Source organism: Geotrypetes seraphini, chromosome 10 (genome assembly GCF_902459505.1).
Source record: "Geotrypetes seraphini chromosome 10, aGeoSer1.1, whole genome shotgun sequence".
NCBI lineage: Eukaryota > Metazoa > Chordata > Amphibia > Gymnophiona > Dermophiidae > Geotrypetes > Geotrypetes seraphini.
Window position 1 is genome coordinate 30,098,405 of NC_047093.1, and position 250,460 is coordinate 30,348,864.

Here is a 250,460-nt window from a genome sequence, read left to right on the forward strand (position 1 = left end):
AGGGCATCCTTAGGTGTTTAAAATGCATCTTAACAGGCGTTAAGTTTCTCTTCTCTCTTGTTGCTCCCAATACTCCCCTCCGGGAACTCCACTCATCAGACAAGTCTACAAAAGCCTGAGTGTTGTAGGAAGGTACAAGTGAATCGATTTTTTTTTTTTTTTTTTTTCTGCTTCTGCATCAAGATTTACAAAGACTAGGGGGCACTTGAAGTTACAGACTAGTACTTTTAAAACCAGTAGGAGGAAATATTTTTTCACTCGGAGAATAGTTAAGCTCTAGAACGCGTTGCTAGAGGATGTAAAAGCAGTTAATGTAGCTTGTTTTAAAAAGGTTTGGACACATTCTTGCCCGAAATGCAATCAGGCTCACGCATCTTTGAGGCACATGTTTTGGGCCTGCCCCGCAATCCAACAGTTTTGGAGACATCTGGGCCTATATACCACATCGCTTTGGGGAAGGCGATGGCTTCCGCAACCGAGGGTGTTATTTGGATTTTATAATATAGCCTCGCCCAAACCCAGGGGAATGTCAATCTCCAGAGCCCTTTTGATGGGAAAAAAAGCCATCCTCACCAACTGGCTCTCCCGTGATCCCCCGTCACATGCACAATGGAGATCCCTAATGATAGTGCACGCAACACTGGAGAGACGCATGGTGGGAGACTTGACTCTTGGCCCGGGTCGCAAATTTTGTCAGGTGTGGGAGCACTTCTGGCAGGACCTCACACCGCGTGCTCGCAGTAGACTTTTGAATCTTTAAGATTTTATTCCCACTCTCAGCTGTTGGACTGGCCATGGATTCTTGGGGAGGGGAGGGGGGGATGGGAGGGGAACTGATTATATTGTTGAAAATGTTATTTCCTGAATGGTACTACTGTTTGTAGTTTGTATTTGCTTCTTACTGCTGGATTAATAAAAATCATTTAAACATAAAAAGGTTTGGACAAGTTCCTGGAGGAAAAGTCCGTAGTGAACTGTTGAGACAGACATGGGCCAGTAGCATGGAATGCTGCTACTATTTGGAGTTTTGCCAGGTACTTGTGACTTGGATTGGCCTCCGCAAAGATGGGATATTAGGCTAGATGGACCATTGGTCTGACCCAGTAAGGCTATTCTTATGTTCTCTCTGTACCCTTCTCCTCTACCATTAACTCCCCGTCTTCTCCCTTCTACCTTGCTGCACTGCATGCTTGGCACAAGCTGCCTAGCTCAGTGTTTTTCAACCTTTTTATACCTATGGACCGGCAGAAATAAAATAATTATTCTGTGGATCGGCGGTTGAAGAACACTGGGCTAAGTCATGGGCCAGACCCCGCCCATCTCCACCCCAGACCCCGCCCCCATAATAGTACTAATTGCACCTTGCACGTCCCGTGCCTCATCTGGAAGCCTTCCCTCTGACGTTGCAACGTCAGAGAGAAGGCTTAAGGTTCAGGCACAGGACATGCATAGGAGCCACTGTGGCTTTGTGCACTGAATCAGTCAGGAAGAGGGAATTGGCTCGAAGATAACGTCACATTGATCACACCGTGGACCGGCGGTTGAAGAACACTGTTTTGGGCCCGATGCACGTGCTGGCCCTGTGGACCGGAACTGGTCCATGGACCGGTGGTTGAAGAACACTGGCCTAGCTTACTATGTCAGGCACCTTATTTTAAGCTGCGTTTAAATACTGACCCAACAAACATATCTGTCTGTCATTCCCTTAATAGTCCCCTATCACCTTTTAGCCCCCTTTGTGTGTCTGTCATAATTAGATTGTAAGCTCTTCTGAGAAGGGACCGTCTCTTGTACGTACAATGTACATTGCTGTGTGCGCCTGGTAGTGCTATAGAAATGGAACAGCAATTCAGTGCAGGGCTACGGCAAGCGTACACTGTGCTTTGAATAAGTCAAACAGAATAAGAGGTGATAGGCTCAGGAGTAATCTAAGGAAATACTATTTTACAGAAAGGGTGGAAGGTACATGGAACAGTCTCCCGGAAGAGGTGGTGGAGATAGAGACTGTGTCTGAATTCAAGAAAGCCAGGAATAGGCACGTGGGATCTCTTAGAGATAGGAAGAGATAATGGTTATTGTGGATGGGCCATGTGGCCTTTATCTGCCATCATGTTTCTATGGGCTAGATTCACTAAGCAAATCGATCCCTTTGTGACCTGATTTTCCTTCCACCTGATTCACTAACCTCTGTACCGATCCGATTCCAATCTGTGCTTGCAAATCAGGGGAAATGGCATACAAAGTAGGCAGGGATGCAATTCACTAAATAAAAATTTTGAACACTGCCTGGGCTGGACGATCAACAAGAAGTGACTGCTGGGGACCAGCCGTTCATGTCTTTTCCGACTGTCCTGCCAGCCCTGAAATAAACCTGCTCTCTGCCTCCCCCGATTCTCTCTGGCTCCCTGGCTCTCCTGCTCTCTGCTGCAACCTGCTCTCTGCCTCCCCCGACTCTCTGGCTCTCCTGCTCTCCGCCACGACCTGCTCTCTGCCTCCCCCAACTCCTGCTCTCTGCTACCCTTTCCTGCAGTGTGAGTCCGTGGTTTTAACCTACTTTAAACCCGTGGGTTAAAACCACAGGCTCACACTGCAGGGAAGGGCGGCAGAAAGCAGGTGAGTCTGGGCCAGTAAAAAAAAGTTTAAAAAAACAAAAAAAAAAACAGACAGCAAACACATGCGCAGACCATCTACAGGCAAAGTAGATGGTCTGCGCATGCGTCAGGATCGCTACCTAGCGATCTGAGTCAGCGGATGGGGAAGTGCCTCCAATCGCTCCCATTAGAATATTCTTGCTTCCTGAATCGATCGACCCTGCCCGGATCGGACATGATCGGGCAGGTTAGTGAATCAGTAAAGCAAATTTGGGGGCCCTTTAAGCATAGTGTGTGCTAATAGAATTAGCACACGGTAACTCCTCCGAAGGCATTAAATATAAAATGGGCTTCCTGGTATTTAGCACATACTAATTCCATTAGTATGTGCTGAGCTTTAGTAAGTTCCCTGCAATGAACTATAGCATTCTCTTACTAAATTGCAGTAATCGCTAGCATGTGCTTACCACAATTTAAAATTGTTTTTTGGGGATGCGCTCAGTCCTGCAGTGGATTTCAAAGCTGCACACTAAAAAAAATATTTTAACACTAGTGTTTAAGCCCATTACAAGTGAAGCCTCCTTCCCTCACATGTCCGCTATTTTCAGCCCCAGCTCCAGCTCCAAACCCATTTTGGTGACAGGTCAAAAGCGCGCGCCGACAAAGGCACGCCAAGACAACTGAGCGCAAGGTGGAAGCCCGCACCGAAGAAAACCAGTGTTTTAAGGAGCTCCGATGGGGTGTGTGGGGGGGGCTTTACTGAATACAGATCGTGCCGGCGTTTGGGGGGTTGTAACCCCCCACATTATACTGAAAACTTCACTTTTTCCCTAAAAAACAGGGAAAAAGTTAAGTTTCCAGTATAATGAGGGGGGTTACAACCCCCCAAACCCCCCACAATGCCGGCACGATCTGTATTCAGTAAAGTGGGGGGGGGTTCCCCATCAACACCCCCTGTCTGAGCCCCTTAAAACACTTTTTTCTTTGGTGCGGGCTTCCACCTTGCGCTCAGTTGTCTCAGCGCACCTTTGTCGGCGCGTGCTTTTGACTATGAACCTCTATTTTTACACCCCCCGCCCCCTTCTCCCATCTTTTCCCTTTCAGCCCCAGCCCCAGCCCCCTTTTCTCACCAGCAGCATTTTCCTCCCCCACCCCACTGCCCTGTGCAGCAGCACCTCTTCCCTGCTCCCCTTGTCCCTCTTCCCTGCTCCCTTGGTCCAGCAGCACCTCTTCCGTGCTCCCCCTGCCCTTCTTCCTTGCTCCCCCGGTCCAGCAGCACCTCTTCCCTGCTCCCCCGGTCCCTTTCCTTGCTCCCCCGGTCCAGCAGCACCTCTTCCCTGCTCCCCCTGTCCAGCACACCTCTTCCCTGCTCCCCTTGTCACTCTTCCCTGCTCCCCTGGTCCAGCAGCACCTTTTCCGTGCTCCCCAAGTCCAGCAGCATCTCTTCCCTGCTCCCCCGGTCCCTCTTCCCTGCTCCCCCGGTCCAGCAGCACCTCTTCCCTGCTCCCCCAATCCAACAGCACCTCTTCCCTGCTCCCCCGATCCAGCAGCTCTTCTTCCCTACTCCCCCTCACTGCCTTCCAAACTTTGTCCCACCCCCTGAAGCAAGCCTGCCTGCCTGCCATCCCCCTGTGCAGTAGAATCCTCTCCCCCCCCCCCACTACTATCGCTGCCGTGCAGCTGACCCCACTGACCCTCCCACCGCGAGACGACCGTCAAATCTCCCGGCTCCAGCAGCGGCCGTATCACACTAAAGAGGCTGCTTCGCGGCCTTCCCATACTCTGATTTCCTCTGCTGCGTCTCTGATGATGTCATGAGGGAACGTGCTACTGAGGTTGGAGAGCGGCCTGCGAGGTTCTTTAAAGCCGGCCACGATCGCAGGCTGCTCTGAAGAGGAGGATCATCAGTGGCGGGAGCTGTGTTCCCTGCCGAGGACGCAGGCAGAGAGAGAGCTTGCCTGCTTCCGGTTGGTGAGTGAGTGAAGGCGGGAGGAGGGGAGTGGCCAGAATGTTCCTTGCCGCCGGGTTCTAAAATGGAACACGGCCATGGATCACACACCACAGCGGCAAGGATCACGCTGTTTTAACAGTGCATGCACCGGTAAGCTTTTATTATATAGGATTATTGTGGAGGGGGTGTTTCTGTTGGCAGTTAGTAGGCATTACTGTTGGCACAGGATTACCTTGTGAGCTCTTACCACCTACAAAATAGGGGTCAGTAGGTTCCCTGTGGTAATTCCTTTTCATGGCTGCAGAGTAAGAACAATAATAGAAAAAAAATTAGAAGATTGGCTATTTCCTGGTTATGGTAAAAAATGGCTTTAGCATGCAGGACAAATCCACCAAAGGGTGTGCTAAGGCCACTTTTCACGACAGTTTAGTATCCCTGCTCAATGATCTTTCAGGCCTCTAGCATCTCCCTTCCTTTCCCCAAAGTTTGGTTAATTAACCTCAAAGAATCTTGATCACATAAATGCCTTCTGTCCCAGAAAGTTCCTTTCGAATCGGACTTCATACTTTTAAATATTAAATTTTGTTTCATGTATACTTACAATAATAGGGGCAGCTTCCAAGTACCTCCCTCCCCCCGCCGATAGGTGGGCTATGTAGAAATTGCCCATCTCCCCTGGGATAAAGTACATGCTGTTGGTTTTCTGAATTTTTTGGAGTTGGCGGGGCCTAGTGATTGGCTTTCCAGTTACTCTTTGCTGATCTGAGAAGCTGCTACTTTAGGCAATTGCCTGGGTGTGGAGCCAAGCAATCTGCTGCCTTTGGAACAGATGTTAATCCTGCCTACTAGCTAGTTTAAAGAAGAAAAAAAAATGACCTAATTATGCTTAGCTAATGGGGATAATATTACTAACTTAAGATAACATTGGGGGGACAGAACACAGATTCCAATTTGCAGTCTAGGAATTCTAATGGCTCATCACAAGTGCTATATATCTCCTTTTACAACATTTCAGGGAGAGTCGGACCCAGTGGATGTGAGAACTCTGCCTTTATGCTGTGTATAGATTTATTCAACATAGTACATAACTATAGTCATTCTCTGATTTTCATGGGTATTTCCTTAGTTTTCCTCCTGAATTCTGTTCTGCAAGCCTGGCACAGTATAAAGTGGATGGCAAAAACCCAAGGGAATGGTACAGTTTAGGGGGGTGAAGAACTTATGCGCACAACTGAAGAGCAGGACTTGGGTGCGATTGTGATGATCTTAAGGTAGCCAAACAGGTTGAAGAGGTGAAGCTAGAAGGATGCTAGGGTGCATAGGAAGAAGCATGGCTAGTAGGAAAAAGGAGGTATTGATGACTCTGTATAAGACTCTGGTGCGACCTCATTTAGAATATTGTGTACAATTCTGGAGGCCGCAACTTCAAAAAGATATAAAAAGGATGGAGTCGGTCCAGAGGAAGGCTACTAAAATAGTGGGTGGTCTTCGTCATTAGGCGTAAGGGGACAGACTTAAAACTCTCAATATGCATACTTTGGAGGAAACTCAAAGCTATATAGAGTAGGGCAATTATAATACTAAGTATTTTGTCCATCCTAGTATGATTCAAATGGATAAATAATGTTGTCTGGACACATGTAAGTTTTAATTTCTTCTTGCAAGTTCCAAAAAGACGCCTCAGCCCCACCACTCCACCGCTGTAATGATTTAAACCGCGGGAAGCATATTGTGGTGCTTCATCATTGGCTGTCTATTTGTAAACTAAGTTGTTCTTTTAAACTTTTTTTTTCTTTATATTTTTATGAAATAAATATTGTAAATAAACTTAATTTCTTCAAATTGTATTGTATACTTTAAAAGTGAAAAGTACTTATCTCAGCCAAAACCTGGGGAGTCAGACCCGACATGTTTCACACAACCGAGTGTTTTATCTCCCAAGGGTCTCCCAAGGCTGCCGCTGTCATCCGACTCCAATTTAATTATGAGAAAAGATCAGCGGCAGCCTTGGGAGACCCTTGATAAAACACTCGGTTGTGTGAAACATGTCGGGTCTGACTCCCCAGGTTTTGGCTGAGATAAGTACTTTTCACTTTTAAAGTATACAATACAATTTGAAGAAATGAAGTTTATTTACAATATTTATTTCATAAAAATATAAAGAAAAAAAGAAAAAAAAGTTTAAAAGAACAACTTAGTTTACAAATAGACAGCCAATGATGAAGCACCACAATATGCTTCCCGCGGTTTAAATCATTACAGCGGTGGAGTGGTGGGGCTGAGGCGTCTTTTTGGAACTTGCAAGAAGAAATTAAAACTTACATGTGTCCAGACAACATTATTACTTTGGAGGAAAGGCAGGAGAAGGTCGATATGATAGACGTTTAAATACAAAAAATTGTTATTAACCTAGTAGTGGAGATACCCCATGAAAGTACATTTATAATAAGTGGAGAAAAAGCCTCAACTTATCAACAATATACGGCCGGCAACCCAATGAGATGTTTAAATACCTATGTGATGTAAATACACATGAGTCAAATCTCTCATTTGGAAGGAAACTCTGGCATGAGAGAGCTAAGGTGATAGGTTCTGGAGTAATCTAAGGAAATACTTTTTTTTTTTTTTTTTACAGAAAGGGTGGTAGAGGCGTAGAACAGGATCCCAGAAGAGGTGGTGGAGACAGACTGTGTCTGACTTCAAGAAAGCTTGGGATAGACACCTGGGATCTCTTAAAGCAATGGTCTCAAACTCATGGCCCGGGGGCCACATGCAGCCTGCCAGATACTATTTTGAAGCCCTCGGTATGTTTATCATAATCACAAAAGTCAAATAAAACAGTTTCTTGATCATATGTCTCTTTAGCTATAAATGACAATACTGTATTATTATTAAGACTTAGCCAAAAGGAAAGATTTATTAATTATAAAGAGTTTTTACCTCATGCAAAATTGTCATTTCTATAATAAGACATTAACTATTTTTTTTTTTCTGAGGTCCTCCAAGTACCTACAAATCCAAAATGTGGCCCTGCAAAGGGTTTGAGTTTGAGACCCCTGGCTTAGAGAGAGGAAGAGCTCATGGTTACTGCCCTTGGGCAGACTGGATGGGCCATTTGGTTATGTAATATTTGCTGCTAATAAATGGTGTTGGTAGATTAGAATATCCAGAGAAAACCAAAAAAACTCTATGGAGTGACGATGTTCCTAAATGTCCATTTAGGAACATCGTCACTCCACAGAGTTTTTTTTTGGTTTTCTCTGGATTTTTTTCTTTGCGGATATTTTGGGGTCAATTCCTTTTGTTTTTTGCTGGTAGATTAGAATATGAAGGCAAAGGAACATCTGTTGATTTTTGTCTGTTAGGGGTCAGTGTTTCTGTTGACGAGTCTGCTAAGGCTAGGTTGTGGCAGTGAAGGGAGCAACCTCTACAAGACCAAAAAACCCCACTCCTATTATCCATTTCACAAGAGGCTGAGCATGATGGCCCTGGAAAGTGTTTTTCAGTAACTATTCTACAATCCCTGCAACAAAGAGCAAATACTGAGAGAGGCCTGCACTTGTATTCAGCAGAGCAGTGAGGTGACACTTTAGGAACTTTAATTACTTTTTTTTTTTTTTTCTGGGGCCTGATTTCAGCCATGATTTACGAACGACTGCTCAATCCAATCAGGACTCTTTCACAGAGGGAAAGTGGGCAAAGTCAAGTTTAAAAATGCAAATGCGGCTGGCGACTGTCTTTGTTCAGCAGATTTACACACTGCCGCGGAGAATACAAGATCAGCCCAGTCAGTTCTCCGGTTTCCAGCAGGGCCATACTGGGATTGAGTTGTGCCCCGTGTTGTGACTCTCTCGCTCACCCCTCCCCCACCTTGCCCACATCACCATTAGCCAGTGCGAGGCGATGGTGGGCTGGGAACATTTTTACACCCTGTACAGCCCTTACAACGCCTTCGGGAATATTACTCCCACTACCTGTCTGCCTGGCCACATGAAGTCCCTCCAAAGGAAGCTCAGTTGCACAGGTGGGGGGGGGGGGGAGGGAGGGAGGGGACAGCTTCCCTCCCCCCTTCTGCAAGACAGTTCAAGAAGAAACGAGAAAGGGGCTGAGAACCACGGAAAACAAATGCAATGTCACTTGTCCCACTGGCACTCCTGGGTGCTTTGGCAAGTCACTCTATCTCTTGCTACTTCAGGCCTCCATTTCGATTCTAATCTAAGCTCTTTGGAGCAGAGACTTTTCTACCTTTAACATGCTGCAATAATAGAACTATGTTGGACAAATCTTTTTATGAATTTAATTGTTATGAGTTTAATATGTATTATATTTTTGTATATTTGTATGATTCCTTCTATAAAACGTTATAAACTAAAAGAATGAAGGGAGGGAAGGGGAAGGGATCAAGGAAGGATATAGAAAGGAATGGGTTAGGTATATGGAAATATATTTTGGAGGAATGATAAAATATGTATGGAAATATTATTATTGTGAATTTGATTGTAATGAATATCTCATTGTATCATATTATTGTATATTTATTTGATTCCTTCGATAAAATGTTATAAACTAAAAATGCTGCAAGCTGCTTTGAGCTAGAGTCTAGAAAACATACAATTGCTATTCAACAGCAAAGCCTAAATCTACAGAAACGAGTTTGCCTCACTCATCAGATCCCTCTTTTTGAGAGAAAGGGGGTGGGTGAGGGGGGGGGATTTGTTTTGTTGAGCTGTCCCTGCCGTGAATGAGTCCTTGTTCCTGAAGAGCAGACAGGGCTGCGTCCTGTGGGTGCTGCCTTCCTCCTGGCCCTTTTCCTGTGGGTGTGACTGTTGAAAGGAGGAGGAGGAAGGGGCGGAGCCAGTGGGTTGTTTCTGCCTGTACAGGTGTGCATGACCTGAAGGAATGTCAGAGAATATTGCAGAGATCTGAGTCACCCAGGCTCCCCCTCCCCCTCGAGTTGGCATAAAACTACCCCCTTCTCCTCTTAAACTAGGAAGGCTTGTGACTGTTGTTGCTGTCACCCCCTCCCCCCCCCCCCTGGCTCGTCTGTCATTTACACAAACGCAGGAAGAAAGTGAGGGGGGGTGAAAAGGTCACATTTTAACCAAAGACCCTGAATGCAGATCAAGGGTACCTGCCTTGAACCTTCTGTTCAAAGAAGCCAGCGTCCTGCCGGAGGATTTGCAGTTGTAAGATTGGAACACCTTGGTGGTTTTGGGGGGTGGGCAAAGGACCATCCGAAGTTTCCCTTCTTGGCCATAGGAGGAGTTTTCTGGGCTTGGTGTGCGGGTGACAGGCTGGATCGTTCCTGAAGAGCTGGACTTTGGAGCCAACGGTAGTAACGAGGTTGGTAAATCTTTAAACTCTTCCATGCCTTTAGTGAAATTCTCTATAGTTTCAGCCACAGGGACGAGGGACAACTCGGCTAAGAAACCTGTTGCCTTAATTCTGTGTCCAAAAAAAAGAAACCAACAATCATTGGTTAACCTTTCCATAATTTGGCATTTAACTTTGGGCATTGCAACTGCGTGCTGGAACAGTCTTAAGCGATCCTCAGTTGTCACATACAGTGATCTGGTTCTTTAAAGCTTGCAAAGTGGTAATGAAAGACCTTGTTTATCTTTTAACCGGGGAAATCGTAGATCCAAATGCACTTACAGGTTCCGTGCAAGAGAACACTCCTTCCTGCACCACAAACATTACAAGGTGAAAAACTCATTCTGAGAGAGATCATTGTAAGAAAGGGAGATGTCATTTTTCATATAAGTTGTTTTGATAGCATGATGTATGTGGGGGGGGGGAGGGGAAGGTTGGTTTTACGATATGAAGCACGTATTATTTTTATTTTATACACTTTGGTACATGCCCTGGTGCATAAAGGCATGAGAGTAGGAGAATGAAGGATTGGGAAGTTGATGACAGAGGAATGTGGAAAAAGAGACATTGGAAACGCTGGCAAATAGGAGAAAAGAGGTGAGAACAAGCAAACGAGGGGGGGGTGGGGAGTGTAGGAAAAGGGAGAGGCTGCAGGCAGAAAGGGAGCGGCAGACAGGGGAGGTTTCAAGCTGTCGGGGTAGTGTTAAAGAGAATCAGAGAAAAAGACGAGTTTGTAGGCAGAGGATCCTGCCCAAGATTTTCTGATGCCTGGCTTAGGCCAACCTTCAGTCGTATCCTCCCCACCCACCCCTATAGGCTAGTATCTCTCCTTTTCTCCCCCTCCTCCACCTGTGTCTAGTATCTCTCCCTTCCTATACCTACCCCCCAGTGTCCAGCATTCTCCTTCCCTACCCCCCAAGAGTGTCCAGCATCTCTCCTTTCCTTCTCCTACCCCCAAGAGTGTCCAGCATTCCCCTTCCCTACCCTACCCCCAAGAATGTCCAATATCTCTCCTTCTCTACCACTTCCCCAAGAGTGTTCAGCATTCTCCTTTCCTACTTCACCCCCAAGAATGTCCAGCATCTCTCCTTCTCTACCACTTCCCCAAGAGTGTTCAGCATTCTCCTTCCCTAGTCCACCCCAAGAGTGTTCAGCATTCTCCTTCCCTACTTCACCCCCAAGAATGTCCAGCATCTCTCCTTCTCTACCACTTCCCCAAGAGTGTTCAGCATTCTCCTTCCCTACTCCACCCCAAGAGTGTCCAGCATCTCTCCTTCCCTACCTCTTTTCTTAAGAATGTTCAGCATTTCTCTTCCCCCTCCCCACAGGGTGTCTAGAATCTCTCTTTCACTATATCTTCACTCCTGTAACTGCCATGCCACCCTACCTCCATCCTCTGGCTGAAGCCAAGCCTGCATCAGAAATGCAGCATGGCACGGGGACTCTGAGCACCCATGTGCACTCAGGCTTAGTCATGCCCTACCCCCACTGATGCAAACTTCCTGTCAGAGAGGTGTGGGATGCAGACAGCCTACAGCATATATGTGTAGGTGCTCAAATGCCCACCACTGTTGTTTTCTGATAAGAATATGACATTAAAGTAAACGAATGACCTGTATTGTCCATCCAGTCTGCCCAATAAAATGGCCAGAGTTGTACCTGCTAGATATACTCCTCTATCCTTGTTTAAAGCGTGAAGGCCATTTTGCTGTACTTTAGAATCCATCTTCTTTCTACAGGAATCCTCTTTGCGTTTTTGAATTCCGTCAGTTTTTGTCTCCACTTTCTCCTCAGGGATGGTATTCCAGACATCCAGCTCTCAAAAAAAAAAGCCTTTATTTATTTATTTAAAAAATTTCCATACCATTTTAAACCAAGACGGTTTACAAAAATGTTACATATATAAAATTGTACAACAAATAAAACAAATGGACACTTAGTAACATAGTAGATGATTAAGAAGCTGTGGAACCACGGGGTGGGAGGGGATGTGCACAGATGGATCAAGCACTGGTTGTCGGGAAGACTGCAGAGGGTTGGAGTAAAGGGTCAATATTCTGACTGGCGGGGAGCCACGAGCGGTGTGCCACAGGGATCGGTGCTGAGGCCTTTACTCTTTAACATATTCATCAATGACCTGGAAAAGGAGGCAAAGTGTGAGGTTATAAAATTCGCAGACGATACCAAACTGTGCGGCAGAGTTAGGACCAGGGAGGAGTGTGAGGACCTGCAAAGGGACCTGGACAAGCTGGAAGACTGGGCAAACAAATGGCAAATGCGCTTCAACGTGGACAAATGCAAGGTCATGCATATAGGGAAAAAGAACCCGTTGTTCAGCTACAAATTAGGGGGGGTATTGTTGGGAGACAGCAGACTCGAGAGAGACTTGGGTGTGCTGGTGGATGCATCACTGAAGCCATCTGCACAGTGCGCAGCAGCCTCGAAAAAAGCCAACAGGATGCTGGGCATCATAAAGAAGGGCATAGCAACCAGAACACGGGAAGTCATCATGCCATTGTATCGAGCGATGGTACGTCCACATCTGGAGTACTGCGTTCAGTATTGGTCGCCGCACCTCAAGAAGGACATGGCGGTACTTGAGAGAGTCCAAAGGAGAGCAACGAAATTGGTAAGAGGGCTGGAACACTGCTCATACGCCGAGAGGCTGGATAGGCTGGGGCTCTTCTCTCTGGAGAAAAGGAGGCTCAGGGGAGATATGATAGAGACTTTCAAGATCATGAGGGGCATAGAGAAGGTGGATAGGGACAGATTCTTTAGACTGAAGGGGACAGCAAATACGAGGGGACATTCTGAGAAACTGAAGGGAGATAGGTTCAAAACAAATGCAAGGAAGTTTTTTTTCACCCAAAGGGTAGTGGACACTTGGAATGCGCTACCGGAGGAAGTGATCAGGCAGAATACGGTACAAGGATTCAAACAGGGATTGGATGGATTCCTGAGGGATAAAGGGATCGTGGGATACTGAGGGAGGAGCTGGGAGGTAACACAAGTATAGGAAGTTAATCAGGTAATGAGTATAAACTAACCTGGTCGTGCATGTGCAAGACCGGAGGGCTAGGACTTCGATAGGAAGGCAGGACTTAAATGGGAAACCAAGGTGGCAAGGGAGCCCCTTCTGATGATTCAGACAGGTCTTGACCTGTTTTGGGCCGCCGCGGGAGCGGACTGCTGGGCGGGATGGACCTGTGGTCTGACCCGGCGGAGGCACTGCTTATGTTCTTATGTTCTTATGGCAGATAAAGACCCGAATGGTCCAGTGTGCCCAACCTGATTTCATTTAAATTTTTTTAATTTTTTCTTCTTAGCTATTTCTGTGCAAGATTCCAAAGTTCTACCCGGTACTGTGCTTGGGTTCCAACTGAAAAAATCTCCATTAAAACCTACTCCAGCCCATCTAAACCCTCCCAGCTATTGAAGCCCTCTCCAGCCCATCCTCCCCCAAACGGCCATATACAGACACAGACCATGCAAGTCTGCCTTATTCAATATTTAATATTATTTTCTGATTCTAGATACTCTGTGTTCATCCCAAGCTTCTTTGAACTCTGTCACTGTTTTCCTCTCCACCACCTCTCTCGGGAGCGCATTCCAGGCATCCACCACCCTCTCCGTAAAGTAGAATTTCCTAACATTGCTCTTGAATCTATCTACCATCCCTCAACCTCAAATTATGTCTTCCGGTTTTACCATTTTCCTTTCTCTGGAATAGATTTTGTTCTATATTAATACCCTTCAAGTATTTGAACATCTGAATCATATCTCCTCTGTCCCTCCTTTCCTCTAGGGTATACATATTCAGGGCTTCCAGTCTATCCTCATACGTCTTTTGGCGCAAGCCTCCTATCATTTTCGTCGCCCTCCTCTGGACCGCTTCAAGTCTTCTTACGTCCTTCGCCAGATACGGTCTCCAAAACTGAACACAATACTCCAAGTGGGGCCTCAACAATGACCTGTACAGGGGCATCAACACCTTCTTCCTTCTACTGGCTACATCTCTCTTTATACAGCCCAGCATCCTTCTGGCAGCAGCCACTGCCTTGTCACACTGTTTTTTCGCCTTTAGATCGTCGGACACTATCACCCCAAGGTCCCTCTCTCTCCCCGTCTGTGCATATCAGCTTCTCTCCTCCCAGCACATATAGTTCCTTCCGATTATTAATCCCCAAATGCATTACTCTGCATTTCTTTGCATTGAATTTTAATTGCCAGGTATTAGACCATTCCTCTAACATTTTGCAGATCCTTTTTCATATTTTCCACTCCCTCTTCGGTGTCTACTCTGTTACAAATCTTGGTATCATCTGCAAAAAGGCACACTTTTCCTTCTAACCCTTCAGCAATGTCACTCACAAACACCGAACCCTGAGAGACTGCACTACTCACCTTTCCTTCCTCCGAGCGACTTCCATTAACCACCACCCTCTAGCGTCTGTCCGACAGCCAGTTTCTAACCCAGTTCACCACTTTGGGTCCTAACTTCAGCCCTTCAAGATTATCAAAACCTTCGGAAAATCAGCAAACAGGGAAAATCACTATGTAAAGAAATGCGTTTACAAACAATTGTGTTTTATGTAATTTTCTAAATGCGGCCTCTATCACTACATTTCCATATTTGCCCAACGAGGGCCTTCCACAATCTTACCCCTGCACAACAAAAAGGTCATTACGTTGGCTTCCGCGTATTTTCGATTAACAGTCGCCTTCAGCAGAGCAGAATTTTCAGAGCGCGATAATCTTTTTGATCGGCAACTGGCCATTTTGTTCTTAAAGAATTCAGGGATTGTACCGTATAAACACTGATCACAAATCATCACTGCTTTATACTGAATTCTAAATGCAACCAGTGTAACTGTCAAAGATAAGGTGTAATATGTTCGTATCTCGACGTTGCCTTTATAAACCTGGTGGCTGCATTTTGTACTACTTGCAGTGCCTTGCATCTGGTTTTGCTTCTATGTCTCCCACCCTGCTACCTCAATTCATGCCTTCTAGTTCTACCACTTCCCCATCTTTAATTTTTATATTAACTTCTTAAATATTTAACCCCCCCCCCCTTTTATGAAGCTACATTAGGCTGTTGTTTTTATCATTGGCCACGGCGGTATTAGCTCCAATGCTCATAGGAATTCTATGAGTGTCAGAGCTAATACCGCCACGGCCGCCAATAAAAAATTCTAATGTGTCTTCATAAAAGGGGGCCTAAATGTCGTTATCGAGTGCATCTCAACAGCGCAGAAGTTTACGCTTATTATTTAATCCACATGCCTGCATTTAGGACCAATAGGGACATAAGAACATAAGAATAGCCTTACTGGGTCAGACCAGTGGTCCATCAAGCCCAGTAGCCCGTTCTCACGGTGGCCAATCCAAGTCACTAGTACCTGGCCAAAACCCAAGGTGTAGCAATATTCCATGGTACTGATCCAGGGCAAGCAGTGGCTTCCCTCTTGTCTTTCTCAATAACAGAATGGACTTTTCTTCCAGGAACTTGTCCAAACCTTTCTTTAAACCAGCTACGCTATCCGCTCTTACCACATCCTCTGGCAACGCGTTCCAGAGCTTAACTATTCTCCGAGACCCCCCTGAAGAAGATTATAGTGTCAAAACACGGACCGTGTTGGGTCCACATGTTCTCAGAGGTTCAGGCCCTAGACATTTTTATGTGGATTATCTATTTGTTTTAATAAAGCCTTCATCTTGGACATCAACTTTCCACAATTCTTTTGTTCTATTGTTCTATGTATCATATTGTATTCAAGTCTTCAAGTCTCTTCTCTTATGTCTTTTGGCACAAATCCCGTGCCATTTTTGTTGCCTTTCTCTGAAACACTTCAAGGGTTTTTAGACTTTAGGCAAGTCACGTAACCCCTGGTCTAAGGTATTGAGCCCTTCAGGGACAGAAAAATTCCCTGCTTTACCTGGATGTGCACCACTTCAGTGGTGTAGTAAGGGGGGGGGGGACGGACCACCCCCAGGCACCGTCATCACGGGGGGTGCCCCCCATGTACTTCTTTAAATGTTGGCCGGTGCAAGCAACATCCTTCCACTTGCTGCTCAGGCTGGCATCGGCTCCCTTTTGACATCACTTCTTGGTCACGGGACCAAGACGTGACACCATAAGGGCGCCTATGCGGGTGGAAGACGCTGCTCGTGCAATAAACATTTGAAGAGGTATGCAGAGGGCGGGGAGGGGGGACGCTCAAGTGGCGGTGAAGAGTGCGGGATGCCCAAACAGCAAGGAAGAGTGGGGGGGGGCACATGGCGCAGCAATGCTGGTTGCCAACCTCCCTCGCTATACCAGTGCACCCCTTTGATAGCTTTCCGATTTGCAGGGAATATATAAGAAATGAATTAAAAGTAAGTCAGTCTTTTTATGCTCTTAGCAAGATGTGGCCTGCAAAATTCAACACAGTATTCTACCACTGCGCTACCAATCAGCAGCGTGCTGAATGTGAAGATGCTCTTTCAATTCCCACGGGCTTCTTCGCATTCGGCGACTGCTAACTGGTAGCACTACTTTGTAAAAGGATCCCTAAGGGCTCCTTTTACTAAGGTGCGTCAGGGCCTTAGCATGTGGAATAGCGCGCGCCAAATTGCCCCGCGCACTAGACCTTAACGCCAGCATCGAGCTGGTGTTATTCTAGAATCGTACAGCACGGTAATTTTGTGCGTGCGCCAAAAACGCTAGCGCACCTTAGTAAAAAGGAGGCCTACGTGTGCTCTCAATGACGACTTGCACAAGGTTATTATCGCCTCCTTTTTCCCCTGCTGGTTTTGCCGGTTGGACTTTTTCATATGTATTTTTATGTTGTTATGGTTTTATTGTGAAAGGCCGTATAATAAATCATTTTCAGAACATCAGCATCCACAGGTTTTTGTGTGTTTTTTGTTGTTGGATTGATTCTTCTGTGGATTTTGGGGTCTTCTTTTTTTCTTTTGTTGGTTTGCCTCTTTCTATGCAGCCGAACATCTTTCTGGCTTTGGCCGCTGCTCTGTCACACTGTTTTTGACACCTTGAGATCCTCGGACACTATCGCACCAAGGTCCCTCCCACAGTCTGTGCGCTTCTGTGGTCTAACGTTTTATAACTGGAATTGAATGCTAATGTTTGGGCCTCACTTCTCACGTTCTCCATTCTGTTGCAAATCTAATCTACATTTCTCCCTCCGTATTCGCTGTGATAAGGGATTAACAGAACCGCAAATACTGAAAAACCGTGAATAACTTTTTTATATGTTATTCGCTGTTTTCTGTTAAAAACCATCGTGAATATGGTGAAACCGTGAATAACATGGTGGGAGACCTGGCCTGTTTCTGAAGGAGAGGCAAAACACGGTGAACAAAATGCTGGGAATCGGTGATTTTCTCTGTAAACGCTTGGAATCAGCGATTTCTCTATGCAAGCTGATGTAATTTGGGGGGAGAAGCCAGCAAGCTAAAAACTGTGAATAATCGAAACCGCGAATATGGAGGGAGAAGTGTAGTCTAATCTGGTCTTTATGAGTTGCGTTATATCTTCAAGGCAATTTACAGTATTTTGAATGACTGAATTAAAATACTACTTTATAGTATTTTGAGGAGGTCAGAATTATGGTTTGGAATATCGAGAATAGAATGGAGGTTCTTAGATTGTATTGGTATAGTGTTTGAGTAGGGTGAGAGATTTAGTGGTATTAGTTATTTTGAGTTAATTGTCTACGGTGTGTACGCTTTCAAAGAAGAGTTTTTAAATTTTTTTCAGAATCTGATGTTTTGTCATGAGGTTGTTCCAGGTCTTGGTCTTGGTCTTCACTTCACCTGCAAAAAGGCAAACTTTTCCATCAGCGATGTCGCTCACAATTGTGATACAGAATGAACGTAGATGATCACCATCAGACTGGCACAGCAGTAAAAAGACAAAAAAAAAAAAAAAAAATAGGGCCTGGAGCATAGATGAGAGTGAGAGAAAGGGAAGGGAGAGGCTAGATGCTGTAGCAGATTGAGCAATGGGGAAGGGAGGGGAGCTCTCTGGCATGAGTGAGAAAGGTAGCCTACAGGCAGACAAAGCCGTGAAAACTAGGAAGGAAGGGGATAGGTCAGCTCCCGTGACAAGAGAAGACAGAAATGGGATCTAAATGCAGGGAGGAAAAGGAGTGCCTGGAAGAGGCATGTAAAAGCAAAGAAACCAGAGAAGCAGCAGACCGAGAGGGAAAGAGAAGAAGACAGCAGACAGCCACAGCAACAGAAGAAAACGATTCTGTTCTAGTATATTCCACGTGATTTATAGCCTGCACCAATCTCAGCACTATATCACAATTCCTAAAATCGTATAGCTTATTAAGAATAGGGTTACCAGATGTCTGGATTTCCCTGGAGCTAGGGCGGGGCTGGGGTGGAACGGGGCAGGATGTGTGGAACTGGGTGGGGCTGAGGGCAGGTCAAGGGGGGGGGGGGTCTGGATTTTACTTTTGTAAAATCTGGCAACCCTAATTAAGAACATATAAACAGAGAACTGACGGCAGCCATTCACGCAGCAACGCGGGACAAGGCAGGAGCGCGAAAAGCTCGCGCCTGCCTTTTACCCGTTCTGACGCTACTGCAGCTAGTTCGGGAGTCAGCCGGAGGGAAGGGCAGGACTGTTGGAGGAACTAAAATAAGGTATGGGGAGGCCCTGCCTGCCTGCCGCCTCAGGGTGGGGGGGAGTTGAGAAGTACAGGAGGAAGGAAATTAAGCTTTACATGGGGAGGGAAAGAGACGGAGCAAAGAAATGCTGAAGGAAGAGGGAGCATAGGGACAGGGACATGGAATAATGCTGGAAAGGGGAGGAATAAAGATACAGAGATATGATACTTTATGGAAGGGGAGGAAATAGTACACATGGATAGTGAAGAAGAGAAGAAAGATTGTGCACATTGGGGGTCCTGCCTGCCTCCTTGCCTCGGGGTGGGGAGCCCTGCCGGCCACTAGGTCTGCCTGCTTGTCACTAGGCCGGCCTGCCTGCCATGTGACTTATGGCTTCCCCGGCTCTCATCCCATTGCCCTAAGCATTGGGCTCCTCCATTCCCCCAAGCCTGTTGAGAATGTCCTTTATGACCAAACCTACCTAACTTGCTGTCCTGAGCTGGCACGCTTCATTTGCATACAGGGCTCAGATCCTGTTTAGTTATTCTGAGGGCACCTCCAAACTATGGCTTAACTCACTCCTCAGCACCCCCCTACCCCCTCCCACCAGTCAAACTTTCAGGATATCCACAACAAATATACATAGACTGATTTTATTTATTCAATTTTCTATACCGTTCTCCCAGGGGAGCTCAGAAAAGTTTACATGCATTTATTCAGGTAGTCAAGCAGTTTTCCCTGTCTGTCCTGGTGGGCTCACAGTCTATCTAATGTACCTGGGGCAATGAGACTGGAGTCGGTGCAAAGAATGGCCACCCGGATGGTCTCGGGACTCAAGGATCTACCATACGAAAAACGGCTTGACAAATTACAGCTATACTCGCTCGAGGAGCGCAGAGAGAGGGGGGACATGATCGAGACGTTCAAGTATCTCACGGGCCGCATCGAGGCGGAGGAAGATATCTTCTTTTTCAAGGGTCCCACGACAACAAGAGGGCATCCGTTGAAAATCAGGGGCGGGAAACTACGAGGTGACACCAGGAAATTCTTTTTCACTGAAAGAGTGGTTGATCGCTGGAATAGTCTTCCACTACAGGTGATTGAGGCCAGCAGCGTGCCTGATTTTAAGGCCAAATGGGATCGGCACATGGGATCTCTTCACAGGGCAAAGGTAGGGGAGGGACATTAAGGTGGGCAGACTAGATGGGCCGTGGGCCCTTATCTGCCGTCTATTTCTATGTTTCTATGTTTCAATGGGGGGGATTAAGTGACTTGCCCAGGGTCACATGGAGCAGCGTGGGTTTGAACCCACAACCTCAGGGTGCCGAGGCTGTAGCCACACTCTCCCCCCATACAATGGAACCAGCACATGCAAATGTATTGGGTTACCAGACGACTGGGAAAACCCGGACATGCCCTCTTTTTTGGGCTCCCGGACGGGCTTGTCAAAACCCGGCATTTGCCCAGATTTTGGAAAGCCCTCATGAACTCCAGCCACATATGGAGGATCTCCGAGCATGCGCAGATGATGTCACACACATCTGCTCATGCTCCAGGCCCTCCAGACGCAACCGGAGACCATTGCAGAAGAGAGGAGGCTTGCTGGGGGCAGGGCTGGAGGCAGACCTGGGAGGGGCTAGAGACAGAACTGGGCAGGGCTAGAGGTGGAATGGGGCGGGGTTATGTGTCCAGGGTTTTCCTTTGTAAAATATGATAACCCTACAAATGTATGCCAGTACTTTATTTGGCTGCTGAAACTAAACCAAGTTCCTTAAAGCATCTTGCAGCACTCAGTGTCCCTGAAGAAAACAAAATAATTAACAGCTGCCAAAACACCCAAAGCCTGAACGCTACATCCGAGTGGCCCAGAAGAACACATCATTCACACTTGCACTAAGAAGTAGAAATTGGGGTAAAGCAAATTGGCATTGGTAATGGCAGCGTGTTTCCAAAACCCTGGCCCAGTCTAGACTACTATTTATTCATTTAATTCATTCTCTATCCCATTTTCTCCAAAGAGCTCAGAACGGGTTACAGGTTAAACATACATAATATTAGGGTTACCAGATTTTCCCCAAGGAAAATCCGGACCCATGGCCATGCCTCCAGGCCCGCCCAGTTCAGCCCCGTTCCCCCTGTGTCATGACCCGTTCCACCCACCCCCAGCACCGCCCCCCAGACAGCATCTGCGCGGATGCAACGCAATGATGTCACGCTCACATGCTTGTGACATCACCGCGTTGCGTTTGCGCATGCGCGGATGCCCCTTCCCAACGCAATTTTGACGGGAAGCTGTGCCAGGTTTTGAAAAGCCATCCGGACCCCCAGACATGTCCGGGGAAATCCGGATGTCGGGTAACCCTACATAATATACAGTTAACAGGTTACGATTTGCACTAGATTTGCCATAATTACTGTACTAGCCTTCTGCAATTTGCCTTGAAGCCTGGTTCTGATTGGGTTTCTTTTCCTTCACTTTCCTTCCCTAAGGCTCTGGGTCTGGGCTGCTCAGTGCAGTATATTAGGCCTGTCAGAGAAAGCTACGGGGGTGGGGGGTGGGGGGCCTTCCTATCACCCAGTGGCCTGGGACAACTCACTCCATAAAGCATGAAGGGCATGAGGTGCCCGAGGGAGAAAAGCGTCAACTGCAGTGAATTATCTCAGCTCTCCTGGGATGTCGGCAAAACAAAGGACGGCTTTGTCCCCTTCCTGCAAACCGGACAGTTCTCACCCAACAGAGAAAAGTTTTTAATCTTACAAAGAAACTCTTTTATGGCTGAAATGTAACTGAAGAAAACACTTCCACACCTCCACCCACTTCACATGCTGATGGGTGTTTCTCTCTTTTCTTTATAGTGTTTTCATGCCCCCCACCACTATCTCACTCGTCTCCTGTAGTGTGCCATGAGATGTGAACAGTCCTATTTGCAGAGGAGTTCTGAGGCCATGCAGAAAATACCACACCATACCGTACAGTTTTTTATATTCTGCACGCAGTTTACAATAAGATTCTTAAACCGTTAAATATGTGTAGCCCTGGCGTCCTGCCTGCCCACACCAAGTGCCAGCTCTTCAGGGACCAGAGACCATTAAAAGTTAAAATCAGACTCAATCACTGTCATAGTCGCTCGCAATTCCTCCAGAGCTTGGCCTAGGCTAGACGATTCCAGTAGGCCGGAGGAAATACAGTTCCTGGTGCTTCAATCACTCACTCAGTCTCTCCTGTCCCTCGGGACGAAGAACAGGCAGGAACCAAGAGGTAACAAATTAATTGAACCGTTTATTAACTTGCTTGAAGGCAGAAACAATCAACTATGTTCATATCCACAGGTGTCAGTCATGAGGTTCAAATAGTTTCATCTTTCACAAATATCTCTTATCTATCCCAACTCACTAGCCAGTAGAGAGTCCCCATCTTTTATTCAGACTTGACAGGGGAAATTAGGATCAACCAAGCCTGAGTGGCATAGCCTCCTTTTGCTTTCCTTATCTAAACCAGTGATGTCTGTCCCCCTCCTGGGTATGACAGGAGTCTCCTTCAGCATACAGGACTCCATTATTACAAAAAGCACATTGGCTACCAGTGGGACATCGAATTTTATACAAGTTATCTTTACTCACCTTTAAATCTTTATCATCCAAAACTCCATCATTCATTTATAAAGTTCTAATTCCATACACTTCTCAAAAAACCTTACGATCCAATCAGCAACTTTTATTAGTTGTTCCCTCTCTCAAAATCATAAATACCAGAAGACAGTATATTTTCTCAGTTACAGCACCACAAACATGGAATTCTCTCCCACTTTATTTAAGGGAGGAGAAAAACCTCGACAAATTTAAAAGCCAACTTAAAAGTTTTCTTTTTATAGACGCTTTTAATCCTTAATTGAATTGCTATTTACTCTGTACAACTCCCTTTTACTTCAGTCAGCTACATATTTATTTTGTTTTCCCATCCATTCTGTGTATTTACCCTTATTTACCCCTTCTTTCCTATTATAAATTGTATTTCTTCCCCCTCTTTCCCAATGTTTCCTGTCCAGATTTGTCTGGTTTGTTTTAAATTGATTTTAATATTTTATTATATTATTGTTAATTTTTATTATGTATTTTCTGTAAATGTAAATCGCTTAGTAGTTACGATAGGCGATTAATCAAATATTGAATAAACCTTGAAACCTTGAATACAGGACTTTGGCAGGAGTAAAGGCAGCACCACTCTGTCCACTCCCTGAAATCAGTTTGGGAGCCTCCCTTGGTACACAGGCTCTGGAGGGAGCTTGGGATCACCCAAAAGCCAGGATTGTGCTCTGCACTCCCCCCCTCCCACTAGGAAAAGGGGGCCTCTTACTCCTCCCACATGTCTTGTCTAGTCATAGACAAAGTTCAGTGACCACCTGACAAATCCACCGCCACTTTTACAGCAGAGGCATTTTTTCAAGGGGGGGGGGGTTTCACATACAGACAGTGGTTGATAGGATTATTGAGAGAAGAGGTATATCTTTAGCATTTTCCTGAAGTAGTAATGTGAGTTTTATTTAGGGTTACCATATTTAGAGCTGTAAAATCCCGGACGCATGGCCCCTTCCTGTTCCGCCCCCCAGCCCTGTCTTGTTCCACTTCCAACCCTGCCCTACCCCCGCCTCCAGCCCTGCCCCGTTCCATTCCCAGCCTCGCCTCTTCTTTCCCGACTTCTAGGCTGCTTCTGGAGGGCTTCCGATGCGTTTGACGTCATCCATGCATGCTCAGAGGCTCTCCAGACACAGCCAGAGCTTGGGACTTCCCAAAACCCAGACAAACCAGGAACCCAGACAGTCCTTTAAAATGAGGACATGTCCGGGTTTTCCTGGGCATCTGGTAACCCTAGTTGTATTGACATAAACACAGTGGCAGACTATTCCAAACTTTAGGGCCTTGAAATTCAAAAGTAGATTCGTGTAACTTTTTCTGGTGGACATGCAATGGAGAAAGAAAGGTCAGCTTCCAACACTGTGTCGATCTTGAGCTATAAAAGGAACTCGTGACTGTAATTTTGGAGATTAGTCCATTAGAGTTTTCTCCGTATGTTGCTTCTATGAACCATACAACAACTTAAATTGAATTCTCTTTTTTATGGGTAGCCAATGCCTTAGCAGTGATCTAACCCTGCCAAATTGTCTTAGTTGAAAAATCAGTAATCATCCTGCAATGACATATAGTAACATAGTAAATGATGGCAGATAAAGACCTGAAGGTCCATCCAGTCTGCCATTAGTTATACTCATCGAATAGAATAGAATGCTAGGTATAATCAAGAAGGGTATTACAACCAGGACGAAAGAGGTCATCCTGCCGTTGTATCGGGCGATGGTGCGTCCGCATTTGGAGTACAGCGTCCAATATTGGTCGCCGTACCTTAAGAAGGACATGGCGTTACTCGAGAGAGTCCAGAGGAGAGTGACACTTCTGATAAAAGGGATGGAAAACCTTTTATACGCTGAGAGATTGGAGAAACTGGGTCTCTTTTCCCTGGAGAAGAGGAGACTTAGAGGGGATATGATAGAGACTTACAAGATCATGAAGGGCATAGAGAGAGTAGAGAGGGACAGAAAGAGAGACAGAAATAGAGATAGATAGATAGAGAAAGATTGGAGAAACTGGGTCTCTTTTCCCTGGAGAAGAGGAGACTTAGAGGGGATATGATAGAGACTTACAAGAACATCAAGGGCATAGAGAGAGTAGAGAGGGACAGATTCTTCAAACTTTCAAAAAATAAAAGAACAAGAGGGCATTCGGAAAAGTTGAAAGGGGACAGATTCAAAACAAATGCTAGGAAGTTCTTCTTTACCCAATGTGTGGTGGACACCTGGAATGCGCTTCCAGAAGATTTAATAGGACAGAGTACGGTACTGGAGTTTAAGAAAGCATTGGACAATTTCCTGCTGAAAAAGGGGATAGAAGGGTATAGATAGAGGATTACTACACAGGTCCTGGACCTGTTGGGCCACCGCGTGAGCGGGCTGCTGGGCACGATGGACCTCAGGTCTGACCCAGCGGAGGCATTGCTTATGTTCTTATATTAAATTAACTTGTCTCTTCTTTGGTATTTCTGGGTCGTAGACAATAAAGTCCACCTGGTAGGTTCCAAATGCTGAAGTTGCCATCCAAGCTTACTCCAGCATGTCCAACTATCCTGTTTGCAGGATATCTACCATAAAGTCTAACCAGTAACATCCTCATGTTCCAAGTTAGTGGAGTTTCCATTGATGCCCTCGCCAGCCCATCCTACATCAAATCACCAAATATGGGACATAGACCGTGCAAGTCTGTCCAGTACTGGCCATAGTTCTTTAATTTACATCCTTCATTTTCTAATTAGAGATCCTCTATGTTTATCCCATGCTTTTTTTTAAATTCCATCACCATTTTCCTCTCCACCACTTCCCTCAGGATGGCTTTCCAGGCATGTACCACCCCCTCTGTGAAAAAGAATTTCCTAACATTGCTCCTGAGTCTTCCTTCCCACAACCTCAAATTATGTCCTCTAGTTTTACCAGTGCTAGAAGATTCAGAAATCTGGGGTTCAGTGTTTCTGAGAGTGGATATAAGGACACCAGTAGAATAGCCAGGACTGATGTTCTTTGGTGAGCAAAGAGTTAACATGGGTACGCATTGGCACTTTGGATGATGATGCATCTTCAATGTCTCTTCTCTTTGGTCTGTTCTGCTAACACTGACTGGGTGGGCTAGATTCTAAAGTGAGGGGGGGGGCACGGACCACCTGTATTGTACTGCTGAAGGACAAGCTATCAGCCATGTAGGGACCCTGCAAATTTTCAAGTTATGTATTTGTCTACAATGGAGGTAGCACGCTTATTCATTAGGGGCGTCCTGAAAACCTGACCTAGAATAGACATGGAATTAATCGAAGACATAGAGACCATCACTCTGCATGGTGACACAGTACTGTTGGGGGACTTCAATATGCCTGACGCAGATTGGAACAAACTTTCCGCTACGACCAGCGGCAGCAGAAGGCTACTAACCTGTATAAGGGGAGCACAACTCAAACAGATGGTATCAAGAAAGGTTTCACTAGATCAAACACATCCACAAAGGTCCTCAACTTTAAGGGCACTAACTTCGAAAACATGGGAGATTTCGTCTATCGGACGCTGCAAAACCAGGCCGCAACAGATAATGTAGAGGTAATGTGGTCAGCTCTGAAATCTACCCTACACGAAGCAGCCAACCTCTATATAAAAACAGTAAGTAAATGGCAGAGGAATAATAAACCTCAGTGGTTCTCTGCGGAGATCTCGGACCTCGTAAAAAAGAAGAAAAGAGCATTTATCTCCTACAAACAATCAGAAAAACTAGAAGCTAAAGAAGACTATCTGGCCAAGTCTAGAGCTGTCAAAACAGCAGTCAGAGAGGCCAAACTCTAGATGGAAGAGAATCTAGCAAAGAACATTAAAAAGGGGGATAAATCCATCTTCAGGTATATTAGTGACAGAAAAAGAAACACAGATGGGATAGTGCGCCTTAGGAAATCAGACGGGAACTATGTAGATTTGGACTCTGATAAAGCCGAACTACTAAATGAATACTTCTGCTCAGTCTTTACCTGCAAGGCGCCGGGATCCGATCCTCAGTTGCAGACAAGGGAAAGCTCGGAAGACCCGTTTCAAAATTTTGAGTTTACGTCCAGCAGCGTCTACTATGAACTATCAAGACTCAAAGTGAACAAAGCCATGGGACCAGACAAACTACATCCCAGGGTGCTTAGGGAGTTGAGAGATGTCCTGGCAGAACCATTATCCGTGCTCTTCAATCTTTCCCTATGTACAGGAAGAGTCCCTTTGGACTGGAAAACAGTCATTCCACTCCACAAAAAGGGTTGCAGGACGGAGGCTGCAAATTACAGACCGGTAAGTCTCACATCAATAGTGAGTAAACTTACGGAAACGCTAATCAATCACAAATTAGATACGATCCTGAAAGATGAGAATCTACAAGATCCCCATCAACCTGGATTCACAAAGGGAAGGTTCTGCCAATCCAATCTAATCAGTTTCTTTGACTGGGTAACGAAAAAGCTGGATATGGGAGAGTCCCTGGACGTCATGTACTTGAACTTCAGTAAGGCTTTTGATAGTGTCCCACACCACAGGTTATTGAGCAAGGTGAGTTTGTTGGGATTGGGAGAAACATTGACTGCATCGGTTAAAGACTGGCTCAGAGGTAGACTTCAAAGGGTGATGGTAAATGGTACTCTCTCCGAAACGTTGGAAGTGGTCAGTGGAGTGCCGCAGGGCTTGGTCTTGGGTCCGATCCTATTTAATATCTTTGTAAGGGACCTGGCTCAGGGGCTTCGAGGTAAAATTACATTATTCACCGATGACGCTAAACTATGTAACATAGTAGGCAAAAGCACAGTGCCCGACAGTATGGTGTAAGGTCATGCACCTTGGCAGCAGAAATCCATGCAGAACTTACACCCTAAATGGTGAGACCTTAGCAAAAACTGCAGAACGGGACTTAGGAATGATCATTAGTGAAGATATGAAGACTGCCAATCAAGTGGAGAAAGCTTCATCCAAGGCTAGACAAATGATGGGTTGTATCCGAAGAAGTTTTATCAGCCAGAAGCCCGAAGTTATAATGCCGTTGTACAGATCCATGGTGAGACCTCATCTGGAATATTGTGTACAATTCTGGAGGCCACATTATCAAAAAGATGTGCCGAGAGTTGAGTCGGTTCAGCGAATGGCCACCAGGATGGTCTCAGGACTCAAGGATCTTCCATATGAGGAACGGCTAGGTGAGTTACAGCTATACTTACTCGAGGAACGCAGAGAGAGGAGAGACATGATTGAGATGTTCAAATATGTCACGGGCCGTATTGAGGTAGAAGAAGATATCTTTTTCCTTAAAGGACCTTCGGCAACAAGAGGGCACCAGTTGAAAATCAGGGGTGGGAGATTTCATAGCGAAACCAGGAAGTATTTCTTCACCGAAAGGGTGGTTGATCATTGGAATGATCTTCCACTGCAGGTAATTGAGGCCAGCAGCATGCTAGATTTTAAGAAAAAATGGGATAAGCATGTGGGACCACTTCAAGGAAGAACTTAAGGGTGAGGGTCATTAGAGTGGGCAGACTTGATGGGCTGTGGCCCTTTGCTGCCGTTATATTCTATGTTTCTATTTGCAACCCTGAAGGACTGGGCACGTAGACCACTGGTGTAGAGACTGGTAGGTGTTGGGTCAATGTCTCTTCAATATTCTTATGTTATTCCAAACATTTCCTTTTTCTTTGAGGGTTTATTTTTTTAATCAATAACTCTGTACGTGGCCAATGATCTTTGGCATGAAGCGATCTCGATCATTCCAGTGGCGACTCCCTAATGATCTTTTGGGTGCAGACATTTCTCTCCACTCCTACTGTAGTAAAAAAGCCGAATGATAAACATGGGGCTTCTGAGACCCATGCGCACCTCCAAGTCCTTGCTGGTCATGCTCCCTCTGATACATACTTTAGCGTCACAGGGGCCGTGACCGGCAAGGCCTTGGAGGTAAGCATGGGTTTCAGAGGCCCTGTGTTTATCATTCGGCTTAATGCTGCTTCAGGGCTGCGATGAGATAATGGTTGGCAGCCGTGGGGGGGGGCAGCAGCGGCTGATCCTTTACCTCAGGTAGCAGGTTACCTTGAGCCGCTTCTGCTCATTACAATTACTGTAACACTATTTATGCCAGGACCCCCGTTGGGGGGAGGTGGTGGGGACCCCCCCCCCCATTACAGCGGAAACTGTAATTTTTCCCTAAAAAATAGGGAAAAGTTTGTTTCCTGTATAATGGGGGGGAGGTTTCCCCCCAACACCCCCCAACAACGAGAGCGCCAACAGTTCTAAGTAAAGTGGTGGGGTTCCCCACCTACACACACCCTGGGAGCACTTTAAAATAGTGTTTTAATCCAGCGCGCTGATGTCCTGCGTGCAATTGTCTGCCCGGCCTTGTCCGCGCACGATTGTCTCGCGCAGTGTAGCCTATGTACCGATCACTAACCATTCCATATGTACCAACATGTCTGATGGCTCGGTGGGAAAAGATCCAAAATTCAGCTTTCTTTTTTCTCACCTCTGCTCTATAGAATAACGTACCCCTTTGCTTATGGTCCGAATCATCACTGGCACAATTTAGGTTGAACCTTTAAACATAGTATTTGGTGGCAATTTTTGAAATGAAGCTGCCTCCAGTGTAGGTAGATGGAGATAGTAAACATTTCCATCTCGTGAGTGAATGTGTTACTTTACTGGAGCTCTTTTCTCAAATTTAATTTTATTGTTGACAAGTCTAGACTTGCCATGTGAATGAGGCAGTATATGAAATGTTAATAATTAAACAATATTAGCTTTGGAAGATTCACATCCAAGTTTCAAGTTTCTTATTGATTTGATATCCTGCCTATCATAAAGTCTAAGCAAAATATAGTTAAAATTATATGATAAAACGGGGGGGTTTAAAAACAGAGACAAACACAAGCAACAAAAAATAGTAATGTGATACAAAATGGGTGGAGGGAATACGTTTACATTGGTTTTGGTTTTTAAAAAAAAAATCTTTATTGATTTTCAAACTTTGACAGTGCAATACAATTAATTGAACATAAAATACTGCATAAAACGCATATTAACTACACAAGTAATACATAAAACAATCATTTTCTCCCATCCTCCTCTCAATTATTAATACAATAAGACATATGATGTGATGACAATATTATAATTAAGTACCGTATTTGCCGGCGTATAAGACGACTGGGCATATAAGACGACCCCCCAACTTTTACAGTTAAAATATAGAGTTTGTTATATACTCGCCATATAAGACTACCCCTTCTTCCGCACACCTTCTGCACAACAAATAAAACTTAAAAGAACATCAGAATTTATTTCAACAATTTTAATTAATTCACTAAAGCTGAATAGAACAATAAACCCATGGGAGCTGCCATGCTATTTGTTTTCTAAACTGTTAACCAAACTGAAACTGTCAATGATAGAAGGAAGATAACACATAGAGGGAGAGAGCAAGTGCCGGGCAAGTCCCTAGCAAGTTTGCTGGCATGACAGTTTCCCTTTAAAAGCCTTCAAAAGCCTCCTGTTCGCCCCCGCAACTTCCTTAAATGCTAGACTCCACACACGGCCGCATGTGCGAGAGACGTAGTAAAGAGAAAAGGGGTGGGGCCAGAGCGCCGCTGCTTCCCGCTGCGCAGGATGAAGGAGCTGGCACCCTTGTCACACTGATGTCCCGCCATGGCCCCGCTGATGTCCCGGCAGGTTTACTAGTACCGTAAGCACCGTAAGGAGGTAAGGAAGGAGATGTTAGGGCATGTAAAGTAAGGGCATGTAAACAGTACCCGGCGTATAAGACGACCCCCGACTTTGGGGAGGATTTTAAGGTACTGAAAAGTCGTCTTATACGCCGGCAAATACGGTAATTTAAATCCTCAAAATACATTTCCCTCTCCCCAACCACCCACCCTGGATGTATAAAGAAATCTAAGAAAAGGAAAGATACATGACCCTTATTGCGAGGTAACAAATGTAGTCAGTGGGCTCCACACTTTATTAAATGAAACTACTAAACCCCATATGTTCCGCATTCATTCTCTCATATTTATATGTGGTACACACATTTGCCCACCGAAATGTGTAATTTATTCTGTCGTGGCTCTTCCAGTTATGTGTGACCATTTGGATGGCTATTCCCGTCATGATCAAGAAAAGACGGCTTTTATATTTATCCAAAGTAGGCTTAACGTGTAGTAACGTACCACAAATTATGGCTTCATAAGTTAAGGGAATAGATGACTCAAGAATAAGATTTATTTGTCCCCAAATTATTGTCTTAAAAAAAAAAAAAGGGGGGGGAAGGAACAAAAGGAAAAGGGAAGAAAAAAATATTCCTGGTTGCTATCGATGAAGAGGTCCTCATATATATTGAATGCGTCTTTGAACAGATGTGGTTTAAGATATGGTTTGATACACAGCCTCTGATGTAGGCAAAAGCTGAAATGTGGCCACATCATGTGACTTTATATTCTCAATAAATACTTTCTGCATGCCATACTGCTTGGAATGTTTTTATACTTACCCGGCTTTTCTTTTGTATCATGTACAAAACCCTCTTGTGAGAGTAAGCGACCTTCTGTACTTGAATGTAATTCTCTTGAACTATAACTGATAAAAGGTTTTTTGAGGAATGTCCAGGTGCCCAGACAGACTTTCCAAAACCCAGCAGTTTGTCCTGGTTTTGCAAAGCCCTGAGCTCCAGCCGCATCTGGAGTGCCTCGAGCGTGCGCAGATGATTTCACACGCATCCGCACAAGCTCAGAGGCCCTCCAGACAGGGCCCAGAGCTCTGGGAAAAAGAGACAAGGTTTTGTGGGGACGAGGCTGGGGCGGAACAGGGCGGGACTGGAGGCAGCATGGAGAGGGGCCACGTCTCCAGGTTTTTACATCGCTACAAGGCAAGACAAATCATGGGCTGCATACGAAGGGGTTTCGTCAGTCGTAAGGCGGAAGTCATTATGCCATTGTATAGATCCATGGTGAGGCCCCACCTGGAATACTGTGTGCAATTCTGGAGGCCACATTATCGCAAGGATGTGCTGAGACTGGAGTCGGTGCAAAGAATGGCCACCCGGATGGTCTCGGGACTCAAGGATCTACCATACGAAAAACGGCTTGACAAATTACAGCTATACTCGCTCGAGGAGCGCAGAGAGAGGGGGGATATGATCGAGACGTTCAAGTATCTTACGGGCCGCATCGAGGCGGAGGAAGATATCTTCTTTTTCAAGGGTCCCACGACAACAAGAGGGCATCCGTTGAAAATCAGGGGCGGGAAACTACGAGGTGACACCAGGAAATTCTTTTTCACTGAAAGAGTGGTTGATCGCTGGAATAGTCTTCCACTACAGGTGATTGAGGCCAGCAGCGTGCCTGATTTTAAGGCCAAATGGGATCGGCACATGGGATCTATTCACAGGGCAAAGGTAGGGGAGGGACATTAAGGTGGGCAGACTAGATGGGCCATGGGCCCTTATCTGCCGTCTATTTCTATGTTTCTATGTTTCTAAACATGGTAACCCTAATGTAAACTAAATCCCATCCTCGGCCATTCCATGCAAGCCGCTGTATCCTTCCTATTTTGAATAGTTTAGCTTACAGATGTCAGGTGATGGTTTTGCTTGCCGTGCTAAAGTGGAGAATGCAGCTTCCCAGTTGTGCAAAGACCTGAAGTCTTGTTTAAGAAGGGATTGTCCTCTTTGATGGGCCGTGCTGGTTGTAAGGGAGTGAGATCAAAGTGAAATGCGTCATGGGGCTAAAATACACAATTGCAATTTTTTTTTTTTTTTGTTAATGCATGTGCTCCTTAAGTCTGTTTCTGGGGAAAAAAAAAAGATTATCTGCATTATATCGTCAACCAACATCAAATAAGAACGTGAGGAGAGAACGAGAGGTTAATTACGATGAAATCTGAGGTGTGGAAAAGGATAAAACATCAGGCTAGGGAGTAAATGGAATCCCTATTTACCTTGGATTGTTTCATTTTTATTTATTTATTTAACCTGCTCTATCAGATTCTGAATAAAAGGCCTGCAAGAAGTAATAAGCTTTCAGATGTGCCTTGAATCTTGAAAATGAACTTTCATTGCGGATGTAGTGTAGTAGGGAGTTCCAAAGTGTAGGAGCCATGACTGAGGAAGAAGAGTTCCTGTGAATGTCAAGAAATAACTGTCTGAATGATGGGACAGTTATCAGTTGTTGTTGTGAAGATCGGAAGACTCTCTTTGGTGAGTAATAAACCAGAAAGCTGAATAGAAATGAAGGAAGACCACTGGAAAGTATCTGATAGGAAAGAACATTGTATTTGAAAGGAATAGGATAAGAAATGGACAAAATGTGTTCAGTTTTTAGAAGAGGAGTTACGTGGTCGAACTTTGGTTGACAATAAAGCAAGTCTCACAGCAGTTTTTTGAAGTAGCTGAAGCAGATGAAGCTGATACTTTGGAAGACCGACAAGGATGGAATTACAATAGTCCAGCTTGGAGAGTACCAAAGAATGAATTAAGATACGGAGTGAACGTATTTGAAGAAAAGGCCCTGATTAAGCAAATCTGACGGAGAGCAATAAAAGAGGAGGTAACCACCTTTGAAATGTGTGAGGAAAAGATAAGAGTATTATCAATCACAACTCCCTGCTGGTGAAGTTTTGGAGGGAAAAACCATCACTGTGGTTTTTTTTGAGAATTGACCTTTAACTTGTTGGTCATTAACCAGTCTGCAATTTTGTTTAATTTCTCAGAAATTGTTGAGTAACTGGTTAATGAATGAGTCCAGCGGTAAGATTAGCTGGATGTCATCAGTGTAGATCAGGGGTGTCAAAGTCCCTCCTCGAGGGCCACAATCCAGTCGGGTTTTCAGGATTTCCCCAATGAATATGCATGAGATCTATTCGCATGCACTGCTTTCTTTGTATGCGAACAGAGCTCATGAATATTCATTGGGGAAATCCTGAAAACCTGACTGGATTGCGGCCCTCGAGGAGGGACTTTGACACCCCTGGCGTAGATGAAAAAGTTCCTAAAGGCTGGAGCAACAAAGTGAGTGGGGCAAGAAAGATAGGCCCCAAAACGGTGTCAGGTCAAAAGCGTGCCGGGACAAAGGCGCGCGCAGACAATTGAGCGCAGCGCGGAGGCGCGCACCGCACAAAATTACTGTTTTTATGGCTCCGACGGGGGAGCGTGGGGGGAACCCCCCCACACTTTACTTAATAGAGATCGCGCCGCGTTGTGGGGGCGGTGTGGGGGGTTGTAATCCCCCACATTTTACTGAAAACTTCACTTTTTCCCTGTTTTTAGGGAAAAAGTTAAGTTTACAGTAAAATGTGGAGGGTTACAACCCCCCAAACCCCCCACAACGCCGGCGCGATCTCCATTAAGTAAACTGGGGGGGCTCCCCAACAAAACCCCCCGTCGGAGCCCCTAATAACTGTAATTTTCTTCGGCGCGCACCTCCGTCTTGTGCTCAGTTGTCGGCGCGCGCCTTTGTCTTTCGCTGACTTGTCTATGAACCCCCCAAAACACAACCCTGAAGCTAAAAGTGATCTTTTTTTCTACAAACGCGTCAATGTTGCAAAACATTTTCAGTTTTTGGAGCTTTTCGGTTTTTAGAATTTCATATAAAGGATCATGAGTCTGTAATTGGATTTAATAGTTATGCATATAACAGTACTTAATCTCTATTCTAGAACCTTAACATGCAAAAGCTGTAGCACATAATTGGAAGGGGACACACATGCATGTGGGAGGTGCATGGGTAGGTCAGGTGCATAGCCAGCGCTTACATGCTAAGATTCTCAAATACAGTTAGTTACACTCACAATTGCCCTAAGTACACTCATGCTTTAGCGCAGTGTTCTATAACCGCCGGTCCGCATAGGGCCGGCACGTCCATTGGGCAAAAGACGGTGTTCTTCAGCCGCCGGTCCACGGTGCGATCAACGCGGCGTCTTCGGGCCGGCTCCCTGAGTGCTGTAGTGCACAAAGCCATGGGAAAAGGCTTCTACGCTTGTCCCACGCCTGAACCGGAAAGCCTTCTCTCTGATGTCACAACGGTAGAGGGAAGGCTTCCAGATGAGGCATGGGACGCGCGCGAGGAGCCACTGCTCACAGCTTTGTGCAATGCAGCACTCAGGGAGCCGGCCCGAAGACGCCGCATTGATCGCATCATGGACCGGCCCAAAGATAACACCAGGGGCAGGCCAGAAGGCAAGGCACAGCATGGAGGGAGAGAGACAACAACGGTAAGGGGAATGCTTTTATTTTTTATTTAGTGATTGATTTACATCTGCTGTCTGTTCAGGAAGAAATGCATTTGTTTCTTTTCCTCTGGGGTTTTACTGCTTGCAGAGTCTTGCATCTTTGGGTTTGTTTGTGAATATTAGTACTGTACTTTTAGTTTTTGGTTCAGCATTTGCATGGGGTTATCTGTTTTCTGGTAGGAATGAATGTTGAAAAGCATACAGTGTGCTTTGTGTATTTTAATTTTGTGGTTAACCATTATGTGTTGTTAATACAATTATATTGTGTGTATATATATATATGAAAAATGAATGGAAAAAATGGTATTACAGTTAGTACTATTATGGGGTCTGGCGTGGAGATTGAGTGGAGATGGGCACGACTTAGCCCAGTGTTCTTCAACTGCCGGTCCACAAAATAATTATTTTATTTCCACCGGTCCTTAGGTGTCAAAAGGTTGAAGAACACTGCTTTAGTGGATCAATAATGAGTACAGGATCAATATGTAAAACATTTATTTGGAGATATGTGGTAAATAGTGGATTGAGCCACCACGTGGCTGTAGCTGGAGATGAAGATTTCATGGGTGTAGCCCGGCATCACCAGATAGGTTTTCCACATGTGCATACAGAGAGTTTGGGTTTTTTTCAAGTTTGAGAAAAAGTATGCAGAAGAATAGTGGATTTTTTTTTAATGCCAATGATGTAAAGAGACAGGTTTATTTACCTTGCAGTAATGTGTTGTCGTAAGTTTTAAAGCTTTTTTACTCCACTTTTTTTGTAGTGCATACTTTCTCTACTGAAGCAACCCACCGACGGACATAAGTTAAAACAGTTGAGTTTGTGATTTTGTGGATTATTTACACTAGCCATGGACTTGGCGTAAGTGGTCACACCTAAGTGTTGGCGTGTAAATGCCACGTACACTAATATTCTATAACTGCATTAGGCAATAGAATTTGCACTCAGCACCCAGAATCCTAGTGCCTAAATTCAGGGCCGTATTTTCCTATAGGCTAACTAGGCTTCAGCCTAGGGCCTCAAGATCAAGAGGGGCCTACATTCAAATTGTTAGCAAAATTAAAATTGCACTATTCTAAAAACAGTGAACACTAAAACACTGAACCGAAAATAAGGAGAAATTCTACGCATATGACTAATAAACAAACATAAAAATGTATTGGTTAAGATCAACGCGTTCTGCTCATTGGGTCTGTTCGTTTGTATATACTAGATTGCACCAAAGTATAGTTCATACGTTCACTGATTGCTATGACAAATATTGACGTGCCTTATGCTCCTAAGCTCTGGTTTGTTCTTGCATCAATAAAGTGCAGATTGGTGTAGATTGGAACAGACAAACGAACAGACCTATTGATATCCCGACGTTCGGTTATATTCGTGTTACTTCGATAATATGAAACACGTGTTAATGTTATTAGAAAAGATTCTTATTTTAGGATTGCGTACACGATCATTTGATTCTCGCCTTTTGAGTTCAGTAGGTTCAATACTTTAGTGAAGTGTTTATAGACTATTGAAAAAAATTTTTGTGATAAATATCTTCATTTCACGGATTTCTAAGTAAGTTCTTAACATATATTTTAATTTGCATATTTAAAAATGTATATTACGTGCTTTATTTTATATTTTCATGATTATATCATAAATAATAAAATCCTAGAGCACGCATGCGCTGTTGAAATATCGTGAGTCCTGGTGGCGCGAGGTGTGCTTCTGTGTCACTCCTCATGGCGCCTGCGCCAGCGACTCATCAAAATTTAGCCGGGGGTGGGGAATCCGAATTGCACACGTGCTCCAGCTCCGGATCGGATCCCGCTGCTCCTCTCTCCCCCCCCCCCTTTCCCGGCTCTGGAGGGGAATCGGTCTCAGCCCCGGGTGATGTATTTTATTATCTCTCATGTAATTTACAAACTTAAAAATGGGAGGTGAAAGGGCCTCATAAGTGGAATAGCCTAGGGCCTCTTTTCATCTAAATCCGGCCCTGCCTAAATTATAGCAGCTACTTCAGAAGTACCTCCATGGGACTATAGCAGGGGTAGGGAACTCCGGTCCTCAAGAGCCATATTCCAGTCGGGTTTTCAGGATTTCCCCAAGGAATATGCATTGAAAGCAGTGCATGCAAATAGATCTCATGCATATTCATTGGGGAAATCCTGAAAACCCGACTGGAATACGGCTCTCGAGGACTGGAGTTCCCTACCCCTGGACTATAGGAACCACTTTTGTTGTGAAGTGTTTTTAGAATAATGAGCGCTCTTACATGAAATGAAACTTTTCTGCCTGGATACCTCTAATTACTGATGAAGTTACAGATGTGTGGGTGGGAGCCGCACTGACTCCACAGCAAGCTGCCGCTGCGAGCGGTCTCCCCCAGATTCCTTCCGACTGCTGTGTTTATAGCCCTTTTCATGATGATTGAGCAAGGGAGACACTTCTTGACTCCAACGCTGACTGATGCACTTTTTGGCTGCCAAAAGAGCATAATTTAAGAGCAGCTTGTGAAGGATGAATTAGCAATTAGTCATATGTTTGTAACATCTGTATTTTTCCGAATGCTTCTCCGTTCTTCGCTGTGGTTCACTGGTTCAAGGCCACTTTAATAACTCGCCACTCGTTCTTTCTGCTGGTTTTCATTTGCAGACATACTACCCCGGGTCTTTATCTTCATGGACATCACCATAGTGTAAATCTTGACAGTTCTTTCCTATGTCTTAAAAAATGAGTTGCATCTGGTGCATGGTCAGCCCCATTTTAGATAAAACAGAGAAACTGGAATTGACGCATCCAGGACACATAGAAACATAGAAAGATGACGGCAGAAAAGGGCTACAGCCCATCAAGTCTGCCCACTCTTCCGACCCACCCCATCAAGTCTGAGTGCTAATGACCCAGTTCCTTAACTCGACCCCCGTAGGGATCCCACGTGGATGTCCCATTTATTCTTAAAGTCGAGCACGCTGGTGGCCTTGACCACCTGCACCGGAAGTTTGTTCCAGTGATCTACTACCCTTTCTGTGAAGAAATACTTCCTGGTGTCACCATTAAATTTCCCTCCTCTGAGTTTGAGCGGGTGCCCCCTTGTGACCGAGGGTCCCTTGGGAAAGAATATATCGCTTTCCGCCTCGACACGACCTGTGATGTACTTAAATGTCTCAATCATGTCTCCCCTTTCTCTGCGCTCCTCAAGAGTGTAGAGCTGTAATTTGCCTAGTCTTTCTTCGTATGAGAGACTCTTGAGTCCGGAGACCATTCTAGTGGCCATTCGCTGGACCGATTCAGCTCGAAACACGCACAATTCCGGTTGTATTTTAGGAAAGGATCTGCCCTTTCTAACTGCTCAGAATGCTACTGCACATTCTATTGCATAAGTCTCAAGATCTGCCCTCAATTTTGAGGGCACTGCATTGGCTACCCATCAGCGTGTGCATTGAATTTAAGATTCTATGTGTAATTTTTAAGTTACTGACTGATGACTGCCTTAGGGCCCTAAGATCTTTGTTATAATTTTATCAGCCCACTTGTATGTTACGGTCCGTGGATAAGCTGTGCTTGGATGTGCCTTCTTTGAGTACAGTGAGATTGTATGGGCATCGTAAAACGATGTTTTCAGTACAAGGCGCTGTTTGTTGGAATATGTTGTCCCTGGAGGCAAGAAAACAAAAAAAAGGCAAGAGAGATGGCTTTAAACAACCGGTACTCAAGCTTTATTCTTTAAAAAGTCCCAACAAGGATCCAGGTTTCGACATCTAAAAATGCCTTCATCAGGGGATGCTGGAAAACTCAGCCAGTGCAGCAAGTATAAGGAAGTTACCAAGCAGAGCCAAAAGACAAACTGTCTACATCAAAAACGCTGGCGCTTGAAAACTTAAGGCAGGTCTCCAGTATATTACTGTTCAGGAAACTTCTAACAAACTGTTTTGTTTGTACAAAGTTTTGATACATGAGTTGGCTTTCTGCAATCATTCGCTGGGGTCTTCAGAAGGGTTGAGACTTAGAATTTTATGTGAGTTAATTTAATTATGGCGTTTTACGTTTTCATTGTTTTTATTGTGTTATATAAGGGAGATAATATAGTTATTAGTTTAGTGTTTTATGCTCTGTGCCTTTTAGTACAGATTTGTTTGGTTGTATGTTTTTATGTTTTCTGTTTTTAATTATGTACAGGTGGATTATTAGATTGTAGTTTATTTTATTTATTAATGTGTTTTTTTAATATTTTATTTTGGGACGTAATTTTAATTTAACATGTTAAACCACTCATACAATCTGATTTGATGACTGCTATATCAAACAAACTAGAAGTCTGGAGCAAGCTGGGCAGTTTACAGATCTGTTCCCTGGGAGGAATCGGAACCTGAAACCTAAGTTCTTAAAGAAATGAACTAAGCCCAGAAAGAAGAGGAGGAGCTTCACTCAGTAGGCATATACATTTGTCAGGGCATCTTATAAAAATCAGAGTGCGCTAATTCAGTTTAATGGGTGATTGGGTATTAATACGGTAATTCATACATTGTTGATTCAGATATTTTTAAATATTTTTATTTAAGTGTCAGTCCAAAAAAATGCAGAAAATGACCACAAATGAACAGCAAATGTTTTTCATGCACATCTTCATTTTGCCTGTTCCTAGAATAGAGTTTGAATCTACTGTTTAAGCTGAACTAAAGCAGCTCTGAAGTAAGAGTTAAAAGTCATGTTAGAGCTCACAGACTCTTGGCCCTCTGTTCTGTTTACTGTCCCAGCACTTTGAAAATAAACACTGTTGAACCTATAACCTGGTGTATCTCTCACATAGAAGGTGGGAACTGTGACCTGTAGCCAAGGCCAGTATGGAACTGGTTCAACACTTTGTCATGTAGATGGGCCTGGTAAGGCAGCAGACATAGGTGGAGTTCCAACAACAGCACACTTGCCGGCTTCCTCTGGAATGTAACCTGGAGAATGACTTGCCAAGACCATAGTATTAAATGAAATAAAATGAAATGTACAGAGAATCCTATAGCATATCTTCAAAAGTGTGACAGAATGGCAAGGGCAATGAAGTGGCCTAAAAGCTTCTGGAGTGTGGCTTTTCCCCTTTGGTTAGCAGGCTTATGGAGACCTGAAGACTGAGGACGCTGTGTATTTCTCCAGCTAAAAGTAGAAATCCTGGAAAGCCCTGCCAGCTCCAGAGTGGGAAAGATTGGATACCGAGGTCATCTTCCCAAATAATGTTACGGAATCTCCTTAACCCAGAGAATTACATGGGAGGGTAAAAGCAAGAGGGGGCTGAACAGTTCTCAGCCCAACCGAGAAGGCAATGATGTGTGGAGCCATGAAACACAAGTTGTTCCGCATATTCACCCCTAAGTTCAGCAAACTTGGCACATCATGTCTGAAGTTTCGGTAACCCTTCTAAAAAAATACTCTGATGTCTGGCCACTGAAGTACTGCTCTGCTGCTGCAATCACCTCTGAATCACTCGAAAATTGTCACCCTTTCAAACTCTTTCTAAGGTTTGGAAACAGAAAATAGTCAGATGGAGCAAGATCTGAGGAGTAGGGTGGATGGTCTATGCACAGAAACCCCCAACTGGGTTCATAGACAAAAACGCGCGACAACAAAGGCGCGCCGACAACCCAACGCAGACAACTGAGCGCAAGGCGGAAGCGCGCCGAAGAAAAACAGTATTTTAAGGGGCTCCGACGGGGGGTGTTGGTGGGGAATCCCCCCCCCCCACTTTACTTAACAGAGATCGCGCCGGCGTTGTGGGGGGGTTGGGGGTTGTAACCCCCCTCATTTACTGGAAACTTAACTTTTTCCCTCTTTTTTAGGGAAAAAGTGAAGTTTTCAGTATAATGGGGGGGTTACAACCCCCCAAATCCCCCACAACGCCGGCGTGATCTCTGTTACGTAAAGTGGGGGGGTTCCCCCCTCACAAACCCCCGTCGGAGCCCTTTAAAATACTGTTTTTCTTCGGCGCGCTTCCGCCTTGCGCTTTGTCTGCTCTGGGTTGTCGTCGCGCGCTTTTGACCTGTCACCCCCCAACTGTGTCAAAACATCCATCGTTTTGCCAGCCTTGTGAGCAGGTGTATTGCTTTTCAAGAAGAGAACTCCTTTCTGCAGCTTCCATCTCCCTTTTTTCCTTTCGATGCCTCCTTTAATGGGCACAGCAAGTTACAACAGTATCCTGCATTAACTGTTTGGCCCTTGGAAGATAGTCAGTCATAACAACACCTTCCTGATCCCAAAACACTGTGACCATGACCTCTCCTGTTGACTTTTGGGTCTTGAATTTCCTTGGCCTTGGAGAACCATAGTGCCACCATCGCATGGACTGTTGTTTTGCCTCAGGATCATAGTGGTGTAACAAGTTTCAAGTTTATTAGAAATTTGATGAATCGCTTATACGTGAGATACTAAGCGAATTACATTAAAATCCAAACTTATGCATACATTAAAATACAAGATATGCATATGACATATAAATTAAAATAATAATAACAAATCAGAAAAGGGGTTAGACCTACAGACCAACAGACATAACTGGATGTGGAGGAATGAAGGGATAAAGTTACAATATTAATAATTTTAAAAAGAGGGAAACAATAAAGGGAAAACATTAGGATTAAACCATGTTTAATCAGCAGTAACTAATCATTCCAAAAGGTTGGCACCAGCTCACTGAAAATGCTTCAAAATCAACATGGAAGTGTCCACTCAAACGTTGTTTCTCAGCAGCATTCAAACATTTGGGCACCCACTCGGCTGACAGCTTCTGCATACCCAGCTGCTCGTGGATTATACACCCAACACATTCCCTGGATGTCTGTGGTGGCTCAGCAATTGTTTTAGCCGATCTTCACCAATCTGCCAAAATCAGATCATGGACATAGTCAACAATTTCAGGAGTTGACACTGTTTGAGGCCTCCCAGACCTTGCTGCATCTTCGGTCTCAAAATCTCCATACTGAAAGTTTGCACTTGATGGATTTCCTTTGGAGTTTTCTTCTGCAGGAATAGGAACTTCATGATGGCTTGGAGTCCCACACTTGAAAATTCCACAATCAATGATCTGGAACAATATCAAAACATAGCAGTATGAGTCTGAAAATCGGGACCACACGTCCTCTTTTTTGCACAAACAAATCTGATAACCCTAACGGTTAGAGCAGCAGTCTGAAAAATCTGGAAAACCGGGGATCCAATCCCACTGTTGTTTCTTGTGATCTTGGACAAGTCACATAACCCTCCATTGTCCCAGGTAAAAGCTTAGATTGTGAGCTCTCTGAGGACAGCATAATACATATTGGGCCTTATTCTAAAAACGGCGTCCTGATTGTAGATGGCAGTAGGCGCCCTACCACCATCTAACGGACCAATCGGGTCCCACGTTTTTTTTTAAAAAAATCAATGGGGCGAAGGATGCCCACAATGTAAGCATTGTTCTTGCATATACGGAGAGGCCTAGGCACACCTACGGACGCCTAAGGCTGGCATAGGCATGGTTTATGCCGGAAGTGGCCTTAGGCATCTGCAGGTGTGCCTAGGCACTTCTCATAGGCGCGAGTCAGACGCCTTAAATGTAGGCCTGGAAAATACTGGCCTACATTTAAGGCATCTGTAGAAAAAAAATGGTGCAATTCTGGAAACGGCGCCCACCGATGGTCGACATGCAGTAGGCACCCATTTTGCAGGCACTTTTTGCGGCAGGCACCGTTTCCAGAATCAGGCCCATTGTACCTGAATGCAACTCACGTAGAACTACTGAGAAAGGTATTAGCCACACCCTTTACTGGCACTATAAACTGGTTCATAGACAAAAGCGCGTATATTCATGATGGTTTTTAATAGAAAACAGCGAACAACATATGAAAAAGTTATTTGCGGTTTTTCTATATTCGCGGGGCTGTTAATCCCCTATCACAGCGAATTCGGAGGGAGAAGTGTATACCCAAACAGGATCTCAAGGCACATAGGATATCACTCATTTGTTTCTTGTTGTAGGACGAGGAGGATGAAGTCGCTCAAGCAAATAACGGCAGGTCTGATCCTGTTGACCTTCTTTTGTTCCGCCTGTCGAGCGAGTGAAAGTAAGTGCAATAAGTATCTGTCTGTCTATGCACGCCACCGGATCTCTGAATGTCCACAAGGAAACAGGCGAGGGCTGGGAGGACAACGTGATTGCAAATCCCCCCACCCCTCCACCCAGTTTAGGTGCTGTGAGAGCAATTAGCCTAAATATATTCAACACATGCATGCAATGACAAGATAGTACATATATATAAGTACATATGATACTTGTACACATGTCTTGGCATTCCAGAGCAGGGGTGGAGTTGTGCTGTATTTGCACATGTTTAATAATACGTGAATACACCCATACGCACGAAGCAGGTGCAAAGGTTTTTGCTGGCATTTGTGCACTACAGGGGTTGTTTCTGGGCTTCTTCATAAAACTGGCTTAAAATAGGCACCTTTAAGGACTTCACACATAAGTGCCCTATTATCAAATCAAGCCCTTAATGTGCTTCCAATGGTTCTTTGTTATTCTGATGATGAAAGCTGAGCACTGGATTTCAGCCATGGCTCCAATGATCAGCAGAAGAACTTATAATGCCCCTCATTTGTGCTAATTCTTAAGTTGAAAGCTCCAGAAATTTCGCTTGATAAATTTCACTATTGCATCACAGGCAGAACTTACACAGACCAGCTTAAGCTTGAATCTCACCCTCGTTTTCAGTGTTGCTACTCCTTGGGTTTTGGCCAGGTACTAGTGACCTGGATTGGTCACCATGAGAACAGGCTACTGGGCTTGATAGACCATTGGTCTGACCCAGTAAGGCTATTCTTATGTTCTTATTGTGATGTCATAATGCCTCCTTCCACCAATGCCTAAGAACCAACCTTATCAGTGATGTCACAATGACTTGGCTCACATAAGAACATAAGAGCTGCCATACTGGGACAGAGCGAAGGTTCATCAAGCCCAGTATCCAGTTTCCAACAGTTTCTAACCCAGGACCCAAGTACCTATCTAGATCTCAAGTAGTAAAACAAATTTTATGTTGCTTATCCTAGGAATAAGCTGTGGATCTCCCCCAAGCCATCTCAATAATGGCCTAAGACTTCTCTTTTAGGAAATTATCCAAACCTTTTTTAAACCCTGCTAAGCTAACTGATTTCATCACATTCTTCAGCAACGAATTCCAGAGTTTAATTACATGTTGTGTGAAGAAATATTTTCTCCGGTTTGTTTTAAATCTACTACTTAGTAGCTTCATTGCACTATATTTGGGGAAAGAGTGAACCAGTGATTCACATCTACTCTTTCCACTCCACTCATTATTGAATCCAGTTCCCCTGGCTCTCAGACCACTGCACAAACCATTAGGTTACTCCTCCACTCCATTAGTTCCCTTGCATGGCTGAGATGCAGTGGCAGAGCCACATCAGGCCTGTTTCCGGGTCGCTACACTCCCGCGCTCACATTTCAATTTTTCCTTGATCCCTGGTTTTGTCTGCAAATCACTCACCAGCATGTTTCACCTTGTTCCCCATTCTAGTTAACCGCTGTGTGGCCTCCAGGGCAACGAGTTGCACCCAATGCATCCAGGTGGACAAAGACTGTTCCTACTGCAGTGATGAAGTAAGTTAACTCTTTCAGACCCAGGGAGCAAGTAAAAAAGTCCAACAGGCAAGCATGAAAAATTGCAGAGAGACATTGGGATGTGCATTTGTCGTTTTATGCCTTTGGCAAATGAGAATGAGCAGGAAACACACACACACACAGTTTTGTCTATATTTATGTGGCATCAGTAGTGTTCACGCGTTCAAAAGAGTACTCTTTTTTTAAAGAATGCTCACTTTTTCGAAACAGTGCACACTATTCACAAAGGGGCCGATATTCAGCCTGCGGGAGGCAGCCTGGCTGTGTCTTGTGGTCGACGGTTAGCCCGGATATTCAGTGCCAGACTGTTTCTAATGCCACCATTGAATATCTGAGGGTTGGGGAGGGGGGTTTTTCCCCACTAAGGGGGAAATTCATCGAGGGGCGCTAACCGATTTAGCGCACGCTAAATGTTAAGACACCCATTATATTCCTATGGGCATCTAGCATGTAGTGCATGCTAGTTGTTATCGCGTGCTAAATCGGCTGCTCCGCTTGACGAACGTCCCCCGTCAATAGTCAGTGCTGGCCTGGTTTTTGGCCATTAAACCTATTCAGCCAGTGTTTGAATATTCGCAGCTAGCCAGCTATGTCTTGCGACGTAATTGACCAGCGGCTAGCCGTTAAGGCCCGGATTTTGTAAATGGTGCTTAGGTAAACAGTGCTGGCCATGTGTCAATCACACTTAGCCATCTTCCCTTGTGTAATTCGTGTTCTAGTTAGTGCAACACAATACCGATTTTTCAGTGTCGTTACAGACTCAACCTGCTAATGCTCGTGGGATATCAGACCAACCCCCCCCCCCCTGAATATAGTAACTCAATGGGGTTTCAATTCCTCATTCATCCTGGTCTGGCAAAAGCTTATTTATGTTTTTTTCTCATTTTTCTTGGAGTCATTTTAATAAAAATGCACGGAGAGTGCAGTTATGTACTTATCCTTCTATAAAATCTTGCCGCTGCAAGAGGTTCCTTGAGAAAACTTTCTCTTTTCAGGCCGCTAAAATGAATACATGGCTCGGAAAAGTGATGTTTGAAGCTTCTTCTTATTTAGATTTTAGGAAATCACTAAAGACTCAATTATTTAATAGGCTGACATCGTAATGGTTTTACCTTTCTCCTATTTCAACCATGTTTGCATTCTATTTTTATGTTTCTTACCTGCATGGTTTGCTTTTTCATCTTGATCAATTTTATTGAAATGTATGTACTGCCTTTTATTGTATTTTATCGTGATTTTTGTTGAAAATGTATGTATGTACTGTTTTTCTCATGCTGTGAGCTGCTTAGAACCTCCCCGGTATGGCGGCATATAAATAAATTATTATTATTATTATTATATTTTCCTTTTAGTTCCATTTTCTTATTTCATAGTTTAAATAATTTATAAATACTTTTTCAAATAAATAACTTAACTTTTCAGTGTTTCAATAGTTCTGCAAACTTTGGAAAAGGGGGGTTGGTCTGATATCCCACGGACATTAGCAGGTTGAGTCTGTAACGACACTGAAAAACTGGTATTCTGTCAATCACACTTGGGCACCATTAACAGAATCGCGGCTACCAGCGCCTAATAAAACGCTTAGGAGCTGGCAATGTAGGCCAGGGTTGCACAGGCCAACTTTCCAGCACCTAAGTTTTTCGGAGAAGCGCGCAATAGCGTCACCTAGTGACGTCTACGGTCATCTCCACCCCTAAGCAAGCCTGTTTTGACTTAAGGCGTCGTTAGCCGCCATGCTGTAGGTGCAATTCCGGCGTCTAGCCCGGTAGGCGCATAGCAGCGCCTACTGTTTTTTTTTTTTTTCGAATTGATTTTTAATTGGTTTTAAATGGTGCGATCAATTACTGCACCAGTTAAAGCTGAATCAAGCAATTCAGTTAGGTGTGTACTGCTGCATTTTGGCATAGTTTACAGAATATGACCCTGACTGCTGAATATTAGCGGTTAGCCAGCCAATCACCATTTAACTGGCCAGGAGCCATCCTGGTCAGCTAAATAGCGCTGAATGTTGAGGGGAAAGCAAAGTTGCTTACCTGTAACAGGAGTAGGGTCACCATTTGGCTCCAAAAAAAGGAGGACGGATTGAGACATCCGGGTTTTACTTCCATTGGTTTCAATAGAAGTAAAGTCCAGATTAAAGTGTTGCGCGGGGACAGAAATCCCACCCATCCCCGCCCGTCCTTGCCAGGATCCTCTTTGTCCCCACCCATCCCCGCAAGGAATTACCTCCATCCCCGCCCGTCCCCATAAAAAGCAGCAGTTACTTCTGACAGGTTCATCAGTTCCACAATTTCTTTTGTGTTTGCGCTGCTGTTTTCCTTCTGGAATCTCTTTGGTGGAACCCTTTTTTTGTTTTCTGTTCAGGTAATTAACTTATAAACCCCCTCTTTTACTAAGGCTGACGTGTCCATTATATTATATGGACCAACCCTGCTTCCAAAGCCTTCCATCCCCGTGGGAGTCCCGTTGGCTAGAGGGCTGTCCCCGTGGGAGTTAGGGGGGATTCCCGCGGGACCCGCAGGATTCCCGTTCCCATGCAGACCTCTAGTCCAGATGTCTCTATCTGTCCTCCTTACGTCCATTGCTTTCAGTAAAAGTAAAACCCGGATGTCTCAATCTGTCCTCCTTTTTCTGGAGCCATATAGTAACCCTAAACAGGGGTTCTCCATAGACAGGAGGGGAATGCAGCCACACTTGCCCACCCTCCATCCCCTCTATTCAGTTTGTTACTTAAGCTAGTGACATAACTGAGTAGCCAGGGGGTGGAGCTTGAGAGGCAAGGTGTCCACACATGCTCAGTAGTTTAAAAAAAAACACCCCATACTGTACCTAGGGGAGAGCACCGGCATGCACCGGCACGCAGGCTCAGTCAGAGGACTTCACCAGCAAGTGTGCCTGCGTTTCCTCTGCTTGTCTGTGGAGAAGGAGTATGCACTCTTTCTTGATAGCATGGTCAGGCAAGCCGTGAACCATTGGGCTCAAACTCAGGGGCGGGAAATTTCATGGCGACACCAGGAAATATTTCTTCACCGAGAGAGTGGTTGATCCTTGGAACGAGCTCCCGGTGCAGGTGATCGAGGCAAACAGCGTGCAAGAATTTAAGAGCAAATGGGATGCCCATGTGGGATCCCTTAGAGGGTTAAGCCAAGGGAACCTGTCACCAGGAGTTGGATCTCTAGGATAGTAGACTTGGGGGTAGGTCAGTAGAGTGGGCAGACCTGATGGGCTATGGCCCTTATCTGCCGTCATCTTCTATGTTTCTATGTACTGTGATGCATACATGTACTGTTAGGAAAGCATGCGCCCTCTCCATACATAGTGCACACATTCTTTCAAACGATGGCACAATCTTTCCAAAAGAGTAAGTACTTTGAATGACATTGCTCTCATGATTACGTAAAGAAAAAAAAAAAGACTCAAATAAAACAAAGACTCCTGGAAACTACACAAAACAAATGTTTTATAGAGGCACATCCTAGGGCAGGGGTGGGCAATTCCGGTCCTCGAGAGCCGGAGCCAGGTCAGGTTTTCAGCATATCCATAATGAATATGTATGAGATAGATTTGCATGCACTGCCTCCTTGAGATGCAAATCTATCTCATGCATATTTATTGTGGATATGCTGAAAACCTGATCTGGCTCCGGCTCTCGACCCTGCCCTAGGGCCATGTCTCGCAAACTTTGCCAGGCTGCGGCACACTAAACGTGATGGCCGCGGCTTGAGGCATCCAGAAGTACGCAGACGTCGACACGATTACATCACGTGTATGCATGACATCATCATGTCGATGTCCACACAAGCACGAAGGCCCTCCAGACAGGGCCTTGAGCCACCAGTGGGGGAGGTGCTGGAAGGGAAGACGCACGGAGAGTAGGAGAGTTGCTGGTGCCGGCTGACTGCCTACAGGATGTACCTCTCACCGCGAGAAGCACGTCCTGTAGTCAGTCAGCTGACGCCGGCACCTCTCCTCCCCGGTGTCTTGCGGCACACCTGGAATCTCGGGTGGTATACTAGTGTGCCACCGCACACAGTGTGCGACAGACTGCACTAGGGAGACAGTTCCCAGCACAGAAATGAGCCAGAGAATAGTGGTTACCGTACTACTGCACACAGGATATGTGGTTTAACTATGCCCGCCAACAAGATCACGCAGCGGCGTTCCTGTGGGTAGAACTTGGGTAGAGTTGCAATTTGGGCACATGCACACATTTACACATTTTTCAGAGCAGGTGTGGCTCAGTGCAAGAGAATTTAGGGTTTCAGAGCACAGTTTGTCACGTCTGACAGGGAACACAAGCAAGGGAATAAAGCTTCGAATGCACAGAACAAGGGCAGGCACTATAATCAGCTTTTTAAGGAACACAGAGAAGGGGGGGTCTTTCTATTGGATATTATTCTCTCTTTTGGATTCAGTCTCTTTATGTTTCCATTTGTGCAGACCTTCAGGGAAACCCGCTGTGATTTGAGAGAGAACCTGCTGAGGTACGGCTGTGGTGCTGCCGGCATCATCTACATGAGGAGCGAGATCAAGACAGAGCAGGTGTGTAGAGAGGGGCTCTCACACCCTCCGCCATACTCCCAGTCCTTCAGCTGAAATCCACCAACTCCTCATTCTCCATAGGGTTCAGGTGTACAAAGACAGGCTTTCACACCGTCCACCACACCTCCAGCCCTCAGCTGTAATGGACCCACTACACATTCTCCAGAGGGGCTCTCAAACCTTCCACCATGCTCCCAATCCCTCATCTTTAATCCACCCACTCCTCACACCATCCACCACACCCCCAGTCCCTCAGCTGTAATCGACCCACTACACATTCTCCAGAGGGGCTCTCAAACCCTCCACCATGCTCCCAATCCCTCAGCTTTAATCCACCCACTCCTCACACCATCCACCACACCCCCAGTCCCTCAGCTGTAATCGACCCACTACACATTCTCCAGAGGGGCTCTCAAACCCTCCACCATGCTCCCAATCCTTCAGCTATTATCCACCCACTTTACATTCTCCGTAGGGTGCAAAGAAGTGGTCTCAACCACCAACAATACACCCCATCTCCTCAGTTATAATTCAGTGATATGCCCTCATTTTCAGACAAAATATAAAGTACTGTACAATGAAACAGGCTGTGTTTTGTTTAGAAACAAAACAAAAAAAATCTCATAAGAACATAAGCAATGCCTCTGCCGGGTCAGACCCGAGGTCCATCGCGCCCAGCATTCCGCTCACGCGGCGGCCCAACAGGTCCAGGACCTGTGCAGTAATCCTCTATCTATACCCCTCTATCCCCTTTTCCAACAGGAAATTGTCCAATCCTTTCTTAAACCCCAGTACCGTACTCTGCCCTATTACGTCCTCTGGAAGCGCATTCCAGGTGTCCACCACCCGCTGAGTAAAGAAAAACTTCCCAGCATTTGTTTTGAATCTATCCCCTTCCAATTTTTCCGAATGCCCTCTTGTTCTTTTATGTTTTGAAAATTTGAAAAATCTATCTCTCTCTACTTTCTCTATGCCCTTCATGATCTTGTAGGTTTCTATCATGTTTCTATCATCCGCTTTTCCAGCGGAGACTCAGAGGAGACATGATAGAAACCTACAAGATCATGAAGGGCATAGAGAAAGTAGAGAGAGATAGATTCTTCAAATCTCAATGAAATTGGTTTTAGAAAGAGCATTAAATGAAATGAAAACTCCCCAAAAGAAATAAAAAGTACACCGTAATGCCCCACTGCTCATTCTCCATAGGAGGAAGCGTGTCAATAACCAGCTTCAGGCTGGATTTATTAAAACAGGGATAAGGAACTCCCGTCCTCGAGAGCCATATCCCAGTCGAGTTTTCAGGATTTCCCCAATGAATATGCATGAGATCTATGTGCATGCACTGCTTTCAATGCATATTCATTGGGGAAATCCTGAAAACCCGACTGGAATATGGCTCTTGAGGACCGGAGTTCCCTACCCCTGTATTAAAAGGTGGGGTGTTAAAAAAAAAAAATTCCCTCCTTTTATCAAGCTGCGCTAGAGGTTTTTAGCGTGGGCTGGCAAGGTAAGTGCTCTGATGCTCATAAGAATTCTATGAGCGTCAGAGCATTTACTGCGCCAGCTGGCACTAAAAACCTCTAGCACAACTTGATAAAAGGGGCCCTTTATTAGAATTTATTTACCACCTTTTTGAAGGAATTTACTCAAGGCAGTAAGAATAAATTAAACATAAACCACATAGATAAAACAGTAAAAATATTCAAATTATAATCAAAGTATGGCATAATATGCTACATTACAATGTCCACACAACACATGGTAAAACCTTTTAATAGACAGCATAGGGCAGGGGTGTCCAATGTCGGTCCTCGAGGGCCACAATCCAGTCGGGTTTTCAGGATTTCCCCAATGAATATGCATTGAAAGCAGTGCATGCAAATAGATCTCATGCATATTCATTGGGGAAATCCTGAAAACCCGACTGGACTGCGGCCCTCGAGGACCGACATTGGACACCCCTGGCATAGGGTGTAAGCAAAGATGGAACATATAGCTAGATACACCCTGAGACAATTAAAACTAATCTGACCTTATTTTCACCAATATCACTTTGCCTTAATCGTACAACTGATGATCCTACCACAACTAGACTACTGCAACTCCATCTACATGGGAATCAACACTGCTCTAATTCACAAACTGCAACTCATCCAAAACATTGCCGTAAGACTTATCTTCAACCTGATAAAATACGACTCAGTCACAACCTTCATCAAACAAATCCCATCACGAATAACATTCAAAATATCTTGCATTATTCACTGCATACTTTATGGAAATTCTGTGGCCCCACTCATTAAACTCTTCTCAATAGCATGGTCTATTTCCTGCAGAAACCTCAACCGGATGCTACTAAATGTCCCATCCACTAAAGATTTTCACTATAAACGAGTTTTCCACTCCACGCTTACCTTCCTAGGAGTCAAAAATTGGAATGGCCTTACAGAAAAGACCAGAACTGAACCTTGTCACATCATCTTCCGAAGAAAACTGAAAACCCATCTGTTTGATACTTAATCTGCTTTACCCTCTCTTCTCTCCCTTTCCCTTTCCCTTCCTCCTCTCTCCCCCACCCCTTCCTCTCCCTCTTCCCTATCCACCTTCTCTCTCTCCCCCTTCCCTTCCTCTCCCTCTTCCCTATCCACCTTCTCTCTCTCTCCCTCCTCTTTCTCGTCCCTCTTACCTCTCTTTACAGTCGTCTTGAGTCTGTATAGGTATAAGCGACGCACAAATAGAAGATTAGATTAGATAAGAAAACAAGGGGACTAGTTTAAAAAAGTTGCCTATGAGGTCCGAATTCTCAGCTAGGGTAGGAGTGATAAACGTGGCACAAACACATACTTGCTCTTTTGTGAGATATGAAAGGTATTTTATGAGCGGAGTCTTTTTATGCCTATAATTGAATTAATTCAATTGAAAAAAATTTGAAATAACACTGTGTTGTTATGTGCTACTGGCCATTCCAAATATTAATCAAAACAAGCCTCAGAACAACGGTTCACAGTCATTTGCGCGCGGGACAAAGCCGCGCCGATATTTGAGCCCAGACAGTTGGGTGCAAGACTCCAGCGCGCCGCTGGAAAAGTTAATTTTAAAGAGCTCCAGTGAGGGGGGAACCCCCCCCCCCAGTTTACTTAATAGTGTTCACGCTGCCGTTGGGGAGGGTTTGGGGGGTTGGAACCCCCCCATTATAGAGGAAACTTAACTTTTTCCTGATTTTTTAGGAAAAAGTTAAGTTTTCTGTATAATGGGGGGGTTGCACCCCCCCAACTGCAGCCAACGGCAGCACGAACAGTATTAAGTAAAGTGGGGGTGGTTCCCCACACACACACCCCTGTCAGAGCTCTTTAAAATTAACTTTTACAGCGGCGCGCTGGAGTCTTGCTGAAATGTTGGCGCGCCTTTGTCCAGCGCGCTTTTATCCCGTCACCCAGAACAACAGGCAGGATCAATTAGTCCATGCCAGACAGTCAAGCCAACTGGCTAGAGTTCAAGAATCACAGGCTCCTCCTATGTCCGGGTAGAATTACAGCAACAAAAAAACCCCTCAGAAATCTGACAACAAAACTGCAATTCACCCAGGCACAGAGATCTGCAATCTATACAGTGATTCTTTTTGGTGACAAAAATACACCTTTTTTTATATTTTTGTGAATTAATTCAGTTTCCATCAATGTAGGCACAATTCTAAACTTGGGACTCTTCAATGATCTCACTTTTTACACACACACACACACGATGTTGGTGAAATGTGCTGCAAGATGTTTTCGAGGCTTTTTCTCCACTGTTATTGAAAATACCACATACTCCTCGGTGTTCTCCCAGTTTTGGGCATAGTAACTTTCAGAATAATTTTGTAATAAACACATTCTTCCCACACCTATTTCCCAATAATGCACACTGATGTGCTAGTGTACTTTAGTAAAGCTAGTCCTGAAATCATATGCATTTTAATATACTGATTATATTGATCCAAAATAAGATAAGAAACACAGAGAGAAGAGATAAAACAAAGACTAGGGGACCCTCGATGAAATTACAGGGAAATACTTTCAAAACCAATAGGAGGAAATTTTTTTTTCACTCAGAATAGTTAAGCGCTGGAACACGTTGCCAGAGGCTGTGGTAAAAGCGGATAGCGTAGCTGGTTTTAAAAATGGTTTGGACAAGATCCTGGAGGAAAAGTCCATAGTCTGCTATTGAGAAAGACATGGGGAAGCCACTGCTTGCTCTGGATCGGTAGCATGGAATATTGCTGCTCCTTTGGTTTTGGCCAGGTACTAGTGACCTGGATGGGCCACCTTGAGAATGGCCTACTGGGCTTGATAGACCAATGGTCTGACCCAGTAAGGCTATTCTTATGTTCTAACTTAATCTCAAAATACAGAAACCCTCATAGCCCAAGAGGCTATTCAATTTCTTTCTCTCTCTCTCTTTTTTTTTTTTTTTTTTTATACAGGATATTGAAATCAAAACGCATTTGAAGAAAACCCAAGTGTCTCCTCAGAGGATGTCCATGCGCCTCAGGGCCGGTGAGGAAACTACATTCCAGATTAAAGTTTTTGAGCCCCTGGAAACTCCGGTGGACCTTTATATTCTGATGGATTTCTCCTATTCCATGTCTGACGATTTGGACAATCTGAAGAGAATGGGCCAAGATCTGGGTAAGGTCTGGAAGAGAAATCCTGTCCTCTACCATTAACCTCCCTAGCACCCTTCCCCACTGCTCACATGTAGCTTGCACGAGCAGGGTTTATACTGGGGAGAGGGGCAGAGAAAACTGCCCCTCCCCCAGGAACTGGTAGCTTTAGACAGTGGAGTGGGGGCAGGCGAAGTTCGTGACATGAGTTGTCACTTCATCGGTTCTGATTAAAGCTCTGGAAAAGAATATCAGCTTGTGACGTCCCCTTTTAATCTCCCATTCACTAGTTTTATTGTACTGCCCACATAAACCTATTCATGGTTCTCTAGGTCCAAACCAATGCAGACATAATGGTCCAAATTCTGTAACCAGTGCCTAATGTTAGGCACCTGTTTTGGAGGCGCCTATCTAGATTGAACGACAAGCCCAAATAAGCTTTTTAATCAGCTCTAATTGAAACATAGGCGCCTGTCAAGAAAGAGCGACTCTGTAACAAGGCACCTCTATATGATTTAGGCGGCTTTCCAAAAAAAAATAGGCACTATGCATGTTAGGCGTGGGCGTGGCTACGTGTTAGGCGCCTTGTTACAGAATCGCTGCTCTTAATCTAATCTAATCTAATCTAATCCTTAGGTTTGTATACCGCATCATCTCCACGTTCGTAGAGCTCGACGCGGTTTACAGTAGGAGAAATAGGAAGGAACTACAACAGAAGGTTAGAGGTAGAAGTGTGAAGAAAATTTACAGGACTTGGGATGCCAAGATATAAGAGTTTCCTTGATTCCTAAGTTGGAGGGAGATTTACATTTTTTGAGAAAAGCCAGGTTTTCAGATGTTTGCGGAAAACTTGGAGGGAGCTCAAGTTCCGAAAGGGGAGGTAAAGTTGTTCCAGAGCTCAGTGATTTTGAAGTGGAGGGAGGTCCCTAGCTTTCCTGTGTGGGAAATGCCTTTTAGCGAGGGGAAGGATAGTTTTAATTTGTGGGAGTATCTGGTGGTATTAGGGTTTGAGGAATTCCAAGAAAGAGGGATAAAGGGAGGGAGGATACCATATAGGATTTTGTGCCTCGAGCTGGCTTATTTATTGGGCGCCTCCAAACTAGGTGACCAAATAGGTGCCGCTCAGCGCGATTCACTAAACAGCGCCCAACTGGACTTGAATCGCACTGAACGTTTGGGCACTTCTTATAGAATTTGCCCCAGTGTTCTTAAATATGCACAAAAAAATATATTTATAGTATATATACTTACAGTATATACTGTATACAGTAGACTCTCTGTTAACTGGAACTCAAGCAACCAGTAAAAAATATCTTAAGAAATACTTTAAATAAAAGTGAAAATAAAATCCATTTCTGGCTGAAATTTAAGTATAAACTTGGCACGCTGCACCTGAGTATGCCCACGCTTTGCCTATCACATGTCCGATAGTTTGTCTGGAACAGTTTAGGCCTAACTAATACTATACCCCATAGAGTATTAGTTAGGCCTAATTTTAACAGTAACTCTCAAGCAACCAGAAAATACATTTATCTGGCATCTATCAATCCTGATGGGTGCCGGTTAACTGAGAGTCTACTTTATATAATAATAATAATTATTATTTATTTCTTATATACCGCTATACCGTGACGTTCGAAGCGGTTTACAATAAAGATACATTTGACAGTACATGGAATAGAAACGGTTTACAATAAAGATACGTTTAGTCAGTACATGAGATGCAAGTGGTTTACATTAAAGATTCATTTTGTCAGTACATGGGATGCAAGTGGGTTACAATACAAGTGGTTTACTATCAATAGAGAGAGAGTTGGGTCAGCATTTGGAGAAGGAAGTTCAGAAAATGTCCAGCTCAGCAGTGCCCCTAGAGGAGCACAAGATCCTCACAGTTCCCTATCTTGAGATTTTATTTATTTATTTCAGTTTCTATCCAATTCTCCCAGAAGCTCTGAACTGATTACAATAGGACATTCACAGATTAAGTTTAAAAGACAAGTTTTATTTGAAATTTGATATACCGCTTAAAAAAAATTGTCTAAGCGGTTCACAGAATCATAGTCATTAAAATCAAGGGGAAGACATTAAACAATTAGACTAAATTGACATAAAGGAGACAGAAGGATTAGGGGAGAAATACAATTTATTAAAAGAGAGGAGGCCATAAACGGGTCAGCATACGAGGAGGGAGTTACAAACAAGGAGCACATAGAAGGAAGCTGAATGAGTGGAGTCTGTCCGCTGATGGCAGGTTTAGCAGAAGAGGAAGGCCTTCACTGCTCTTCGAAAGGCCCTTAGTGAGTCTAGTGAACTTATCTGTAACGATGACTAGGGCTTAAACCTCTAGACCAGGGTTGTTCAACGTCAGTCCTCGAGGGCCGCAATCCAGTTGGGTTTTCAGGATTTCCCCAATGAATATTTATGAGATCTATTTGCATGCACTGTTTCCACTATATGCAAATAGATCTCAGGCATATTCATTTGGGAAATATTGAAAACCTGGCCTGGGCCTGGCCTTGGCGAGGGCCAAGGCTCAATACCCCTGCTCTAGACTTATCCTTATCTGTTTCCTGCAGTTTGAGAAAAGCCATTCAAGTAAGTCCTAATCTTCTGCGTACAGTGATACGCTTATACACTTCATGCAACTCAGCCTCCAAGTGCTTATGAACCTGTAAAAATGCTCACATTGTTGTCTTTTTCTTCTTATCTCAGCTGACATTGTCAGCAGTCTGTCCAGCAACTTCACGATTGGGTTTGGCAAGTTTGTGGACAAGGTGACCGTTCCTCAGACGGATATGAGACCAGAGAGGTGCGTGAAAGGGATTCCTGGAGCCCTAGTGCAATGAGGCTTGTTAGTTATTTGCACTAAACAGTAGCTGTCACAGTTAGCCATGAGGACTGAACTCTCCCGCCTTTTCCCTTCTCTCAGACTGAAGCAACCCTGGCCAGACAGCACGCCACCCTTCTCCTTCAAGAACGTCATCCGCCTGACGGACAATGTCAATCACTTTCGTAGTGAGTTAGAGAAGGAGCACATCTCTGGCAACCTGGACCCCCCAGAGGGCGGCTTTGATGCTATGCTACAAACAGCTGTTTGCACAGTAAGTTTGGGCAGGCGAGAGAGTGAGATTGAAATGTATGGATGAATCAAATTACAATATTTTCTGCCAGTTCCCCCCACCCCACCCCTCTGTTCGAGAGCTGCAGGTGCCAAAATCACAGAGGCCTATAGAAATATCAAATCCCTCTGCACTTTTTTTTAATAGTGAATATTGTGTAAAATTAAAATTGCCCAGCTGTTCAGACTACACGTAGGAACATGGAATCAAAATGAGACTAGGTAATTGCAGTACGTAGGAACTAGAAATTCCTAGTCCTGTTCTGGGGACCCCACAGCCAATCAGGTTTTAAGAATATGTATAAGGTAATGAATATTGTGTTGACACGGATTCTTCAGTATTAAAGTGGAATAGCAGATAGCCCATATAAACACTAATGTGCCAATGAATTAAATTATGTGTGGTGTAGTCCTCAGTTTACACAACTACATGCTGATATCAAAGGCAGAGTTGTCACTTGTTCTACCCAAACACGGTTAGTTAGTGAAACATCCCAGGACTGCTACCCAGACGTGTTATAGTGAAAAAAAATGCACTAAATGTGAAAAATTGAAAAAAAAAAACACAATAAATATTGGCTGCTGCTGTTTTCAGGGTAGGACTTGGCAGCAGCTAATATTTATTGTGTTTTGGGAAACCCCGTGCTACGTAATCCTATAAATTCCTATGCAATTGCTGATAAAACAGCAGATAGGGACTCCATTTCTTTCAAGACACTGTAATCAGTGGCGTACCTAGGGTATGTGGCACCCGGGGCCCATCTTTTTTGACACCCCCCCCCATGTAAAGAAATATTTTTTGTAATGACCATGAAACAGAATAAATGGTCAGAATAGAAACAGGCAGTGAAAATTTTCTTATATTCCAAACATAACAACATAAATTATGTCTGAATTGTCATGACATCAGAAGTACATATGGAATAGTTGCAGGTGATGCTTGGGACAGTTCTGATTGTGTTAGTTCGGTTTTATGTGTTTTTTTAATAGAAGGGTTTTTATTTCTTTTTGAAGGTTTTGCAGTCTGTGGTCGATGTCAATTGGTTGTAGAGTTGGGGGTCGAGTGTTGCAGCTCGAATGGCTAGGAGGTTGTCAAACAGTTTTTTTCTTTTGACGTTTTTGGTTGGAGGGTGTGTGAATGGTGCGTGAGTTCTCCTAAGTCTGTTTGAAGTGGATTGAATTATTTAGCTGAAGAAATTAGTTACCCCCCTCATCCCACACACATTAATTCTCTTCCATTTTTGTTCCCATTATAAAAAACACTGATAAGTTCCCAGAAAAAAAATACATTAAAATAAGAAGTGAAAACAAAGGCCCCTACAGATGAGAACATAACATAAGAATAGCCTAACTGGGTCAGACCAATGGTCCATCATGCCCAGTAGCCCATTCTCATGGTAGCCAATCCAGGACACTAATACCTGGTCAAAACCCAAAGAGTAGCAACATTCCATGCTACCGATCCAGGGCAAGCAGAAACTTCCCCCATGTCTTAATAACAGATTATGGACTTTTCCTCCAGGAATTTGTCCAAATCTTTCTTAAAACCAGCTACACTATCTGCTTTTACCATAACTTCTGGCCACTTCATTTTTAAGTTTAGATCTTTCCTTTCAAACAGAGACCTTGCTAGATGTCAAATACAGCACAAGGTAACTTCACATGGACTTAGCTGTGCAGGAAATGTGAATCTCCTCATACACCCACCATATAGTGCAAAAATGTGCAAAGGTCTGTTTTTTTCTTTCAATCACTACATAGCCTAATGCCACACAAGCAGCGCTGTTACAAACATATTCTGTAGGTCAATGCTAAGGATAGCAAAGTTTCCTTCCTTGGACCAGAAGGAGATACTGATAAACCACTGGAAGAGATCCCAAAACAACACCCAAAGACCCACTCGGTGTGTGAACCAGTTGAGTGGAGTGGACTAACTGGGGGGTGGAAATGGGCCCGGAGTTTGCTCAGCAGAATTTCCCAGACCACCTCTTCCTCTCAACACATTGACACGCTGCCACCACCACCACTAGGAACACCTCACTGGGTAGGCCAGCTATGCTATAAACTTTATAAAACACGTTATTATATTTTCTTATAAAGCACATATTTTAACTGAACTCTCTGACATCCTCAGCCTTTCCATTCACAAAAATAGAAGGAAGAAAAGTTCCCATTTCCTGCTGTCTCATGTCCCCGGCTTATACAATATTTTTTTTCTGCAGACCCTTCAAAAGTCTGACCAAATCCTCGTTTCACTTGCATTATAAAGTACTGAGGATGCAATCTCTACCCAATCCCAGGTCCTAAAGTCTAAGACAGTAGCGCAAACTAATGCTGCAAGATTCAGGAAAAAAAATTTTGATTCGATTCAGCCTATTGAATTAGTTTTTTAATTCGATTTTCCTGCCCAGTTGGGTGATTTTTTTCAAAACTCCTGGTGGGTTTTATAGCTTTTTCACCCCCTTTGGCTTCTCCTAACCACACTGGCGCTGTGGTGTAAATAAAATAAGGAAACAAAAAGGACTTTTCCTCTCTCTGTTAAATCCTAGCTCACGTTTGCAGTCCAACACCAGCTCTGGCAGGATACACATTTCAAATCTGACATATTATAATCACAAAACAGAAAATAAAATTAATTTTTCTACCTTTTGTTGTCTGGTTATATTTCAAATCTTGTTGGTCCAAGGCTCTGGTTTTCTTCTGATAACTTGCTTGCCAGGATCTCCTTCTTTCTTCTTTCTGCATGCTAACCATCCATCTGCCAACTCTGTCCTCCCTTTCCATTTCCCTTCCCTCCCCAGGAAGTCTGGTATCTTTCCTTTTTTTCATCTCCCTCCACAGATCCACCTTTTCTTAACTACCCTTTCATCCAGCATCTCTCCCTCCTTCCCCACCACCCCAGAGTCCACCATCTCTCCCTTTCTTTTCCCAATTACCCTCCTATCCAGTATCTCTATCACTCCTCCACACCATCCCTTGTGTCCAATTTCCCTCCCTTTCTGTTCCTTCCCTCCCTAAATCCCATGGTCCATCATCTCTCTCCCTCTCCTCTATTTTCAGACCCATTATTTCTTCCTCCCCCCCCAAAGTTTGGCATATGCATGTCTCTTTGAACACCCCCTTCCCTCCGTGTACTTCTAAACCAGCGTCCCCCCCAAAGGCCTGTCCCCCCTTAAAGGCCTGTCCCCCCTTTGAAGGCCTGCACCCCCTTGAAGGTCTGCACCCCCTGAAGTCCTGCACCCCCCTTGAAGGCCTGTCCCACCCCCTTGAAGGCCTGTCCCACCCCCTTGTAGGCCTGTCCCACCCCCTTGTAGACCTGTCCCCCCCTTGAAGGCCTGCCTGCCCCCCCTTGAAGGCCTGTCCCTCCCCCTTGAAGGTCTGCACACCCCCCCGAAGGCCTGTCCCCCTTTGAAAGCCTGCCTGCCTGCCCGCCCGCCCCACCCCGAAGGACCGCTCGCCCCCCTGGCCTCCCCGCACCACCTATGAAGCAGCACTACCTATGCTACCGGCCTTGCCGTTCAGTCCCCCCCCCCCCCCCCCCGAAGGACCGTTCGCCCCACTGACCTTCCTGCACCACCTATGAAGCAGCCGCAGCAGGATCGCGATGCGATCCCTGCGCTACTTAGGCGCTGCTTCCTGCGCCACGGTCCCGCCCCTCCTCTGACATCAGAGGAGGGGCAGGACCGCGGCGCAGGAAGCAGCGCCCAAGCAGTTCAGGGATCGCTGACGCTGCGGGCTGCTTCACAGGTGGTGCAGGAAGGTCAGTGGGGCGAGCGGTCCTTCGGGGGTGGGGGGGGACTGAACGGCAAGGCCGGGAGCACCCCCTCAGGGCTGGCACCCGGGGCGGACCGCCCCTCCCGCCCCCCCCCCCCCCCCCTTAGTACGCCACTGACTGTAATCCAATCCTGGTTCCTTCCCATCCCCCAAGCATTGATGGTCTTTCGGTCCTGATTCTCCTAAGACCTAAGACCTTGGTCATCATGCCTAATCCTCGTGAGCTACCAACAGGTCATCTTTTCAGAATATCTCTAATGAATATGCATTAACCAATCAAATAACACGGTGCTAAATTCACTTTTTAAATAGTGTGATGCATACACAATATACCTACACAAATCGCTATTTGCTACTGTAATAATTGTTCAAATTTTATTACATCATTTTATCACATCATTACAATCACATTTAAATGGGCCATTCATCCTACACATATAAATAAGACCCTGCCGTCCCATTCAATCACCCCAAAGTCCACATTTTCACTACTTACATTCAAACTGTTTATTAAAGTTTCAAGAAACATACAAAAGCAGCAGAAACATATACAGGTCAGATAAAACAGGGAGAGCTGGAACAAATGTCAAGAAATTGTCCATAATCGCCTAAATAAATACAGATATGCGTCTAGAAATCAGCATAAACAGAACAGAGAAACACAATAAAGGCACAAGTGGTGCAGCGAGTAGACAGCAACTCTCCAAACTCTCCCCCTCACGCCCAACTCCCTCCCCATCCCCCCTCTACCCAATCCAACACCCCTCAAAGAGAAAAAAAAATAAAAATAAAAAAAGAGGGGGCGGGAAGGAACAAGCAAGAATGTGTAAGGCTGATAACAGATAAACTGCAAGCCCTCACCTTTGGAAAGGCCTAGACAATATATACCAAGATACCATACAAACAGAGCCCTGTACTCTGATGAGCCCTGAGAAGAAATGCAAGGCCTCTCTCCTCCCCATCCCCTAACAAAAAAAACAAACAAAAAAGGAAAATAGGAGGTCTTTATCCAGGGAGGGGCACCCCAGAGCCCCAACGCCCACCGCTCCGGGCAGGTCAAAGCCGCAGAGTATTAAGAATCAAACTCCGAATTCTAGGAGACAGAGAACAGATATAGGGCCTCCAGACCCGCAAAAAAATCTTGGACTGACGAAAGGAAGCACGCACCCGACCCCTCTCTAGCAACATCAAGGCATGCAGCCGATTGCGCCATGCCCAATACGCAGGAGGGTCAGCTGTCACCCACTCGGTCAAGATAATCTTTTTGGCCACCAAGCCTGCCTTCCGTAGGAATAAACTGCCTATACCAGGCGATAAATGAAAAGCCTCAAATTTGTCTAAAAGAAACCCCACCGGGGTAAGAGGAATGGAACAGCCCAACAGAGCCTCCAAAAAGCGCACATTTTCACTACTTAGATCTTCTTGCAAATCATTGCCTTATTGTTCGTGCCAGATTCCTCCGGTTTCACTCATATATCACAAGTTCAGCCTCAAGTATCTGTTCCTGAAAAACCAGAGAACACAACATAACAAGGAGATAGTTGAGAGTGAACTTGTGCTATAAAGGGGATCTGAGTATGGTATGCATTCATACATTATTTTTTTTCCTATGTTCCTTTCTGTTGTTTTGTTATGTGATTATTATACGTAAGTGTCAGATTGTTGCTGGGCACTGTGTTTTGTAGTCAGAGAAACCAGGAAAAAAACTCCACAATCCAAACAGAAGCAAACAAACCACAGCGGAGAAATACACAGTACTTTCATTTGCGGGTGTAGAGAGGACTATACGGAATCTTCACATGGCTCCTTTGAAGCAGGCCATATTGGCCAAAACACATGCGTGTCGAGCCATCACGCAGATTTCCATGATTGCAGAACAAAGTTGCACACCGACATTACTGAATTTCTCCACTGTATTTTGTAATTGGACTCGGGCACCTTCTGGAGCTGGTGTAAAAGTGGTGGGTGCCCTAGGCAAACTTTTAGCCTTATATTCTCCTCAATTAATTTTCAAGGCTGGTAGCCTGAAGCCCCCTCCCGCCAATATTTTGATAATTTGACTTTTGGCGGTATAAAAATGTGTTAAATACAAATAAATGATCATCATATTAAAACCTTATAACTTTTAACACTGGAGTGCTGGGGGGAGGGAGGTGGGGGGGTTCAGCTGGGAGGTTTAGGTTTCTGTGGGTTTTCGTGAAGGAAGGACACGTAAGACCCGATTGTTTCAGTATTTTCTCTTGTTAGTGGATGTTGGTTTGTATTGAACTGTATTTCAAAAATTTAATAAAAAATTTATTAAAAAAAAAAAAAAAAAAGCAAACTCGTCGGTGCTGATGGTTCATTGAATTTGTTTGACTCTCAGGATCTATTGTTTTAGTATGACTGTGGTCACTCTTTCCTGCTCCAGAGAACCGCCTGGTCTTGCCTAATAGTTGGGTCATGCACGAGCATCAGCTAACAGCTAATTTGGACCTAAGCTTTCAGAAATGATTGAGGGAGCAATTTTGCTTCCATCTCTAGTTTTTATAACCACCTAAAAAAAAAACAACCCCACAAATGTAGAGTGTTGGAGCTTAAGACCTTAATTGGCTTCTCGTGGACAATCAGTTTTGTGAAATCCGCACAACTTAATTTACAAAAGGCTCTGCATTTTATGAGCCTTTTGTAAATTATCCAGCACATTTCGAACATCGCCCCTTTGAACACGTCTTTTCTTATCTAAACAATCTATGCAAATGTAGGATTTTTATCTGCATATCTCACCATTTTGGTCCTTGTTTACTCTCAGGATAAAATTGGATGGCGAGAAGGCAGCACCCACTTGCTTGTGTTCTCCACAGAGTCGGCCTTTCACTATGAAGCAGATGGTGCTAATGTCCTAGGAGGCATCCTGACCAGGAATGACGAGTATTGCCACCTGGATGTGACTGGCTCGTATACCTATGACACCAGACAAGATTATCCCTCGGTGCCCACCCTTGTCCGCCTGCTGGGGAAGCATAATATCATCCCCATCTTTGCTGTCACCAACTATTCTTATAGCTATTATGAGGTGAGTGAGGGCAGGGTGGGAAGGAAGAGGCCATGCTGCTACGACTGTTGCCTTCCACCACCACCACAACCACCACCAACCCCATACACTTTGGCACAGTCAATGAGAGGAGATGGACTGGGAACAATTTTTTCATCTCTCTATGTTTGTGTCCTGGGCAATTGCACCCTCACACAGAGACTGAAATCACAAACCATTCCAACTGATGCAATAAAGTAGAGAGACTGGGATTGGGGGTGGGGTGGGGAGAGGGTTAAAATATGTTAGAAGTAGGAGATCCATTCAGGGATTAGCATCAGATAGAAAGCAAATTTGCAGATGCAGTTGATGAATTCTGTAATGAAAACAGTTGAACATATGCTGACCATGGAAATACGTTTCATTGAAGTAATACAATTCAGTACACTACAATCTTTATTTATATACTGCCAATACTTCTTATTAAGTACCAATTTTTCAAACTGATAGGTCTTTAGATCTTTTTTGGAACTCTTAAAGTTCATTTGTTGATTGATTCTACTAGGTAGAGTTTGGCTGCTTGATAAGTCCAGGTTGAATTGAAAATCCTGGTGTATTTTATATTTTTAATATCAGAAAAATGAAAGGTATGGTTTTGCCTTAAATTCAAAGTTGACTTTTTGGAGAATTTAAAAAGTTGAGGTATATAAGTGCCAGTAACTGATCTCGAGAAGAGAAGAGTGAGAGGGGATTTGATAGAGACTTTTAAAATATTAAAAGGATTTGATAAAATAGACCCAGAAGCAGCATTACTAACATTTTCAGATGTGGCACGGACAAGAGGTCACAGCCTGAAACTGAGTGGCACCAGGTTCAGGATAAATATCAGAAAGTTTTATTTCACACAGCGAGTTGTGAGCGCTTGGAATTCTCTGCCGGAGGATGTTGTTGCAGAGACTACTGTTCTAGGTTTCAAACGCAAGTTGGATGCACACCTTCTTGCAAATCATATTGAGGGATACGGCAATTTCGGGTCTCCATAGAGGAGTATCTAAATGGGCCGCCGCGTGTGCGGATCGCCGGACTAGATGGACCTCGGTCTGATCCGGTGAAGGCATTTCTTATGTTCTTATGTTCAATATGCTTTGCCTTCCTTGATTGCTGTTTGTTGAGCCCTGTGTTAGTCCAGTTTCGCCCTGTAATCCCCTATAAGTAGGGTGAGGACAAGGAAGATAATTGATTTCATGCACAAATAGAACTTTTATTTTCTCAATCATGCCAGAAGTTCTCAAAAATTAAAACTTACATTTCCCCTCTCTCAGCGGTAAAAGCAGAACCTTTAAGAGATTTAGTCATTCTTTTGCTTTTAAATTAACCGAATTCTGGAATGCTTTACCGCTTCCATTAAGAAGTTTAGGTTCTTTTGCTTTATTCCGGAAAGTTCTGAAAACTTTTTTGTTTGCTAATCATTTTGGAAATTAACTATTTCAGTCTACTTTTCCTTGTGAAGTTTATGTATTATGTTTTACATTATTGTTAACCGAGTCGAGCTCCTCTTGGTTGATGGCTCAGTCTATAAAACTAAGGGCTCCTTTTACGAAGCTGCGATAGCGGTTTTAGCACACGCTTAGTGAGTGCTGAACTGCCACACTGGACCTTAACACCAGCATTGAGCTGGCATTAGTTCTAGCCGCGTAGTGTGGGTTTAACGTGCGCTAGAGAATGACACGGTGACAAAATTCATCACCGTCCCCGTGGATAACCACGGGAAATAAACCCATGTCATTTTCTAGTGTCTATTTCATCCTCTGTCCTTCTACACCATCATTCTTCAAAGCAAAGCTTGTGGGTCAGTGGTTGTGGCCATTCATACTCTCATTCTTATGTGAGCCAAGGATAATGAAGCCATTGTGACATCATTGATGTGATTGGCTCTTAGGCACTGGTGGAATGAGGCATTATGACATCACAATCTCAGCTCTGGAATGTTGCTGCTCAATCTCAGCTTTCTTCAATTCAAGGCTTGAGGGTCAGTGGTTGTGGCCATTCATACTCTGATTCTTCCCTCTCTCCTTAAAGAATGACATGAAGATGGTTTCCCACGGTTATTCGCGGAGACGGGAACGGTGATGAATTTTGTCACCGTGTCATTCTCTAGCGTGTGCTAAAGACGCTATTGCAGCTTAGTAAAAGGAGCATTAAGTTTTCGTTTAGTTTAGTTTAAATCAGCTCTCTGCCAGCATACATGAGAGAAGAATTGAAGCCAGGCCTATACAGGACTTTTCTAGCACATTTCAGCTTTGATCTCATTGAAAATTATTTTGCCTTATTAAGCCCATTTTCAGTAGGGTAGACCTACGCGGTCCTCTTTGTCAAATGTTATTGTACCCTCGGACTGAAAAATGGATGAATTTAATCACTGCTTGAGCACTATCAGTATTAGTTTAAAAAAGTGGAAAAAAATGCACCAACTTCTAAGATGGGGGAGGGGTGGAAGGCTGCCCTCAGCTGGTTTAGAAGATTTGAGTTGTGATTTGACATTGTTTCCCAGACCTGTCCTGGCCTTTCTTGTGTCCTGCTAAACATACCCCCTCTTTTACAAAGGTGCGCTAAGCGTTTTAATGCGCGCTAAATGCTAACGTGCCCATTTATAGTCTATGGACGCGTTAGTGTTTAGTGTGAGCTAAATCAGTTAGCGTGCGCTAAATCGGCTACCGCACCTTAGTAAAAGGACCTGATAGACTGCCTCACTGTTGAAAAATAAATCCTCCTTTTTGTGAATCCCCTTGTAGAAGCTTCACAAGTATTTCCCAGTGTCTGAGATTGGTGAGCTGCAGGAAGACTCTTCTAACATCATGGAGCTGCTGCGTATGGCGTTTGAGGTGAGAGGAGAGACTGCGGCGAGAATCTTTTGGGCGCTGGGTAGGCAGAGGAGATCTTGCAGCTCTCAAAAATAATCAGATCTAGAGGTTTGCAGGGGATGGGGACAATGGGAAGCCCATGGAAATCCATGGGTATCCACAGTATTGGTGCAAAATAGTTATTAATACCATAAGGATGGGAGGGATGGATCAAAAGTGAATATGAACGGGAGGGGATACAGTAACAGGTATGGTAACATAGTAACAGTAAATGATGGCAGATAAAGACCTGAACGGTCCATCCAGTCTGCCCATTAGTTATACCCATTAAAAAATAAATGATTAAATTAACTTGTCTCTTCTTTGATATTTCTGGGTCATAGACTGTAAAGTCCACCTGGTATTGTCCTGGGTTCCAAATGCTAAAGTTGCCGTCCAAGCTTACTCCAGCCTATCCAACCTTCCTGTTTGCAGGATATCTACCATAAAGTCCGGCCAGTGACATCCTCATGTTCCAAGTTAGTGGAGTTCCCATCGATGCCCTCCCCAGCCCAATCCTACACCAAATCATCACATATGGGACACAGACCGTGCAAGTCTGTCCAGTACCGGCCTTAGCTCTTTAATTTACATTCTTTGTTTTCTAATTAGAGATCCTCTATGTTTATCCCACGCTTTTCTAAATTCCATCACCGTTTTCCTCTCCATCACTTCCCTCAGCAGGGCACACCAGCCATCTACAACCCTCTTCGTGAAAAAACATAGAATTGGAAGTGTATGGGGATGGGATCAGACTGTGTTTCCATGCGCATCTCAACTCAAAAACTTGAAACACCAAAACCTCAACTAAACAAACCCCCCCCCCCCCTGAAAAAATAATTTTAAAAATCTTGCATATTTAACAAAGCAATGTCTAATATTTTGTGTTCAATGTTAAGTTATAGGACACATTTTATGTTTTGTTTGAATTTACAAGATCATTTAAATATTGGTTGGTTATGCAAATGGGAAAGAAATCCATGGGGACATAGTGAGGGAATGATAGCAAGATGATGGGGATGAGGTGAGGATGGAAAAGAACTGACTGGGGACAGGTGGCGATGAGGACCAGATTATGTCCTCATGCACATCTTTAGTCAGAACCATGGACAGAGCTTCCGCAAGAATTAGTGGGGATTGGAGGAAAGGATGATCTTGTCCTTTAAGAGATAAAGTCTTCTTCTCTGTAAGCAATATAGTAATTACAGTGAAGGATGATATGAAGGAGCCCTCAGGTTGCACTTCTTAAGTTGTTTTGAATTACTGTACAGTGTTATTTTTATGTATGTGATCTTGGAAACTGCCGAGGCTCCAGGTGACATATAAATTTTTTAAATAAATAAATAATAGGCATTTATGTATCTAAAACATTCTGCAGTGTTATATCACATTTATTTTCATCCCCCAAAGTACTCGCATATAGTTTCAATGTAAAATTTACGAATGGGCAGGATAGATAGATTGTGCAATGAAAACAGCTGGATAGATGCTTACCATGGAAATGCATTTTATTAAAGAAATTGATCTCGGTATCCATTGCCTTCTTTGCCAGCTGTTTGTTGAGCCCAGTTTGTTAATCCTGTTTACCCCTGGAATCCCTGTAAGTAGGGTGAGGACAAAGGAGATAATCAAGACACCTTCGAAATAATGACGGGCCTGCAAATAAGCAAAAAAATGAGTATTGGGGACGTCCCAACGTTCCTTGAACTGCGCAAAAGAGGCAAAGGCGCCAGATCCAGCATCCATCATCTCATAAAGGGTACAGGCCCCGCGTGAAGCCCAAGCCGCAAAGGGACCACAGCCCAGCCCAGAAGGAAAAGCCGGATTGCCCGTCAACTGTAAAAACGGGGACGCCAGAGGTGTTTTGCCCTGAACCCTGCGCCACCACCGCCACGCCAAGCAGAACGGCTTCAAAAACTTCCCTTCTCAATAAAAATGATTTTCAAAAAAAAAAAAAAAGACACCTTTTTTTATTAGTGGCATGGCTGTTGGTTCCCCAACAATATTGCCAAAACATATCACTGCCTCTTTATGAAAGATGCATTTGGGGGTCGATGTTCAGAAAGTTTTAGTTGGACAATGTCACATGCTAACCGAATAAATCTTTTGCTGTCCATACTGAGGATCACCGAACGGACAACTTTTGACTGGACATTGAGATGTCCAGCTGAAAATTATCCATTCTACTTGAGGAAGGATCGGTAGCGTGGCGCGTTTGGGTTTATATTTTATTCAGTTAATGGTGAAATCAAGTTTTATTTGGTCTTGATATACCGCTTTTAAATGCAAAGCGGTTTACAATTATACAGAAATAAAAACAATAGATTCACATGAACAGTACAGACAAAACATGATATGTACGGGTAAATGGGAAGGATACATTGCATAAAAATAAAATGAAAGGGGAAAGTGAAAAACGAAAGGAGTTGTCCAGATTTCTCGGTCACAGATATTGCAGATCCAAGACATCTAGATACCTTTAAGCAGACTACATCTCTCCTCCCTGAAAACGGGACTCTCTTTTAATAGAAACATAGAAAGTGACGGCAGATAAGGGCCAAGGCCCATCAAGTCTGCCCACACCAATGACCCTCCCCTACCTCCCTTTGTGAAGAGATCCCACCTTTCGATCCCATTTAGCTTTAAAATCAGGCACACTGCTGGCCTCAATTACCTGTATCGGAAGACTATTCCATCGATCTACCACCCTCTTGGTGAAGAAGTACTTCCTGGTGTCGCCATGCAATGTCCCTCCCCTGATTTTCCACGGATGCCCTCATGTTGACGTGGGTTCCTTGAAGAAGAAGATATCCTCCCCTACCTCTGAATTATAGCAGAAGTTTGTTTATTTATTCCTCTGTATTACAAAAATATAATGAGATCCCTTTTCCAAGAATGACACAAAAGCAGGGACTCAGCAAGAGACACACACAGGTCTGATTTTTAGCAACTCTGCAATTAATATTCATCAAATATATTTGCACGCGCAAAGTCTAAGAAGAAAGCTAATTTTCATATTGTGGCTACCCTGAAAACCAGACTTGTTTGAAGCCCAGAAGGAACAGAGATGAGAATATCTGGACTTAACAAGTCATGAAGGGTTTGAAATTACCGTGTCTCTTATTTTCCTTCTGAAGTTAGAAGGGGAGAGTGACAGGGCATAGAATTGAAATCCTTTTCATCGTCCTGTGCTCGCAGCAGAGCTGGTCAGGCAAAGCTTCAGCTCCTAGAACAGAAGGTTTGGTTTTAAGTCAACCTGTGGCAGTGGTGCTCTGCCATTAATGCTCCTCCTCAATAAACCTTTCTTTGCTTGGCTCTAGCGTATCCGTTCTAAGATGGACATCCGAGCAGATTACACTCCCAGATCCATGCAGACTGAAATCAGCTCCTTTTCGAGCAAAAAGACAGAATCTGGTTCATTTCAAGTCGTCCGTGGAGAAGTGGTATGTTCTGCTTTGTTTTTCCCACTGAAATTTTGGGTTGCCTGTATTGGTGGAAGGGGAATAGACTGAAGCCTTTGGTTATTGTGTTATCTTTCTTAGTGTACCTGGTACTAATCAGGGGGGTTGTTGACATAGAAAATCAACTCTAGACCTTTCCATCTAAGTTATGGAGCGGAAAAGAAAGAGGGCGAGTAGATGTGAAAACTAGAGCTGAGAAGGAGACATGGCTTGGGTATAAAGGGAATAGACTTAGTAGACAAAAAGACAGGTTGTTCACCCTTTTCAAGGTAGAGAGAACGAGAGGGCACTCTCTAAAGTTAAACGGGATAGATTCCGTACAAACGTAAGGAAGTTCTTCTTCACCCAGAGAGTGGTAGAAAACTGGAACGCTCTTCCGGAGGCTGTTATAGGGGAAAACAACCTCCAGGGATTCAAGACAAAGTTAGACAAGTTCCTGCTGAACTGGAATGTATGCAGGTAGGGCTGGTCTCAGGGCACTGGTCTTTGGCCTAAGGGCTGCCACGGGAGTGAACTGTTGAGCACGATGGACCACTGGTCTGACCCAGCAGTGGCAATTCTTATGATAGTGAAAGCTGAGAATGGGAAGGGGTGAAAGAATCTGAGGGTGATATAAGGAATAGAGAGATGCACGGGAACGGGGGGTCGATGGGAATCCCTTGGAATCTGTGGGGATCTTGTGAGGTGCCCCTAGGTCCGCAGGGATCGCTCCCACCCCGGGGTTGCAGGGATACTGCAGGGATGGAAGCACTTCTTGCGGGGCTTCCACAATATGTACCACCTGTCTCCTGGTGGCCTCCTGCTCCTTCCTTTCAGGCAGCTGCACATGTTTCATCAGTACCGACACACTGCCTGAAATACTTATTAGCTTTGGGAAGTGTATATAGCAGATGTCTTTGGGGTCCTTTTATCAAGCTGCGCTAGCGGGGGTTAGCGCGTCGGACGTTTCATCACTCACTAACCCCCCCGCGGCCGGCTAAAAAAACTAACGCCTGCTCAATGCAGGCGCTAGCGGCTAGCGCGGCAGGTGGTTTAACGTGCGTTAAACCCCTACCGCAGCTTTCTGTTGTGCTCAACAGAAAGGAAACACGTAGCAAAAATCAGTCCATTAAAGACAAACTGCTATGTTGCCAGAATGATTATACCAAGCGACAGGAAAAGCCTCGGACTATCGGAGAGGTGTACCCACACTCTTCCACCCAAGCATCATAGGCAAAAAAACGTTCGCACGTGGTAAGTATTAGCAGGTAGGAGCTTAACGAAAAATAGCCAAATGAAATACTGTTGTGGAAAAACCACTATTAGCAGAAAAGCACAGCCAGGCCACAATCGTTTCGTGGCGAAACGCCACTGCCTCAGGGCCTTGACTAAACACCAGGCTATCTGTTAGCCTGGTGTTTTGTCAAGGCCCTGAGGCAGTGGCGTTTCGGGTGGTTGCAACGCAGTGGTTTTGACCTGCGAACAGATAGCCTGGTGTTTTGTCAAGGCCCTGAGGCAGTGGCGTTTCGCCACGAAACGATCGTGGCCTGGCTGTGCTTTTCTGCTAATAGTGGTTTTTCCACAACAGTATTTCATTTGGCTATTTTTCGTTAAGCTCCTACCTGCTAATACTTACCACATGCAAATGTTTTTTTGCCTATGATGCTTGGGTGGAAGAGTGTGGGTACACCTCTCCGATAGTCTGAGGCTTTTTCTGTCACTTGGTATAATCATTCTGGGCACATTCTGGTTTGTCTTTAATGGAGTGATTTTTGCTACTTGTTTGATTTTTTTTTATTTTTATCCCTCCATTCCTCAGTTTCTGAGTATTGTAAGCAACAGAAAGGAAATGCATTTCTGGTTTTATTTCTCCAGTATTGAAGTATTTGCTGACCCTAGCTGTTGGGGATCCCTAAGCACCACCAGCTGAGGACCTCCTCCAAAAGTGGCCGGAACTCCCTTCTACAAAGTGTAGCAGTCACTGGCAGCATCTTTCAGCCACTGAGGCTTACAGACGTTGCTGCTGCCTGCCAAGCTTGGTAAAAGCGTGTTTTGGCGAACTTCAGAGAAAGTCTTCAGCTGACATAGCATGAGGGTCCTTATCAGTTGGAGTATTTATATTTCACATTTACATTAGAGGCTTTGGCAGAGACCCATTTACAAAGTATGGGGCTCATAATCAAAAGAGAAATACATCCAAAAACGGGCCTAAGTCGGCACTTGGACGAACATTTCTCAAATTCGTCCAAGTGCCAATAATAAAAACGGGTTTTGGATGTATTTCTAAACGACCTAGGTCTACATAGTGCCGCTGAACGACCAAAGATAAACGGTGCATTTCAGGAGGCGTGTTGAGGGCAGGAGTTGGGCGGTAAGTGGACCGGCTTAGACTTAGCCGTACAGCAGGGATGTCAAAGTTCCTCCTTGAGGGCCATAATCCAGTCGGGTTTTCAGGATTTCCCCAATGAATATGCATTGAAAGCGGTGCATGCACATAGATCTCATGCATATTCATTGAGGAAATCCTGAAAATCCGACTGGATTGCGGCCCTCAAGGAGGGACTTTGAGATCCCTGTCGTACACCATGTATAACCGAAAGTTATACAGCTCACGATCAACGGAACTTGGACGTTGTGACTTAGACTATGTAAAACATGGTCTAAGACACAAAAACCCACCCAAAGTCACCAGTTAAGAACTGAAAACATATAAAACAGACCTCCACACACTACCCCAGTGATCAACGACCCCCTCCTACCCCCATAAAAATTTTAATCACAACTTTAAAATTCAGCCTCCAGACCATCATCACCTGGCCACCTGGCATAGGAAAGCCTAATCGTCCATCCCAGAGGCAGCTTAAGTCGTCTTGGGGGTGGGTTAGGGACTCATGGAAAGGAGGACCATGCCTATAAGCCCCTGTAATCACCGCATTGATACTTAAACATGTGCACTGCCCTATTCATCCCCAAAACCCTTATGTAGTGGCATATAAGTGGCTCTTGCAGCCATAAGGGCTATTGGGGTGGTTTGGGGGGCTCACCGTGACCTATAAGGGAGCTGTAGTGAGGAGAAGACATGGCACCCTTTTTGTGAAGTTCACAGCAGTGCCCTGTAAGGTACCCCACTATTTAGGTGGCATGTCTGGGTGTGCAGTCCATCACTTTGCAGACCCCTCCCACGTCCAACAGGGCTTGTTCTAGGCATTTTGGACTTGGACGAAAAGTTGGACGCAAATGTGGTATAAAGACGGACGATTTAGTAACTTGGACGATCAGATCGGCAGGACGTATAATTAGACGATTTTCAAAACGGAAAAAAAGTTGGACGTATCTTTCGAAAATGTGTTTTAAGCTGTTTTTTTTACTTTGGACGACTTGTGAGATGGACGTAAACGGACTTAGACGTCCCTTTCGATTATGCCCCTCCACGTGTATTTCCCAATCCATATTTCCAAAATAATAAAGCATCTTTGATCATTTGTAAATGGGTCTCTACCAGAGCCTCTACTTCAGTAGCATAATTAAATCATATAACTACTTCTAAAGTTTATGGGGATAGACAAGGACGTAAGAGATTATTTGCGGGGATGGACAGGGACAGATTTGATTTCAGTGGGAACGGAGTGGGACAAATTCAATACCATCGGGGACGGGTTTGATTTCTGTCCCCGCGCAACTTTCAAGAATAGAGAAGTGCTTAAGAGACAGAAATATGGCAGAAATCAGATATATACAATGGGGAAATTCTGCACAGGTGGTGGGTACCATCGCCAGGCTTAATATTAATGACAGGGGAGAGGTGGGAAATTAAAGATAGTCACTCTTAACATCATTTATCTCTACCAGGGGACATTTAATATGCGCTTGAAGGCCTTAGAGAAAGTGGGTGATGCCCATGTCTGCAGCCTCACCACACAAGACAAGAAAGGGAATATCCTTGTGAAGCCTTCTTCTTTTTCTGATGGCCTTCAGATCGATGCCTCTGTCATCTGTGACTCTTGCCCCTGTGACCTGGTAGGTACTCATGGTCGATGCACCACAAATTAACTTTCAGACTACTTGAACTCCACCAGATATTTTGCTAATTAAACACAATACTCTAGCATACCAGTCTGTCCTGGATGCAGGGAGTTGGGGAATGCTGGAGTGGATGCGTCCCCCCCCCCAACACACTAATGTCAATTTCCTGTTCTGGGGCAGGGGACTGGCGGAGCCAACAGATACATGCAAATGGACCGCTCCTGCCTAGAGAAGGGGTTGCTCCACCCAGGGTAGCCAGCAAGCTGGGTATGCCACTGACTCAATATGAATATCATACCTTTAAATATTAAAATTTGTTTCATCTATATGTCCGTAATGAGTGCAATTTTCAAATCCCAGTTATCTGGGTAAATTGGTTATTATAAAAACTGTCAGACCACCTTTCCTGCAGGTAAAATAATGTGCTAATCAGTGGTCAGGGATTTCAGGAGATTCGCCCCACCCCCTAAAGGCCCTGCTCTGAATTTGATTGATCAAGCAGGCAACAGGTAGATGCTGCTCAGCCAATCAAATTGAGATCAATACTGTCAAGGCCTTCAGAGGGTTAGGAGAATCCCCAGCCCATGATCCCTGCTTTTTTTCTTTTTTGGGGGTGGGGGGAGGTTACTTTTTGTTTGATGCAGTTTGGGTGAACAGGCTGCCTACTCAACAAATCAAACTACATCAAGCAATAAGTAAACAAAAAAAAATAAATAAATAAAAAAGCAGGGCTGTAGAGCTGGGGATTCATTGAATCCCTCTGACGTCACTTCCCAGGTGCAGGACCCGGAAGTGACGTCAGAAAGAGCCCACACCGATGCAGTGAGCAAGTTCTTGATGCTGCTCGTACCAGGAAAATTAAATAGGTACAAGGGAAAGGAAGGGGTGCACACGTGCTTAAGGGGGGGGGGTTTGTGAAGGAGCAGGGGTGCAAAGAGGCCCTGCGTATACATAGGAAGGTTGCACTATAATGGGAGGCCTCATCATGTCCAATGTTAAATAGTTAAAAGGAGCCTCTGATGGTAATGGCACTGGTGTCTAAGCAGAACAGTTAAACAGCTTCATTTTTGCTGGTCAGATCTATTGAAGCATGGTTGTTTTTTTACCCTGATGTACACGTGGATTGCTCGTAGAAAAAGGAGGAACTACAAGTCCCTGCATGCAATGGGGTGAAGCCAGGCCCAAACCAGCCTGTGCTGAAAAACACGATTAGCTTTAAATACAAGAGCAATCTGTCTATGCCAGTGGTCTCAAACTCAAACCCTTTGCGGGGCCACATTTTGGATTTGTAGGTACTTGGAGGGCCGCAGAAAAAATAGTTAATGTCTTATTAAAGAAATGACAATTTTGCATGAGGTAAAACTCTTTATAGTTTATAAAACTTTCCTTTAACAGTTAAAAGGAAAGATATATAAACTATAAAGAGTTTTACCTCATGCAAAATTGTCATTTCTTTAATAAGACATTAACTATTTTTTCTGCGGCCCTCCAAGTACTCTATTTTTTTTCTGCAGCACTCACATTTAAAGTTCAATATCTTTTCTTTCTCAAAACTGGCACATTTCAATCACTAAATTGAAAATAAAATAATTTTCCTACCTTTGTTTGGTAATTTCATCAGTCTCTGGTTGCACTTTATTCTTCTGACTGTGCATCCAATACTTCTTCCCTTCTTTCAGCCTCCTGTATGCTTCCTCTCCTCCAGACCTCATTCCCTCCCCCAACTTTTTCTTTCTTTCTTTCTCTGTCTGTCTTTCTTCCTTCCTCCGTGCCCCATTTTATGCTTTTTTTTCTGGCTCCCTGTCCCCACCCCACCTTCTTTCTTTCTTCCTTCCTTCCTGCCCGATGTCAATTCTAACGTCGGAAAGGACGTTCCGGGTACCCAGGCAGCGATTGGCTAGCCAGAACGTCCTCTCGACGTCAGAATTGACGTTGGGCCGCCAGAGTTGGTCGGCCCTGCAGGGAAGAGAACAGTGGACCGCCCCCCCCCCTTGGTACGCCACTGGAGCAGCAGCGTGTCTGGCCGGCTCGTTCGTTCAAAGCCGCGGGTGGCGGCTCTTTGCGAGATCCGCGCCTGCGTCTGAAGCCTCTCTGATGTTGTGACATCAGAGAGGCTTCCGATGCAGGAGTGGATAGCGCAAGGAGCCGCCATCCTGCGGCTTTGAGCGAACGAGCCGGCTGCTGCTCCAAAAGGAAGAGAATGAGGGCCTCCAGACCGTGGGCCGCAAATAAAACCTGGAGAGCCACATGCGGCCCGCGGGCCGCGTGTTTGAGACCGCTGGTCTATGCTTATGCATTACTCAAGCAATTGATCAAGAGGAAATCGCCAAAGAGAGAGCAGTAACATTTTCTTCTCATTCTAGAATAAAGAAATGGATTCAGTCAGGTGCAACTCCCATGGAGATTTTGCTTGTGGACACTGCCTGTGCCACGAGGGCTGGTAAGAACCAAAAACCAAATTGATTCTAGCTTAGGAATAAGTGGGAAAATTTCTGCTTCAGGCAGCTGGGGAAGGATCTGGAGGGTGTGAGGTTTTCTTTTTCAGTTTTGTGGCAGAATGTGAATGTATAATGTATCTTCAGTATTGCAGACTGTGCACTTCTTTCCAAACTTCGCATGGACACGATATAGAAAATGCTAGACTTTACTGATGTCCCCCCTCCCCCACGCACCATATTTGTCATACTTTTTCAACCTTTTCTCAATCTGTGTTTTTCCACATTTCATTTGAACATTTTATTTTGTACTTTAAAATAATTTTGGTGGAAGGCCTGTATTCTCTACATGTCTTTATTTCTGTTTCTAGTATAATGATTTCTACAGATTTTCTGGTGTGTATACTTTTTAAAACTAAGATAATTTCCTGGCTTTCTTATCCTGCTGTCAGTTCTCAAGCCCAGACGTCATTACACTCTGAGTTGAGACCAAACACTTCATAACAGCACCAGGGATAGTGAAAAATATTTATTACTTATTTATAGGGAAATAATTACCTCTAATGGAGTGGTTCCCAAACCTGTCCTGGAGGACCCCCAGGCAGGGCCGGATTTAGATGAAAAGAGGCCCTAGGCTATTCCACTTATGAGGCCCTTTCACCTCCCATTTTTAAGTTTGCAAATTACATGAGAGATAATAAAATACATCATTACTGTGATATATAAATAAAAAAAAGTCGAGAACACTTATTTGGACATTTATTCTCAACACCATATATAGTTCAGTGTTTTAGTGTTCACTGTTTTTAGAATAGTGTAATTTTTATTTTGCTAACAATTTGAATGTAGGCCCCTCTTGATCTTGAGGCCCTAGGCTGAAGCCTAGTTAGCCTATAGGAAAATCTGGCCCTGCCCCCAGGCCATTCGAGTTTTCAGGATAGCCCTAATGCATATGCATGGAGCATATTTGCATGCCTGGTACCTCCATTATAATCAGGTCTCTCTCATGCATATTCATTAGGGCTGTCCTGAAAACCCGACTGGCCTGGTGGTCCTCCAGGACATGGTTGGGAACCACTGTTCTAATGTATGCATGAATAAAACAAACCATATACAGAGTTTTGCTCCCATTAATACCATGGGAGTTGGGGGAGACCCCCATTCCCCCAACCCCCCCCCCGTAGATACTTTTTCAAAAACAAACTGTGTACATATTTTTGATAATCCAAAACTACAGCAACATTGCCTCCCCCGGTCTAGCCCAGTGTTTCTCAACTCGGTCCTGGAGTACCCCCTTGCCAGTCAGGTTTTCAGGAAATCCACATTGAATATCCATAAACCTGATTTGCATACTCTGCCTCCATTATATGCAAATTTCTTTCATGCACATTCATTGTGGATATCTTGAAAACCTGACTGGCAAGGGGATACTCCGAGACCGAGTTGAGAAACACTGAGCTAGCCCTGCTTTTGGGAACACTTCCGTGGTGGGTGGGTAGAGCATATGTGTAGACAACTTTCAAAGGCCATTTCTGCAGATATTTGGTTCAGAATTCCAGGCCATGTTTTCCAAATAGCCTCAAATGGGTTGGATGTGCACTCATTTGTGCACTTTCGGTTCATTGGTACGCGTTCAAAACTTTGGTGGTGGGAGGGTGAAAATTAGGAGCAACATTTAAATTAAAAGGAACAACACTGAATATTGTATCTGAATTCTATGACACTGTTGGGCTCAATATGGAAACTGAATGGATTTCAAAATTTCAGTGCCACAAGATCAATTTCACATGTGCTGACCTGCTAACCTACAATCCATTTTCTCACATTTGGGGCCCCTTTTACAAAGCTGTGGTAGTGATGCTGCCATAGTAAATGTGCCGAAGCCCATAGGAATCGAATGGACTTTGGTGCATTTCCCTCTCCAGTATTGCTACCACAGCTTTGGAAAAGACCCCAAAGTTCTAATGCACACGTAATTGGGGGTTTTTTTTAATTGAAATTAATTTCTAAAACATCCTAGGAAAATAGCTAAAAGTTGTGAAAAAAATATTAAGAAATCCCTAGAACCCTAGAAGCCAGCTCATTGGGTGCCGAGCACCTCCAAAACTGAGAAGTGTGTGGCGCAGTGGTTGGAGCTACAGCCTCACCACCCTGGGGTGGTGGGTTGAAACTCCGCGCTGCTCCTTGTGACCCTGGGCAAGTCCCTCAGTCCTCCATAGCCCCAGATACGTTAGATAGATAGTGAGCCCAGCGGGACAGAGAGGGAAAATGCTCGAGTACCTGATTGCAAAACCGCTTCGATATCCTTGATAGGCGGTATATAAAAACCTAATAAACGTAGGGCTCCTTTTACAAAGCCGCGCTAGTGGTTTTATCGCACGTACTGGATTAGCGCACACTATAGAAACATAGAAATAGACGGCAGATAAGGGCCACGGCCCATCCAGTCTGCCCACCCTAATGACCCTCCCCTACCTTTCTCTGTGAATAGATCCCACGTGTCTATCCCATTTGGCCTTAAAATCAGGCACGCTGCTGACCTCAATCACCTGCAGTGGAAGACTGTTCCAGCGATCAACCACCCTTTCAGTGAAAAAGAATTTCCTGGTGTCACCTCGTAGTTTCCTGCCCCTGATTTTCCACGGATGCCCCCTTGTTGCGGTGGGACCCTTGAAAAAGAAGATATCTTCCTCCGCCTCGATGCGGCCCGTGAGATACTTGAACGTCTCGATCATGTCCCCCCTCTCTCTGCGCTCCTCGAGCGAGTATAGCTGTAATTTGTCTAGCCGTTCTTCGTACGGGAGATCCTTGAGTCCCGAGACCATCCGGGTGGCCATTCTTTGCACCGACTCCAGTCTCGGCACATCCTTGCGATAATGCGGCCTCCAGAATTGCACACAGTATTCCAGGTGGGGCCTTACCATGGATCTATACGATGGCATAATGACTCCAGGCTTACGGCTGACGAAACCCCTGCGTATGCAACCTATGATTTGTCTTGCCTTGGATGAAGCTTGCTCCACTTGATTGGCAGCCTTCATGTCCTCACTGTGCGTGCTAGCTGGAAATCTACCGCCTGCTCAAAAGGAGGCGGTAGCGGCTAGCGCGTGCGGCAAGTTGGCGCGCGCTATTCCATGCATTAAGGCCCCAGCGCGGCTTTGTAAAAGGAGTCCTTAAACTTGAAACTTGAGCAAGCTCCTATCCTATCCAAACCAAGAAGGATTTGGATAGGTTCCTGGAGGATAAAGGGATAGAGGGGTACAGATAGAACTTGAGGTAGGTTATAAAGGTGGTCAGAAATCACTTCACAGGTCGCAGACCTGATGGGCCGCCGCGGGAGCGGACCGCTGGGCGAGATGGACCTCGGTCTGACCCAGTGGAGGCAACATCTTATGTTCTCCTTTATAATGTCAATGAAAGATTAACGTGTATTACGCTTGGCATCCCCCCAATCATTTTAAAATGAGGCAAACTTGTTTTTTTCTGTTACACAGAGCTTTTTGGACCCCAGTTAGATTACAAAAATTAAATAGTTCCTTGTCTAATAGATGCTGGCATTGTAATCTTGATGTAGGGACTTTGGATCATCTTTTGTATTACTGTCCCCGTATCGTAGCCTTTTGGAATTCAATCTGGGATCAAATAAATTGTTTATTGGAAAATCATGTAGCGTTATCTTATGATACTGTGATATTTGGAATGTCTATGAGAAAAAAGAGTCAGATATCATCGTGTAACAATAAACTTTTATTGATCATGACTGGAGTTGCCATCCAACATATTACTAATAACTGGAAAGACCACAGTAGGCTTAATTTTAATTTCTGGTGGAATTCGTTGTGTCGCCTATATAGAATGGAAAGATCACTGGCGGTACAGAATGGAAATTATAAAAATTTTATAAAAATATGGGAGCCATTAACATCTTTTTGTCATGATTAAATGCCATTTTTCTATTAATTATGCACCATTAGTGCTGGGAGGGGGGAGGGTTTCTATTGGAGGGTTTATGATCTTACAATTAATAATGGGCTTAGAGGGAGGGTGGGGGGAGGGTTGCTTTTATGTTTATAAAGTATACTGATAAGATGTTCAAGTGGTCTATTTAATATTGTTCATATGAATTTTGTACACTTGATGAAAGCTTAAAAATGAATAAACAAACCACAGCGTTTTTGCCTATGGACATCCCTACAAAGTGGTTTACAGTGGAAACAGAAAGTTAAAAAAAAAAAAAATCAAACTAAAATAGCATGACCAAATGAAAACTAGAACAAATAAACCAGCCCATAAAAGCGCAACCAATTAAGCCATGCTGGCATCCTTCCTCAGTCACTCACTCTTGCTTTTTGGAAAAAAAATATACAGATTTAACTTATTTAATTACAGATATATGACCCATTTTATCAAGCCGTGTTAGGGTCTTTTATTGCTTTGCCATGGCAGTGGAAGCTCCAACGCTCATAGAATTTTTATGAGCGTTGGAGCTTTTACCACTGCGGTCAGTGACTTTTTTTTTTTTTAAACCCTAATGTGGCTTTATAAAAGAGGGTAATAGTTCTCTAAAAAAGAAAAAAACCTGAAAACTGGAAGCCCTCGCTGTAAGAGCCAGAGGACTCCCATGACAAAGGGTTACCAGATGTCTGGATTTCCCCAGATGTAGTCTTTTGAGGACATATCCAGGGGTCTGGATGGCTTTTCAAAGCCCGGCACTTTGTCTAGGTTTTGAAAAGCTTTGAAGAAATCAGTGTCGGGCAGGAGGGCATTTGCGCATGTGCAGATGTCCTTCTGCCTGACAACAGCAGGCAGTGGGGGCGGGGCTAGGCAGGATTGGGGGTGTGGTTGGAGCGTTACAGGGCGGGGATGGGTGAAACTGGGCGGGCTTGGGGGGCGGGTCTAGGGGGTCAGAATTTTCCAATTGGAAAATCTGGAACCCTACCGTGACAGAAACCAGAATATGTTTGGGAACTGATTGAATGTTGTAACGAACACAAAATAATTGCGTAGACATGGGTTTTTGGTTTCTAGAAATCATAGGTCCTGTTCCCGCTTTTTTGTTGCTGGTCTCCTGCTGCCCCTGGAGTTGTTTTCTCCTTGCTTGTTTTTCAATGTTCTCAATAAACTAGAACTTGTTACAGCTCTTCCAGCTCTCAGCCCACAAACCTGTCCAGCATCACCCGCTCACTCTTTCTCTCTTTGTGTCAGGCGAGGCGATTATTGCAACTGCTCAACTGGCTCCCTCTCTGACACATTGGCCTGCGTCCAACCTGGACTACAGGAAGTCTGCTCCGGGCGTGGAGAATGCCTCTGCGGGAAGTGCCAGTGCTACTCTGAGAAACTGAATCACCGGTATGAGGGCGAATTCTGCGAGTACGACAACTTCCAGTGCACGCGAACGGCAGGCATCCTCTGCAATGGTAAGTCTGAGAGACAAGAGATGGCCCTGACTCTAGACTAGTGCTGCCCAATTCAGGAAAAAAAATTTGATTCGATTCAGCCTATTGAATCGATTTTTCGATTCAATTCGATTTTCCTGCCCAAGTAAGTGTTTTTTTCAAACATCCTGGTGGGTTTATTTTATAGCCTCTTCACCTCCTTTGCCCTCTCCTACCCACACTGGCACTGTGGTGTAAACAAAATAAACAAACAAAAAAGACTTTTCCTCTCTGTTAAATCCTAGCTCATGTTCACGATCTAACACCACCTCTGGCAGGATATATATTTCAAATCTGACATACTGTAATCACAAAATAGAAAATAAAATTATTTTTTCTACCTTTTGATGTCTGGACATTATTCAAATCATTTTAGGCCCAGGCTCTGGTTGTCTTCTGGTAACTCGCTTGCCAGGGTCTTCACTACCCCCCTGAAGGCCTGTTACCCTTGAAGGCCTGCACCCCTCCCGAAAGCCTGTCTGCCCTGAAGGCCTGCACCCCACCCCTGAAGGCCTGCACTACCCCCATGAAGGCCTGTCCCTCCTGAAGGCCTGCCTGTCCCCCCTGAAGGCAGGCACCACCCCCTTGAAGGCCTGTCCCCCCCCCCCCTTGGAAGGCCTATGTGTTCCCCCCTGGCCTCCTGCACATCCATTTATCTAATATCAGCAGTGGAGCAGCCTGCAGAGAGGATCGCCGGTACTGTAGCGATCCTTGCAGGTTGCCATAGGCCTCTGGTGTTGTCTTCCCTCTGCCGCGGTCCCACCCCTCCTCTCAAGTCAGAGGCAGGATCATAGCAGAGGGGAAGACAGCTCCTGAGGCATATGGCAACTTGCAAAGATCGCTAAAGTACGGGCGATCCTCTTTGCAGGCTGCTCTGCTGCTGGCATTAGATAAATGGATGTGCGGGAGGCCAGGGGTGAAGCCGGACACCGCAGCCCTTCCCAACTGACCCTCCCCCCTCGCCCTCTAAAGCAGGAGTGGCAGCGGCCAGCCAGCAAGAGGCAGCACTGCCTACCCTGCTTTAGGGGGCGAGGGGGGAGGGTCAGTCACCGAATTGGGAGGCCGATTTTTTTTTTTTTTTTTTTAAACGATTCAAATCATGAATTGGGCAGCACTACCCTAGACACTAACCCTCATAGTAGAGAATGACACGGTGACAAAATTCATCAAAGTTCCCGTCCCCGCGGAAAACCATCTTCATGTCATTCTTTAAGGAGAGAGGGAACAATCAGAGTATAATTGGGCACAACCACTGACCCACAAGCTTTGCTTTGAAGAATGCTGGTGTAGAAGGACTGAGGTTGAAACAGACACTACAGAATGACAGTCTCTGGTATCCAGAGCAGATATTGTGATGTCATAATGCCTCATTCCACCAGTGCTTAAGAGCCAATCACATCAGTGATGTCACAATGGCTTCATTATCCTTGGCTCACATAAAAATGAGAGCATGAATGGCCACAACCACTAATAATAATAATAACAGTTTATATACCGCAATACCGTTAAGTTCTATGCAGTTTACAGAAGATTAGTGGAGTACAAGTTGAGTTGACGTACAAGTTGAGTTAACTTAAGGGATGTGGGAACAATGGGGAGAAAGGGCAAGAGAGGGGAAGGAGGGAAGTGGGTCAGCTGTCTAGGTATTTCAGGAATAGGTGAGTTTTGAGGCGTTTCCTGAATACCTCATAAGTGGTGGGCAATAGGAGTTGTTCTAGGTCTTTACCACTGACCCGCAAGCTTTGCTTTGAAGAATGCTGGTGTAGAAGGACAGAGGATGAAATAGACACTAGAAAATGACATGGGATTATTTCCCACGGTTATCCGTGGGGACGGGAACGGTGATGAGTTTTGTCACCGTGTCATTCTCTACCTCATAGCCATAGCTTAACCTCAGCAAAAGCTCCCAGTTTTGGTGGAAGCTTGAATTGATCACTGATTAGTGTTTATTGCCCCTGATGCAGCCGACCAGTGAAACGTGGCCATGTTGAGCAACAGTGTTTTATATTTGGGAACTTTGAAAAGAAACGGCAAAGGCTGTGTCTCCTTAAGGTCTGCTTTTCGTGGATATCACAGACCATTTGTCGTGCTGTTTTCTTAGCCTAAATTCAAAATAGTGTCGGGCTGTCTGTCAGTGGCATAGCCAGACCTGACATTCGGGGGAGGCCCAAAGCTAATAAGGACGAGCCCAGTGGTGCAGTTAGGGGGGTGCAGTCCGCCCTGGGTGCGGTCTTCCTAAGGGTGCAGCACCCCACTTCCTCTCTGCATCCCCTGCTCCTCTCCTTGTCGCGTGCGCAAGTCCCTTGCCTTCCCCTTGTGAGGTGGCTACCCGCGTCAGCATCGGCATTTTCTCTGACTTCACTTCCGGGACCCACACCTAGGAAGTGACATCAAAGGATGAGCCGACACCGACGTGGGCATGCTGCTCACACCAGAGAAGTTAAAAAGGTACGGGGAAAGGGAAGAGGGCACACACACGGCAGGGGAGGGCAGAGAAGAGGGCGCTCTCAATGAAGTTACAGGGAAATACTTTTAGAACCAATAGGAGGAAATGTTTTCTCACTCAGAGAATAGTTAAGCTCCAGAACACATTGCCAGAGGTTGAGATAAGCGCGGATAATGTAGCTTGTTTTAAGAAAGGTTTGGACAAGTTCCTGGAGGAAAAGTCCATAGTTTGTTATTGAGAAAGACATGCGGGTAGCCACTGCTTGCCCTGGAAAAAATAAATCTGATCTCGGAGCAGAATCCTCAAACTGAAAAACTTGTAAAATATACTTCCAGAGCAGAAAAGGAATGAGGGCTTGTCCATCTTGCGGCCGTAGAATGATTACTATTTTGCCTGTATAAAGTGAGCTTTCTCTCATCTCTGCACAGACCGAGGTCGTTGTTACTTGGGACAGTGCGTGTGTGACGCAGGCTGGACAGGACTTGGCTGTGAATGTCCCACCAGTAATGCTACTTGCATTGACAGCAATGGAGTGAGTAAGGAACATCGCCACAGGCCACGGAGGCTGGTTTAATCTGGCCAATTCTAGAGAAGGGAAGAGAAACCCAATTAGATTCCTTTATTTATTATGTGTTTATTTAATGGCGTGCCAATTCCATAACACCACGCTTAAGAGGGTTACAGTTGACCTCCTCTGGTTACCAAATTTGGCCAGTTGTATCTGAAAGACTAAGCTTAGGGGCTTTGGAGGAATCTGAGGAAAGGTGTGGGATGGTTGAGCTCCGTCCAAAGAAGGTAAATTTACAGGGCTAAGTCAAGGGTATATAATGCCCTCGGTCAATGTTTCTCAAGTCAGTCCTGGAGTACCCCCTTGCCAGTCAGGTTTTCAGGATATCCACAAAATAATAATAATAATAATAACAGTTTATATACCGCAGGACCGTGAAGTTCTTTGTGGTTTGCAATGCTTAGAAATGTTACAGATTGAGTGAATAAACAAACCAAAAACTGCAGATTTTGTACACGATGCAGGCAGTCTTTATTGAGACAAGTTAATCTTTTGATTAAAAACCTTTAACCAGGTAAGGGACCCAACACGGTCCGTGTTTCGGACTAACCTTCGTCAGGGGTCCACTTTTGATAAAAGGGGAAAATTATCAAAAGAGAAAAGAGCCTTGGACAAGTAGCTTAGTATATCTTCTTCATCACATTGGACTCGAAAGTGGACCCCTGACGAAGGTTAGTCCGAAACACGGACCGTGTTGGGTCCCTTACCTGGTTAAAGGTTTTTAATCAAAAGATTAACTTGTCTCAATAAAGACTGCCTGCATCGTGTACAAAATCTGCAGTTTTTGGTTTGTTTGTTCTGGATTGTTTTTCACTGCAGAGAGTTGGACCCTGGTTTTTTCCTTTGGTTTGGTTTGTGACAGATTGAGTGTAGAGAATGACACGGTGAAAAAATTGGTCCCTGTCACCGCCCCGTCCCCGTCTCACCATCCCCGTCACCGCCCCGTCCCCGTCTCACCATCCCCGTCACCGCCCCGTCCCCGTCTCACCATCCTCTTCACCGCCCCGTCACCGCCACTGCCACCCCATTCACCGCCCCGTCACCGCCACTGCAATCCCATTCACTTTTCTTTATTTACGGCCGCTGTACCTAATCGCGGCAAAGATCTCCCTGCCGTGATTAGCATAGTGACCGCGGCTACGGCTGCAAGTCTCCCCTCCCCCCAGCGATCACGGCAGGAGGGCACCCAACCCCTCCTGTAGACCCCCCCAACGGCCCTCCCGACAATCGCAGCAGAAGGGTACCCAACCCCTCCTGCCGGTCCTCCCAATGGCCTCCCCTAAGATCGCCGGCAGGAGGGTACCCAACCCCTCCTGCTGGACCCCCCTCCCAACGAACCCTCCCACCCCGGAACCCCCTTAGTCTTACTTTCCAAGTTGGACCGGACGGCTCCTCACACGTATGGCCAGCAGGCTTGCCTCCGTCCAAATGAGGCGGGCCCGCCCCTACCCTGCCCAACCCACAGGATCCTAGGGCCTGATTGGTCTAGGCACCTAAAGCCACTCCCGCTATAGGAGGGGCCTTAAGTGCTTGGGCCAATCAGGCCCTAGGATCCTGTGGGTTAGGCAGGGGAGGGGAGGGACGGGCCCGCCTCATTTGGACGGAGGCAGGCCTGCTGGCCAGACGAGCGAGGAGCTGTCCGGTCCAACTTGGAAAGTAAGACTAAGGGGGTTCCGGGGTGGGAGGGTTCGTTGGGGGGGGGGTCCAGCAGGAGGGGTTGGGTACCCTCCTGCCGGCGATCTTAGGGGAGGCCATTGGGAGGACCGGCAGGAGGGGTTGGGTACCCTTCTGCTGCGATTGGCAGGAAGGGTTGATCTGACAAATGAGGAGCACGGTGAAATAGCGGTTCCTAGAAGGGGGTACATTGGCCCGCGGGGACAAACCTGTTCACCGTTTCCGCGGTCGGTGAATGGCCTTGTCCCCGTCACCGCAGCGACTGCTAGTTTTCTTCCCCGTTTTCGGCGGTGACCCGCGGCTTAAATGCGGTGGCCGCGGGTAAACCGTCACCGTGTCATTCTCTAATTGAGTGAATAAACAGAGTTACAGATTGAATGAACAATCAAAGTACAGATTTAGCGACAGGTGATTCTTGCGCTCGGTTGTTAAGGACTAAGATTGAATGGGTTGGCCTCCTAAGTATTTCAGGAATAGATGTGTTTTCAGACGGTTTCCTGAATTCTCCATAGGTAGTAGGCACAAGCAATTGTTCAATATGCATGAAAGAAGTTTGCATATAATGGAGGCAGTGTATGCAAATCAAGTTTATGCAAATTCAATGTGGATGGCCTGAAAACCTGATTGGCAAGGGGGTACTCCAGGACCGACTTAAGATTCACCTAGGGCAGTGTTTCTCAATTCATGCCCCTCCCCCCTACAGTTTAGCATCTTTCCTTTCCTCTCCCCCAGGTGTCCAGCATCTCTTCTTTTTCCCCCCCCCTAAGATGTGCAGCATCTTTCCTTCCCTCCCTCTCCAGATGTCCAGCATGCATCCCTGTTAAACTGATCATTATTAATCCGCCTGATCAAATTTTTTTTTTCTATCACTGCTAAAACTGCATTCAGACAGTCTTCAAAATTGCTGAGTTTGTTTTTGCAGGAGAAAGTTTTCACATTTTCAAATGTTTTTCTCTATACTCAAGGAAAATAAGAAAGGTTTACGTATAAATGCTATCAAGGAGAGATTTGGTCTGTCGAAAAATCTACATGTGTATTAAACAAGGGACTAAAACAAATGTCCAGTTGATTCTTGGTAGCCTCCATGCTTGGGCATCTGGAGTATTTGTACTACTTCAATGAGGTGCCTTCAATCTTTTGTCTTTTCTTCCCCCCCCCCAGGGGCTCTGTAACGGTCGTGGCAAGTGTGTATGTGGAAGATGTCAGTGTGATACAAAGTCTCGGTACGCCGATGCTACCTGTGAACTGAGTTCCTCTCTGGTAAAGTATGACGGGATTTAAATGGGGTATTTGACTACATCTTGCGGCAGCTGTGACTTCATGCTACACTCTGGACTGTCAGAATCTGCTACTCCCTCCTTGACTTGAGTGTAACTAGCATCTTTAACAACTGGCAAAGTTCATCTTTTTCCCATCCCTTCTTCTCCCCCACCACACACGCACACAGCTATTATCTTGTGGTCTTTTCTGGAAACTCAGAAGGATTTGAGAGTATTTAGATAGTTATCAATTCTGCCTATTAGTACAATCTTTAGTTTTGCCTCAATTGGACTATTGCAATGTCACCTTCGTAGATTACCCAGAATTTATAATAACCCCCCCCCAAAAAAAAAAACCTCTGCAGAATGCATCCATTAGATGAATCTTCAGATTGAAGAAAGGTGATAAGATTACACCTTACCTATGTGAACTGCACTAGCTATCTATAGAAGGGAGAATACTTTATAAATTCTATTGTATACTATTTAAAATACGTTTTGGAGAAATTCTGGATTATATGCCTTAACTCTTTAATTTCCCTAATAATCCATTTTTGAATCTGAGAAATAATGACACTTTTCGGAATCCAGTCATTAAGAATGTAATATACAATAGATCTTTTAACTCCACATCGGCTTATCAAGCAGCAAAACTTTGGAAAACTTTACCGACTAATATTAACCAGCAATCTAATTTTAAAATTTTCAAAACAGACATATTTCAAGAATTTATTCATAATTCCTAAATATTGTAATACTATTTAATGATGTGTATCTTCATAATTATTTCTGTAAACTGCTGTGAACTTCATAGAGGTATTGGCGGTACATAAATAAAGATTGTAATGTATTATAATCACAGTAGGAAAGAGAATTTATTTATTTATTCAATTTTCTATACCGTTCTCCCAGGGGAGCTCAGAACGGTTTACATGAATTTATTCAGGTACTCAAGCATGTTTCCCTGTCTGTCCTGGTGGACTCAAAATCTATCTAATGTACCTGGGGCAATGGGGGGGGATTAAGTGATTTGCCCAGGGTCACAAGGAGCAGCGTGGGTTTGAACCCACAACCTGAGGGTGCTGAGGCTGTAGCTTTAACCACTGTAGAAAAGAAGAAAAAAAAAAACGGGGGGAAAAACAACACCACAAACACAAATATGCAGAAACCAGAGTGGAATTGTCCAGATAAGAATGATGTGCAACAAAAAAAAAGTGTCCTCCAATTCGTCTGGTTATATGAAGATCTTTATTGTTCAAACATCAAAATGACACATTCACCAACTCAATGACTCGACATGTACATGTTTCGGCCAGCAGGCCTGCCTCAGGAGTCTTAAAAATCGCGAATAATGACATACGAAGTATGCTAAGTAAATGTGTCAGCCAGTATTCTTTACATTGACATATATTGTATAACTAGTGTTCTTCTGTCAATGTCTTTTCCATCTCAACACATCCTTCTCATTAACTTTTAGGGCGTCAGACATGCCAATTATTCGCCTCCATTTTGGCGATATATAACTTTTTTGGCTATGACTGTGGCTGTGGCTTCTTCATTCGCCCATTTATCAAAAAAGTTTTTCTATTTTTTTGTTTTTTGTATTTATTTATAAAGTGCTCATGCTTATACACTATATTTTCATAAAATTTTAAATGCTAAAGTGAAATAACTTATCTTAAAAGTCGTTGTTTTCTTTAATGTAATCGGATCTTTAATGTAATCGGATTTCTTTAATGTAATCGGATTTGACAGGTCCCTGATCCGATTACATTAAAGAAAACAACGACTTTTAAGATAAGTTATTTCACTTTAGCATTTAAAATTTTATGAAAATATAGTGTATAAGCATGAGCACTTTATAAATAAATACAAAAAACAAAAAATAGAAAAACTTGTTTGATAAATGGGCGAATGAAGAAGCCACAGCCACAGTCATAGCCAAAAAAGTTATATATCGCCAAAATGGAGGCGAATAATTGGCATGTCTGACGCCCTAAAAGTTAATGAGAAGGATGTGTTGAGATGGAAAAGACATTGACAGAAGAACACTAGTTATACGAAGTATGCTGGCACTAAAACAGATTTAGCCAAGAACCAATCAACATGGAACGTCATACTGCGTATGATACAAGTGCTGTGAACTGATCCCGTGCGTCTTGTATCATACGCGGTATGACACTCCATGTTGATTGGTTCTTGGCTAAATCTGTTTTAGTGCCAGCATACTTCGTATGTCATTATTCACGATTTTTAAGACTCCTGAGGCAGGCCTGTTGGCCGAAACATGTCGAGTCATTGAGTTGGTGAATGTGTCATTTTGATGTTTGAACAATAAAGATCTTCATATAACCAGACGAATTGGAGGACACTTTTTTTTGTTGCACATCATTCTTATCTGGACAATTCCACTCTGGGTTCTGCATGCTTTAACCACTGTGCCACACTCTCCCCATTAATTCTGCTGCTGGGGTATTGTGATGTCATATCTTCCCTCTCTCATGCACATAAACTGTTAGAAATTTACACTGCTATGAGTATATGGCTCCTGTGCGTAATATATTCTCCCACTTTAGGTGGAATGACATTATATTAACTCTCCACTTAAGGTGTAGCTTTAGATAACTGCTTGTATCTGCAATTCACAGATTTTCATGGCTCTGGGATATTTGGGATCTCATATATGAGGGATTCCATGCACATATGGACTGTGCGTGCAATTTATATGTACAAGTCTGGGGGCTAATAATGTTCACAGCCCTACATGAAATGAATCCTCTGCTTCTAGTATTTTTATCTAGAGATCTTGGCAGCTAAATCAGAGCACAAACAGGTGGAATGGCTTGCTGAGGGAGGCTGGAGAAAGGACTCAAGCTCAGAGCTCTGTAATGCACTCACTCTTTCTCCTTTTGCACCTCTGTGTCCCCCATCTTATCTCATTCTTTTCTTCCCAGGAGCATTAAACTGTTTTCATTCTCTCTTCTCTGCTTCCTACAAGCTCCATCTTAAAACCAAATCAACAACTCCCCTCCCTGTGCTGGCTACTCCTTTTTTAATGTCTTCTGGCTCTCCCCCCACCTTCACTCACCTTCATGCCACTCCTGAAGCCTTTTCTTTCCCCTCCCGCGTCCGCGTTCTTCACGTACCTTCTCCTTGCTGTGCTTTATGCTGTTCCTGATGCCTTCTGGCTCTCACTTCTCCTCTTCTCCCATCCACTTTCCCCAATTCTTTGCTCACCTTCTTCCTGCCACTCTGTATACTGCTCGCCTTCCGATGCCTTCTGGCGCTCACCTTTCCTTTTATCTCCCAACCCCTCATTAGTTTTTTCACCGCCGTGCTGAACACTTCTGCCTTTCATGTGCTGGGAATGCCTGATCTAATATCTTCTATCCCTCTGTCTGGCACACAGGGTTTGCTGGGTGTGTGTGAGGATATTCGCACCTGTGTTCAGTGCCAGGCCTGGGGCACTGGAGAGAAGAAAGGGGCAAAATGCAAAGAGTGTCTTGTCAAGGTCCATATGGTGGATGAACTGAAGAAAGGTAGCAATTCAAGAGGCTTTTTCTATCCTTTCCTGCACTGACTTCTCCTGGTGGATATGCATGAAGGTGCGAGTCAAGTGTGAATGTGGTTGTGTATAGGTAAGTGTGTCTTTCTTTGGGAAAGTGATTTCCATATATGAGTGGGTGTGTCCTTAGCTATGAGTGTAGTTATGAATGGATGGGTGTGTTCTTTCTTGTCTGTGTTTTTGAATGTACTGTAGTTATGTAAACTGAATGTGACCCTCTGAAAAATGCCTGTGCCATAAAGACAGAATTTAAGAATAGCCTTACTGGTTCAGACCAATAGCCCAGTAGTTCATTCTCACGGTGGCCAGTCCAGGTCACTAGTACCTTGCAAAAACCCAAAGAGTAGCAACATTCCATTCAGAATCCACAAAGAGTAGCAAGATTCTAGAATCCCAAAGAGTAACAAAAGATTCTGGAACCCCAAATAGTAGCAACATTCCATGCAGAATCCACAAAGAGTAGCAAGATTCTAGAATCCCAAGGAGTAGCAACATTCCATGTAGAATCCCCTAAGAGTAGCAAGATTCTAGAATCCCAAGGAGTAGCAACATTCCATGCAGAATCCACAAAGAGTAGCAAGATTCTAGAATCCCAAAGAGTAACAAAAGATTCTGGAACCCCAAAGAGTAGCAACATTCCATGCAGAATCCACAAAGAGTAGCAAGATTCGGGGAGAGAGATCCAAGATGGCGACGGAGTGAGTCACCCTTGAAAGCTGCTCCTGCTTGGCTTTGGCGATTTCTATTTCATTTAAAATTTTTTACCTTAACTATGCCTAAGCGCAGAGGCAAACAGAGAGGCGTTCTTCCAGCCTCATCTGGTACTTCAACGGCGAGACAGGTAGCAATTACAGCGTATGTCACACCGGCTGGAACGGGCACATCCGCTGACTGAGAGGGGCAGACCTCGGTCTTGGAGAGCGAGATTTCGCTTAGCCCTATGGGTCCTGGAGCTCCTCCGCGGCCCGGGAGGATGTCGGGGACTCCGTTGGCAGCGCAGGAGGTGCCGGAGACGAGTTCTCCGTTGACGCTGCTGAACTCACCCCTGACCCCGGAAGTATTCCACGGCTTGCCGACTCTCTTGCAGTCGACAATGGAGAACGGAGGAGCAGTTGCTGGTGAGGAAGCAGGGACAGAGGAGCAGCGAGCTAATGGGGTAATCCCCGGAATATCTTTGCCCCCTCCTCTAGTAAGACCTGAAGTCATCGATATGGAAGCAATCTGGAGTGGACTTGAATCAATACATAAGGTATGCTCTCAACTTTTTTCTTCAACACAGAATACTAATTTACAAGTTAAAAATTTGGAAGAGAAACTCCAAAAGCAGTCCAATAGAACGGACAACTTGGAAAAATCAGTGTCAGAAATAAAGGATTCTATGAATTTACATTTGAAGGAAAAGTCTTTGCTGGTTAGAAAAATGGAAAATTTGGAAAATGCAAATAGAAATTTAAATCTTAGACTGTTGAACTTTCTGGTATCCAAATTTCAAACTCCAACAGACTTATTTAATTCCTTCTTACAATTAGTGTTGAAATTTCCTGAAAATAATATGCCACCGCTCCAAAAGCTATACTATTTGAATATTCCCAAAGAAGAGAAAAGCAAAGGGACTGTATCAGGAGACTTGGATCTCACTGGTATGCTGGAAACATCAATTCAAGAAGAAATAATTGTTAGAGCAACTTTACTGGTAACCTTTGTTTTTCTTCAGGATAAAGAGGCAGTTCTCCGTTTATTCTATAAGACTGAGAATGCAGAATTTCACGGTTCCAAAGTTTCAATATTCCCTGATGTATCAAAATTGACGCAAGCCAGACGGAAGAAATTCCTGGCTTATCGACAGTTAACTTTGAATATGGGAGCAACCTTTCAGTTACGCTTTCCCTGCAAATGCTGTCTTACCTACCAGAATGTTAGATATATATTTTATGACCCTGACCAATTAAATTTCTTTTTAGAGGGTAAGACAGCGTCTAGAACTCCAGATCCATCCATACAGTCCTCTATCCAGACAGATGGTTAAATCCAACCGCACTCTGTAATTTGTATGAGTTTTTCTTTTCTTTTAGATCCAAATTCCCTTGGAGGTGATGGACTCTCTCTTCAATATGTGGACTCTGATTAGTCATATATGTGGAATTATTATATATAATTTAATATAATTATTTTCTTTTTCAATTGTTAATTTCTTTAGATTGTTGTTAAACAATTTGTGAAAAATTATAAATAAATAAATTTAAAAAAAAGAGTAGCAAGATTCTAGAATAACCAAAGAGTAACAAAAGATTCTGGAACCCCAAAGATTAGCAACATTCCATGCAGAATCCACAAAGAGTAGCAAGATTCTAGAATCCCAAAGAGTAGCAACATTCCATGCAGAATCCACAAAGAGTAGCAAGATTCTAGAATCCCAAAGAGTAGCAACATTCCATGCAGAATCCACAAAGAGTAGCAAGATTCTAGAATCCCAAAGAGTAGCAACATTCCATGCAGAATCCACAAAGAGTAGCAAGATTCTAGAATCCCAAAGAGTAGCAACATTCCATGCAGAATCCACAAAGAGTAGCAAGATTCTAGAATCCCAAAGAGTAGCAACATTCCATGCAGAATCCACAAAGAGTAGCAAGATTCTAGAATCCCAAAGAGTAGCAACATTCCATGCAGAATCCACAAAGAGTAGCAAGATTCTAGAATCCCAAAGAGTAGCAACATTCCATGCAGAATCCACAAAGAGTAGCAAGATTCTAGAATCCCAAGGAGTAGCAACATTCCATGCAGAATCCACAAAGAGTAGCAAGATTCTAGAATCCCAAGGAGTAGCAACATTCCATGCAGAATCCACAAAGAGTAGCAAGATTCTAGAATCCCAAGGAGTAGCAACATTCCATGCAGAATCCACAAAGAGTAGCAAGATTCTAGAATCCCAAGGAGTAGCAACATTCCATGCAGAATCCACAAAGAGTAGCAAGATTCTAGAATCCCAAGGAGTAGCAACATTCCATGCTACCGATCCAAGGCAAGCAGTGGCTTCCCCCATGTCTGTCTCAATAACAGATTATGGACTTTTCCTCCAGGAACTTGTCCAAACTTTCTTAAAACCAGCTACACTATTCTGCTTTTACCAAAACCTCTGACAATGCGTTTCAGAGCTTAACTATTCTCTGAGTGAAAAAATATTCCCTCCTATTGGTTTTAAAAGAATTTCCATGTAACTTCTTCGAGTGTCCCTTATTCTTTGTAATTTTTGACAGAGTAAAAAAATCGATCCACTTGTACCCATTCTACACCACTTAAGATTTTGTAAACTTCAATCATATCTCCCTTCTGCTTTCTATTTTACAAGTTGAAGAGCCCTAACCTTTTTCATTTTTCCTCATCTGAGAGGAGTTCCTTCACCTTTATCATCTTGGTTGCTCTTCTTTGAACCTTTTCTAGTTCCGCTATATGTTTCTTGAGATAAGGCAACCAGAATTGAACACAATACCCCAGGTGAGGTTGCACCATGGAGCGATTCAGAGGCATTATAACATTCTTAGCCTTGTTAACCATCCCTTTTTTAATAATTCCAAGGATCTTGTTTGCTTTTTTGGCCACCTCCACATATTGGGCAGAAAGTCTACAATGACATCCAGATCTTTTTCTTGGGTGCTAAACGCTAAGGTGGACCCTAGCATCTGGATTTTTCAGAGAGTCAATGAGACTAAGGTGAAATGGATAGGGAAGCAGGAGGTCTCTTGTTCCCTGATGGAAGGGAAGGAGGGAGATTATAAAAAGGAGAGTGGGACAGAGACTCCTGGCTTTCGGTTGATTCCGATTCTCCCACCAGAGTCCAGTGTACTGAGGGAGACTTCTATTGGCTCCTGAAAGAGGACAGAGAGGAAGGAAATAAAAGAGATGACACCGTAACTTTTGGGAAAAAGAAGAAAAGGAGTCAGGGCTTGGTTATCCTCATTCTCCTGCCAACGCCCTGTGGGCTGAGGGAGATCTCTTTGTTGTTCCGAGGGGAAGGATGGACATAGACTTAACTGCCATGATTAATTAAGAGGAAAGAAATATGGCTAGACTGTTCTGAAATGTTTATTTGAACCTGATGACTGCCAACACTGAAGGACTTGTAAATATTTAAGTTGAAACCTGCAATCAGGTTAAATAAAAGGTTCCAATTTGTTACATTGCATCTTGGACTTTGGCTAGATTTCCATCAGTTAGGAGGCTGTGCCTGTTCTGAGTGAATGGCGATTGAGACCTGGGATTTCAACTCCTCTGGCCTACTGGATTTATCCTGCCTCGGCCTTCGCCCAAGTTTGCAGAGACTGTGAAGTTGTGATCTTTGAGAACTGAGAGATTCATCTTTTTATCAGCCCTGGTCACGAGACGCCAACCCAATGAGCTAGCTGAAGTCCACGGGGTGGCCACGTGCAGACAGGGCAGGGTTACATGAATATATCTTTGTGAATAGGTAGATGGATAGGTCCTTACCAGTGATTTTGCTTTACTGGGTGTGTCCGTGGCTGTGAATGAGTAGGTGGATATATGCTTGGCTGTGGATATAAATTCAATTGTGCATAGCTGGGTGTGTCCTTGGGTAGATTGTTCTTGGCTATGCATATACATGCAAAGATCAGTGTTCATCCATTTTTTTCTGATTTTGCTAAATATCTCTTCTTCATTTGATACTATTAATCATCAGATTTTAGTCAGAAGATTAAAGATATTTGGTGTGCTGGTTTCCTCCTATCTGAATAAACATACTTAGCAAGTTCATATAAGGGTTTCCTGCTCAACAATTAGCCCACTAAAAGTAGGAATACCTCAAGGTCAACACTCCTATTCAATTTCTGTTTGGTTTCTATGTGCCAGATATTTAAGAAGCTGAATGTTTTATTATCACTCGTAGACAAAGACATTTACGGTAATTCTTCTTTTGATTTGATTGTTCCACCCTTGAGACTTTGACTAAACTTTGATCTTGCTTAACTACCATTGCCTCAGTTGACTGACAATCAACTTGTCATAAACTTGAATAGGATTAAGATTCCTGTGCTTAGTCATTCATTCTCATTTAATGTCCCTTCAAGTATCATGTTTACCAAAACTCAGATTAATTGGCCACATTTCTAGCCTGGGGAGTACTCTTGAGTCTATGCTTCCAATGAAACCATCCATTAGTAGTATGGTAGACTTGCTGAAATGATTTAAATCAATGTTGTCTTTTAATTATTTTACAATGGTGCTTCACAGTCTAAATTAGACTACTGTAATTTTCGATATTTAGGTTTTTTGCAAACTAACATCAAGGCATTATAATTAGTACAGAACTCTGTTGCCAGGTTGCTCACTGGTGCCAACAGATTCCATCATATTTCCTCCTATCTTAAAGATCCCAATCACTGATCTCTTTTAGGATCCAATTTAAAGTTCATGTTTTAAGAACATAACATAATAATAATCTAATATAATAAAATGCTAGGCCGCGCATGCGCACTCAAAAGTCGTGTTCCCTGATCCGTCGCAGAAACACGAGTGCGCATGCGTGCGTTTTACGTCACCACATCCTCCCTGCTCTCCACCTCGCGCCGCTGCTTTGGGAGTGGGAGTGTGAGCTACTGGAGGGCCCGGTAGAGGAGGGAGCCAGCTGTCGGCGGAGGGCAGACGCGGGCCCAGGACGGACTTGCTCCAGCTCGCGCCACCTTTCTTTTCTTTTTCTCCGTCCCCTTCAGTCCCTCAAATTGCACAAGCTGTACAATCCTGTCCCTTAAATTCCCTGCCCTGAGTTATTTTAATTTGAAATCTGCCGCCGTCGCCGCGACTCCTCTCTCATCTTTCGACATAATATAAGTGCAGCTCATGAGAGGAGCCGCGGCGGCGGCTTTGAAAACGGCTCCCTTAGTTCTTTGCTGGATTTTTTTTTTAAGTTTAAAGCTGCCGCCGTGGCTCCTCTCACGATCCCGGCCTGTGTCGGAGAAGGCTTCCGACGCAGGCAGGAAAGTGAGAGGAGCCGCGTCGGCATCTTTAAACTTAAAATAAAAATCCAGCAAAGAAGTAAGGGAACCATTTTATCTGCATGCTGCTATGAAGGAACAGGTGAGGGGGAGGGAAATGCTGATGCTGATGCACAGGGAGCAGGCAGGCATGGCAGGCAGGCAGGGGGAGAGGGAAAGGGGCTGCTTTGGGGGTAGGGATGTGCTGGGGGCACACAGCAATCATGGGCAGGGGATCACAGAGCAGGCAGGCATGGCTCAACAAGGGGAGAGGGAAAGGGGGCTGCTTTGGGGTGAGGGGTTTGCTGGGCCAGACAGCAATCATAGGGGGGAAACAGAAGGGGGCCATGGAGCAGGCATGGCACAAAAGGGGGCAGGGGCATTGGGAAACGGGGCTGCTTTGGGGGGAAGGGTGTGCTGGGGGCACACACCAATCATGGCGGGGAAGAGAAGGGGGCCACAGAGAGATAGGCAGCCATGGCGCAATGGAGAAATACAGGCAGGCAGGGGGCAAGGGAGAGACACAGACAGAAAGAATGACAGACAGACAGCATCCAAGCACAGAGAGAGAAAAGGAAAAAAAAACAGTCTACTCTAGCACCCGTTGGACAGGGGGAGAAGGAAAGAGATGCTGATGGACAGGGGGGTGAAGAAAAAGGAACGGAGGACTAATGTTGGACAGAGGGAGAAGGAAAGAGGTGCTGCTGGACAGGGGGGAGGTAAAACAAAGGGAGAAGGGCTGCTGCTGCATAAGGAGAGCAGTGAAGGGGTGGTGGTGGACACAGGGGAGGTAAAAGGAAGGGAAAATGGACAGGGGGAGCAGGCAAGGGGTGGTGATGGACAGCCAAGGAAAAAGAAAGGCAGAAAGAAAAAAAGCGGCTAAGGAGAGAGAGAGAAAGAAATAAAGACAGACACACACATATGTTCTAGCACCCGTTAATGTAACGGGCTTAAAGACTAGTAATAATAATAATAATTTTATTCTTATATACCGCCAAAGCCATAGCCTTACTGGGTCAGACTAATGGTCCATCTAACCCAGTAGCCCATCCTCACGGTGGCCAATCCAGTTCACTAGTACCTGGCAAAACCTCTAATAGTAACAACATTCAATGCTACCGATCCAGGACAAGTAGTGGCTTCCCCCATGTCTTTCTCAATAACAGACTATGGACTTTTCCTCCAGGAAATTGTCCAGACTTTTTTAAAAGCAGCTACTTTAACCACTCATACCACAACCTCTGGCAATGCGTTCCAGAGCTTAACTATTCTCTGAGTGGAAAAATATTTCCTCCTTTTGGTTTTTAAAAGTATTTCCTTGTAACTTCATCGAATTTCTCCCAGTCTTTGTAATTTTTGACGGAGTACAAAATCGATCCACTTGTACTCATTCTACACCACTCAGAATTTTGTAGACTTCAGTCATATAATAATAATATAATAACTTTATTTTCTATACCACCAACACTCAAAGAATTCTAGGCGGTTTACAAGTAAGAGAACTGGACATTCAGTGATGAGATTCAAATATGTAAAAAGCACAGATAAAATACATGGTTATTAGTCAAGTAGAAATTTTTTATACAAGTAGGTCTTTGCTAGTTTCCTAAAAGAACAATATGATGCAGCTTGATGGATCATGTCATCTAACTAGGATTGGACTTTGCCTGCTTGAAAGGCCAAGGTTCTATAAAAAAAAACTTCTTGTAGCGGCAATTTTTAGGATTCAGAAAAGTAAATAAACAAGTACGGAAAGTAAACTTGACCGGTGTATCCAATTCAAAATGCAAAAAAAGATAGGATGGAGACAATCCAAATAACAGTTTGTAACAGATACAAGCGAATTCAAATAATATTCTAGCTTCAACTGGTAACCAGTGCAGTTGCCGGTAATAAGGGCTGACATGTTCTTGTTTTTTCAACCCGAAGATTAAGCGAACTGCTGTATTTTTAATTAATCTTCCAAGGATTGTTTTGAAAGATCCCAAATAGATTATAATGCAGTAATCAAGACTGGACAGGATTAATGCCTGAACTAGTAGCCTGAATGAGATTGGGTGAAAATATTTGGTAATAGTTCGCAGTTTCCATAATGCCAAAAAGCATTTCTTTACAAGTATGTCCGTGTGTTCCACCAAGGTTAAATATCTCCCCTCAGTTGTCTCTTTTCCAAGCTGAAGAGTTTAGCCTTTTAATCTATAAGGATCTATGGAATGATGCCCCAATTAATTTTAATTCTTTTATGAAAATCTATCAACCTTGTCATGCCCTTTGTTTGAAGAGTATGCAATTACTATCCATACCATCATTGAGGAAGATAGATTTTTGTGGAGCAAACAGTTCTTTTTTTATCGTTTCATTGGCCTATCTGTGTTGTTCAGAATGATGACAGATAGCAGCTACTTTTAAAAGGTGAACGCAATGTGCTTTTTGCAGGGTTTTCCTAAAGGTATACACTTTTCCCCTCGCATTTGCGGGGGGTTAGGGGCGGAGTGGATCCGTGAATACGGAAAAACCACAAATAACTTTTTCATAAGTTATTCACGGTTTTCTATTAAAAATTACAAAAATCTACAAAAATTAGACAGTTCTAAATCTAATAGACGCTGGCACTGTCATCTTGATGTAAGGACACTGGATCATCTGCTATGCTATTGTCCTTTTATTCTTAACTTTTGGAAGTCAATATGGGGACAGATTAATACCATACTGGAGGCATCAATTCCATCGACGTATGAGGTAGTTATATGTGGAACATTATTGCATATTAAGCCCCCCGTGGACCGCTATAAATGCCGGCTTTTCCTAATTATGACCGGAATAGCCATGTAAATGATTACTCACAATTGGAAGAATTGGGATCGCCTTAGTTTTCCTTTTTGGTGGGCGAGCTTATGCTTAACCTATAAGTATGAGAAAATGAATGCGGACATACTGGGGCATAATAGGATATTGAAATTGGTTTGGGGTCCATTGATGTCTTTTGTAGATTTGTTATAGTTGCCCTTTATCTTTATCTATATTTTCCATTGTATTGCACCCACACATCCAGGGGGGTGGGAGCGGGAGAGGGGTATATCTTTTGTTTTGGTATTATTCCTGATGGAAATGATGGATGGGGGAGGGAATTTTTATCTTTTGTATAGATTCTGATTGTTTATAAGTGCTTATTTGATTATTATTATTTGTATGTAAATTGTATTGCACTTTTTTGTTGGCATAAAAAACTAAATAAAGTTTAAAAAAAAATAAAAACCCTCAGGAAAATGATGAAACCGCAAATAACTTCCAACACATCTTCCTTGTGTACTATGGGAGAGAACCTCTGCAGAGCCGGGGGTCAGACTTCCCCCAACGACTGACAGTGCCGAAAAGTCCAGGGCTCTGGAGCAGGACCAAGCTCCATGCTTGCGCGCCGGGCTCAGTCTCGCCCACCCATCCTTTCAGGCGGCGGCGCGTGCTCCTAGCTCAAGCTCTGCCTCAGCTCCCTCCCCCTCTTTCATTTCTGGCAAACCGAGATGGGCAACGAGGCAGCAGCGCTCTGCCCCCTCGCACCATGCCTGGCTTTTAGGAGAGCATCAGCAACAGCCGCCGCAGCATCCAGCTCTTCCCATGAGAACCAGGTAAGTGGAAGGCTCCCTGCCCGTTCCCTGTCCCCGGTTCAGCTCTCGGTCCCCGCGCACTTGGTATTCCAGCTGTTCCCCTTGCGCTCTTTCTCTGCCTCACGTCTCCCCTGCACTCATGGATGATGTAATTTCGGGGAGGAGTCAGTGTGAGAAAAATCACGAATAAGCGAAACCGCGAGTGCAGAAACCGCGAATACGGGAGGGGGGGGGGAAGAAGTGTAATCTGCAATGAGTTTGAATGAGATTTCTGGTATTTTATGATGCTGGTTTCACTGTTTATTGATGTTTTTAGTTTTGGCTCCGAGTCCCTCCGTTTCATTTTGTTTGTCCTATTTGTCTATACTTATTGTATGTAACTTTTTGTTTGTTTGTTTATGTTAATTTTGGTAAGATTCACATAGACGCAGTAATAAATGGATTATAAATTTAAAAAATTAATACAATTAGCTTCGCGTGGTTTGCTGGGTGCGTCCTTGGCTTTGAGTGCGAATGTGGCTGTGCAGAGGTGTGTCAGTAGCTAAGCTTTTGGCTGCTCCTTTTGACAGTGTGTTTATGGAATTAGCTGTGCATGTGAATATGGCTAGTCACGGGTGTGCTCTTTGGCTGTGTGTGTGAATGTGGCTGTGGGTGAGTGGATTATGGTTATGTCCTTGGTTGTGGATGTAAAGGTTTGTTGTTTCTTGAAAGCTTCTATACCGCTACTAATAGCTGGGGAGTCAATTCAGAGCAGTTTACATGAGCTTCTGTAATGGTGTTACAATACAGAGTTAGTATTTTTTTTAGATGGTTTTCAATGCAGACCCATTTATGCCATAGTCGATCACCTTGTGTATATAATCTAATCTAGTCTTCAATTTATATACCGGATCATCTCCCAATGGAGCTCGACTCGGTTCACATGTAATTAAGACTAGAGTACATAAGAAAGAGAGCATAAAAGAAAAAAAAAAAAAAGCTGGATTATCGTCAATTCTTTGTTACTATAGTTAAGCCATTTAAACGTTCTGTAAACTGCAGAGTTTTCAGGGCTTTGCGAAATTGTTGTAGCTGGCCTATCAGTCTAATGGAGTCAGGAAATCCATTCCACATCTCTACCGTCGTGAAGGCAAAAGATTGACTAAGCTTTCCTATAGATTTAATACCCTTAAAAGAAGGGAAAAAGTTTATATCTCTGTGTATTCCTCAAATGGCAAGATCTGAAGGGGTTCCAATATAAGGGAACTAAAGGATCAAATATTCCATAGAGAAGCTTATAGATAATGCATGCACATTTAAATTGAATCCTGAAGCGGACTGGAAGCCAGTGATGCTTTCTCAACAAAGGAGAAACATGGATCGTTCTTTCGCTTCCCGAATATAAGCTTAGCTGCCGTATTTTATATCAGTTGAAGTCGTTTTAGACCAGGGATCTCAAAGTCCGTCCTTGAGGGCCGCAATCCAGTCGGGTTTTCAGGATTTCCCCAATGAATATGCATTGAAAGCAGTGCATGCACATAGATCTCAAGCATATTCACTGGGGGAAATCCTGAAAACCCGACTGGATTGCGGCCCTCAAGGAGGGACTTTGAGACCCCTGTTTTAGACTGCCCTGCTTAATGCCTAAATAGACTGAATTACAATAGTCTATGTTCACACTAAATCCTACTTATATGTACACATAATACCTGTATCATGTTCTATGCTGTGTTCCTAATGGGAGATTACTATTACTAATAATGGAAAACAATTCAGTATCTGGCATTCAAATCCTTAATATCCCAAAAGAATGCCCTATTATATATTTCAATTGAATTTAATATTCCTTAAATGGTGAAATTATAATATAAATTTCCAAAATGTTGTTAAATATTCAAATATTAAGTGATGTGCTCATTACTCCTTTTTCATGGCCATATCCAAAGATATTAGGGATTAGCCATGTGATGGTGCAAGGGAAGCAGAACACTTTAGGGTGGAGAAGCCATATAAACCATTTTTTGGTTCCACTCCCAAGCTCTCTGACGCTCTGTTGTGCAAACCAATGGTTAGACCATGTCTCCAATGACCCAACTCCCTTCCACTGTCTATAGGTTGTATATGGTTGGATGAGTGTGTCCTTGGCTGTGTGTGAGTGGGTCGATGGGCATGTCCTTGGTTGTACATGCTCCTTATTCCCTTTTCCTGACTAATTGCTCCATCTCTTCTCCCCAGTGGATGAAGTGAATGAGCGTTGTAACTTCCGAGACGAAGAAGATGACTGCACATATCGCTACACGGTAGAGGGAGATCCAGATGCTGCAAATAATCACACCGTCCTTGTTAAGAAGAAGAAAGGCAAGTGTCAGAAGGGGAGAAATTCTGAGCAGAGCTTCAGCTGCTTCTGAGTGTCCTAGTCTTGGCCCTCTCCAGTATGTATTGGTTCTTTCTTTCCTAGTTTCCTTTTCTTACATCATAAGAACATAAGACGAGCTATATCAAGTGAGACCAAGGTCAATTGAGCCCAATATCCTGCCCCCCACAGTGGCTAGTCTGGGTCACAAGTATCATGCCTATCTCAAAAAGTAGATCTATTTCTTATAACTGATCTCCAGGAACGTGCAATGACTCTTCTTAAGTCTACCGGGCTAATAATTTTCTATGGACTTTTTTCCTTCATAAAACATGTCTAAACTTCTTTTAAATCCCATCTACAATATTCAAGGCAAGGCCGGCATAATTATTGGGCAGAGTAGGTGATTGCCTAGAGCAGAAAGTTGGGAGGGCATCAAAGAGAAACTATATTTGAAGCAAAATGATAGGTCGTGACATCCCCCCAAATTAAATGAGCATCAATATGTCCTTGAACACTTAGATGTGTTTTTACAGGATTGCTTAGGACAGCCGGTGTTGAAGGGGATCAACCTGTTGAGTTTAATTATCCAAAACTCAAGAAGGAAAGAAATCTCCAGGCATAAAGGGGGGTACAAGGCTGAAGGTATGTGAGGGGTTGTGTAGAAAAGGGAGGATGGACTGAGACATCCGGGTTTTTCTTCCATTGCTTTCAATTGAAGTAAAGCCCGGATGTCTTAATCTGTCCTCCTTTTTCTAGAATACAACCTAAATTAACTAACCCAAGTGGTTTAAATAACCCAAAATGCAAAATCTATTACACATCCCTCATTTTGGAAAGTACATCTAACAACTCTCAGCTAATCTTTCAGGTATTTGTTACACAGGCCTCAGAGTTGGAGCCTACGCACAGTTGTGGTATCACAAACTGAAGATTGCTGGGGTTTTTTTTGTCAATCTTTTTTCAACCAGCTGGATAAGTGCATGCTAACAAATTGTTGAATATGTGGACACTGGTGAAGAAATACGGTGAAGAAAATACTGCTGAAAATAAGATTTAAAAATTGTTTATTAGAATATTTATGAAGTTTGAGAATATAGATAGAAAAAAACTAAAAATTTTACAAAAAAAAGTAGAGATAATATCAGGAGCAGGAGCAAGAACACTGCACTGATTATCTCAGTTTGTGATACCACAACTGTGCGTAGGCTCCAACTCTGAGGCCTGTAACAAATACTTGAAAGATTAGCTGAGAGTTGTTAGAAGTACTTTCCAAAATGAGGGGTGTGTAATAGATTTTGTATTTTGGCTCCTTTTTCTAGAGCCATAGGGTAACCCTACCTAATGCTCTTATACTGACCCTGATTCAAGATAGGGTTTCAGTAGAAATTGGCTGAGGTAATTTCCTCTGTTCATCCAAAAATGTTATTGGGGTTTCTCCAACCGCTGTTTCACACTGGTTACCGTGAAGCCAAAAATTGTCCAAGTCTTTCGGTACAGGGACTGTTAGTTCTTCCCTCCAAAAATGCCTTCTTCCTGTTTCACTAGATAGGATCATTCCGCTCCCTGTATCTCATGAGCACAGACTGAGGGAATTCTCTCCCTCCCCAAACCCCTCCATCTCTGTGTGTTGCAAAGGCTGAGAGGTCACTTTTGGTTGTCTCCTACTTGCACAGACTGATGGCTTTTCCCATATTTGTCAGTAGCCATGGCGTAGCGAGGGTGAGAGGCACCCATGCGGTGGAGCTCCTCCCCTGCCCTCTTCCCCACCCCTCCCCCTCCACACGCTTTTTCCTTGACCCCTCCTGCCAAGTGCTGCTTCCCTTCCCCCAAGCTGCTGTCATGCCAGCATTGGTGCTTCCTCTGATGTCACTTCCTCGGCCCGGGTCCAGGAAGTGACATCGGAGGAAGAGCTGATGCTGGCTCCCACAGCAGACTCCCACAGCAGGTTGGGGGTTGCCGTCCGAGCCAGGAACGTTACAGAGGTACGGGGAAAGGGACAGCCCCCCCCTGTTTTTCAGGTTTGGCACTCAGATGGTCTCCTAGCCCCTCCCTTTCTGCCTCTCCTCTGTGACAACCTCTCTCTCCCTCTTTCAGAGTGCCCTCCGGGTGGATTCCTCTGGCTCATCCCCTTGCTCATCTTCCTGATGCTGCTCCTTGGCCTGCTGTTGCTGCTTTGTTGGAAGTACTGCGCCTGCTGCAAGGTGAGGCCCGTCCCCACAGGCCCCACAGGTATCATGGGGCAGTGCCTTTCCCTTGCACCCCGTGGTATGGTAAGAGGGGTGCGAATAGAGGGGCGGTCCGTCCCGGGCGCAGCACCCCTCCTCCTCTCCTTCCCCCGTACCTTTTTTGTTTCCCCGGTGCGAGGTTGCTGTCCGCATCAGCATCGGCACACTCTCCGTTGTCACTTCCGGGACTCGCACCTAGGAAGTGACAAGAAAGGGCGAGCTGATACCGACGTGAGCGTGCTGCTCACACCAGAGAAGTTAAAAAGGTGCGAGGAAAGAGAAGGGGGCATGGTGCGGCGGGGGAGAGGGGGAGGAAAGCCCCCGCCCCTGCTCACCGTTATTACACCACTGCTCACACCGCAGGTCTTGGCAGAGTTCCCACTGTAGATCTGTGAAGTTCTTAACAAACACCAGTGGGCTCTGAAAGACCTTTGGGGGGGGGGTGCTAAAAAATCAGAGACTGGATCCGAAATTCTTTGTGCCCGGATCACAAGCACTCAGGCCCCTCGTACCTGCTGGTTCCAGATTATGAACTGCTTCTGCTCCTGCTGAGACACTAGCAGGAAGTTTTAGAGACTGTGGGGGGGGAGGGGGTTCATAATAGTAATGAAGCCTACAGGACACAGTGTAGTCTATTTTAATTCTTGTAGCTGCATGGCGGTAGGGGGAGGGGAGGGGAGCAGAGAAGAGACTCATTGGCTACCATTGAAAGATGGTAGGATATGCAACACAGTGCGTACATAATGGTGGCTTCCTCCAAAGAACATTGAGGTATCTGTGAATGCAGGATTAGGGGGGATTCGGATATGCTTTTCAAAATCCGGCACTTTGTCCGGGTTTTGAAAAGCTTTCCTCCACATCGCGTCAGGCAGGAGGTCATCGGAGCATGCGCGGATGTCCCCCCTGCATGACGAGAGCAGGCAGCGAGGGGCTGGGGTGGGATTGGGGGCGGGACTGGAGCATGACGGCGCAGGGATGGGTGGAACTGGGGCGTGCCTGGGGGGGGCGCGGATTTTCCAAACAGAAAATCTGGTAACCCTAAGCGGGATGATCTGAACAGATGAGCTGGAGAGTTAACCCTAAAATCTCAACCTATCTCTTTCCTTCATTTGCAGGCCTGCCTGGCACTGTTGCCCTGCTGTAATCGAGGTATCTTTGTTTTAAAGTCTTTTGGCTTTACCTTTTTTTTCTGTCAAGGAATGAAGCTGCTGGTTGACCCTTTAAGGGCCCACTAAACAGAATAGGAACTAGGATAGAAATAATTCCTGAGGGCCTTTTGGAAAGGGCAAGGGAAAGCCCAGAACCAGAGTAGTGTATGCCAAATGAAAAGTATCTCCTTAAAGGGAGTTGAGGAGGGAAGATGTAAGAGTACAGTTAGAATCTCACTTCTAATGTCTCAGCTGCAGTGGCGTGGTGAGGATAGAAGGCGCCCAGGGCAGTGTTGCCCCCCCCCCCTGCATCCTCCTCTCCACCCCCCTCCTTCTCCTCCCCCCACTCTGCAATCGTGCCCTCCCTCCCCCCCTAACCTCTTCAAATCTCCCTAGCGCGAGCAGTTTCTCCGGCCTGCTGTTCGTGCCAGTGTTGGCTTTCCCTCTGACATCAATTCCTGGCCCAGCAACCAGGAAGTGATTTCAGAGGGGAGCCAGGCCGGCGCGAGCAGCAGGCCATAGAAGCTGCTTGCGCTGGCAAAGATTTAAAGAAGTACTGGAGGGAGAGAGCACGAGCCTGGCGTGGGGGAGGGGAGGCAGAGAGATGCTGGTGTCCCTACCATAACGGCACCTGGGGCGGTCCTCCCCGCCCCTCCTTACCACGCCACTGCTCAGCCATGCCAATCAAGGAAGCTATGCTGATGGTCCTTACTGTCACAGTGCTGCTTCACCCCTTCCAAGGGAAAAGGCTAGTGGGGATGATAGCTGCTGTATTGACAGTGTCCTGAGGGTCAAGCTTAGAATGTCAGCTCTTCAGCTTCTTCTCTTCTCCTCAGGCCGCACTGTTGGGTTCAAAGAAGACCACTACATGCTGCGGCAGAGCCTCATGTCCTCGGATCAACTGGACACACCCTTGGTGCGGACCGGCTCCCTCAAAGGGAGGGACACAGTGCGCTGGAAGATCAATAACAACGTCCACAAGCCTGCTCCTCCACCTTCCTCTCTGAACCCCAAGGATCTGAGTAAGTGTCGCTCAGTCTTGAGTGAGTTGCGCCGAATCGTCTTCTCTTGACCCTGGGGATGCGAGCGCGCTACAGTGGAAAAGGGATGGGCTTTTTTTGTGATTGCACATTCAAAATGCTTTACATATATATAGGTATTTATTTTGTACCAGAGACAATGGAGGGTTAAGTGATTTGTCCAGGGTCACAAGGAGCAAAGCTGGAATTTGATCTCATACCCTCTGGGTGCAGAGGCTGCGGCTCTACCACCAGACCACGTCTCACCTATACTATTCATTTTTAAGCTAATGCTAAATGTCTTTACAGTATAATCTCGTTATAATGGAATTCAAGGGACCTGGAAAAACAGTCCATTATATCCAGAACTCTGTTATATCCAGAGTTGCATTTTTTTAAAACTTTATTTAGGTCAACTTGAAACAATGTATAATCAATAAACAACAGTCACTGCACAACCATATCAACAACATCAATAACAAAACTCAGCAAAACATTGGTATGGCCCGAAACGATTGCAAAAACCAGAACCCTAAAAGATGTTGTAAAGCATTATGTCGCACTGTCCTGGAAAGAAAAATACTCTTGTCATTTTCTTCTGGGCTGCATTTTGATACTATATCACCAGCATGCCACCAGCGGAGCCTGTATGTCCGTTATAGCCAAACAAAACTACAGCTAAAAGCGGCTCTGGGGACCAGATTGGTTGTCCGTTATATGCAGTGATTTTCTGCATGTTCATAAAGGCACATGGCCAAGACGAGCGGACCTTGTCCGCTATAAACGATATTCCGTTATAAGCGAGTCTGTTATAACGAGATTATACTGTATGTGCTTGCACAATCTGACACCCAAACATCTCACTGAGAGCATTCTGCCACGGGTTCCGCCACGTCCCCTTCGATCGGCAAAACAAATGGAGTTACAAATCCCATCTGTTAGGCAGCTGAAACTGACAATGTCTAGAGAGAGTATAGTCCATTGTATAGGGTCTAAGGAATGGAATAAGCTTCCTGAGTATATTCAACAGCAGCAGAATATACAAAACTTTAAAAATCTGTTGAAGCGGCAACTTTTCTGCCAGATGAAAAATAAGATTTAGGACTGTGTTATTAATAATAAGGAGAAGATAATAAGGTGCAGGTCGCTTCTGTATTTTATGGTTTGTACTTGTATAATGGAAGTTTTGCATGGGGATTTCTATTATGGGGGTTATGTATTGTCAATGGTGTATTTAATGTTTAATGTAATGTTGATATAATGTTGGATGCAATGTTATAGCTTTGTAGGTAAGTTTGTAACCCACCCTGCTTAAGGACGGGATCTAAATTAATTAACAAACAAACAATTGTCCCTGTACCTCAGTGGTCTATGTTCATCTCACATTCAAATCTGAATAACAAACTTCTAAGTATTTGTCCCCCCTCTCATCTCTGAACCCCCATTCCTGAATTTGATATATCCTAAGCCCTGCACCATGAGGACAAAACTTAGTTTTCAGTACACCTTACCCTTCCCTGGATCCCTTTTTTATTTTTGGACCAAAGTGTTGCCTACATCTTATTCCTTGACCTGTTTATGTTATCTTTTGACCCTAATAGCCTTGACATTTGGTCATGAGCTGGTGACTACAGAATGACATGGGGACAAATTTTTCCCCCTCTCCGCAGGAACTCATTTTCCCGTCCCATCCCCATTCCCGAAAGCTCCATCCTCATCTGCACAAGCCTCAAACACTTTAAAATCCTAAGTAGCAACATTCTAGAGCTCAGATTGTGATGTCATAATGCCTCATTCCACCAATGCCTAAGCTCTGTTCTCATCTGCACAAGCCTCAAACACTTTAAAATCCTAAGTAGCAACATTCTAGAGCTCAGATTATGATGTCATAATGCCTCATTCCACCAATGCCTAAGCTCTGTTCTCATCTGCACAAGCCTCAAACACTTTAATATCCTAAGTAGCAACATTCTAGAGCTCAGACTGTGATGTCATAATGCCTCATTCCACCAATGCCTAAGCTCCGTCCTCATCTGCACAAGCCTCAGACACTTTAAATTCATAAGTAGCAACATTCTAGAGCTCAGATTGTGATGTCATAATGCCTCATTCCACCAATGCCTAAGCTCCGTCCTCATCTGCACAAGCCTCAGACACTTTAAAATCATAAGTAGCAACATTCTAGAGCTCAGATTGTGATGTCATAATGCCTCATTCCACCAGTGCCTAAGCTCCGTCCTCATCTGCGCAAGCCTCAAACACTTTAAAATCATAAGTGTTTGAGGACTGTGCAGTTAAGGCAGAGCCTACAGGAATTGGCCAGGAAGAGGGACAACGACAAAACTCGTGGGGACGGGGAAATTCAGCTCCTGCGGGGACAGGGACAAATTTTGTCCCCATGTCATTCTCTACTGGTGGCCACAGAGAGTGGGCAGTTGTTACTGAAGAGCGAAGTGGTGTGTGCTCATGGGGGGGTCAGTTATTGTAAGAAAAATTAAGTGGGTATTGATTTCAGAACTTACAAATGACCCAGTTAAGTTTACCGATGGGAGACTTTCAGACAGTTTCTCCTCTTGCATTTTGGTACCTATATCCCACCTAATTCAAATGTCAGAAGAAAAATGACAGATACCAAGTTCCAAAGCCATAGCTGACAGCAGACTGCTATCAGAGCCTGGGTTACCTGGTAGCTCAGTGACTCTACCAGTCTGACATTAGCTATATTCTCAGATTTTTGAGCCCAGGGGCTTTGTACCCTCTCTCCCCTGATATTCAGCGCTATTTAACTGGCCAAGAATGACTGCTGGCTGGTTAAATAGCATTTAGCCAGCTAATATTCAGTGGGAGAGAGCTTTGGTATTGGGATCTTGTGTGATAATAAATACGTAACTCTTGGATTTCCATCCTTTTTCAGTTCAGTATGCTCTCTCTTTGAGGCTGGCACGACTATTCACAGAAAACCTTTCTAAGCCAGAAACTCGTGAGAGTGATCAGCTGCGCAAGGAAGTGGAGGAAAACGTAAGTGCCTCATCTGCCGGCTTATATGAAACCAGCTACAAGTAGCTTCCTATCTCCCAGGCTATGAGATTTTGGATCTTTGCCTTCAGACTATATCTTTTAATAATAATAATAATAATAACTTTATTTTTGTATACCGCAATACCACAAAACAGTTCAGAGCGGTTTACAGGTTAAGAGACTGTACATTTACAGCGAAGTTACAGCATATCAGAAAACAGTTCAGCATATCAGAAAACAGTTCAGGGCAATTTATGCAATGAAGGTGCAGAGAATTAGTTAACCCTTTCAGGACCATAAGGATCGTAGGCCAATTTTTGTGGTTTTGACGACATTTTTATGGTAAAAAGGGCTTGCAGATGCCAAAAAATTGATTTTTTTTGTGAAATATCATTATTTTTTTTTTTTAAAAAATCAAACTTCTGGCTTATGGACAGTGTGGCAAGTGAATCTTCTCGTCAATCTGGCAACGACGCTAATGAATGAATGTCGGAACCAGTTTGTTTACATAAAGGCAGTATCATATGGAATCCGTACATATCAAATTTAGAACTGTAGACTATCCCAATCAAAATTTATAGGATTTTAAAGTTATGGGACAAATATGTCCCTTGGTCCTGAAAGGGTTAACAAGTGTATGGTGTAAACCAGTGACAATTACAAAATGATCCAATAGTTGTTGCAAGGGGGGGTTGCCAACCGGGGAAGAGGGGAGGAAGGGTAGGGAGGGAGGCGAGGTTGGGATAATTAGTTTGGTAGGGAGGGCGGGGGTTAGAGGAATTTATCAAAGAGGTAGGATTTGAGAGATTTCCTGAAGGATTGATAGGTTGGGGCAAGAGAGATGAGGGTGGACAGGCAGTCATTCCATTTGCCAGCTTGGCAAGAGAGGGTTTTGTCGAAGAATCTTTTGTAGATGCATCCTTTTGAGGAGGGGTAGGCAAACAGGTGGGCATTGCGTGTACGGTTGGAGCCTGGGAAGGTGAAGTGGCGTGACAGGTATATCGGGGCTGAGCCAGTTAGGGTTTTGAAGCAGAGGCAGGCAAATTTGAAGTATTTTTTTAATTTTTAATTTTATAATTCTTTATTCATTTTTAAAAATCAAATACATAGTGCAAACACATGAACAGTCAAGTAATATAGCACATAGCACTCTATACCAATACATGATATACACCAGGGGTCTCAAAGTCCCTCCTTGAGGGCCGCAATCCAGTTGGGTTTTCAGGATTTCCCCAATGAATATGCAGCTCCTCCTTCGCCTAAAAGCCCTTCTGTTGGACGTTTGGGGCTTAGGCGTTTTTTTTGGTTCATTATGGCCAAAAAAGTGTAGACGTCCTGGGGGTGTACTTTTAGACGTAGTGGTGATCTGGGCGTTTAATAGAGGCAGGCCATAATCAAAACAAGGACGTTTGTTTTGGTTATGGGCACTTTCCCTGCTTCTGCTTTGAACGTTTAAGGACTTAGGCCAAAAGGGGACTTAGACGTTTTTTTTGATTATGCCCCTCCACGCCTCCCACCCTGATCACTCCCCATCCCTCCCTCGAGTCACCTGAGTCACTCAAGCCCCCCACCAGGCTGGCCTCCTGATCATTAGAAGGTCTCTCCATGGTGGTCTAGTGGCCTTTTGGGGGGGGCAGGAAAGAATCCCACTCTTTTCTGCCCGGTGATGCTGCTGGTTTAAAATGCTGCCAAGGCTTCTTATCACCTGTGTGTTTGAAAGCATTCGCAGTGCATGTAGGGGATGCAGTGTCATACGAATAATGCGAGTTAGTCTTGGAGAGCTTCCAGACTCCCTTCTGATCCCAAAGATTGGCATGGTGGCATTCAGAAGCTTCAACTATATTGTGTATATCTCACCTTGGATCATATCTGAGGCTAACAAGACCATTCTTTTCCCTGGCTAGCTAAACGATGTCTACAAGCAGATCCCCGGTGTTCACAAAGTGCAGCAAACCAAATTCAGGTGAGTTTTGATGTCTCCGATTGGAAATTAGCAAACTGGGTGCAGGTCAGACAATGCAATGGTAGCCATCTTTCTCCTTCCTTTCCCTATCTCAGAGGCAGTGGAAGTAATTGATTACATGTTGCAAGTTAAGGAGAGGACTGGAGAAAAATTAGCATTAAGCCTCAGTGATCAGGTCACTTGCTTACTGTTGTACAGTGAGTTAATAATAATAATAATAATAACTTTATTTTTGTACTAGTATTTTAGCCCGTTACAGTAACGGGTGCTAGAATATATGTCTGTCTGTCTTTCTTTATTTCTGCCTCTCTCTCCCTCCCGCTGTCTTTCTTTCTGTCTGTCTGTCTCTCTCCCTGGCCCCCTTTGTCTATCTGTCTTTCTGTGTCTCTCCCTGCCCCTGTCTTCTTCTTTTCTTTCTGAATCCCTTCCTCCCACTGTCTGTCTTTCTTTCTATCTATCTGTCTGTCTGTCTCTCGCCCTGCCTCCTGTGCAGCAGCATTTATCTCCCCCCACTTCCCTGTGCAGCAGCCACAGCAGCATTTCCCTCCCCCCACACTACTTCTCTGTGCAGCAGCAGCATTTCCCCTACCCCCCCTTTCCCTTCCCATGGTCTGGCCGGCTCCCTTAGTCCCTTTCCGCCCCCCCTTCCCTTCCCGCGGTCCCGACAAACCTGTGACTCCTGCAGCGTCTGCAGCACTCTACACACGCTGCTTTGGGGTCTTCTACTGCCATGATTTGCTCTGCTGAGTCTCTGATGATGTCATCAGGGACGTGCCAGAGTAAATCAGGGCAGTAGAAGGCCCTGAAGCAGCGTGTGTAGAGTGCTGCAGGCTGCTGGAGTCGGCAGGTTTGGAGTCGGGACCACAGAAAGGGAAGGGGGGGCGGGAAGGGACTAAGTGAGCCGGTCGGATCATGGGAAGGGAAGGGGGGGGGGGGCGGCAAGGGATTAAGTGAGCCTGAAGCCGAGCCGCGAGTGTGGGGCCGTTTCTGCAGCGGCGCAAGAGAGCAGGGAGGCTTGTCTGGCGCACATGTGCACTCCTACCGCCACAGCCCGACAGATCAGGGAAGCACGCGGTAAGAGTGCGCATGCGTGCTTAGCATTTTATTATTATAGATACCGTTAATGTAGATGATAGGACCTGACAAAGACAAAAAAACCTCTGTGGAAAAGTTGGTGTTCAAGATGCAGGCTTTATTAAAAATACAATTGAATAATCCACATAAAAATGTCCTGTACCCAAAACGTATGGGAGTTATGGACCTGACACGGTCCGTGTTTCGTCGATGCAGTCTTCTTCAGGTGTCCCTAAGTCCTGATACAAAAGCTCTTGGATTAAAAACTAAAAACAAAAATCTCTGCGCTAATGAGAAGTTTAGCGCAGAATTTTTTTCAGTTTGCTTTTAGTTTTTAATCCACCAGCTTCTGTATCAGGACCTTTAGGGACCCCTGAAGAAGACTGCATCGACGAAACACGGACCGTGTCGGGTCCATAACTCCCTAAGTTTTGGGTCCAGGACATTTTTATGTGGATTATTCAATTGTATTTTTAATAAAGCCTGCATCTTGAACATCACCTTCTCCATAGAGTTGTTGTTTTTTTGTCCTTGTCCGATTCCTTTTTTGTAGAGCATCGAGGGTCGATTTTTCGTTTGCGCTTTGATGATAGGATCCGAATAGGAGGTCTGGATTGCTACTATTACTTTGTGCTGTAGTGAAATGACGGGTGTCAGGTCAAAAGCGCGCCGGGACAAAGGCGCGCGCAGACAATTGAGCGCAGCGCGGAGGTGCGCACCACAGAAAATTACTGTTTTTACGGCTACGACAGGAGGGCGTGGGGGGGAACCCCCCCACTTTACTTAATAGAGATCGCGCCACGTTGTGAGGGCATTGTGGGGGTGTGGGGGGTTGTAATCCCCCACATTTTACTGAAAACTTAACTTTTTCCCTGTTTTTAGGGAAAAAGTTAAGTTTACATTAAAATGTGGAGGGTTACAACCTCCCAAACCCCCCACAACGCCGGCGCGATCTCTATTAAGTAAACTGGGGGGGCTCCCCAACAAAACCCCCTGTCGGAGCCCCTAAAAACTGTAATTTTCTTCGGCATGCGCCTCTGTCTTGCGCTCAGTTGTCGGCGCACGCCTTTGTCTTTCGCAGGGTTGTCTATGAACCAAAATGACGCACTGTTTTCTCTGCCCCACAGGTTACAGTCCAATGCTGGGAAAAGGTGGGATCATTTTTCAGTTCACTTCATCCTCTCATCTCCCCCTTCTCTACCTCCCCCATCTGTGTTCTGTTAACCTCTCTCTTATGTGGCCGGCCATTCCCATTTTATCTTCCTCATGAGCCTCTTTTATTCTTAACCCTTTGTGCAGTGGTGTAGTAAGGGTGAGTGGCACCTAGGGTAATGACGCTCCTTTCCCTCCCCCTTCCCTGCCCCCCCCGCTATGCGCACCCACCCTTCCCTTTCCCCGTTCTTTTTTAATTTCTCTGGTGTGAGCAGCATGTCCATGTCGGCGTCGGCCCACCCTTTGACATCGCTTCCTAGGCGCAGGTCCTGAAAGTGAAATCAGAGAGCACGCCGATGCCGACGCGGACAGCAACCTTGCGCCAGGGAAGTGAAAAAGATACGGGGGAAGGCAAGGGATACGAATGCAGGGCAAGGAGAGGAACGGGGGTGGGGTCGGAGAGGAGGAGGTCTACTGTGCCCTTAGGAAGACTGTGCCTGGGGTGGACCATCCCCCGCCACGCCCTTTCCTACGCCACTGCCTTTGTGTCTTTCTCCCTCTTGAACTTTTTTTGCCATGTCTGTATTACTTTTGCAGAGAGGAACTCCCCATCTTGCCATAGTGCATGGGACATAGGTCTCTACGCTAGTTTTCCCCTTGATTATATGGGTGCATCTTTTGGGTGCTTTTCTCGGGAAGTCCAGCAGAGCATGGCTTGGTCCACAGAAGGGTGGGAGCTACAGGATGAAATAAGAACTTGAGTCCTGGTTGGTGGATAAATTTGCTGACAAAGGGACCGATCAGGGAGAGAAGTTTAATGTCTGGCTTCTTCCCATTTCCAGGCAGGATCACACGATCATGGACACAGTTCTGGTGGCCCCACGTGCTGCTGAGCCCGATATTGTGAAAGTGACAGAGAAACACGTGTCTCAAGAAGTCTTCAATGACCTGAAAGTGTCTCCTGGCTATTACACCGTTATATCTGACAGAGGTAACGACAAGAGATTAATTCACAGGACTAGAAATGGAAGCGGTAGATGGGTTCACATGGGTAACCTTTCACTTCTCTGACCTTCTGTTCCCCAGATGCCCACGGCATGGTGGAATTCCAGGAAGGGGTAGAGTCTGTGGACGTTCGCGTCCCTCTCTTCATCAGGGATGAGGATGATGATGAAAAGCAGCTCCTGGTGGAGGCTGTCGACGTCCCGACGGGCATAGCAGAGATTGGCCGTAGAGCTGTCAATATCACCATCATCAAGGAGCAAGGTACGGGGGAGGGTCACAAAAGAAGAGGCTCAAAGGGGTATCGGAAGGCTCAGTTCTATCCCCTTTACTTTTTAATGTTTTCTTACCCCCTCTCCTAACTCTAGGCCAATCTATTGGTTTTACAACATTCGCCTATGCAAACGATATCCAACTAGTTCATCCAATAGGCTTAAACAACTTGAATGAAATTACTCTCATTAATCAAAAATTAGAAAAGATTAACTCTTGGCTTGACGCACATATGCTCTCCTTGAATGTAAATAAGTCAAAATTAATGATTTTTCCATTCAAAGATGGCCTTTCTCTTCAATCCCCTCTTACACTTAAAAATCTACCTATCAAAGTGGTGCCTTCTTTAAAATTATTGGGAGTCACATTCGATTGTAAATTTACTTATCACTTACCTATTAGTACAGTCGTCCAACGCTGTTTCTATCGATTACGCATGATTAAAGCCTTAGCAAAATTGTTAGAGCCCGCGTCCTTGAACATTTTAATCCACTCCCTCGTTATTTCATGCACAGATTACTGCAATGCCCTCCTCAAAGGCATTGCGAAAAAGGAAATAAGAAGACTCCAAATAGTACAAAACACTGCAGTAAAAATCATATTTACTGCAAAAAAATACGACCATGTTACTCCTCTTTTACAGAAAGCTCACTGGTTACCAATAGAACATAGGATCACCTATAAAATTATTCTACTAACTTTTAAAACCAGAGTAAATAACCAGCCAGAATTTATAAATAACTTCCTTGTCCTATATAATCAAACTAGGACCTTAAGATCTACAGCCCACAACCTCCTTATCATCCTCATTGAAACATATCAGCACAATGAGGACTACAATTTTCTCCGTTAGTGCCCCCTCTCTTTGGAACAGTATCCCAAATTACTTACGTGAAAAAACAACTTGCCAATTTTAAGGTAAAGTTAAAGATATTTCTCTTCCTTGATGCTTTTGTAACTTAAACTGTCCTTTTAAGGACGACTTAGATTCAAGAAAGGTTTCTACCTTCAGTTCCCCCTCCCTTTGTTCTTTCCCTTGAATGTTCTTTCTTTCTATCAATTATAGTTCTAACCCTTCTTCCCTTTTGTTCTCATTCATCAATGTCTTTAAAAAAAATGTCATTTCCCCTGGTTTGTTTGTGTTTAAATTGTATTTTAATTGGCGCATTGTTTTGGCATTTTTGTACACCGCCTAGAAGGCTTGATTTGGGCGGTATAAGAAATTTTAAATAAACTTGAAACATATGTGCACACCACATTCAGGTCACCACATCCAGATCACCAGCGGGTTATGATCCAGTTTCTGGCCTTTGCCATTCTGCTGTAAGATTAAAAACATGCAAGGGTTAATATTCAGCTGTGGGCAGTCAGCAATTTTTTTAATAGAATGCCTGGGTATTCAATGGTGGGCATGTCCAGGCACTATCAAAATCGACAAAGAGAGGCACTGGAGATGTCACAACCAACCTGTAGACACTGAGCCTTTATTTACAGTTTGAATCAAAGTTTCATAATGAATAAAGTTCCAAAAACAAACCTGACTAGGATCCAAGTTTCGGCGGTACCATCGCCTTCCTCAGGGGACAATTTTGTACGCGTCGGCGTTTCTCCATCCAAAAAGAAGCGCCGAAACTCAGATCCTAGTCGGGTCCTCGTTGTTTGTTTTTGGAACTTTATTTGTTATGAAACTTTGATACAAACTGTAAACAAAGGCTCGGTGTCCACAGGTTGGTTGTAATATCTCCAATGCATCTCTTTGTTGATTTTGCTTTGCCTCGAGGCCTGGTACCTTCTTTCCCCTTCTCCCATGTCCAGGCACTGGCATTGAATATCCATGTGCATGCAGCCAGTCAGTACTTATCCGGGTAAAGAGCCAATATTCAACTTTTTATATGGGCCTAATTGTCTGGTTAACTTACCTGGCTTAAACAGTTCAATAAAAATATCATACACTGTTTAAAACCACATAAAAACCACCCTATCACTCACCTAGCCGTCCACCATGCATGCCTGTTTCTGCCTCCATATGTTCTATCCACTCTGCCAAACAAAGTCTGGGGAGCTTAGAAATGTTTTTGGACTTGCTAATCTTGACCTGCTCAAACAGGGACAAAAAGCACAGTCTTGTGTACAGTAAAGCCTGTCCACTTCTACAGTTCAGTAGAAGTTGTATAGCAGAAGACAGAGGTAACCCCCCCCCTGAAAGGGTCTATGAACATTAAGATAGTGTAAAAAAAAAACACCCAAACAACCTGTTAAGGTTTCACCTAGGTTTCTACTAAGACAATATAGCATTATTTCCAATTAAAAGAATTTGACAAAAATGCAAAGATCTCATCACCCCCTATCAAGCTGTTGTATAAAGTGACAATCGTTCAGAAACCCCCACTGAATGAGATCTCAGCACGACAGAGTGCAGCATTGCCACTGAGGCCGCAGCTCGATCCTGTGCCTTTTTTATATCAAATAAAGTGTGAAAATTAGGAACAAAACAGGATGATTAAAATCTGTGACTCTGACAGTTTTGTGCCCGGGAATAGGAAATATTGCTCTCTGTGCTGGCGAGCGCGTCTATGATCTCACCAGTTCCCTGTAGTGCAATTCTGAGCCTTCACCCGCAACCGCCTTGAATGAATTCCTTGAAAAAGGCGGTGAATAAATACATACACTTTCAGGTACCTGCCGCAACAGCAGTGGTGACGGAGCGTTAAACCGCTGGTATCTCTTTTTTTTTTTTCTAGCAAAGAGCATCATAACTTTCCTGAAGCCAGCGTACACCTACAGCCGCCAGGACAAAGTGGCGAAAATTCCGGTCATTCGTGAGATCATTGAGAATGGGCGGACTCAGGTCACCTATCGAACTCGGGACCTCACTGCCAAGGACGGCAAGGTATGGGCTGGGATTGCCACAAGGAGAGCAGAAGTGAGGTGATGAGAGTAACCTTGCAGCTCCTTAATCTGTGCGCTTCATCACAGCTCTGAGTGCCTTTCCATGGGTCAAAAATTGACCTGTTCAATACAGGAAGTTACACTTATTTTTTTTTCTATCCCGTTGTTCAATACAGGAAGTTACACTTATTTTTTTTTCTATCCCGTTCTCCCCAATGAGCTCAGAATGGGTTACAGCAGGGGTGCCCACACTTTTTTGACTCGCGAGCTACTTTTAAAATGACCAAGTCAAAATGATCTACCAACAATAAAATTTTAAAAAAACACAACGCACACTGTACGCATAGAATTGTTAATTATCATTCCTATTCCGGGGTTTTTTCAAAGAGGTCAAAGCAGATGACTCTATGCACTGTCACCTCAGTAACAACCATACAAAAGTAGACAAATACCCACCCCCTCCCTTTTTACTAAACCACAATAGCAGTTTTTAGCGCAGGGAGCTGCGCTGAATGCCCAGCGCTGCTCTGGATGCACATAGGCTCCCTGCGCTAAAAACCACTATTGCAGTTTAGTAAAAGGGGACCATATTGTAAAATATAGAGAGCAGATATAAATTCAGACACATTTTGATCACTAAATTTAAAATAAAATCATTTTTCCTACCTTGTCTGGTGATTTCATGAGTCTCTGGTTGCACTTCTTCTTCTGACTGTGCATCCAATCTTTCTTTCAGCCTGTATGCTTCCTTTCCTCCACACCTCATTCCCTCCCCCAACTTTTTCTTCCTCTCTCCCTGACCTTTCTTTCTTTCTCTCTTCATGCCCCCTTTCTTTTTTTCTGTTTCTCTTCTTTCCTTCTGTCTCTCTGCCTGCCCCCTTTCTTTCTTTCTGCCTGCCCTTCCCCAAGCCACTGCCATCGGGGAACGGGACCCAAACACCACCAATGGATAACAGGCCCTGACGCCAACGCCGCACCATGCTCTCTCTGCTTCGGCCAATCAATCTTCCTCTCCCCGACGTCAATTCTGCCATCGGAGAGGAAGTTCCGCCCAGCCAGGCAGCGATTGGCTGGCCCGAACTTCCTCTTCGACGGCAGAATTGACGTTGGGGAGAGGAAGATTGATTGGCTCGATAGATCGCCAAGGCAAAGTGAGTCCTGGGATCGACTCACTTTGCCTTGGCGAGCTACCGGTCGATCGCGATCGACCTATTGGGCACCCTTGGGTTACAGGTTAACATACATATTCAGTCAAACAGGTTACAATTTGTACTCCAGGTGGAATTCTGCACGTGCCAAATAATGGTTCACATGAACAGTCGAGTCTAAGCCAGCACAGGAGGTGCAGCGGGTCACTTCCTCTCTACTGCCTGTGTTTTGCATTAAATTCTGCATAGCATGTGCAGAATTCCGTGCGTCCCGAGGACTTGAAGGATTCTGCACTTGCAGAATTCCGCCGGGAGTAAATATGTAATCGTTATGAAACAGTGTTCATCCTAACTTGACCTAAACAGAGGATCTAGTTCCATATACATTTTGTATACCTTTCTTTTTTACTCATATGGCATTAGGCAAGGGGATTTAGGTGAAGAGGTAAGTTTTTATTGCTTTCCTAAAGTTCGGGAGCCCCTCGTGGGATCTGATTTGTGGGGGTAGTTGATTCCAGTAGCTCGGTATGAAATGGGAGTAGGGTCGTTGCCTGGCGTTCTGTAGATGGAAGGCATGATCAGGGGGTATCTGAAAACGTGTTTTATGCTGGGAGTAGAGCAGCCTGTTCGGTATGTATAGAAGAAGCTTAGTTGACATGTAGCCGGGTGCCATATTGTGGAAGGACTTGTATGCTAATTTCAAACCCTTAAAGACACAGCACGTGGCTATGGGTAACCAGTGGACTGATGAAAGAGCCTGGGAGATGGGGTCATGGGTGTGAAGGTTGCTGCATTTTGTATATATTAAGACAGTCTTGTCTGCATTCCTGATCTACAAAATTCCAAAAAAAAAAACCTCTCTGGAAAATCATACCTCAAACCACTGTGGCTAGCACCCACAAATTTGTTCCAGTGTAAGTTTTTATTAAAATAAGAGGAATTATTAGTATATTATGAAATGCTCGCAAGCTGTAATGCCAAAGGAACCAACAAATTGTGAGCTTAATAAAGCTCTACTTGTCTGTCGCTTAATTTCACATCATAGAATTCACCTTATAACTCTTTGCGCGCCTATAAACCGTTCTTAAGGCTCGTACACACTGTGATAAGTGCACCATGAAAATATTGAGTTTCAAAATGGCCTCAAACTGTTCAAAAATACAAAAATATCAATTCATTGTCCTTAACGTTAAACCAATAAACTTATCTGCTACATCTGTTGGTTACCAATTGAAGCACGAATTCTATTCAAATTCTCCTGCCTCTGCTATAAACTAATCTGGGGACTGGCCCCCAGCTACCTACTACCTCACTTCGAATTCCACTCCTCTATTAGGCCTACCAGAAACCGTAACCTCTTTACCTACCCAAATATCATAGGCTGTAGATATCGCACCTTCTTTGATAGAACATTCAAATTCCAAGCAGGTAGACTGCAAACTTGGACAGGCTACTTCACTGATGCCGCCAGAGAATCATATAGTATCTTTAGGAAAGAACTAAAAACCACCTTGTTTAAGAAATTTATAACCTAACCAAACTTCTCCCCTAAAATCGGAGCCTCCTCCCATCCCAAGGAGTCCGTCTACCCTCTTCTGCCAAAATTTCTACTTTTAATTGTTACCAGTTTTCCCACTGGTGCCCGTCCTTCATTCAAATGTACCAAGTTAACAACTTACTTCTCATCAACATCTTATGTTATCTTTTTCACCTTCGCAGTCTTGTAACTCAAAGCGCAATCTCCTTTCTCTTCTCCTACTTATGCTCTGAATATCGTCGACTGTATAATGCTACTCATTGTGAAACCGTGTAATACACAGACCCTGTAACTCTCCTGTTACTATCACTAGATGTTCAATGCTATACTCTGTAATTCGCTGTCTGTACAGTTTCTCTTCATTGTAAACTGCCTAGAAGTCGCAAGATTGTGGCGGTATATAAGAATAAAGTTATTATTATTATTAAATGCCCCGTTTCAGTTTCTTCACCAGGGATGCTATAACACTTTCTTAATCCCAACTTTTGTTGAGTGATTTAAGTGATGGACAAGTAGAGATTTATTAGGTTCCTTTGAAATAAGTGCTGGTGAGTATGGGATAATACATTGATAATTCCTGAATAATTTGTAATCCGCATAGAATTATAGGATATGCAGAATATAAATAAATAAATAAAATTTTAATAAAAATTTCCATTGGAGTAAATTTGGGGTGCTGTCCACTGTGGTTTGAGGTATGATTTTCCAGAGAGTTCTTATTTTGCATACGTGGTTGGGTACAACAGGAACTCACGGCAGCCATTTTGATGACGGCTCTGCACAGGGCAGGAGCGCAGGACGATCGATCCTGCCCCGTGTTGCCGCTAGACCACCAGGTAAGGTGATGGGGAAGGGCCGATGCAGAGTTCTGTTAAAAAAAAAAAATTGCAAATAACCGAATCTGTGGGTATTGAAACCGCGGATTCGGAAGGGATACTGTACTAACTTAGAAGCCTTTGAGTATATTTACAATTCCGAGAATCTGTGCAAGAATATTACATTACATTACATTAGTGACTTCTATTCCTCCAGTACCTTGCAGTTCTAGGCAGATTACAAAAGAAGATAACTGGACATTTCCAGGAAAATTACAAATGAGGGTGCTGTTTACATGGTTGAGACTTTGAAGGGAAATTTACAAGAGTGGTTGAGACTTAAACCAAATATGCGAAACGAACCAAAGCCATGCCCAAAAATTTGAACAAACATGAAGCGAAAGAGTTTTCCCCATGCATGTCCTTATTTTATACCCACAGAAGTGGTTCTGAGAATGGCCTTCGTTATGCGTAATCATTCGGAATAGAGAATGACACGGTGACAAAATTCATCACCGTTCCCGCTCCCGCGGATAACCGCGGGAAATAATCCCATGTCATTTTCTAGTGTCTATTTCAACCTCGGTCCTTCTACACCAGCATTCTTCAAAGCAAAGCTTGCGGGTCAGTGGTTGTGGCCATTCATACTCTGATTCTTATGTGAGCCAAGGATAATGAAGCCATTGTGACATCACTGATGTGATTGGCTCTTAGGCACTGGTGGAATGAGGCATTATGACATCACAATATCTGCTCTGGATACCAGAGACTGTCATTCTGTAGTGTCTGTTTCAACCTCAGAGCTTCTACACCAGCATTCTTCAAAGCAAAGCTTGTGGGTCAGTGGTTGTGGCCATTCATACTCTGACTCTTCCCTCTCTTCTTAAAGAATGACTGAAGATGGTTTCCCGCGGTTATCCGCGGGGACGGGAAAGGTGATGAATTTTGTCACCGTGTCATTCTCTAATTCGGAATCATTCTTATAAAGTAATAAATTACTTCTGAGATTTGGAATTGAGCTGTATTCTAGTGAGGCGGTGCTGAATATTTTTTTTTTTTCTTTGCCCTCACATCCACCCCCACCCCACCCCCACCTCTCAGGATTACCTCTTCACAGACGGTGACCTGGTCTTCCAGCCCGATGAGACACGGAAGGAGGTTCAGGTGAAGCTATTAGAACTCTCAGAGATGGATTTCCTCCTGGCAAACCGGCAGATCAAACAGTTTGCCATGGATCTCACCAACCCTAAGTATGGCGCTAGGATTGGCAAATATCCTCAAACCACAGTCACAATCGCAGATCCATCAGGCAAGTAATATTGGCCACATAGTGGATTTAGCAAAGTGTGATCCTTGAGTTCAGTGTTTTGTGCTTGCATCAGCCCTTGAGGCAACATGAGACATGGCGCAGTTCTGCAACGTTTTGTCACCCTTAAGATGCATCAGGATGGTACATAAGTGTCATCATGCAGAAATGGAATCAAATCTATACCTCTCCAACGAGTAAAGTGATCCACACACAAAAGTCGTGAGGCAAAGACGTCATCAACCACGAGGGATTTCGACTGACAGTGCTTTATTGGAAATGGACTCGACACTTAAGAACATAAGAAATGGCTTCGCCGGATCAGACCTTAGGTCCATCCAGTCTGGCGACCCGCACCCATGGAGGCCAAGCCAGGTGTTCCCTGTTGAGAAACCTTGTTTACTCGTATCCCTCAATGTGATTTGCGAGAAGGTGTGCATCCAACTTGCCCTTGAATCCCGGAATGGTGGTCTCCATCACGACCTCCTCCGGGAGTGCGTTCCAAGCGTCCACCACTCGTTGTGCGAAGCAGAATTTCCTGATATTTGTCCTGGGCCTGGTGCCCCTCAGCTTCAGTCCATGACCTCTTGTCTGAGTCACATTTGACAATGTGAATAACGATGTTTCTTGCTCTATTTTGTCGAATCCTTTTAGTATTTTAAAAGTCTCTATCATGTCCCCTCGCAGTCTTCTCTTCTCGAGGGTGAACAATCCCAGTTTTCCGAGGCGTTTTATATTTGCCAAATGATTAATACTTGAAGACTTTCTCAGGAGGATTGTGACTCTTGAGAAAGGTGCATGCTGCTGAAACACTGGCAGTGTCAAGTCCATTTCCAATAAAGCACTATCAGTTGAAATCCCTTGTGGTTGATGTAGGGTTACCAGATTTTACTTCAATAAAATCCGGACCCGCCCACAGGCCTGACCAGTTCCACCCATCCCCACCCTAGCCCCGCCCAAGCCCCGCCCTCCGCTGCCTGCTCTTCTCGGGCAGAAGAGCATCCGCGCATGATTTCGAGGAAGCTTTTCAAAACCCGGACAAAGTGCCGTCCAGACCCCCCCCGGACGCGTCCTCGATAAGGAGGACATGTCCAGGGAAATCCGGACGCCTGGTACCCCTAGGTTGATGACATCTTTGCTTCACGACTTTTGTGTGTGGATTATATAGCCGTGAGCCTCTGCTGGTTCATAGACAACGCCGCGAAAGACAAAGGCGCGCCCCGAAGAAAATTACAGTTTTTAGGGGCTCCGACGGGGGGTTTTGTTGGGGAGCCCCCCAGTTTACTTAATAGATATCGCGCCGGCGTTATAGGGGGGTTGTAACCCTCCACATTTTACTGTAAACTTAACTTTTTCTCTAAAAACAGGGAAAAAGTGAAGTTTTCAGTAAAATGTGGGGGGTTACAACCCCCCACACCCCCCACAACGCCCCCCACAACGCGGCGCGATGTCTATTAAGTAAAGTGGGGGGGTTCCCCCCCACGCCCCCCCCGTCGGAGCCCTAAAAAACAGTAATTTTGTGCGGCACGCACCTCCACGCTGCACTCAATTGTCTGGGCGCACCTTTGTCCCGGCTCGCTTTTGACCTGACACTGCCTCTGCCATCGTGCCTCACAAGAACATTACAGGGGCAATCCCATAGCTAGCGCCATGTGTTAGGTACCACAATGGGCCGTGCTGAACGCCAGCTCTAGAATGGCATTAGTACTTCCAGATGCAATTATCTAGGTCAGTGGTAGGCAATTCTGGTCCTCGAGGGCCACAGGAAGGTCAGGTTTCCAGGATATCCACCATGAATATGTATGAGATGGATTTGCATGCACTGCCTCCTTGAGATGCAAATCTATCTCATGCATATTTATTGTGGATATCCTGAAAACCTGACCTGACTGTGGCTCTCGAGGACCGGAACTGCCTACCCCTGATCTAGGTGCACTCACTTACGCCAGGTCACTTACAGGTTTAGGTGAGTGTGCCTAAGGCTACCTATAAGTTACATGTGCAACCAGGAGATCCACTCAAGTGTACACCCCTTGCAGTTATTTATTTATTCAATTTTTTAGCCTGTCCTCCCAAAGGAGCCCAGAACGGGTTACAAATTACATCCATAATAATCCAGACAAAACAGAGATGACATAATTTACATAAATTACAATATAGACATGACAATAATACATATGCACTAAGTAGCATCTGCTGAGATTAGGTGGCGTAGGTGTGTTGACTGAGTGGCATTTCAGGGTGAATAAATTTAAGGCGCTGGGTTAGTAAAGAGGAAGGTTTTCACGGCACTAATGTGCTTAAGTTCTATTTTACAGAATAGCGTGTAGAGCATGTGCCAGTTATCTCAGCACTTACACGGGTATACATGACTATACACATGAAGTTATAGACTTCCGTGCAGTGGTGTAACTAGGGAGGTTGGCAACCAGGGTGATGGGCCATGCACCCCCTGCTCTTCCCTGCCGCTTGAGCGTCTGCCCTCCCATGTACCTCTTGAAATGTTCACCGGTGCAGAAGGGAGCAAGAGTGGTGCGAGCAACAAGTGAAAGATGTTGCTCGAACCGGCGAACATTTCAAGAGGTACGCCAGGGGAGCGGAGATGCAATGACGCCCCCCCCCGCAAAGATGGCATCTGGGGCGGTTCCCCCCCCTTGCCATACCACTGCTTTCCTGTACCTGATAGTATGGTGTGTGGTTCTAAGCCAGGGGTGGGCAACTGCGGTCCTCGAGGGCTGGAATCCAGTTGAGTTTTCAGGATTTCCCCAATGAATATGCATTGAAAGCAGTGTATGCAAATAGATCTCATGCATATTCATTGAGGAAATCCTGAAAACCCGACTGGATTCCAGCCCTCGAGTTGCCCACCCCTGTTCTAAGCCAACATTATTTTTGGCTGTCTCTATGTTGTCAATAAGTCTATAGTGACTTCTAGTGTTGGATATTTGTATAGCACCTTTCATGATTCATACAGGTAAATCTAATATGATTGAGTTGGAGGAGGGAGTTGAGGTGGGCTCTTGTTGATCTTCTATCGCCCTCCCCCAAGTTTTTTGCATTTTTTTTTTTCTGTCTAGAAAGGTGGTTATAACCCTAACCACTGTATTGTGAAGAATGTGTGGGCCATTTCAGCCTTTATGTGCCTTCATCTACCGAGTTATTATATTACTGTGCATGCACCGTGCTATGGTTTCTTTATCTCATTTTTGTTTAAACATTGGGAGTAAAGAAACCTTCATTAAACATTCATTTTATGTCAGAAATCTCTGTAGGAGGGCTGCAGTATGGTTATCAGATCAGGTCTGTAAGTGGTATGCTAGCAGTGGAGTCTGTGGCAGTGGATCCCTTTGCCAGAATTTGAAACCTGAGTATTAATATTTTACTGCCTCCAGAACCCTTGGAAAATATGGCCCTGACTCAGTCTGTCCAGTCACCAAGAGGCGGATTGGGTGCACCGATCAACCTCACTGCCCAGGCCATGAGTGCCAGAAAGATCCGGCTAAACTGGTTACCGCCACCTGGAAAACCCACAGGATACAAGGTAAGAACTTCCCAAACAGAGGGAGAACTGAGCAGTCTTGCCAGAGTTCACTGTCCTACTGAAGTGGGAGAGGGCAGCCACAGGACATCGGAACATATTGGCTGTTTGGTGGAGTTAGAGTGCAGTTCTCTCTAGAAAATTCAAAAGAGATAGAATCAGAAAAGGTTTTCTCCAGCTGGTGATTTCTCTCAGTTCTTGAACTGATTACTTAGAGAAAGTAACAGTGACAAAACTCATCATCATTCCCATCCCCGCAGATAACTGCAGGAAATAATCCCATGTCATTCTTTAGTGTCTCTCTCAACCTCAGTCCTTCTACACCAGCGTTCTTCAATGCAAAGCTTGAGAGTCAGTGGCTGCTCATTCATACTCTGATTCTTATGTGAGCCAAGTATAGGATAATGAAGCCATTGTGACATCACTGATGAGGTTGACTCTTAGGCATTGGTGGAATGAGGCTTTATGACATCACAATCTCAGCTCTGGAATGTTGCTACTCTTTGGGTTCCTGCCAGGTATTTGGGACCTGGGTTGGCCACTGCAGGAAACAGGATACTGGGCTTGATGGACCTTCAGCCTGTCCCAGGATGGCAATGCTTATGGTCTTATGTTTTAACCATCTGGTGTCATTCTTTAGTATCTGCCTCAACCTCAGTCCTTCTACACCAGCATTCTTCAATGCAAGGCTTGAGGGTCAGTGGCTGGGCCCATTCATACTCTGATTCTTATGTGTGCCAAGTATAGGATAATAAGGCCATTGTGACATCACTGATGAGGTTGGCTCATAGGCATTGATGGAATGAGGCATTATGGCATCACAATATCTGCTCTGGATACCAGAGACTGTCATTCTTTAGCGTCTATCTCAACCTCAGTCCTTCTACACCAGCATTCTTCAATGCAAGGCTTGAGGGTCAGCGTCTGGGCCCATTCATAATCTGATTCTTCCCTCTCTCCTTAAAGAATGACATGGAGATGGTTTCCCGTGGTTATCCGCGGAGGCGGGAACGGCAATGAATTTTGTCACCGTGTCATTCTCTACTCCCAAGTCCCAGAAGGAATGACAAGGAAGGTGGAGAGCGTCACCCAGTCAGGACAGTGCACAGTTTGTGCTCTCAGCAGCTGAATGTGATTGAGGAGATGCATTGGAAGCATATGTGACCAGTCTCTCCCCCCCCCCCAGATCACGAGAGAGAGCAGAAGTTAGGGGGGGGGAAAATGAACAGCTTGTTTTATGTTTAATTTTATTTATTGAATTTTTATAATAATACAAGTATACAATGATGACTTGATACAGATCAGAGATGAAGAAATTAAAGTTAACAAAATAAGATATAAACAAGTAATATTAACTCTTATTTAGCCCACAATATTGGAGATCAAGAAAGGAAATAAATTTCAAATCAACTATTAGATTATTAGAGTAACGACATAAGATAACCCATTTCACTACCAGATGGAAGGTCATATCTAATTAATCATGGTATCCACACCTTCTTTAGAAGTAATAAATTCCAATAACTGGGCTCAAAAAATAAAAAATTCTTATTTTGAAATAGCACATAACATTTTGAGGGAAATTTAACAAGAAATGTAACCCCTAGAGCAAGAACTCTTGGTTTTAGGGCCAAGAATTCTTTCCTACGTCTCTGGGTTTTTTGAGCTAAATCAGGAAAAATTCGTACAATTAGAGCCCAAAAACTTGTCATTAATATGACGGAAATACAAACGCAAAATAAATTCCCTGTCACTTTCCAGGGCTACCGTAAGCATCAAGGTAGTTCTATCAGTCACATGAACAGCTTGTTTTAAATAACAGCTGCTCCAGCTATTTTTGAAGGACAAGGGTTTGATTTACCGTATTTTCACGTATATAACGCGCGTGTTATACATGATTTTTACAAACCGTGCGCGTTCTAGGTGTGAGCGCGTTTTACAACTTTGTTTTTTTCATTCCGATCCAGCATCCCCCCTGCGAACCGGCATCCTCCCCCCGCTCGCGTCACCCCCCCTCCCCCGCGATCCTACAACCCCCTCAGCACCGCAAAACATCTCTTACCCGATTGGGCACCAGCACCAATGCATAGGACGTGCCAATGCCCGAAGGTCCTCCCTCGTTGGGCTGGGCTGTGCGGTGCAGGGAGATCCTCCTTCTTCCCTGTGCCGGGCTGGACTGGGCTTTGAGCATTTGCGCATGCTCAAAGCCTTCTGATCTCGCTCTCTCCGAGATTCTGAGAATCTGTGCATTGGTGCTGGTGCCGGTGCCCAATCGGGTAAGAGATGTTTTGCAGTGCTGGGGGGGTTGTAGGATTGCGGGGGAGGGGGGGTGATGCGAGCGGGGGGGAGGAGGCCGGTTCGCAGGCCAGAAGAGTAAGCGGGAGTGGGAGGAGGTTATAGCAGCATGCGTGGTATACGCGTATGCGTGCTATATAAAAAAATTTTTACAGACATGCTTTGGACCTGCGCACTATACACGTATGCATGTTATACACGCATGCGCGTTATATGCGTGAAAATACGGTATAGCCAAAGAGCTGCAAGTTCAAATTCTGAGCTCCTGTAACAAATAGAGATAAAAGAAAACAGAGAATAAGATGGTACCTCTTTTATTGGACTAACTTAATACCTCTTTTGATTAAGGGCTCCTTTTACAAAGGTAACATAGTAACATAGTAGATGACGGCAGATAAAGACCCGAATGGTCCATCCAGTCTGCCCAACCTGATTCAATTTAAATTTTTTTTTTTTTTTTTCTTCTTAGCTATTTCTGGGCGAGAATCCAAAGCTTTACCCGGTGCGCTAGCGTTTTTAAGCGCACGCACTGGATTAGCGCGCGCTAGCTGAAAAACTACCGCCTGCTCAAGAGGAGGCGGTAGCGGGCTAGCGCGCACGGCATTTTAGCGGTCCCTAACCACCCCTTCGTAAAAGGAGCCCTAAATGTATTTAGTCCAGTGGAAAAAGGTATCTTATTTCTTTTACCCCTGTTTGGACTAACACAGCTACCGCAACCTTTTACTGCTTGAGAATAAGGAAGCTGGAGTAGTCGGGGTCTCGCTAAATGGAGCAGGGCTGGTGGCAGCATATCAGATTCGCGGTTTCTGTGGTGTAGAAGCTGAATTACGATGCGACCAGAGGACATAATTTGAGGTTGAGGGGTGGTAGATTCAAAGGCAATGTTAGGAAGTTCTACTTTACGGAGAGGGTGGTGAATGCGTGGAATGCGCTCCTGGAGAGGTGGTGGAGAGTAAAACTGTGACTGAGTTCAAAGAAGTGTGGGATGAACACAGAGGATCTAGAATCAGAAAATAAGATTAAATATTGAACTAAGGCCAGTACTGGGCAGACTTGCACGGTCTGTGTCTGTATATGGCTGTTTGGGGGAGGATGGGCTGGAGAGGCCTTCAATGGCTGGGAGGGTGTAGATGGGCTGTAGTAAGTCTTAACAGAGATTTTGGCAGTTGGAACCCAAGCACACAGTACCGGGTAAAGCTTTGGATTCTTGCCCAGAAATAGCTAAGAAGAAAAAATTAAAAAATTTAAATTGAATCGGGTTGGGCAGACTGGATGGACCATTCGGGTCTTTATCTGCCGTCATCTACTATGTTACTATGACCAATACATAGGTTACTTGAGAGAGCTACCTTATTATGTTGGGGGTGCGCTCGACTGTTCTTTCATAACCTCATGCCAGTCTAAAAGCTTTTTAGGCATGGGGTGGTTGTATGGGAGGGAGGGATGGGGTTGTTTTGGGTGAAGGGTGACAGCATATGATAAGCACTTGTTGGGTACCCCATGGCAATGTCTAGTGTATATACTGTTATGCCTATGTATTGATGTTTGTATTTTGGTATCTTAAATAAAAATTTAATTAAAAAAAAAAAAAAGAAGAAGCTGAATTACCCTGCCTAAATGCACTCCAAGACAGACAGGTCCTTCACTGTCTGTTTTTCTTTCCAGGTAAAGTACTGGATCCAGGGAGACCCTGAAGCGGATGCCCTAATTACTGATACCAAAGTGCCCTCAGCAGAGCTGCTTAACTTGTACCCACATTGCGATTATGAGACGCGCGTATGCGCCTACAGTCCCCTGGGGGAGGGACCCTACTCTGACATTGTCCACTGCAGGACTCTTGAGGATGGTGAGTTCTGGCCTTCCTTACTTAGTGCATGGCCACTTGGCTGACCAGACTGGAGTGGACTGAGAACCTGGGGCATCAGAATGCAAATCCCTTCTCTTCCTCTAACGCCCTTTGTGATCTTGGGCAAGTCATTTTCCCCCTCAATTGCCTCAGGTACAACGTTATCAACATGGGCTGGTGTTAAGGTGTGTAATATTACCAGTAACCTGTGCTGTTTTAGCGCAGGTCTCATTTTATGCAATAATAATAATAATAATTTTATTCTTATATACCACCATACCAAAAAAGTTCTAGGCGGTTCATAACATGCTGAGCTAGTACATGCAATGAGACTTAGTTATTAATAACAGTTAAATAACACATCTTAATGGTAGTCCATGTTGATAAGTAAGTGAGCCGGGTATAGGGCAGTCAAGCCATTGTGACATCACTGATGAGGTTGGCTCTTGGGCACTGGTGGAATGAGGCATTATGACATCACAATATGAGCTTTGGATGCCAGCGATTGGAACTCTTTACACTAAGAGGAGAAGTTATCAACTGTGGGCTGCGATTACGTTATTTTATCACTAACTTGTGTTATTTTAGGCTCCTTTTTATGGAAAGAGACCTATTTACTAATACTGGATTAACCATTAAATAGTGCAATGGTAGCCAACGTTGATAACTTCTCCCCTTAATTAAACAAAAAAGAAATGTCTCTAGAAATCGAAATCACTGCTATGTGTAGTAGAGAATGACAAGGGGGAAAAAATGTGTCCCCGTTTCCGCCTCGTCCCCGTGAGCTTGTCCCCGTCCCATCACCGTGAGCTCCATCCCCGCCTCCACATATATTCCCCACCAAAGTGTACAGCGTCTGTTCTCTCCACCCCCTTCATTTGGTCCAGCAGCTCCCTCCCTCCCGCCGTGGTCCAGCAGCTCCCTCCCTCCCTTCCTTCCCCTTATCTTCACTGGCTTACTTTATCATCTTAAAAAGCCGCCAGAGCGTTGAAGTCGCGTGCAGCTTTCCGAAAGTCCTCCTCTGATGCAACCGGAAACAGGAAGTTGCATCAGAGGAAGACTTTTCAGCAGCCACACGCGACTTCAAGGCCCCCGCGGCTTGTTAAGATGAAAATTAAAATAGGGAAAGGAAGGAGGGAGGGAGATGCCCGAACCGCGATTGGGAGGAAGGAGGGAGGGGGCAGCTGGACCATGCGATCTTCAGCATGATCCTCAGTTAACTGCGGGGACAAGGCCATTCACCGCTCCATGAGGTGGTAAATGGCCTTTTCCCCATCCCTGCGGCGACCATTTTTTTTTTACGTCCCCGTTTCGGCGGGTTACCCGTGGCTATTCAACATGTCATTCTCTAATGTGTAGTAAAAGTGAGCCAAGTATGACCCAAGTTGGTAACTTCCCCTCCTGGACTGTGAGGCCCTTAGAGAACAAGAAAATATGTACAATACTTAAATCTTAATTCATTCCTACATGGAATTGGAAAGACAGGTAATCCAATCTAAACTCCAGATTGCCGCCTAAAATCGTATGCGCTGGAGATGGGGATTTCTGCCTAGACAGATCATAGAAACATAGAAATAGACGGCAGATAAGGGCCAAGGCCCATCCAGTCTGCCCACCCTAATGTCCCTCCCCTACCATTGCCCTGTGAATAGATCCCTCCTCTTCCTTTGCCCTGTGAATAGATCCCACGTGACGATCCCATCTGGCCTTAAAATCAGGCACGCTGCTGGCTTCGATCACATGTAGTGGAAGACTATTCCAGCGATCAACCACCCTTTCTGTGAAAAAGAATTTCCTGGTGTCAGCTCGTAGTTTCCCTCCCCTAATTTTCCACGGATGCCCTCTTGTTGTCGTGGGACCCTTGAAGAGGAAGATATCTTCCTCCGTCTCTATGCGGCCCGAGAGATACTTGAACGTCTTGATCATGTCCCCCCTCTCTCTGCGCTCCTCGAGTGAGTATAGCTGCAATTTGTTTAACCGTTCCTCGTATGGGAGATCCTTGAGTCCTGAGACCATCCGAGTGGCCATTCTCTGAACCGACTCCAGTCTCAGCACATCCTTGCGATAATGCGGTCTCCAGAATTGCACACAGTATTCCAGGTGGGGCCTCACCATGGATCTATACAATGGCATAATGACTTCCGGCTTTCGGCTGACGAAGCCTCTGCGTATGCAACCTATGACTTGTCTTGCTTTGGATGAAGCTTGCTCCACTTGATTGGCAGCCTTCATGTCCTCACTGACGATCACCCCTAGGTCACGTTCTGCTTCAGTTCTTGTTAGGATCTCGCCATTTAGGGTGTAAGTCTTGCATGGATTTTGGCTGCCCAGGTGCATAACTTTGCATTTTTTGGCATTGAAGCTGAGTTGCCAGGACCTAGACCAGCACTCCAGTAGGAGTAGGTCGTGCATCATGTTGTCGGGCATTGAAACATCATCTAGTGTGCATTTGCCCACTACATTACTTAGTTTGGTGTCATCAGCGAATAATGTTATTTTACCCCTAAGCCCTTCTGTCAAGTCCCTTATAAAGATGTTGAATAGGATTGGGCCCAAGACCGAGCCCTGTGGCACTCCACTGATCACCTCCGTCATTTCAGAGGGTGTGCCGTTCACCAGCACCCTTTGAAGCCTACCTCCAAGCCAGTTCCCAACCCATTTCGTCAATGTGTCACCTAATCCTATAGAACTCATCTTGCTCAGCAACCTGCGGTGTGGTACGCTATCAAATGCTTTCCTAAAGTCCAGATACACGATGTCCAGGGACTCCCCAATATCTAGCTTCCCCGTCACCCAGTCAAAGAAGCTGATCAAGTTGGATTGGCACGATCTCCCTTTTGTAAATTCATGTTGACGGGGATCCCGTAGATTCTCCTCATCCAAGATCTTATCCAATTGGTGTTTTATTAGAGTTTCCATTAGTTTGCTTACTATCGATGTTAGACTCACTGGTCTGTAGTTTGCTGTCTCCATCTTAGAGCCTTTCTTGTGGAGTGGAATGAAATTAGCCGTCCTCCAGTCCGACGGAACGCTGCCTTTGCTAAGGGAGAGGTTGAAGAGCTTGGACAGTGGCTCCGCCAGGACATCACACAGCTCCCTTAGCACCCTGGGGTGTAGGTTGTCAGGCCCCATTGCCTTGTTAACCTTGAGCCTTGATAGCTCACTGTAGACACTGCTGGGCGTAAACTCGAAGTTACTGAACGGATCAACTGAGTCAACCCTTGTCTGTAGATGAGGGCCAAGCCCAATCTCTCCTGCACACAGCATCTTGCTTATGTATGGGGGGGGGAAGGATGTGAGGAAGTTGTGAAGCGGGTCTGTCATCTAAATGGGATGAGCCATTCCTGATTATGCCACTTCATGTTGTTGTTCTTCAAGTCCTGCTTTTCCTAGAAACACAGAAATAAGTCCATGAATGCAACAGAATAGATCCAGGCCTGCCTCAAACTGTCCAGTTAATGAGGCGTCGGTTCATAATCCTAAAATGGGACACGGACTATTGATCTTCCATAAAGCCTCATAGCTCAGCCCTGGGTTCTTCATCTTGCTGTTTTATTTAAAAAAATGTATATGCCACAAACCTAAAATTCTAAGCAGCTAGGCAATAAAACATATAATATATTCAACTAATAAACAATAAAAATGCAAAATTAACCCAATAACACTGATGAATAACTTAACAATTAAGCAATAGAATTATTTTCAAACTTGCATGTTTGTGCTACAAAACCCTGGCAGGACTTGCTCCCATTTATCGTGTCAACCACCTTGTTTTCTCTACAAACCTTCGACCCAAGCGGAGAATTTCTCTATTCTCTTTTCCTACGCTAAAGGATGTATTGTAAAAAGATTCCTGGACAAAACTTTAGCTTACCAGGCTAGTGTCTGGAGCAAAACCTTAAGTGTACTATTTATGAATTCATGGTCTTATCAAATGTTTAGGAAATCTGTAAAATCTTATTTGTATGACAGATTTGTTTGAGAAACCTTTATTTGTGAATTCTATCCCTTGCCAAATGTGTAAAGAAATCTGTGAAATCTTTCGTATGACAATTTTGGCTAAAGAAACCCAACAAATGCAAGTTATATAATTCCATTTGTATTTCATCTGTGTCTGGCAGATTCTCTTTGTTGTAAACTGCTCTGAACTGTTAAGGTACAGTGGGCTATAAATAAATAATAATTATTATTATTAAATAATTATTACATGAAAAAACACTGCTTCCAAGGCCCTCACACATAAAGCATCCAGAATCCTTATTGGCTTGGCCTTTCCTCCCGCTATTTGGTTCCTGTAAGGATTGTTAATTTGAGGACACTTGAATGTCTTGAAGAGAGTTAGTGAACACCAGTGACAGGAATGCTTCCTGTTCTATGTGAAAAAAAAATTCAACATGCTACTGTTTGTTTCTCGCCCCAGTTCCAAGTGAACCTGGTCGTCTGGCTTTCAATGTGATTTCCTCCACTGTGACGCAGCTGAGCTGGGCCGAGCCTGCAGAGACCAACGGAGATATCACAGCCTATGAGGTTGCATATGCACCGGTCAATGAGGAAAACCGTAAGTCATGGTTTCTCTTTCCTTTGCCTCTCGGGGCTCGGAACGTACTGTCTATTGAGGAGTACATAAGAACATAAGAAACGCCTGCACCGGATCAGACCCTAGGTCCATCTAGTCCGACGACCCGCACACGCGGAGGCCAAGCTAGGTGCTCCCTGATGGAGACCTTGATTACCCGTATCCCTCAATGTGATTTGCAAGAAGGTGTGAATCCAACTTGCGCTTGAATCCTAGAATGGTAGTCTCTGTCATAACTTCCTCCGGGAGAGCATTCCAAGCGTCCACCACTCGCTGTGCGAAACAGAACTTCCTGACATTTGTTCTGAGCCTGCTGCTCCTCAGTTTCAGTCCATGACCTCTTGTCCGTGTCACATTTGAGAAAGCGAATAACGATGTTTCTTGGTCTATTTTGTCGAATCCTTTTAATATTTTAAAAGTCTCTATTATATCCCCTCGCAGCCTCCTCTTTTCGAGTAAAAACAGACAACTTGCTGGATGGCTTATTAATTCACTGAAGGAATCAACACTGACCATGGCCAAGCCACAGCCAAAATTTACTCTTGAGGACAGTAAAAATAAGTTGCTAGATAAAGCAGAACGAGAAAAGGCAAGAAAAGGGCAACCACAAAGAAAGTTCCTAGAGGGCAGGCCCATTACCTATTAACTAGATAGCCCAAGATGTCTCTGTTTCCTGCTTCCAGACATGAGCGTCATGGAACAGGATCTGAGTATCCCAACTGGACCAATCTAGCCACTGTCAGGAAACAGGATGCTGGGCTTGATGAACCAATGATTTGACCCAACATGGCATGTCCTATACTATTAATTTGATTAGATGTGTGATTAAGGGAGAACAGTAGGAAATAGCTTTATGGGACAGGAAATGAGTTATCTGATGGTGAAGGATCATCGAGAGATACCCTACACAGGTGTTTAATTTCTGGGGGAACAGCTGGAACACAGTTCCACCACTTCCTTTTGGACCCCAGAGCAGCAGGGGTGTTTTGCTCCGGCTGCTCCCTTCCAGGCAGCCTGCAGAGAAAAATGAGGGGAGAGGGTGAGCCTGAAATGGCTGGTCCAGATCAGCGGGCAGTCACTCCATTCCTTAATCCAGCCCCTTGACTCCTGAGCTCCTGAGGCTGACCTACCTGTACTTCCTCCAGCTCCACTATTGCACATCTTTTATGACTACCAATTAGGCCCCGACTACCTTATTTTCCCCCGTTTTAAAACCAATGTTTTTAGCCTACCTCTACCTCTTCTGAAGGTTTTGACAATCCTACTGAATTCCACTTTTGCTGATGTTAGCTTTTCTAGAACAGTCCTTCATCTCATGGTTGGGGTATGTACAGACATTTTATGTTTGGTTTCCATTTTATTTATTTATTTATTTTTTTTCATTTCTTTAGTTATTCTTTTATGCTGTTTGCTTGAAAAAAAGGGGAAAAAATTATATTAAGCATGAAAAATGAAGCAAAATAAATGCCAGTTCCCCACTGCCGCTACAAAAAGCTTCTTCCTGGATCCTCACTCAGTCCTTTCAGCCCCTCCTGCCCCTCCTAACCCTAAGGTGAATCTTCCCAGGGCAGGAATGATCTATTGGTGGCAAAGACTGATGCCATTATTAATTTCTTCTGTACAGAAAATGTCACTGTGTAGAAGGCTCATTCCATTTTTGTCTACAGGGGTTTCTTTCAAGAATTCACTGAATTGCAGATGGGGACTTTAGCCCTGCTATTTTTGTCACTGGGGCTCTGAGAAAGCATGCTTATCTTTAAAAATTCAGTCTTTCCAGTGTTCCGTTCTTCCTCAACCCATATGTAGCTGTGAGAAGGCTACTGTAATATACTGTAAATGGAAACTTTCAAACCCAGGGATTCAAGTACTCAATTGCAATTGGAACCCCTTTAAAAATAGTCTTTGTTCTTTATTGCATTGTGTTGTATACATGACACAGGTGTCACGTTCAGTGGCGTAGCGAGGGAGGCACCCGGGGCAGTGGCATCCAGAATTGCCATGCCAAGAACCCCCTACTCTTCAATGCTACTTGAGCAAACCCCCCCCCCCACACACACACACATACCTCTTGAAATGTTTACTGGCTCAAGTAGCATCTTCCACCTCCTACTCATGCTGGCCTCGTCTCCCTTCTGACATCACATCCTGGTCCCGTGATCAGGAAGTGACATCAGAAGGGAGGCGAGGTAGGCACGAGCAGCAGGTGGAAGATGCTGCCTGCGTCGGTGAACATGTCAAGTTGTACACGGGGTGGCGGAGAAGAGGAGAAGCGCTGGCACCCGGGGTGGTCCGCCCCCCTCTTACAACACCACTGGTCACATTAAGGGACAGATTTACTAAAAGCTGCAGTTACATTGCCGCAGACTAATATGCTTTATATAGCATAGGTCCCATTTTAGTTACTAACACTTGTCAACAGCATTAATCAGAAGATAATAACATTGCAAATGACTACTAAGAACTGGAAGCAATGGGATAGGTTGAATTTGCTGTTTTGGTGGGAGACCCTATGTCTGTATTACAGATATGAGCAAAATGCATACAGAAAAAAATAAATGAATCGCAAAGATTTATAAGACTTTGGGGTCCATTAGATTCTTACGTTAAACAAATTTAATAGTAATGTATACCTACCATATTAAAAATTTCATATTCTACATACAAATCCAGAAAGGGGAAGGGGATTGATTTATTGGTATTCATGTTATAGTACATAAGTGCTTTTCAAGAATGTTATTGATTAACTAGTGTTTAAGCCCGTAACATTAACGGATGCTAGTAAAGCCTCCTTCCCTCACATGTCCCCAAATTTTCAACCCCAGCTTCAAATCCAGAGCATTTAAAAGCCCGCAGCTTCCCCCCTCCTCACAGCGAGGCGAGAAGCAAGGGGGGCCGCGCACCGTACCTGTGTTCAGCGGGCTGACAAAGGCTTCCAGCCATGGGGCGCTTTCTTGCGTTCAGCGACCCGCCTTCGGGCCATGGCCAGCTCGTGCCCAGGCTCTAAGGCGCAATGTCAGCCCCCCCTCCCCCGGGTCCGCTGCGGGAAGATTAGAGACGCTCCTCCAGCAACGCCTGGCAGGAAGTACTGAGAGCTGCCGCCGCCAAATACAGCCACGGAGGGCAATCGGGGCGGCCAGGACGCATGCAGGGAGAGAGCTTGCCTGCGCTTCTCCAATGGTTGGTGAGCGAGGGCAGGAGGAGGGGAGTGGCCAGAGTGTTCCCTGCCGCCGCATTCTAAAATAGAATCCAGCCACGGATCAGAAAACACGGCGGCAGGGAACACGAAACCCTAAGTGCGCATGCGCGCTTAGGGTTTTATTATATAGGATAATCTGTTACACTTTTTGTAAGATGTTTTTGATAAAATCAATAAAAAAATTTAAACATAAAAGAAGATAATAACATTTATTTATCTAAAAATTGTATAATCCCCTTATGACCTAAGTGGCTAACAAACAAACATGCACAGTATATACAAAGATGTACAATAAACTTTACAGTACATTATTAGATAACAAATAGTAAAATCAGGAGAAAAGACCACCCTGGAAAACCATATTTTTTTTCTTCTGCGAGGATAGTTGTCACAGTCCCATGTCCACCTAAATTATTTCAATCAATTAACGGCTAGGACAAAGATGTGTGTCTTAAGAAACTTCCTAAAGAGTGACACGTTTTTACAAAATTGTACCACTCCAGCCATTTCATTCTAGGCCTACAATGCTTACCTTTATTGTAGGACCCATCGGACAGATGAAGAAGGTGATGATCGACGTCCCAAAGAAACGGATGGTCCTGATCGAGAACTTGAGAGAATCCCAGCCATATCGTTATACAGTGAGAGCCAAGAACGGAGCCGGGTGGGGACCTGTGAGAGATGCTACCATGAACCTGGCCACACAGCCCAAACGCCCCATATCTAGTGAGTATCTTTGCCCTCTGACCCACGAACCCTTGCCCGATGTGGTCATTTCCGGCATTTCTCCATACTCGTTTTTTTTTGAAAATCTTATTATTCAGTGAGAAGTGGAAGAGCTGCCTAAAGGTTAGTGCGGTGGGCTGAGACCTTGGGGAACTGGGTTCAATTTCCACTGCAGCTCCTCGTGAGCCTGGGCAAGTCACTTAATCCCCGTTGCCCCCCATTAGTTAGAGTGGGAGCCCACCGGGACAGTTAGGGAAAAAAGCTCGGGTACCTGAATAATTTGTAATCCGCATAGACGCTTTTCGTTCAGCTTTGTTAGTAGCTGAAACATAGAAAATGGTGGCAGAAAAGGGCTATAGCCCACCAAGTCTGCCCATTCCAAGTATCCGCCCCCCTGAGTTCACTCCCTTAAAGATCCCATGTGAGTATGCCAACCAAGATGCTACGACATCTCGCCATTGCCAACCATGAACCTGAGGTGACCTTGCAGAATCCTAAGTAGTTTCTCTTTCAAAGCGCTAAAACCCCTGTCGCTATTCTGTATTGTTTCAAAACAGTCAACTCCACCATGATTTCCTAAAGCTCGGTTAAACTGATCTTCAAGAAAATTAACACTCTAGCAACACTAGTATGGGGGGACCTTAGTTGGTTGAGCAGTTGCACAGGTGTAATGGCAAGGGCAGTGGCGTAGCGGAGGTAGGTGGTGCCCCCCCTGCTCCTTTCGTGCCTCCTCTACGACTCATTTGCGTCCTCCCTTCCCATATCTGTATCTCTTTAATCTTCGCCAGGGCGAGCAGCTTCTCCAGCCTGCTGCTCGCATCGGTGTAGGCTTTCCCTCTGATGTCACTTCCTGGTCCCGTGACCCAAAAGTGATTTCAGAGGGAGCCAGGCCGGCGCGAGCAGAGGCCAGAATAGTTGCTCACACTGGCGAAGGGGGCAGGGAAGGGAGGGCGTGAGCGTGGCTCAGGAAGGCAGGGAGGTGCCGGTGCCAGGGGCAGTCCGCCCCTCCCCCCCCTTACTGGGCAAGAGTGCTCATAGAGTTTCTACCAAAGCAAAAAAGCTGCAGGAAACTCATCCATGTAGAAGTGGAGCCATTGTGCTTCAGCCTCCATGTCCCTTTCCAGAGCTGACTCCTAGCGCCCGGGGGAGTGTGCTGGACCAGCCTGAGCATCTCTATAATCTGGAGAATTTGCCAGCTAGAAAGGTGGTATTCACGGTCAAAGTGACTGGCAGCATCACCAGGCAATATGTGGCTAAGAAATTAGGTTTATTGTCTGCCAAACAGCATTAAACCTTTTGTCACGTATCCATGACATGATGCACCCGAAATGTCCTAGCCACTGGCTGTAGCTTCCAAGCAAAGCAGACCGTGATGGGGGAAGTCTACAGTCTGAGTTATGATGGGAAACGAGAAGTGGTGGGGGTAGAGCTAACCTGAGCCCTTTTGATTCCATCGTTGTCAGTGAGATCCTTACTAGTATTCTCTGACACCTTTACATAGTTCCTATCATTCCTGATGTCCCAATTATCGATGCTGATGGAGGCGAGGAATATGACAGCTACTTGATGTACAGCACGGACGTCATGCGCTCACCAGGAGGCAGCAAGCGCCCCAGTGTTGCCGATGAATACGGTACGTGTATTATTTTTCTGTGTCTGGTAATCGTCCATTTTGATAGGCGTCTGTGGCAGGGGTACACGCGGTTCAGAGAGCCTAAGAGGGAAAGTTTTCTTAAAAATGAGACTCCGCAAAGTATCCTCAGGACAGAGGCTGTCATAGGTGGGGGTCTGCGTCAAATAAAAACGTATGAGAGTTCTTCAAAACGTTTCCGTACTTTCATGGGAAATTGTTGGGGGGCAGGAGAAGCGGTAAGAGGGTGTCATGTGACCAGTCAGGCAACAGGGAGATTATATGTAAAAGTTGCTTTTGAGATATTTAATAAATAGTGTTTAAAAAAAAAATAAAAACACGGAAACTTTTTGGGAAGATCCCTCGTAATTCTCTGGCCACTTCTTTTCTCTACTTCCTCCAGGAATTTTGTAAGCCACCTTCTAATGCCATAAGATATGTCTGATCCTACATCCCTGATAAGTTCACTATGGATTTCAAGTCTAGTATTACATTTTTGTGGTCAGTTTATAAGTGTGTCCGTTAGAGGGCAGATGCAGAAATTTTGTGCAAATCAGGTAGTGTAGGCAGAGACATAGAGAAGCATTTTCGATAGGACGGCTAAGCCTAATTTGGACGTTTTGGGGAAAAAAGTCCAGAAATCCAGTAGAGAAAATGTCCATTCTCAAAACAGCCAGACGTCTATCTTTTATTTTTGAGAATGACCTATGTAGATGTTTTGGTCCTTAGTACATCTATCTTTTTTGGCCTTTCTCAAATATAAAAATGTCCATATGAAAAACGCACAAAAGCAAGTTTTTCAAACGTACCAAACTACCTTGTCTGAAAGGCCATCGGCTGATCGCAACAGGGGAATTCTCATCAGCTGAGCCGGTATCGGTGCAGTCCTGCCGGCTCAGCGGTTCATAGACAAAACCGCGGAAGACAAAGGCGCGCGCCGAAGAAAATGACAGTTTTTAGGGGCTCCGACGGGGGGTTTTGTTGGGGAGCCCCCCCACTTTACTTAATACAGATCGCGGCAGCGTTGTGGGGGGTTTGGGGGGTTGTAACCCCCCTCATTATACTGTAAACTTAACTTTTTCCCTGTTTTTAGGGAAAAAGTGAAGTTTTCAGTAAAATGTGGGGGGTTACAACCCCCCAAACCCCCCACAACGCCCCCACAACATGGCGCGATCTGTATAAAGTAAAGTGGGGGGTTCCCCCCCACACACCCCCGTCAGAGCCCCTAAAAATAGTTATTTTCTTCAGTGCGCGCCTCCGCGCTGCGCTCAGTTGTCGGCGCGCGCCTTTGTCTTCCACGGTTTTGAACTGACACCGGCTCAGTTGATCGCGGACTCCCCTGCTAGGATCAGCTGAATCAGAAGGGAGAAAAAAAATTGTCTCTCCCTCCCTCAAACCCAACAATTCCCTACACCCCTCCTCCTGACATCCCCCCGACATCTCTGGATGCCTCCATGACATCCCCCAACAACTCCAGACCCCCTGACTCCCCCCCACCCCCGACATTCCCCCAACATCTCCGGACCCCCACACATCCCCCAACATCTCCAGACCCACTCCCTCCTGCCTATAGGGCCGCGTGTTCAGAATGACAGTCACAGTCAGTATGTGCCTATAGAGATGGAGTCTGCTAATAGAATGAAAATAATGAGAAAATGGAGAATGTGATTTAATATCTGGAGAGTCCATGAAGTGCTACATTCTGGGTTTAAGTTCAGCAATGCTGAGAATGGAATAAATGTTTATTTAACTTTTTTTTTTTTTTTTCGTTCTTGAGTGTTGGGTAAGGAATGGGAAAGATTGGATGAGAGAGATCGCAATGCCAAACTCCCAGCATTATTGACGGGTTTCTGGCACATTCCATCTCATACAGTCTACTCATTGTATAACCCATTGCCTCCTTTCCGTACCAGAAAACATGTCTGCATCAGTGAGGTATTATTCGTTATAGAAGATAAGATTAAAAATGGCAGAGTGGGAGAGGCCTGGACTAGACATTTTATCTCTCACAAGGGCCCTCTGACAAAGTAGCAACGCCTACTCACAAACTTTATCTATGTTAAAGTGGTGCAAAATATTTCAGAGAGAAAATTCTAGACTGGCCAGGTGTGGAGATTGCTATTGAGATAGGCCAGTACAATACAAAAGGCAAAATATGTAAAAAGCTATCAACTTTGTCCTTCAGAAAATGGCACCTTAGATGGGTCATCGGCACCCATGTTTGTACAGAGGCGTTCCTGACGATGATGTGTAGGTGGTGGGCCCCTCCCTCTTTGCCACACACCTGCAGACTATGCCAACATGAGTACTTGACTTGTTCCAAAAGGCTCCAAGTGGAAGCACGTCCAGTTGCTGGGTGATGAGTTTGACCTTCGTCGGATAACATGGAGGCTGCCAGTGGAAATAATCCCCCGGCTCTCCGATAGCAGTTGTTTCTCCTCGGACACTGAGGCTCTGCTGCGGGATGATAGAGTACCCTCTGAGCCGTGGGACAGTGATGGAGCATGCAGCGGTGGTGGCAGAGGCACGAAGAGGACAGGCACGGTCCAGCCCCAAGCAGGTGAAGGAGCCTTCTGCAGTAAATGTTAAATCTTGCCTGAGTGGGACGAAGCTGGAGACACAGACCTGGGTCCCAGTATTCCCCCTGAGCGGTTCTATGGACATGAGGTAACAGTCTGCAGTAGAACTAACTTGTACATGTCTTAGTAACATTTCCTGCACAAGGTCCCTGCTTTTCCTCCTGCGTTCTGCTGAGAGTCCCATGGATTCAATCAGCCTCTTGTTGGTCTCTTAGCAGTAAATTCTATGTTAAGGCACCAAAACTCACCGTGCCTTTAACAATGATCTCTAAAATGGTTCCAGCTGGTTTAGCGTGCCGGTATTTTACCGCCTAAGGAGCAGTGCGGGGTTTGAGCCCTCAACCTCAGGGTGCTGAGGCTGTAGCTTTAACCACTGCGCCACACTCTCCTCCTCTACATTTGAACTGTAGAAATTTCCCCTTGATACTACGTGGGCCTCTCTTCTTGTGCATCGCCTTGAACCTGTTCTGGAAAAGTGCGATCAAGAAATCCTGATTAGATTAGATTCTGTACCTTGGAAGTGAAAGGCACCATTTTAGAATGACTCCTGAGTGTGCTATACATCCTTTGTCTTGGTTGGCTCTCCTAATCCTGCAATGCATGCTGGTTCAGTGAATCTTTAAAGAAGTCTCCCCCTCCTATACAAAGCCACGCTAGCATTTTTAGTGCGAACTAATGCGGTAACAGCTCCGACGCTCATAGAATTCCTATGATCGTCTGACCTGTTACCGCCAAGGCCGGTGCTAAAAACGCTAATGCGGCTTTGTAAAGGAGAGGGTATGGTTTTAAGAGAAAAAAAAAATCTATTTCACAATTGTCTGACCTTATATCTTGTCTTAAAATACATATATTGGGATTTATTGAGCTCCTTTGTGAAGAGATTCATGAATTTTAATGTGGGAAAAATGCAAAGTGATGCATTTAGGCAGAAAAAAAAAGATCACAAGTATAGTATGTCAGGTGTAACTCTGGGAAAGACCGAACATGAAAAGGACCTGGGTGTACTGATAGATAGGACCCTGAACCCGTTGGTGCAATGTGTGGTGGCGGCGGCGAAGAAAGCAAATAGAATGCTAGGTATGATAAAGAAGGGAATTACAAGTAGATCAGAGAAAGTTATAATACTGCTCTACAGAGCCATGGTCAGACCGCACCTGGAATGCTGTGTCCAGCATTGGCCTCCATACCTAAAGAAGGATATAAAACTGCTAGAGAGGGTGCAGAGACGAGCAACAAAGCTAGTGAAAGGTATGGAGAACCTGGACTATGAGGAACGACTTAGGAGACTGGGGTTGTTCTCCCTTGAGAAGAGGAGACTGCGAGGGGATCTGATCGAGACTTTCAAAATACTGAAAGGATTCGACAAAATGGAGCAGGGGAAGCAGTTATTTACAATGTCCAATGTGACACGGACAAGAGGACATAGACTGAAGCTGAGGGGGGACAGGTCCAGGACCAATATCGGGAAGTTCTGTTTCACGCAGCGAGTGGTGGACACCTGGAATGCTCTCCCAGAGGAAGTAATTGCAGAATCCACCGTTCTAGGATTTAAGGGTAAATTAGATGCACATCTCCTTAAGAGTGGCATAGAGTGATATGGGTAAGGGTAAATTAGATGCACATCTCCCTTGAGAAGCATATAGTGATATGGGGACTAAAACTATGCCAAGGTACACCTGGCAGGGCCTCCGCTTGTGCGGATCACCGGACTTGATGGACCCAGGGTCTGATCCGGAGATGGCAATTCTTATATTCTTATGTATCAAGATTCCGTGCAGAATCTCAAAGTGTAGCAAGATTCCAAAACCCCAAATAGTAGCAGCATTTCGGAACCCCAAAGAGTATCAAAGCTGAGGGGGGACAGGTCCAGGACGAATATCGGGAAGTTCTATTTCACGCAGCGAGTGGTGGACACCTGGAATGCTCTCCCAGAGGAAGTAATTGCAGAATCCACCGTTCTAGGATTTAAGGGTAAACTAGATGCACATCTCCTTAAGAGTGGCATAGAGTGATACGGGTAAGGGTAAATTAGATGCACATCTCCCTTGAGAAGTATACGATGATATGGGGACTAAAACTATGCCAGGGTACACCTGGCGGGGCCTCCGCGTGTGCGGATCACCGGACTTGATGGACCCAGGGTCTGATCCGGAGATGGCAATTCTTATGTTCTAAATCAGTGATTCCCAACCCTGTCCTGGAGGAACACCAGGCCAATTGGGTTTTCAGGCTAGCCCTAATGAATATGCATGAGAGAGATTTGCATATGATGGAAGTGATAGGCATGCAAATTTGCTTCATGCATATTCATTAGGGCTAGCCTGAAAACCCAATTGGCCTGGTGTTCCTCCAGGACAGGGTTGGGAACCACTGTTCTAAATGTTGTGTGTACAACAACTATTTTGTCTTGAAACTCTTTGTGACCCCCCCCCCCCCTTGTCTCTCAGTTTCTGATTATTTGGGGGATCAGACCATATCGACTTGGCATTGCAAAATAAGCACCAAAAAGGGAGTAAATATCACAAAGCAAATGTAATCTATCTCAAAAAAATCTTAGGGCTCCTTTTATGAAGGTGCGCTACCGGTTTTATCGCACGCAGAAGATTAGCGCGTGCGCTAGCCGAAAATCTACTGCCTGCTTAAAAGGAGGCGGTAGCAGCTAGTGTGCGCAGCAACTTAGCGCGCGCTATTCCGCGCTTTAAGGCCCTAACGCACCTTCGTAAAAGGAGCCCCTAGTTATATCAGAACAACTTGTGTTTTAATAAATTTTAATAGATTTCTATAAATTTGAGAAAAGATCCTATGATCAAGTTTATTAAGTTTGTTGTACACGCAATATCAAATACTTCAATGCGTATGACAATTTAAAATTACAATAATAATAATAACAGTTTATATACCGCAGGACCGTGAAGTTCTATGCGGTTTGCAATGATTAAGAAGTTACAGATTGAGTAGTATGAACAGAGTTAAAGATTTAGCGGTCAGTTAGGTGTCAGGTCAAAAGCGCGCCGGGACAAAGGCGCGCGCAGACAATTGAGCGCAGCGCGGAGGCGTGCGCCGCAGAAAATTACAGTTTTTATGGCTACAACAGGGGGGGCGTGGGGGGAGAACCCCCCCACTTTACTTAATAGAGATCGCGCCACGTTGTGGGGGCGTTGTGGGGGGGTGTGGGGGGTTGTAACCCCCCCACATTTTACTGAAAACTTCACTTTTTCCCTGTTTTTAGGGAAAAAGTTAAGTTTACAGTAAAATGTGGAGGGTTACAACCCCCCAAACCCCCCACAACGCCGGCGCGATCTCTATTAAGTAAACTGGGGGGGGCTTCCCAACAAAAACCCCCGTCGGAGCCCCTAAAAACTGTAATTTTCTTCGGCGCGCACCTCCGTCTTGCGCTCAGTTGTCGGCGCGCGCCTTTGTCTTTCGGGGGGTTGTCTATGAACCGTCAGTTATTGCGGGGAAAGATTGTTCAGTATAGCTGCCTAAGTACTTTAGGAACAAATATGTTTTTAGGTGCCTCCTAAATTCCCCATAAGTATTTGTGAGCGTGAGTAATTGTTTAGGTCTTTACCCCATGATGCTGCCTGATATGAGAAGAGAAGTTGATGATGACTTTTAAATTTACATCCTTTAACCGGTGGAGAAACAAAATTCAAGTTTGAGCTTCTCTTAAGTCGACTGGTTGAGAAAGAGAAAAGGTCGGTTATATATCTGGGGGCTAGGCCGAAAAGTACCTGATCCATTTGTTCTGTGATGTCCTACATTTCTTTGTCTCAGTCTGTACATTCCCCTTTGTGAATTTATAGGCATAAAGGAAGGTAGATACCTAATTTCTTTCATGAGTAGATGCCTCATTATAAAATTCCTTCATGATCGAGAAGGGGGCATCGTCAGTAAGATAAGTTGCAAAATCTTACATCGTATGAAAAAAATGGTGTAGATCAGTGTTTCCCAAGTTGATCCTGGAGTACCCCCCTTGCCAGTCAGATTTTCAAGGTATCCAAAATAAATATGCATTAGATATGCTTAAAAATCTTGCATATTCATTGTGGCAGTGGTGTAGCAAGGGTAGGAGGCGCCTGGAGTGGTGACACCCCTAATGCTCTCCTCATTGCCCCCCTCCTCATTCCCTTCCCCTCCCCTCCCCCCCCCATGCGTGCCCTCCCTTCCCCCTGTACCTCAAATCTTTGCCAACACGAGCAGCTTCTCTGGCTTTCCCTCTGACATCATTTCCTGGCCCAACAACCTGGAAGAGATTTCAGAGGAGAGCCAGGCCAGCATGAGCAGCAGGCTGGAAAAGTTGGTCATGCTGGCAAATATTTAAAAGGGGTGTGGATGGAGGTGGGAGATGGAGGGCACAAGTGCGGTGTGGGGGTATGGAGAGGGGTGTCAGGTCAAAAGCGCGCCGGGACAAAGGCGCGAGCAGACAATTGAGCGCAGCGCGGAGGCGCGCGCTGAAGAAAATTACTGTTTTTAGGGCTCCAACGGGGGGGCACCCCCCCCCACTTTACTTAATACAGATCGCGCCGCATTGTGGGGGGTTTGGGGGGTTGTAACCGCCACATTTTACTGAAACCTTCACTTTTTCCCTGTTTTTTAGGGAAAAAGTTAAGTTTACAGGAAAATGTGGGGGGTTACAACCCCCCAAACCCCCCACAACGCTGGCGCGATTTGTATTAAGTAAACTGGGGATGCTCCCCAATAAAAACCCCCGTCGGAGCCCCTAAAAACAGTAATTTTCTTTGGCGTGTGCCTTTGTCTTCCGCGTTGTTGTCTATGAACCATGGAGAGGTGTTGGCACCATCACCAAGACAGCGCCCAGGGCGGTCTTCCCCTTCCCTCCCCCCCCCTCTTACTATGCCACTGCATTGTGGATATCCTGAAAACTTGACTGTTAAGGAGATACTCCAGGATCAGCTTGTAGATTATTTGGTAGCTAAGAATTCCTTGCGATTGTACAGATCGCCATGGTGATTGCTCTGGGAAGATGAAAGTCAGAAGTATTAACACACTCATTCAATCCTAACTTTGACTTATCAGAAAAATGTACCTAAATTAAATCTTCTTGATTCCCAAGCTAGAGGCGCAGGAGGAAAGGCTGGATTCCTTCAGCGACACCTTCATGGTTCTGGTACCGGAGTCTGTCTTGGCTAGCAAAGTTTGCATACTAACAAATGGGTTTGGTTTTTTTTGCTATTCCAGAACAATTAATGAATGGACGGCTAGATTTCAACTATCCAAGCATGACCAGGTCCACAACTTCAACCAACTATAATCAGCTGAGTCCACACATGTATCAAGACTCCCGGATGTTCGGAGGCTCCTCAACATTGACACGGGAATATACTACGGTTGTATCAGGACCTGGTGAGTATAAGGATATACGATATAATTGCCTGCTCCATGTTTGGTGGGTAGAATGGCCAAGGAGGGGCTAATCTAGTTCCACAGGTTCAACGAGATAGAATGAGAAGTGTCTCAGTCTCTAAAGGCTGAGCAAGGTCATGTGGCTCAGCCTCAGTAATTCTCACGGGCACTGCACCCTCTGACCTGGCTGTGCACTCTTTAATCCCAGAACTCCACTTGGAGGAAACTGCTGCCATGTTTGTTCCCACAGTTCTCTTCACAAAATAATACTCCTTTCTTACATGGTAAAGCGACTGTCTTCAAAACTTTGACTTCAAACCTTTCCTACCTCACGCTGGAAGGAAGTTTTCCTGATTTCAAATGCCAAGTTCCCCTCTCTGTGCTTGGTACCGTTGCAAAATGTAAGAATGGCCTTGTTCAAATGGAGAAATTTCAGTTATGATAATTCATCTATCAACCTCATGTGCCCATTAACCTATCACAATATAGGTAACTTGTTCTGATCAGATTCCATATTGTTAGCAATAGATGACAATATCTTAACAGTTTATGATTTTTCTACGACCAAATGTTAATAACTCAAGTCCCATCTGCTACCAATCATTTATCTATTAATTTGTTTATCAGTCTTATAGACCAGTGATTCCCAACCCTGTCCTGGAGGAACACCAGGCCAATCGGGTTTTCAGGCTAGCATTAATGAATATGCATGAGAGAGATTTGCATATGATGGAAGTGATAGGCATGCAAATTTGCTTCATGCATATTCATTAGGGCTAGCCTGAAAACCCAATTGGCCTGGTGTTCCTCCAGGACAGGGTTGGGAACCACTGTTATAGACCACTTTTCCCGTTAGTCTATGAAGTTTACAATATCAATCAAAACCAGTACATAAGATTAACAGATGAAGATTATTAAAAAAAAAATAACAAGGATAAAATAAATTGAAACAATTGTTCATCTCACAGCAATCGCAACCTATTCTAAATAATGTTTTGCATAATTTCCATAAAGAAAGCTCATCACCAATCGCTTTAAGTTCCTAGGATAATTAATTTCAGTTGGTAGAGCCTATGCAAGGTTGTGGCTACTATCTAGAAACTTCAAAAAGGTTGACATTCCAACATCCATACCTCAGTGTCTTGTTACTTGTAAAGTCCACCCTCCAAAATGTATGATTTTCTTTCTTCTTTCAACACCAGCCTTACTGGTCTCTTTGTTTCTGTTTTATACTGTTATGTTGTAGAGCAACTGGGGAGAATACTCTCTCCTATAGACGAAGCTACTGGGAGAATGTTCCTAATGCCACATGAAGTAAATTTGAGCAGGCGGGCACAGGTGAAGGGTTACTACGGCAACAGTGGTGTTCGGGATTCTATAATCATGACTGATGATCCCTGTGGGATTTCAGAACATTTAGGTACAATGTGTGGAAACAAACCCGTTTGCTTAGCATCCAGAATCTTTGCAGATGTTTCCCTTGCCTTGAGCATCCCATCACCAGCCTATCCTACCCTGAACTACCATCCACAACTAAACCAAAGTCCCCACATTGCTCCATCAGCTTTGTGTGTGTCAGGCCTTCCATCAAATGTGCTCTTTTGTGTTAATGACTTTAGTTAATGATGGGGGGGGGAGGGAGAAGAGGTGCCATACCCCGCTTTATTAAAGCATGTCAACCAATCATACTATTCCTTTCAAATAACATTTTCACTGCTCGTCGTGAGAACCCCTCTCATCTCCTTTCTCATCATCTTGTATGTGTGCACGTCTGGCTGTGAAAACTATCTGATTTAACTTTTCGTTACAAGACCACATGCAAAATGCAATGCTCTTCTGAGATACACTGGACTCATTTCAGTCTGATGTTATGGGAGTATTTATTGTGCAAGCGCCTTGCTCTAATGGTGCTGTTTGTAGGCAGATCTCTGTCCCCCCCAAAAAAAAAGAGAGCGTGAGACATATAACTTGTGGACACATTGACAGATATTTGAGTAGAAGGGTTGGAAAATGTCTGAACAGTTAAACTACAAGGATAGATGAAATGGAGAAGTGAGTGGACAGATTGATGAAGGCATACTTAAGTGATAAATAGATGGATAGTGGGTAAGTATAGATGGATAAATGGATGAAAGAACCAAGGGGTAAGTAAAGAATTATGAGTAAATTAAATGGACACCCTGCAGAAAAATGAACACGAGTGTAAGATGAATAAACATACAAGGGATGTTCATATAAAATTTATCTACCTCAGTAGGAAAGAAAAGAGTTTTCAAAAATTTTTTGTTTTATTTTTCAATATAGTCCCCTGATAGCTCCATACACCTCATCCACTTTTCCTGCAATGACTTTAACCCCTTTGAAAATAATTCTGTTTGACCTTCAAACCAGGACATCGCAGCTTCCTTGATGTCTTCTTCACTTGAAAACTGCTGTCCACGGAGAGATTTCTTCAAAACTCAGAACAGGAAATAATCCGAGGGAGCCAGGTCAGAACTCTAGAGTGGATGATTCAGCTGCTGAAACTCACATTCTCGGATGGCAGCCTGGGATTGGCATGACAAGTGCCCTGGCACATTGTCATAAAGAAGCAGCACGCCCGCTGTGAGTTTTTCTCGTCTTTACTCCTTGATGGACTCCTGCAAAGCGATCATTGTGATGGCGTAACTCTCCGCAGTTATGGTTATGAACTCCAAAAGTCCTTCATCATCCCAGAAGACAGTTGCCATGACTTTGTCTTCAGATTTTTCTGTCATGGCCTTTTTTGGGGTGGGGGATGACTTGTGCTTCCACTGCATTGACTCCATTTTGGACTCGGGATCTCTGTGGTAGGCCCGTCTCATCTCCAGTCACCAGACGATGAAAAAATATTCACTTGGCCTTTGCAGAGCAGCCCCAAGTTCTCCTGACAGCACTGGAGCCTCGAGGCCTTCTGACATGACAGCAGCATTGTTGGAACCCATCTTGCACTACTTTTTATGAATCATTTTCCAAACTGTACCTGCCAAGATGCCCATTTCTTCAGTTATTCGAGAAACCTTAATTCGTCTGTCTGATAAATTTAAATCCTCGACTTTCTTGCACATTTCTGTGGAAGTTGCTTCCACAGACCATCCAGTGTGAGGGTCATCTTCTATGGACTCTCTACCCCACATAAACTGCTTGTTCCAAAATTTTACTTTGTAGGATGATGGGACAGAATCACCATAAACTGTAGTCATGCGTTCATGGATCTCCTTTGGCTTTTTCCCTTTTTTTGTGAGAAATTTTATCACTGAACAGTCTTCCAAATCTAGCAGGTTCTTTCTTAATTCACATGAGGACTGTCCTGACATCCTGTCTCTTGGAATGTTAGACTCGCACTGAGCCACAACTGTGCATGAGTAACCTTGAAACATGTCACAACATGCACAGACTCGTTTCAACACGTTTGCTACTTTCTTTCATACTCAAGTAGATAAATTATTGAACACCCCTGGTATTTGTGAACATCAGGATGGGCAAACATCTGAATAGTACTGTGTAGTGTTTAGCAGTCTTCCATTTCAAACAGTGCCTTTCGTAACTTGCACCTTCCCCTTCCATCCACCCACCTAATAAATGCATAGTGCTGCAGGTGGTTGAGATTTAAAACCCCCCTCTCTTTCTCTGTACAGGGATGTCAGGGCAAACCAAACTAGGGCTACCTTATGCCCTTCCCCAGAGCATGAGGAATCGCACTCACTCCGAAGACGTCCGAGAGGCACTGAGCAGCTTGGATAAGGCTCTTCAGGGTGAGTGAGTGAGTTTTGCTGGCCTTCTGCCTAGCATCTCAACCTCAGTGGGGTACATAATACAGCCTAGGGAAGAAAGAAGGTTTATCCATAGAAACTTGAATTGTTTCTAATCAAACCTCTTTCTCTCTCTTCTCTCTCTAGACTAGATTCAGCTCTTGCAGCCCAACAGCAAACTTGCATACCTGTATAACCTCAAGGGGTTTTTCCTACTGAGTGCAGAGCAGTCACCAGCTCCTAATGTCTCTCTGAATTTGAGGTTTTGTTGATGAGTTTAGCAGATGGCTTTCTTAAAAGACAAAAAAAAAAAAGAACTCCAGGAAGTGGAGGGGTCAGAATTCTCTCTGGGGAAATTGACATTGTTTCTCTATTTGCCAAAAGATTCCAGATTACCATCCCCCGGTGTTCCTGACACTCCGACCCGCTTGGTCTTCTCTGCGTTGGGGCCCACCTCCCTCAAAGTCAGCTGGCAGGAGCCACAGTGTGAAAAACGAGTGCAAGGTTACCGTGTGCAGTACCAGCTTATCAATGGAGGTCAGTTCCTTCTTCATGCTCCATGAATCCTGTTATGCTCCGATAAAGGAGTGACTGATGTGCATTTAATTCCCGTAGGAAGGAGGGGGGGGGGGCTTTCACTCTATCCCCACAGCCTTGTTCTTATTTTCCTTTCTCTTGTGTCCACATTTCATTTAAGTTTGCTCTAGTTCTCTAGTGGAAGCAAGGAGGTTAATTAGGTCCATTAAATAATTTGTTTGGGGGTTTTTAATTTTATAAATGCTTATTTATTGACACATTGATCAAAGTGATTAACAATTAGCAAAACACACATAAAATAATCAGTCATACAACTAACTTATTCTTCCTAATCCGAGCATAATGTACAGCTGTACTGTTGTTTTATCTATATTTTGGGATTTAATAACTGCCTTTTTCATGAAGAAATTCACCCAAAGTAGTTTACAATACTTTGAATAGCAATCAGGTACTCGTAAGTATTTTCCCTGGGGGCAATGAAGGGTTAAGTGACTTGCCAAGCGTCATAGGGAGCAGGCTGGGATCAAAATCACAACCTCAGGGTGCTCAGGCAGCAGCTCTAACCACTAGGCCATGCTTCATCCACCTTACAAAGGCTGTTATGTGCTGAATATTAGCACTTAAATGCAGAAGTGCTGACTCCTCCCCATCAGACCGGCCACAAAATGGACGGCTTTCATTATAGCAGTCAGTGCTTCTATTCAGCGGGGTTAACTGGGGAAGAGTGTGGTGCAGTGGGTAAAGCTACAGCCTCGCCACCCTGCGGTTGGGAGTTCAAACCTACGCTGCTCCTTGTGACCCTGGGCAAGTCACTTAATCCCACCATTGCCCCAGGTACATTAGCTAGATTGTGAGCCCACCAGGATAGACAGGGGAAAATGATTGAGTATCTGAATGAATTCTTGTAAACCATTCTGAGCTCCCCTAGGAGAATGGTATAGAAAATTGAATAAATAAATAGCATGAAAAGTTTCAGCCTCTGAGAGCTGGTATTGTGACATCATAATGCCTAAGAGACAACCTTATCAGTGATGTCACAATGGCTTGATTGTCCTTTACTTGGCTCACTTTTCCTACATCTTGGTGCAGTGGTTAAAGCTACAGCCTCAGCACCTTGTCACAAGTCTCTTCATTGCCCCAGGTACAGTAAATAGATTGTGAGCCCACCAGGACAGACAGGGAAAAATTCTTGAGTACCTGAATAAATTCAGGTAAACCGTTCTGAGCTCTCTTGGGAGACCTGAAAAAATAAATAGTGCCAGTCAGTGGCATAGTAAGGGTGAGCGGCACCCCACCCCCGCTCTCTTCCCCACCTGCCCTGTCATGCACATGCCCTCTTCCCTTTCTCCGTACCTTTTTAACTTCTCCAGCGTGAGCAGCATACTTGTGTCGGTGTCGGCTTGCCCTTTGACCTCACTTCCTAGGCGCGGGGCCCAGAAGTGACGTCAGAGAGAGCGCCAATTCCAAAGCGGGCACAACCTCGGCCAAGGAACTAAAAAAGGTATGGGGGGAAGGCAAGGGGCGCGCAGCAAGGAGAGGAGGAGGGGTGCCTCGCCCTTAGCAAGACATCGCATGGGGCAGACCGTACCCCTGCTCCCCCTTACTAAGCCACTGGTGCCAGCGTATATCAGTAGATACCCCTGAGCAAGCGTGTTAACCGCCCAGGAGCCTCTCCGGGCTCCTTAAATTGCTTTGAATATCAACCGATGTATTTCCGTGTATTATTTTTATGACTACGAAGCATGTGCGCAGTTTGGATTTTATAGGTTAAAAAAGTGGTCCAAGCTAAAGATTAAATTTGAAATACAAGTCTGTATTTACTCTGTGTACCGTTATGCCTTGTACCTACAAACCATTCCTTGTTACTCCTACCAGTTGCTATAATGTTTTGTTTTTCTCTGCAGGGGAACTGAGGCAAATTGACATTCACAACCCCAATGAGAACTCGGTGGTGGTGGAGGACCTGCTGCCAAACCACTCCTACATATTCAAAGTGAAGGCCCAAAGTGATGAGGGCTGGGGCCCGGAAAGAGAAGGCGTCATCACCATCGAGTCTCAGGTGGATCCGCAGAGCCCCCTGAGCCCTGTACCAGGTAATGAGGGGCCAGGAAATTAACAAGGGCATTCGGAGAGGAAATGTACACATCGGGACCCTGTGACATAGAAACAGACAAAAATGAAGGCAGATAAAGACCATATGGTCCATCTGGTCATGCTATCTCCTCTCCCTTAGAGATCCAACGTACTTGTCCAAAGCTTTCTTGAATTCAGATCCAGTTTTTGTCTCCACCAGCTCCAGCAGGAGGCCATTTCAAGCATTCATTACCCTTTTCCATGAAAAAGGTATTTTCTGAGGTTGCTTCAATCTATCCTCTTTCATCGTCATCCTATGCCCCCTATACACTCAAGCATCCTTCTAGCTTTCAGCGTTGCCTTTTAACTTGTTTGTCCACCTTAAGATCATCACACTCTATCACACCCAAGTCCCACTTGTGCACAAAAGTTCCTCCCCTAAACTGTACCGCCCCCTCTGGTTTTTTTTTCAGCCACAATGCACGACCATGCATTTTTTAACTGCCAAATTTCAGACCATTCCTCAAGCTTCACTAGATCCTTCCTCATGTTATCCATACTATCATGTACAAAAAGGCAAATGTTACTAGAAAGCCTTTCACTTATAAAAATGTTAAAAAGAACAGGCCTAAAAGAACCGAAACTTGAGGCACACCACTGGTAACATCCCTTTCCTCTGAGTGATCTCCATTGACAACTACCCTACTTTCCACTCAACCAATTCCCAACCCAGTTCGTCACTTTGGAGCACTCAGTTTATTTATTAGACATCTATATCAAAAGCTTTACTAAAATCTAAATACATCCCATCTAGTGTTCTCCCTCTATCCAATTAACTGATCATGCAGTCAAAGAAATTGATCAGATTTGTCTGACAAGACCTACCTCTAGTGAATCCATGTTGCCTCTGGTCCTGTAATCCATTGGATTCCAGAAACCTCACTATTCTCTGTTTTAGAGGGTTTCCATGAATTTACTTACCTCAGAAGTCAGACATGCCGGCTTGAAGTTCCAGAAGATAAATCGGTCTGTACCTAGACCAGTGTATCGTAAACTGTGTGCCGCGGCACACCAGTGTGGCTCCTGAGATTTCAGGTGTGCCGCGACACACTGGCGAGGAGGAGAGTCATCCACGCTGGCCGACTGCCTACAGGACGTGCCTCTCGCCGTGAGAGGCACATCCTATAGGCAGTCGGCCAGCGTGGATGACTCTCCTCCTCGCCGGCATCTCTCCTCCTCCCGAATTCCTTCACCGAAGCGGGTCACAGCCAGATGGGCCTCTGCGCATGCGCAGACATCAATGCGATGATGTCCCACGTGCGCGTAACGTCGTCACCTCAAAGACCGCGCACTTCCGGCCGGGGCACTGGGTTTAGTGTGCCACCGGCTGGAAAGTTTGCGACACGCTGACCTAGACGTTGCTGTTTGGGAGGTGGAGGGAGATTTGAATGTGGTGGGGGGGCACTTTTTTCTTTTTTTTTTTTGCAGTGTACTACAGGTACTGAAATAGCTCATTCCAGTGCTGCTCCACACCCCCACCTTCATACAAGCTGCCCCACATTTGGAATTCCAAGTATGACTTAGGCCAGTGGTCTCCAACCTTTCTCATATAAAAGGCCACAATGTAAATATGAGAAAGCTTATATATTCAAACCTATACTAATTAAATACATCATTGAAAATTCTGTTCTCATCTGCATTTTACCTAAATTATGGTGTGGTTTCCACAGTACTGTGAACTCAAGTGCTTCGTGGTTTCTCTGTCATACCACTACAGTGCATGTGCGTCTAAATATAAATCATGACCCTTGACCTGTAAGGCCTGTGTAGATAGATAGATGGATAGACAATGCTGTGGAAAAGTCTGGAACCACTTGTGAATTTTGCATTTTCAACTTTCTCACCTTTTAGTTTAATTACTTATTATCTGATACGACCATGCAAATAAGCTCATTAATACTGAAATGCCATGTAAACTAGCAGAGCGAATGATGGTCTAACGTGGCTTCCCGATGCACTAGAACAAGTAATCACTTTTAATGATCAAAAAAAGCGAATGGTCAAGACCAGTTGCTTACCTGTCTAAACCATTTAGCCATTTTTTTTTAAATGGGTACAGATGCTGTATGTTACACAGGCAAAATATCTGCCACATTACAAAAAAGAATAAAAGCACCCTTTCCCCGCTAATGATGGCCCTCCCTCACATCCACCCCCCAACGAACCAGAACTGGCATTGGGAACCGACAACCTCCCCCCCTTCCCATGGCAGCAAAAATGGCAGGAGAGATGTCCACTCCCTCCTGCTATGCTGATCCTCCCTGCATGAGAGAAAATTGGCAGGAAGGATGCCCACTCTCCTGCCAAGGTGACTCTCCCCTCCTCCCCCCACCCGCACAAGAGAAAATTGCCAGGAGGGATGTCTACTCCCTTCCATCCCCCTTCCCACCTCCTAAAAAAAGCAGGATGGATGTCCATTCCCTCCTGCCACGAACTCCCCCCCCCCCCCCCGGTACCTTTTTCCAAAGTTGGAAGCAGGAGGGAAGCACGGTCCCTCCACCTTCAAGGCCTGCCAATCCAAAATGGTGAGCCTTCCCTCCTCAGTGCATCATGTGATGCACGGGGAGGTGCCCAGGGCCCTGATTGGCCTTGGGAGGGGTCTTAGGTGTCTCAGCCAATCAGGGCCTTGGGCTTCTCCCTCTGGATCTCATGTGAAGCACGGGGAGGGGCCTATGGCTCTGATTGGCTCAGACACCTAAGGCCTCCCTCCCAAGGCCCACAACTACATGAGGAGGTTTCCTGGAGAGGAGTGCCTCAGTCTCAGTGAAACATCCTTTGAAGGTCAAGGTTTGGGGCTGCATGGCTTCCATTGGCTTTGGACATCTGCACATCATTGATTGAATGGTTAATGCAGGGATCTCAAAGTCTCTCCTTGAGGGCCGGAATCCAGTTGGGTTTTCAGGATTTCCCCAATGAATATGCATTGAAAACAGTGCATGCACATAGATCTCATGTATATTCATTGGGGAAATCCTGAAAACCCAACTGGATTCCGGCCCTCAAAGAGGGACTTTGAGATCCTTGGGTTAGTGGGACCAAGTACATCACAATATTACAAATATAAAAAAAATTACATGACCCTATAATCAAATTCACCCTCTAAAGGGCAGGGCAAATTACACATGAGGGGGAAAAACAAGGCAAAAAAAAAGAGCTATTAATACATTTGGATGAACAAATGAATTAGGGATGTGAATTTGTTTGAAATTACATAGAAAACATCCACAACATTGCCCATGTTGTTTAATTTCATTTTATAACTTAAAATAATGGAATTAAATTAATTCTACTATTTTGTTATAAGTCAATCTAGCCCAGTTTCCATATTGGGCCACTCCAAATAGAGGTCTTTCCTGACAACAATGTTTCCTAATTTTTTTGATCATTCTGTATTGGAAATTTTGTATTGCTTATTTAAGTTTGTCATATTTCCTCAGCAAGAAGTGGAATTTTCTAATGCATTTGTTTAAAACTGTATAAATATAAGAGAAAAAGCCTATAAAAAGAAATCCTGAATTTTCAGGTTTCTCTTTTGTCAATAGCGGCATAGTGCCCGCTACTGCTCAATAATGCACACTAGTTACATAATATAAAACAAAGAATAAAATAAAAGATCAAGTAAATAACACAAAAACTAAATAAGAGGAAATAATTTGGCTTGTGCACCCTTCTTTGACACCACTGGCTAGGGACCTGATCATTTTCATTGACTAGAATGTCTCAAATGGTCACTTGAAGAAGCCAAGGAAATACCGTATTTTTCGGTCTATAAGACGCACCTATCCATAAGACGCACCTACGTGTAGAGGAGGCAACCCACAGCCCCCTGGTACCTTTTTTTAAATGCTGGTGGTCCAGCGCGGTCTCGCCAGGAGCTTTCCACGCTCCTGCTGGACAGCTGCCTCCTTTCTTGCTGCTGCAGAGTGGCGCATAAGGCAGGAGTGCAAGCTTTTCGCTTCCTGACTGGTCCCGTGCCACTCCATGAATGGCTGCCATCAGTTTTCGACAATTGCAAGAACTGACATCAGCCATTCACGGAACGGCGCAGGACCAGGCAGGAAGCAAAAAGCTCGCACTCCTGCCTTATGTACCGCTCTGCAGCAGCAAGAAAGGAGGCAGCCGTTCAGCCGGAGCATGGAAGCTCCTGGCGAGACCGCACTGGACCACTGGAATTTTTAAAAAGGTACCGGGGCAGAGGGGAGGTGTTTTAAAAAATTATATTTGCTCCATAAGACACACCCACTTTTGGGGGGAAAAGTGCGTCTTATGGAGCAAAAAATACGGTACTTATTCTGATTGGTGGTTGTTTCTAGCTCAGTGTTCCTGAGAGATTTTTGTATTTTCTTTTAGGTTCTCCGTTCACATTAAGCACCCCCAGTGCACCAGGCCCTTTAGTGTTCACAGCTTTGAGTCCAGACTCACTTCAGCTCAGCTGGGAGAGGCCTCGCAAACCCAATGGGTCAATCTTAGGCTATATGGTTACCTGTGAGACGCTGCATGGTGGAGGTATGTCATTATCTGAACTGCACCACGTAATCATTCTTTACAGACATTGCATGAGGTAGCCAGTTACCAATGGTGCTCTTGCTATGGCTTTCACATTCACTGCAGGGAAATACTTTTAAAACCAATAGGAGGAAATATTTTTTTTCACTGAGAATAGTTAAGCTCTGGAACACATTGCCAGAGGTTGTGGTAAAAGCAGATTGCGTAGCTGGTTTTAAGAAAGGTTTGGACAAATTCCTGGAGGAAAAGTCCAATTAAGACATGGGGAAGCCTCTGCTTGCTCTGGATCGGTAGCATGGAATGTTGCCACTCTCTGGATTTAGGCCAGGTACTAGTGACCAGGATTGGCCACCGTGAGAATGGGCTACTGGGGTTGATGGACCATTGGCTTGACTATTTGTATGCACTCTTGTAAGGCTATTTGTATGCACTCTTGTCTTCCCTTCCTCCTGCTGCTTATAAATCTGAATCTATGTGAGACTTTTGATCACCATGGCTTCTCCTTGGGAAGAGATGAAGGAGGCAAGAATCACATTCAGATAAGAGAATCAAAGATGATGCAAGACAGAAATTTTGGATCAGCATCTACAAATTGGAAATTGAAGAAATCAGGGTACTGCATTCACTTCACAGTCTGTTCCATATTTTGTGTCACAGGGGAGCCAAAGAATATCTACGTTGAGGGTGATAACCCAGAAACGACCTTGACGGTACCCTACCTGACTGAGAACATCCCGTACAAGTTCAAAGTGCAAGCTAAGACCACACAGGGATTTGGACCAGAGAGGGAAGGCATTATTACCATCGAGTCTCAAGATGGAGGTACTTCTTGAAAGATTTGTCTTTTGTCAGTAGCTGGAAGGTTAGCTGCCCATTGCTGGTGGAAATAATTTCTAGTAGTACTTAATAGTATCTGAAATCTTCTCTGCTATTAAGGGATGGGGGCAGCTCCAATGAGAGGTGTGACTATATTACCAGCCATAATCCAGGCATGGTAAGAAGACAAGGTGTGGGTAGAAAATCAAATCCTAGAGTTACAAAATGGTGGTCTCCATGGTATCTTCTTCTCAGTTATTCCCTTTTTTGCTGAGATGGTCACAGTTAAGAAAATCTCTTGATAATGACTGAGGTCTAGAGAATGACATGGGGACAAATTTGTCCCCATCTTTGCAGGAACTCAATTTCCCTGTTCCGTCCTCGTGAGTTTTGTTGCCGTCCCTGCCCCATTCCTGTAAAGTCTGCCTTAACCGCACAAGCCTCGAACACTTATGATTTTAAAATGTTTGAGGCTTGTGCAGATGAGGATGGAGTTTGTAGGAATGGGGCAGGAAAAGAACTCGCCAGGACGGGATGGGAAAATGAGTTCCTGTGGGGACAGGGAAAAATTTGTCCCTGTGTCATTCTCTCTACTGAGGGTAGAGGAGAGGATGTACAGCAACTCATAAGTCTCCACAGAATACTCATTTTAAGATGTGCGGGAGAATATTGGGTACTTTAGGATTAAATGTATTTATGGCAGGATTTGAACTGGTATTTATTCTATTATTGTTACTGAGTATTAAAGTATTTATATATTTTATTATATGATGTTATCAACCATAGATCCCAGTCAGTGCAAAAATAGATGAATAGATTTAATACACTAGCAAAAGTGATGGCAATTAATTGCAACTAGGAAAAAGACCTCAAACACCCCAGTACCAAAATAATTAAAATCGCTTTACAGCAGAGTGAAGGATAATAATAATAACAACCTTATTTTTGTATACCACAAATACCACAAGCAGTTCAGATACTATCATTGGTCAATAAAAACCACCTCATTGCAAAAGCCATGTAATCAAAACCCATGTAACATGTAACATGATTTCTTCTTGCTTTACGATGCTTACTCAACAGCTCATTCTTCAAAATAGTTGCTTTTATTTGGTTTTATATCCCGTCCTTCCAGGAGAGCTCAGAACGGGTTACAAGTTTACATACGTAATAAAGCATATTTATACAATGTGGTGGCCAACATGGCATGGCAGGACATTGTAGGACAAATATGGTAAAAAAAACAAAAGAAATTGACCCCAAAATATCCACAAAGAAGAAAATCCAGAGAAAACAAAAAAAACTGTGGAGTGACGATGTTCCTAAATGGACTTTATTTGAAAGTGTCAAAGTTCCAAAGGCACACTGAAATCATCCACATAAGAGCCTTAAAGGACCTAGTCCGCTAGGGATACAGGACCCAACATAGTCCGCGTTTCGACAAAAAGTCTTCAGGGGTCCCTGGGGGTCCTATAAAGGTGAGTACGCGGGAAACAATTGTGTGGTATCTCACTTCCGGCTCACCACACAATTGTTTCCCATGTACTCACCTTTATAGGACCCCCAGGGACCCCTGAAGACTTTTTGTCGAAACGCGGACCATGTTGGGTCCTGTATCCCTAGCGGACTAGGTCCTTTAAGGCTCTTATGTGGATGATTTATTTTTATGTGAATGGAATTATTTTATGTGGATGATTTCAGTATACCTTTGGAACTTTAACACTTTCAAATAAAGTCCATTTAAGAACATCGTCACTCCACGGACAAATATGGTAAAACATAGGGCTCCTTTTACAAAGCTGCGTGTGCTAAAACTGCTAATGCGGCTTCATAAAAGGAGCCCATAGAGGTCCTTTTATTAAAGTGGGCTAACCGATTTAGCGCATGCTAAATGCTAAGATGCCCATAGGAATATAACGGATGTCTTAGCATTTAGCGTGCGCTAAATCGGTTAGCGCAGCTTAACAAAAGGACACCATAGTTAACAAGGCATGGTAAAATATAGCATGGCAAAACATGGTATGGCGAGACCGCTGAAAAGACATCTGTTCTGTAAAATGAAATATAGGGTCTTAGTTTGGCCGAGGGAGAAGGAGTGATGACTCTTGAGTGCTGAGTGCTAGTCACGGAGGTGTTCAATGGCCTGGTATGTTTTATTTGGTTATTTGATGGCTGTTATTGAGGCATCGTTTATGCCTTGTGGAATTTTATATTTTGATACACGTCGTTATGTTATATGTAAATTGATTTGATATGCAAGTATGTAATTTGTTATAGTGTGTCTTTGAAATGTTTTGTATGATAAATGCAAATCTTTTATTTTGTAGGTTAATGTGCAATTCGCCCTGGATAAGGGTGGGTGAGAAATAAACGAACGTAGCATGATGAGCATAGTATGGCAAAACATCGCTAACCTAGTATGACACGTTAACATGATAGAAGAACCTAGCAGGGTAAAAATATTGCTTTTATTAAATTATTTAACCCCCCTCTCCTTTTACAAAACCATAGTGCGGTTTTTAGCGCCGGCCACGGCGTAACAGCTCCAAAGCTCACAGAATTCCTATGTATCACCGCGGCTGGTGCTAAAAAAAACACATGCTACAGTTTTGTAAAAGGGGGGGTTAAATAGTAACCATGGGCTTTTTACAAAGCCACGGTGGCGATTTCCCCACAGCATTTACCACAGGAGAATCGCCACCGTGGCTTTGTAAAAGGAGCCCTATATGCGTGTCGTGAATTTATAAATAAGATAACAATCAATATTACAGCCAGAACTTTTAATTAATGATTCACTTTTGTGCAAAACATCCAGATTTATTTTGCTTATTACATGACTTGAAGAATGAGTTATTGAGTAAGCATCATAAAGCAAGAAGTCGTCATTTTATGGTAAATAACATGGTTTTTGCAATGAAGTTTTTTTTGACCAATAATAATAGTACCCTTCACCCCGTTGTAAAGTGTCTTTAATTATTTTGGCACTGGAGTTTTTGCGATCTTTCCTTATTACATTTAATTGATATCACTTTTGCACAGCACTGTTCTACATAACATAACTTTATTCTTCTATATCACCACAATCATACGACTTCTAGGCGGTTTACACTGAAGAGAACTAGACAATCAGTGATTTACAAAATACAAATAGTAAAAGCACAACATATTTCTCAAGGATAGTCAGTATAAAATTATTAAATTTAATATGACTTCTATTTAGGAAATAAATCTATTAAACAATGCAGTCTTAATTTCTTTCCGAAAAGCGCCATAGGTCAACCTATGTATGTAATTGCCTAACCAAGACTGCTGTTTACTTGCTTGAAACATGAATGTTCTATCCAAAAAGGACCTATATTTACAACCAGTGATCCTTGGGTAGGCAAATAAGTTACAATTTCTGATTATCCTAGTAGGACTGTATAGCACAGGGGTAGGCAATTCCGGTCCTCGAGAGCTGGAGCCAGTTCAGGTTTTCAGGATATCCACAGTGAATATGTATGAGATGGATTTGCATGCACTGCCTCCTTGAGATGCAAATCTATCTCATGCATATTTATTGTGGATATCCTGAAAACCTGACCTGGCTCCGGCTCTTGAGGATCAGAATTGCCTACCCCTGGTATAGCACGAAATGAGGCAAAAGAGATAGGTAGGGGCTATTCCCCAAACTGATTTAAAGGAAATGCAAAAGAACTTAAACATTATTCGTGCCTCCATTGGTAACCAGTGCAGTAGTCTGTAGTAGGGACTAACATGATCGCTTTTCTTCAGTCCAAATATTAAACGGGCAGCCGTATTCTGTACTATTCTGAGGATTGGCGTCACATTTAGTGGTTTGTTGAACAGCAGTGAGTTTCCACTTGTAGACGGTTAGATTTGATATACCACCTTTCTGTGAGTACAACCAAAGTGGTTTACATATCATATACAGGTACTAGAATATTAAGTACCATTTTAAAATAATTAAAATAAATACACAGAAAATGTATATTTGCAGTGTTAATGTAAGACATGGTGGATTCCAGAGCAGGAATTGGGGAGGGGCCTCTAAAATCCACCTGCAGACTGTACTTCCTTCAACTTCAGGCCCAAGACCATTGCCTGATTGGCCTTTCCCGCTTGCCTTTTTGAAGGAATTCACTCAAGGCTGTATAAAGCAAGGACCTTTAGACAGGCCAATCGGGTTTTCATGAAGCAGATTTGTATGCCTGTCACTTCCATTATATGCAAATCTCTCTCATGCATATTCATTAGGGCTAGCCTGAAAACCCGATTGGCCTGGTAGTTCTCCAGGACAGGGTTGGGAACCACTGAAATAGAGGTCCTCTTTTATCAAGCCACAGAAGAGGTTTCTACTGTGACCCGGAGCGCTAAATGCTCTGACACTGCTCTGACGCTCACAGGAATTCTATGAGCATCAGAGCATTTAGCGCTCTGGGCTGTGGTAGAAACCTCTACCGTGGCTCAGTAAAAAAAAAAAAAAAAAAAGGGAGGGGGAGGAATAATGACTATTCTATCTACAAGGTTAATGTGGGACCTGGGCTGAGCCCTGAACCGTAACCATCTCTTACAGTCCACTTGACTTCTGTCTAAATTTTCAGGGAACTTTTCACAGTTCGGAGGACAGCAAATCAATCGGCGAGAAGTATATAACCTGCCCACCGAATACAGTACGAAAACTACTCTCACTCACTCTGCCCTGGCAGATCCCTTTTTCCCAGGTAGGAGTTTCCTGTCACTAGTGCAGCACATACATCACAGAAAAAAAATCTATCTTCACGTTTCAGGGGAAAAAAAAAAATCCAAAATATTCAAGAATCTTCCCACAGCCTTGCTGCGAGTCACCAGTGCTTCATCTCATCCACAGCTACCACTGATGAATTTATGTGACACTAGGGTTACCAGACCGTGCGGGTTTAGATCCGCGTTTTACCCCTTCCCGATAGTTACACGTATAAGTGCTAGGTGCTGTTCTGCAACCAATGCAAGTAAGTTGCTTAGTGTGCAACTGCAAGAGGGGTGTACATGGAGGATGGACCACCCAGTTCCATCCATGCCCACCCTGTAATGCCCTAGCCCTGCCCGCCACTATTTGAGGCTTTTCAAAACCCGAACAAAGTGCCGGGTTTTGAAAAGCCATCCAGACCCCCCCCCCCCCCGGACAAGTCCAGGGAAATCTGGACGTCTGATAACCTTAAAGATGGAGCAAGGGAATATCCTTATGTGTAGGACATGTCCGGTTGCCCGGATAGACTTTCCAAAACCCGCATTTTGTATGGATTTTGGAAAGCCCTGCCGCATCTGGGGGGCCTCTGAGCATCTGTGGATGATGTTCCCTTTGTTTCAAAATATGGTCCAAATTTTTACTTTTGACCTGGCTGGAGGTGAACTGAGCACATGATACAAACCCCAAAAAAATTTTAAGCAGAATTTTGTGAATTTGGCAACATTTTGCATTTAAAGTTTTTGAATGACACAATTGGTGACTATATGTTATCAGTATATACTACATTCAGCATTAGGAGAATATAAATTTGTTATAGTTGGAATGCCAATAGGTTTATATTAAAAAATCCCAATTATTTGAGTTAGTGTTATCATCTCACAGAAGCCAGGCAGGGGTGCCCCTTCCTGGACAAAGCAAAAGGAGCTCTGTATTGTGGGTGCTCAACCACCCACTGCGCCCACAGAGTTGGCAGCAACAATTAGACGTCCAAATTCCAGCCTCTGATTTTCATCTTATCTTGTTCCAGATGGCATGTCTCTTACCACTCAGCGGCTAGAAAGCAGCGGCACCCTCACCAAACAAGTGACCCAAGAGATTGTCACAAGGACCTTGCAATCAAGCGGGACCCTCACCAAGCAGATGGAGCGGCAGTTCTTTGAGGCCTGAGCAGAGGGCCCTGGCTGAGTCGACAGGATATTTTCAGAAGCCCTTGAAAGACTTTGTTCTTTCGTAGGCTGTCAAGTTTGCATGCTCCACAGACAGCTCTTTTCATTCCAGGTGTTAACTTGACAGCAAGTATCTATTGCACCTGGACACCGAGTAACCCCGCTGACTCGTGCACAGGACATCCGTACGAACATTTTGTCTGCTATTGCCTACGCCTCACCCACCCCATTCACCTCAGGAATTTTTGTACACAATCCTTGCAAATTTTTATAGATAAGGGATTTTGGGGGCGAGGGGGGGGGGGACTTTTTTTTTTCCTAACCTTTATGGTTCTGCACCTTGTCTGTTTTCAGATTTCAATGAAATTCCTGGTGCTCTCAGATCCTTACCTTGCCTCCTAAAGCCAAGAGTCAAGTGTCTGCAGGTATTCTGTCACTGACAGAGTTGTATATAACCAGAGTACATTTTTAGCAGTGGACTCAATCAGCATTAGCTATTTGGAGTAGGGGGCGAGTTGACCTTGGTATGGTATCTAAAGAAAAGGAAGATGTGAGACCACAAGCAGATATTTGAATAAAAGTTTTGTTGGGGGGTCTCCATTAATTCTTTAATAGAGGTTAATAAGTCTATGTTGGGAAGAGCTCAGGAGTCTTAAGAATTCTGTTTATTAAAAACTTTCTTATAGCGCTTGGCTTAGTCCACGATCACAGCGGTTTACATATTCAAAAAAATTTAAAATAATATGGGCAGTAAGAAAAGGACTACATTAAATTATAGAAAAGCCCACCATTCATACTTAAAAGTCAAATAAGCATTACTAAAATATTCATCTTCCTCATACTGAGGGTGAAAATGGGACCGAGAGAAGCCAAAATCTGAAATTACAGGAGAATAATCGAGTACGATCCTAAAGAGGAAATCTTTTCTCTGAGACACTCCTACCCTCCAAGATGGGAGGCAAGAGCTTTTGATTAGTGCCTAATGAAACACAAGTCAAAGAACAACCAATCTTTGGACAGTTTGTGGACGTTGTACATTTTAGCCAGTTGTCCAGTTATGCCAAATATTGGAACAAGCCAGGAATTTCATCTCTTCTTCAAATTTTTATTTTATTAGATCCTTGTATTCCCAAGAGATTTTATATAAAACATGCAAAGTTGTTATGTTTGTTCTAACAGCACTGCATTTTGCTTTTAGCTTTATATGGATGGACAATATATCGATGCCGGCATATACATTTAAAACCAAATTATTTAATAGAAATTTCTATATATGTTATGTCAAAAATACTGGCATAGATGTTAAAAGCCATTAGGTCACTGTAAAGTGCTAGATAGATGAACATGGGGGAGGGGGAGAGGAGGGTCTTATATTTTTTTTACATACTTCGCCCATCTTAAGTGTCTTATGCGATCAAGAATTTTGTTAATGCACATTTTATTACAGAATAATTTGTTAAGGGACAGCACAAACATACAAAGCTAGTCTAACAGAAACTTCCTTTTCTGGCTTAGACTGGGTAGAAGCTTCTAGAACTTTCTGGAAACCATTTTGGAAGGTATTGTTCATGGGTAGATATGTTAACATGACTGTGGAGGTTTGCTCTTATATCAAGTTGCAGGGCTTTTCACAGAAGCCTGGGGCAGTGCAAATTAGGATGATACAACGGTTGTAGAACTCATAATTAATTAATAAATAAATAAAAATACAAAAACAGTTGAAACAGATTTTTAGCTGTAGAAGTGTGCAATTTTATATTAAGAAAAATTCAGTAGCTGAATTTTGTGTTTAGTTAAAATTATTAAACATTTTTCCCCAAACAGACGTCCAGGCCAAATGGCCCCACAAGGCTGACCATATGTGACCGTCTCTGGGAAACCATAACTAAAGGTTAGTGACTTCAGAGACGGTCACATATAGAACCGTGGCAGAAGGGGCAAATTAATCACTCTGCTTAGAGATAGAAACATGACAGCAGATAAAGGCCAAATGGCCCATCCAGTCTGCCCATCCACAGTAACAATTATTTATTTCGCTCTGAGAGATCCCATGTGCCTATCCCAGGCCCTTTGGAATTCAGACACAGTCTCTGTCTCCACCACCTCTTCTGGGAGACTGTTACATGCATCTACCACCCTTTTTGTAAAAAATGTATTTCCTTAGATTACTCTGGAGCCTATCACCTCTTAACTTCATCCTATGCCCACTCATTGCAGAGTTTCCTTTCAAATGAAAGAGACTCGACTCATGCACATTTATATTATGTAGGTTTTTAAACGTCTATCATATCTCCCCTCTCCTCCAAAGTATACAGATTGAGATCTTTAAGTCTGTCCCCATACACCTTATAATGAAGACCATATACCATTTTAGTAGCGTTCCTCTAGACCGACTCCATCCTTTTTATATCTTTTTGAAGGTGCGGCCTAGTAGTTTTATTTTTCAAAAGTAAATCAGAACTAAATTGCCCTGTGTGCAGTGGTGCAAAACCAGGACTGACTACTTCATTGCACCTGGCAAGGCACTAGGTTTATATCTTTTATTTGCCAACTGCTTGCTCCTTGCACCACAGAAAGTAATTTGTTGAAAAGGGACCTGAACTGCGATCATAGTTCGTGGAATACAGTGGCCCTCATGAGCCATTCCTATCATATTTTTGACCCACACAGCATCAACAACCATGGGAATGGGGGAACAAAGGACAGAGCTTTGTTTGTTTGGCCCTCCCAAGAAAAGATGTTAAACAGCCCCTAGCTGTAACAAAAAAAGAAAATAGCTCCACAGGAACTGTATTAACAACATTTGGAGAAACTAAGTTGCATTAAGGACACTAGGAAGTGTACTGTTCCTTTAAGAAGTATTTAAGTGTCACAGCAGATTTAATATAAAAAAAAAAATAATGTACAGTAGGACACCAATTATCTGGATTGTTTCCATTATTTTTTTAAATTTTGTATCATAACCACAAATAAACAAACTGTAAAGCAGGCACTAGGGCCCAGGAGGTAAATTCTGCTTAGACGCAACAGTACTGGTAAGCAAACCCGTTGCACAAGAAGAATCTAAAAACTACTGGAACAAAGCTCCATCCAGTGGCATAGCGAGGGAGGTCGGCCCCCATGTACCTCTTGAAATATGTTTGCGGCACAAGTAGCATCTTGCAACTGCTGCTGACGCCAGCCTTAGCTCCCTTCTGACATCATGTCCTGGTCCCGTGACAAGGAAGTGATGTCGGAAGGGAGCCGATGCCAGTGCGAGCGGCAAGTGGAAGAGGCAGCTTGCACCGGTGAACATCTAGAGAAGTACAAGGAGGGAGAGCGGAGAGGTGCTGGTGCCCCCCCCCCATGAAGATGGCGCACGTGGCAGTCTGCCCCTCCTTACTTCGCCACTGGCTCCGTCACAGGAAAACCGCCACGAACTCAAGCGGCTCAAAAAGACAACTTCCCAGACAGTAGCAGCCTCACTCCCCAACACAAGTATCAAATTTTACAACCCCAAACCCGAGCTACTTTTTCCCCGAACAGTATATCTGGGCTTTCAACTACCCTGACCGCCACCTTACTACCAGCCTGCTCCTTTTAAACCACCTAAATGCCCCAAGCCCACCAAAAAACTCACAATAGCCTTCACCAATCAACCCCCTTTACCATTCTAACCAAACATCCTTCCCCTTACAATCCCACTCCCCTTCTCATTATCAGACCTATCACCCCCCAACCACACTCAAGCGCTACCTAACCCTCAAATTCACACATTCCGAAAGGAATGTCCAATCATCCAGATTTGCCAAGGTTAGTCCGGATAACTGGCATCCTACTGTATAAACAGCATGTAATATAATACTTATAGCGCTCATTAGATAACTGGGTTTTTTATATTTTTTTTATATAAAAGTTTTGCAATATGTACTACTGATACCTCAAATGAGGCACAATCATCAGATGGTTTGTTTGCACTTAATAAAGGTTTTTTTTTTCCTTACAAAATTAAATTGTTGCCTTCTTATTTCTGCTTCATTAGACATATAAAGTTCTCTCTCAGAAACCAACGGTCAGATAGCTACAGATTGGTTTGGCAGAGTAGTGAGCCGAGCCTCCCAGATTCCCTGTTCTGGGATTCAGTCTGTGATTCATAACTGCCCAGTCTGGCACATGGGAATTCACTTTGCATGTTTCTGCATGTCTGAACACCATCTGAGCTCTGGGCAGGTAAAATGCACATGCTAGTACGGATCCCGCCTGGAAAATACAGGTGCTACATTCCAGTGGGAAAACAAGAGAATTGACCCAATGATCTCCAAAGACAAATCCAAGAAGAAACAAAAATCAATGTGGAGAAATGATGTTCCCGAGATGGACTTTATTAATATTAAAATAATATTAAAACTTGGCAAACTACATAAAAACCTCTAAGACACAGTCCGCTGAAAAGCTTTGGACCCAACACGGTCCGTGTTTCAACAGAATGTCTTCTTCAGGGGTCCCTATGAAGTCCTATGGTAAAGATAAATGGATAAAAATGCCAGTCGGAAATAAACTGATCCATAAAAGCTGTGTGCAGGGTAGAGGCTCAAAAAGCCAAGTGAAAACATTCCAGTAGGAACATTTCTTGCTGCTGAAAACAGAATATTTCCAGGGTTAGGGTACAGATAAGTGTGCATGAGCACACTTAAGTCTTTTCCTTTCCTTAATTTTATTTTTTTTTTATTTACAGTAGTTAATAAAAAAATAAGTACAAAATAGACAACTGGCTGAAAATGAAGAGAGTCCGAGCAGTGGCGTAGCGAGGGTGACAGGTGCCCCTCCCCACCCTCATCTCTACCCACCCCCACTTCTTCCCCGATCCTGCCTGCCCTGCACACGCACCCCTCTTCCCTTCCCCCGTACCGAGTTGAAGCTGTTGCTCGTGGCGGTCAACAACATGCTCCTTGCGTCTCCCTCAGCTCTCCCTGGAAGTGACGTCAGCGGGAGAGCCGACAGTGTCACGAAGAGCACATTGTTGACCACCGCGAACAACTTCAACTACAGGTATGAGGGAAGGGGGGCAGAGGGGAGGAGAGATGCCAGCGTCCCTACCAACATGGCATCCAGGGCGGACCACCCCCTTTCCCCCCCTTCCTACACACTGAGTCTGAGTTTTAACACATATATGTGTGTGTAAAAGCAAAACCTCAACAACCAGTAACCCAGATGCCATCTTCCCTCATATAGTAGAATTAAAAAATTTTGCACTTCTTGGGAAAAGGGATTTGCAGCCCTGTTTAAACTCTCATTTCTGTCTGTGTCTTTTCCAACTAGACAACAGAGGTTCTTGGACAATCTCTCCTCTCTAGAGCTGCTGCACCGATGCTCCATCACATGGCTTCGTTATGTAGAAAGTCGGGGTACCGCTGTATTTCTCCTGGGGACAGAAAAGAAACCAAGCCATGAACATTTCTAAAAAGGGGGGTCACTCCCCTAATGCTCCCTTTGTGATCTGCACATTCACGCATGCGATTGGAAATAAAAAATAATGTGTGTTTGTATGTGGGCATCATCTTGAATTCCGTGAACCTCTCCCTTCATGTCATCTGCCCTTGTGCCTTCCTCCAAGGAAAAGGGAGGAATGTCAAATATATATAAATAATGCTTCCCAGATCCATGTGAAGTTTGCCTTCCTTTGACCTTATGATCCTGGAAATTCCAGACTTAGATATGGTCTGTACTTACGTCATCTGCTAATACAAGTGAAGATATATAAATGAATGCAGACTGATAATAAAACAGGCTATCCCTTTAGAACACTATCTGCGTATTCTTTCTTTCTAAGGGGAATTGCCTCCAGACGTCTGAACAGATGACAGGGTGTTTTGCAGGGCAGTTTCGGGACCAAGAAACGGATCTTGTTCGTTTCAGATAGATTGCATCGGGGGGGGGGGGGGTGTCAACCAGTTTTGTCTGAACTCTTAAAACACAATCCAAAATATTCTAACAAGTATATAAAAACCATCTTGGCTCTTTCAGTAAAGAACTCTTGATGGCCCTTGGTGTTCTTTATCCGTCTAAATGCCAGTTTTTACATGTCTAAATTAGGGCTTCCAAAATAAACTGTCCATTAACATGTTTTCAATCCAGAGCACATTTAAATCAGAGTCATCAGTGGCTGAGTTCCGCTCTGCTTTTGTTTCCCTCTGAGGTTTCCTAGGTTCTTGTGGCTATTAGATGCCCCCTTCCTGACGACGCTGTTGTCAAACCCGAGGGAGGCCATTTTCAACAGAACTTGGGGTTGCCTAGAGCACTTATCTTATATTGAACTGAATACAGCGCTGCATTACTGTGATAACATGCCTCCTCTTCTATATATCAGATAAGTAACGAATGAACTTTATACTATATATTATCTTATCTGTTGCTTTGTGAAATGGAGGGCAGAAGGAGGGACGTTTCAGTGCAATGATGGTCCCTCATTGCAACCAGCGCTGGTACATTTGATGGTACTACTGCACTTTTTGGTTGGTGACTGGGTACTTTATAAGCACTTTAAGGCACTTTTTAAACACTTTTAAAGTACTAACTGCATTTTTAACAATATTTTTATTATTATTTATGTATATTTTATTGAAGCAAACTTGTGGAGACATTTCTATGATTACAGATTCAACACAAGTGTTTCTAGTAATTACTCCTTAGTTTCTTTAGTCATTAACATGTTAAAACATTTTCATAAAAAAATGTAAAAGTGTTTTAAAACAAAATGCGATACCAAAAAATGTCCAAAGATCAGGACAACAAAGTCTGAAAATGACTGGAAAATTAGGGGGTTTTTTTTCTCATACATGTCTCCTTCTTTCCCTGAACTTCTTCTCTGTCAAAGTTTCCTATCATGAGTTGTAGCTCCATCTCTGATCTTAGTTATATTATATGTAAACTGCTTTGATTTGCTTCCACATACCACCTCATATCACTTTTTTTTTTTTTGTTAGCCTCATTAGTAACTACATAATTGCAAATGTACCTGCTGTGTCAGTACTTAAGTACTATCTTAAGAGAGCTACAAGGCTTAAATCCTATTACCTTGATGTGCCGGATTGCCTTGTTGACAGCCCCTTCCTCAAGAAGCGTGACGGTGCAGCCGCCGAAGCCCCCGCCAGTCATCCTGCTGCCATACACGCCCAACACTTCAGTTGCCGCAGCAACCAGTTCATCCAACTCCGGGCAGCTCACTTCATAGTCATCCCTAAGAAAATAAAGCTAGAGTTCATCATCCCCGAGTAACCAGCTGGCTGCATCTTTAATTAACATGTAATTATCTGAAAAGTCAGCCTCTAGACCTGACTCCTGGAGTACCCCCTTGCCAGTCAGGTTTTCAGGATATCCATAATGAATTTGCATAAACTTGATTTGCATACACTGCCTCCATTATATGCAAATTTCTTTCATGCATATTCATTGTGGATATCCCTGAAAACCTGACTGGCACTGGGGTACTCCAGGACCGAGTTGAGAAACACTGCTCTAGACTAATACTATGTATTACATACTAGCCAACACCCAACACCCTTGCCTGTTTATGATCCTAGAAATTCTGGCATCTCCCCTTCCCTGTCTCAAGGGCTCTCATTACTAGCCACACCCCTAATCCAATCATTACATTTCCTTGTTCTCCTTTTAGACAACAATGTCCTGGTATTCACTTGTCTCTCTCCAGCCCCATAGCCCAGGACATCCCACTGTATGCCTCTTGTTTTATGACACCACAGCTTTGCAAAAGCAGATGTGTGACAAATGCAGAACCCCCTTGCAGTAAAAGCTGCCACTTGTATGGAACAGTTTTAAATTGGTTGGATGAATCATGCCTACCAGTTACTGATTTGATGTTTGGACGCCAATAACAAATGCCCAAGTTGAAGAATTTTTTCTACCCACACAGTGGCCAATGTCTATACTTTAGCAGATGTTCAGCACCTGAGGGAGTTGTGACTCTCCACCATTAATCTTCCGAATTCCTTGTATTCCCCCTCCTTTAAAGCTTTGGCAGCCTGGATGGTGCGGCCAATCTCTCCAATGACATGCCTTGCCCGTCGATACACCTCTTCCGTTAGCAGCGCCTTTGCAGCTAAGTAGAAGATCAATATATTGATCGGTGAATTGCACTGGTTGGAGAATCTAAATGTCCACTTGAAACTTTGGAAGAGCTGCTCTGGATTAGACTGCTAGAACATCTGGGTGGGTATTCTCATAATTTTCATTACTTTTGATGGCTGCACTCTAGACTTTCTGCATCATCTCAGTGGATGGTCCAAAGACCATCTAAAGTCCTACTCTGGTAAGTGACACAGTGCTTTGATTCCATGTTTAAATGTTGTTTGTCTACATTTTGGCCACATGTATGAAGATATGCAGACTTGGGTACATCTATGAGGCTATCTGACCATAAATATACGCTCCTACCTGATCTAGACAAATCCAACAAGATAAATAGATATTTCAACAATTCCTGAAAAGGAACCACATAGTTCTCCAACTTATCTCCTAAAGAGCTTCTCACTTCACATCTCTAACCTAAAGATGACTTCTGTCTTATACTGGGGGCAGCCGTCTCCATATCTATAGAGTCCAGGATGACTACGTATTGAGATAACAATTGTCTGATGCTTTGGGAAAACTGGCCAGCGACTTACCATCCAGTTCTTCCATGGATGCCTCTCTCAGGCTCACCTTCCCAAGAGCCTTTGCTGCTTCTTCGCATTGCCGGCGGCGGGTGGGATACTCACTTCCCGTCAAAGTGTGCCGCACATTGGAATTTGTGATCATCACTACCAAGTTTGGGTCAATCAACGGAACCAAGTTTGCTTCCAGTGACCTGAAATGAAATGACTAATGAGCAACAAGTGAGCTACTATAACAGAAACAGCTGACTGATTAATATCCCTTGGAAAGAAATTATAAAAAGACATTAAAAAAAATAAATTAATTAAAAAAAAAAATATATATATATATATATATATATATATATATATATATAGTACTATATCATATTTTCCTATCTGTCCTGGTAGGCTCAAACTCTATCTAGTGCACCTGAGACAATGAGGGGATTAAGTGACTTGCCCAGGGTCACAAGGAGCAGTGAGGGATTTGAACCCACAACCTCAGGGTGCTAAGGCTGTAGTTCTAACCACTGTGCCACACACTCCCAGCAATAGAATGATAAAAATCACCCTCTGGGTATGCAGGGAAATGTAGACATGTGTTTATCCAGATTGAGTGGAGGCATTTGCGCGGAAGGCTTAGGGTCAGATTCTGCAAACAGTGCCATTATTAGCGGACACCTACAAAATGGCCACAGATAGCATACCAATCACATCTACTGCTTACTTTTCAAAGTAACCCATGGTATGGCCCCCAATTACCTGAACAACCGTCTTTGCCCCTACTTACTACCCAGATCAAGAAGAACTCAGAATCTTTTCACCTTCCCCCCTCATAATGGTACCTGACGTAAGAAACTTTACGACAGCCTTCTAACAACTCAGGCAGCGAAAATTGACCCCACCATCACCAAACTGATGATCAAAACAACAGACATCAAAGTGTTTCGGAAAGAAATCAAAACATTTCTTTTCAAAAAACACGTCCTTACTTAATATTCCCCTCCCCAATCGCACATGCACTCTCCCCAGCAAATAACACACTAGTCATCCCCTTGAACCTCATTTACGAAAAATATCCAAACTCCTAAATAAGCATCTCCCTTAGGTATCCATTTAACTGATTCCTTCAAAGTTAGGTATCTTTCTTCAGTTGCCTATATTGTTTTCCCCACTGAACCTTGTAACTACTTGAACCCTGTCAAGTTATTCTATCGATAAATCCAGATGTCTTATACTTGTATTTCTATACCACAACATGTAATTTACTTAAATCGTTGTAATGTAATTCTCTCGGTAATGTCCTGATCTCTTTTAACTGTAATCCGCTTAGAACCGCAAGGCACAGGCGGAATAGAAATCACAAATGTAATGTAATGTAATAATGGTGCCATTTAGAGAATCGCGGCTACGTGAAAGGTAGGCACCGCAAACGTAGGCCTGGGTTTTAAAGGCCTACGTTTCCAACACCTACCTTCCATGGCAATCACATCTGCAGGCGTGCCCAAGGGCGCCTGAAGCCACTTCCGGCATTAACCCCACCTAGAGTGGCCGTAGGCGCCTCTTTAGTCGAGACAAAGGCGCTGGATGGCAGTAATCTCAGAGGCAGGTCCACGAAATTGGAATGCTTTGAATGGTTCATTAATGGTCACCGTACCTCAAGAAGGACATGGCGGTACTTGAGAGAATCCAGAGAAGAGCAACTAAGCTAATAAAGGGTGTGGGGGACCTCTCATATACTGACAGACTGAAAAAGCTGGGGCTTTTCTCGCTGGAAAAGCGACGACTTAGAGGAGACATGATAGAAACCTTCAAGATCATGAAGGGCATAGAAAAAGTGGATAGGGACAGATTTTTCAAAATATGGGGAACCACAAGTACAAGGGGACACTCAGAGAAATTGAAAGGGGAGAGGTTTAGAACAAATGCCAGGAAATTCTTTTTCTCCCAGAGGGTGGTGGATACATGGAACGCGCTACCGGAGGATGTGATAAGCAGAAGCACGCTACAGGGCTTCAAAGAAGGTCTGGACAGGTACCTGGAGGACAAAGGGATAGAGGGGTACAGATAAGAGTAGAGGTAGATTATAGGTATGGGATTAAACGTAAGTTATAAAATTAATCAGGGACCACTGTTCAGGCAGTGGGCCTGATGGGCCGCCGCGGGAGAGGACCGCTGGGTGAGATGGACCTCTGGTCTGCCTCAGCGGAGGCAACTTCTTATGTTCTTATGTTATGCCAAAATTTGAAGTCTTTTATAAAAACGTCACTGAAAACTCATGTATTTGTTAGAGCATTCCCTTCGATTGGTGGTCCTTTTCTTTTACCAGATCTGAATGGATGATTACCTGTAAAGCAGGGGTCTCAAAGTCCCTCCTTAAGGGCCGCAATCCAGTCGGGTTTTCAGGATTTCCCCAATGAATATGCATTGAAAGCAGTGCATGCACACAGATCTCATGCATATTCATTGGGGAAATCCTGAAAACTCGACTGGATTGAGGGACTTTGAGATCCCTACTGTAAAGGGTTGTAAGTTTGTTTTGTATTGATGTTTTTGTCAATTGGATTTATGTTATAGGTTATAAGCGGAATAGAAAATTTTTAAATAAATACATTACATTAGTGATTTCTATTCCGCCATTACCTTGCGGTTCAAGACGGATTACATCCAAACTAAAACAAAAATTACATTCAAAATTTGAAGGAATAGAATAAGCGATGACATAGAATTTTTAAGGTAATATATGTTGGGTAAAGAGTTACCAAAGGGAAGTGGAGGTCTTTAGGAGATAAGCATAGGGTGAAATTATGGGTTTTAGATAACGTTTGGTAGATAAAAGAGTATTAGAGAGATCTAAGGGTAAATAGAGTGTTGGATATTGAGTTGGGATTGGTTGTGCTGGATAGGTTTTATGTGTTTTTGAAGAGTATGGTTTTAATATCTCTCCTAAAGGCTTTGTAGTCTGTAGTCGAAGATAACAGAGTGGTGATTTGTCTATCCAGTTTAGCTGCTTTGGAGGCTATTAGGTTATCATAAAGTTTTTTCGTTTGACATCTTTGGATGATGGGTGAGTGAATAGTGAGTGGATCTTCTGTGTCTGGTTGAGGAGGATTGATTTAGTCGGTTATTCCAGTATGTTGGGCTTTCTCCGTTGAGAGCCTTGTAAAGTAAGCAGTAGAATTTGAAGTGCACTCTTGCTTCTATTGGAAGCCAGTGCGAGTCATGGTATGCCTCTGTGATATGGTCATTTTTTTTAGGAAATAGTACACTGATTGAACCAATTAAAACAATTAAGTTAGGTGGCAATAGGGTCCCTACTGCTGCCTAACAGCGCCGTTTTGAGAATTTGCTCCCTTGTGTTTACTCACCTACTTATGTATGCACGTATTTAAATCTTTTTATTGATTGAAATTACAGGTCGTCAGTGCAGCCAGCACTCCTTCAACATCGGGACAGGCAGTCCCGCTGCTGTCCGCTCCAGCCAGCTGAGGGGGTCCTTCGGAGGAGCCTTAATTGCCGGTTCAGCCGGGAGGGAGCCTGTCGTCAGTGCAGCCAGCACTCCTTCAACATCGGGACAGGCAGTCCCGCTGCTGTCCGCTCCAGCCAGCTGAGGGGGTCCTTCGGAGGAGCCTTAATTGCCGGTTCAGCCGGGAGGGAGCCTGTCGTCAGTGCAGCCAGCACTCCTTCAACATCGGGACAGGCAGTCCCGCTGCTGTCCGCTCCAGCCAGCTGAGGGGGTCCTTCGGAGGAGCCTTAATTGTCGGTTCAGCCGGGAGGGAGCCTGTCGTCAGTGCAGCCAGCACTCCTTCAACATCGGGACAGGCAGTCCCGCTGCTGTCCGCTCCAGCCAGCTGAGGGGGTCCTTCGGAGGAGCCTTAATTGCCGGTTCAGCCGGGAGGGAGCCTGTCGTCAGTGCAGCCAGCACTCCTTCAACATCGGGACAGGCAGTCCCGCTGCTGTCCGCTCCAGCCAGCTGAGGGGGTCCTTCGGAGGAGCCTTAATTGCCGGTTCAGCCGGGAGGGAGCCTGTCGTCAGTGCAGCCAGCACTCCTTCAACATCGGGACAGGCAGTCCCGCTGCTGTCCGCTCCAGCCAGCTGAGGGGGTCCTTCGGAGGAGCCTTAATTGCCGGTTCAGCCGGGAGGGAGCCTGTCGTCAGTGCAGCCAGCACTCCTTCAACATCGGGACAGGCAGTCCCGCTGCTGTCCGCTCCAGCCAGCTGAGGGGGTCCTTCGGAGGAGCCTTAATTGTCGGTTCAGCCGCGGTACGCGGCCCGCGGTCGCGAGCCGAAGGGGCGTGGCTAAAGGGGCTTGCCCCTTTTGAGCCCCTTCGGAGTCCAGAGGACCAGGGAGCAGAGGTATCTAATTCCTTAATATGGGCAAGAGGAAGGTTAAAGCAAATCAATCTGCTACAATGACGGGCCCGATGGATCGTCATCTTATGCTTCCTGGTTTGTCACATGTTGAAGAGCAGGTAACATTAGATACTCAAGCTGTCTCCCTATCCTCAGGGGAACCATCACCACTTCCTCAATCATCTTATTCCTTAGGGTTAGAAGTATCTCCTCTCCCTTTTAAAGAGGGAGTAACTTCTTCCCCACAATTATCTTTATTATCTGAACTGGAGGTTTCAGGACAATCCTTGGGGCAAGCTAAAGAACTAATTCCAGTACAGATGAGTACTGGGCTAGGCTCAGTTGTTATCCCTAAGGATAAAGTGATCACTCTAAATGATATTTGGCTTAGCATTAATAGAATAGAGACATCATTGCAAAAAACTGTTTCGGATTTGTGTCAATTTTCAACTGATATAACAATGAAAATTAAAGAGCAAGAAGGTAAAATTGGTGAAACAGCTGTTAAGTTTGAAAAATTGGATCAAGTAGTAAGTACTTTACAAGCTAGTGCTGTTTCTAATATTAAGGATAGTATGGTGATGCATTCTAAATTAGAAAAAATGGAAAATTCTATCAAGGTTAAAAATCTTCGTATTTTAAATTTTCCAATCACACATTATCTGTCTCCGATGGAACTCTTGAGAATGTATTTGAAAGAGATATTACAATATAATAATGTGGAAGCTTTTGAAGTTGATAATTTGTACTACATCTCGAGAGATTCCAAGGTTATGGCAAATGAAGGTGAAATGGATAAAATGGTGTCACCTGATAGTTTGAATGTTTCGCAGTTTCTAGAATCATCTAAAGATATAATAGATAAACGTGCAACTCTTCTTGTGACTTTTAAGACAGAGTTGGAAAAACATGCTATTTTAAAATTGTATTTTGCGAAAAAACAGGAAATGTTTTGTGGCCAACGGGTGATAATTTTTCCTGACGTCGCTAGACAAACTCAGTTTAAAAGGAAGCAGTTCCTTCAGCTAAAGCCTAAGGTTTTGGCAGTTGGAGCTACTTTCTTTTTGAAATTTCCATGCAAATGCCTCATATCGTATGGAAGTGATAAATATGTGTTTTATGATCCAGTCCAGTTAGAAGACTTTGTTAAACAGAAACCTTTGTTGAAAGTTTAGTTACTATTACTGATTTTATTCATGGAGGACGATGTATATAAATATAAATGCCATTTTGCCTGTCTTTAGATGGTAGATTGATGGATTTGATTCTTTTTTCTTTCCTTTCCTTTTTTTAAAAAAAAGGTACTGGCGACCATGATAATGTGGACTAAGACACGGTTGATAATTGCCTAAGTTTTTTATGTTCTCTATATTGAGTTTGTTGTGGTCATTCATGAATATTTGTTATTAATGTATTGTAACAAATAACCAAATAAAGAATTAAAAAAAAAAAAGAAATTACATAAATTAACCTGGGAAATGTGCAAGTGCCACACAACAAATGTAAACTATATTTTGCCCAAATTCCTTGAGGTGATTTTCAGAGTGAAACCATGCACAGATTTAATCAGTACCTACACAAGGGAAAGTATTTGATAACTATTTATAAGCCCATGCTATTATACTATAGTTTTTCCTTTAAACATAAAAGCAATCCAATGGCAGTCTCAAGGGGAAAGAAAGGGCGGAAAAGACTGAAAAACACATCCTTATTCTACATAACTATTGATCAGTCTCTTGCCCAACCTGTCTTTCTAACCCTTTCTCCATGTCCCTCTCTTTAGGTCTCTAGGACTGTATTATATTATAGTAAAAGGATATTTGCAAAAAAAAAAAAAAAGCATATCACAGTTCAGTTTGCTCTTTGCTAAACTGTAGTCAGTGTACTATGAGTGGTTAAAGAATCACCAGGGTTTTCTAGAGGCATTCTGAGCTTGCACCTCTGAAAATGGTGGAATATAACAATTCCTGCAGGAGTAGTCTAGTGGTAACAGCACGGGGCTTGACATCCAGGGGTGCTTGGTAGAGAATGACACGGGGACAAATTTTTTCCCATCCCCACAGGAACTCATTTTCCCGGCCCGGCGAGTTTTATTCCTGTCCTTGCCCCATTCCTGCAAGCTCCGGCCTCATCTACACAAGCCTCAAACCCTTTAAAATCATAAGTAGCAACCTTCTAGCGCTCAGATTGTGATGTCATAATGCCTCATTCCACCAATGCCTAAGCTCCGTCCTCATCTGCACAAGCCTCAAACCCTTTAAAATCATAACTAGCAACATTCTAGAGCTAAGATTGTGATGTCATAATGCCTCATTCCACCAATGCTTAAGCTCCGTCCTCATCTGCACAAGCCTCAAACACTTTAGAATCATAAGTGTTCGAGGCTTGTGCAGTTAAGGCAGAGCTTACATGAATGGGAAGGATAGGGACAGCAACAAAACTTGCAGGGATGGGGGAAATTGAGTTCCTGCAGGGATGGGGATAAATTTGTCCCTGTGTCATTCTCTAATGCTTCGTTCAAATACCACTGCTGCTCCTTGTGATCTTGCCTCCAGTTATAAAAATGCGATTGTGAGCCCTCCAGAGATAGAGAAATACCTAGCGTACATGAAGGTAACTTTACTTTGGAGCTAAGACTGAAAAAGGTGTGAGCAAAAAATTCTCAAGTGTGCAAATTCGGTCAATTCTGGCTACAGACCTGCAGTCTATGAGCAGTGCATGGCCCTTCTTCCCCAGCACGGAGATGAACTGGTCCATGATTCCACAGGGCATGCTGGCAAAGGTATGCTCTGCTTTCTGACATGCCAGGGCCTTGGCAATCGAGTCACCATCATCTGCCTCAAAAAAATAATATAAGTTCAGTACTGGGTGTATCGGTTATTGCAAACAACCCCTTTTTGAGTCGCGCTTCACACGTTTGTTGTTTTTTATTTAAGCCATGGCTTGAATCAAGCAGTGTATCCCACAATACAAAGGAAAAAACACAACCCCACGTGTGAAAAGTTAAACCAAAAAAAAAAAAAAGAGTGGGGAAGGGGCACAATCGAACAGCTTCAGGGACAATCAATTTATCTAAACATTGTAAATCAATTATACACATAAAACAAAGCAGGAATAAAACCAAATCTTTCAATCCTTTTTCATACTGGACCCCAGCAAGATCCGTGTTTCGGCTAGGGTAGCCTTCTTCAGGGGTGTATGACAAAGGTTTAGACTGAAGAGCAATACAACCTGCATTACAGAGGGGGTTATTTATATCATCATACGCCCCTGTCCTTTGTTATATGTGGGACAGACCTCACAGAAATTGAGGGTCAGATTACTGGAGCACAAGTCATATAGACATACTAAGAGAGTGGAAGAACCCCTGGTGGTACACTGCCTTGAAGCCCAGCATGCTTTTAGTTCACTGCGGTGTGTGGTGATTGATCATCTCCCCTGCTCTGTGAGACGTGGTGACTGGAGACGTCAGCTAGGTCAGAGGGAACAAAGATGGATCTACAATCTACAAACCGTCCACCCAGCTGGGCTGAATGCCCGAACTGAGTGGGCGGGCGTTCTTTGGTTGAAGCTGTCTGGGGATTGGTCTGACTGAAAGGGGAGGAGTCTGTACTCCATTTTGAAGACACTGGTTGCTGGAGAATCCCACGCCTCAGCTTCTTCTGTGTGTGTGGATGTGAGCAGTTGGAGCACTTGGAGAGCCTCTACAGTTGCTGGTGGAGTAGGCTGGAATCATTCCCCTGACGCAGCTCAGCGAAACAGAGGTTTCCCCGTCGGGAAAGAGTGGCTGCGGGGCCAGGCAGGCTTGCACTTTTTGGATGCATGGAAGACAGCCTGGACACCATCTGCAACTAAATGTTTGTTTTTTCCTGCTTACCGTTGACTGTGTTTGAGACTCATATATGTGCTGCTTGCTTTACTCACATTTTTTGAAGTTTTGTTATTTGCCATGCTAGATTTTTTTTTTTTTGAGGTGGTTCCTACGAGGGCTACTATAGTGTTTCTCACTGCTGAGTGAACTGATACATTTTGGACCTTGCTTAATGGTTGTTTATAAGTGGAGTTTTTTGCCATATGAAGATGAACTGAGGCTTTTTCTCCACTTTTTTTCTTGTTATTTGTGTGTTAAGTGAATGAATGGATCTTTGTATGAGTGCAGTGGTAGTGTCTAGGTAGGTCCCTCCTATGGTTTCCAATAGGGCATAATTCATTAGTTTTAGGAGTTTTGTATGACCTTCCTGAGATTTTTTTGAGTATGAATGAAGCCCAGTAGCAGCAACATCTTGCAGTTCAAAGCATTCTTCTAAATTGCGTTTTTCAGGTACCCTGTCAGACAGCAGGCTCCTTACTAGACATCGAGAGTAATCCTTTTGGTTTGATTAGTGCATTCTGGCACCATCTACTGGGCTTCATTCATACACCCCTGAAGAAGGCTATCTTAGCCGAAACACAGACCGTATTGGGGTCCAGTATGAAAAACGACTGAAAAGATTTGTCTTTATGCCTGCTTTGTTTTATGGGTTCATAGTCAGTCGCGCGCGAGACATCAGCGCGCTGACAATTCAGCACAAGAAAGAAGCACACTGCGGGAAAACTTAGTTTTAAAGAGCTCCAAAGCAGGGTGTGAGTAGGGAACCCCCCACTTTACTGTATTGTGTTCGCGCTGCAGTTGGGGAGGGGGATTTGGGGGGGTTGGAACCCTCCATTATAGAGAAAACAGAACTTTTTCTGATTTTTCCGGGAAAAATTCTGTTTTCTCTATAATGTGGGGGGGTTGCACTCCCCCACACACCCCCCAATGGCAGCGCGAACAATATGCAGTAAAGTGGGGGATTCCCCCCACACCCCCCATCGGAGCTCTTTAAAACTTTCTTGCACCAAATTTTCAGCGCTCGATTGTCGGCGTGCTGGTGTCTGGCGCGCAATTATCCCGTCACCGTTTTATGTATAAGCTATATGTGTATCATTGATTTACAATGTTTAAATAAATTGATTGTCCCTGAAACTGTTTGATTGTGTCCCTTCCCCATTTCTTTTTTGGTTTGAATCAAGCAGTACCATATGTTGTTGAGGGTCAATATGTCTTCTGTCTGCCTGTATATCAGCACAGACAAACCTATGGGTAGGAAGATAAGATGATTGGAGAGCTCAATGGCCTGCCAACAAGAACAGGGGCCAGACAAAGTGAGTTGGGATGGAGGAGGGGAGGGAAGGCAGTCAGGCACCACCAAGTCCATGAAAAGGGGATTCCACAGATACTGTGAGTACAAACAGAGAAGCCTGGCCAAATGCCGATGGAGAGGAGATTCAAAAGGAGTTGTAAGCAAGGCCACAGGAGGGAGCCCAAGGCCAGTCTTCTTGAACACCCTACTATACAAAACCACCTGAAGAAAATATTTCCGAGGTCATTTTTTTCCTCTTCAGTCTCCCCAGTTAAAAAAGGAAAAGAAATCCCTGTTGGAAAATTCCTTGCATATTGCACTGATCATAAAAATAGTATTGGCTGGGGATATCCCCTTGCATCCAAAGAAAAGAAAGACAATGTTGGTGAGCAGGAAGAAAGGGTGTGTCCAAAACCAGACGAACAGGGAGCGAACAAAACTGCCACAGGCCTAAGGATTGCAAAAATCTGTGGACATTTGGAAAGAAGGCAAAAACAATTTTTCAAAGCATGAAGTTGAATGCAGCTTTCTTGCCAGTTATCTAATCGAATCTGAGATTTATGAGTCACGCTATGCTATGCCTGAAAAGGTTCAAGGTGACTTGCAGTGCAAGGATGCTACAGAAGGTACAATTATAAAACCGTTTGAAGTAGAGGATTCTCAGACTTGGCAGATAGCATGTCTAGATATCTGAGCAATTTTTAAGAGTGGTAAACTACAAGACCCACTCCCCCCCACACACACACAAAATGGAACATCTTAAAATGGGGGTGGGGGCTTTTGGGGAGAAAATGGAACTGAGAAATATTGCTACATTCTCCTTCTCTAATAGTCTGTAACAGGGCCTTTTTTGCAATGTGTTATTTTGGTGTTTTGGATGCTATATTGCCACTCCTGTTTACCTATTGTACTGTTTTTCTTTTGGATGTATTCTGTTCCTAGTTGGTATAAATAAAGATTTTAAAAAAAAACCTCCAGTCCAAAAACTTCTTGAATGTTGAATAGGTGCTGAAGTAGGCAGAGCAGTTGACTGACACAACAGAATCTAGGACAAGGGCTCCTTCGGTACCTCATTTCCTCATTAAATATTTGCAAATTCGCTGACCGATCAAAAGCCTGATGGAAGAGGTAGCCTATTTTTGGACCTTTGCGCTCTTAGTTACCTTGAATGGTCTTAGTTGAGTGACCACAGCGGGTCTTCATCTCCCCACAACCCAAGACTCTAGAAACACGGTTGAATCACCAATAATAGGACAAAACTGTGTGGATCTTACCTGGGCAGAGCTGCTGCAGAAAGGTGTATGTGGCCACTTCAAGGGAAGCTGAACTGGAAAGACCACCTCCCAGAGGTACATTACTGCTGATCACTGCATTAAACCCTGGGACTGGACCAGCTGTAAGAACCAAAACCAGAGAATCGTTCACATCAGCAGTACCAACCATTAATTCAATCATTTTCTAACCATCAGGCACAAAGACCGCATCACTAATCCTTTAGGCCAATGGTTCTTAAACCTGTCCTTGGGGACCCCTAGCCACTCAGGTTTTCAACAAATCCTTAATGAATATGCATGAGGCAAATTTGCATATAATAGAGGAAACAGGCATGCATATCTGCCTCATGCATATTCATTAGGGACATCTTGAAGACCCGACTGAATGGTAGTCCCCCAGGACAGGTTTAAGAATTACTGCTTTAGGCTTTTTCAACCAGGCTATCTCAGGTAGAGAATGACACGGTGACAAAATTCATCACCGTTCCCATCCCCGCGGATAACCGCGGGAAACCATCTTCATGTCATTCTTTAAGGAGAGGGAAGAATCGGAATATGAATGGCCACAACCACTGACCCGCAAGCTTTGCTTTGAAGAATGCTGGTGTATAAGGATTGAAGTTGAGATAGACACTACAGAATGACAGTCTCTGGTATCCAGAGCAGATATTGTGATGTCATAATGCCTCATTCCACCAGTGCCTAAGAGCCAATCACATCAGTGATGTCACAATGGCTTCATTATCCTTGGCTCACATAAGAATCAGAGTATGAATGGCCACAACCACTGACCCGCAAGCTTTGCTTTGAAGAATGCTGGCGTAGAAGGACCGAGGTTGAAATAGATACTAAAAAATGACATGGGATTATTTCCCGCAGTTATCCGCGGGGACGGGAACGGTGATGAATTTTGTCACCGTGTCATTCTCTAATCTCAGGGAGAAACTGAAGGAACTCTGTTGGGATAGAGTGCTACATTCTTGTTTGAGCTTCCTTCACGGTAATGTATTCATTTGACATCTATCAGGAAAAGAGCCTCTTCATATGCTGGCCCTTCTCTTTAGAATACTCTGCCCCTGGCAATCTCAAGATTCATTGGGATATTTAACTTTTTGCAAGATGTCTGCATTTCATACTATTAATTAGTAAAACTGGGTTCTCTTTTCTTAGTATTCTACATTACTGCTTAGTAATATTGTTTTACATATGTATTTTTGAATGTGTATTGTTATTATTTCATTCCAATGTTTTTTTGTAACCCATGCATTAGAGATTGTGACGCATTCTTAAAAGGTTTATGTATAGGGCAATTTATAAATGTGAGAAATAGATCACCAGTATAAGAAGAACTCCAGAAAGTGTTTGGTAAAGTATAAATGTATTTTCTTCCTGGCCAGAGTGTCCCAATTTGCACAAAAATGGCAAGGTAGGCACACAAAGATCAATACATCCATTAGTTTTATAGTTAATACAAACTTTTCTTAGCCCCTCCTGCCTGCCTGCTCATTGGATGGAGCAAGGACAGTTCACAACCTATCAAATGCTTTCTTAGCTACTTCCTGCCTCTCCACGCCTAATTACTTTCCCTTTACTCTTATTCCCCAGTCCTGCAACCCTATTTACAATTGCCCATATTTGCCCCTTACTTGACATCCTCGGGCTATTCTTTAACCAATAGCCCTTATGGTTAGTTATGCTGAGCCATCAGATTCCATACTTTCCTTGATTGTAGGTATCGAGTAGGGTCCCAGGAATGCCCATCCCTCCCTTCTTCTGATTCAGCAATATTGCTTATTGCTAAAGGCACAGAGTATTAAACAAATTCCCTCTACAACAATTATGTATTACTTTCTGTATTAGTTGACATCTTTTATCAATATTTTATTCAATTCTCACAGCCATACTTTATTAATGCATCCCTGTGGTTATGTTACCCTTTTCTTTAAGAGTGTGTGAACACCTTTATGATACTTTGCAATATTTACCACTATTAGAAATATATTAGTAATTTCATTTCTCACATGAAGATCTTAAATAGAAGCGAATATACATCAATCAGGGTTAATGCAAAGAGTGGAAGATTGGAAAAGACAGGACAATAGGAATGGGAGAGCAGAGCTGATAATGTGGCGGTATAATGCTTTCCACTCACAGCCTCTCTTACTCCACAGTCAGACACTTCATAAGTCATTGCACTTCTAGTTTATATCCTTCGCATGAGCATACCACTGCCTCTCTTACCCCTGTAATGTTGGATCACCCCTTTTACGTAATTAGCCCACCGTGGTTCCCCAGGTTCCAGCGGGTGGTCTTTTGTTGGTGCCGCAAATTCAGTCCTCTTTGGGCCGTCTGCCTCCTTGGCAGTCGTAACTATGGATATTGTACCATCCTCTACTGGGCTTCCAACCATCACCGTCAACAGCGGCAAGGCCTACAAAGAGGAACACCAGAATCAGCCTTATCTCATCCACCAGAAGTCATGACAAACAATAAATGTTCCAAATTCTGACTTACAATATTCATTAGCACTGTCAACTGTAATGTAATGTGCCATTTGTATTCTCCTAAAAAAAAACCCACACTGCTAACAAGTGTTGGAGGGCGCAGTCACAATCATTTAACAAAAATCAAATCATAGAAAATAATAAATAAATTGTGGAGAAAAACAAAGCTCAATACAGTGGTTCTTGGGCCGCAAGGTACCCAAAGGAGCCTGTATCATCACTGAAATGAAAACAACATAGATATAATTCAGTCATTCAAAATAGAAAATTTTCAATACTGTGAACTTGTTGAATTCCGGGCTCCACACCAATAAACTTGTATAAGGAGGCTACAATAGTGAGAGCATAATAGCAGTTCAAAGAAATATATTGCCACTGGCATGAAACTCGTATAGATGTATTCCGAGCACTGTCCAAACTGAATATATCCAAAAATACTTATCTCAATTAACTGGAAAAGATTTTCTAGAGCACAAACATTAACTTCAGCTCTGTCGCCTTTTCCAGACAGGGGTCCACCTGTTTCGCTGCATGTATGCACTACATCAGGTGTTTCTAAATAATAGTAGCTTCAGGGACATGCCCGCAAACTATCAGCAAAGTTTTACAAAATGGAAGACATCTAAAAGAACTTCCAGAGCTTTAAAAATTCACTCAACTTTATAAAATCAGCAGCCAAAAACTCTTTTGGAATGGATTTCTCAAAATGATTCAACCAAAGTAATTTACGATTGTCTTTGTTGAATTTGAAGCCACGGACCCATGCCACAGTGTTCTATCCTATATATATATATATTCCAAAAGAGTTTTTGGAATATATATTTAAGCCACTGTTGTATATTCGATCAAATTATATTACACTTTGTCTTACTTGTGTCTCACCAAAGGCAGATGGTAAAGTGCTTATTTACCTGTAACGTAGGTTCTCCATGGACAGCAGGATAGTCAGCCACATATGGGTGTTGTCCCAACAGCTCCCAATTTGCGGATAAGCTCTCCAATAGCTCAGAGAGATTTTTTTTATAAAGTTAGAGAGCTGGGTACCTTAGGTTAGGGGACCCTAAGGTTCCCCTCTTTCACCCATTTTATTCAATGCGTATGTGAGCTCTTTTGACTAGGGTTTTTCTGCTCTTTATGTCAAATTTTACTCATGTACAGAAAATATGTTTCTTTTAGTTCCTGTAGATATTAATTTGACCACTTTATATATAGTGATGGATAGAACACTGTCAAATATAAAAACAAAAGATAGAAAATGAGTCTAAATGAATAATTAATAAAGGCTGAACCGACGAAGAGTAAAGCAACAGGTAGCATAACCTGAAATACCAAAACCACTTAATTTGAATAGCAAAACGTTACAATAAACAGCCATGTCAAATGCAGTTGACAGGTTAAACTGAAACAGCATATCTTTTCCTTGAGAGGATTCTTATGTAGCATCTGACTTAATAGTAAATAATTCAGATACTGAGCTGTGACAACAAGATCTATTCAGATACTGAGCTGTGACAACAATTGTGATGCTCTAAAAAGTCCGTAAATAAATAATCTAAAATGGCCTCTAATATTTTGGCTAATAGAAGAGTGGTAAGAACAATCTAAAACTATATGGTTGGCTTGGGTCTAAATTTATTTAAGAATTGGAGTCAATACATTTCTACCTAGATTCTTCTGAAAATGGCCAATCTATCTTCTATATACGGTATATATAAAATCGGAGGTATGTATGTGTGTATGTATGTATGTATGTGTGTGTGTATGTATGTGCCGCGATCACGCAAAAACGGCTTGACCGATTTGAACGAAACTTGGTATGCTGATCCCTCACTACCTGGGATGATATGTTCTGGGGGTCTCGCGGCCCACCTGCACACGTGGGCGGAGCTACAAACAGAAAATCAGATTTCACCCATTCATGTCAATGGAAAAAATGTAAAAAGCTGCCATTCTCACAGTAATTCAAAAACAGCTTGACCGATTTGAACGAAACTTGGTATGCAGATCCCTCACTACCTGGGGTAATATGTTCTGGGGGTCTCGCGGCCCACCTGCACACGTGGGCGGAGCTACAAACAGAAATTCACATTTCACCCATTCATGTCAATGGAAAAAATGTAAAAAGCTGCCATTCTCACAGTAATTCAAAAACGGCTTGACCAATTTGAACGAAACTTGGTATGCAGATCCCTCACTACCTGGGGTGATATGTTCTGGGGGTCTCGTGGCCCACCTACACACGTGGGCGGAGCTACAAACATAATATCGGATTTCACCCATTCATGTCAATGGAAAAAATGTAAAAAGCTGCCATTCTCACAGTAATTAAAAAACGACTTGCCCGATTTGAACGTAACTTGGTATGCAGATCCCTCACTACCTGGGGTGATATGTTCTGGGGGTCTCGCGGCCCACCTGCACACGTGGGCGGAGCTACAAACAGAAAATCAGATTTCACCCATTCATGTCAATGGAAAAAATGTAAAAACCTGCCATTCTCACTGTAATTCAAAACCGGCTTGACCGATTTGAACAAAACTTGGTATGCAGATCTCTCACTACCTGGGGTGATATGTTCTGGGGGTCTCGCGGCCCACCTGCACATGTGGGCGGAGCTACAAACAGAAAATCTTATTTCACCCATTCATGTCAATGGAAAAAATGTAAAAACCTGCCATTCTCACTGTAATTCAAAACCAGCTTGACCGATTTGAACGAAACTTGGTATGCAGATCCCTCACTACCTGGGGTGATATGTTCTGGGGGTCTCGCTGCCCACCTGCACACGTGGGCGGAGCTACAAACAGAAAATCAGATTTCACCCATTCATGTCAATGGAAAAAATGTAAAAAGCTGCCATTCTCACTGTAATTCCAACTATAAAACACTTTCTATGACACTATAAACACTAGGGATATCGTTTCTATTCTACCACGGACACCATACATATAGAGTTTGTATGTTCTAACTGTGTTTGTAACTGTTTCCTTCATGCACCCCAGTTCATAATGTTATTACATTACATGAGTACTCACATATGCTGAACTAGGAACACAGGTTCCATTCTGAACCGGGAACAAACTACATGGAGTTTCTTTTCAACCTGAGTTTCCACATATTGAGTTGTTTAAATCAATACTGAAACTTTTGGATGCCACTTATTCCAACAGATCTTCCTTTTCAGTTTAAGAGATTGCAAATTCCAGTGAGACTTGCATTCTCTATCACAATCAACAAATCACAGGGACAGACTATTACATACTGTGGAGTGGATTTAAGATCCCCCTGTTTTTCCCATGGACAACTCTATGTTGCTTGATCAAGGGTGGGTTCACCCAAGAATTTGCTCCTGGAGGTGAAACTAAAATTGTTGTTTATAATCAAGTTTTGTGTTAGTTGTATTGTATTCATTTTGTCAAATATTTCACATTATAATTTGATTATTGTACTTTTTATAAAGCTGTAAAAAAATAATTTCATTCACCACTATAAAGTATCTTTATTTCAATCCATTTACTGTGTTATTGCTATAATTAAATACCTGTGCAACGCCGGGTCATCAGCTAGTCTTCAATAAAAGAAAAGTAAGTCATTAAATAAGACAGATAACTAATGCAGAAAATGACAAACATTTATTTATTAGCGACTTAAAGATAAGTGAATCAGGAAAGCATTCCATAATCTATCTACAGGTATAGCCAATGTTGACCGTTGGACTTAAAGTCAACTAGAGCAGTGTTCTTCAACCACCGGTCCACAGAAATTTCCTGCCGGTCCACAGGGCTAGCACGTGCATTAGGCCCAAAACAGTGTTCTTCAACTGCCGGTCCACGGTGCGATCAATGCGGCGTTATCTTTGAGCCAGCTCCCTCGTCCTAACTGATTCAGTGCACAAAGCCACGGGCAGTGGCTCCTATGGGCATCCTGCGCCTGAACCGGAAGCCTTCTCTCTGACGTTACAACATCAGAGGGAAGGCTTCCAGATGAGGCACGGGACGTGCAATGTGCAATTAGTACTATTATGGGGACAAGGTCTGGGGTGGAGATTGGGTAGAGATGGATGGGGTCTGGCCCACAACTTAGCCCAGTGTTCTTCAACCGCCGGTCCACGGACCGATGCCAGTCCACAGAATAATTATTTTATTTCTGCCGGTCCATAGGTGTAAAAAAGTTGAAAACCACTGAACTAGAGCTTCTAATTGTGGAGTGACAAAGGCCCTAATCTTATTTTATTTTTATCAGGAAAATAATAAGCCAAGTTTTCAACTGAAAGATAAAGATTATAATTTTTAGAGATAGGAAAAGGAGCAGATGTTAAAGTTTAAATAATCCAAAAGGTCTCTTCTGATTCAGTTTATCACATCCTATCATATGGCTTGTTTTTGTTTTTTTGCTTTGCTACATAAATATTCACATCTGCTCAGCTTTCACATCTTACCATCGGCAGTACAAAGCCTTCGTTGTAATCTGTATGTTCACCAATGAGATTAACCCTTCCCGGTGCAGACACAGCAACTTCAGGTTCGGAACCGCCGAAAGTGTCTCGGTATATGGCCCGGGATGTCGACAGCAATTCCGTCAGATCTGGGGCAATGAGACCAGCCATGCTTTCCACGACTACCGTACAAGTAACTCACAAATCTGTTCCGTGAGGCAGGAGTCACGTGATATCTCCGTGTCTCAACATTCTAAAATGGAACGCACGGCTCTTCCGGTTTAAGAACTTTCATTCATCTGATCTGCTCGCGGTCTAGTCAAAGTGCGCCCTTTTTTTTTTTTTGCAATGTTGGTTTACAAACCGGTCACAATCTTTTTTTTTAAGTTCACTAAATCTCTATGCATTTAAAGAAACTTTGCCCCGTTCCTGTTTTGTAGAGTTTGACCCGCCTCTACCAGCTACTAAACTTTCTCTGGCTGATTAAGATGTCAGTCAGAGAGAATTTCAGTATATTTAATGCTTTTCCGGCTGTGCGTGACACTGTAATATTGCAGGTGCGCATAGGAATTTATAATAGCAATTAGTTTCTATAGAAGCTCAAAGAATATGGAGTCCTAGATATAAAGTTCTATAAGCACTTTTTTGAATGAACTGCGACATTGTAGGGCATAATTGCATTACTGTACTTTGAATCTCAGTAACTTAGGGCAAAGATTGCCACTAGCATAGTCTAATCTGCCCTTTAAAGTGGTTAGTCGTATTTGTCATTCTGCGCTTTATTTAGGATTGAATTTAATCTCCCCTCCCTTGCAGATTATATCCCTCTGTGTCATTTGTTTTGTCCAGCACAACAAAGAAAAATGGGGAGACCCAATGATCCACAGTGAAAACAATCCACCGATGAAAACAAAAACAAAAAACTATTTCTTTATCCTATTAACTTTTTATTCTTATGGCTTCTCTTAGGCACTTTATAGATTTATGTGCTTAATCTTATACTCCAATACACTGGTTCCCAACCTTGTCCTGGAGGACCACCGGGCCAATCAGGTTTTCAGGCTAACCCTAATGAATATGCATGAGAGAGATTTGCATATAATAGAAGTGAGAGGCAAGCAAATCTGTTCCATGCATATTCATTAGGGCTATCCTGAATCCCTGATTGGCCTGGTGGTCCTCCAGGACAGGATTGGGAACCACAGCTCTAATACACATCATGGCACTTTTTCTTTTCGGCCTTTTTTGGCACATTTTTTCCTCATGTCTCTTTTCGATGTTTCAAGCCTCCCTATAGCATGATCACACTTGGCTCACTTGTTTTCTCCTGCAGTCGAGTATAGACACTAATATGCATGCTCCAGATTGGCATCACAGTCACTTCTTATCTTTCCATCTTTTTATCTTTCTCTTTATCATTATTCATCATTACCGCTTCCTTTTAGGACCCCTGAGAAAGACGTGTTTGCTGAAACACGGACCATGTAGGGTCCGTTTGGATTTTTATCACTGCATTTTTTATCATTGTACTTTTTTAATTGAATTTTCATGTTTTTATATGTCAGTGTATAATAAATTATTTCCAGAACATCTGTAGCCACAGTTTTTTGGTTTTGTTTTCATTTGTTTTGTCTTCATTTCATCCCTTTTGCTAGCTAGGAATCCCCTGGCTTTTTGAATTCCTTCTATTTTCGTCCCACTACCTCCACAGGGAGGGTATTCCAAGGATATCTTCTCCCCCCCGAAGAGTTATTTCTTGATCTTAATCTTACGACTTCAATTCATGTTCCCTAGTCCCCCTTCTTTAGAAAAAAAAAAAAGTTTTCTTTGCTTATTAATACCAGCATGACTTTAACAGCAGCTCTGGTTCTAACCAATTCCCTCCTTTCTCTGCTTTTCTTCCTCTCTTCACTCCCACATTCTAGTACAAATATCCCCACTCCTTTTTTGTCTCCTCAAGCCCTTATTCACAGACCCTCTCCCATCCCCTTTTTTATGGTATGGCAGTTTTCTCCTGTTCGTTTTGGGCTTTCAGCTCCAACAACAGAACCAGTCTTATTTCAGCATCATTTGCAATTGCAGTGATGGTCCTCCTTTGGGGGTTAGCACCATGATTCTTTCCTAAACTCTGTAACTATGGTCTCTAAATCCAGCCACTAGATATTCTCTTTTATATGAAGTTCGGGACCCTGCCTGTTACTCTGAGTCAATATTGCTTCTTAAATATTCCCAGCTGTGACCAATTCAGAAAACCGAAGACCTGATCAAATCCATGTCTGCACAGCACTGCCACTAAACTACCAGCTCAGCCAGCCTCCCCCTCCCCCCCCCCCCCCCCACACACCTAAAGTGCTTGAATCATATGATTCTTCCATTTTACTTTAATTAGACCAGTTGTACTTGAGCAGTAGTGTTTCAGGTCCCATTCTTTGCTTGTAGTCTGGGACTCAAATTGCATTTTGACCTGTATAGGACACTTGTATGCATGCACAGTTCAAAGTGGCAGTCAGCGAAGGGTGATGTATCTTGAGTGATGTTAAATTATGTAGAATTAAAAAAAAAAAAAAAGTGTTGGGGGTGGAGGGACAGGGAGCCACTCTGCTTATAATACAATTCCTTTTGAGGCTTTTCTTTTATTTAACAAATTCTGTAGTAGAGACTGGATTTTTAAGTTCTTCCTGTGATTGTGAAATCATGGGAGACCAGGCACTCTGTTTATAACACTAGGAGATGAAAGGCTGGACAACACTCATCCTCCCATCTTGTCTGCTCACAGTCTTGGGGTTGTCTTTGATTCCTCTCTCTCTTTCTCTGCCCAGATGTCTGAGGATCTAAACGGCAGCTAAACATATTTCTAAGGTGATGGCTGTAGCCAGAAGGATGCTAGGCTGTAGCATAGAAAGAGGAATAACAGCAGAAGAAGGGAGGTATTGATGCCCCTGTATAGGTCACTGGTGAGGCCACACTTGGAGTATTGTGTTCAGTTTTGGAAGCCATATCTGGCGAAGGATATAAAAAGACTTGAAGCAGTCCAGAGGAAGGCGACAAAAATGGTAAGGGGTTTGAACCAATAGAAGTACGAAAAGAGACTGGAAGATCTAAACATGTATATTCTAGAGGCAAGTAGGGACAGGGGGTGTCAGGTCAAAAGCGCGCCGGGACAAAGGCGCGCCCAGACAATTGAGAGCAGCGCGGAGGTGCGCATCGCTCAAAATTACTGTTTTTAGGGCTCCGACGGGGGTGTGGGGGGGGAAACCCCCCCCACACTTTACTTAATAGACATCGCGCCGCGTTGTGGGGGGTTTGGGGGGTTGTAACCCCCCACATTTTACTGAAAACTTCATTTTTTCCCTGTTTTTAGGGAAAAAGTTAAGTTTACAGGAAAATGTGGAGGGTTACAACCCCCCAAACCCCCCATAACGCCGGCGCGATGTCTATTAAGTAAAGTGGGGGTTCCCCAACAAAACCCCCCGTCAGAGCCCCTAAAAACAGTAATTTTGAGCGGCGCACACCTCCACGCTGCACTCAATTGTCCGGGCGCGCCTTTGTCTTTCGCGCCGTTGTCTATGAACCGGGACAGGGAGATGTTTAAATACTTGAAAGGTATTAATATAGAATCAAGTCTTTTCCAGAGAAGAGAAAATGGTAAAACTAGAGGGCATAATTAGAGGTTGCAGGAAGGAAGACTCAGGAGCAATGTTAGGAAATTCTTTTTCACAGAGAGGGTGGCAGATGCCTAGAATGCCCTCCTGAGAGAAGTGATGGAGAGGAAAATGGTGATGGAATTAAAAAAAGCATGGGATAAACATAGAGGATCTCTAATTAGAAAATGAAGGATGTAAATTAAAGAACTATGGCCAGTACTGGACAGACTTGCCCAGTCTGTGTCCCATATGTGGTGATTTGGTATAGGATGGGCTGCGGAGGCATCAATGGGAACTCCACTAACTTGGAACATGAGGATGTGTTACTGGCCAGACTTTATGGTAGATATCCTGCAAACAGGATAGTTGGATAGGCTGGAGTGAGCTTGGACAGCAACTTTGCCATTTGGAACCTAGGACAATACCAGATGAACTTTACAGTCTACGAGCCAGAAATATCAAAGAAGAGACAAGTTAATTTAATCATGTATTTTTAATGGGCAGACTGGATGGACCGTTCAGGTCTTTATCTGCCATCATTTACTATGTTATTATGTATTTCTTTATTTACATGGTCAATTCATACTTATTGTTATTTTAGTGCCTAAGGTATGAGGTACAACAATGCAATTTGATGAAAAATTAAAGATGTGTCTAAAAATGAAAGAAAAAAAAAGTATAGCATAACATCACAATGCAATATGTACACTCACAAAATAATGAAATAATATAGTCAAGTATAATTACATAAACCATAACAGACACACACCTAGAGCAACAGCTAAACTTGATCAGGCACAAGTAATCATCTTTATTTCTTTTTCTTATGCAAGAAATTCAAAAGCAAACAGTATTGGTCTACTGTTCACATTATTGTTGCCAACATTCTGTACAAGTATGTAATGGCATGGCTTGTTGGGTTATTTACTCTTTTAAATCCTATACTTTGGGCTTCCCTGGTTTATAGACTGCTGCTCTAGTAGGTTATTCCTCCAAGCAAACACTGGGGTAACTGGCATGGCGCAGAGGGTAGTGGCAAAGTTCTCAAAAGCAGAGGTATAGCAGCATCAGGCTTTCAGAGAAGCCACTGGCTAAAATCAAATGAGCTTGAGAAGGTTGGATTTTCTTTTAACAGCTTCATTAACCTTGAAGGCTGTTAAGTATTACAAAACTTGGCAATCAGAGAAGACGACTTGGGTGTTGGCTTTCTTGGTTTTGTAAGAATAGAAGATGTCAAACACTGAAATAGCTGCTAACAAAGGCTGGCACTGTGATGGATTTTGCAATGTTTAAGGCAGACATGGAGAGTAGTAGTGAGAAGGGGTTTGAGAGGTCAGGTAAAAGACATGGAGATGGTGAGCTTGTGTTGGTTATATGAGGAGCATTCAATAATTTATCTACCTGGGTGAGCTTATGTTGGATATACGAGGGGTGTTCAATAAAGCACAGTTACTTACCGTAACAGGTGTTATCCAGGGACAGCAGGCAGATATTCTTAACACATGGGTGACGTCACCGACGGAGCCCTCGGTACGGACCTTTTTAACTAGAAGTTTCTAGTTGGCCGCACCGCGCGTGCGCGAGTGCCTTCCCGCCCGACGGAGGAGTGCGTGGTCCCCAGTTAGTATAAGCCAGCTAAGAAGCCAACCCGGGGAGGTGGGTGGGACTTAAGAATATCTGCCTGCTGTCCCTGGATAACACCTGTTACGGTAAGTAACTGTGCTTTATCCCAGGACAAGCAGGCAGCATATTCTTAACACATGGGTGACCTCCAAGCTAACAAGAGGGAGGTGGGATGGTTGGCCATTAGGAAAATAAATTTTGTAACACAGATTGGCCGAAGAGTCCATCCCGTCTGGAGAACGCATCCAGACAGTAGTGAGTAGTGAATGTGTGAACTGAGGACCAAGTGGCCGCCTTGCAGATTTCCTCGATGGGCGTGGAGCGGAGGAAAGCTACAGAAGCGGCCATAGCTCGGACCCTGTGGGCCGTGACAGTTCCTTCCAGTGAGAGACCGGCCCGAGCGTAGCAGAAAGCAATACAGGCAGCAAGCCAATTGGAAAGTGTCCGTTTGGAGACAGGACGACCCAAACGGTTGGGATCGAAAGACAAAAATAGCTGAGGGGATGTGCGGTGAGCTCTGGTACGATCAAGGTAGTAAGCAAGGGCACGCTTACAATCCAGCGTGTGCAACGCCTGTTCCCCAGGAAGCGAGTGAGGCTTAGGGAAGAAGACGGGCAGCACAATGGACTGGTTAAGGTGAAAAGCCGAGACCACCTTGGGAAGGAATTTAGGGTGGGTACGCAGAACAACCTTGTCATGGTGAAAAACAGTGAACGGAGGGTCGGCAACCAGTGCATGCAGTTCGCTAACCCTCCTGGCAGAGGTGATGGCAATTAGGAAAAGCACCTTCCAGGTAAGAAGCCTGAGCGAAGTTGTGGCAAGAGGCTCAAACGGAGGTTTCATGAGGGCTGAGAGAACCACATTCAGGTCCCAGACGACAGGAGGAGGCTTGAGAGGCGGTTTGATATTGAAGAGCCCTCTCATAAATCTGGAAACCAGAGGATGAGCCGTGAGGGGTTTTCCGAGAATAGGCTCATGAAACGCAGTGATGGCACTGAGGTGGACTCTGATGGAGGTAGTTTTGAGGCCAGCATTGGACAGTGAGAGCAAATATTCCAAGACAGTTTCCACCGCTAAGGAGGTGGGTTCCTGATGATGCCGGAGACACCACGAGGAGAATCTGGTCCACTTCTGATGGTAACATTGGAGAGTGGCCGGTTTCCTGGAGGCGTCCAAAATGAGGCGGACCGGTTGAGATAGATTCTCCGGAGAGGTCAGCCCGAGAGAAACCAAGCTGTCAGGTGGAGCGAAGACAGATTGGGATGCAGTAGAGACTGATGCTGCTGCGTAAGTAGAGTAGGAAACACAGGAAGTAGAATGGGTTCCCTGGAGCTGAGTTGGAGCAGGAGTGAGAACCAGTGTTGGCGAGGCCACCGAGGTGCGATAAGAATCATGGTGGCGTGATCTTTGCGGAGTTTGGACAAGGTCCGCAACATCAGAGGAAGTGGAGGGAAGGCATACAGGAACCGATCCCTCCAATCGAGCAGGAATGCATCCGGAGCCAGACGGTGAGGAGAGAAGAGTCTGGAACAGAATTGGGGCAGCTGATGATTGTGAGGTGCTGCAAAGAGGTCCACCTGCGGAGTGCCCCATTGAGCAAAGATGGAGAGCAGAGTCGGAGGGTCCAACGTCCACTCGTGAGGTTGAAGGATGCGGCTGAGATTGTCGGCCAGAGAGTTCTGTTCGCCCTGGATATAGACCGCCCTGAGAAAGAGATTGCGGTCCGTGGCCCAGGTCCAGATGCGCAGAGCCTCCAAACAAAGGGGGCGAGATCCGGTGCCGCCTTGCTTGTTTATGTAGTACATGGCGACTTGATTGTCTGTGCATAGGAGGAGGACTTGAGGACAGAGAAGATGTTGGAAAGCCTTGAGGGCGTAGAATATGGCTCTGAGTTCCAGGAAATTGATGTGATGACGACGTTCCTGTGGGGTCCAAAGTCCCTGGGTGCGTAGATCTCCCAGGTGAGCTCCCCACGCATAGGGGGACGCATCTGTGGTGATGATCATAGAGTGGGGGGGCAGATGAAAAAGTAGACCCCTGGAAAGATTGGAGGAGTTCAACCACCATTGGAGAGATTGCTGAAGAGATGATGTCACAGAGATGGGATGAGAAAGAAGATCCGTAGTCTGTGACCATTGGTTGGCGAGAGTCCACTGAGGTGTACGAAGGTGGAGACGTGCCAGAGGAAGGACATGCACCGTCGAGGCCATGTGACCCAGGAGGACCATCATCTGTCGGGCAGGAATGGAGGGATGCATGAGTACCTGACGGCAGAGATGGAGCAGGGTCTGCTTGCGATCGGAGGGGAGAAAGGCCCTCATTAGCGTGGTGTCCAGAACTGCTCCAATGAATTGAAGTCGCTGGGTGGGAAGCAAGTGCGACTTGGGGTAGTTGATCTCGAACCCCAGGAGGTGGAGGAGAGAGATGGTGTGATGAGTGGCTTGTAGCACGAGTTGAGATGAAGGTGCTTTCACCAACCAATCGTCCAAGTAGGGGAACACCTGGAGGTTGTGAGACCTGAGGAAGGCCGCTACCACTATAAGGCACTTGGTGAAGACCCTGGGCGAGGAAGCGAGGCCGAACGGTAGCACTTTGTACTGATAGTGGTGGTGCAGTACCTGGAACCGCAGGTAGCGGCGGGAACTCTGATTGATGGAGATGTGAGTGTAGGCCTCTTTGAGGTCCAGGGAACATAGCCAGTCGTGTTGAGAAAGAAGAGGGTAAAGCGTGGCAAGGGAGAGCATTCTGAACTTTTCCTTGACCAGACACTTGTTGAGGTCCCTGAGATCGAGAATGGGACGGAGGTCTCCCGTCTTTTTGGGAACCAGGAAGTAGCGGGAGTAGAATCCCTGACCCCTTTGATCTGGAGGTACTTCTTCGATGGCATTGAGAAGGAGGAGGGATTGAACCTCCCTCAGGAGGAGGGGGGTTTGAGATGAGTGTGAAGCAGACTCTACGGGAAGGTTGTCTGGTGGAAGAGTCTGGAAGTTGAGAGAGTAGCCGTGGCGGATGATGTTGAGGACCCACTGGTCCGACGTGATGACTTCCCAACGGCTGGAGAAAATGGTGAGACGACCCCCGATAGGCTGTGGAAGAGGTCGTGAGGGAGGATGACTGGCTATGCCCTGGAGAGAAGAGTCAAAAGGGCTGAGACTGTTTAGCAGGCTGAGGCGGCTTAGAGGGTTGAGTGGCCTGAGAACGAGCCTGGGCATGGTGCTGCTGTTGACGAGGTCGCCGAGATTGTTGTGGAGGCGGATTGAGTGGCCTGGCTGAGAACCTCCGCTGGTAAGATGATTGAGGCCGATAGGGTCGAGCAGGCGGAGCCTTCTTTTTTGGCTTGATCAGGGTGTCCCACCTGGTCTCATGGGCCGAGAGTTTCTGGGTGGTGGAATCCAGGGACTCTCCAAAGAGTTCATCCCCGAGACAGGGGGCGTTGGCCAAACGATCCTGGTGGTTGATGTCCAGGTCGGAGACTCTGAGCCAGGCTAGTCGACGCATAGCTACGGCCATGGCAGAGGCCCGAGAGGTGAGCTCGAAGGAGTCGTATATTGAGCGGACCATGTATTTTCGCATCTGGAGAAGACCAGAGATGTGTTGCTGGAATAGCGGGACCTTGCGCTCAGGAAGGTACTTCTGAAGGGCAGACAGCTGTTGGACCAAGTGTTTTAGGTAGAAAGAAAAATGGAAGGAATAGTTGTTTGCCCTGTTGGCCAGCATGGCATTTTGGTAAAGCCTCTTGCCAAATTTGTCCATGGTCTTACCTTCTCTGCCAGGAGGGGTAGAGGCATAGACACTGGAGCCCTGAGTCTTTTTCAAAGTGGATTCCACTAAAAGGGACTCATGGGGCAATTGAGATTTGTCAAATCCAGGTATAGGGATGACTCGGTAAAGGTTGTCCAGCTTACGGGGGGCTCCCGGTACCGTGAGGGGAGTTTCCAAGTTCTTGTAGAACGTTTCCCGTAGGATGTCATGTACGGGAAGCTTGAGGAACTCCTTAGGAGGTTGCTCAAAGTCTAAAGCCTCTAGAAAGGCTTGAGACTTTTTCGAGTCAGATTCTAGAGGAAGGGACAGGGCAGCAGACATTTCTCTCAGAAATTTAGTGAATGAGGACTGCTCTGGTTTAGAGGTGGCATCGGGTGCCGATGGTTCCTCATCAGATGAGGAGGGATCCTCCTCGGTACCGAGTGGGGTCTCCTCCCACAAATCAGGGTCTCTGACCTCTGGTGCATGTCGAGACACCGGGGTGGAGGGCGCGGTGTGGCGAGTCTTGGACAAAGACTTACCAGAGCGCACTGAAACGGTACCAGGGGAGGACGATCGGCGCCGTTCTCGGTCCCGAGAAGAATGCCGTACCGCCTGGTGCCGAGGAGGATCCACTGTGGTCTGAGAATGAACCACCGGATCGGCGTGAAGGTGTTGAGCCGAAAGGATCGGCATAGAGGTGTTTACCGGTACCGAAGGAGTGGACACCGGAGGCTCGGTGCGGGGCTCGGGCCGGTCTGGTACCGGAAGGAGCGGTGCCAGGATAGAGGGTAACAGTTGTTCAAGTTGTTTCTTCAACTGCTCCTGAAGCTGAGCCTGAAGAATGACCGAGATACGGTCATCTAGGGGTGGCATCGGAACCGCTTTCTTTTTCTTCGGTTCCTTGGATGCCGCTCCACGCCCCGGCGATGAGGAGGCCGATGACGAGGCACTCACCGATATCGGGGCGGAGCGCTTGCGGGACCGGTGCGATGCCGGTAGGGACGGTGTCGCCACCGTAGCTGGAGGGCGCTCGAGGGAAGAGGAAGGCTTCTTAGCCGGCTTACCTGGCGCCAGCGGCGCCGATGCGGGGTCGGTCGGTGTCGAAGTCGACGGTGCCGATTTTTGAGGTACCGCGGTGGAAGGTGAGGAGTCCATCGCCGACTCGGTGCCGAAGAGAAGAGTTTGTTGGATTCTTCGGTTTTTAAGTGTTCGTTTTTGCAGGGTGGCACAGCGGGTGCAGGAGTCCGCCCGATGCTCCGGACCCAGACACTGCAAACACCAATTGTGTGGGTCAGAAACGGAGATCGGGCGTGCACACCGCTGGCACTTCTTAAAACCGACCTGCGGGGGCATGAAGGGGAAGATGGCCTCCGCAAAATCGAAGTCCGAGGCCTGTATAATGGCAACAGGCCCCGCCGGGGCAAAAACGAAAGAAAAAGGAAAAAAATGAAAGTTTTTTTTTTTTTTTTTTTTTTGCAAATCAAAGAAAAATAAACCCGAAGGTAAAGAGAGGAAAAATTAGGAAAAAAAAACGCGAGCGGGAAGGCGAAAAAGTGATTTCAACGGCCGTTGAAAAAATACACGCGTCTTCTTCGCTCCGCGGAAACGAAGAAACTGGGGACCACGCACTCCTCCGTCGGGCGGGAAGGCACTCGCGCACGCGCGGTGCGGCCAACTAGAAACTTCTAGTTAAAAAGGTCCGTACCGAGGGCTCCGTCGGTGACGTCACCCATGTGTTAAGAATATGCTGCCTGCTTGTCCTGGGATAATTTATCTACCTGGGTGAGCTTGTGTTGGTTATACGAGGGGCGTTTAATAATTTATCTACCGCAAATTGCCAGTAAGGAAGCTGCTCAGCGCCGAGAAGCAGCACCAAATCGCACTGCTGCTCTGCCACTAAGTGAATCAGCACAGCCAGTTAGCAGCAGGGCAGGAGATCAGAAAGCTTGCTCCTGCCCGCTGCACCTCCACTAACGATCGACAGAGGACCCGCTGCATCTCCACCAGATCGGCAGAGGTAGGAAGACAGAGCAGGGAGGGAGGAAAGAGAGCAGATCCTGACAGGGGAGGGGAGGATGGAAGGGTGCTGGGTACAGATCCTGACAGGGGAGGGGAGGATGGAAGGGTGCTGGGTGCAGAGCCTGACAAGGGAGGGGAGGATGGAAGGGTGCTGGGTGCAGAGCCTGACAGGGGAGGGGAGGATGGAAAGATGATGGGTGGGTGCAGAGCCTGACAGGGGAAGGGAGGAAGGAAGGGTGCTGGGCGCAGAGTCTGACGGAAGGGGAGGAAGAAAGGGGGCTGGGTGCAGAGCCTGACGGGGCAGAACACTTGAATATCAAGCTGCCTGACATATTTGAGTCAACAATTTTTCCTCTTTTTTGGGGGGGAAAAGGGGGTCTCGACTTATATTCAGATCGACTTATATTCGAGTATATGCGGTAGCAAACGTGTTGACACAAGTTTGTGCATGTTGTCTCAAGGTTACTCATATACAGTTGTGGCAAAGTGCAAGTCTAACATTCCAAGAGACAGGATGTCAGGAGAGTCCTTGTGCAAATCAAGTAAGAAACTGCTAGAACTGGAGCACCGTTCAGTGATAAAATTTCTCACAAAAGAAAGGAAAAAGCCAAAAGGAGTTCCATGAGCACAGTTAATGACGAGTTTGCCCCATCATTCTACAAAGTAAAATTTTGGAGCAGTTTAAATGGGGTAGAGAGTCCATTGAAGATGACCCTCACACTGGATGGCCTGTGTAATCTCCACTGAAATGTGCAAGAAAGTCAAGGATTTAATTTTGTCAGACGAATTAAGGTTTCCCATAGAGCTAAAGAAATGGGCATCTTGGCAGGTACCGTTTGGAAAATAATTCATGAAAAGTTGGGCATGAGTTCCAAGAATGCTGATGCCATGTCAGAAGGCCACGAGGCTCCAGTGCTGTCAGGAGAACTTGGAGATGCTCGTTGAAGACCAAGTGAATTTTTTTCATTGCTTGGTGACTGGAGATGAGACTTGGGTCTACCATAGAGATCCTGAGTCCAAAATGGAGTCAATGCAGTGGAAGCACAAGTCATCCCCCACCCCAAAAAAGTTAAAGACAGAAAAATCTGCAGGCAAAGTCATGGCAACTGTGTTCTCAGATGGACTAGTGCTTCTGGAGTTCGTGCCACACAAGACAACCATAACCGGGGAGAGGTATGCCAAAACAATGGGAGTCAATCAAGGAGAAAAGATGAGAGCAAACTCGCAGCAGGCGTGCTGCTTCTTCACAATCACAGGCTGCCAACTGAGAATGTGGGTTTCAGTAGCTGAACCACCCTACAGACCTCCCTCAGAGTATTTATTCCGAGTTTTGAATAAATCTCTCTCTGGACAGTGGTTTTCAAGTGATGAAGAGGTTAAGAAAGCTCTGACGTTCTGGTTTGAAGGTCAAACAGAATAATTATTTTCAAAGGGGTTAAAGTCATTGCAGGAAAAGTGGATGGAGCTATCAGGGGACTATATTGAAAAAAATAAAACTTTTTTCCTCCCAAAACTCTTTTCTTTCATACTGAGGTAGATAAATTATTGAACGCCCCTGCATACTTTCTTGCAGTTGGCATTTGCGTAGAGCAGGGCAGGTGTTAGGAGGTGCAGCCAAAACAAATGTATTTATTCACAGCAGTTACATTAAAACATAATCAAATATTTACAATAAAGCTTCGGACCCCGTGTTCTATAACACATGCTTGTGAAAATAAGATATTTATAATGCAAGCAAGCCAGTCACCAATAGTAAAGTGACTTGAAAACCCCCGAAATCAACGTGAGCTATAATCTTTTTATAGATCTAATAGCATGCATTTGATTTACTCAGATTTGCTTCCATAGATGAACTAGAATGGGATAGGAAGGGGGGGGGGGAACCCCAAGACTTAGCAATTCTACCTCTCCAAGTGGGTTGTGATTCTTTTCAGGCTTCGGTTACTCTCTAGGCTGACCCTTTTATCAGGGGATTAAATGTATCATGCTCACTCACAGGGGATTACTGTACACCAGAAACCACTGTCACTTCCATCTGCTAGTGCCAAACAGAAAAACCAAGCCAGCTGGCACGAGGAGAGTTTCTAGCTAGGTGGCATTTCGTTCCTCGCAGAATCTGCGCTCGTGCCAGCCAGACCTCCCTTCCCTCGCCGATGGGCGCCTCCCAAACCGGTCTGGCAACCTTCAGCCGTGCCGACCAGTCCAACGCTCGACTTTATAGGGGAGTCTGGCTCTTTTCGCCCTCCCCCACCACCGTTTCCCCAGGGCTGAACTGGTCCCGTTCTTTCGTGGGGAAGAGGCGGTGTTTGTTCCCGAGAGTGCCCGTTCTGTGCACGGAGGGCTGCTGTGGAGTTTGCTATTTTACCTCTCCACCACCCCCCTTTCCCTCCCCCCCCCGGCTTTGGTGTCTCCCGGGCTGCGGTTGGTATTGGCGGAAGCGGTTGGCCCCGGGTCCTGGCGGCGAAGGGAATGAGGCGTTGGGGGGGGGGCGGGCGCTGTGGGTTCACTGGCTCCCGAGCGAGGCGAAGCGGCGGACGAGCCGTGCCCGAGCACCATGGCCGGAAAGGAGCCGCTGCTGGGCACCCTGAAAGGTGAGGCGCCCGGACTGGGGCGGGGCATGCCTGGCATTCCTCTGGGGTGGCAATTAGGTGACGCTTGTGACCTTCATTTGAATATTAAATAACGTGCATTGATTTGTATACTCTCAAATTAAATAGTTTTCCCAATCTTGCTTGTATGGTTGCACAATTTTTTTTTAAGTTTGGGGTGTTTCATAGTTGGGGGGGGGGGAGAAATGAAAGAGAAGAGAGGAGAGCTCTCAGACTTGGGAAGGAGAGAGGGAGGGGGGTCAGGGCTGGGAGGAAGAAAGAACATTTTAAAGTGAAAGAAAGGGAAATGAATTTAATGGATGGAAGAGGAAGAAGTTTCTGGGAATGGAGGAGGTTTTTTTTTTTAGAGGGAAATCTGGCATCTTTAGACCCTGCCCTCTCTACCTCTTCTCCCTTTATATTTCCCTACCTGAGCAGCATTTAATGATTCAGCTTTTTTGTCCAATGCGTCTTATCATAATTAGATTGTAAGCTCTTTTGAGCAGGGACTGTCTCGTGTGTGTTCGATGTATGGCGCTGCGTTCATCTGATAGCGCTATAGAAATAATAAATAGTATGGAGCACTGTTCCCTCTAAGCTGTGCGCTTGTGCGCGCGCACACAACTTGCCAAACCCACCTGCACAAATTAAAATAGCGCGCACAAAAAAATACATTTTTGCCTAAACTGATTTTCACTGCTAAAATGAAATGTTGCAGAAGACCAGCTGTTCCGATTTCCCATTTATCACATTTATTGAAGCGCTATAAAAGAAATTTAAAGTCATTCACGTGATTCCGTTATCTTTGGCAGTTGAACTTGACACGTCACGTGCCCCATAGGGCCATAGCCTATGGCCCATAGGATATGAAACACTTTCGATTCTTTGACTTCCTGAAGTTCCGCCATATTGTTTATTTCATGGAATCATAGTGTGCAGCGTGGTACTGCGGTTGTATAACTGTATTTGTTTATTAAATTGCAACCAGATATAACTCTTAAAATGTCTAAACCGCGAATGGTGAAAAGTGTAAAACGCAAGAGAGCTGCAACAGCTTTTGGGTCTGAATGGCTTGAAGAAATTGTTGAAACGGAGACACCGGAATCTCAAAATACAATGCGTGTTCGATTGTGTGAAATATTTACCTATGACGAAGACGATGGAGTTGTGTGTTGTTATTGTCAAGATGCCAAAGCAACTGGAAAATTCTCTACTGGAAAAATATGGGATGATGTTTGGAAACTGGACTTTCTGAAACTCCATCTATCAAGTAAATCTCATACCGACAGGATTAGGAAACTCAGAAGTAAAAATGTGAATTTAAGAGGGGGACTGGTTAACATGTTGCCTGAAAGCCCAACCAAAAAAGAAAACAGGCAAATTAGTAATGAACAGAAGCGTTCCAGTCCTGATGAAATTAAGGTTCTTGTCGACAGTGTTGTGCTGGCCATTAAGATGAATATCTCAGTGCTCTCTGTTCAAGATATCAGTGAGCACATGGCGAAGTATGTTAGTATACCTGATAGCTGGAGAAGCAAAAACTATGCGTTTGAATTTCTTGGAATTATCAATGGCATCGTGCAAGATGATCGTATGGCAGACATTAAATTAGCAACATATCATATGTTAACTGTTGATGAAAGCACAGACATTTCTGTCAACAAGTAATACTCTACTTTAAGTATCGGCCAGTCAATTCAAATTAATATAGGACATCATTTGGTGGGATGCTACAGTTGGAAGCATGTGATGCTACATCAATAGTAACAGCAATTAGGAATTCTATAGGAAACATGAACTTGACCTGAATAAAATGGTTATGTTCACCTCTGATGGTGCCTCTGTTATGTTGGGCAAAATAGATGGTGTTGCAGCACAGCTGAGAAAAGACATTCCACATTTAGTGCAGCAACATTGTGTTGCACATCGGGAAGATTTGGGACTTTCTGATTCATGGAAAGAAGTAAAATTGATGAAAGAAGTAGAAACTGTAATGAGAACTGTGTGCACGGTGTTCTGTCGGTCTTCTACTAAACAATGCAAATTTCAAGAATAGCAGATGCATCTGAATGTGAATCAATTGTTTTCAGACCTCTGAATGAAGTGCGCTGGTTATCTAGACACTTTTGCACTTAAAGCAATTATTCAAAATTATGATCCCCTGTTAAAATATTTTGAAGAAGACAAAGATAATGATCCTATTGAAAAGTACTGCTATAAGAAGCTGAACAGTGAACAATTTCATATTACACTTGAAGTTTTGAATTATGTTTTATCAGAACTGGCTTCCTTAACCATGGCATTTCAAAAATGTGGTTTGACACCATTGGAAGCTTATCATCTTGCACAGGGTAAATTGAACAAACTTTGAATGCAATACTTAGGTGACAAGGTTAAGTGGAGTGATAAAGTCAACAGTTTTCTTGACAACAGGATGAGGTCTGGAGAAAAAGTTTCAATGGATACTAATTTCATATTAACCTTCATCAACCTCCTATGTTTGCATCTGGGTGAAAGATTTCCTGAAAATGAAGTTGAGGAATGGTCTGCTTTTGACTGTACAGCAATATCACAATGCGACTTTGACTTTGGAAAAGGACATATCAGATCTCTTTGTTTAAAGTATAAACAATTTTTTCCGGAGGAAAGTGTTATTATTCAGCAATACAATGACTTTAAATTCCTTGTTGCAGAAAAAATCAAAAGCAATCTGATAAACAGCTTTCCAATTATGACGAAATTTGCATTTCAGAATGATCAATTTGCAGATTTAGCAAAATTGATGGACATTGGTGCCACATTCTTAGCATCTAGTTCAGATTGTGAGCGTGGTTTTAGTCTAATGAACAATTTGAAGACTAAACAAAGGAATCGTTTACATTTAGAGCATTTGGAAATGCTGATGCGTGTTAAGAGTCACCTTCAAGATGGAGGCTCAACAGATCTTGACAGAATTTATTCGGACTGGATAAATATGAAAGATCGCAGGGAAAAACTTTGAAAAGTAAATTGCTGTTATTTTCTAAATTTTAAGTATAAAATACAATGATACCTTATTTATAGGTAGCGCTCAATGAAACATTTCAATGAAACATAATTTATGTTTATCCCAGGACAAGCAGGCAGCATATTCCCACATATGGGTGACGTCACCGACGGAGCCCCGCAGCGGACAGCCTCGAAAGCAAACTTGCTTGAAGATCTCGAACTTTCGAGTGCTGCACCGCGCCTGCGCGCGTGCCTTCCCGCCCGAACTAGGGGGCGCATCTCCTGAGAGGATCCTCAGTTCGTTTATTTCCGCGGAGACAAGAAGACACGTTTTCTTTCTCTGCAGCATTGCCTTCTCATCACCGCGGCTGTTTCTTTTAATTTAAAGTCGGTCGCTGTGTTAATTTTATCTTCTTTTATTTTTCGTGTTTAAAAAAAAAAAAGTATATTCTTTTTTCCCTTTCAGTTCGGCCGTCGAGCTTTGGGCCTAGGCTTAGGCTCCTTCGTTCGACACGGACTTTATTTTTTCCATGTCCCGGCCTCTTACCGGGTTTAAACGTTGTCGACAGTGTAATCGGGTGATTTCGGTCACCGATCCCCACTGCCGTTGTTTACAGTGCCTGGGTTCCTCTCATTCCCCAGAAGATTGTCATCGCTGCTTTACCCTCACTCCACGAGCTTTTCGGCGGCGTTGTGCTCAATTTTTTCAACTTTTCGGTATGGAGCAATCTTCGGAGCTGGCCTCGACCGTGGCGGCTGCACCGGTCTCGAAGGCCTCGACTCCGACGACCTCGACACCTGTGGTCTCGAAGGCCTCGACCCAGACTCCGGCTGGAGTTTCGGTCTCGAAGGCCTCGACCTCTTCTACTTCGGTTGCCTCGAAGACGACGTCTTCCACGAAGCCTTCTACGGGGGGTAAGTCTCCGAGTTCCCTTTCAGGTGCCGTATCCAAGAAGCCACCAGAGTCCTCGGCACGACCACTTTCAAAGCGTACCTCCAAGATAAGGGAATACTCACCTTCGAGGTCGCCCTCTTCGGAGCGTACTGCTGCACATACGAGGTCAGAACCTTCTGTCTCGGTGCCGATGCTGGAGGACATGTTAAAATCTATCCTCACCACTCAGATTAATTCTTTGGTGGCTCAACTGGTCCCGTCCTCGACCTTGCCTCGGGCTGACCAGCCTGTCACTCAACCGGAGCTTCCAGTCTCCCGAAGCCGATCCCAGACACCGAAAAACATTTCTTCATCGGAGTCGTCCCCGGGCTCACCTCCTCCGAAGCATCGGTCGAAGCATTCCAGACATGGGGCCTCCAAGCTTCGGAGGGAGTCTTCGACGTTGGATACCGAGGCTTCTTTGTCTCGTTCTTCGAAGGCGAAGCAGGGTTCTCACCATCGAGCCTCCACTCGAAGCCCTTCTCGATCCAGAACCCCATCGAAGCCAGTTCGTCGAGACAGTTCTCCACACACCTCGACTCATTCTATACCACGTACACCGGGTACTTCTCCATCCAGGAGTCTGAAGAGGAAACATTCTCTTACTCCACTTCACAGTACAGCTTCTTCTCCTACTGTGCGTATGGAATCGGACATTTCCACATACTCTAGAGAAAATTCTCCATCCTACTCAGTACAACATAAATCTCGCAGTGGCTCTCCTGAAGAATCATCTGACCCAAAATCAGTTTCTTTTGCCAAATTTATTTTTGATATGGGTCAAGCTCTCAAACTAGACCTTCATTCAGACTCTAAATATACTCCTGAGTACTTGGCGGATATGGAGCTTCCCCATCCTCCTAAAGAGTCACTCAGATTGCCTATGACTCCTGTTCTCCAGCAGACCTTCACTCGCAATATGGAGACTCCTTATTCTATCACTGCCATCCCATCTAAATTGGAATCTCGTTACAGAACGGTTCCATCTAAAGGATATGAAAAGTCTCAACTTTCTCATCAATCTCTGGTGGTAGAGTCATCATTGAAGAAAGCACATCCCTCCAAAATTTATGCTTCAGTTCCTCCTGGTAGGGAAGGCCGTACCATGGATAAATTTGGTCGACGTTTATACCAGAATTCTATGATGGCAAATAGAGTTCTGAATTATAATTACATTTTTACGTCCTATTTCAATCATTTTTTAAAGATTTTGTCTTCCTTTTACCCGGATGTCTCCACCAATCGTCTATCAGAATTTAAGAATATCCTTAAGACTCTTTCTCAATTGAGACTATTCATGCTACAAGCTTCCTATGATGCCTTTGAACTCTCGTCTAGAGTCTCGGCATTTGCAGTAGCCATGCGTAGATTAGCATGGTTAAGGATAGTGGACATGGATCCTAACCTTCAGGATAGATTGGCTAATCTTCCTTGTCAAGGAAATGAATTATTCGATGACTCTGTTGAAGCAGCTACAAAGCGTCTTTCAGAACATGAGCGCTCTTTTGCTTCCCTCATCCGTCCAAAACCTAAACCTGCACCAACTAGAGGTTTCAAACAAACTCCACGTCGCTATCCACAGAAAACAACTCCTGCTTTTTCTAGACCTCCTGCTCGTCGGCCTCCTCCACAACAACGACAACAAAAGTCACAGACCCCTGCTAACACTAAGCCTGCTCAGTCTTTTTGACAATCTCAACTTGAGCATTCAAATTTCTCTGTTTCCAAATTCTCCCCTCCCCATAGGGGGTCGCCTGTCCAATTTTTATCATCAATGGGAGCTCATAACATCAGATCTCTGGGTACTTACCATTATCAGAGAGGGATACTCTCTTTGACTCCTTCAGGTGCCTCCAGATCGCCATCCAAGAGAGTGTCTTTCAAATCAGTCGCATCTTCCTCTTCTTCTTCAAGAAGCTCGGGCTCTTCTTCTCCTGCGAGCTGTGGAGGAAGTTCCTCTCTCCCAAAGGAACTCGGGATTCTACTCCCGTTATTTTCTAGTTCCCAAAAAGACGGGGGATTTGCGACCGATCTTGTATCTCAGAGCTCTCAACAAATTTCTAGTCAAAGAGAAATTTCGAATGCTCACTCTGCCAACTCTATATTCCTTGATGGATCATGGGGATTGGATGTGCTCCCTCGATCTCAAAGAGGCCTATACTCATATCCCCATTCATCCAGCTTTTCGCAAGTACCTCAGATTCCAAGTAGGAAATCTTCATCTTCAGTACAAAGTTCTCCCCTTCGGACTGGCTTCTTCTCCCAGAGTTTTCACAAAATGCCTTGTGGTTGTTGCTGCAGCTCTTCGCAACCAGGGTCTTCAAGTATTTCCATACCTAGACGATTGGCTCATCAAGGCTCCCTCTCTTTCAGGGGTTATTGTAGCGACCCAACAGACTATTCTCTTTCTTCAAAGTCTGGGATTTCACATCAATTTTCCCAAATCTCAACTGATTCCTTCTCAGTCTCTCCAGTTCATAGGAGCAACTCTGGACACTATCAAACTGAGAGCATACCTTCCACAACCACGTCAGGATGCACTCCTTCAAATTTCTCAACAATTCTTCCAACTTTCCACTGTTCCAGCACGGAAAATGATGGTTCTGCTCGGTCACATGGCCTCTACAGTTCATGTAGTTCCTTTTGCCAGGCTTCATCTTCGCATTCCTCAATGGACACTGGCATCTCAATGGCAACAATCAGTGGATCCACCAACTCGACTAATTTCCATCACTCCTTCATTAAAGAAGTCTCTCCGTTGGTGGATGCTCTCTTTGAATCTTTCAAGAGGTTTAATGTTTTACCCTCTTCCTCATCAGAAAGTCCTCACAACCGACTCGTCAATGTATGCCTGGGGAGCCCATGTGGACGGTCTTTGCACTCAAGGGCTCTGGACTCAAGCAGACCGGAGGTGTCCTATAAATCTGTTGGAACTCAGAGCGATATTCTATGCTCTCAAAGCTTTTCAGCATCTTCTTCACGACATGGTGATTTTAGTACGTACCGACAACCAAGTAGCCATGTATTATGTCAACAAACAGGGAGGGACGGGATCTCACTCCCTCTGTCAAGAGGCTCTGAAATTGTGGCAATGGGCGATTCTCCACAATATCTTCCTCAGAGCAGTTTACATTCAGGGTCAACACAACTGTTTGGCGGACAAATTGAGTCGTCTTCTACAACCTCACGAATGGACACTCAATTCTCCTACTCTTCGCCAAATTTTTACTCGTTGGGGGACTCCACAGATAGATCTGTTTGCGTCACCTCTCAACTTCAAACTGCCTCAATTTTGCTCCCGCATCTATACTCCTCAACGTCTAGAAGCGGATGCGTTTCTACTGGACTGGAGGAATCAGTTCCTTTATGCTTTTCCTCCGTTTCCTCTGATTCTCAAGACTCTAGTCAAGTTGAAATCAGACCGGGCCACCATGATTCTGATAGCTCCTCGGTGGCCCAGGCAACCTTGGTTCTCCCTTCTACTTCAACTCAGCACCAGGGAGCCCCTACTTCTTCCAATATTTCCTTCTCTACTCACGCAGAATCAAGGATCTTTGCTTCATCCCAATCTACAGTCTCTACATTTGACAGCTTGGTACCTTTCTCTGTAACAGACTTTTCTCAATTCTCTCCGTCTGTACAAGATGTTTTACTTGCTTCCAGAAAACCATCCACTAGGCAATGTTATGGTCAAAAGTGGACAAGATTTTCTGCTTGGTGTTCTACACATAATTTACCACCCAGATCTGCTTCATTGACATCAGTTCTGGACTATTTACTTCATTTATCACAATCTGGACTTCAGACTACATCTATCCGAGTCCATCTTAGTGCTATAGCTGCTTTTCATCAGCCTTTGGAGGGCAAATCCCTTTCTGCACATCCTATGATTTCTCGTTTTATGAAAGGACTTCTCAATCTACATCCTCCTCTTAAACCACCTCCTGTGGTTTGGGATCTCAATGTTGTTTTAGCTCAACTTATGAAATCTCCTTTTGAACCACTTGACAAAGCTCATCTCAAGTATCTCACTTGGAAAGCTGTGTTCCTGATTGCTCTCACTTCTGCTCGTCGTGTCAGTGAGTTACAAGCGCTAGTGGCTGATCCACCTTTCACAGTTTTTCACCATGACAAGGTTGTTCTCCGTACTCATCCTAAATTCTTGCCTAAAGTCGTTTCAGAATTTCACATCAATCAGTCTATTGTTCTACCTGTATTTTTTCCAAAGCCTCACTCTCACCCAGGAGAGGCGGCTCTTCATACCTTGGACTGTAAACGTGCTTTGGCTTTCTACCTGCAACGCACTCAGATTCACAGAACGTCTCCTCAACTTTTCATATCCTTTGATCCAAACAAGTTGGGTCGTCCTATATCGAAGCGTACCATCTCCAACTGGATGGCTGCTTGCATTTCTTTTTGTTATGCTCAGGCTGGTCTTCCTCTACAAGGTCGAGTGACGGGCCATAAAGTTAGAGCTATGGCGGCATCTGTAGCTTTCCTCCGATCAACTCCTATTGAGGAAATCTGTAAGGCTGCCACTTGGTCCTCGGTTCATACTTTCACCTCTCATTATTGTCTGGATACTTTATCCAGGAGGGATGGCCATTTTGGCCAATCTGTTTTGCAAAATCTTTTTTCGTAAATTGCCAACTTCCCTCCATCCCTTTTTACTTAGCTTGGAGGTCACCCATATGTGGGAATATGCTGCCTGCTTGTCCTGGGATAAAGCACAGTTACTTACCGTAACAGTTGTTATCCAGGGACAGCAGGCAGATATTCCCACAACCCTCCCACCTCCCCTGGTTGGCTTCTTGGCTAGGTATCTGAACTGAGGATCCTCTCAGGAGATGCGCCCCCTAGTTCGGGCGGGAAGGCACGCGCGCAGGCGCGGTGCAGCACTCGAAAGTTCGAGATCTTCAAGCAAGTTTGCTTTCGAGGCTGTCCGCTGCGGGGCTCCGTCGGTGACGTCACCCATATGTGGGAATATCTGCCTGCTGTCCCTGGATAACAACTGTTACGGTAAGTAACTGTGCTTTATTGAAATGAGACTTTATGTTACATAAAGTGTAACTAAAATTACATTGTGTTTTCGTTAATTCAGACTAAACTCAAAGACCTGCCCATAACTGAACACTCTGGGCCTTCTGGCAATCATTTTTATAGCGCACACAAATTTAGTTTTTCTTTAAAATGCGCACAGATGAAATTTTTTGCACACACAGCCTATGAAAAATTAGAGGGAACATTGACAATGGAGAGATGGGGAAAGAAGGTGATTTTGAGTCTGCTTTCCTTTAAACCTCACTCGTTCTGTCCCAGGTAGGTGCCTTTCCATTCACCCATCTTACTGTAAATTCTGTGCTGATCCGGGAAGAAGAGGTGTGGACAGGTGCCTCAGGTCACATTCTTCCTCTCTGCCACCTGTAGTTGAAATATCACACTTTGAAGGACATTGTGGAAATCTCTTGAGTTGTAGAGCAGGAGGATAACTAGGCACTCTCCACTCACTTTCTCCTCTTGCCAACCCATATTAGCACAGCTGAAGAGGGATCCTGTGCTGGAGACATGCACAACTTTTGGCCCAGCTCAGCCCCTGATCTCCCAGAATAAATAAAGACTGCATTTTATGGCCCTTACAGCAGCCAAGTACTATTTTCACTAGTCATTTAAATAGCACAAAATTTTCTGCACTCATTTTTAGACATTTTTTTTTTAGAGGTTAAGATTGGGGCTTTTATTATTTATTTTTATAGCCCGTCCTCCCCAGGACCCCAGAACGGGTTACAATAGTAGTGGTCATTAGGTGCTTAAAACTTCCCTATCTGTCCAAAATGCTCACAATCTAACTAAAGCACCATATTAAACATACATAGTAACATAGTAGATGATGGCAGATAAAGACCCAAATGGTCCATCTAGTAGTCTGCCCAATCTAAAGCCCTCCCCAGACCATCCTCAACCAGACAGCCATATACAGACACAGACTGTGCAAGTCTGCCAGTACTGGCCTTATTTCTTCAATATTTACTATTCTTTTCTGATTCTAGATCCTCTGTGTTCATCCCACGCTTCTTTGAACTCCGTCACCGTTTCCCTCTCCACCACCTCTCTCGGGAGCGCATTCCAGGCATCCACCACCCTTTCCGTAAAGTAGAATTTCTTTACATTGATCTTGAGTCTACCACCTCTCAACCTCAAATTATGTCCTCTGTTGTTATCAGTCCAAACAAAATAACAAAACTAAAATCACAAGTAATTGGAAGAATTGCAGCAGACTCAATTACAGTTTTTGGTGGAATTTGTTATGTCACATTTATAAAATGGAAAGAACAATAGCCATACAAAAAGGGAATTATAAGAAATTTAAAGAGATTTGGGGGCCATTGACAAATTATTGTAATGAATAGATACCATTTTTCCATTATAAGTACAATGTAAATGAGGGGGAGGGAGGGAGGGATTTTAGAATTTTATTAAATGTTTAGATCAATAGGAAAGAAAATTGTATAGGATATATGTGATTGCATAGGTTTGGTAGGGATGGGAAGGAGGGGGTTAAATTTTATGATTTAATATTAAACATGATAGAGATTCAAGTGATGTATTCAATTTTAATTGTCATTTATTGATACACTTGTTGTAAGATGTAAAAATGAATAAAGATTTATTAAAAAAACAAACCCAACTAAAATAAACGAAAGAAGAAAAAAGAAAAGAAGTCAAGATAACTAACATAAAGTAAAAATAAAATAAAGCCCAATCTGAAACCCCCCCCCCCCAAAACATGGTATTAGTCCAAAATGGTAGAGAACCACGTCCTTACCCCAGGTCAGCAAATCAGAACTAATCAAGCCCCAGGTTTGCACTTACTTAACTAAGCTTTAGCCAAAACTGAGATTTATTTGGCCTCTATATAACTGGCTGACTGAGTGTTTCCATGTCTTGTACTGTAATTGGATTAGTAGCAGCTGTCATGTAACTTCCTTGAGAAACCAGACGTCTGCCAAAATTTATAAATGAAGATCGTTTTTTATTATTCTCTTTATGCTTGTAGCCTGCATCCTAAGTATCCAGGCAGCAGGGAGCAGCCCCATCACAGATTCCTGTCCACACTTGGCATCCTTCTGTGAGATCTTGGAAATGATTATTCGGAAAGGGATAAAACGTAAGTACTTTTTTAAAATGATTCAGGGGCTAGCAGGACTAGGGAAGCAGCTGACTGGGGGGGGAGGGCAGCTCCAAAGAATAGCTTGACTCAAACCAAAGAATATGTCCTAACAATCACACAAAGGGTAACAATCTCTAATACAGTAATTAAACATATAAATGTTTAGAACAAATTTGTCCAAGTTCAGTCCTCAGGGACCACGAAGAGGCCTGATTTTCAGGATAATCCTTCAGAATATGCTTGAGTGAGATTTGCATGTCCACTGCTTCCAGCATACATATTGATCAGGGACATACTGAACAATTTAGTTAGTTTCTAGCCCTTGAGGACTGAACTTGGACAAGCCTGGTTTAAAATAATGGCATATGCATGTGCAAATGCCCCAAAAATCTGCCTATGTGCTATTTTATAAATACACCCTTATTTTACAAGTAGGTGTACACATAATAGGAGTCTGGGCAGAGCATAGGTGGGCCTTACTCTTATGCATGCAACTTAGAGAGCACCATAAGTTATTGTATGTGCATATCTCCAAAATTGAGGAATACTGTATGTGCATATCTCCAATATTGAGGAATATTGTGGGAATTCTTACACCAGCTGTGATTGCATTCACATATATTTATCCAGTTGCACTAGTATTCTATAAAGGAGAATAGGTGTTTACAATCCTTTGCAGAATGGGTGCACCATTATCTAATCTAAGATTTCTGAATTGCTGTAATACCATTTAGTTCAAGGTGATTTACATCAGAAAGAAGCCATAATAATTCTATGGGAAGATACAATTTTTTGGATAAAAAGGTACAATTCTTTAGATAAAAATACTAACTTTACAATCTATCATATAAAAAGTTTTTAAGCATTTTACGTAATCTCCAATAACTTTAATTTCTGTCCTTATTTGCCTAGGTAAATCATTCCAAACAACAATAGCATCATATGTAAAAGAGGGGTTAAATTGACGTTTAAAACGTACAGTGTTCCCCCGCGTGTCAAAGCAGCTCCTGATTGGTGTAGCCCAACTTTACTACAGGAAGAGGTGGTCGGAGCACCATGAGTGATTTTCTTCACCCGCCGGCGCTCCAGCTGCCCTCCCCTGTCTTAATTCGCAGGGGTTCCTGGAATGGACCCCCGCAGATTTCGGGGGAGAACTGTATACCTCTAAAAGGGGGGAAACTGCAATAAAAATGTACTACTCAGATGAATAATGCAAACATGAAAAGAACAAAGTGAGATGATCGGAAGCCTCTGCCTGTATAATATGATGAATCAAACAAACAGTTTTAAACTCTATGCGTTTCTCTATAGGCAGCCAATGAAGTTTCTTATAGAATTTAGAAACACTAGAATTGTTCCCACAAAGAAAAAAAGCAGGGAGGGTAAGCAGTTTTCAAATTGTCCATTTACCCAAATTCTTCTGAAAGGGGTGGTATTGGGGGTGATCATGATCACTGGGGGACCCTAGGGGCTTAAATGTGAATTGTGGAACGCATCGGGCTGAAGGTTTGCCTGGGTTGCCTAATAAAATTGCACGGACGCTGTGTAGCACCTTAGGCCCGTTCTGACTCTACAGAGATATTGACATGGAGCGCAAGGGCTGCAGTGAACTTGATAATTAAGTAGCTGTTTTTGGACACAAGCCTCAGAATACTAACCCTACAAACCTTTCTATAAAAACGTATACATGAGTGTCACTGGGCAGCGAATGTTCTTTCTTTTTCAGAGTCAGTTCTGGGCTTCAAGAAACGAGATTATTGGCACTGGCTAGAACAGCTTCCTCAGCAGGATATGTGTGGCAAGTATGTAGTAGTATCTTCAGTGCCTCACAATTGTAATTTGCCCAGAGCATGGGCTCAGAAAGGCAAGTAATTAAATCAAAATACAGGAAGGGAAGAATTTGCTGTTTTCAAATATATTTTTTTTAATGGCTTGACCCAAGAATGTCAGGAAAAGTGATAGTTTGTGTGTTTGTTGGAGGGGATAACTCAATTATATCACTTTAGTATTTTTCATTCTACTGATTGTGTGTGTATTTGTGTTATGTAGGTTTAAATCCAGATATCTGGTAACCCTAATGTTATGCCAGATTCTTATATGTTTTCCCACTGCGATGTTACGCGCTTCTCTGCTTGTTTCAAGCCATTTTCAGATTTTATGCTCAAAGACACATACATTGTTGTGCTCCTATTTTTATCTTTGTACCCTACATCATCCGGACCCCTGAGGAAGGCGGTCTCACCGAAACACAGACCATGTAGGGTCCATCAGGACAATCATACGTGTATTACTAATTCAGACTTTTATTTGTATTTTTATTGCGAAGAGCAAATAAAATCATCTTTCAGGACATCCACAGTCTGTTGTTTTTATCTTATGATTAGTTTAAAACAGTTTGTACAGCATTTTGGGTGGAGCACACACAAAATGAGATAGATGCTATTACACCAGCAACAATAGCAGGGAACAGTACCAAGAACCAGAGGTAACTTCAACAAACTTTAGTCACTTCGACATTACACTCGATATGGCCTCATTTTGCCCAAGTGGGCTGCAACAAGGGGCATTTAACATCATAACAGATACTGCACACTCAAGTCACAGCAAGAAAACTAAAACACAGCTGCCACTTCCTCAGAGCACAGCTATCAAACTCCTTTTTGCAGGTACATGTATGTTGTTGCAGTGTTTTGTACAGCATACAAGCAGGGGCAGAGACAGAAGTCCATTTTTGGGGGTTCCCAAAAGTGAACTGAGGGTTCATAGAAACATAGAAAATAGACGGCAGATAAGGGCCACGGCCCATCCAGTCTGCCCACCCTAATGTCCCTCCCCTACCTTTGCCCTGTGAATGGATCCCATGTGTCTATCCCATTTGGCCTTAAAATCAGGCACACTGCTGGCCTCAATCACCTGTAGTGGAAGACTATTCCAACGATCAACCACCCTTTCAGTGAAAAAGAATTTCCTGGTGTCACCTCGTAGTTTTCCGCCCCTGATTTTCCATGGATGCCCTCTTGTTGTCGTGGGGCCCCTGAAAAAGAAGATATCTTCCTCCGTCTCGATGCGGCCCGTAAGATACTTGAATGTCTCGATCATGTCCCCCCTCTCCCTGCGTTCCTCGAGCGAGTAAAGCTGCAATTTGTCAAGCCTTTCCTCGTATGGGAGATCCTTGAGTCCCGAGACCATCCGGGTGGCCATTCTCTGCACGGACTCCAGCCTCAGTACATCCTTTCGATAATGCGGCCTCCAGAATTGCACACAGTATTCCAGGTGGGGCCTCACCATGGATCTATACAATGGCATAATGACTTTCGCCTTACAGCTGACAAAACCCCTTCGTATGCAACCCATGATTTGTCTTGCCTTGGATGAAGCTTGCTCCACTTGATTGGCAGACTTCATGTCCCCACTGACGATTACCCCCAAGTCTCGTTCTGCTACCGTTTTTGCTAGGATCTCGCCATTAAGGGTATAGGACTTGCATGGATTTTGGCTGCCCAGGTGCATAACTTTGCATTTTTTGGCATTGAAGTTGAGTTGCCAGGTCCTAGACCAGCGCTCCAGTAGGAGTAGGTCGTGCATCATGTTGTCGGGCATTGAATCTTCGTCCGTTGTGCATTTGCCCACTACATTACTTAGTTTGGCGTCATCGGCGAATAATGTTATCTTACCTCGAAGCCCTTCTGCCAGGTCCCTTATAAAGATGTTGAATAGGATCGGGCCCAAGACTGAGCCCTGTGACACTCCACTGATCACCTCTGTCATTTCGGAGGGGGTGCCGTTTACCACTACCCTTTGAAGCCTACCTCCGAGCCAGTTCCCAACCCATTTCGTCAATGTGTCACCTAATCCTATAGAACTCATCTTGCTCAGCAACCTGCGGTGTGGTACGCTATCGAATGCTTTGCTAAAGTCCAGGTACACGATGTCCAGGGACTCCCCAATATCCAGCTTCCCTGTCACCCAGTCAAAGAAGCTGATCAGGTTGGATTGGCATGATCTCCCCTTAGTAAATCCATGTTGACGGGGATCCCGTAGATTCTCCTCATCCAGGATCTTATCCAATTGGCGTTTGATTAGGGTTTCCATTAGTTTGCTCACTATCGATGTTAGACTCACTGGTCTGTAGTTTGCTGTCTCCAGCTTTGAGCCTTTCTTGTGGAGTGGAATGACGTTAGCCGTCCTCCAGTCTAACGGGACGGTGCCTGTACTAAGGGAGAGGTTGAAGAGCTCGGACAGTGGCTCTGCCAAGACATCACTCAGCTCCCTAAGCACCCTGGGGTGTAAGTTGTCAGGCCCCATTGCTTTGTTAACCTTAAGCCTTGACAGCTCATCATAGACACTGCTGGGCGTAAACTCAAAGTTTCTAAACGGGTCAACTGAGCCATCCCTTGTCTGTAGCTGAGGGCCTAGTCCCGGCGCTTCTCGGGTGAATACTGAGCAGAAGTATTCATTTAATAGTTGGGCTTTTTCCGAATCCTTTTCCACATAGTCTCCTAGTGGATTCCTGAGACGTACTATCCCGCCTGAGTTTTTATTTCTGTCACTGATATACCTGAAGAAGGATTTATCTCCCTTCTGGATGTTCTTTGCTAGAGACTCTTCCATGTGGAATTTAGCCTCCCTGACTGCTGTTTTGACGGCTTTTGACTTGGTCAGGTATTCTGCTCTAGAGTCCTGTTTCCCCGATTGTTTGTAAGAGATGAATGCTTTTTTCTTCTCCTTGATGAGGTCCGAGATCTCCTCAGTAAACCACTGCGGCTTGTTGATCCTTCGCCTTTTACTTACTGATTTAACATAGCGGTTTGTTGCTTCCTGTATGGTGGCTTTCAGAGATGACCACATTCCTTCCAAGCTATTGGTTTCTGCTTGGCTTTGTAGCGCCTGGTGAACAAAGGAACCCATGTCTTGGAAGTTTGTGTCCTTGAATTTGAGGACCCTGGTCAGTGTGGTAGATTTAGTAAAACCTTTCCTAAGATTGAACCATACCATGTTGTGGTCACTGGAGGCCAATGTCTCGCCCACCGAGACCTCTGTGACACTTTCTCCATTGGTAAGTAGTAGGTCCAGTATTGCCTGATCCCTTGTTGGGACTGATACCAGTTGCTTGAGACCAGCTCCTTTCATAGAGTTTAAGAGCCTCCTGCTACTGCCGGAAGCAGAGGTAAGTGTATCCCAATCCACATCAGGCATGTTGAAGTCTCCTAGCAATACTGTGTTCCCACGCAAGGTGATATTTTCTATATCTCCGATTATTTCCATATCCAGGTCATCCTGTTGTCTTGGGGGTCTATAGATTACGCCAAGATACAAGCATTTGTCCTTCCCTCTGGCCAAATGAACCCAAAGGGATTCCCCAGTGTACTGGACATCTGAGATTCTTGTGACCTTAATGTCATCTTTAGTGTATAGTGTTACACCTCCTCCCATTCTGCCCTCCCTGTCCCGATGAAGCAAGTTGTAACCCGGTATGACCATGTACCACCCGTGGGAGTCTGTGAGCCAGGTCTCAGTTATCGCGACCAGATCTAGGTCGGCATTCCTTATTTCTGTTTCCAATTCCAGGATTTTGTTTCCTAAACTGTGTGCGTTGACGTACATAGTCCTCCATGTTGTGTTTGTGTTACGTCTTAATGGGGATATTCCTGCTTGAGCTACTTGAACACCTTTAGCGTTATTTGCGTTATTTGTGCTCTCCATAGACCCAGAACTACAATGTGCACTCCCCATATACCCAGAATTACAATGTGTACTTCCCCTAGACCCGGAATTACAATGTGACCCATAAATATGATGTGAACCACCCCCCGACTCGAAAGTGTGTGTACTTGCCCCTGACCCAGAATTTCAGTGACTACTTACCTTAGCCTCAAAAAAGTTTTGGCAATTTAGTTCGCCTGGTATGTTGTTTGTGCATATACCTTCCCCCTACTTACCTAGTTTAAAGCCCTGTGGAGTAGGCGGGCTAGACAATGTCCAAGGACATTCTTCCCTCTTCTGGTCAGATGTAGCCCGTCGTGTCCCTGTAGCCCTTGCAAAGCTTCTCCATGGTGCAGAAACCCAAAGTTCATCTCCTTGCACCATCCTCGCAGCCAGTCGTTTGCCCTCTGTATTCGATCCTCTCTGGCTCTGCCCTTGCCCCTCACTGGGAGAGGCAAGGGCAGAGCCTGATAGTCTCTCCATCCCTCCTTTCTGCAGCCGCCAATGTCCGCCACAATAAAAAAAATTAGATTTATTTGAGCATTTATTTGGTTAGTTTTATATCCCATCCACCCAAATGAGCTCAGAACAATGGTAGGGATGCCTGTGTTGCACTCTTAATTAATTATTTGCTGCTGAAGGTGCAGCTCAGGCAGGAGTTGTCTTCAGTTGGCAGGGTTTGGCACCCCTGCCAGCCATGAAAGCAGAAGGTGCCCAAGCCGAAGTTGAGAAGACCTTCGCCCCCACCCCCACTTTGGCATTATCAGATAGACCTTGAATGCTGTGTAAAGTTCTGGTCTCAAAAAAAGATATAGTGGAATTAGAAAAGGTATAGAGCATTGAAAATTATAAAAGGGATGGGACAACTTCCCTATGAGGAAAGGCTAAAGCAGCTTGGAGAAGAGACGGCTCAGGGGTGATAAGATAGAGGTCCATAATTTACTAAGTGGAGTGGAAAGGGTAGATGTGAATCACTTGTTTACTCTTTAAAAAAAAATACTAAGACTAGGGGACATATGATGAAACTACTAAGTAATAGATTTAAAACAAACTGGAGAGAAAATTTCTTCACTCTGGAATTTGTTGCTGGAGAATGTAGTGAAAGCAGTTAGCTTAGCAGGGTTTAAAAAAAATGTGGATACTTTCTTAAAAGATAAGTTCATAAGCCATTATTAAGATGTCTTGGGGAAACCTACTGCTTTTTCCTAGGATAAGCAGCATAAAATCTGTTTTCCTTCTTGGGATCTTGTCAAGTACTTGTGACTTGGGTTGGCCACTGTTGGAAACAGGATACTGGATCCGATGAACCTTCAGTCTGTCCCAGTATGGTAACTCTTATAACCTTTGCATGCTGTATTAGGCTTGTTGTTATGACCTGAATGAACAGTATTCATTCTGATGTTAAATGACTCTGATGCAGCCCATTTGGGCAAAACATGGCCATAGCGGAAACAGTTTCTAAGTGAATAAACTTTGTTCAAGTTACCTTCTGGTTCTCTGGATTCTAGATGCTGTTCTCTTTTGATTTTGCAGCACCTTGGGTGGCCTTTTCTAAACCTGGAAAGGTGTTTTAGAAGAATTATAAGTAACAAAATAACTTAGTTGTGTGAACGAAGAACAGTTACAACTCACAATTATTTTAAATTGGTACCGAGCAATTACCGTATACATGGGTGTCATGTATTAGGATTTGCCAGATAGACTTCTTTGCATAATTAGTGACTACATTTTGATGTGAAACAAAGAAAACCATCAGAGCCTGCAGTAAAAATGTAAAACAAAACCAAAACAGAGCTGACGGACAATGCACAGGGTGCAGGAATTTATTATACAAAAATTCTTAAAAACATACACAGCACAACATAAATAAACATATCCAAAAAACTGGTCCTAATTTAGACGAGATCTTAAGCCTGTTTTCTTTGTGTTTATTTTATCCAATCTGGTTCTTTGATACATCACGTGCCATCAGTAGGGACCCCTGAGGAAGGAGTATTTCTTCGAAACACGGACCATGTTGGGTCCAGTCCATTTGTAAATTAGGAACAGTTTTTTGGATATGTTTATTTATGTTGTGCTGTATATGTTTTTAAGAATTTTTGTATAATAAATTCCTGCACCCTGTACATTGTCCTGCGGTTCTGTTTTGGTTTTGTTTTACATTTTGATGTGTTCTTTTTTCTTTTTTCCTATTTAGGCTTACACAGCTATCAGTCACAATTGAGAAAGTCAGTTCCTGCAAGAAAGTGCTGACAGCACAGGGACGAGGACGGCTCTTCCTGCGGTTGGCACTGAATAAGAAGTTATTGGGAAATACCATTCAACATCTGGCCCACACCCCAAAGCTGCTGGAGGTGGTAGAGTGTTTTTGCTCTGCAAGTCTACTTAAAGTATGGACAAATAAGTTGTTCCAGACCTGGTTTTTGCTGCCATTCTTTGCATTGATTCACAGCCCTGGTTTTCTAAGGGACATCAATAACAAAGTCACAACTACAGCTTCATACAGTGGGGCAAAACCAGGCCTGGATTAGCTAGAAGCTAGTTTAGCGACAGCCTCAGAGCTGCCAAGTTTCCTGGTTCCAAGAGGGAGATTTCTTGGCTAGTCCTGGTTTTGAATTCAGGTCTCAAAGCAGTGTGGTACTGTATTTTCAATCCTCAATTCTACCCACTGCAATAAATGTTGCAGTTCTTGCCAGAACTGGCTTAAAATCTCACTCTTGGAACCGAGTAACTTGGAAGCTGTGCAACTCTAACATGAAATAATCATGTAATGAAAACAAACAAGGGATGGCTTATAATTCTTTAAATGCATGTCACCAACACAAAGCAAGGTGTTGGCTTACTGGTCAATGAAACTTATACAATGAATTACATGGAGACCTTTCCCTAAAGTATGCCATTTTTTTCTAGACTGGAGTATTTACAGTATGAGACGGAGAGCTTTAGGCTCCGGTTTAACTTGCAGTATCTATTTGTTATATTTAAATAACATTGCAGTGGCTTTGGGGGGAGCTAAGGAGACACTGTCCTGCCTTCCTGCAAAATAAATGTAGACTTAATATATATGAGGTCCAATAGAAAAGGAAAAAAGCTGTAAGAGGGAATATTTTCTGAAGGTCACTCGTGAAAGCTTCTAGCAGTTGGTAACAGAGTATTAAAGGACAAAAACAGAGAATACTATTTAAGATTAGAGCCAGTCCTTCGCCTAAAAGCTGGATTCTGTAACTGGTGTCTGTCAAAAACAACACCGGTTACAGAATCCCCCCCACCTACAACAATCCAGGCAGGAGGGTGCCCAACACTCCCCCCCCGACTCGATATGGCCAGGAGGGAGCCCAAGCCCTCCTGGCCCCGGGGCCCCCCCCTCCGACACAACGGGCCAGGAGGGAGCCCAAGCCCTCCTGGCCCCGGCGACCCCCCTACCCCCCACCCTCCACTACAATACGGGCAGGAGGGATCCCAGGCCCTCCTGCCCTCGACACAACCCCCCTACCCCCAACGACTGCCCCCCCCAGAACCCCCAATCGGACCCCCCCCGCTGACCCCCGACCCCCCCACCACCACTCCCACCCCTTCCCCGTACCTTTAACGTTGGCCAGACAGACGGGTGCCAAGCCTGCCCGTCTGGCAGGCCAGCCGAGTCCAGAATGGGGCCGGATTGGCCCAGGCGGCAGAAATCCAGCCCACAGGTGGGGCCTGAGGCGCCTGGGCCAATCAGAATAGGCCCGGGAGCCTTGGGCCCCCTCCTGTGGGCGGGGCCTTAGGCACATGGGCCGGGTTGGGGGGGCACGATCGCCGGGGCAAGAGGGCTTGGGCTCCCTCTTGCCCCGATATCGTCAGGGGGGGGGGGTGATGTATCGCGGCAGGAGAGATTGGCCATCTCCCCTGCCGTGATGCGATCACTCCTGTACCCGAACTGCCACAACCCACGGCAGGAGAGATTGGGCATCTCTCCTGCCGCTGGTCGCAGCAGTTCGGGTAGAGGGGTGATCGCATCGCGGTAGGGGAGATGAGGCATCTCTCCTGCCGCGATGGGTAGGTTGCTGGGCCGCTGAACTGATCGCGCCAGCGGCCATCAGCTCAGCGGCCCCTTTTTTGACACTTAGACCTGGTTTGACTTTGTCTAAGTCAAAAAGGTCTATGTGCCGACTAGGCAACCTGTCAACTGTTTTGGTTATGTGTGTTGTATGCCTAGGTGTAGGTCGGCCCACCTCTCGCCCACCGCCCGCCCTTTCCCCTCCTCTAAACACGCCTCTTTTCTCTCTGTGTGTCTAGAGGCAGGGGAAAGGCCTAAGCTGTTTTTAGATACGTCTAAAAAACAGCTTTGATTATGGGTACTTGGACGATCAAACTTTTTGATCGTCCAAGTAGCCATTTAGGACACTTTTTAGACTTTTGTTTGTTTTTTGATTATGAACCCCTTAGTAATAATTGAGAAAGATGAGGAATCAAAGGATAAGATCTCAGCCAAATATTGTTTGAGCATCTGTTCAGGGAAATCATATTATTATATGGAAAATTCAAAAATGTAGATTATTAGTCATCATTTGGTTCTTCATTTTCTCTGACTTGACCTCTAATAGATTATTCCCTTTCACTAGAGAGGCAATAACTTCCTCCCAAATTCTCAATTTCTCAGAATGCTCATGCAGTTGTTCACTATGCTTATTGATTTCAGTCTCCATAGAAAATACTTTAGCAGCTGCTTCTCCTGAAAAAGTACATAATTGCGATAAACATGTAGACAAAGTTCCTTCCATCCTAGAGACTGACTGTCATATTTCAGCATTAGGTTCACTGTTATGCGGAGCTTGGAAAAGCAACTTCCATTAGATGACGTTACAAAATCATCAAAGAAATAGCTATATTTTGTGACTCTTTATGCTTCTTTGTTCTGCTTGTTTTGTGTATTTTAGTGGTATGACCCATTGATCTCTGTGCTGGGAAATGAAGATTTCATGGGTAGTATTTTTAATTATGTTTTTTAATTATTTTAATTTTAGATTATAGTTTATGATTTTTTTTTTAATCATTTTTAACAGCCACAGAAATAGCTTTGCTTTATTTGATACTTTTATTTTACCTCTTTAAGGGTGTGTCAGTCTGTCTGCTCATAAGCATAATAACATAAAATGTGCTATAATGAGTCAGGCCCAGCATGTTGTCTTTGACAGTGGCCAATGCAAGTCACAAATACTCAAAAGGATTCCGAGAAGTAGATACATTCCTTACTGTCAATCCCTAAACAGTGGTTTTTCTAGGCTTTCACTTTATAGATCACCCATGTCTGTATCATAATTTTAAATTTGGGGGCCATTGATTATTTATTCTAATGATCAGACATCTTAAACACCTTAGTATTGGATAAGATATAGGGGGGGTGGGTTTATGAATGATAATAATTGTTAATTATTAATATATGGGTGGGTGGATGGGATTCTTTTATATTTATATATTTGGAGGAATATAAATAAGATTGTCAAGTGATTAGTTAAAAATATTTCTGATTGATTATTATACACTTGTTGTAATATTTGAAAATGAATAAAGATTTATAAAAAAAAAAAAAAAGGATGCAGAGCAGGGGTGGGCAAGCCAACAACTGAGTCACAGAACTGTTAGAAAACCCAGACTCCACCAACCCAAAGAGGACCCCTGAGCCAGCAGATTGAACCACGGGCCTGGCAGGGAGATCTGAGCTCACTAACCCAAAGAGAACTGGGAGCTGTGGAAAATGAAAGGAATGAAATTATAGTGTCTGAGTTGGGAAGGATGGAGGAGAACACAGGAAAGGGAAAGGAGCAGGGGTGTAGCTACCATTGAACAAGCCCGTCAAAATGCCCAGGGACACCCGAAGGTAGGGGCCACCTACAGCTGAATCCTGTCTTCTGCCTTCCCCGCACTCAAGTGCTTACTTGCCGACCAGGTTCTCCAAATGCTACAGCAGCATTAAAGGCTGCCTCTCTGGCTGGCAGGGGTCTTTCCTCTGCCACCTCCTACCCCACAAGGTAATTGCATCAGATCAGTGGGATGTGGCAGAGAAAAGGCCCTGCCAACCAGAAAGGCAGCCTTAAGCACTGTTTCTGTCACTGTAGTGTATGGATTACATGATGTACAGGTAAGTAGCTGGGCACAGGGAGTCACCATCTCGGTTCTCCCACCTAGAGCCCACTGAGTTCCAGCTGTGCCACTGGAAAGGAGCTTTGGAAGAGTTATAAAGGGGAAAGAACGTGCAGGGGAGAGTGAAAAAGAAAGAGTATGTTCACCATACCACACACATAGATGCACACACATTCCATATAAAACCCCGTCCGTTTTTGCCACTACACACTCGCACCCAAATATCAACCTCATCTTTCTCAACAACCTCTCTATATACCCATTTCTACACATACAATCCACAACATCTTTCTGCTGGATTAGGCTGCCAAAGTCTGTCAGTGGCGGAAGCAGAAAAGTGTAAGTGTGCGTTCAAAATCTTTTCTTTGCTTTCACCTTCCTTCCTTTTTCCCATGTGCTCTCACAGCCCAGCCTCCTTTTCCTCCCAGCCTATATCTCTACCTCCAGTCTCTCTCCTTTTCATTTGGTTGCAACTGCTACAGGTCTCCCAGACCCGCTTTTGATAGTCATCCCCACAGTTCCCCGGCTTTACCTCAAAAGACACAACTACCATTGCTCCTCATAGCTTGCCCTGGCTCCATCTTTTCTGTCGGGCAACTGCACTGAAATCTTAAGCACTTTGATGAACAGGTGCCCAGAAATTTTTCTGTCTTGCTATGTGAAACATAAAAAGGGCCATGTGCCCAAATGAAGTTCTTTAATTAATAGAAAGCATAATTAGGCAAATTTACATAGGATGTTTTTGTCCTCTTTACTTACAGAGCCATTCCGTTCCATGATGCTGGTGGTGACAGAAATTAATTTCTCTTTGGATTTAGAGGTAATGAGATGTTTAGAGAGAGCACTCCGAAGCAGCTACTGTTGTTAAAATCCTCAGTGAACAGACTTTTGTATGTGTGTTTTTCAGAACTCCAGTTTCTTGGATGATAGCTGGTTGCTGCCTGTAAGTTGCTGATAATTTTAACTTTTATCATCTCGTAGTTGCTTCAGAATTAACAACCCTCTTCTATTACTAAGGACCAGCCACTTTTCAGGGGAATGGCTATTGATATTTGCCTTCTGTAGAGAATACTAGAATGTTAATCTAGAGTAGTGTTCTTCAACCACCGGTTCATGGACCAGTGCCTGTCCACAGAAATTTCCTGCCGGTCCACAGGGCCGGCATGTGCATCAGGCCCAAAACAGTGTTCTCCAACCGCCGGTTCGTGGTGCGATTGATGCGGCGTTATCTTCTGGTCAGCTCCCTCTTCCTCACTGACTCAGTACACAAAGCCACGGGCCTGCGCCTGAACTAGAAGCCTTCTCTCTGATGTTGCAACATCAGAGGGAAGGCTTCCAGATGGCCCACCACTTAGCTCAGTGTTCTTCAACCGCCGGTCTGCAGACCGATGCCGGTCCACAAAATAATTCTTTTATTTCTGCCGGTCCATAGGTGTTAAAAGGTTGAAGAACACTGATCTAGAGAGCATTGGACACACCTTCTGGAGATGTAAAGATCACCATCTTGTCATCCAGACAGTGACTCGGATTGTTGAAAAGCAGAAAATCCAGTCAGACTTCAGTTATTAGAAAGTGATTTGTCAACCCCCTCCTCCCCTTCTCCTCCTTTTATTTGCTAACATTGGTACTTTACTTCTTGCAGGGGGCAGTGCTGTGTGTTCATAAGGTTATACCTCGGGAAGAGTGTGGGGGACAGTGGCTGTAAAGAGCCACCCTTCTGTTCTTGCTGAGTATTTTTGTAAAAAAAAAAAACAAAAACTGAAGCAGAGAATAAATTCAGGAGACAATCTAAGCAAGAGTTTGATCTAGCACTAGATGGTTTCTACTATATTCCAGGTGTGTGAAACCTATGAGACTGTTCCATGCAGGGAGCTGGGAATGGTGCTCAGGTAAGAATCCCTTGTCAGGCTTATTCTGCAAATACACGCTTGGCATCTCTGTTTAAATCCACCAGTACTTTCTGTGGATCACTTTTCCTGTGTCATTTGCTTGTGAAAACCATCACCCTCCAAGAAAGAGGAAAATCAGGAAATTATTAGAGCACAAAATGGAATTTTATACCTACCAGCTACCCAGTTTGAGATGATTTACAAAATCTAAAAATATGTACACAATATAACTTTTGTAAAATAATCCTTTTTTGTCAGCAATATTCATCAAGTTTAACATCCCCTTATTCTGTTACATCAAATTCATAAATTGAACACCCAGGTTTTGAGCTTTTTCTGGAATACCATACAGGTACGATCCCTTTAATATTCCAGAAAGATACAATTCCACCAGGAGTGTAGCCAGTCTTCCAGTTTTGGAGTGGAATTGGGGGAGGGGGAATTCTTTCCTCCCCCTCCCCCCCACTTTAAACATACCTTTGCTGCCAGGGATGCCGAAACCCTGCCAGCCAAAGAAATGCTGTCAACACTGGGACTCCTTGAACATGCTCAGTTCTTGCACAAGAAATGCCAGCGTTAATGTTTGGAGGCATTCTGCTGACTTCTGCATTACAGAAACAGTGCAAGGATACAGGAAGCATTTCTTTGACTGGCAGGACTTCAGCATCCCTGCCAGCCATGTAAAGGGGGGGGGGGTGCTTCAGGTTTGAAATGGGCCCGGGTCTAAAGTTGTAAACCACATTCAGACTGAGATCTTAATGCTCTTGCTAGGTACTATCTTAACCCTCTTCCCTTTCTCTCCTGGATTGGTGACCAAAGTGGTAAATATTCCCTTTCATAATAATCATCATAATAATCAGGGTGCAGTGACTGCAAAAACTGGTTTAGCCTGCTTAGTAGGTACCAAACATGGTGTCGTTGCTTAGGGGAGACAGATTTTCTGATTTCCATCTCCTTAATAGACACGTTTGGTATTTTTAGTAATAAGATTAGCAGCTGATTAGATAATTAAATGGACTTGACTGTCCTTTGTTAATTCCTACCTGGTAGAGGATTGTAATTCTTACCTGGTGGAGGACAGTATGCAGTCCCTTCCATGCATCATAGATGACAGTCTAAAGTAAATCACCCTGGGTGTTGTATAATGATGGCATATAAGGCTGGAGCTATTGAAATTTTCTTAGCAGTAAATTGATTTATTTTATTATATTTATTTATTTTAGACTTAAACTTCTCTAACCCCAGCTGGGTATCTTGGAGGAGCACATACAGAGAATCTGATTGACTAGGAGATTCACATGGGGCATTTGATTTCAGAATGTATTATCCTGTACTAAGCAGTATTCAATTGCAAATTACATGTTATATGAGATAATAAAAATTGCAGGGGAACTAGGTCTTGTATGCATCTAAATCCCAAAGGACACTGTTTTTAGGTCTGTTTGTATGCAGCTTAGTAGACTTAGTTACCACTGTTTCCTTGATCACCTTTTCAGGTACTTGGATGGTCGAATTTTCATTGTGGAAGTATTATCTGGAAGCCAGGCAGAGATTGATGAGTTGGTATTGGTTGGTGATATCATTGATGAGATTAATGGTATCTCACTGAGAAATGCTCAGAATGGGCAGGTAGGGCTCAACATTGATCCTTGCTTGTAACTACTTAGCCTTAAGAAGAAATGTGAGCCTCGGGATTAGAGCTCAGAATTACAGGCTCAATATTACTCCTGTCTTGTTTTAAACCCCCAAATACTATACAAGACCTGTTACAATCTGCTAGAATACTGAAAGCTATCGGTACCCAAGTGATATGGGGGCAAGCACACATTGGTTTGGTGTAGGGTCATAAGGGAAAGGGATTGGGACTTGTATACCGCCTTTTTGTAGTTTTACAACCACACTCAAAAGCGATTTACATACAGACACTTCAAGTATTTTTCCCTGTCTGTACCGGTGGTCTCACAATTTATCTAATGTACCTGGGGCAGTGGAGGATTTGCACGGGGTCACAAGGAGCAGTGCCGGAGAGGGGTGGAGCAAAAACTCTTCATTGTGGAGAGTTTTTAGTTAAAATGTGTCATTCTTCCATTCTTTCCTAATCCTTATTCCTATGTAACTTCATAAGTTGACCTGTTTTCTTTTATCGCCAGGCTGGCACAGTGCTACAGAAATTAAAGGGCAAACCGCTGAGTTTCCGTCTGATCCGCTGGAAGTGGCAGGATGGAACACTGTATCGGCCATTGATACCTTACCTGAAAGTCATACAGGAGAAGCTGCCCACCTTCCAAGTCCAACACGAGCCTAAGCACTTAGAAGAGAGTGAGGACAGTTACCTGCAGGATGGCAGGTAGAGCAGAAAATGGTCAGGGATTCATTCAAGTTGACAGCTGGTAAAGGAGATGCACCAATGAATGCTAAAAAGATTATAGTCCACTATATATAGCATGTCCAAACCTAGACATCTGGGCTAGAGAATGACATGGGGGCAAATTTTCCCCCATCCCCGTAGGAACTCAATTTCCCCATCCCATCCCCATTCCTGTAAGCTCTGCCTTAACTGCGGAAGCCTTGAACACTTATGATTTTAAAGTGTTTGAGGCTTGTGGAGATGAGGACAGAGCTTGCAGGAATGGGGCAGGAAAAGAACTCGACTAGAAAATGAGTTTCTGTGGGGACGGGGAAAAATTTGTACCCGTGTCATTCTCTAGTTCAGATCATATTAACTGGCTTTGATAGTAATCCTTCTTCACTCTGCCCACTTGCGAAAGTTCCACATTTTCAGTGGACTCCATTGTATTAGAGTATATTTTCCCAGCCTGGGATCTCAGAATTTGAACTAGCAACTTTCTACCTCCTTAATGCAACTGTACCACTGGACTAAAGATGTAGCTTCCCTAACTGAGCTAGAAGAACCTGCTATTCTTTTGCCAAGTTACACATATCATCCCATTATTATTCCACCCTGTTTATACTACCAAAATCTTATTGCACTCAAATTGATTTTTTCAGGAGCTAACATTATTGGACAATACCTATCTTTAACTTCATCTGAAAGAATCTTTCCAAGCCTTGCATTCTATTAGTGAGTTCCCCACACAGAAGACAAGCCATGCAGAGTGAGACTAAAGTCCATTGAGGCCAGCATCCTATCTCCAATAGTGACTGGTCCAGGTCACAAGTACCTGGCAGATCCCAAAAAGTAAATCTATTTCCCCTAGTTAATTTCCAGGGATGAGCAGTAGCCCTTCAGAGCCTACCTGGCTAATAGTACCACAGCTTAATTAATTATGCACTGCATGACAAAGTTTCTGTAGTTTGCTGTCAGTTATTGGTTATTCATTTCATGGAGTGCTCTCTTGTTTTGTAGGTTAAACAACAGTTCTCTATTTAACTATTCCTATTTTTTTGTAAACCTCTATCATATCCCCCATGATTTATTAGAGGACAGCCAAACCTGCAACTAACACCAAATCTATCTGATGGATTTCAGCTTTAAACAAAACTGTGAATGTTGACCATTGAGGGCCGCTGGGGATTGGCAGGGCTTGCAATCTGTACCCCTCCTGCTAAACCAATGGTCAGAATGTTGTTTAGGCTGGGAAGATGTGAGCACATGACAGAGTGCTAAGTGAGTTTGTATTGGTTGAGGTTGATGGATAGGATTCGCTTTAAGCTATATGTGCTTGCACAATCTTGACACCCAAACATCTCACTGAGAGCATTCTGCCACGGGTTCCGCCACGTCCCCTTCTATCGGCAAAACAATTGGAGTTACAAATCCCATCTGTTAGGCAGCTGAAACTGACAATGTCTAGAGAGAGTATAGTCCATTGTATAGGGTCTAAGGCAGGGGTGTCCAATGTCGGTACTCGAGGGCCGTAGTCCAGTCGGGTTTTCAGGATTTTCCCAATGAGGTCTATTTGCATGCACTGCTTTCATTGTATGCTAATAGATCTCATGCATATTCACTGGGGAAATCCTGAAAACCCGACTGGACTGCGGCCCTCGAGGACCGACATTGGACACCCCTGGTCTAAGGAATGGAATAAGCTTCCTGAGTATATTCAACAGCAGCAGAATATACAAAACTTTAAAAATCTGTTGAAGCGGCAACTTTTCTGCCAGATGAAAAATAAGATTTAGGACTGTGTTATTAATAATAAGGAGAAGATAATAAGGTGCAGGTCGCCTCTGTATTTTATGGTTTGTACTTCTTGTATAATGGGAGATTTGCATGGGGATTTGTATTATGGGGGTTATGTATTGTTGATGGTATATGTAATGTTTAATGTAATGTTGATGTAATGTTATAGCTTTGTACGTAAGTTTGTAACCTGCCCTGGGTAAGGGCAGGATATAAATGAATGAACAAACAAACCCACAGTATCCAAGCAAGAATATAATTTTTTAAATAATAAAAGGCCATATTTTGTTTCCAAGCAAAATAGCCTGTATACATAGAAACATGATGGCAGATAAAGCCAAATGGCCCATCTAGTCTGCCCATCTGCAATAACCATTATCTCTTCCTCTCTCTAAGAGATCCCATGTGCCTATCCCACGCCTTCTTGAATTCAGACAGTCTCTGTCTCTACCACTTCTTCTGGGAGACTATTCCATGCATCTACCACCCTTTCTGTAAAAAAGTATTTCCTTAGATTATTCCTGAGCCTATCACCTCTTAACTTCATCCTATGCCCTCTCATTCCTGAGCTTTGTTTCAAATGAAAGAGACTCGACTCATGCGCATTTATGCCACATAGGTATTTAAACATCTTTATCATATCTCCCCTTTCCTGCCTTTCCTCTAAAGTATACTGTACATATTGAGATCTTTAAGTCTGTCCCCAAACGCTTTATGACAAAGAACAAGCACCATTTTAGTAGCCTTTCTCTCCAGAATTGCATACAATATTCTAAATGAGGTCTCACCAGAGACTTATACAGAGGCATCAATACCTCCTTTTTCCTACTGGCCATACCTCTTCCTATGCTCACTAGCATCCTTCTAGCTTTCACAGTCACCTTTTTCAACCTGTTTGGCCACCTTAAGATCATCACATACAATCACACCCAAGCCCCGCTCTTCTGTCATGCACATAAGTTCTTCACCTCCCAAACTGTACCGTTCCTTCGGGTTTTTGCAGCCCAAATGCATGACCTTGCATTTATTAGCATTAAATTTTAGCTGCCAAATCTCAGACCATTCTTCAAGATTCACTAGGTCTTCTTTATATTATTCACACCATCCAGGGTGTCTACTTTATTGCAGATTTTGGTATCATCTGCAATAATATATGTAAATCCATGTCCTTTTGCATTGACTGCAACTAATTTAAACTGAAACTAAAAACCATGGTGCTTTTAGAGTGGTAAGGTGATGCATGTAGGTAACAAAAATCATATGCACGAATACAGGATGTCCAGTGCTGTACTCGGAGAGAGCCCCCGGGAAAGAGACTTTGGAGTGCTTATAGACCAGTCAATGACGCAGCGGCGGCGAAAAAGGCAAACAGAATGCTAGGAATGATTCCAACACTGGTCGCCGTATAGGAAAAAGGACATAGTACTACTCGAAAGGGTCCAGAGAAGAGCGACAAAAATGGTTAAGGGACTGGAGGAGTTGCCATACAGTGAGAGGCTAGAGAAACTAGGCCTCTTCTCCCTTGAAAAGAGGAGACTGAGAGGGGACATGATTGAAAGTTGCAGCTGTACTCACTCGAGGAACGCAGAGAGAGGGGAGAAATGATCGAGACGTTCAAATATGTCACAGGCCTTATCGAGGTGGAAGAGGATCTCTTTTTCCTTAAAGGACCCACAGCAACAAGAGGGCATCCGTTGAAAATCAGGGGTGGGAAATTTCATGGCGACACCAGAAAATATTTCTTCACCGAAAGGGTGGTTGATCGCTGGAATAATCTTCCACAACATGGTAATTGAGGCAAGCAGCGTGCCAGATTTTAAGAAAAGATGGGATTGGCATGTGGGATCTCTTCATGGAGGTAGTTAGGGGGTGGGTCATTAGTGTGGGCAGACTAGATGGGCCGTGGCCCTTTTCTGCCGTCATGTTCTATGTTTCTATGAAATATTCAAAATATTGAAGGGACTTGACTTAGTAGAGAAAGAGAGATTGTTCACCCTCTCCAAGGTGAAGAGAATGAGAGGGCACTCTCTAAAGTTAAAAAGGGATAGATTCCGTACAAACGTAAGGAAGTTCTTCTTCACCCAGAGTGGTAGAAATCTGGAACGCTCTTCCAGAGGCTGTTATAAGGGAAAGCACCCTCCAGGGATTCAAGAAAGGGTTAGATAAGTTCCTGCTGAACCAGAATGTACGCAGATGATGCTATACTCAAATAGGACACTAGTCTTTGTCCTAAGGGCCACCGCGTGAGCGGACTGCTGGGCAAGATGGACCACTGGTCTGACCCAGCAGCGGCAATTCTTATGTTCTTATGACTTTGTGCCAAGCTTGGAGTGACAGTTGACACAATACTCCACAGAGAAGCTAATTCATAAGAAGCTTATCATCCCAAATTTACAGATGTAAAATTCCTGGTAAAATTTTGTATCAAAACAGTATTTATTTTGAGCACATATTTACTACATAAACTATTGTACAGGGTCATCGCTGCATTACTTGCAATTGCAATGTAAAATTTAAAAAAAATAGTAATATAAAGATCAGCTGCACAAGGCATGACAACTCCTTCCTGCTGCGACCCCCCCCCCCACATACCTCTAAATTGAAGATCGCAGAAGGGATGCCCATTCTCTCCGGCAGCTAGGGCCCTGCTGTGACCCCCCTCCCCCCATGTACCTCTATATTGAAGATCGTCAGAAGGGATGCTCACTCCACCATTATCCTCAATTGTTTACACCTTCAAAAAATAATCTAATAAATAGGTTAAGGCAAGGTTTGCCAGTCGAACTCTATGTTCATTCTGATTAAGCCGTATCTGTGTGTCCATGTCAGGCTCACCAGTCCTATATTTTCCCAGATCCCTTTTTAAAAACTGGCACTGCATTGACTGCCCTCCAATCTTCAGTCAATGTAACCCAAGGTCTCAAGAGAATGCAGGCACGATTCTGTATTTGAACGGAGAAAATCTAAATACAGTGCTCCCCCGGTCATTCGCGGTCGGCGAATCACGGTCCCAGTCATTCGTGGTATTTTCCGACTGCGAATGACCAGGCAGTCGGAGAGAGCAGCCGGAGCGCCGGCGAGTGAAGGAAATCACTCGCGGTATGCTCCGACCGCCTCTTCATCCACTAAAGTCGGGCCTCATCAATCAGGAGCTGTTTTGACACGCAGCTCCTGATTGGTGAGGCCCGACTTTAGTGTAGGAAGAGGCAGTATGAGCATACCGCGAGTGATTTCCTTCACTCGCCGGCGCTCCGGCTGCTCTTTCTTACCGCCCTCTCCTATCTCCCCCGCTAAAAACCGTATTCGCGGTTTTTCAATATTCTCAGGGGTTCCTGGAATGGAACCCCCGAGAATATCAGGGGAGTAGTGTACTTGAATTGTTGGGAGAGGTAACTTGGTCTGATTCCTCTAAGTATGTGGAAACAATGTGTCTTCTTGTTCTCCCCAGAGTTATGTATGTGCTTCAGTACCTGGGCCAAGTCAGTGTTGGACTTGTGAGTATTCATCTATGGTATTTAGAGGATTGTATTTATTTAGGTTTTGACTCATTTTATACTGTTCATGTTAACATTCTATTTTATTTTATTTTATTTTTTTTTTTTGCAGTATGGTGGCAAGGAGGTCCTAGAGAAAGGCATCCCAAAGGTGTTGGAGCAGCAAGCACCATTTAGGGTCAGTTCCTTAAAACATTATTTATTTTTAAAATTTCTATACCGTCTAAGTCCTAGGCGGTTTATAATATATCCACATACATAATACTTGAAAGCAGTATAAAAGAGACAAAACATCTGAATTTAAATTCACAGTTAATCTTCGATCAGGACAAGTCGGACCCTATAAAAAAGCATTGACGAACAATTGTGTTTTGAGTTTTCTGAAAGTTCCTCTGTCAGCGCATTTCCTTAACTGCCCTACCAGCGAATTCCATAATTTCACCCCTGCACAACAAATGACCCTGGGCAAGTCACTTAATCCCCCCATTGCCCCAGGACAGACAGGGGAAAATGCTCAAGTACCTGAATAAATTAATGTAAACCGTTCTGAGCTCCTCTGGGAGAACGGTATAGAAATGGCATTACAACAAGGTTATATTAAAAAATTTAATAAAATATGGGGACCATTGACAAATTATTCTACTGATCAGATATAATAACACATGTATAGAACATATAGAAGGGGTATGGAGGGAAAACTATTGTAATATTAATATGATATAAAATTCTGATAAAGGGTTTATTTAATTCACATTGTAAGAACATTTAATAATAATTTCAAGTGTTTTTTCATAATTGAATGTATTACATGTATTTCACTTGATGTAAGAATTTAAAAAAAGAATAAAAAATATTTATTAAAAAAAAAAAAGAAAAAATTGAATAAAAATAAAATAAAAGGTCATTACACTAGTTTCTACATATTTCAGGTTAGCATTGGCCTTTAACAGAGCAGAATTGTCAGAGCGCAACGGTCTTTTGGGCTGATAACTGGTCATCTAACTCTTGAAATACTCCGGAATCGTAGCATACAAAAATTGATGACAAATCATCGCGATCTTTTATTGTACTCTAAATGCCACTGGCAGCCAGTGTAGTTGTCGAAGACAAGGTGTAATGAGAGCGTATTTTGATGCTCCTGTAATCAATCTGGCTGCAGCATTTTGCACCACTTGCCTGTACTTTGTCTTAATCACTCCAAGGTACAGGGCATTGCAGTAGTCAAGCCTCGATAAGACCATTGCCTGCACTACAGTGTGGAAGTCAAAGGGTGCCAACATCGGCTTCACTCAATACAAAAAAACATTTGTGCAAAACATATCTGTACAGTCTTTGCACATGGTGTTGGGTGTATATTATGTATGAGTTATATTATGTATGTAAATTTGTAACCCGTCCTGGGCTCTTTTGGGAGGACTAGATAGATAGATTTAGGGCTCCTTTTATCAAGCCGTGCTAGCAGGGTTAGCGCGCGTGATTTTTAATCACGCGCTAATGCCCGCGCTGGCCAAAAAACTACCACCTGCTCAAGGCAGGCGTTAGCGGCTAGCAATTTAACGCACACGTTAAACCACTAGCACGGCTTGATAAAACGAGCCCATAATGTATTGGGCTCACTTATCTATTTATAGACAGTCTTAAAATAATAGAACTTTTTCAGGCTGTTTTGTACTGTAACAGAAAAAAAAAAGCTTGTTTCGTTTATTTAGGAAGTTTTGTTTGATGTAAAGGAAACAGAAGTCATTGTGAAAGAGAAAATATCTTCTAAGGTAGGTGAAAAGTTTTATTGCTATTCAAATCAGAGCACAGAGCAGATCAATGCATGCGGAAATTCCTAGTGTCCAGAAATCCAAGGTAGCCATTAGTTTTCATCAGGAGCACCAACCTTTAGAAATCTCCCCAAACTAAGGAATCCAGAACTTTATTACACTGCTAGACCTCACCATTTCTTAATGCAGTCCATCACAGAACATTTGCGATTGTCATGATAGTAATGCATTATAGAATTCTCTAGAACAGTGCTTCTTAACCCAGACCTTAGGACATACCAAGCTAGTCATGGTGTTCAGGATATCCACAATGAATATACATGAGCGAGGTGCATACACTGCTTCTTTAGTATGCAAATCTATTTCATGCATATTCATTGTGGATATCCTGAAAATTCAACTGGCTACCTGTGCCCCCAAGAACTGGGTTGAGAACCACTGCTCTAGAACAACTCAGAACTGAAAAGCTGCCTTGGAGACACAAGCACCCCCTCCCCCTAGAGTTGCTTAACAACCTCTTATTAGATGAAGTTTGCTATTTAGCAAAATTTTGACTGACCTATAACTTGACTTGTATCATGACATATGTTGACTCTCAAAACTCTAGGTTCTCTTCCATTACTCTTACTCAGAAATCTCCTGTGTTGGCCGCCGTTTAGACAACAATAATATTTTTGCCTTTTGCATAATGTAAGTATTCCAGCATAAACTATAATGGCAAAATTAATTTGACTCACTGCAGCAACAGGCTATATTATAGAGGATTTAAATTTTGCAAATATTCTTTTATCTTTGAAACTAAAGTCATGTTTTAATTTTTTTTATTTAATAACTAACCCCCCTCCCCTTTTACTAACTGCGATAGTGGTTATTAGCATAGGGAGCTTCACCGAATGCTCCGCGCTGCTCCCAGTGCTCTTAAGATTTCCTATGAACGTCAGGAGCATTCAGTGCGGCTCCATGTGTTAATAACCACTGTCACGGTTTAGTAAAACGGGGGGTAGGTTAGGCAATGTGGTTGTCCAGAAAAACAAATGCCCTCTTTTACTAACGCATAGCGTGGGTTTTAGTTCCAGCAGCGGCGGTAACTACTCAGACGTTCATAGAATTCCTATGAGCATCGGAGCAGTTACTGCCGCTGCTGATGCTAAAACCCACGCTACACATTAATAAAGGAGGGGATCAGAAAATAATTTTTAAAAAATTTTAAAGCCTATTCTGGGGTTGCTCAAAGTCACTGATTACATAAAGGTCCGTTTTTCCTAAAATTTGCTATTAGTTTGCCTTGTTGCAAGGAGTTGAACAGTACTGCAGGCTTTATGCTACAGTATCTCAAGAAGACATTGAATGCTTGAGTGTTTGCAACGCCATTGCTAGATGACTATACCAAAGTGTACGTATTTAGCTATTAGCAAAGTATGTTAAATTTATGTTATTTTCCACAATAAAGTGCAGATATTGAAGATTCATTTAATAAGATGTCTTTTTATCAATGTATCATGAGTATGAAAGCATGAAAGTTATAGCTATAATACCAAGAAATGAGCTCCATTAAGCAAAAATAGCAAGTACTAAGAAAAATGGAGCTTTATGCAATCAGTGGCTCTGACCCCAGGATGGACTTAAAAATCTTCAGTTCTCACAGTTTTTCCAACTTTAGTTTTGGTTTTTTTGGACAACCCTACTAGGCAGTATTTATATGGTTTCTCTGCTTGTTTATGCCATTATATCTCATCTAAGACTACTTGTGGAACATATCCATTGACAGCATATTCAGATCAAGCAGCCCCTATTCGTTTCACCTGGCCATTTTGATGTTATTTGGGAGCTGGAGAACACGTTAATGCTTTAACCAACGTACTTGTAATTGGTTTGCACCCAAGCAAGCCTTACAATTGCAAAGCTAGCTTAAAGAATTATCATTTATCTTTATGTTTTGTTACATCAAGAAATCACTAAAGCTTGCATACTAATATACAGCTCTCTTAGAATATCAGTGATCAGACCCTCATAGATTAAGCTATAATTGAAGCAATATGTAGAGTTAGTTCTCCTAGAAGAGTTATTATAGCTGTGGCCATAATAGACGGATAACTTACATTTATGGAATTTAACATTGATCTTGTATCTTAACAGGGATTCCTCTGAGACTGTAGAGCAGAGTACTTTCCTGTGTCTGGCATTTGAAACACATTCTGCCATAGAGTGTGAAGAGATTATAAGGAGAATTGGTGAGGTTTTTTTTCTGTATTTTTTTATAGTTTTGGAAGAAATGTGAAGCAATTATTAGAGATTTGTCCCTCCCTCTAGGTTTATACCCGGTTTACAACAAAGTCAGTTGTATTTTTTTTTTTTTAATTATTTATTTATAAACTTTCAAATATAATCAATCAAGTTAAACTTGTACAGAAAGCAAGATCCAAGAAATAAAAAGAAAACATCCAACATAATATATACATTCCAAACAAGAAAATAAATTCTATCTTAAATCTCGCTCAAGTCCTCATATAGGATCCAAGATCAAGTTAAACAGAATTTAAAGTAAACAGTTAAAAAAAAGAAAAACAGTTATAGGTTGAAACTGTGGTAGGCAGTCATCTATTCGTCATGAGCTTTCTCCAGCCTTGACAGAGACAGGAATGTTGTCAGTTGTGAGGGTTCAAAGAAAACAAATTTATGCAACTTATAGTGAACGATACAGTTTTAAAGTTGTAACTGCTGCTGCTTGCATTAGAGGTCCTTCAATCCTTTCCAACCATATGCTTTTTCCACTGTATAGATTAACATTAGGGATTTTTCTACAAAACCTAGTAATCTTTACATATTAAATTTTTTTAAAGAAAAAAAAAATACTACATTCACCAAAAGAGATTAGGTTCTTACCTCAAAATCTTTTCCAGTAGATAGGGATGGTATGCTGAACCATAGGGCAGTCAATCACAGTTTTTCAACTCCTCCTCCTTATCAATGGTCGCTGGTGCCCCCCCATCAGTTAATACCAAAGCTGGTGAAAGCCCTACAGAAGACAGAAGGAGGGGTACAGGGAATTCCCCAAAACCAGGTGTTTGATTTGCTCAGATGAATTTAAAACAATCACTGAACAAACAATAATGTAGTTAAAACATGAACAAGCCTCTGAGAGGAACAATCAGTGTAAGAAAATACAAGTTAAGTAAGAAATATAAACAGCTCAGCTATTCCTCCCTTGTAATCCTATATACATATTCTTTAATCCAATAGTCTGACATTAAAATCTTAACTATGGAGTTGACCATTGAGTCAGAAAGTAGGTGCATCAGATAAATTACTGGGTGAAGGATTCAGCATACCATCTCAATCTACTGGAAAAGATATTTCCAGTGCAATAGGGATGGTATGACGTACCTAAGCAGTCCCCAAAGTCTAGAGTGGGAGAGATAAGCCTGCATGTAGTACTGAGGAACCAAATGTGGCATCCTGCTGTGCTGCTATGTCTACCCTGTAGAATTTGGTGAAAGTATGAAGAGAGGACCAGGTTGCTGATCTACAAATCTCCTCAGGATTATTTGCCCATGCTTCCACACTAGGCCACTCCTCTTGCCACAAACGATGTATGCAGAAGATATAGCTCTACGAATCCATCTAGAGATGGTGATCTTGGAAGCAAGTTTGCTTTGTTTTGATTGATTGGTTAACATGAAAAGATGATCTGAGAGACAAAACTCATTGGTCACCACCAGGTAATAGAAACATAGAAACATAGAAAGATGACGGCAGAAAAGGGCCACTGCCCATCAAGTCTGCCCACTCCATTTACCCACCCTATGGGTAATGTATTAGGCCTCTCCTGACGTCCAAAACCTTTAAGGCTTTGTGTTTCTTCTTGGACTCTGTGGGGTGAAATGCTGGTAACCTAGCCTCTTGGTTGGCATGAAATGCCCTTCAGTAGGAAGGAGGGAACCGTATGCTTCCGTGAACCTGAAAAATGGCTCTCTGCACAACAGGGCCTGTAATTCTGTGACTCTCCTGGTAGAAGTAATTGCCACCAAGACTGCTTTAACTGCCAGATCCATGAGGGAGGCCTCCTATAAGGGATCAGAGATCTGCTGAGTCCTTCTAAAACTATATTAAGGTTCCAGGATGGAAACAGGTCTTGAATATGGGGCCGTAGTCTTAAGGCATTAAGAAGCTTTCTAGTCAGGCAGGCTAAGCTGTATTAACCTAAATTGAGAGGAGGAATGGGGGTTTCACAATTTTTCATCTATTATAAAGCTGCTTTAAAGCAAGAAATTGCAGCTGGACATATATGGATCGCCCAAAGGATGCATAAAGAGCAAACAATTCTTACATAAGAACATAAAAACTGCCTTCTCCGGATCAGACCTTCGGTCCATCAAGTCCGGCGATCCGCACACGCGGAGGCCCTGCCAGGTGTACACCTGGCTTAATTTATAGTCCACCATATCCTTATATGCCTCTCTTAAGGAGATATGCATCTAGTTTGCTCTTGAAGCCTAGGACGGTCGATTCCGTCATAATCTCCTCTGGGAGGGCATACCAGGTGTCAACCACTCTCTGAGTGAAGCAGAACTTCCTGACATTAGTCCTGAACCTGTCCCCCCTTAGCTTCATTACATGTCCTCTAGTCCGTGTCAAATTGGACAATGTAAATAATCTTCTCTGCTCTATTTTGTCGATTCCTTTCAGTATTTTGAAGGTCTCGATCATATCCCCACGCAGTCTCCTTTTCTCAAGGGAGAACAATCCTAGTGTTATAAGTCTGTCCTCGTATTCCAGTTTCTCCATACCCTTCACCAGTTTTGTTGCTCGTCTCTGCACCCTCTCCAGCAGTTTTATATCCTTCTTTAGGTAGGGAGACCAATGTTGGACGCAGTATTCCAAGTGTGGTCTGACCATTGCCCTATAAAGCGGCATTATAACTTTCTCCGATCTACTCGAGATTCTTATGGAGATTGCCATTCAGATACTAAGATCTAATGTGAATCAAGCTAATCCTTTTCTGAAAACAGTTCTTTCTACTTGGTATGTGGTCTGCATGCATATGTTCCCTGAACACTTGTATTTTTCCCCAGATGCCCTTTAGTTTAACACCCGGGTGGTGGGCCAGGACGGAGTTACACAGTAAATGACGGCAGATAAAGACACGAGTGGTCCATCCAGTCTGCCCAACCATACATGTTCCATAAATTAATTTAGTTTAAATGGTCCTTTTTCTTAAATATTACTGGGCAGAAACCCAAAGCCCTGCCCAGTAGTGTGCTTAGGTTCCATCTACTGGAGTCTCCATCAAAGCTCACTCCAGCCCATCGAAACCTTCCCTAGCCCATCCTCAACTGAACGTCCATAAACGGGACACAGGCCATGCAAGCCTGCCAAGTACTGGCCTTAGTACACGGTAGAATTCATGATGGATTCTATGATAGTGAGCTGACCAGGTCCTGCTGCAGCAAAGCATCCCCAAACTATGACAGTTCTACCTCCATGATTCACAGTTGGTATGAGGTTCTTTTCCTGGGATGCTGTATTTGGTGTACACCAAACATGTCCTCTTTTCTGGTGTCCGAATAATTCCATTTTAGACTCATCGGTCCACAGAACACTATTCTAGAAGTCCTGGTGTGTTACATACCTTAGGTCTAATTTGGGAGGACTCTGCCACAGTGTCTTTTGCAACATTACAAGAATATGGGCTCAGATAAATGGACTCTCACATATACGCAACAACAAACATTTTTAAATAGTTGACATCTTCTGCAGAATGCTCACAAGAACAAATGGACTACCCTATGGTTCATACAATCTCTCTTGCACTGTAAATCTTGTTTTGAGTTTGAAAATGAGAAATATCAGTTTTGTGTTTTTTTTAAACAGTGCTTCAAATTTTCCTTTTCCCCAAAACATTCCATTGATTATGAGAAACTAAAACACCCTACAAGACTGCTGTTCCAAAAGCTCCTGATTCACCCAGGCAGAAATAAGGAACAACTGAAGTAGCATAAATATAGATGCTGGAAAGTATTTCTTCAGCCATATGGAGAAATTAGGTTCTTACCTGCTAATTTTCTTTCTTTTAGTCTCTCCAGACTGGCACAGCTCACCAATGCCTAATAGATCACCATGATCAGCAGGTGGAGACTAAGACATAAACTTTTGGCTGTAGTACTAGTGGGCTATGCAGTCCTTAATACACTCAGTCAGCCGAATAGCCAAGCAGAACTAAGAAAACATGAATTATAACAGCAACACTCCTCACAGGATAATACAGATAAATACTGTTGGAAATTGAATAGAAGGACCTTCAGAAATGTCCCCAAAGCTCATCACCTGGGCCAAAGGTTACTGTTCTTTTAATCTCCCATACCCTATAGATGGGGGTCTGTTAGATTTATATATTTAGATATATTGGGGTTCATTATAGAAATTTCATGTGATTATGATTGTTCAGGAGGGAGGGGGGTCTAATTCTGTAATGGATATTAATGGAATATTAAGTGTGTTATTGATGTATAAAATGTGGTATTTATTGTTACACTTACTTTAAGTTTTGAAAATAATAAAGATTTTGGAAAAAAAAAATCTCCCATACCCTACTAAAAACATAAGATCCCACAGAAAAAAACCCCACACTCTTCACACAAATCCTGAAAGAACAACAGACAGAACAGGGCAGGGGCTGTGCCAGTCTGGAGAGACTAAAAGAACAAAAATTAGCAGGTAAGAACCTTATTTCTTCTTCTTCAGTGTCTCTCTAGACCGGCACAGCTCACTGATGGGACGTACCAAAGTAGTATCCATCATGGGTGGGACCCATGAAGGGCCGACACAAGAACACACTCACCAAACACCGTGTCCTGACGTGCCTGAACATCCACACTATAGTGTCGCACAAAGGAATGGAGAGAAGACCAAACTGCAGCTTTACAGATATCCACTGGAGGCACAAGAGAAGACTCAGCCCAAAAAGCTGCCTGACCTCGAGTGGAATAAGCCTTGAGAAATTCCAGAAAAGGCTTCTTTTGAAGGTACGCCGAAGCGATAGTCTCCTTGATCCAGTGCGCAATGGTAGCCTTGGAAGCACCATCCCCCTTACGAGAACAAAAAGACTATCCGATTTCCAGAATTCCTGGATCCACTGAACATAAGAACGATGGACCCGATAGTGACATCCAACTTGCCCTCCCAACTACCCAAAACCAGGAGGACCACGGTGACTGGTTGACATGAAAAGGCGAAACCACCTTTCACAGAAAGGAAGTAACAGGCTACAGCACAACATGCTCCCTATAAAACTCCAGGAAGGAAGGCCTACAAGAGAGAGCCTGCAGCTCAGAAATGCATCTGGCAGAAGTAATGGCTACCAGGAAGACCACCTTCAGAGTAAGGTCCTTCAACGAGCAAGAACTTGTGGACTCAAAGGACAGGACCAGATTGAGATCCCAGGCTGGAACCAAAAGCCACAATGGAGGCTGAAGCAATTTGGCCACTCTCAAACAACAAATCACATCTGGAGATGTCAAACGTCTACCCTGCAGCAAACTGCAAAACACAAAGCTGCAAGCTGAACCCAGAGCGAAGACCTGGCCAGGCCCCTATCCTGGCCATCCTGCAAGAACTCCAAGATGGGAGGCAAAGAGGTGCGAAAGAAAACCACCCCTCAAAGATACACCAAACACACACATAATCCCAAGAAGTGGAAAGTCTCCGGAACCCCAAAGACAGTGGAGATCACTATCCAAATAACCTTTCTTACCAAGGCATTCGCTTTCAAGAGCCAAGACAAAAAGGACCTGGATCAAATATTGGAATGGGGCCCTGAATCAGGTCAGGCGAGAGGGGCAACGGAAGAGGATCTGTCACGAGATGACGAACCAGATCTACATAGCACGGGCACATGGGCCAGTCCGGAGCCACCAGGATCACACGGCTGGGGTGCCGAGCAATGTGACGGACTCTGCCCACTATTGGCCATGGATGAAACGTGTAGAGGTCTCCCGCTGGCCAAAGCTGTACCAGAGCATCTAGCCCCTCGGCCTGCACATCCCTGCGCCGACTGAAAACCCATAGCGCTTTGGCGTTGATGCTCATGGCCATCAGGGCCATGACTGGCTGACCCCAAGCCTGCACAATCAACTCACAGACTGCAACACCAAGGCACCTCTCTGGGATATGAGGAAGTCCGCTTGGATATTCTCCATTCCTGCTATGTGAAACAATGACTAACAGCTCTATACCAAACCAGAGAAGATTGCAACAGCTTACCACCATCTGCTGGAGACTGAGAACAGACTCAGTGTATTAGGGATTGCACAGCCAAAAGTTTATCTGTCTCCACCTGCTGGTTAAGGTGAGCTATTACCCTTCAGCGAGCTGTGCCACTCTGGAGAGATGCTTAAGAAACTTCCTTTTTAAACTTTATTCAATCAACATTTTATATATAAGCACTTTATATAACTAGGAGATAGTTACTTTCTAACTATTTCAATCTTATTTATGCTGCAATTTTATCAGATACATTAGGGCATATATTGTGAACTGAGGGGAAGAAAGAAACCTGGAACCTCATATATAATGTTGTACCGACATAAATGCAGCCTGAACAGTGGCACCTACCCTTTATCGATAATCTTCTTATTTTCTTAGCTGCTGGATTTAAGCACACAGAGTGGTTTGTCTAACTGATGATGCCAGTTACGTTGGATGTCTTTGACCAGTAGCCAGACTTCACATTAAAAGATCAGTTAAAAATCTTGAGAATCAAAATGCTGCTTGCAAGAGCTGGATAAACCAACTTAACATTAAGTTGTACTGACTGATTGCTGTGGTTGGCCTCGACATGACTGAAGAATGGAGGCATTTTCCTTCAAGTTTCAACAAATTTGAACCACACTTACAGCCTATCATGGTAGGCTAATTTTGTGAAGATTATACACATGCTGGTATGTGTAGTATTATAGTTGAGTAAGTTCAACTTGTAAAGTATTAAGGGAATTTAATAAAAGATCATAATTTTTACTAAAACATGTTTAAGATTATTTATTTAGTTTTTTAGACTTTTCCAACTGAGCCTTATTATCTAGTAATCAGTTCTACAACACAATTATGGCCCCTTTTATTTCCATTACTAGATAGTAACTAGGTGTACAAGCCATACTGGCTAAGTCTCCTAACTTAAGTCTTTCAACTTTTCAAAGTACATGGATAACAACGATACTTGCCTGTAGCAGATGTTCTCAGAGAACAGCAGGCAAATATTCTTATATGCGAATGACATCATCTACAGAACCTGCTAGGCACTATGCAGTTTAAGTCTTTAGGCAGTGCCTTCCCACCCACCATTGGCTCAGTAACAAAGCTAAAGGAGCCAACTGGGAGAGGTGGTTGGGTTATGAGACTATATGTCTGCTGGCCTTGAAGAACACCTGCTACAAGTAAATATCTTTATCCCAGGACAAGCAGGCAGCATATTCTTGACTGATGGGTG

General features: G+C 44.1%; 3 protein-coding genes across 12 annotated transcripts; 2 read left to right on the forward strand and 1 right to left on the reverse strand.

Annotated features, from left to right (window-relative positions):
• The first annotated feature begins 9,444 nt into the window (after positions 1-9,444).
• ITGB4 (integrin subunit beta 4) lies at positions 9,445-168,757 on the forward strand. 8 transcript variants are annotated; one of them, XM_033962471.1, is made up of 42 exons: positions 9,445-9,885; positions 42,399-42,484; positions 43,958-44,040; positions 48,502-48,603; positions 53,066-53,270; positions 55,958-56,054; positions 56,175-56,346; positions 62,929-63,192; positions 65,943-66,032; positions 69,371-69,493; positions 73,340-73,507; positions 75,877-75,953; positions 81,154-81,365; positions 84,258-84,361; positions 87,233-87,331; positions 90,740-90,869; positions 102,696-102,818; positions 104,911-105,017; positions 106,157-106,190; positions 107,026-107,211; positions 110,123-110,226; positions 112,131-112,189; positions 114,391-114,414; positions 115,258-115,406; positions 115,502-115,681; positions 118,432-118,580; positions 123,181-123,388; positions 126,778-126,926; positions 130,884-131,064; positions 135,485-135,622; positions 139,380-139,562; positions 141,064-141,195; positions 143,519-143,752; positions 148,974-149,138; positions 150,385-150,558; positions 152,795-152,911; positions 153,293-153,445; positions 155,350-155,538; positions 159,929-160,084; positions 160,742-160,906; positions 165,505-165,624; positions 166,657-168,757. In XM_033962471.1, the coding sequence occupies exons 2-42, from the start codon at positions 42,409-42,411 to the stop codon at positions 166,794-166,796; spliced, it is 5,721 nt and encodes a 1,906-aa protein (XP_033818362.1). In that variant the 5' UTR covers positions 9,445-9,885; positions 42,399-42,408; the 3' UTR covers positions 166,797-168,757. The 8 variants fall into 8 exon arrangements, with proteins under 8 accessions (XP_033818362.1, XP_033818361.1, XP_033818363.1 ...); XM_033962470.1 differs by lacking the exon at positions 9,445-9,885 and adding an exon at positions 10,429-10,512; XM_033962472.1 differs by lacking the exons at positions 9,445-9,885; positions 152,795-152,911 and adding an exon at positions 10,429-10,512.
• A 464-nt stretch (positions 168,758-169,221) lies between these two features.
• GALK1 (galactokinase 1) lies at positions 169,222-193,506 on the reverse strand. 2 transcript variants are annotated; one of them, XM_033961182.1, is made up of 9 exons: positions 193,156-193,271; positions 192,259-192,285; positions 188,455-188,644; positions 186,214-186,333; positions 182,476-182,611; positions 175,456-175,637; positions 174,740-174,890; positions 173,849-174,011; positions 169,222-172,196 (listed from the first exon to the last, which is right to left on the reverse strand). In XM_033961182.1, exons 3-9 carry the CDS (start codon positions 188,621-188,623, stop codon positions 172,125-172,127), a joined length of 993 nt encoding a protein of 330 aa, XP_033817073.1. In that variant the 5' UTR covers positions 188,624-188,644; positions 192,259-192,285; positions 193,156-193,271; the 3' UTR covers positions 169,222-172,124. The 2 variants fall into 2 exon arrangements, with proteins under 2 accessions (XP_033817073.1, XP_033817072.1); XM_033961181.1 differs by lacking the exon at positions 192,259-192,285 and having other exon boundaries at positions 193,156-193,506.
• Positions 193,507-206,480: 12,974 nt separating this feature from the next.
• LOC117367545 lies at positions 206,481-249,997 on the forward strand. Of its 2 annotated transcripts, XM_033960178.1 has the most exons (16): positions 206,485-206,773; positions 217,747-217,857; positions 219,587-219,662; positions 225,761-225,917; positions 228,480-228,525; positions 230,445-230,503; positions 230,591-230,626; positions 231,520-231,572; positions 233,069-233,201; positions 233,723-233,919; positions 239,165-239,210; positions 239,323-239,388; positions 240,920-240,979; positions 241,587-241,669; positions 243,116-243,210; positions 249,620-249,997. In XM_033960178.1, exons 1-16 carry the CDS (start codon positions 206,737-206,739, stop codon positions 249,652-249,654), a joined length of 1,290 nt encoding a protein of 429 aa, XP_033816069.1. In that variant the 5' UTR covers positions 206,485-206,736; the 3' UTR covers positions 249,655-249,997. The 2 variants fall into 2 exon arrangements, 1 of the variants encoding a protein (XP_033816069.1); XR_004540790.1 differs by lacking the exon at positions 241,587-241,669 and having other exon boundaries at positions 206,481-206,773.
• The last annotated feature ends 463 nt before the right edge of the window (positions 249,998-250,460 follow it).

Excerpts from the sequence above, each read along its gene's own strand:
- LOC117367545 (XM_033960178.1), top strand. The coding sequence starts at position 206,737 with ATGGCCGGAAAGGAGCCGCTGCTGGGCACCCTGAAAG. Across the intron at positions 219,663-225,760 it reads CAGCAGGATATGTGTGGCAA|GCTTACACAGCTATCAGTCA; the intron begins GTATGTAGTAGT and ends TTTCCTATTTAG. Across the intron at positions 233,920-239,164 it reads AGTTACCTGCAGGATGGCAG|AGTTATGTATGTGCTTCAGT; the intron begins GTAGAGCAGAAA and ends TGTTCTCCCCAG.
- ITGB4 (XM_033962470.1), top strand. The coding sequence starts at position 10,436 with ATGAAGGATTGGGAAGTTGATGACAGAGGAATGTGGAAAAAGAGACAT. Across the intron at positions 107,212-110,122 it reads TCTGAACCCCAAGGATCTGA|TTCAGTATGCTCTCTCTTTG; the intron begins GTAAGTGTCGCT and ends ATCCTTTTTCAG. Across the intron at positions 165,625-166,656 it reads GGCAGATCCCTTTTTCCCAG|ATGGCATGTCTCTTACCACT; the intron begins GTAGGAGTTTCC and ends ATCTTGTTCCAG.
- GALK1 (XM_033961181.1), bottom strand. The coding sequence starts at position 193,323 with ATGGCTGGTCTCATTGCCCCAGATCTGACGGAATTGCTGTCGACATCC. Across the intron at positions 174,891-175,455 it reads ATCCATGGAAGAACTGGATG|CTGCAAAGGCGCTGCTAACG; the intron begins GTAAGTCGCTGG and ends TCTTCTACTTAG. Across the intron at positions 174,012-174,739 it reads GAGAGTCACAACTCCCTCAG|GGATGACTATGAAGTGAGCT; the intron begins GTGCTGAACATC and ends TTATTTTCTTAG.